At 36.3% G+C, this 241,087-nt stretch overlaps 21 protein-coding genes and 8 long non-coding RNA genes across 52 annotated transcripts; 15 read left to right on the top strand and 14 right to left on the bottom strand.

The window, feature by feature from the left end:
- Positions 1 to 11,107: 11,107 nt before the first annotated feature.
- LOC122516278 lies at positions 11,108 to 11,480 on the bottom strand. Its single transcript, XR_006303531.1, has 2 exons — positions 11,405 to 11,480; positions 11,108 to 11,279 (listed from the first exon to the last, which is right to left on the bottom strand). It is a non-coding gene; the product is annotated as an uncharacterized LOC122516278 (long non-coding RNA).
- Positions 11,481 to 12,101: 621 nt separating this feature from the next.
- On the top strand, positions 12,102 to 94,527 carry LOC122516275. The gene is made up of 3 exons (XR_006303528.1): positions 12,102 to 12,666; positions 41,099 to 41,273; positions 94,250 to 94,527. It is a non-coding gene; the product is annotated as an uncharacterized LOC122516275 (long non-coding RNA).
- On the top strand, positions 53,780 to 54,005 carry LOC122516277. The gene is made up of 2 exons (XR_006303530.1): positions 53,780 to 53,860; positions 53,950 to 54,005. It is a non-coding gene; the product is annotated as an uncharacterized LOC122516277 (long non-coding RNA).
- LOC122516276 lies at positions 78,546 to 79,091 on the top strand. Its single transcript, XR_006303529.1, has 2 exons — positions 78,546 to 78,781; positions 78,857 to 79,091. It is a non-coding gene; the product is annotated as an uncharacterized LOC122516276 (long non-coding RNA).
- An 11,301-nt stretch (positions 94,528 to 105,828) lies between the features above and the next one.
- Positions 105,829 to 109,469, top strand: LOC122516279. Its single transcript, XR_006303532.1, has 2 exons — positions 105,829 to 106,643; positions 108,692 to 109,469. It is a non-coding gene; the product is annotated as an uncharacterized LOC122516279 (long non-coding RNA).
- Positions 109,470 to 110,736: 1,267 nt separating this feature from the next.
- LOC122516280 (ubiquitin carboxyl-terminal hydrolase 10) lies at positions 110,737 to 116,456 on the top strand. 2 transcript variants are annotated; one of them, XM_043633952.1, is made up of 9 exons: positions 110,737 to 111,042; positions 111,541 to 111,727; positions 111,824 to 113,296; positions 113,375 to 113,573; positions 113,663 to 113,912; positions 115,277 to 115,363; positions 115,449 to 115,613; positions 115,698 to 115,926; positions 116,020 to 116,456. In XM_043633952.1, exons 1-9 carry the CDS (start codon positions 111,025 to 111,027, stop codon positions 116,304 to 116,306), a joined length of 2,895 nt encoding a protein of 964 aa, XP_043489887.1. In that variant the 5' UTR covers positions 110,737 to 111,024; the 3' UTR covers positions 116,307 to 116,456. The 2 variants fall into 2 exon arrangements, with proteins under 2 accessions (XP_043489887.1, XP_043489888.1); XM_043633953.1 differs by having other exon boundaries at positions 111,827 to 113,296.
- Positions 116,457 to 118,559: 2,103 nt separating this feature from the next.
- Positions 118,560 to 121,956, bottom strand: LOC122516284 (uncharacterized protein C16orf52 homolog A). Of its 2 annotated transcripts, none has more exons than XM_043633960.1 (4): positions 119,684 to 121,956; positions 119,404 to 119,538; positions 119,049 to 119,261; positions 118,560 to 118,844 (listed from the first exon to the last, which is right to left on the bottom strand). In XM_043633960.1, exons 2-4 carry the CDS (start codon positions 119,504 to 119,506, stop codon positions 118,675 to 118,677), a joined length of 486 nt encoding a protein of 161 aa, XP_043489895.1. In that variant the 5' UTR covers positions 119,507 to 119,538; positions 119,684 to 121,956; the 3' UTR covers positions 118,560 to 118,674. The 2 variants fall into 2 exon arrangements, with proteins under 2 accessions (XP_043489895.1, XP_043489894.1); XM_043633959.1 differs by having other exon boundaries at positions 118,560 to 118,862; positions 119,684 to 121,816.
- Positions 121,957 to 122,722: 766 nt separating this feature from the next.
- Positions 122,723 to 141,521, top strand: LOC122516281 (myosin heavy chain, muscle). 4 transcript variants are annotated; one of them, XM_043633954.1, is made up of 6 exons: positions 122,723 to 124,200; positions 136,673 to 136,803; positions 137,820 to 138,033; positions 138,598 to 138,908; positions 139,325 to 139,661; positions 139,772 to 141,521. In XM_043633954.1, the coding sequence occupies exons 2-6, from the start codon at positions 136,763 to 136,765 to the stop codon at positions 139,946 to 139,948; spliced, it is 1,080 nt and encodes a 359-aa protein (XP_043489889.1). In that variant the 5' UTR covers positions 122,723 to 124,200; positions 136,673 to 136,762; the 3' UTR covers positions 139,949 to 141,521. The 4 variants fall into 4 exon arrangements, with proteins under 4 accessions (XP_043489889.1, XP_043489890.1, XP_043489891.1 ...); XM_043633955.1 differs by having other exon boundaries at positions 137,823 to 138,033; XM_043633956.1 differs by lacking the exon at positions 136,673 to 136,803.
- A 1,412-nt stretch (positions 141,522 to 142,933) lies between these two features.
- Positions 142,934 to 144,530, top strand: LOC122516283. Its single transcript, XM_043633958.1, has 5 exons — positions 142,934 to 143,243; positions 143,458 to 143,643; positions 143,744 to 144,003; positions 144,118 to 144,247; positions 144,314 to 144,530. Exons 1-5 carry the CDS (start codon positions 143,150 to 143,152, stop codon positions 144,457 to 144,459), a joined length of 816 nt encoding a protein of 271 aa, XP_043489893.1. The 5' UTR covers positions 142,934 to 143,149; the 3' UTR covers positions 144,460 to 144,530.
- A 159-nt stretch (positions 144,531 to 144,689) lies between these two features.
- LOC122516286 (putative nuclease HARBI1) lies at positions 144,690 to 146,699 on the bottom strand. The gene is made up of 4 exons (XM_043633963.1): positions 146,167 to 146,699; positions 145,945 to 146,085; positions 145,587 to 145,854; positions 144,690 to 145,502 (listed from the first exon to the last, which is right to left on the bottom strand). The coding sequence occupies exons 1-4, from the start codon at positions 146,367 to 146,369 to the stop codon at positions 144,987 to 144,989; spliced, it is 1,128 nt and encodes a 375-aa protein (XP_043489898.1). The 5' UTR covers positions 146,370 to 146,699; the 3' UTR covers positions 144,690 to 144,986.
- Positions 146,700 to 146,951: 252 nt separating this feature from the next.
- On the top strand, positions 146,952 to 149,926 carry LOC122516285 (aspartate--tRNA ligase, mitochondrial). The gene is made up of 10 exons (XM_043633962.1): positions 146,952 to 147,300; positions 147,375 to 147,632; positions 147,717 to 148,085; positions 148,158 to 148,334; positions 148,401 to 148,571; positions 148,657 to 148,764; positions 148,889 to 149,104; positions 149,182 to 149,391; positions 149,453 to 149,636; positions 149,720 to 149,926. The coding sequence occupies exons 1-10, from the start codon at positions 147,208 to 147,210 to the stop codon at positions 149,875 to 149,877; spliced, it is 1,944 nt and encodes a 647-aa protein (XP_043489897.1). The 5' UTR covers positions 146,952 to 147,207; the 3' UTR covers positions 149,878 to 149,926.
- LOC122516289 lies at positions 149,923 to 150,291 on the top strand. The gene is made up of 2 exons (XR_006303534.1): positions 149,923 to 149,960; positions 150,097 to 150,291. It is a non-coding gene; the product is annotated as an uncharacterized LOC122516289 (long non-coding RNA).
- A 537-nt stretch (positions 150,292 to 150,828) lies between these two features.
- Positions 150,829 to 151,732, bottom strand: LOC122516288. The gene is made up of 2 exons (XR_006303533.1): positions 151,028 to 151,732; positions 150,829 to 150,930 (listed from the first exon to the last, which is right to left on the bottom strand). It is a non-coding gene; the product is annotated as an uncharacterized LOC122516288 (long non-coding RNA).
- A 1,648-nt stretch (positions 151,733 to 153,380) lies between these two features.
- LOC122516287 (WD repeat-containing protein 82) lies at positions 153,381 to 156,230 on the bottom strand. Its single transcript, XM_043633964.1, has 2 exons — positions 156,087 to 156,230; positions 153,381 to 155,775 (listed from the first exon to the last, which is right to left on the bottom strand). The coding sequence occupies exon 2, from the start codon at positions 155,386 to 155,388 to the stop codon at positions 154,441 to 154,443; it is 948 nt and encodes a 315-aa protein (XP_043489899.1). The 5' UTR covers positions 155,389 to 155,775; positions 156,087 to 156,230; the 3' UTR covers positions 153,381 to 154,440.
- Positions 156,231 to 159,439: 3,209 nt separating this feature from the next.
- LOC122516290 (plasmanylethanolamine desaturase) lies at positions 159,440 to 166,729 on the bottom strand. 6 transcript variants are annotated; one of them, XM_043633970.1, is made up of 6 exons: positions 164,160 to 164,576; positions 163,852 to 163,854; positions 161,552 to 162,183; positions 160,233 to 160,444; positions 159,940 to 160,158; positions 159,440 to 159,821 (listed from the first exon to the last, which is right to left on the bottom strand). In XM_043633970.1, exons 3-6 carry the CDS (start codon positions 161,781 to 161,783, stop codon positions 159,561 to 159,563), a joined length of 924 nt encoding a protein of 307 aa, XP_043489905.1. In that variant the 5' UTR covers positions 161,784 to 162,183; positions 163,852 to 163,854; positions 164,160 to 164,576; the 3' UTR covers positions 159,440 to 159,560. The 6 variants fall into 6 exon arrangements, with proteins under 6 accessions (XP_043489905.1, XP_043489903.1, XP_043489906.1 ...); XM_043633968.1 differs by having other exon boundaries at positions 163,716 to 163,854; XM_043633971.1 differs by lacking the exons at positions 163,852 to 163,854; positions 164,160 to 164,576 and adding an exon at positions 166,286 to 166,729.
- Positions 163,482 to 163,890, top strand: LOC122516291. The gene is made up of 2 exons (XR_006303535.1): positions 163,482 to 163,573; positions 163,669 to 163,890. It is a non-coding gene; the product is annotated as an uncharacterized LOC122516291 (long non-coding RNA).
- A 2,143-nt stretch (positions 166,730 to 168,872) lies between the features above and the next one.
- LOC122516293 (mitochondrial ribosome-associated GTPase 2) lies at positions 168,873 to 172,272 on the top strand. Of its 5 annotated transcripts, none has more exons than XM_043633982.1 (9): positions 169,142 to 169,458; positions 169,552 to 170,406; positions 170,474 to 170,716; positions 170,797 to 170,916; positions 170,994 to 171,081; positions 171,199 to 171,332; positions 171,466 to 171,604; positions 171,672 to 171,904; positions 171,978 to 172,272. In XM_043633982.1, the coding sequence occupies exons 3-9, from the start codon at positions 170,474 to 170,476 to the stop codon at positions 172,140 to 172,142; spliced, it is 1,122 nt and encodes a 373-aa protein (XP_043489917.1). In that variant the 5' UTR covers positions 169,142 to 169,458; positions 169,552 to 170,406; the 3' UTR covers positions 172,143 to 172,272. The 5 variants fall into 5 exon arrangements, with proteins under 5 accessions (XP_043489915.1, XP_043489916.1, XP_043489917.1 ...); XM_043633979.1 differs by having other exon boundaries at positions 169,552 to 170,095; positions 170,194 to 170,406; positions 170,994 to 171,332; XM_043633980.1 differs by lacking the exon at positions 169,142 to 169,458 and adding an exon at positions 168,873 to 168,954 and having other exon boundaries at positions 170,194 to 170,406; positions 170,994 to 171,332.
- LOC122516292 (alanine--tRNA ligase, cytoplasmic) lies at positions 172,166 to 177,515 on the bottom strand. 4 transcript variants are annotated; one of them, XM_043633973.1, is made up of 16 exons: positions 177,366 to 177,439; positions 177,062 to 177,234; positions 176,735 to 176,922; positions 176,460 to 176,648; positions 176,250 to 176,395; positions 175,953 to 176,144; positions 175,576 to 175,866; positions 175,387 to 175,496; positions 175,044 to 175,318; positions 174,636 to 174,959; positions 174,281 to 174,539; positions 173,952 to 174,204; positions 173,606 to 173,876; positions 173,247 to 173,531; positions 172,975 to 173,173; positions 172,166 to 172,897 (listed from the first exon to the last, which is right to left on the bottom strand). In XM_043633973.1, the coding sequence occupies exons 3-16, from the start codon at positions 176,876 to 176,878 to the stop codon at positions 172,221 to 172,223; spliced, it is 3,615 nt and encodes a 1,204-aa protein (XP_043489908.1). In that variant the 5' UTR covers positions 176,879 to 176,922; positions 177,062 to 177,234; positions 177,366 to 177,439; the 3' UTR covers positions 172,166 to 172,220. The 4 variants fall into 4 exon arrangements, with proteins under 4 accessions (XP_043489908.1, XP_043489911.1, XP_043489910.1 ...); XM_043633976.1 differs by lacking the exons at positions 177,062 to 177,234; positions 177,366 to 177,439 and adding an exon at positions 177,445 to 177,515; XM_043633975.1 differs by lacking the exon at positions 177,062 to 177,234 and having other exon boundaries at positions 177,366 to 177,441.
- LOC122516294 (probable 28S ribosomal protein S25, mitochondrial) lies at positions 177,471 to 178,316 on the top strand. Its single transcript, XM_043633983.1, has 3 exons — positions 177,471 to 177,690; positions 177,774 to 177,880; positions 178,011 to 178,316. Exons 1-3 carry the CDS (start codon positions 177,554 to 177,556, stop codon positions 178,271 to 178,273), a joined length of 507 nt encoding a protein of 168 aa, XP_043489918.1. The 5' UTR covers positions 177,471 to 177,553; the 3' UTR covers positions 178,274 to 178,316.
- Positions 178,317 to 178,578: 262 nt separating this feature from the next.
- LOC122516295 (probable RNA-binding protein 18) lies at positions 178,579 to 180,549 on the bottom strand. 3 transcript variants are annotated; one of them, XM_043633985.1, is made up of 7 exons: positions 180,405 to 180,549; positions 180,204 to 180,268; positions 179,741 to 179,825; positions 179,530 to 179,633; positions 179,154 to 179,367; positions 179,000 to 179,076; positions 178,579 to 178,936 (listed from the first exon to the last, which is right to left on the bottom strand). In XM_043633985.1, the coding sequence occupies exons 3-7, from the start codon at positions 179,744 to 179,746 to the stop codon at positions 178,720 to 178,722; spliced, it is 618 nt and encodes a 205-aa protein (XP_043489920.1). In that variant the 5' UTR covers positions 179,747 to 179,825; positions 180,204 to 180,268; positions 180,405 to 180,549; the 3' UTR covers positions 178,579 to 178,719. The 3 variants fall into 3 exon arrangements, with proteins under 3 accessions (XP_043489920.1, XP_043489921.1, XP_043489919.1); XM_043633986.1 differs by lacking the exons at positions 180,204 to 180,268; positions 180,405 to 180,549 and adding an exon at positions 179,970 to 180,197 and having other exon boundaries at positions 179,530 to 179,627; XM_043633984.1 differs by lacking the exons at positions 180,204 to 180,268; positions 180,405 to 180,549 and adding an exon at positions 179,970 to 180,197.
- Positions 180,550 to 180,577: 28 nt separating this feature from the next.
- LOC122516049 (succinate--hydroxymethylglutarate CoA-transferase) lies at positions 180,578 to 182,411 on the top strand. The gene is made up of 3 exons (XM_043633578.1): positions 180,578 to 180,661; positions 180,994 to 181,977; positions 182,093 to 182,411. The coding sequence occupies exons 1-3, from the start codon at positions 180,578 to 180,580 to the stop codon at positions 182,321 to 182,323; spliced, it is 1,299 nt and encodes a 432-aa protein (XP_043489513.1). The 3' UTR covers positions 182,324 to 182,411.
- A 2,294-nt stretch (positions 182,412 to 184,705) lies between these two features.
- Positions 184,706 to 188,102, bottom strand: LOC122516296 (F-box/WD repeat-containing protein 5). Its single transcript, XM_043633987.1, has 9 exons — positions 187,734 to 188,102; positions 187,432 to 187,589; positions 187,138 to 187,315; positions 186,831 to 187,023; positions 186,544 to 186,738; positions 186,149 to 186,441; positions 185,719 to 186,052; positions 185,370 to 185,582; positions 184,706 to 185,269 (listed from the first exon to the last, which is right to left on the bottom strand). Exons 1-9 carry the CDS (start codon positions 188,020 to 188,022, stop codon positions 185,002 to 185,004), a joined length of 2,121 nt encoding a protein of 706 aa, XP_043489922.1. The 5' UTR covers positions 188,023 to 188,102; the 3' UTR covers positions 184,706 to 185,001.
- A 458-nt stretch (positions 188,103 to 188,560) lies between these two features.
- LOC122516298 (T-complex protein 1 subunit eta) lies at positions 188,561 to 191,659 on the bottom strand. The gene is made up of 6 exons (XM_043633988.1): positions 191,543 to 191,659; positions 190,613 to 190,873; positions 190,047 to 190,376; positions 189,474 to 189,946; positions 189,125 to 189,394; positions 188,561 to 189,051 (listed from the first exon to the last, which is right to left on the bottom strand). The coding sequence occupies exons 1-6, from the start codon at positions 191,543 to 191,545 to the stop codon at positions 188,775 to 188,777; spliced, it is 1,614 nt and encodes a 537-aa protein (XP_043489923.1). The 5' UTR covers positions 191,546 to 191,659; the 3' UTR covers positions 188,561 to 188,774.
- Positions 191,660 to 193,624: 1,965 nt separating this feature from the next.
- On the top strand, positions 193,625 to 196,217 carry LOC122516300 (adenylate kinase isoenzyme 1). Its single transcript, XM_043633990.1, has 5 exons — positions 193,625 to 193,727; positions 194,630 to 194,914; positions 195,023 to 195,148; positions 195,206 to 195,391; positions 195,560 to 196,217. The coding sequence occupies exons 2-5, from the start codon at positions 194,729 to 194,731 to the stop codon at positions 195,629 to 195,631; spliced, it is 570 nt and encodes a 189-aa protein (XP_043489925.1). The 5' UTR covers positions 193,625 to 193,727; positions 194,630 to 194,728; the 3' UTR covers positions 195,632 to 196,217.
- A 118-nt stretch (positions 196,218 to 196,335) lies between these two features.
- On the top strand, positions 196,336 to 197,987 carry LOC122516299 (C-type lectin domain family 4 member E). Its single transcript, XM_043633989.1, has 4 exons — positions 196,336 to 196,777; positions 196,889 to 197,023; positions 197,101 to 197,328; positions 197,569 to 197,987. Exons 1-4 carry the CDS (start codon positions 196,531 to 196,533, stop codon positions 197,745 to 197,747), a joined length of 789 nt encoding a protein of 262 aa, XP_043489924.1. The 5' UTR covers positions 196,336 to 196,530; the 3' UTR covers positions 197,748 to 197,987.
- Positions 197,988 to 201,446: 3,459 nt separating this feature from the next.
- On the bottom strand, positions 201,447 to 205,173 carry LOC122516231 (SH3 domain-containing kinase-binding protein 1-like). Of its 3 annotated transcripts, none has more exons than XM_043633883.1 (9): positions 205,050 to 205,173; positions 204,504 to 204,715; positions 204,012 to 204,416; positions 203,720 to 203,933; positions 203,216 to 203,613; positions 203,024 to 203,122; positions 202,846 to 202,943; positions 202,592 to 202,763; positions 201,447 to 202,450 (listed from the first exon to the last, which is right to left on the bottom strand). In XM_043633883.1, the coding sequence occupies exons 2-9, from the start codon at positions 204,660 to 204,662 to the stop codon at positions 202,343 to 202,345; spliced, it is 1,653 nt and encodes a 550-aa protein (XP_043489818.1). In that variant the 5' UTR covers positions 204,663 to 204,715; positions 205,050 to 205,173; the 3' UTR covers positions 201,447 to 202,342. The 3 variants fall into 3 exon arrangements, with proteins under 3 accessions (XP_043489818.1, XP_043489817.1, XP_043489819.1); XM_043633882.1 differs by having other exon boundaries at positions 204,966 to 205,173; XM_043633884.1 differs by having other exon boundaries at positions 202,592 to 202,745; positions 204,966 to 205,168.
- A 5,233-nt stretch (positions 205,174 to 210,406) lies between these two features.
- On the bottom strand, positions 210,407 to 214,977 carry LOC122517036 (ras-related protein Rab-8A). Its single transcript, XM_043635330.1, has 5 exons — positions 214,401 to 214,977; positions 213,415 to 213,475; positions 212,833 to 212,971; positions 212,346 to 212,549; positions 210,407 to 212,268 (listed from the first exon to the last, which is right to left on the bottom strand). Exons 1-5 carry the CDS (start codon positions 214,522 to 214,524, stop codon positions 212,170 to 212,172), a joined length of 627 nt encoding a protein of 208 aa, XP_043491265.1. The 5' UTR covers positions 214,525 to 214,977; the 3' UTR covers positions 210,407 to 212,169.
- Positions 214,978 to 216,403: 1,426 nt separating this feature from the next.
- Positions 216,404 to 219,532, bottom strand: LOC122517035. Its single transcript, XM_043635329.1, has 3 exons — positions 218,434 to 219,532; positions 217,931 to 218,376; positions 216,404 to 217,801 (listed from the first exon to the last, which is right to left on the bottom strand). The coding sequence occupies exons 1-3, from the start codon at positions 218,627 to 218,629 to the stop codon at positions 217,616 to 217,618; spliced, it is 828 nt and encodes a 275-aa protein (XP_043491264.1). The 5' UTR covers positions 218,630 to 219,532; the 3' UTR covers positions 216,404 to 217,615.
- Positions 219,533 to 224,271: 4,739 nt separating this feature from the next.
- Positions 224,272 to 231,780, bottom strand: LOC122517037 (protein FAM117B-like). Of its 3 annotated transcripts, none has more exons than XM_043635333.1 (10): positions 230,524 to 231,780; positions 229,274 to 229,754; positions 228,269 to 228,429; positions 227,890 to 227,987; positions 227,558 to 227,700; positions 227,251 to 227,417; positions 227,020 to 227,149; positions 226,568 to 226,648; positions 225,025 to 225,160; positions 224,272 to 224,843 (listed from the first exon to the last, which is right to left on the bottom strand). In XM_043635333.1, exons 2-10 carry the CDS (start codon positions 229,515 to 229,517, stop codon positions 224,663 to 224,665), a joined length of 1,341 nt encoding a protein of 446 aa, XP_043491268.1. In that variant the 5' UTR covers positions 229,518 to 229,754; positions 230,524 to 231,780; the 3' UTR covers positions 224,272 to 224,662. The 3 variants fall into 3 exon arrangements, with proteins under 3 accessions (XP_043491268.1, XP_043491266.1, XP_043491269.1); XM_043635331.1 differs by having other exon boundaries at positions 229,274 to 229,774; XM_043635334.1 differs by lacking the exons at positions 226,568 to 226,648; positions 230,524 to 231,780 and having other exon boundaries at positions 229,274 to 230,117.
- Between the last annotated feature and the right edge of the window lie 9,307 nt (positions 231,781 to 241,087).

Consider the following 241,087-nt stretch of genomic DNA (forward strand, 5'->3'; position numbering starts at 1 on the left):
ATCTAGAGTGAGCGGAAGAGAGAGAAAGAGAGAGGGAGAGAGAGAGAGAGATGGTAAAGAGGAGAGCCTCAACACCGGGAGCCATCCTACTGGAATTTAAATAATAATTATAGTGTTTAATATCATACGCGCGCTGGGCCCAACAGTCTTGAGAGAAGCAGCCCTCTCGTCTCGTCTCGTCTCGTCTCGTCCCGTCCCATCTCCTCTCTTCTTCCTCCGCCTTCTCTTCCTCCCTCGCCACCCGTTCTTATAGCGCGACGACCAGAAGCCCGCTGGCGGCTGCCGTTGCTACTCGCTATGTGGATGTACCCGGTAAGGTTCTTCTTCTTCTTCTCCTCTCCTTCCATGTGCAGACACGTGCAACCGTATGGCATACAGGCTGCCCAGGCCAGCCTATAATAAGCCGTGTCTGCCAGATTGGAAAGCAATCATGGATTCCGTAAGAACGCTATGGAAGACCGAACTTGATATTTAAATAGTGCCTCGTTAGACAAAGATTATCGTCCCTGCCCTTTCGTTCTTCCCTGATAGAAGGAAAGAACAAAAATTGTTGCCTATGCCGGAGAAAAAAGAGATTAGAGAGGACAGGATCGAACGATATTTCGAGGAAAGATATTCTTCGATTTGAGAAGATCGGAAATGTTAGCTACTTCTTCGGTCAGGCGGAATCCCGGAAGACCGAGGCAGACCGAGTGGTCGCTGCTAGCCGCAAAACCGAAGCATTATCGCTGCAACACCGTGGAGAAGAAGAGCTTACAACGGGACGAGAGGTTCGAGTAAGCATGCTCAAGCGTACAATGCCAGTCGTCGTTATATTGCCCTGCCACGAATGTATTAATAAAATTTATTGACCGACGTAAGTGCGCTCTCGCGAACGTTAATGGATTTCGTGCCACCGCTGGCCTCACCATGAGTCGGTAGCAAACGACAGCAACGACAGCAAATGAGCCACTCAAGACGAGTCTCAGTCCGAGACGATAACTCCTTACACGCTTTAACGCGCTAAAACTTGACTGAAATGATATTGCTGGGGCGATTCGCGGGAGAACCACCGACCACCAACGTCCTCGTTCCACACCGAACGAACGAACGAACACAGCTACCAACGAGAGGCGGTATCCTACTCGAATCATTGTAATTTCTAATTGGAAAATAACATTATCGGGCTTAGAAACGGCATTTATTGCAGTCTTATCTCTCCGAGAGTTATTAAATTTACCGATAAATCGATCAAAGCATCGATCATAAGAGTTCATTATACGAGTAATGCGTCGGGTTTTACTTCCTGATGACACATTCGTAGTATTCGACCCTAATAATCATAGAATTTTCGAATGAACGTGAAGAGAAGCCCCCTTGTATCGATCGATAAATTTCCAATGGAAGTGAGAGCGACGTAATCGCAAGATCGATCGTTCGAAGAAACGAAGTAGTTAGACGTACGCTTCTGGTACAAATAACTTACACGACACGAACTATTCGAGCAAAGTAGAAAGAAGAGTCTCTTATATGCTACTCGCGAGTAGTCAAGATGAAAGAGAAAAAGAGGAGGTCGACGACGTTGCCAGTCAGTCTATACATTGAGCATACGTCGACTATTAATCAACGAGCCCTCCTAATCGCTCGACGAACCAATCGATAAATCAATAACTTTCATCCTCGGGTAGGTCGCGGGGATAAACCAATGTCATAGGAATCGAAAAAAAGCTATAATATTTTCTCGACGCTAAGTTATTCACCAATGAGAGAGAAAGAGAAAAATAAATAGATGACAAATTTGCAAAAGAACCTGCGCATCTCGCAAATTAATTCGATCGTATCCGAAAGTACCAACTTGTCTATAAGAGCTGGCTATAAAAGCCGTGGAAAGAAAGAATGCCTTGGACTCGTTATCCTTATTGAGAAGAAGGATCGGACGAAGGGAGACTAAGGTCGAAGGTGGAGGGAGGAAGAAACACAGAAGGAGAGATAATCCGACTATTAGAGGTGTCCCCATGAGACTCTCCCGGAGGTCATGGAAGCCGATAGATCGGTTCGGGGTCGTCGATGGACAAACCTTAGACGTCGTATAGGTGAGGTCGCTCGAGAATATCTCTCGGCTTTTGCCACGAGCAGAATGGTCCACCAGCCAATTTGTCCTAACGGCCGAGTAACACGCTTTTTTCCGACTTCTTATATCCTTCGACCGAGTACCATGCCTCTACGGAGTATCGCGCGATATGGTCTCCCTAACTGGACAAACTGAATCACATTGATTGACCGTCCGATAGACAAAAAAGCACGCGAGAAATTAAATTCGCTGAGATGGACCCAATCGCTAAATACTGTTTATATTATATTTTTCCATAAAAGATTAACTTAATAATTTGTAAGTTGCGTAAAGGAAAATAGCTGGCGAAGGACGCGTCATCGATTTAAGTAATCAAATTTGGCAAGTCGTTTCGGTGCATTATCGACTCTAGAGATCTCGAATAAATTAATTACCCAACAGGTTAATCGAGTTAGTCCATCGTCCCGATCATAACTCTACTTTATTACGCCGGACTATGACAATGTTCGCAGTCCGATCGGATTAAGTTTCGAAGCGCAATAAAAAGATCGGATAAAGCACCAAACTTTCTCCTTTGTTAGTCTTTGGTTTAGGATATTTTCTATCAAGATACGAGGAAAATACTGGACGGAAAAAGAGTAGGCAAGAAAGAGAGAAAGAGAAAAGGAGGAAAGAGAGAGAAAAAAAAAACAGCAGCACATACACCCTGGTGAGTTCGATTCCACAAGTTTAGTTGCAGGACGGGACAGGGCTGCCGCGCGGTCACTAGTGATTAATGATCCAACCAATCAGATATAGTCGCTCGCCGTGGAGAGACGAAGATGGAGAAAACAAGAAGAAAGAAGAAGAAGAAAGTTAAGAGATGAAAGGAGAGAGAACAAAACGGCTCGATTCGAGAGACGGGAAAAGAAGGATAGAGAAAAAGCTAGTAGGATATAAGAGCAAAAGCGAGAGCGAGAGCGGGAATGAAAGTGAGAGCGAGACCGAGAGAGCAACGAGCTTGATATGTTGCGCTGTCACTGCGTTGTACTCGTGCTCGGGGGACCTTGCTATTGCTCGCTTTGTAATATTGTATTTTACTGTTTGTTGCCCGGTGTTCCGTGATCATCCAAACGCTCGACGTGCTGTCTAAATACCGCCACTGTTTCGACTTAACTATGCGTATGAGCTGATACGGACGCATTCCAGCTTTCTCGTGGATTAAATAGACCACCAATGAACAGCATCCTTTTATAGAACAAATGACATTCCATAGAAATGAGCGAATAGTTGGCTAGGAGTCGACGAACGATATTAAAGAATAGCTTGGACTCGTTTGAGGCGCGCTTCTCTTTCTTTAGAACGTAGCACGTTGTTTCGGAGACGGTGCAGCAGCAGCAGCAGCAGCAGCAGTCCGGCAGCGTATAATCTCGGTGGTTATTAATGGCGACGGTTTGGGAAACTGCTACCGGGCAGCCCTCCACTTTGCCTCTCGCTCGATCGGCCTCTTCGTCTTTCTCCCTCGGCGCTTCAATTTCTCCTCCTGCGCCTCCTTCTCTCCGTCTCTTCTCTCGGGCGAAAACTGCATTCCACGCATTATTATACCTCCCCACCCACCCACCGAAACTTTGCAGTACGCGGCCTCTTTTAATTACCTGTCTATGTTCTCGAGCACGGTGATGCGGCCCGGAGAAAAGGGAATGAAGAGCTGCCGCTGCCGCTGCTGCTGGAAGACGACGTAATGGAAATGACGGAAGCGAGAAAAGTTTGTTCTTACGTTCGTTGAGCATACCGAGAGGAAGAGAGCGCAAAGATGAAAATGGTCTTTCCAACACGACGAAATCTGTGGGTTGCTCGTAAATCGACTTTGCCATCGAGATATACTCTCAGATAGCCTTCCTCGACGATATAAAAGAGCGCTAGAAGTTCATTTAACGGGCCATAAAGGGAAAGGAAGGTGTGGTGGTATTAGAAGTTGCCGTTTACCGGTGGCGTCTGCTTGCTTTTGCCATTCCTAAGCGAAGGACAGAATTGAGAAAGAGAGAAAAAGAGACGCAAAGAGAGAGAGAGATAGAGAAAAAGAGAGAGAATGAAAAAGAGAGAGAGAGAGAGAATAGAGTGTCGAGCGAGTAAGTTAGGACAACGGGGCTATCGGTGATCAACCTTAGGGGTCGAATCCAAAGGCTTATCTCCACGAGAGAAAAGCTTACCAGGGTGAACGCCGTGAGGATCGCCGATAGGCTCTACCTCTTTACTTCTTCTACTTCTTCTTTTTCTTCTACTTAGCTTCTTTCACGGCATCGATCGCGATATCGGGGCCTATCTTAATCCACTCCTTTACCTATTTCCTTTTCAAACACGATCATTAACTGTTACGAACAAACCTTCGACTTTTTATCGTTTAGTTTAACGATATAAAAAAGCTACCAAGAGATTTCTTCTCTTTCTAATTACAATTCGCAAGGTGTTTCTAACAAAGTATAAACGTTTATCGACTAACGCGATATTTTTGTTTGATCCGATCAAACTGTCGCGTCTCATAAATGCACTCTTTGTTTGTCACTTTCTCTTGTTCGCGAAGAGAAAGAAGAATAATAAGAAATGCTCTTTGGAATAGTCTTAGTCGCGTTCTGCCTAATTTAAGAGGAACTTGCGCTTGGAGAATGCTTCGAAGAGTCCTTCTCGGTCTTTGCTAGTACAGGGATGAAAACGAGCTCCGACCAAAGTAGTAGCGAAGCTAATGGGGTACTTTGTTACTCTGGGGATGTAGCCCAAGGGATTGCTCGGGATTAATACTTCCGCATTCGAATATTCGCACCGCTCGAGAAGAGCGCTCCTACAAAGTCGTAAAGTTCCGAACCGATGAAAGCGTTCGCTCACCTTTGAAAACGGCGCATTCCACGTTACGCTCGCGGGTCACAAGGCATTCGAACGTTTGCAGTTTCATCTTCGTCTTCTTCTTCTTCTTCTTCGCGTTAAACTTGAGCCCACAGTAGTAAGCATCTTAAAATTCCAAAGAGATCCTTTCGAGTTCGAAGTAAAAGAAGCAACCATTTTCCGCTCGCTACGCGCACTGATAGAACGCAGCATCGATTTTCTGGACTGCCAGTCTTTCTCAAAGTGAGAACTTCTTTTTTCCGTTACTCTTCGATGCTCGCGAATTTTGCCATGAATGTTTATCTGCCCATACTGTACCGGAAGAAGATACGGTAAGGAAGCACATTTTTCGACATTTGCTTTTAAAAAGAAGACAAAGAGAGAGAGACGCGTTAAAAAATATCTTCTCTGTTCTTTCCTGAGAAAAAATCGTGGCGTGATCCAGCTGCGACGGTATTTGCGTTAGCAAGCCGTTTCCCGAATGGACAGGCTTCGTTGTGGCTGGCCGACACTGATTGCCAATCAATATGCCCATCTCGCAGGAGTCTAATTCGGCAACAATGTTGATCAATCAGTACGCACACTGGCTGACCGGCCAGAAGCTGCCGTTCCATTTCGCGTTCTATCGTGTTCCGCCAGCAATCGCGCATCCACAACGAACCAGCGAACGAATGGACTATCGAATGAATGAACGAACGAACGAACGAACAACTACGTTAGAGCGAGAGGATGAATCTCTCTCTCTCTCTCTTTTTCTATCGCTCTCGCTCTCGCTCTCTTGTTATCACTTCCGTTTCCGTTTGTCCAAGGCAAATAGTTCTATCTTTAAGAAAATAAAAAATAAAAATGTACAGAAGAGATATTTGCATTTCTAATCCGTCAAAGCGATTGAATCGAAAAGGTAATTCTTTGCGAAATCTCTGACTTAAATCGATCGAAGTACCAGAGAGAATCCTAAGCGTGGACGGACACAGACAAATGTCTTTCTTCCGGCGTTAGTGGTGGCAAGCTAAGGGGTCACTACCTTACATTCGATATACCTATAGCAAGTGCATATTCGCGAATAAGCCATGGAAGATGTATGCTGACCGGAAGGCACCGTACCCGGAAACCATTACAGCCCCTCTAATTTCTTTACGATCGGGCTGCCATTGGTCACGGTCCTGCTACGCCATGGTTTACTTCTTCGTCCTTTTCACGCCGAATCTTTTTTCAATCTAGAGAGACATTTTTTCCCTTCGATCGAATCAGAATATCCTCGACAAAGAGAACATAAGTCGAATATAGAAAGTCGTTGTTAAAGACATATAGAAAAATTGGAAGGGCACGAATAAAGTCGAAGAGATAAGCCAGCATGCGTAGAAGGAATTCGAGCAAAGAGAACGAAGCACACAGAGGACAAAAAGAAAAAGAGAAAGAGAAAGAGAAGGAGAGAAGAAAAGTAACTGGCGAGATTCGTCGGTGTTAGTGGCAGATAGAAACGAGTGGCTCGAGGCACAATGAGCCTATCAGATTATATTTCTATTTTCGACACGCCGCCTATCGTACAATCCCATCTCCCTGGTTACCGCGCAGCTACCGCGACGCTCAGCCAACACATAGCGACCACGTCGATACACTCCTACAAACTTATATCCCGTAGTCAAAGCCAGACTAAAGAGTTCAAGAAAGAGAGAGGAAGTACGAACGTACGTGTACGCCACGGTAACCGCAGATACCACTTTACCAGCTGGACCATCTTACAAACGAAACAATGCAAGCAATCTCTAAGACACACGAGTATTAGTTACTTCGGTTTTCCGTTTAGTCTATTTGTAATTTGTTCTCTCGGAAGGTGCTATCGTTGGTAGAAACAAAAAATAATAATAGAAAATTACGTGCAATGGTTTATCAATCGAAAGAGAAACGGGAATAAAGCGGAGAAGAAAGAGCTCTATACGAGAGATATACTTTAGTTCGGTATGCAGTCTCTGAAGGCTTCTCGGTAGCTCCCGGCTACTACGAGTATAGTAGTCCGCGTTCTCTTCTCTCTCGATGGCGGTCCTTCGTCGCGTTTGCCGTCGCGAGTTGCTCGCCAAGTGTAGTGGCAGATATCCAGCTCTTTCGTTCCCTTCATTTCCTCTACGTTCTCTCCTTGCGTTCTCCCTGCGAGAGACGTTCCGGATCGCGAGGATGATGGCCGTGAGCCCGTGTGCGCCCACACGCACATACCTTAGACACACAGCAACCTGCGTGAACATAAGCAAGAAGAAGAGATAGAGAGATGGAACTCGAACTGCTTTCCTTCCTTCAGGCGGTACAGCTTCTCCCTCTTCCCTTTCTAACCACTGCTACGTCTTCTTTTTCTTATCCACTCTCATCTCTCTCTCTTTCTCCCTTCGTATACGTTCTCTTTCATTCTCGTGGATACGTAAACTACCCTGGTCAGACCAAAGTTCAGGGAAATGCCTTACAGCGAATTTTCGTTCGATTTATCAACTAATTAATGTTCCAATTCTAATAGAAGACGAATAAAGTATGTTCTCTCTCGATTAATGGAAGACTTAGAAGAGAAAGAGAAAGAAAATATATACCTCGGGGTGATCTCGACGCAATAGAAAGAACGTGCAAGTTGGCAGATGGTTCTTGAGCATAGCGAGGCTGTCGTTCTCTTTCCTCGTCGAAAGGACAGTAAAAAAAGATTAAGTAGAAGAACTACGTTACTTCCTAGCTGTTCGCTCAGGAAAGCAAAAGAAAATAAGAAGAAAGAATAAGAGAAAGAAAAGGAAAAAGAAAAAAATAGCAGTTATCACGACGCTTCGGTCGCGATGTGCTACGCGGTCGTAGGACGGACGTGTACGTGCACGCACGACACTGTAAAATTACCGCGTCAAAAACAATTACGTTACAGACCAACAGTTCGCACGACCCGTCCTCGAGACAATGAAAGTAACCGGACTATACTAGCGACGTTACTGCGGATGCTACCTCTGTCGTTTCCATTTCTCCTCGAAAGCATATTTCTCAAAACACAAAATAAAGAAAAAATCTTACGCTTTGTCGACGAAAAATATGGATTGTTTCTAAGCATATTACGATGCTTATTAAACTGGATCTCAAGCTATCCAAATGCAATAATGCAAACGTAAACTAGGTGCAAATTTAGATCGATCGAACGAAGCGTCTATCTCTCCCCCTCTCAACCCCCCCCCTTCTCTCTCTCTCTCTCTCTCTCTCTCTCTCTCTCTCTCTCTCTGACATGAACGAGGACTGGAGCATAGTGCAATTATCAATCTCTTGTGAGCGACGATGGAACACGCCGAAATTCGCGAGTACCGTGATGCCAGCAGGGTGCTTGATAATATCAACGATGTTGGCTCACTCGTGGAGCGGATTCGAGAGAGAAAGAGAGATAGAAACCGAGAGAGAGAGAGAAATCGGTGTAGGCAGCGGGGATGGTGCACCGTTGTCGAGTGGAAAGGGGTCCAATCAATCAGCCGCAAATCAGTATGCACGGCACGTTCGCCTAATGCCGCCACTCTTTCATTACATTCATTTGATCGCGACCCCCTCAGCCTGTGCACGCAATCGTTAATGGCGCTGTTTAAAGATCGCTACCGATCGATGTCGAAGCAAACCCATCGATAGATGGAAGAAAAGAAAAATAGATAAATATCCCCTCGAAGAAAATAATTTCGTGGCTACGATCTAATCGATGAAGTACCGCGATCTAAAGAGAAAGAAAGATCGGGTCTAGATCGTTCGAGTTGTTCTTCTTCTTCTTCTTCTTCTTCGAAACGACCGTCTGTTACTTGTAAAGTGTTAAACAGATTACGGACAGCAGACGGTACGTTGCCAGGAGGCAAATACGTCTTTGGCTCCGACTGGCACGAGATCGAGATGGCAGGAGGCAGAGAACCGGGCAAATACGTAATCCGGATTATCGTGGATCCGCTTAGCTTACCGGACACTTGCGCCATGGAACGATACGGCGTCGATACCGGTGTCCCGTTTTACTTTCCCCCCACCCACCCCCCGCCCCCACTTATTTCTCCCCTTCCCGACCCTGCCCTCGAGCACTTTTTAAGAGGATTCGTCTTTAAGCCTTCATATTTTTAACGAGCCATTTTTCTTGACCGCGTACGATCACGTTAGAAAATAACCGAACTACCGAGAGATTTACTATCAGTTTCGAAACATCAAGATACCGATCGAACTTTTCGATACAAACTCATTTCTGTGTTAGAAAGTCATCAAAGCATATAAGTATCAGGAAGCGAATAAAAGAGCAAATAAGAGAGGAAGGCAGAAATGGGAAGGACGGAGGAAGATCCAATTTAAGCGCAAAGCCCACTGCGCAAAAATTCCTCGGAAGGCTCCGGCTCGGTTCATTAAATGAAACCCAATAGCGGTTGTTTGCGATACCAGACAGCGAATCTTTCGCAAATTGAATGCCATATTGCATACGTTCCGCCTACATTTTCTATACCTGCAGGAGAGTCGGCTCCTGGTAGATGGTTTTCTAAACAAACGATGATCGGATAAGAATATCTATCATTTTCAATCCTTTTTGTTTTATTTCAAAAGAAAACGTTGAAAACATATGAAATATAGTTTAAATATAATTAAGCTCTCAAATATGTGGTGCGTTAACCCCATAATAGACCACGAGGATACCGCCATCGCACCACCAGGGTTACGTGCTGTCGAAATAGATAACGTTCAGAATAAGTCACCCCGAAGTTAAAACTCATCCCTGCAGCTAACGCTATAGGTCCACTCGCTTTGAGTTAACGTCTACAAAGGGTGTAGAGATGCGACCAGGAACGAATGGCTACCATCGTGGACTACGACACCGACTATGACTACGACGATGGCTTAGGGTTGATATTACTCCTGCTAGACGGAGGGAGACTGCCAGTGACGTCACGAGCGATTAACATAAACGATTTGAAGCAGTTCCTTCGGCAATTTTTTTCCCCTGAGATATTTTGAAATTCTTTAATCGCGTTCGAAGATGCGCCCTATAAACTGTTTTTTCTTTTTTTTCTTGTTTGCAGTGTTCGTATAATATTCGATACTTTTTGTTTGTTCGATATGATACATTCGTGTTTTAAAGCGAATTTCTACAACGAGTAGTCTTTATGTTCAAAGGGAGTACTCGGATGCGTCAACCCTTTTATTATGGGACCGGATGACAGTAACTATCTAACGTGACGATATTAGCGGAACCTATTTGGCTCCGGCATTATTGTTATATAAACGAATGCGAGAGGAAGGAAAGATACGGATTACGAGACACGAGTTGCATACGTATTACCCTCGCCTTTGCAAAACTCCGTTTACTGCGACGATTTTTTACGATACGTAATGAAAATAAATGTTACGTTTTATTGAAAAAAAAAAAAAAAAGATAAAAATAGAGTGCGAAGGAGTCATCTGTTTACAGATATTTGCAATAATCTAGCGAAGAAGTAAGGTCTAACGACGACTATTAAAACACAGACAATCGTTAATACAACGTTATCCTCCTTATTATTACAAACAATGAAGTTTTATTACTACTACTTTACAAGATCTTAACGATACTTTGAAGAAACAGATGAACTAATACAGGTTTGCTTTATTACCTGGCTGTCCAGAGCTTGGCACGATCTCAATTTACAAGGCACACCACGAGTATTCAAAGTGGAAAGTAGTGCTCATAATCTTTCCTTGCTCACGAACAGCGTTGATCTGCGTTTGCCTAAGTTGCGTTAGGCACGAGCTGCTAAAGAATACGCGTTCAGCAAATAAGTTCCCACGTGCCGTACATGGAGAAGACCGCCATTAAATGAAACGACGCGAGATCGCGATTTATCCCGGAGCACCTCGTAAACTTTGTTCCTGGCTAACGTTAGACGAGATGAAAAAAAACGATCATGTTCGAAAATGAAGTGACGATACCGTCGCGCGCCTTTACGCGTCGAATATAAGGATAAAAAAAAGAAAGGTTTTTTGATAAAAAAAAAAAGGAAAAGAAAAGTCAGAAAAAATTGACAATCAGCACAATGCTTCTAGCATTGAATACTCGCAGAATCGGGAATCATGTTAAGGGGAACACGTGTACCAACATCTCACCGTACCGAGGCATCGCGAAGATCCCATGCATTCCGCGATCTTGCATTACAATTGCTAATAAACGATCCTCCCTCTTCCTCTCTCTCTCTCTCTCACTCTTTCTCCCTCTAGTCCTCCTCGTCCTACCGGTTTCACGAGCAAGTCGCTCACCGGTACTTGGAACGCTTCGTCGTCCCTTATCGCCGTGTTTCTCTCGTTCCCATTCTCCACCCTCTCGGCAGCCTTCGTCTGCACCCTTGCATCTCTACCTATGTAATCCAATTCCTATGCGGGACTAGAACGAAATATTAAAAGTAAGCGTTAGCGACGAAATTTCAAAAGAATGAGAGAAAGAGGATAGAGAAAGTATAGAAGAGAATTTGATGGAAAAAAAGTACGACGATCATCGGGGAAATTTACCTTATTCATACTTTTGCATTTGAAAGCAGTAATTTATGCGCGCACCGAAGCGAGATGGAATTCCATCGAAGGAACCTAGAGGAAGAAAGAGAGTGAGAAAGAGAGGGAGATGCGGAAAGAAAAAAAAAAGGAACAAACGTCACTATTATAATAGATATGTAAGCGTGCAAACTCTGTCTTTTATGCGTTTACTGGTACTCGCCAGTGCCGGGCTGCTTTATAAGAAACGTGGATCTTTCGACGGTACCTAGTACGACTCGAAAGTAAATGCATTTCCAAAGTTTTCCCGTTTATCATAATGATTCTCGTTTATGACCGAAAGCGATTGTAAATTTCGTCTTATATCAAAGACAGATATCGTCGAAGAATTTCGTTAGTGCTACAAATACGATTGTTGAATCGATCTCCTACGATTGATACGCTCCTGACTAGCCACAAGCGTTGCGAGTCGGAGGCGGCGGCAAGATATGGGGGAGGGGTAGAACAGCGGTGAGAAGAGAGATCGGGGGTGGAGGCACGCTGGTGGTACGGTGGTGGTGGTGGAGATGGTGGCGGTGCTTCGCGTTGCGTCGCGATACTTTGGAGGGGTAGAGAGGAGAAATACGAGGAGCTTCGCTTCGTTGGAGAGAGGAGGAGGGCCAGGGAAGGGGGCGGTGGTAGCAGGGGTGTACCTACTTACCATACTCCCAGTATACCAAAGTCCCGCAACGCGGCCACCGCTTTCCGTGTGCAACTGCTTCTTCAATGGTAGTCGCGCTTGCCGCGCTCGTGCCTTCCCCTGTTTCTTCATCGAGAAAGAACGACCGAGAGGAAAAGAGAGAAAGAGAGAGAGAAAGAGAAGGGGAACACGCGCTACTTTCTCGCGAAAAGACAAAAAGCCGCTAAGCAAACACGTGTAGGAACTAGGATAGGGAAATAAATATGCCGTCAAATTGTTCCTTCGACTTCCACAGTTCTTCGACTATGAATTATTGAGAGATAAGCCGGAAAAATGGGAGAGTGAGAGCGTTCAAAAACGCGAGTGTATCCACATGCTTTTTCGTGTTTCCTGTGTTTCCGGTCACATGGATCACGTGGTCGATGAAACCCCTCCTCTTCTTTCGTAGTGGTGCTCTCGAGAGGAGGGAGTACCGGCTCGAAGGCAGGGGTGGCAGTTGGTGGTGGTGGTGGTAGTGCCGATGCTGGAGGTTCAAGAGCGAAAAGAAAGATAACGAAGAGGATGCGAAAGAGGATGCTGTGCCCTCGGGACCGAGACCACGTGGGTACGTGCGTTTCTTCTGCTTCTTTCTACATAGGTCCTTTAAACCAAATTTTCTTTTTCTTATTACGAGTATCGGAATTATTTTTCCCAAATAAAGTCAGTAAAAAAAAGAAGAATCGATTCGATAGACGTACGTTCTTCGATAGAAAAAATATCGTCTCGGTGCCAATCTCCAACGTAGATAATTCACGATTCTTCCTCGGTGGCATGCGGGGGATAACTTTATCCTCGCTTAATCGCCTTTTCGATAGGTACTAGCCTATCCCTTTGTTCAGACAATATCTCCACACTGTTCCTGCTAATGTATGCACCCGAGCCTCTTTCTCCGTCCCCTCTCTTTTGCGCTCTCTTTGGGATGACTCTGGCACTCCTAACTCGCAGTAGTAGACAACGCACCCCATACGAACAGCTATGGAAGCGAGGGAGACTTCATACTCGTTGGCCTTTATTGAATTTTGGGACGTTCCAGTCGGGATAAAGAGAGAGAGAAAAAGACAGAGAGAGAGAGAGAGATAAGTCGAACGTAGGAAGATTCGTTCTGTATGTACTCTCGTTGAAAGAACAGAGAGTGGAAAGGACGGAGAAAGAGAAAAAGAGAGAGAGAGAGAGAGGGAGAGAAAGTGAGAGAGAGGCGAAATGTAGAGGTGGAAGCACAGCGCAAGCCAGAATTAATTCACATCCCGCCGCTGCATTGCTTTTTACGATATAACTGCGGTTTGTTAGTCGTTATTCACGGTACGAATTGAATTTCGTGTCCGACGCGAGCGAGAGGAAACTCGTATTCGTTCCTACCTCTATTTTCTCTTCTTTCTTTTGGATGAGTCGCGATCGGCAAAGTATTTTTCGTTTACGCGTTGAACGAACCAACGAGAATTCGATGGCCTTTCGAAACGTTCTTTCATTTTCTTTCAAAGAGGATTTCCAAATTTTTCTTATTTATAGGATTATCGTCTTTCTCATCGACAGGTGGTCGATTCTATGCGTCAAATATGCGCGCGCGTGTAGATACGTGCCAGAAGTATAAGAGAAAAATACCGAAAGATGAATAGAAACGAAAGAGAACGAGATTCATACGATTCGTAGAGGAAGAGTAAACCGGGAGAGTGCTTTAACGGATGGCGCGATAAAGCACGTCAACTAACGCGAGATACGACCAATTAGTTGCTGTGCCAAGTATAGGATTTAAGGCGAATAACCGACATTATTACCAAATGAGGATTTAAGGGGACATCTTGCGGGCCTCGGGAAAGAAAGCTAAGCGATAAAATTTTGTTCTCTCTCTTTCTCGTTCTCTCGTATCGCGCACCATTTCCTCTTGATCTATGTAGAATATCCGTGATAATAGATTTACTCGATGCTCTGCCAAAAATAATCTTCCGCATCTTTCTTTCTCTTTTACTCTTTTGTACTTGTGTACGTATATGCATTTCGCGCATCGCAGTTTACATTCGTAGCCGTTTCAGTATCGTGACAGCGGATTAAACCAATGTGGCGACTGTTACACAATCCGGCAAACTCGATACCAGAATGAGAGAGATAAAGAAGAAAAGAAAAAGATAATAAGAGGGAGGTGAGCCAGCCTGACAGGACACAATATTGCAATAACTTCAATTACGACGACACGACGACAGTGCTTTTGACTCACCCCGAAACCATCGCCATAGCCACGAGCTATTCTTTCCATCTCTTTCTCTCTTACATTTACCTCCCACTCATACCCTTGCAGCAACTCACTGTTCCGATCTTCGCTCCGTTCCATCCATTTATATATCCGAATGACACAGACACGTCGCGGTCGAATTGGCTGTCGGCTTTTGAGAGGAAGGGGCTGCCTTTAAACAAGTGCTTCTTAATAAAGCATTGACGCGCGAAACCACCCTCGAAAATGTACCCCTCGGCGCCCGTGTCGCCACCCTTTGCTATGCTGTCCATGGAGCCGAGAAACGAAGCAATGAGAATGGGACATGTCGTCGAGGGACTCCTCGTTCTCATTACTTCGTTAAACTATAAAAAAGTCGAGCACTTCTTTTGACTGAGAATAAAGAACGCCACCAAGCTCGCGCGAGTTTTCCGAGGAAAATTTCTAAGAGAGGTACGATTTGGTCAAGTTAAGCGAAAACCGACCTAAAAATCCTTAAATGACAACTAAATTATTTCACTTTGAGACTTTAACCTTATCATTTTGCTACCAAGTCATTGCTCGATTTTAAGATTATAAAAAAAAGAAAATTTTAAATATAAAAATGTTATACTTTTTAAATAAAAATTTTCAAACTAAATTTACCCAATGTCAGATAGTAGAGGACTGGTAGCTTTCCGAATAATTGGGCTTTTTATCGTAACTGCTGTTTTAGTGACAATAAAAAAATTTAATAGCCAAAAATAAAAATGAATAATACGGATAAAATATACACGAGTAAATTGGCAGCATTATAATACTATTATTTTGACAATTCCGACTTCGTTGATTTATAGTTTTGGTAAAGTGAAATAAGATATGTTTGATTTCATTCGACTTTTTTTTCAAAGTCATACGCGATTCTTTTTTCGGAAAGTCTTCACTCTAGAAACCGTTGCTATAGAAAATCCTTTGTTTAGAAAGCATAATAATTTGGTATATTTTACTATATAAGAATTATGTAAACATAATAAGACCTATTTTGGAAAACTTTGAAAAGAGAAATGACGAAGTAAAAAAGAAAGGGAAGGAAAAAGAGAAGAGAGGTTAAGTAATTAACACGACCCAGCAATATCGTCGATTCGTTCGCAGCCTCGCGTGATGCCCTCGCGTGACTCGTTACGCGATAGTTATTTGTTCGCGAAGTCCTTTTTTCCTCTTTCTCTTTCTTCCTTTCTGTTCAAAATCAGCGATCAGTATTCGTATTTCGCGTTATCGCACCTACGACACTGTATAATTAACATGCTCGTACGTTAAAGTATCTTGGACGCTTTTGTAGTTTGGCGTTGTACTAACGACGCGATGAGATCTCGTAATCGCGATTGGGGTGAAATCAGAAATTTTCGTGATATCGTGATCACGCAATTTTTCGGACAACATTGAACATCGTAATGTTTCAATACGTGTATATAGTACGTAATAAAAGGTGTACCGTTAAATATTAAAGAAAAAACAACATATGGAACGTCGAATTCAGATATACTAATTCCTCTCTATGGATTCTGATAAGAGAAGAAATTAAATAGGCGTGCTAGCCATGCGGTAAGTAAACTCGTACGCATTGTGGCCGACAGCTGTCAAATAAATGTTAAAGAAATCGCTAGGCGAGCGAAATTTCGAGTGGAACGTGAGCAAAGTGAGAGAAGGGTGCGCGTCTACCCCCGTGAAGAATACCCTTAGCCAGCCCGGGGCAAAAGTCTCCGCGCGATTTTTCTACAGTTCGAAAGCCAAAGCGAAGTGCCGTCGTCGATAAGTCATCGTAGATTTTACGGAGAATTACTATGACGACAAAGCAACAGATCCATGCCATTTCAATTGTCTCCAAGTTTTATTTTGATTTTGTTTTGCGTGTACGATAAGTCGACGAAGAAGAAGAAGAAGAGTTTATCGCGGTACGTCGATAAATCCAACGGGATTTTGCAAAAAGTCTTTTTCCCGATTCGTTTTCTCGAGCTCGTTGCCTCATAGCATAGAGAAAGAGAGGGAAAGGGAAGAGAGGGAATGAGAAGGAGGTTAGGAGACAAGCTCTTCGTACTGACCGGTAAAATCCCGATAACGAAGCCGTGGCTCACGCTTCTTTTCCCCAAGCGAGGTATGAAGAATAAAAAGAAGGAAACGAGAAACTATTTCTCGTTGGTCTCATAGTGTGCGATTGAAAGAGAAAGAGAGAGAGAGAGAGAGAGGAGTCACGGGGAATGCATTGAGAGAGTCCAAGCCTGAGAACTTTGTCAATTAGAGGCAACAATTAGTCGTAACGCAGTGATCTCGTTCAACCACGTGGTAGCATGTAGTGCATAAAATGCGTAACTCCGCCGAATGATACGTAAGTTGTAATAACGATAATCTTAGATCATTGACCGGTTCACTCTTGTTAAAAAGTATTTCTCCGTGCGATATAGAAAAGGAGGCGAAGAGAATGAGATCGTTCGAACGCTGATTTAAAATACATTCGAAATCTATACTGTTGTTTTTTCGACGAAGAAATGTACGATTTGACCAAAGTAAGATAAAGGAAGGATAAAGGACAGGGAGAGAGAAAAATCGCATAGAATGTCGTTCCCCAGCGGAGATGGTCGCACCATCAACAGCATGCGTTCGTCGAGGATTCTTACGATCAGTCAGCGCCGGACACCGGACTGCCAGTCGAAGAAAAAGCTGGCTGCCAGGCTCGCTCTCTCGTGTACGTGAGTTACGTGACGCCCGATCGACTGTCGATTTATCGTGATCTTACAATGTATGCGCCGGGAGACGAGTCGAGCCAACCGGATGTGGACTTCTCTCGTTCCTGTCGACCCTTTTCCCCTTTTACTTTCCAACGTTTTATCATTTTTATTTTCAAGATCGTATCTTCCTCTTTCAAATTCAAATCTATTATATCGAATCAATTGTTCATAAACAAGATTTGTTTTTTCCATTGCTTTCCGCTTTCTTCTTCTCTTTTTTTTTTCTGTATTAAGCGTATCTAAATCGAACGATGGGGGGGGGTGGTGGCAGAGAGATGGAGGAGGATACTTAAAGACACGCACCGTTATTAAAGCGGCTCGTTGTCCGTTTGGCAAACGAGCAATAAAAGTGACGCTTTCGAGGAGAGCCTCGGGGTGTGGATGGAAGTACGCAGGAGGGTTGCGTCTTTTAAAAATCGAATCGTGAAAAGAAGAGAAAGAAAGAGAAAAAGGCACGTCAGTAATTTTCGGGATGGTCGCGAAATAATGATGATCTTTATCCCTAATGAAATTAGTCCTGCTCCTCCGAAGCGCGGGAATAGACATCGTACCGTGAAATTACTATAATAGGTGCTGAGCCAGTAGATCTCTCTCCAATACATGCTCGAGTCTCGTCATCTTTGAGAGTGCGTACAAGAGTAAGCGTTCGATCTTTCTTTCTCTCTCTCTTTCTCTGTTGTTCTATTTAAAGAGAACGCCAAAATATAGTTACCTTTTTTTCGTAGGAATTTAAAATTACGGTCGTAAAGAAGCCCGGGGCAAATTAGTCCGTAGAATTCGATCCCCGATCTTTCTTTCTCCTTCTTTCTCTTCGGAGGCACTTCTCTCTTTTTTTCTGTCTGTCTCTCTCTCTCTCTCTTTCTCTCTCTTCTTATTTTCTTTTTCACAAAAAAGAAGAAGAGAGTAAGCTAGAGAGAAAGAGAACGTGTTCGAGGTGGTCGGAAGGTAGAAGCAATGCGAAGCATATCCGAGCAGGTCTTGGCAAGGGTCCACTTTTTTCAGGCGGATAGGCACACGCCGAGGTCGGAAGAAAAACGGCAATGTCTGAGAAAAAGTCGACGAATATCTGGCAACCGTATGTGCCGTGTACGTAGGTACTACCTACGTTCGATAGGCTGCGCGTGATCGGCTTTGAAGCGGGTCGCGGAGCGTTATTTTTACTTTTTTATGAGAAAAACGAGAAATAGGTTGGAATTCGATCGGTTTTAATAGATATTACGTATAGTTTTTGCGATTTAATCGAGTAGGTATTCACAACTGAGAATAGAAAAGTGCGCGAACCTAAGCTGGCCCTATTCTCCGTCTCCTTTTTACTTTTTTACTCTTTTCACCTGCCTCAACACAGAGACGTAACTCTATTAGGTAGCCACCTAGCCTATGGCATATATGGCAGCACTTCTTGGCACTCTGATCGCGACGGTGTCGAGACCCGCAGCCCTATGGGTTCGTTCTGCTGGAAACAATTGCTGCCGCGGGGCATCATTTACATCATAAGCAATCATAATGATCGAATTTTCGGCGAACGACGATGATCCAACGAGTGGAACGAGGGGAGCCAATTCAGAAGTGGGTACCCACTTACCGGCTGTACGAACCACATTGTTCTCTCTCTCTCGCGAGAGAGAGACTCTGACCCTCCTCCACCTCTTTCGACCCCATAGCTTCGGGCTACCTGCGCGCGTTTATATGAACCGACACCCATTTCTCTTCTTCCACGTCCTACTCCTCCTCTTCGTTTCGTTCTTCTCCCAAAAAAGTCTTTTCGGAAAAGGTAATCGCTAAAAAAATATGTTCAACGCTCTGGTCAAATTTTTTAGTTAGATTTCTTTCCTACCAAGCCATAGATCTAGTCTAAATTAATTTTCATAAAGAAATCCACAAAATCTATCTGTTGCTATACTTATTTTTTCGTATTTTCTGAGTTTCGAGCGTTCGAATTGCAGAGGCTACAGGGTTGCCAGTATTTTCCAAGCGAGGGTTTACCAAAGACGGCGAGAGCTCTGTTTTGGGCTTTGGCAGAGCGTTCTCTCTCTCCCACTCTCTCTCTCTCTCTCTCTTCCTCTCTCTCTCTTTTCATCTCTCTCTCTCTCTCTCCCTCTCCGTATATACGACTGGACGTATCAGTATGCGGACCACGAAACGTGGTCGGACCCTCCCGGCTGTCGTCCTCTCTCACTCCCTCTACTCTCGTCCTCTTCTCCTCTCTCTCTCTTCGTCGCCTCTCCCTCTGGTGCACGAATCCGAGGCGAAACGTAGGCTGTTTCAGAGAGAGTGTTTCCAGCGTAATGCCGAAACAGTATTGATTGCAGGCTGCCTAGCTTAGCTCTACCACCTACTGCAATACAGACGCCTAAATTTGTCTATTCCCGCACCGTTCTAGGTGGAAAATATTTGGAGAAAAGCAGGCTTGAACGACAGTAGAAAAAATAAAAACTCATATTCTTTGATAGGGAAAGCCAATTTATTTGAATTTTCTAAACGCGGTCGAATCGTGAAAGGTTCTTCGATCGAACGAACAAATCTGTTTTCGGTCGGTATCAGAGCTACGAGACGGAAATCGTCGTCGTCGTTGGCCAGGACCGAAATTGGTTCGAGGACCGTACTAAAGGGTAGTAACGACGTAACAATGACCTCGGAAAGAGAAAGAGAGAGAGAGAAAATGGAAAGAGGTAGTAGGGTAGTTGGCATCGCTGACTCGAAGGACCAAGGGAATGGCAATTCCATCTCTCCGAGAAGATAGGGTTGCCCTATCGTACTTCGGCCAGATAATTAGACGGGTAATCGAGACGGTCGGAGCCTCCAAGTATTACGGTGCTTCGTAGTTTAATATAGGCTGACAAGCCGCTTAGATTTTAGTTCGTAACCGTGTAGATGGTTTACTACGACTTCTCAAGATCTTATCACGAATCGAGTGGATTCTTGAGTCGTTACCTTTCGACTCCTCGAAATAACATATATACGATTCTCGTATATATTTGCCGATCGTGTTTTCGAGTTTCCCATGAAATCGAAGCATGCGCGCGCGTGCGCGCGCCTCAATGTTCTGGGAGTATCCTTCAAAAAAGAACTTTTCCAGAGGGTTTGGTGACATAATGAGGTGGATCGATTGCCTAACGTATTACCATTACAATAGTAGACACACCCCTGCCGCGGCTGTATCTAACACAATTGATAGTTGGTAGGAATTTCGGAAGAAAACGGGAAAAAGCGGGAACTGCCGCCCGTCGCGAGAAAACTAAGGGAAAAAGAGTGAGAAAGAAATGGAACGAGAAGGGCGACAGTTCTCGTGAGAGAGAGACAAAAAGGGAGAACGATCGCATCGACGAGCTTATTAGTCAGCAATGTGATCTATTTGCCCTGTACTTGTACAAAGAACCTACGTTATTGTGCCACTATGTTACGAAGAAGGGCGTTATTGTCCAACAGGGACCTCGAGTTAGTCCGTACCACCAACCCATGCCAGCCGTATATCGGTTATCGTCCTTTTTCTCTTTTTTTCTCTCTCCCCTGTTCTCTTTGGCTCTCTTGGTCGTTCCTCGAAACCCCGCCGGCACGCGCTAATATACCGGTAATTTTTCCTCCATTCCGAATATCGCTTTATTATTTCCACCTACTTCGTCGTGGTTATCGCCCAATGAATTCAACGCGAAACAGCCGAGGGAATTTCGTTGAGTATTCATTTTCGCGAGAGACCATTCTCCAATGGTTTTTGTTAATCTAAAGCGAGATTTAATAGAAATCAAAGGAATTCATTGCAGTACTTTTTTTCAATCGTTTTAAATAAAATTCTCCCCGACCGACGTATTTTTCACACTGGAGACAGATTATAAGGATAATAAAGCTCGATCACATCGTTGACTCTCTTGCATACGATTCGTAGGCATTGTTTAACATATCCCGCGAATTCGTTCGCATATGACTCACGCGATTGGCTTCCGTTTGCAGATTCGATCGAATCGCACTTTCTGCGCTCGCTTGGTTTGGCTCGCAATACTGACGTCAGCGTGAACGCGTCAACGAGAATGCAGGTGTTCGACGATGACCGACGATCGATCGATCGTACGCTCGCTGCGTTTTCGATCTCTCCAACGTCACATCGGTTAGTCGTCCTGCGAGAAAACAAAATTCCAATTCAAAGAAGCATTATAACTTAGGTTTTTTCTTTAGTCGTGCGCAGAGGAAAGAAGGGCGAGGCTCGGTATAGTCGCGAAGCAGCGAAACGCTTTCGGAAAATCCATAGCGTCGAGGAATATACAGGGTTCCACCATAGACGAACACAATGGCACGTTGTAGAGAAAGGTAGGTAGGGCTATAAGAGCGAGCGAGTAAAAAAGACAGTCGGAGAGAAGGCCAGAGAAAGCGAACGAAAGGAAACCAAACGATGGAGAGAGAGAAAGAGAGACGAGGCAGAGAGAGGGAGAGAGAGAGAGAGAGAGACAGGGAGACAGAGAGAGAAGAGCTTGCGGCGTCGGTCCTTGCCCCGAGTACGTGCTCCGAGTGACAAAGTTTTGAGCATGAGACCAACCGACCGACCGACCGTACGAACGACGAAACGATGCGACGCATCAAGGTCCTGTACGATCGATACTCACGCTCCACTAAAATCTACGTTCTTCTTTGCCACTGCAAATCATTTCAAAGATCTCAATGATCGAAACATCTTTTCTCGATCTGTCGATAGTCGGTGTAAGGACGATCCGTTTAGTCGGATCTTCCTATCGGGGTGGATTAGAGGTCCGTTTTTTGGGGTGGCAACGTAGGTGTCGGCAGATCCATATCTAGCCCTATCTTGCCATTCCCGTAGCCGTTCTCGGGAGCGTGAAATGAAATTTGACAGATCAGAACGATGCGACGCAGACGTGTCCCTCCCTCTCTCTCCGTCTCTCTCTTTCACTGCAAAATGGCGTTGGCATTCGCATCGACTCCTCGCACCTCCAGGATGCCCGTGGGGCAATGGAAAGGAACGGGAGACGAGGAGTACCCCTCGCTCACCGTGGGGGCCGTGCACCCCATTTTATACAATTCTCTTTTATCTCTTCCCTCGGGGCGGCTGCTCGAACGGGCCTTCTTAGTTCCAAGCCGACACCTTTTTACAAATACATCACACGGCCGTCTGACCTTTCTTTCTTCCGTATTCCACGCGTAGTGGGTGTCGCATTTGCCTAAGTACATCAAATGCTTCGGGTCACTCGGCTCGCTTAACAGGTACTTAGCGTAAGTGCCCGAGTGCGAATCCTAGTCGGTAGGTGGTCACTGGGTAAAGCGTCCTCGATATTTTCTCGCTGTCTCTATTCGTAAGATTGTTTTTTTATTCCTCTTTTTATTTTGTTGTCAACAGAAACATTCGTTAAAGCTCGATAACTCTGTCATTGGATCCTACCCTGATGCAATTTCGTCGCAGGGCCTAACGAGTTTTTTTTTTCCGTCTTCGCGCCCCTGATGATGTGACAAACGTAATCTACGATCAAAGTACGGGTACATCGCGTGTTACACTCCCGACGAATTTTTTGGTCCCCTTGTATCTTGTACCGTCCTGCGAATCGCGCCTCTTCGTACTACACGTTCGATTCGAGCGACAGCTGTCCCCGCATCGGAAACCAAATTATATGCTCAAAGGATCACTGATCTCTATTTAGATTCTTATCTTTCTGCTCGTGATGCGGTACGCCAGATGACGTCGTCAACGCCATGTCGTACCTTGACCGTGATCATCTTTGGCATTTTCAAGCTTCCAGAGAAAAAAATATCAACATAATGGTATCGAAAAGATCGATCAGATATAATACTATATTTTATATTTTTTCTCTCATTCTTCTAGCCAACAAAAACGGTCCGGAGATCTGTTAGAAACGAAGATAAGAACGGAATGTCGAGATATAAAATTGAAAAGTTCGACGTTGGTAGCGCTGTTTATGGGACTTTTAGGAGGTAGTAAAGTCGCGCGTTATTCCTCCTTCCGCGGGTCGTTATATTTTTCTCAGCCGCGATTCACGGTCCCCGAGCTCTCGCACAGAATTCTCGCTTCCGTTCTCATTCACGGTGGTGTTTGTCGCTCGGGCGAACGATCAACCCTCTCCTTTCTTCCCGCGTAAAACTTTTCTTTCCAGTTTTACGAGGATCACTTTCACGTGTCCATCACTTTTCTTACAGCCTTCTCCTTCGCTATTCCTTACGAGATCGTTATCTCGGTCTTAAACGAACGATCATGCAGATCAAATGAGAAAAGATCCATCGATCTCTCGGCTATCTATTGGCCAACTTTTGAATTAGACGCTACTTGGGAAACACGCCACATGGTAATTAGCTCGAAACAAGGAATCGTTAGCCGTCGATAGAGATCGCATCGAAGCATTCCAGGGTCGTTTAGTGCTCGCATTCCAGAGATCCCCGCGGAACGGTTAATTATCTGAGGATTTTTCGTTCGAGTCGTGATAACCCTTCGTCGAACAAGAGAGAGAGAGAGAGAGAGAGAGAAAGAGAGAACTTAAGGGGCTAGCAATGAACTTCGACTCAGTAATGAAGCGAGCGCGCCCCTCCTCGGCTAAACGAGTCGTCGCCTCTGCTTCGGATATATTTTATTGCGTGGCCGCTCTGCTTTATTATCACCGTCGTATCTTATCCCTCATTCTCTCTTTCTCGTTCTCTCTCTACACCCTCTTTTGCTTCGGCTCCTCCCCAGGCAAGAGAAAGCGTTAGGCGTTTCTGCCTAGATCAACCCTTCCGCGCACTCGGTAACGCCGATTCCAACCCTCGGAAAAACAGTGGCGCTCAACGAGCCGTGCTATCGCGCACGAGTTCGCGCGAGATAAAAGGGTTGCCTACATGTATACGACCGATCGACCGACCGACCGAACGACCGTCCCTTCCTTTAGGCCCTATACAGCTACCCTCTCGAGGAAACTCACGCCTCCGCGTAGTGCAGAGTCATGGCGACGACGTTTTCTGGCGGACCGGACTTTGATGACGTGTTTGCACGCGAGATTCTTTATTGTCGTCGTAATCGTTCGTTCCTACAGAATTCTCTAAATGACGAATTATCCTTGGTACATGAGAACCTGCGGCCTTTAATGGCACGAGCTTAAAACTATAATGCGCCCTAATCCGGCAATATCTCATGCTGTCTTGCGGGATTCGTCGTTCGGCGTGCAGCCGTCCGCCTATTTAGTGGATCATATATATTATACCATTCTCATCAACGGATCAACCCCTTAACGAATCGAGACATCCCGCCTTTCGCATTCATTTCCAAGCCAATCGTCCAGGATAGGTAATCGAAAGACGGAGGTTCTTAGATCGTTCTAACAACGATGACGACGAAGGAAGGAGAACGGATGGAGAAGGAGAAGAAGAGGGAAAGCTTGTCAGATCGGCATCTGTTCACGAAGGAATTACGACGTAACTTTGTCTTGGAAGATAGCGCAACGGTTACTCTGGAGCTGAGTGCTACTCCGAAAGAGGATGGAAGGAGTGCGAAGCTTTGGAGACGAAGGAGAGACCGAAGAAAGGGGTATATATACCTATGCGAAGAGAAGAGATGAGGAAAGGGAAAGAGATAGAGAGAGATAGATAGATAGAGAGAGAGAGAGGATGAGAAGCGAAGGAGGTGGGCTTGCGAACGGCGAGCAAGAGAGTGTGCATGATGGGTGAGGCTCCTCCGAGGCTCGAGTTTCCATTGGGGTTGGTTCTTGCGATATAAGCTCTCAGAGCCACAGCACCAACATCCCCGTGCGTCTCCTACGAATCCTCCACCTTCGTCCCAACACCACCTTCGTCTCTCCTCCTCTACGTCTCGTTTCCAGTACGCAGCTCGGCCGCAGACCCCTACGAGACATACAGCATAGCCACTATCACCCGCAGATAGTGGTGGTTCGGGTCGTCTCTCGGTGTGCTACGGGGTGTCGCAAGCCTCATACATATTCAGCAAATGCATCACCCTCCGCGTTGCAACCCCCTCTTCTCCAGCAGCCCTCCTTCTCTTCCACCCTGACGACCTCCGTCTACCACCGGTCATCTATTGACCCGATATCCCTGAGGACCAAGATCTATCTCGCGTCGGACCAAAGTTTTCCTGGGTCCTCGCTAAACTCGAATTACAGAGCAGTTTTCGAGACCGATTGATGTTTAGGCATTTTATCAAAACCGAAAAGCGCTGCAGGAGTTCAACCCGCTCGTCTCGCTTTCCCTAAACTCGATGTATTCTCTCTCCCCCTCTTCTCTCTCTCTCTCTCTTTCTTCCTTCCTCCCTCTCCATCCATCAATCTCTATTTCAATCGTATGTATCGAAACATTAAAAGACGCGAGATCGATCCACCAATACTTTACGTTTCTATGAAGCCTACGTGTATTGACGTAATAATTACAACCGCAAGAACGGTACGTAATTGATATAAATACAGCAAGGCGATGACGCGGCGCGGACAGACGTACCGCAGACCGTGGCCGATGGGCAACCGTCATTGTATATCCATGGGCTGCTCGCGCATAACTTAGCATAAATAATAAATAATATTGTGAACACGTGCCGGCATGAATGCGCGTGCGTCATTAATAGCCCCATGGTACGATTCCTTCGTATATACTTATGCTTATGCCGAACCTGCCAGCAGGTTTGCCGGCAACTCGGCTGGACAGGGTTCGCCGACAAGTTCGGCGGCAGGTTTAGCGTCGAGATCTGGTTCGGCCTCTTCTTGGCGAGTTCGCGACGGCATACCGGCTGCTTATCGTCCTTGATTCATGCAACGCTTTAAAGCGCTCGAGACCAAGGCACGTCCGAGCCTGACGAATCGCGTCTCGTAATCGCCGAGAAGACGAGATCGATCTCTTGGAGAAGGATCGTTCGATCGAAACGTCGCAATAAATCCTTCCAAGGTAAAATGCCAAGAAGAAGAGCGAGAGGAGTAGGGGAGGAGGAAAAGGGCGATGCGGTGGCTGCGGCGGTGGTAAAGAACGTCCGTCTTTTCGAGGTGATAATGACGAGGAACACGGCGAAACGCACGGTAGCTATCGAGCCGGGTGTCTCTTTCCCGTGTAACCGAATAGCGATGATAATCTTGCCTCGGTCCATGGATACGTGGAACGAGAGAGCCCTGCGTGTCCGAGAGCCATCCAGGTCGAGTTCCAGTTCCAGGACCGGCGCCGGCCGTCGCTAGCCCGGTGTCCGCTTCCAGTCCTAATACCCTTTATCGCGAATTAAGATGTTGTCGGGGTGTGGTGCCCATTTCCTCTTTCTTCGAATTGGCACCGAATGAATTACGAAGTACCTTTCGCCCGTTACCAAGAAGAAACGATCGACATCTCGGATCGGCAAGATAAAAGTAATTACGCGAAACCACGTGCGTTTATCCACCGAAAACGAAACGTGCCGTCTTCCATCGAAGGTGTAGCTTGCCGATAAATTCAACGAGACACGTCCCAGCGTCAGCTCTCTGGCCTTTCTTCTCTTCTTTTACACCTACGAGTTTGTCTCTAAATAATTTGTCAACTCCAGTAACAAAAGCGATCTTGTGCAGGTAAAGGCGTGCGAGCTAGCTTCCTGAAATATGCCGCGCTTTGCGAGTTAGTTTAATATGCAAATGGTCGTCGAGATAACGGGTCGATCCGTGAAGAGTGGAGAAGACCAAGTCGTGATTCCGGTAGCCGTGTCTTCCCAAGCCCTACGTCTCCTACCTTCTTCTTCTTCTTCTTCTTCTTCTTCTTCTTCTTCTTCGAGCTTTCGACGGTCTTACCGAGAGGCGCTCGAGTCCACGGAGCATGGTAGAGAAGAAAGAAGACAAGATGAGAGAGGGAAACAGGGAGCCAGCTTGCTCGCTCCCGGTGAGTGAATTGAGAGATAAGGGGCCCACGCTTAGCCCCCATGGACGGCCAGGGACGCATCGTGCACCTTTCCAACTCGACCAAGATCGAATCGGGAGATCTGTGTTAACATCAATCCTTTCTTCCTCTCTTTAGTCAAAATTTAAAAAATAAGAAACAATCTATCTGCCAGGAAACAGAGAATAAAACATAATGCGATAATGTAAAGGAAATGATTGCAATTGTATTTCTTATAAATCCAATCGAAAAGATCCCTTTAAGTTATCTTCCGAGCGATATGCATGCAAAGAGTCAAGAATCGATTAGATAACGTCGACTGAGAATCTTCTCTCGGACAGCGAGATAATCTCGAAAGGATTTTCCGATCGAACGCGTACATCCCTGCATGCTTAATCCTGTAATGGTCCAGCGAAGATGTGAGCGTGTCGTGCGGAGGTGTATCTATTCTCCTTCATCCTGTAACGGCTTCGGCGACTGAACCTCTTCTTCCTCGCGTCTCCCCATCCCCGTCTTGACTGTGATCGCCGCTTCGAAGGTGGTGAGAAGAAGCTCCGAACGAGAGAAGCAGCACTGTCTCCGTCTCGTAGAGAAAGGACCAAGACGACGACTACACAGACTAAGACTAAGACGACGACTTAGAAGAGAAAGGAGAAAGGCTTACCGCCTTGGCCTTACCAGTATTCGTCGCTGTCGTCGGAGGCTCCAGAGGGAGTCGAAGGTTGGGGAGAGTCGAAGGGGGTTGGTAGCTAAGGTAGGTAAGCGCTTCATTAGGCCGCGAGAGCTCCCTAATTACACACGGCCTCATTAGCGGCATCCATTCTCTCTCTCTCTCTCTCTCTCCTTTACTCTACCATTCCTTCTTCCACGCCTCCGAGCCGCGGCCCTACTCGTAGGTATATCCTCTGAAAGTACCTCGTCCTCCGCACTATCTCTCACTCTTCTCCGCAGATATACGAGCGGTATGGCAGCGAGGGAGCGAGAGGCGTGTATACATGCTAGAAAGAGGGAGATTGAGAGGAGGTGGAGGACGAACTCGGGGGAGCCACAACGCCGTGTTCGTCGCCGCAATGAGCTTCCCAACAACCGACTGCAGCTATGTGTCTACCTAAACGAACCAACAAACCGCAAAATGGCACCTGATCGTTCTACCGAATATTCGTGAATTATTTCACGTATATAAAGAGAAATAGAGAGAGAGAGAAATAAGAGAAAATGATGGATAGAAGGATCACGTGGGAGGTAATGGCGAACTTCTTACGAGCGTGCAATAGGTACAAACGTGGAAGCGTGTAAAAATCGTGCGATGTAATTAAAGCGTGACGCGATCAAAGAACCAGCATAGCAAAAGAAACAATGAAAATCACGGATAAAGCCGTTTCGCGTGACTCGTAGAAACCTTACGGACCTTCGAGTATTGTTCGCGCTACCGCAATTCTTATTAATTAACTTTCTCGACACTTGGAAAGGTTCGTCGAAAAATGAAGAGCCTCGTATACCTCGAGGTCCCCACACTGTCGAATACCAACGGACGTTCCGCTAATAGACCACTCATTATTTATGCATTTAAAAGGCAGGGGCGGAGAATGAGGGAGAAAATAAGACTCCCTCTCTTGACAACCCTTTCGCGTTGTCGTCCCTTTAGATCGAAAATGGCAACGATGTCATTACGAACCCCTTTTAACTACCAGCTGAAAAAGGCTTAAAGTCCAGGGCATCCCCGTTGCGATTGGAAACATCGCTTAGCGGAAAGAATGCGTTCCTCGGAAACGACAAAGAATTTCTGTTCCGGCGAATACACCTGATCGAATGGTTTCGTTCGCGATCGATGTTCGTCGTCTGTCCGTCCGTTCATTCGTTCGACGATCCGTCCATCCGTCTATCCATCCATCCATCCGGCGCTCCTTTTCGTCAGGGTTGAATACGTAGACGCGCGGATGGGAGGGGGCCGATGGTTGCGGTGGTCCGCGGGGCTCCGCCGGAAACGGTCCATCACGTGACCACGTGACCACGTGACGGTCTGGCCTTTGTTCCGCGCGATCATTAGTCTGTCAATATGCCCAAACGACGACGCTCTGGCCTCTACTCTCGTCCTGGGTCTGTACGTTCGCCGACGAACGTACACCGAGACCGGGTCTATCTATATATGTAGGTGTATCTACCTGCACAATGCGTCCATTGTCTTCCGTGCTCTCGCGTATTATACTCTCCTATTATGCGCGTAGACGCGTGCGTGGACGCGTGCGTGCACGCTCGAATCGCGCGAAAGATCGTGATTTCGGGACGCTGGAGAACTATAGTAAAATACAAAGAGAATCGTATCGCGGCAGATCCGTAAATCACGTTCGAGTCGATTGGATAATCCGAGGGTGTTAACGTTCTCGCCACCTCCGTTTCCTCGGGATCTTCTGATGATCCCGAAGGCGTCCTTACGCATCTTCGTCGCTCTTCGTGTTTCCAGAGAGAGAGAGAGAGAGAGAGAAAGAAAAAGAGAGATAGAAAGAGAGAGAGAGAGAGAGCGGGAAAGAGAAAAGGCGAGACTCCCTCTAGCACGCTAAATCCAGATATATGATGCGCGCCCGTGACATGCAAATCTGGTCAAAGCCCGACGCCATTACGTTTTCAAATCTTTAAAGTGTGTTTAGACAGCCGTCGCGCGAGTAACGACGATGCACCCTCCTCTTCCTACACGTGTCCTTCTCTAAACGATATCGGAATATTGAAGATAGATAAGCGGGCGAAACAATACGCGGTATGCCAAGAGAAATACTTGAAATCGATCGCGATCGAGCACCGCTGTGTTTTCGATCGACGAGTCTTCGACATGGACGATCGATGCGCATGACGACAACGCGACAACGACGACGATCGAAGACGAGTTTTTGTCCTTTGCCGAGGCCGTTCATCGGAGTTTATTTCGTTCGATTCGTGCGGCCACGCAACAGGGCGGTCCGCGCAGGCACACTACTAAAGCTGTAGCATGGCAAACGCTATATCGTGTGCACCTCGTTTTACGTCTTATAGCGAGCCCAATTAATGTCCGGTAAAAAGTCGCCAGATTCGAGGGTGGTCGACACCCACCGTCCCCGAGAGCGGCCATCGATCGCGTTCGAGGACATCGCCAAAGACAATGACGTAGATGATTCGAGTCGAGATCGAAAGAGTCGGGGTCAAACTCGTCTGGTAAGATCGACGACAAATTTACGGACATTGTTCGGTGCTGATAAGAAGGGCTTCTCTCCATCCGTCCGTACTCTTTTTCGTTTTTGTCCACTTCAAGCCCACGAATATCCCATGAATCCTCTACCGCTAAAGATTGGAAGACAAATAGACGAGAAGATCGTTTCGTGGTATTCCGCTTCTCGATCGGGTTTCGACTTTTGCTCCTTGTTTTCTTTTACGAACACGCCCAAAGGACGAGTTACGTCGCCGATGTCAGAGCTCGTCACTAAGACCCTAACTTTTTCTCCTCTCTCGCAATTCTCTCGCAAGTTAGCGCGTTTATCAAAAGCGGTAGTCCAAAGGTGGGCCGGTAGTGCGCTCCGACGTGTAATAATAATAAATACCGGAGCGGATTCGCGCGCGATTCGTAAGCGTGGAAGCCGCAGAACAATGGACTCGGACCCGAGTCCAAGCAAGCGAAGGTACCCTCTCAACACAATGGGAACCAAGCTGCCGTTCTGACCTCTGACCTCGAGTTCTCTGCCGTGGTCGGCGTACCACCGCTTTCGGATTCGTCCATTCGATTGTGTGCTAATGCATCGCTACGTCGCCCGCGTTCTCCGACAGTCGTCCTCCGCGCTTTCCCTCCGTATTTTTCCTCCACCTTCCTTTCAATCGATCGAAATATCGATTTATTTATGTAGCGAGAATTGTGCATAGAGAAACAAAGAAAAAACAGAGAAAGAGAGAGAAAGAGAAAAAAAGGAAAAGAAACAATTTCTTTTCTTGACTTTTCTATCTCGCGTTACGTTTGAATCAACGCGAAGGGTGAGTCCGTTTTCCGGTGGCCTTGCACCCAAATTCGAAACTTTCCCCGTTTGCTCGCAACATGTGAGAGGAGAGGAGGGAAAGGAGAAGAGAAGAGAGCGTGAGACAGAGAGATAGAGAGAAAGAGAGTCGGGACACGAAGGTCAGTGTCTGCATAAAAGCACGCGAGCTGCCGCTGGAGGCTACAGACTGTCGGTTCGAGACTGCTGAGGCGTTTGCTATGCGGGCTGCGCAGGCCGCGACTACGTGCCCTGCCTGACGAGCTACGACTCAAATTCAACTCAAACTCTGCTTTCTGCGTCTGCTATTCCGCTTTCCCTCCTTACCGATCTACGTATGTGTACGAAGGTGGATAGAGCTGCGCTCTAGATTTCGATCCAGGTCGATCCAGGAACTTTCCATGCCAACTTTTCTCCCTCGCGAAGGGAAAAACGTTTTTTTACCGGAAAGAGGTATGGAAGACAACCGAGGGACAAGCGAGGAACAAACGAGGGAATCTCGATAAATATAGGGACGATTATCCGACGTTAGAGTAATTAAAGTGAAATAAAAATCCATCCGCTCGGTCGTTTATCGATCCTCGCTCGGACCATTTTTCGTTGTCACTCCGCGCTGTCCCGTGACCGCCCTTGCTGTTCAACGCTTTCCAATTCTCTCCCGCGGGTTCTCCCCCAAACTGCCATGTTTTTCTCCTACATCGTCGACAACTCGCTCGTGTCCGGCCTGCTAATAACCACCGTCAACGAAATTATTGCTTTTCGTTTTCCCATTCGTTTCTCAGTTCAACAATTTGGAATGAGAAAAAGTTGAGATACTTATGGGTCGATCGAACGTCCATGTCGTAAACGTGACTCTTCCGATCTTGTTCGTAGTTAAGTATGCGTTAGCGTCGGATCAGCTGACTAGCAAGCTGACCTAATTATTATGCATTTATTCGCGCGTATTCAAATGCGCCGTGCGCCGTTGCCTGTTCTCTTCCTCTCCTTCTTCCTCTCCATCTTCCACTCTGGCACACGCATTCGTACGATCTATCGGTCTCCTTCGCGCCGAACTTTACTATGCTCTGTTTCCGTACACGCGTAAGAATCGAACAATCGAGCGATCGCGTTCATAAACGAAAACGCTTTGACATCGGGTCACGCTACCTAATGTGTGACTAGACTTTATCGACGTGGCTTGACTTTATCGACCCACCATCCGCTTCTCTAATCTATCTTTAGACTTTTATAATCAATAACTTATAAAATAAACGGCACGAAGAATTTCTTACTATTTCTCCAACTAAATCGATAACTAGTTTAATCGATAGCTAGTCGATATAAAATGATTTCAAAGCTAATCGGATTGCGGCTAAAAAGAATGCGATCGGCAATTATAGAATCGATCGCGAACAACTGTGTAGCATGGCAGCGAGTAACAGTTAGTACCAGACACCAACGTTGTCATTTCAAGGATGAAATCTGCAAGACGCGAGGACAAAAAATTGCCGATTGATCGGCAAACAGTCGAGAGACCGAGAAAAAGACTAAGAGGGAGAGATTTTGCAGCAGTCGTGGAAATCGAAAAGGTGATGGTGTCGCGAGATCGATAAACCGGTATCTCGTCGAGGGAACAGGTGTAAGCCGAATTCCCACGTCCTATTGCTCCTACGATCCGACGTATCTCTACTGCTCGCAAGAGCTAATCAGCGTACCGATGACTTCGGGGAAGGCATTCCAAAACACAACGATGCAGCTCGCTTCGATAACAAGCCTTGCCGGAATAGCTATCTCGTGTCGATCGTCCAGCCTCTTCCTCCGTTAATTTCTACCATTCCACTCGCTCTCCTCTCGTGTCGGTCTGTCAGTCGGTCGGTCGGTCGGTCGATGGTTCGGTCTCGTCCGTGATAAAGCAGCCACCAGCAATGAACAACAACGAAAGAGAGAGAGATAGATAGAGAGAGAGAGAGAGAGAGAGAGAGGATTCGCACGCACAGGCGTCCTTTCTCTACGCACAGGCGCGTGTTCGTACGTACTGTGAGTAGGAGTAGTGCGGGAGGGCGTCTCGGCGCCATGCTGATTTGCATGCGCCGCCATGACGGCCAGCACCGCTCAAGCGGAGTTCGAGAGGGGTTGCGCGAGCCGACGGAGGGTTCGGAGGGTGAACATCGATCGCTTTCTCCTTTTCCCGCCTTCCCTCCTCTCCTCTCTTTCCTTCCTCTCTCTCTCTTTCTCTCTCTCTCTGTCTATCTATCTATCTATCTATTTCTCTCTGTTCGAGGATATTCACCCTCCTCGGAGTGGTCACGGTCTCCACCGCGAAATTCGCCTTCCTTTATTGAATGTCGACCGAGAAGATCCAAGTACCATGAACCTGTCGTCAGTTACTCGTCACCGTTCGTTTACGTTGATTCTACTTTTACGAGCGCTTAATATACGACTCAACGCTTATCTTTCTACGTATATAATCGAATCGTAAATGAAAGAAAATAAATAGAATAATAGGAATTTGAAATTAGCCGAAGATATCGATAAACTTTCTTTAGAAATTTCTAAGTTAGTTAGATAAAAAGAGAAAGAATGAGTAACGCGGCGAATAGAAGGATGAAAGGAAAGAACGAAGGAAGAAAGGAAAAAGGGGTAAAGGAGAGCAGCAACGACCTGGCGAATAGCGAGCGTAGCCGTCTATTTACTTATGCAGTCGGCGATAGGGATGAAGGGGTGTAAGGGGTTGAAGCCTCCGGCTCTGTTTGTTTTCGTTGGACCACATAGCGTGATACGTTTGCGTAATGCGCTACGTCCGTCGTCCTTTCCTCCTTCTCTCTGGCAACCCCACTGGCATTGCCTCCATCCCATACACCCCTCTCGCTCCCACAACACCCCTTCCGCTACCTCCTCCGGGGGTAGCAACGGCTGCGGTGGAATCTGCCAGGCGGTAACTCATCCGCACGCCCGTATTCTCGGATATGTTTTTGCTCATTCTATCTCTCTTTCTCTCTCTCTCTCTCTCTCTCTCTCTCTCTCTCTCTCTCTCTCTCTCTCTCTCTCTCTCTCTCACGCGCACATATATATACAATTGCTCTATCTCTATATTTTCCTCTTTTCTACGAGCACCCCCCACGCCTATACGTCTATCCTATCGTCCTTCATTTTCATTTTCGGCAAAGAGCAGGAACGCGTCGAGACAAAGACCGCAGCCGGAAAAAGAATAACAGATAATAAAAACGTTCGACCGCATTAAATGCACCATAAATCACTGTCGGATAAAGCGTAACGTTCGAACGTTATTCCGCGCTAAATCGTCGTTCTCTCTCTCTCTCTCTCTCTCTTATTCTCTCGTGATAACTAGGAGGCTTTGAAACGAACACCAAACTAGAAATCCTATCTCATTGTTTAATTTAACTGGCTAGGTAATTATACGCGAATACTAAATTATACTTTTTCGTTAAGATCGAGACGTGATTTTTCCCCGTCAACACCCTACGATCCGAGCATACGGTTAAATTGATAAAACGGATATTAAAACGGCGTGGGTACGTATCGTTATCGCGTTGGTGTATACTTACGTACGCATTTATTTCCTCTTTTGTTCTTTTTTTTTTTACATTCCTCCCGCTCATCGATGACTCATCGATTTTATCTAGATTCGGTTAAATTTTGTAAAAGAAGTATTATTTTTTAAATTGAAAAAATTCAAGAATTTGTTCGACATGAAAACGACTACGACAATGAGGCAACGGTGACCTCGATAACCAGGAAAACGAAGCGAAGAAAGAAAGAAAAGTCGATTCGAAGAAAGGTCTTACAGGATGCTTTCCAATGGAAGCAGCGTCGAAGTATAGAAAGTCGGCAAATATCTGGAAAGACTATAGTACGTATAGTTGTATAGTTTAGAGTGTGAGTCTTGTCCACATAACGCTAGGTGTACCTACTCACGTTCTTTTCTCAGATATCTATGTAGTATGAGGTGGATGGGAGAAGAGGTTGAAAGATGCGAGGAGAAAGATAGAGCAGAGAAAGTACGGAGTAGCGCGGGGTAGATGGTGTGGACCCCTTGGATGGTTGCCTCATGAAAGATGCATAAGACGACTCACCGGGGGCGCGATAAAGAGTCGACAACAGACAGACCGACAGTCACCCCTGTTCACCCCCTTCCTAATACCCGTTGCAATACAGTACCACCCTGCGTATAGGAACACCGAGATGCGGCTACCACCCACCACCACAGGAGGGTGGGTCCCGCTATCAATTAATTATAATCTAGATTGATGGATCCGATCCATAGCCGTATCGGAGATTAGTCTCGCTGCTGTCGTTACCAAGGCTGCATCCGAAAAACTACCGAAAAGAGAGAAATAAAGTACAACCTTCGTCGTTCGAAGCAGCAGCGCAGCAGAGTTCGGCGAGACGAAAAGCGATGTTCGTTTTTTCGACTAGGATGACGAGTCTTAAAGGAAGAGAACAGCGGGAAGAAAACGGAAGCGTCGACGTTATGTCGAGTTACGTTCGCGGGGTCTCTAGGCTAATGGCATGCAAGCGAGCGCCGGTGCGATGGCGGCAAGCTCCCGGCTTGCCCGGTCGATAGGAATTAGCATTTTTATGGGTCTATCTCGCTTACGTGCTACGATGCCCCGTGGCACCAAGATTCTTTCGCATTGTTCACGCACGCCTTCTCTTCTCTCTCTCTCTCTCTCTCTCTCTCTTTCTATCTTCCTATCCCACCTCCTTATCCTTCTCGCGTATTCGCGTCGATGTAAAACGATCGTCCTCGGAAACTTTCTTCGAAAGTCATCCACCTCGAAACTCACGGCGAACGAACTGGAAGATCCAAACGGAAGAACGTATTTTCACCGATAAGCGACTACTCGTTATTTTCTTCTCTTCCACGCTCGATTGCCTTCTTTCTTCCCGTCCTCCTCCTCCTCCTCCTCCTCCTTTTCTTGATGCACTAAGCTTCCGTTCTACGATCCGTAAACTTCTCTTCATGGAAAGATTCGTTCATGGTTAGGTCGATGGTGTCGAAAGGTTCTTCGTTCTGTGTGGTCTCACTTTTGCGCGCTCTAAATAAAAAGGATCGATAATAAATCGGTTGCCGCTACCGAGCAACCGAGTATCCATCTCTCTCGTCTTCCTCAGAGGCGCCGCGAAAAAACTTGCGCCACGTAGAAAGATCAACTTCTTCGGCAAATCAACCGCGGCCATCGACTAATTGCCGATACCGTCGCGCGACCAACCATCGAGAAACGTTCTTTCTACTACTTCTTCGAGGATCGCTCTTACGTTTATTTCGAAAAACTCAAAGTATCGATTGTTGCCATATACGGACACACCTTGCCATATTACATGAGATATAGCCGCTTGTCATCGCGAGATAAAACAACCGACCCTTACTCTTTGCCAACTATTCAAATCGGTTTAAGATTCTATTAAGATATACACGATCGTTATGACATATACCAACAGCTGGCCTCGATCTCGAAAAATCAAGTTTAACGCGACAAGATCGAGATCGAGATCGAGATCGAGATCTAAAGATTCGAAAGTAGCGAAGATCGGCAACTATGGTCGAAGGTTAAACACACGTGAGCCGAGCAAAATACTAGCTTAGAAGCTATGAGGTGTTTAATGCGTATTACGGGGGTAAGGGCCGCCATGAGGGATGGCATGTAGACCGTCGCGAAGAGTTGAAGCTAGACCGTGGACGAGAGAGTGGAAGAAGAGTGAGAGAGAGTGAGAGTGAGAGAGTGAAAGAGAGAGAAGAGAGAGAGAGAAAGAGAGAGAGAGAAAGAGAGATAGGAAGGAGGGGACACGTCGAAGGGCCGGAGGGCATTCGGTGAAAGGCGCTTGCGCGTTTCCATGGGCACAGTGTCTCTATACGCCCCTTCTTCCGCGAAAGAGAGTTAGGTATACATCCCATTCCAGCGCATTCGTCCCCCCTTTAGTCACTCCATCTCGTTCTGTCACTGCTCGTTCTACGCGCCCCGCTGCCCACTCCAAAATCCTTCGCTCTCTCTCTCTCCTCCCCCCTCCATCCTCTCTCTCTTTTCTCTTTCCCTCTCTCGCTATTCTCTTATTCTTACTTTTTGGATTCTTCCTCCACGATTTTCTCATCTCATTCGATTTCCTTGTTCGACCAGGAGATGGTTGACTTTGCCGACATTCTTTATTTTGAAGAATAAAATTAGAGCAAAGAGTATTTTACTTATTGCTAGATCGCAATATTTAAACTGCAACTATAAGCGAGACGTCCAACGTATTTTCGCTTCTCTGTCAACTTTATTTGCAGCGATATAGTTACACAAGACTCGCCGCAATTTCAAGATATACCGGTATATCTTATCTTAATGAATTCTAAAGCGGTTTTTTTTTTTTTGGAACCGTCCCCATTCTTGCGGGGTCAGCGTGTTAAGTGTAGGTGTGTTCCGGTCGCTTTACTTTAAACGACATAAAATCGACCAACAGCTTCTAGTTTTCTTTTTTTTCTCGAATACGAGTTTAGCGATAATTCTGATTCGTTTTATTTCTGTTCTAACAAAAAGTAGGAAGAAGGGATTTTCGAAGAAGGGTTCTTTAGGTTACCGAGTGCTCATTTGAAGGAAACCAAAGATTAAAAGTCTACGACGATACGAGAAGACCGCAAATGCTTAGAATTTCTCTTATACGACAACCTGTTTGGCAAGATACATTATCCCACACCATTTCTGTCGTGTGTGGGTTACGACATTGACAGCTGGTTGTGTTTATGGCGAAATTCGAGCGTTGCGAGCGACAGCTTTTCGGAGAGTCATCTTTTTGTTCTAAAATAGGGTATGAATAATGAAACGAAGAAATCAAACTCGTAAATAAGTCAACTTGGAAGACGAAAAAGAAATCCGAAAGGAAAGGGCTGTTTATGATTTTTCTATTGAAGCGTAACTAGGTGGCACGCAATGTTGTACGGGTAATAAAGTCCTTTACGCGGCAACTAACCGCTACGAGGGTTCGAGCGGAGCACCGCTTGCGTTTACCGTTTACTATCGACGTTACAGCTGGTTGTACACATAAATCGCTTTACGATCTGTCGCTAAAAACGGATTTCATGCGAAAGTAGGTAGCTGCTAGAGGTAAGTTCGACTACCTCTACTTTCCATTTTTCTCTACTAGAAAAGCTGTGTCATTTCCTTTTAAAGAAAGAACAAAAATTAATATCGTCGATGATCGCTCGTCGTCGGAGTTTGCGAGGACAGAGCCTAGCGGAGGGTACGTAGCGCGCGCATGAGATGGAGTAGAGCGAGAAGAAGGGCGAGAGGACACGATGATGGATGGTTCCTCTCTCTCCTCCTCTCTTTCTCTCTCTCTGCCACCTAACCCTCAGAATCGAGAAGTGAGGGCGTCTCGACGCTGACGACGATGCTGACGCTAATGAGCAAAATATGAGGCGCCACTCTTTCCTCTCTTTCGTTTCCCAGACCGTTCTCACTCTTTTTTTTGTCTCTCTCTCTCTCTCTCGCTCTTTCTTTCCCTCTCTCTCATTCTCTTTCTTTCTCTCTCTGTCTATCACCCCCGTTCTTTCTGCTTCTCTTCACTCTACTCTCCCTTCCTTCCACCATCGTACGTGCCCTCCTCCTCCTCCTCCTCCTCCTCTTCCTCTTCCTTCTCGGCTGCTATCGATTTCGTTCTCCGAAAGCGCGATAGAAGACGAAAGCTACCAGTCGAAAAGAAAAGAAAAAGACAGAGGCTTCTTCATCTTTCATCTCTTTCTCTTTTTTTCTTTTTTTCTTTTTTTTAGGATAGCCATTAAAAGGGCTCCTGCCGTTGCTCGGTCGCACCTCCGCGCCCGAGGACGCATTCGTTCGCGCGGAAACGCGAAGCATTAACGAGAGGAACTCGTCGTATATCCCTCCCTACCTTTTCTTTCTTTCCTCGAGTCCACGACCCCGCCCTCTTGCTTCAACTCTTCGCAAACGCCAGTGCCGGATGTCCACACTCGTTTTTACCAAGTTGACGGAAACGGAGTCCGAAAAAAGGACCCGTTTAATTTCATTTCGTCGGCTACAGACGCCCGCCCTCCTACTCTTCTTTTCTCGGCAATCCTCTTTTCTACTTCTGCGATCTTTCTCGAACGCATTGAAATTTTTCTTATCCGTTTGATGTCCTAAGAGTCCGAGACGCGATACAGAGGCAACGCGAAAAAGAAACCTAATCCTCCACCTTACGTTTTACGAGCCTTCGCCAACTTCGACTTCCTCCTCGTTCTTCCTCTTCTTTTGAAGGTTCTTTTGAGAAGATCCTTAGCTTTGAAACTAAGTTTATCGGGTAACGCTTTCTGCTTCCTTTTTGTCTCCTCATCTTTCTCTTCTACGAATCAAACGATGCGTGCAGAAAGGTCTTGTTAGGAATGAACCATACCACTCGTCTTCCCTCGCGAGTCGTTAACGAAAAACTATTATCGCTTCTTCTCTTCGTGGCTAAGATTATTCTCGCTTTTTGCCTTTCGAATACGACGTAACTAGAGTTGGAGAGAAAGCTTCGGAGAAAGATCGACAAAGTCACTAGGAGAGGAGAAGAAGAAGAAGATGCGGAGGTGGGGCAAACTAATTAATTTGGCAAATCATCGCGTCCCAGTGTAAACAGGGTGCTTCGATCTGTCTTCCGAGTACAAAAGGAAGAGTGGAGGTGTCGAGAGGGGTGAACAAGGGTGCGCAGACCGGTATGTAGGTAGACTTTGGTATCGAGGGTTGGAGAAGAAGGAGAATAAGGAGGAGAAGGAGAAGGGGGAGGAGGAACGGAGGAGCTTTTCTAGTACGCCGGTGGATATCAAAGGGGAAGACGAGGGATATCAATCCCTGGAGAAGCCATCTTTCGTCTCTCTCTCTCTCTTTCTTCTCCCAGCTATACAGTCGATGCTTCCGCAGTTCTCAACCGCGAAATTTTCCACGCGGAATTTATCGTCGCTGTATTCTCCTCCCATTTCACGGGATCGGAATTTTTCAAGCAAAAAACGAGAAAGACGAGTTGTTCTTACTCTCACCAGTTGAGGGAACTTTTTCGAGAATAAATTTTTCATCGCGAGGAAGAGAAAAATCGATCGGTTTAGCGACATCGTGTGGGGGACTTGATTTTTGGAGGACAGCCGTGAAGTAAAGTACGCGGACTTTCCTTCCTTCGTCGCCGTCTTCGACCGTTGTCGACGGTAGCGCCTATCTTATCGGTTCCGTAAAATCGAGGCCCACGCGAGGTCAAGGCGGACCTGCACGAATCATTGGCCCTTTCTATGAGGTCACTCCTTTTGTATGACTCTCTCTACAGCTTACATCGTACATCGCTTTGTCTATACTTTTTTGTTCTCTATTACTTTTTCTTTTCCTCCTGCGTCGCGATGAAAGACAAATTTAGAATATGAAGGAAACCGTGAGCACCCCTACAGACTCCCTTGCTCTTCCGTCATCGCGTTCTTCTCCCTCACACCTTCTCGCGCTGTCCGCCTGTCTATCTCTCAACCCACCCATTCCTCAACCCCGTCGCATACCCCTGCGAGGGCCTATCTATCTATCCAAGCGCGGCCGTCGCTCTGTCTCCATCTCTTTCTCTCTGTCGCGAGATATAGGGGTCGAGGGGTACGCCAGGAGGAGCGCGCGAGGGTGGTTCTTTCCCTCCTGTGACGGAGGAGTTGAGAGTGCCGTTGAATATGCATGAGAACTCTCCGTCTCCTATCTACCGTCCCAAAAACATCGAGTCGCGCGAGGCGACCGTTCTCTCTCTCTCTCTTTCCCTTTCACTCTCTCCCTCTCATAAACTTTCTTTCTCTCTCTCTCTCTCTCTAGAGCGCGCGGTCGCACGCAGTGGTCTCTCTCTGTATTCACCCTCCCATCCTCCCTCTGCCACCTCACCTTCTCTCAACGCTCGCCAATCAATGTCTACGCCAGCTCTCGCCAAATTTTCCAACCGCTGACGAAAAACGTCTTCGATGTACAGAAGAATTCATAAAATCGTGCTTCTCCTAATGCTCCAATAGCTTTTCGATCCAATTTTTTCTTATTCGCTTCAGTCGGAAATAGCGTGACTTTTTTTTATATTTTGCGAGCTCGTGGAAATCAAGAGAGATGGCAAAAACGTTCTTTTCAATAAATTATAAAAAAGTATTTTAAACACTCAGCACGTGAAATACGTATTTCGAAAGACATACATAAATCAACTCTAAGATAAAAGTTTGGAAAATCCTTGTCGAAATCTCGTGATAGTTGCGATTTTGATCTCTGTAAATTCTGTTGATAGAAATAATCGGATTAACACGCGACAGAAGGTACTTTGGTACAATACGTTTCTGCCCTTGAATTGCTAAGGAAAGAGGTGAAAAGAAGACAGAAGAAACGAGAAAAGAATTTTAAAAAGCTAGTCTCGCACGATTCTGGAATATCCATCGACGATGATGACGACGAGAACGAAACAGGTACGTCTCGCGCATTATACATCTCTTTCTCTTTTTTATGTCTTTCTTTCTCCCTCTCTCCCTCTTCTCTCTTTCTTTCTCTCTTTTTCTCTTCCTCTCTTTCTCTCTCTCTCCGTGTATCTCTATATCTATCTCTATCTATATCTCTACCTCTATCTCTCTTCTCTCGAGTTGAGGTGAATTTGTCGCCATCTCTTGGCGATACCGAGAAATAGGGTAGCCATTTTGTTTCTGGAGGTGGCCAGAAGGTCGCCGTGGTGTCGCGGCACACCCGCGCATGACCATTGGTCCCTCCTACGTTGCGAGCGAGTCTCTTTCTCTATCTATCCTTGCTCTTCTCTTCGTTCCGTGACGACGACGAAGAGAACGACGGGGAGAACGTCGGAGAAAACAACGACGAGAACAACGACGAGAACAGCGATGAGAACGACGATGAAGACGACGACCAAGTGCGACGGCTTCTTTTTCCATCCCCTCCTCGCCTCCTCCTTCGAGAGTCCACCTTCCCTTTTCCACCCACTATTGTACACCTTCCGTCAATTCACCATCAGCATTACCGAATCTTTCTCCTCCTTATCCTTTTCTTTTTCTTCTTCCGCTTCTTTCGCTTTCGCTTCCTCTTCCTTCACTTCCAAAATAAACATTGAGATTAAATTTCTGTCTCCTCTGACGAAACTGGTGGCAGACATTAATATGTTTATTTTATTCGCGATTTATCGAGATTCATCGAGTACATCGTCACCAAGCAACGTTAGTCGGGGGGTCTACTCGTTCTCTAATTTATTGATATGGGAACGTTGTTATGGTATAAAGGAACGTTACGTCGTAAATCAAGACTACCAGAGATAAACCATCGGACAAAAGGATTAAAGCTTGTATTCGAGCTGAAAGTCTTTGGCGGTCGTTCGACTCGCGCTTTTTCTCACGATTAACTCATGGAAGACGATGAAAACGAAGCTCTGTTCGTATCCATTTGGCAGAGCGTCATACTCCATGGTTTACATCCTGTTTCTCGCACGTGCGTGCGCGCGCGCACTAGATGAGATCGTGTGCGTGCTCGGAAGCAGAGATGCACGCTAGAGTGCTTTCGAAGCGAGTAGCGCGGAGACTCACGATGTGCGGTGCACGGTCCGATGATTAGCGCCGCCCCCTGGGGACGGTAACCGCCAATCGGTGAAGGGCGTCGCGACGCTCGCACCACCGCCTGAAGTCCGCACAATCGCGGATAGACGCACTATACGAGCGCTAGAGCGGATAGCTTTGACCAAAGCCACGACAAAAATCAATCACCCGCTGCTTCCTCCCTACGGAGCCGTCACCACCTCCCAAACTCTGCTGGAACGCGAACTCCGCTGGTTGCGGTTCTTCGATCGACGCGATTCCTATCGCGGCCTTTGCCAATTGAAAACGAGATTAGAAGATATCATAATGTATAGATGGAGAGAGGACGTCTCTTCCGCGAGCGACTTTCCCGCGGGATCTTCCCACGTTCTCCACTGCGTTCCACCGTTCATTCTACTATTCTCTAACGTCGATTCACGTCCTCCTTGTTATCCATCCTGCAAGAACGACTTGCCGAAGACAATCCCAGCGTGTTCCGACGTAGAGCGAGCGAGCGAGCGAACGAGCGCAACCTGTCTTGAATTCTTGAATTTCATTCACACGCGACGAGGTCGTCCGAAGCGCGTGACTCGCGCCGAATATCAAAAAGCCATTGGAGCAAAAGAATTCGATATTTCGAAGCCCTTGAAAGAGAGAACGTCGATGATCGAATCAATCTCAAATTCTTTTTCTCGATCTTAGAATTAGTTTGGACAAAAAAATGTAGCACACAGGGATGATGGCCGATAAAGAAGGGATCGCTCAAACTATGCTTTCGAGAGAGAGAGCTTTCGACTCAGACAACTGACGGAAGTCAAGGCGCTGCGTACCGCCGGTGGTGATCGAAAGCTCACAAGCTCGTATCTACAGAAATCTACTTGGCCCTCCGTGCTTTCCTCTCGCTTGAATATGGAGGTAAAACAGAAATCTCGTAAGTTATCCTCTTCCTCCGAAGAGGCTCGAAGCTCGAAATACTCCTATCGGAAAGGAAGGAAGAGTTTCAATTGGAAGGAAGAATATACTGACCGTTCGGAAATCGTTTTGCATAATAATTGTGATTCCCACGTTCGACGACTAGTATAATATATGACCGTTGATCATTGTTGGTACGACGTTGGTCATTCTACGTAGATACACATATATATAAAGAAAAGAGAAGAAACGGAAGGCGGTAAAGAGGAATCGCGTGCATCGTGTTCTGGCGAACACGATAAAGCGCAGCTGCGCTTCAACGCAGCCGTACGTTTCCTTGGGATCCTCCGCGATCGACGCTCCTCTTCCTCGCTCTCTCGCTCCCTCATTCCGGAGGTCAACGTCAAAGATCGTTGGTCCACCTGCTTTCTCGCGAGTCTTCACCTGCGTACAGTGCCCGCCCAAGCACTGTCCGTCTTTTCCTTATCTTCGCAATATTTTTTCTATATTTATGTATATGTTATTAATAGGTGAAGTCTACCCAAGATAGGAATATAATAATAAAGAAAAATTGTTTACTACAATTATTCCTATATTTTCCAGCTTCACTTATAATTAGTCTAGGTGAAAAATTGTACGTGGATGTTAAAGAAGGTAAGACGATCGAACGGAGAAACGATAGAATGAGAAGAAGTAAAGAAGAAACACCTTGCGGGACAGGTGCCTCGTTCAAAGTATACGCGTACCTGCACCTTCGTTTTTCTCTTCGTGTTTACCGTTCTCGCTATCGTATCGGTCAGCCGCTGGTCTTCTTCCTCTCTTACTGTCTTTCTCTCTCTTACTTTCTCAATTTACAGTCCACACCATGGGTAGATCGCCAGCGGAGACGCTATCGTCGCTACTTAAAAATATGTTAGCGGCAGGCGCATAAGCACCGTGACCTCCCCGATACGATCTAAAAAAGAGGCTTTGCTCGTCGCGATGCTCGTGTCCACCGGTACTCTTCGAAGAAGGGGAGAGACCGTGACTGTAACCGTCACGCCGACCCTTGGGGACAGCTATCGGTGGAAAAACGCCGAAACGAAGCGAAGCCTTCGAGCTACTGATATATCTCTAAGCGGCGACAACAACACGGCGACGGTGACGATGACACGACTAGCGAACCGAAGCACCGGGCCTGCCAAGAAATTATATACACGCACCGTCGTTTCTCTTTTCCTCTTCCAACTTTAATCGAGAATAAGGCGTGGAAAGGAAAAGACGAAAAATCGATGGCAAGGCGATGAGGAAGGAAAAAGGACGCTTGGAAAAGAGGTCGCGTCATTGCTGGCCATGCTCGTGATCGATGGCGTTGGCCGTTATCTACGCCACCCCCCTTCTTGTTGCCGCGGTAATTCATCATCTTGGTCTGTTTTTCACTTACTTTATATGCAACATATTCCATAATTTTTATTCAGTCAAGCAGCCGCCGCCGCCGTCACCTCCACCTCCAACCCCACCTTCACCACCAGCACCAGCATCGTCTTTTCTCCAACACCCCATCTAAGTTGCCCCTTCTAGCCAGCAAGCTACCTCGTAAAACAACGAACCGTCTCTCGCGGTCCATCGAGTAGGCAAGGGTGGATGAGAAAAGGGCGCCATTGGCTCGCGCTTCTTCTTCTTCTTCGTCTTCTTCTTCTTCTTCTTCTTCTTATTCTTCCAACTAACTCTCGCGACGTCCGAGGGGTTGTGCAAGCTGTACTCTATATGCTAAAGAATCTCGATATGGAGATGCGTTGCTCCGTCTCGGTATCCTCTAAGCTCTACCACCCAACTGGTCAGTTTGATTTATTGGCTCGAATCGGCGACGCTAAATTTTCCGAAAAATATGCTGTCTCGTCCCGTATATTCTTTCCTCCTTTCTTTATTCTTATTTCCATAAAATGAATTATTAGAGTTTACGGGCGCGGAAGGGAAGGAGAGTAAGTAAGAAAGCGTAAGGAAAAAAACCCCTAGGATTGAGTCAGATTTCGTAGCCTATGTCAATTTCTCTTGACGAAGATAGAGAAGGAAGAGAAGAAGGAAGAAGGAGATAATATCGTCCTCGCGATTTCGTTGCTCTCTCACGTGGGTTGCCTCGTGGAAAGTGGAAAGTGGAAAGTGAGTCTAAGCGCTAAGTAAATCCGAGCTTCGGATGGAGGCGCGATGGAAAGCGTCGGCAGGGTGAGAGAAGAGAGCTTCGAGAAGGACCGCAGAGGAAGGTGCCGTAGGAGGCGTGAGAGCGGAGCAAGCAGGGAGGTAGGTAAGCAGGACCGAAGAGGCGCTTTCGATGCTCGAGAGTCGTGGCAAATCTGCATTTCAGCCTTCCATCCTTCCATCCTTCCATCCGTTCTTCCATCCGTTCCTCCGTTCCCCGCGCACGGCTTCGTGGAACCCGAGAGCTTTCGAACAGCTCGCAAACACTCCGCACCGCGGGAAAGCTTCTGCACCTACCTACTACAGTGTAGCTACATGCATATATCTACGCATATACGTCCGTGTGTATACGTGTATCACTCTACCAAGAGTATAACCGTTTGTGTGTAACGGCCCTTTCCGATCTTCCGCTTCTGTCATCCTACTTTTGCTTTCGCTCCAGTATTTGCCTTGCAAGAGTGCACTGCGAGCCTTTTATTCACTCGCAGAGATCAGCATTTTCTGAAAGCAACGTTGCGTCTACTACTACACTTGCTAGCGAGAGAACGAGGAAAGAAGAAATCACTCCAACAAGACATCGAACGCTCTTTTCTCTTTCAACCGGTTTTTTCGAGTATTCAAACGAACCCTCTTCCTCTCTTTCTCTCTCTCTCCTTTTTCTTTGGAGTAAATTACAAAATCACTAGATTTCTCGAAACACTGTTCATCGATATAACCGAGTAGTAATTTAGTCAAATTTTTCTTCGAATAAAAAATTCTTTGAGAAAGAATCAAGAGAGAGTGGACTAGAGTGAAAAATTGTTTTCCGTGGTTAGCCACGCCGCGTATCCGGATACGGAGGAATGGAAAGGAAGGCGACGGGTAATTAATCTGCGGTTTTTCTTCGTCTAATTAGTTGGATTTATACCGTTGGTCCCCTTATCCACATCACCCTCCATCCCTTTTTCCTTCCTTCTTCCTTCCTCTAGCAGTTTCCTCCAGACGGTGATGGTGGTGGTGCGGTTGCCTCGGCTGGGCACACTTTCGTTCGCGTTCACGCCCGTACTCCGACAACCAAAGTCGGCTTGATGTATGGAAATGTATGCGGGGAGACGGAGGCTCGCATTTTTCCAGGCACGGTGCCTTCATTTCCACCGCGGTACACCCACCCACCCACCATCTTCCCTAGGCAGGTTGGCAGGCTTACCAGTCAGCTAGACATTCAAGTTCCATCCCTTAATGATGCGTCTAGTCTTTAAATACTTGGCTGCACGATCTCGCTTAGTATCAACATTGAACTTTGCGACATTTTCAATCTTGTTCGCTGTATTTTTAAATAATTTCTGCACTCTCGATAAAACAAGTTCCAGCCAAGCAAGTAAAAGTGTAAGAGTGTTGCAGCTGATGTGGAGCGGAAAATAAACTGGAAGAAAAAGAACGAAGAGGAGGCAAAAGTACCTGATCAGCAGAGCGGCAACACAAAAGAATCGCGCGGCCATGTCGTAGGGTCGCAGACGTTCGCGTACGCTGTTCTGCACAAGATGGCTGCGACGAACTTCCGGTGTCAACCAGTTCTCCATATAGTAAAAAATGGAACGTCGCCATTTCGTTACCGCATGGAAGGGAACAAGTTGCCGTCAGAACGTTCGATAATCTTAAGCGTCCATAAAAAAAAAAACTACATTTGAAAAAAACGCATGTAATACCGCGTGTTATTGAATAAAATCGATATCGGTTGATCGACTTGACACCTATTGCACCGTTATCGTGGTTAACAACTTCATATAGCTAATAATAGAAATATTCACGATCGAGTTCGGTTATATAGTAATTATCGATGTTATGGCAAAAGTAGTAAAACAACCTCAAGGTCGTATCGTTCCGAGTGAGCGCATCTCCACCATTACCTATTTCACGAGCCCGTAAAATTAGTATTTTGTGCTCGTAGAAATATGTTTGAAAAGAAAGTCCAAAGTAAAGTACTATCGCAACTCGCTAAATTCTCGTCCCTAGCCAAATTCCCGTCAGTATCGAGGGTCGCAGATCGTCGAACCCTAATTCGAAGACAATAACGGACGAATGGAGAGAACAAACGAGCTTGGCGCGAGGAAGAGACGGTAAAATAGAGGAGAGAAAGAGAGAAATAGGCGTACAACGGCAATGGCCAGTCGCGTAGCTAGTAAGTAGCGGGTACGTAATGGGTAGCAGGCAGTAGGTGGCAAGTCTGCGTGACGAGGCGATTGCGGACCGTGACTAAAATATTTAAAAATATGTATCTTTCTGGCCGGACTGCCGTCCAGTTCCAGTTCCACTCCCGGACTTTGTCCGGTCTCTCTACCCGCGTGTACACTCTCTTTCTCTCTCTGTCGGTGCGCTCGCTATATTTATTTCGCGTTTCCTTCCTGCTAGAATTCACGTACCGCCAGCCGCAAACTCGACTCGTTTTCCTCGCTGAACTGGTCGGACCTTTTCCTACGAATCCTAGATCCCGGCGAGCTCTCGCTCGCGCAAGATGAACGTCGATATTTTCTTTTTCTCGGTTATTTCCATCTTTTTCCAAGTCCGCTTTGCAATTGGAGAAACGGTAGGTATCCCCTTGGTCGATCCCTTCGAGCCGGGTGCGAAGGGCCCGACAAACGGTCGTCGTAGCTGGCTCCGCGCGATGCATATTCATGATTCTGTTTTTTCTGATCGGCCATCGCGGGAAAGAGGAAGTGAGTTCTGACCGACGTACAACGCGTCGTCGCACGTTAAGGACACGCAACCCGCAGGGCTCGCAGCAACGTCACAAGGTGCATACTAATCGACGAACGCGCTTTTCGACTTCCTCATCGAACGAAAAGGATCGAAGGATCTTCTAGCTATTCCTTCGCGCGAAACAACCAACAAAATATACTCGACTATTATCCGTTATACTCTACATATCGGACAATTTTATTTATCTTTTCTTTTTTGCGCCCATTATATATCCGTTACTTTGTTATTTATATTTATAGTTTATACTCTACTTTTTATGCTCTGCGACGCAAAAAGTAGTAGCTTTTACCAAAGTTCTCACGATGAACGGGCGGAATATGGTTTGTTATCGGGAAGCAGTTATAAAACGGGTGTTTACTTATTCATGTCTATGCCAATCATATCTCCCAAATGAACATAATTTTCGATTGTACCGATAACGATTGTTTTAGATTAAATCATGCAAGGAAGTTTATAACTTTTACGTTCTCACAACGATGAAAATCTCAGGGATTTTTCTGTACTTGTTTGCACGAGACTTCATTTCCCGTGACGCGTCAGCATGATACTCGACTCAACGATAATTCCCATTAAGCTACGAAGCGGACGAACTAACATAAACATTGAGTAAAACAGAAAGAGGGAGAGAAAAAGAGAGAGAAAAAAAAGAGAGAGTCACTGCTAATGGGGCATTAAATAAAAATATTCATTGGCGAGACTGGCTGAGGAAGGCCGTCGCGCGGCTTACCGTTTTATAGGCCTTAATTGTCAGCGAAACGTGAACTTGACATTTATTTTATTCGCGCGGATCTCGCCGTTTATAGAGATCGCCGTTCAAGTAAATTCCACTTAAACGCGTTTCTTTTACTCTTACTTTCTCTCTCTCTCTAACGTTTACTACTTTAAATCGAAAAAGAAAAGGAAAGTAATGGTACCATCTTTGGTCGTGTTACCGGTGCTATCGATAGCAGTAAGCGCCAAAATAAAATAAGGACGAGGCGCACAATGAAAGACAGGGAAAATAAGTCGGCCCTTATCTCGTCCTCGTCGCGTCTCGTTTCGCCCATGCATATTCAGGAGCCACGTACTTTCTCTCTCTTTCTCTCTTTCCCTTCGGGTGGTGTTTAGTTTCTTTCTTTTTCACCCTAGACGCTACAACCATTCCCTGATTCTCGTAGTTACTGCCACGAGCTCGTTCGTACCTCGGCGAACTCTATACTTACGTATGTTCGCTACTCGCTAATTTCTAGGCTTCCTTCTTTAATTGCAGCACCTAGGTAATAAAACTGTTCTAAGATCTCTCCACGATGGACGCTTATGGACGAAGGCGAATACCAAATGACTCGAATTTGGCTTGGAATTGAAAGTTCTCGCGAACGCTCGAACCGTAAGACGCGTCGTATCGCCTCAATCTTTGAAAAAGAAAAAATATATGAGGATAGAAAAAAAGACGAGTCGGAGGTAGAAAAAAAAAGAAGAAGCAGAGTAAATACCTTGACCCGATCGACCAAAGTCGTGATCCACGCGAACAACGCTTAGACGATTCAGCATGCAAGTCGCGTTTATTTTAGTGGAATAAGGTCACGCACCGGGCGACGTTCCTTCGTTCTCGAAGGAGCTCGAGTATGGTATCGGTCGAGTCGACATCACCTCCGCCCCGACACAATGGCGTGGCAACCGACGTCTCTCAGAATGGAACGAAACGGAACGACTTTGCATTGTTCGTACAGGGCCGGTGTTGGCGTGACACGCGTCTTATCGCATTCTTATAACGCACGTGACACGCACGGCGTACCTACTTACGCGTCAGCTATATATTCTCAAAGTTACTAGGCATATAAACCGCCATATATTTTATTCTCCGACGGTCCATCGCAAAAAAGAAAAAAGGGAGAATCGATCGCGGCGAACAATTCGCAACGAACAATTAACCGAGAAAGTTATATTTTTTACGAGACTTTAGGATTTCGAGATTTTAGAACTCTTTTATCCCGCGAATTTGACTCTCGATCGGGAAAGAGAAAAACGATCGAGCGATCGAACATATGCATCATCCTTTTCGATTAAACGCGTAGTCCCTAGCCGGTATTTTTGCAATACCGTTAGAGAGCACAGATATTACGCGAATATTTAGTTCGGTTAAACGCGAGGCCTTTTGACTTCTTAGGCAATAAACTGTATTGTGTTTTATTTTCATTGCTCGAATCAAAGTTGAAAAATGTGTCAAACGGTCTTTCACGAGAAAGAGAGAGAAATCAAGCGCGTGGAATCTTTCGAATCCCGTTAAGCGAGCGATTGGTTGCGCGCGAACGGTAATTTCGACGACGAAGAGGTCGTCTATTCGACTCGCGAAAGGCCCTTCGCGGATCGAGAAAAGATGGGCGCGGCATACGACATTCCTCCTCGAAGAGCTCCGATGGCATTGTTCCATCGCGTCGCACCTCGATCACGCCTCTGTCACGTGGCCCACAATTCACGGGACGTGACTCCTCGGCCCTGTTAAGGTGTCTTCCAAACGACCGTCGTCGTGCACACTCCGCATCCACTTCGCGGACGCTTCAAGGTTCCATTGTTCTTTTCTATTCTTTTCTTCTTCTCTCTTTGGACGTATCTACTCGTTTTCTTCTTTTTCTTTTTCTTTTTCTTTTTTTTTTGTTCCAACGTCACGAAACACAACCGACTAGTACCTCCTTTCTCTAGTCTTTTCGATGTAAAATATTAGAAAATTCAACATACGTATTATCTTTATCTTAGCATCCATCTTAAATATGAACCCTTCTAACTATCATATAGTTGTGCTCTATAGAATTTATAATTAACTTAGAATATATTACATTAATTTAGAATTTAAATGAAATTAATAATAGCGAAAATCACGTAACATTTATAATATTTTTTTTTGTTTACGGAGTTTTACCTCTTGCTCGAACAGTCTCACGATCAAATAGAATGCTAAGGTCTTTCTTTTTTTAATCGAATAATTGAAATAGAGAGAAAGAGAGAAAGAAAGTAAGTACGTGCATTGGCTCGCGCGTTTCTTCGCTCTTACCTTCCTTCGTTCGCTCGTTCACCTGCCACTCATTAGAAGCCTTATCGCTAATTAATCCCTACAGCAACAGCAACAGCGTCACGGCTCTTGTGTCGTTCGTTGGCTCGCTTTCCCTCTTCGCCCTTCCCCTCCACTGGTTGGTGAAATAGCTGCTGCCATTACGGCTATACTTCCTTAACTCGTCACCCTACCCATCGTGTGCTATCCGCGATGCGTGCGAGAATTGATAGAAACTAAGCTCTTTCTTCTTCGAGCCGTACTCGCGATTACATCGGGTATCGTGCTATCTCCGATCGAGAAATCGAACCTGCGAGCAGAGTAGTCGGTTGCTTCGTTCACGACAACGCCACTTGCCGCGTCTCTTCCTGTCTTCCTACAGCGTCGTCGATAGCAACCTACACCGACATTTACAATAATGTATTCGGACAATGTGTCAAGAGTTTCGATCGTTGTTTCAGTTATCTTGCCGCGCGGTGCACGCTGTTAAGCCATTTAAGCGGCCGCTCGCGCGCTCGCGACAGCTGGCATAGGTCAGTATCATTATCTCGCTGGGAACGAGAGTGAAACGACGAATCGATAGACGGATGTACGGGACATTAATAAACATGAAGCTCCTACTAGCGAAGGGACATCCCCTCCTATTCCTTCAACCGATACTACCGACAACTTCCTCGCAAAGTCGCCTTATCATCATTCCTATTTTCCTTTCTCGAGTTTCGATCCTACTTTCCGTGGGAATTTACTTTAAAATATGAAAAACTCGAGAAATCACCCCCCTTCTTTCCTCTGGCCTTTTTCTTAACTCGATTTAAAAAAAAGTTAACTCGACTTTCCACGAATACCCTGGACTTATTTACTATATTATAAATATGGTATCTCTCTTTCTTACAAATCACGCTTTGCACGATATCTCGAACAGCTGTTTTAACATGAGCATCGTCGAATCGTAAGATTTAATCAAACGTTGCGTATGCTCGTTCCAGCGGAACGAGGAAGACCGAGCTAAGAAAAGAAAAAGGATAGCTCGAGAGGGAGAGCAACGGAGAAAGAGAGAACGAAAGAGACGAAGAGTAAACTCGCCCACCTACCGGTATACGCGCGAGGAGCCGGCAACTTGTTAATTATTAATCAGCATGTTTAATTCATATTGCGCGCGCCTGCTGTTTGTTTCCTTGATGCGCGCTAAGGTCTTGTACTTACGGCAGTGCTTAAACATTACCACAGGTAAGCAACGCGGTCCGGGTGCTTAGGAATTCCCTCTCCTTTTCCCTCTTTCTCTCTCTGTCTCTCTCCCTCTCTCTTTCTCTTCATTTCTTTCTCATTTCTCTCTTTCTCCGGGCGTAGTCCCACGACCGTCGTCGTCGTCGTTGTTGTCTACGTGCAGCGTGCGCCTTGGACGTATAAACCTACTCTCCTCGACTACTTATTCACCTCGTGCATTACCATCCTTCGAGCACAAGGTCGTTTCGACCAACGTGCATACGTATACGTCTTATTAAGCTTACAAGCACGACGCCTTATGGTCGTTTAAAACCAAACGATCGGACATGAAACGTCTTACGCTCGTTTCGATTCTCGTCCTCGACGTTGTTCCAAATGATAGCAATTATCTCGAAATTATTTTACAAATGGATTCTTACTAATCTTCTAAGCTCGTTTCATAACTTTTCCCAACCGAATAGTTTCTCTTCGCAGAGATAAGTGAGATTACATCGTTCATCAATTTCCTTATTCCCTTATCTTTTCCCGTCTCCTTCTCTCGGTCGAACGCTGTTTCGTCGTAGAATACGAGAAGGACTTTCACGCGAGACGCTAAATACGGGCGCGCGTGTACTATTTGTCAAGATGCGAAATCTCGATAGGCTCGTAGACTCATACGCGAAGGAACGCGAGGAAAAAAAAGCTGAGGAAAGGGGAGAGTTCATCGATGCGAGATCCTCTTGGTTGTAGTCGCGGTATCGCGGAGGGACGTTTCTAGCGGCGACTGTGCGGAGGGCACTTTATGTATTACCTAGACTCTCGACCGTTTCGAGGCTGCATGGGGTGGACGTTCGGCTTTCCCACTCCGTTTCTCGTGTATCGCTAGGGGTGTTTATGGGTTTATTATACGAACGGTCTCGTCGAGGCAGCCGCTTACGTACGTGCGCGTGACCGAGCGTCCTCTTCTTGAGCGAGCGTTGCGGATCGGACGCGTGCGAGAAGTCTATAACACGTGCGGGACCATAAAAAAATACCCATAGAAGAGTGAAAATAAATCTAACCTCTAGAATCCTACCACCCCCTTCTTCTCTTTTACCATCCCTTAACGTGAGATAATAGAAACGAACGACTAGAAAAAGAGGAGGAAAAACGGAACGAGCGCTATTTTTACGACTTTTTTCTCTGATCTCCCGAGCATACTTGCGTTTAATCGTTATTGTTTTCCACCGTCAACGCTAACGCATTGTTTATTTTTCCCAAAAGATAGAAGAGAGAGAGAGAGAGAGAGAGAGAGAGACGGAATGGTATTCTACGTAGTTGAATAAACTCTTGCCCGTTCGTTGCTTTTCGCAAGAATTCTCCTTACCCTCTCTAAATGACGTCCTTCGGTTGATGGATCTTCGAGACGGCCCGGCAACATCTAATCGTCGAGCTCGTACGTATCAGAGGAAACTTCTCCGACGGAATGAAACTGGCATATATATACAAGGAGATAAGATAAATTCCGCTTTTGCCGTTTTCCAGAAGGAGCAAAGCTCGGGGAAGCTTCACAAGGATAAAGAGAGGAAGAGAAGGGAAAATGTTATTGAAGGATCGCTCTTGAGCGAAGAACGGAGAAAAAGAGAACGCGTGGAAACGATGGAAGAGAAGTAGCGGCCTGGGGAAAGACAGATATATGTATATGTATATACATAGAATGCGTGAGTGAGAGTGAGAGAGAGAGAGAGGGAGAGAGATAGGGGATGGAAAACAAGAGAAGGGAAGAGCGCATTGGGTTTACCGCAGCGTTACCACCCTTAGCGCGGTCTGAGTTCATTGCGCGAGTCATCAGTATCCATAAGCGATGAGTTACCCCTCTCTCGCTTTCTTCTTTCCATCTCCCTCAAGGTGGTTCTTCGGCTCGGTGTATCCACGTCGATGCCGAAGGAGCGAAGGTTGTGTTGGGGCACCTGCTTCGGTTGTTCGCTGCACTCTTCTTCCCTCCAGCTTTTCTCTCTCTCTCTCTCTCTCTCTCCTCTCTCAACTCGATGGACCGCCACCTCCGTTCTCTCCGCCATCGACGGTGGTGGTAGTGGTGGTGCAGAGGCGGGCGCTTGATTTTCTTAGGTCAACGTATAATGAAGCCACCGAGGAAGAGAAGAGAAGAGAAGAGAAGCGAAGAGAAGAGAAGAGAAGAGAAGAGAAGAGAAAAGAGAGAGAGAGAGAGAAGAGAGCGCGGACATCCACCGTCCTAGACCAATCCCTGAGCTCGCTCAGCGTACACCCCGACGCGGGGGCGAGCCAACCAAGCGACGACTCCGATCGAGCGATCATCCTCTACCTTCTGGACCAACGTTCGACCTTCCTAAAGCTTACGCTTTCGCGCACATATATTGAGTACTGGAGTTACTCTCGCGCAAAGAAAGACTACTCTGACTTAATAACGGATGGCTGCAACCTCTAGTTTGTCCCTTTGGTGAGCGATTTAAAATAAAGGAATTTTCGATAAATTCGACATTTCTTTCTTTCTCTCTCTCTTTCTCTCTCTCTTTCTCTCTCTATTTTTCTTTCTTGTTTTTCCCGCCATCTAAATCGTCTCGTTTTCCTCGTTATTATCACCAGCAAACACCGCGAAGACCTTCGATCTTCGTCGTTCGCGGCATGATTCCCACGGGATCAGAAACTCGTTAAGGAGCTTAGGCAAGCAATCTGGCATCGCTTACATCCCGAGATCCCTCCGAGAAAGAGACAAGCTAGCGACCCTCGAATTTCGAGTCGCGTATGCGATGAACGACGTCGAAGAAAGTCCAGCCGAATCACCAAAGCGGAAGAGATAGAAACAGAGAGAGAGAGAGAGAGATGGAGAAAGATAGAAAAAAAGATCGTGGCCGAAACGTGGAAGATCCGTGTTCTTGGAGGTAACGGGGCGAGATGGAAAAATTGCCTTGATGTAAAAACATGAGAATCGCTTCTCCGCCATCCACACTCAATAAAAGGAGCCGGGACCCGAAGAGATACGCGATCCAACATCCCGCATAGAGATCGCACGCACACGAACACGCTCGAATACTCAGAGACTCTCTTTTCTCGTTCTCACTGTTACTCTCTTTCTCTCTCTCTCTCTCCCTCTCCCTCTCTGGTCATCCAAGGACGAGGCCAAGCAAGAGGGAATCAGCATCGAGTCGAGTGGTCAGCTATCGAAACCTCCTTCCACCCTTCTTCCAAACCTCCTTCTACCCCGGGGAACCGACTGGAGCGGCCAATAATAAAAAATATACGATCTGTTGGCTCACACGGACAAGAGAACGGCTGGCATACTGGAGCAATGTAGAGACGGCGAATTATACTTCGAGTCCGGTTCTAAGTGATCGCATTTCCACATAGACGAGCTACCCCGGTACGATATGAAAGACTGCCCCCTCCGAGCCGTTATTGCCGCGTGTGCCTGAGAAAACTGTAGGTGGAGTAGACTGAAAAAGACCACTACCGATCGAAAAAGACCACCCGCCGTACCGTCCTGCTAGAGGGCGAGACGTTTTCAACCGAAACGTCCTCGCTTCTTCATCGGCATTACTGCCGCGTGGATATTTTTCGGATTCTTTACGATCCTGAAAAAAGAGATAGAGAAAATATTCGACGTCGATAGACCGAACGACCATCGAAATGCGAACGCTCTATCCACCCTTCTTTCTATCCCCCAAAAAATTATCCAAAACTATCAAGATATTTTCCTCTTTATTCTTCTTATTCTTATTCTCTTTTTCTCCAATGATTTAATGTTTCTGCGTTTTTTTTTTTTTTAAGGCAAACGTAAAGATATAAAGAAAAAGTAAATAGAATCTGTTCGTCGTTGAAAAATAAGATGCAGAGCTACGAACAATTACGCGAAATCTATCAGCATCTCTCCCTTACGTATCGTTACAACTCTACCCGCCCTAAAGGAGGGCTAACTTAACAGAAGAAAGATGATCCATTCGTCATAATATAAAAATGGCCGTGACAGCGTTATCTGTGGCCATTTCCTGCAGCCGTAACGCCACTTCCCCGAACTCACTTGTCACTATACCGGAGGTAATGATCATTACGGAGGGTCTCTCGCTCGGTACATAGGTATATACGAAAAGGAAAAAGAGCAGTCGAGGGAGAAGTTTAGGAAAGAAAAAGAAAGACAGGCCAAAGTACGATGATATAGACCTTGCCTCCACCCCATAGGCCCCCGCCGATGGGTGGGACAAGATGGCCGCTCCTACGACTTTCCGACCTGCTTGGGTTTATGTGTCGTAATAAATGGTAATTTAAAACAGCGAGAACTAACAATTTCTTTCTTCATTTCTATCTCCGTCGCACCTCGCTTGCTCTTGAAGCAAAGCACACGCACGAGGCACACATACGAGATTGCAAAAGAAATAGGAAAAAAAGAGAGTGGAAGGTGAACTCTTCTCTCGCGAAGGTGCTAAAAGAGGGAAAGACAGGGACAGTTTTCCGAAAGAGGGATCGAAGGAGTGAGGGAAAGTCGAGCCGGTGGTAGAGCTTTCTTTGAGATATACCAACCAAGAAGCAGTGGAAGCAGCCAGTCAGACAACCAACCCACGTAATATAAAGAGATATGTGCCGCGGAATAGCATTACCATTAGGAGATATAGTTTAGTGGAGGCACCAGATGAAATGAGATACTGCGGCTGAATCATGCATGAAGCCGAAGGTGCGATTCACCACCTTCGTGAGTTCGCGCCCGCGCTCTACCAACCAAACTTGTGTCTACGTACTCAGTTCGCAGATACTCTTTACCCTACCCAACTCTTTTCCTCCTCCTCCTCCTCCTCCTCCTCCACCACCACCACCACCTCTAACCCCTCCTCTTGTCCTCTTCCTCTACCTCCTCCTTCTTTTCACCATTCCTCTTACTCTCTCGTTTCTTCTTCATAGCCGCAATGAGAAAAGTGAATATGCTACAATATTCAAATGGCAGCAGCGCGACACTTTATTAAACGCGCTATTTGCATCAGCGCCTCTACCGCTCGACCATCAACTCTCTTTTATAGGAACCCTTCGAACTAGCCTTTGTCGATCAGATACGAACGAGTTCCTTTGCGCCAGGTCAATTAAAACTTCAGACAGCAAATGCCTGGATGAAATCGATCGTAGGACTTTTATCAATCGAAACTCGCTCAAAGTTGAGCCCTTGGTTTTGAGTAAAATAGAGCTTCCCAGAAGAGGAGGACGATAAATACGGAACGTGCACGTTACACGGACGACATGCGGTGCGCGTACACGCATTATGCTAATTTCTCTTTTAATCTCGTGCAATGACATCGTAACCTTCTCATCGTTCTCTCGCTAAATTTCTTACCCCTCCGGATCGTTTAAGAAAAGGCAGTTGAAAAAGCTCGTGGAGAACATATTGCCGAGGAGGACGGTCCTCCTAAATATAAAAAAAAAAAAAGGTTACATTTTCTCTTGAAATAAGGTACTACTTAAGGGAAACATTTTGAGTCGATCCTGAGTTCGAGGATCGTCTCCGAGACGCGACTCGGAACGAAAAGAACGAAATCGTTTCTGAGGAGAAGAAATCGTAAGGTGGTATACAAAGAGGAAGGCGGGATAATGGAGCGACGGTGGTGGAGGTAGAGTGCCGGTGATGGTGGTGACGACGACGCCAACCCAATGCGGTGGTGGGAGCACTTATGCATTTATGCATTCGTATTTCCGTGCTCTCGAAGACGAACCGTAAGAAGTCGTCGGCGGTGTCCCCGTAACGTCACAGGCACTTCGACCAAAGTCGTAGTGCGGCCCATTCAGGAGAATGGTAGGAGAAGGTAAAAATGGAAAAAAAAACGAAGAAGAAGGAAAAGAAAGAAGAGGCGGAGAAGAGAGAGGGAACGACGGTGGGCGTAAAGTTGAACCGGAATAATAATATGCACCGTCGTTCGCGCCCACCCAAACCAAAAATCTGAATATATGAAACGTAATGACAGAGCGTGGAAGAGCGTACGAACGTTTTTGCTCGCTCCAGGTGGTCGCACCTTTCCCGTCTCCTCCAAAATCGTATCTTCGGATGTATCCTACCCTTACCGATGATCCTTGGCGGGCAACGAAATTAGAGTCGATAGAACGAGGTCCAGATTGGGGATGACAAAGTTTACGCATAAAAGGACGATGGAAAAGAATGAAGGTAGGTAGGAAGAAACTAAGGAAGGAATGAAGGACGAAAGGAAGGAAGGAAGGAAGCAAGGAAGGAAGAAAGGCAGGAAGGAAGGAAGGGCGCCGTCGTAGCCCGGGACCTGTGGCTCCGCCTATCGGTGCGCCGCCTCGCGGTAGTGAATACATTTAGCCTGGTTAGTTTACAAATGAATACAGCGATTGAAGCAACTTATAATATCAATGTACCTCGGGCCGTCTCGCTCGCACGGCGCGCGCCACCCCTTGCGGGTATCCACTTCCACCCACTTCCTTTCTCGCTCGCTCTCGCGCGAGGTTCCATACAGAATGGCCATATTAACTTGATAATTAGCTCGGTTATACGACTTGCAGATGAGGAAAGACTCGGGACGGACGTCGGCTACCCCTACCCGGAGTGGTGCCAGTGTTCCTTGCTCTGCTCCCTATGCTATGCTCGACTCGGCCCTGCTCCTCGTCGCTCGCCGGATGGATATAGAACCCTTAGTTCGTATTTCTCTCCCTGTCTGCTAGGAACCCCGTCGCGATTCGCCGTCTTGCCTGCTGCATATCTTCGTTCCGTTCTCGCGAGTGTCCTTTGATTTCTCGAGGATGTGTTTCTCGCTAGTGTGATCGTGCTGCTCTAGTGTGTTCTACTCTTTGTGCACTTTTTCTCTCCCTGTGCCCTCGCCGTCTATTCTCCGGAGGTAGGTCATGAGCTGCCGCGAACACGACGATCTTCTAGGTGGCGCCTTCTGGTCCCAAAATGGCCGCTCTGGTAGCGCCGCCGTACAATTCTTCAAAGAGATCGCGCAACCTTCTTCTTTCGTCTCTAGCGTTCGCCGAAGAAAAGCGACACTGGGAATACAAAGTATAAAGGCGCATTCCGAGAGATGACTGGCATTGAAAGCTGCCTTTGGAGCCGCACCCGGTTAGCCTCCTCGGCAAACCGACCGGAATACAGAGGATGGCAGCCATATTAGGCCTCGCTCCTCCTCTTCTTCTTCTATCACCCCCCCTCTTCATCCTCCTCCCATATCCTCCCCCTACCAATCCCCCACCCTCCCTCTTCCTCTCTCTTTTCTACCGACGTCTCTTCTTCCGATCGAGTTTACATTCCTTTAAAATGCGACAAACTCTTTGTCACGTGCTCCCGATCGTATTTCAGCGTTCGTTTTCGCTAAGACTCGCGCCGCCAAGAGATATGACGAGATTAAAGAACACGTCGAATGACGTCAAGCATACCCACGAGAGAGACGGATCTTTCGATACGCGCGTGCCTACGCGTACGCGAGGAACTTTTTATTAAAATTTCATTTAAATAAAGCGACTACTCTTGGTACCATCGTTGAGGATACTTCCTATGACTAGCGCGTACTTTATCAGCCGTGAGAGAATCGCGCCGTTTATCGTTTACATTCGTCGCTCCTAAGACTCGCCACGCCACCGACCCCCCACATCATCTATCTTACGAAAAACTCTAACCGGTTGTGGATCAAACACATTGACGCATAACGCATGCCAATAACCGGCTCTTTACTAGCTAGAAATTGAACGATCAAACGATGGAACAAATGGCATGCGCGTGAACATAAATTCAATAACATAAGTGACGCCCGTATAAAGAAATCGAAGAAACTGTTAACAGTTGGGAATGTTTATAAGAGGGTTTACTGACACAGCTCTAGTCGGACAATTATTTTCTTCAAGATTATACTTGAAAAGTAAATTGCAGTAGACTAAGCGTCGGCAATCGCGGAGAATACGCGCGAATATACGTTCACGGGATGTTGTACATACGTCGTCGCACCTGGCCGCATCGCGGTGTGGGTGCCACGAGGAAGAAGGCAAGAGGGCCGTCGAAACTAATGTATGCACCCTTGTAATACGCACAATAGAGTCCGCGAGCCGAGGAGGGACACCTGAGCCTGCAGCCGCAGCGGAACGTTATTCGAGCCGGCTGCTCGCTCGTTCGATAATCGCGCCTTGCACCGATCGTTCTAACTGCCTCTAAAGAAAAAATAAATTAAATATAAAAGAAAAGCAAAGAAGAGATGTGCGAGAGAAAGAAAACAGAGGGGTACTGTGCGAGCGGTTTAAGTTATTTCGAGTGTATCGCGAGGACAATAATCGGCGACGATGATAACGGATCGAACGAGTCGGAATAAAAAACTCTTGTTGTTAGCATACCACCGTGATTATTTTCATTATAGTACCTACGTACACTCGTTGGAAAGATCGTTATCTCAACTTTGTGCCTTCCCACTGTGCGTGCGCGCGCGAAGTCCTGACTTAGATTTCATGTTTTTTCTTAATGATTCGAGCAATTAGCCACGCTGAGTGCCCTGACTTCTCGTCGTTCCGGCGAACTACTTCGTCTCCTCCCTCTTCCTTTACATCTAAGATCCCCGCGCATCGTCATTTTTCCTTCTCCTCTCGAAGATAAACGACGGAACCGACGGACTCCGACTGGAAAAAAATGATTGCAACTCGTTACCACAATCGCGTCTACAACGGTATTGCTCGTTAGATTCTCTTACTCGATTTCTACTAAATAAAGATAGAAAGGCCACATTTCGATCTAACGAATAAAATAATATAATAGGAGGAGCGTGTTTTATACCAACTCCAAGGATTTTTGCTTCTCATACTTGTTCTTCTTCTTCTTCTTCTTCTTTATCTTGCAAGGCTTTTTCCGAAGATGAAAAATTATCCTAACGAGAGGGAAGAAAAATACGGGGCGCGAAACTCTCGCCGAAGGAAGAGAGAGGGACGTGCTGTGTTTGCGCATTGTTATGTTAACGCCTCGGCAAAGTAACAATCGGCTCGAGGACAATGGCGAAATCCTTTTGGACGAAATAAGGAGGGAGAAAGAAAAAGAGAGAGTAGGAAACGACGTTATCGCATTATCGTATTGCGGCGCGGCGCTGCCTTTACGTAAATTCACGCAAAAGTGCATCGCGTCTTCTCTTTCGTTCTTCCCGCGACTTACGTCTACGCAAAATCTCCTTACCGACGAAGACTACTGCTCTTTGTCCTCCCCCTTCATTCTCGTCTCTTTATTTTCTTTCGCACCCTTTTTTTAGTATTCTCCGTTGATATAATACTGCGAGAGATTTCGCACGTTCGCGACATCCGCATCGACAAACTCGTCACATTCGTTTGATTCCCGTGATAATCTACTTTTGGACTTGTTTTATTCGTAATCGTTTTTTTTCTCGAAAATATTCGTAAAAACGGATAAAAGATTTATTTCTATCTCGGAAAAAATAATCGCGTAGAAAGAAAAATAAAACAGATTTTACCCTTATCATTTCGTTGCGCATTCATTGCGGTCTAACAGTTTTTCCTTGTGCAGGTACTTTTCTGACTGTAGATATACGTAAACTATAGGATACGTTCGGTAAAACGGGCAACCCCTATACTACACGAAGGGATGGTCCCAGAGACAGAGATAAAAAGAGAGAGAGAGGAAAGGGGCGGCTCTTGGATGGGTGGACGAATATGCAAATGTAATTGATATTACTTTTTAAATATTCCCCACTCTCTCCGGCAGCGGCCACCCGTCTGTTGTTCGTTCGTTCGTTCTTTAGCAGCAGAGGGTGCGCCTGCTTTATACACTCTTACTCTAAGTGCTTTTTACCTCCCCTTCCCGTCGCTACCGCCAACGACGGCCTCCTATACTGTCCTTTTTCTCTCTTTCTCTCCGCTTCTCTTTAGGTGGCGTCCCCATAAGCAAGGCTAATTAATAGGCTTTACGAAGAGATAGCTACCGAGATATCTCGGTCAGGATTACCGAAAAGGTTATTCATGTATCTCCTTGGATTTTACGAATCATTACACGTTTTTTCAAGAAGCTGACAACATTTTTATCTCGCGATCGTAATCCTTTCGTTCCTTTTTTTATCCACGTTCGTAAATATACGGGGATTATTGGAAACGCCGAAGAAATCAAGATCGGTCCATTGGGTCAAAGCGACACGCGGCATCATTCATGTAGATGAGCTTGATAAATTCAGTATAGAGGAATATAACTGCAGGATGCAATATAACCGTCTCCTTTTTTCTTTCGGATCATCCGTCAAATACATATCATCGGTCTACCTCGTTGATTGATTCAATTCTAGCTAGAGGCGAAATCTAGTAAATTATCATATATTAATTTGCACGCGGTACCCAATGAATCTATTAATTGAATGCACCACATCGACGATTCGTTGATTATGATTAATGAGATCATAATAGGCTTGCCTGCCGGCATTAGATCGGGAAGCACGAGTGACCCGTATTTAATTAGCACTCTTACCGAAGGCAATGCCTTTTTTTTCGTCAAGTCAACTAAATTCACGCGAATGAACAATGTCATTCCTCCCGAACATCATTTATCCGGTTAACGAGCATTTGCGAAATGATCGAGGCTACTACTACACTTACGGTCCGTCGGTATGACATCGAAAAGACGATTCGTTGACTTTTCTATATCGCAAAGTACAGATATTAAATATATAGATTCCGAAAATCATGAAACATTTGAATAATTAAATGTTTTATCGTTTATAATCGATACATTTCGAAAATTTATACCATGCTACATTTATGTATCTATTTAAATATTTATCAATTATTAGAGAGCGATTTCATTTTCATTTTACTTAGACAAATATTAATTGGAATTAAATCAAACCATAAGAATTCCAATGAAATTGACAAATTTTACGAGATAATCGCGATTTTGTAAGTTTTTTAAATAAATCAATAAAATAATATATCAAGGTAATCTTGATTAAAGCAAAGAATCATTAGTTCTTTTTCATATTGATAAAAAGTAAAACAAACCGGTCTAATCCATTTCCTCCAGCAAAAAACAACGTGCGTAGGCAGACGTCATAAATTTATTCGCTCCGATGTTAAAATAAGTTTTACGAGTGAGTAAATGATAACGTTCGAACGAATGGAAAAAAAAAAGGAGATAAAAATCGCTAAGACTAGAATATTTTCTTCTGGTAACAGAGGCGTCGAACGATCGTGGAAGTCTCCGATCGTCATTGCGATAGCTCGCAGAAGAGAAAATCGTTTCAATTACTTGTATACACGTATATAGGTACGAAATACGATAATCTCAAAGGCGTATCGCACGCCTTAATAGAATGACGTAATATCGTAATGGTAAACGGCTGTCGAGTCTTCAGGTTCTTTCTCTTTTTCCTACGTCTAGCCGAGCTTGAGCAGCTGTTTGAACGTTTAAGTAGAATAGAGAGAGATAGAGAAAGAGAGAGAGAGTGCGCGTACACCGGCACGCTGGCAATAAGATTTATGATAATGCGTCGTCGAGAATAATTAGGTGTATACATACCGCTCTCGTATTATACATAGCAACTGCGAGCATATACCTATATTCGCGTAGCGCACAAGGCAAAGTTTCCGGCAGCGGCCGGGGAGAAAATGCACGGAGCCAGATCATTGGCAATCGCTCAATTAAGACCGTCTTCTAATAAATATTAACAAGAAGTAAACACGACAGCATGCAACCGTTTACACCTCACTTAATGTCATAATAACGCTTTTCCCGTACCCCTAACATGTACTTTCTTACTTTCTTTCCTTTAATGAGTTGCGGGCGCATTTTTATCAAAGGTTAACTTCTCCTTGAACCTGAACGAAAAAGGATGTTCGTACGCTCCCTTTCTCGATCGTGGAAAAGAGGAAAATGGAGAAAAAATGTATGAAGATGACGGCGACGACGAGTGATGAGGAAAAATATAAGTGTAGTTGTGTGCCACGAGTAGGTAATTACCAGGTTTCCCGTGGTAACCCAACAGTAGAGCAGAACAGCGATGGCGGATTCTCTCGACTTGCTTGCTCGCTTCGACTACGAAGGATTCAGGCATTCGGGCATTAAGGCGACGCCACGGTACGATGTTTCCGTCACACCAGTAGTTTCAACGCCAATTAAACACCCGCTTGTCAAGGAGACACCAGGAGAGAGAAAGAGAGCGAGAGAGAGAAGAACTAAGGGGGACGCCCACGCACGCATCGAGCTCCGATTCGTTGTCGCACGCAATAGGTTGCCCTCGCACGAATTCCGATTATTACTTCTCATCGCAATGGCTAACGAGAAACCATGCGACCAATTTTTGGATGAACAGATTTTTCTCGAATACTTACAATTAGTTATGACTCGAAGAAATTCCAGAAGGCATCGCTTTTCGATCAACATAAAAATTACTATTGGATACGCTTTGTATTTTGTATATTTTATTTTATTCAAAAGGGATATTACCGCGTTCCATGTTTTAATACGACTTACGCATTGCAGTAATTTCTTATAGTTTATATATTCTGCGAGTACAAATTTATTAACGGCATTTAATTACGAAGATCGAATGGCGAGGTTTCTTTCGATGTTACCCCAAGATAGTCGCTCGTCGTAAATTCAACCCACACGCGGCCTTGCAATTAATGATTGTTATTAAATATAAAATCCAAATTAATGCTAGCGATAGTGCGTGCGCTAAATGAATAAAATCTGCTGCAGTCGTAGCGACTTGACAAATGTCGTCTTTATCGGCTTACCTCGTTCGCTTTTAAGTGCGTATCGTCGAATCGTAACGCAGCCGGAGTTTCTTTTACCCTCTCCCTCCTTCGTCGAAGCAGCAAAAAGGGAGGAGAAAAATTGAGAATGCATTTAGGTCGGAGTAGGTACGGCAAAATGCGCGATAACAAAAAAAAAGCCGTGTGCGTGTCTCGATAACAATATATTACGCAAACTCGCGATGCGCGTTTAAACGTAGCGCTTAATATAATTCTCTACGCTAGAACATTCTCAAATCGCGTTCGATACTTACGTAATCTTTTCTTCGAAAACTAGATCGTCTAATCTCGCTTATTTTATTTTACAGAGAAAGATATAGATTTTGAAAACTGCGCGAATAAATTTTTTAATGGAAGACCGTATTCGTTTAAACACCAAATACACACACATAATATTTTCACCCTCTTGTAACTGATTTATAAGTACTTTATATCGCTACGTAGAAGTTTCTTAGTAGATAAGCGGATATCGGGTCTCTCACCGACACATGTCCGGACTAACTAAACGACATTTTTTATCGACGATCGTTCTCTGTAATACTTTGTACTTTGCACCGATAGTCCTTGATTCCGATGTTTCCCATTGTCCTCGATAAATCGAATATGAATGCGGTAAAAAGAATTCCTTTTCCGAGTAGAAAGAACTCTTTCGTGCGGGGAGGAAATTAGCTTAAGCACGTGGAGAACGGAAAAGCGACTCGCCCCTTGGACAATCAGCCCCCCGTGGCTTTGGTAGCTTAGGTTCAACGTCACTTTTAATCACGTCCCAGTCTTGGGGTGCACGCCACTGGCACCCATGGGGCCGTTTCATTGAAACACTCGCTTGTTGAATATTCGACTGCTTTATTAAAACCATTCCTATCGTGCATTCTCTTCTTTTTCTTCTTCTGTTTTCTTCGCCACTTGTACTGCTGCAAAGGAAATTATCGAGTATCATAACAGCTTTAAGAAGAATAACACTTTGACTTACAAATAAAGGAAATTTTAAACAAACGAGGATAGCGATCGTTTTCCGAGTCGGTAAAGTTATTTTGCAAAGGGAAAGTCGAAAGAAGAGGATGTCGCGAGTATGCAAGAACAGATTGCGCATACCCAGAGTCCGCCATGATATCTTTTCGCCGACGGACTTTTACGCAAGAGGAAGACCGTCGATTATCTCGATCACATCGCCGTTTCGCGAGCTAATTAGCTATCCTGCTACTTGGCAAATAGCTTCCGCGAATCGCCGAATCGTAATCGCTCGCCGCCCCTCGTGCTCGCTTGTTTTTCTTTTTTCTCATTTAGAAATCTTGCTCTAGTAGAAATTCTACGAGAACTCGTATCCTAAAGATTTCCCGTATTTTACTTTTGCCTCCTATGGAGAAGCAAAAAATGAAAACGAGAAAGAAAGGAAAAAAGAAAACTAAGAACGAGGAGCACTATGCGACATCCTATCGCGAAAGCATACAACGGCATCTTTTATTAAACTCGACCCTTCTTAGGGGGATGAGGGTGCTACCCAGGAACATCCTGGATTTATCCCTGAGAGACCTTCTATCATTTTAAAGCCTGCTGTGATCAAATTAAACGGCCGATTTCACGGGAGAAAGGAATTATCGATTGCTCGGAAAAGTTTTTCGAATCGATCGTTGGACGATTTACCGTTGTTAGGTAGAATTTCGCGGCGATGAATTGGTAAAAGAGGAAGATGATATAACAACGATGGAATCTTCCTCTAAGAAAAGAGTCATTCGACGTCAAACTTCGTAGTCGTAAGATCGACGGCTCGCAATCGACGACGCGTGGAAACAAATAGCGTGATCGTCGAGGCCTCGACTTAGCAGCTACACCAACAAGAGATAGAGAACGCGCGCGCGTGTATTTGCACGTGGAATAATAATCAGCTATCGGATCTTCGACGATGCACGTTCTTCGCAAATGACGTGTCAGGTGCAGTCGTTGCGCATCGTTCCGCAATGCGGGGCCCTCTTCTTTCGCCTTATTACTCTCTTTCTCTCTCTCTCTCTCTTTCTCTTTCTTTCTCTTTTAAAGTCCAACTCCAAAAGTGTCTCTTGTCGATCGTCGTTAGTTCCTCGACGATGACGACCAACTTCCTTTCGACTTTACAATCTCAAAATGATAATTATCAACCCTTTACCTACCTTTATTTCTCATTTAATCGTTAAATACCTTCGTCACACCTTAATTGACAAATTGCTATCAAATCCCTATGATCATTCTCGTCATTATCCTATAATATCTCTGATTTAAGAAGAAAAACCGTTCATAAAAATATAATCGAATTACCGAACTATCCGTGATACATCTTATCACTAATTAGCGAGTTGAATTTCAGCAAATTTATGTCGAGTTTTTATCGAAGAAGAAAAAAATACGATAAATTGGGAATCAATCGTGAAATCCAAAAGATTACGATAACCGCGAGAATACTCTCTTCTCTTGACTCGATCAAACGATCTCGACGTAGAACAATAAAAAGAAGTAGAGAAAGAGTTAAAGCAACGGCATTGCGGCATAGCTCGTTGATCATAGCGGCGCGGACGAATAATCGAGAAGAGGCATAATAGAAAGCACGTTGTTTCCCACGGCGCGGCGATTTGAGCTCGTCACGAATAGCATGACGGCGTGCGCGTGACGAGAGAAGGACGAAGAGGACGCCCTTACTTTCGTGAACCTTTATTCGTTGACAAGGAGAAAAGAGAGGAAGGGAACGCTAGACGTTTCTAGCCTAGATCCTGACCCTTAATCATGACGTAATAATACCCGATCACGAAAGATATTGCACATTTCCGCGGAATCACTGCTATTTCATGCTGGTAACGAAGAAGAGGAAAGAGAATACGAAGCTAAAAAAGAAGAAGAAGAAGAAGGAGATGCACCCGTCCTCGGTTGTTTGACTTGGTTCTCTTTTACTGTCCGTCGACATGCGATCCAAAATCCTCGGCTCGGCTATCCTATCGAACGACTTTTGATCGTTTCACTCTTGTCCTGCTTTCTAGCCTTCGCTAGTAATCCTAAAGAATCGAAGGATATAGGACGAAAAAGAGGATCCTTGGAGAAAGGGCTGTTCGACGGGACGGGTTTAAAGCGGCCGTTTTTACGCGACAGTGAAAGAACAATTGGAAAGAGATCGGTGATGGGCCCAAAGGCGATGGGTTTGAAAAGACGAGACGACGTAGGCGTCCGTCCTACGGGACCGCACGAAAACGAAGAAAAAGAGAGAGGGAGAGGGAGAGAGAGAGAGAGAGAAGGAGGGAGGGATAGAGGTGGAAGAGAAGGGTGCCTCGAGCCAGCCGCACCATTAATCATCGGGGTAATTCCATAGATGGCTCTTGGCTGCTCCGAGGAGCGAGCGATGCATGCCAAACTTGCCTCGTGCTTTGCTTGCCGAACGAGCTGCGAAGAGATGCATTCGTTTCTGCAAGAGAAAAGGAGAGATAGAGATAAAGAGAGAAAGAGTATAAGAGCGAGAGCCTCGAAACGAGGCCTTTTGAATGATATGTATCGCTCGGTGGTATTCCGGATGAGGGAACGTCTCAATGAGTATCGAAATATTCCCTCTTTCTCTTTTTCTCTTTCTACATAAGTACAGTTTCACCTCGTAATTTTAAACGCTATTCCCGAGTCTTGTTTTACAAGATTGTACGGGTATCTTAGCATGTTTCAAATTAAATGTAGATAACCACGAGTAATTAATAATCGATATAACCGGTCGGTCTTCGTTGTATATAACTTATCTACCCTTATGATCGGAAAGCTGAGTCGTTCGAAAAGATGGATCCTAATCGGAAAAGTATAAATATCAATTCTTTGTTATCGTGGAAGAGTCGGATGAAATTGAACGTTAACGAGGTAGAACGAGTCGTTAAAACCTTGTTGCGGGCCCATCCGTACAACGTCGCGTCTACTCTCCGGGCGAGTTTCTTCCTTCGCAAGAAGTCTCGTACATACACATATACTTTCTTTCTCTCTTTCCCTCTGTTTCTCTTTCTCTCTCTCTCTCTCTCTCTTGTTTAGTTCGGCTCGTTGTTAAATCCGTCGGAGAACACGTCGAACGTAAAATAAGGGATCTCGAGGAGAGGGAATCGCAAAAAAAGATCGAACTCGTCCGCAGAGACACGGTGGCCACCGGGCCGTCCGAACAATGTCAGGAGTTTAATCAATGCATTTAGCCGAATTCCTGTCTGGCCCAAATAAAAGGCGAGACGAGGGGAGTTTAAGCGCAAAAAACGGGCACCGCACGTCGCGGCCGCCCACCAGCACCAGCACCAGCACCACCCCCCTGCCCTCTTCCTCCTTCTTCTCGCTTTGTCTCGAGCAGGACTTTTCGACCGTCTACCCGGTCTACGAAAGTTGTTAGGTATTCCGCGAGTGTACTCTCTCCCGCCGAACGAAGGGAGGGGACGAGGTCTCTTCTTCGAACGACGTACGTCAAGTACGAAGAACGTTGGACGAGCGACGGCCGCAGCCATTCGTCGACGACGAATTTCTAACATCGGCCCTTTCCATTCACGATTTCTCTTCGGGCCGTCGTCGTCGTCGTCGTCGTCGTCCTCGTCGTCGTGCCACCAGAATCCACTCTTTCTCCTTCCTTTTTCTATCCTTCTTCATTCCTCCTCTGCGTTTCTTTTAGTTGTTTTTACAAAAAAAAAAAAAGAAATAATCTTTCCTAACATCTCTAAACGCATTTAAGAGTAAGCTATGAATTTCATTGAAAGTCGACGAAACTACTGTGCTTCCTTCTCTCTCTCTTTCTTTCTTTCTTTCTTTCCTCATCTCTCGCTCGCGCGTTTTATCTGCGTGGACATCTAGGATGGCAGTTGACTCTTTTGGTCAAAAAAAGAAAGAATTTCCGACGAATAAATTTTGAATCTGAGCCACGCGTGCGTTTCATCTTACTTCTTGCGCTCTCTTCTTTTTCCGTCCGATCATCGAAATACCCCGTGTGTCCTATTTTACCATTTTCATAAGAAAATCCAACAATACGCGTCACGTATAAATCTTTCTCTTTCTCTCTCGGTAGGCGACTAAATCGGAACGAAGTAATAAATATCGCGAGAGCAACGGGGCGAACTTTGATTCATGCTCTCCAAAATCCTTTTGGAAAAGTATATTGAAACTCGTCGAGTAAAAATCTTGCAAGGATTTTTTGCTAAAGATGATTCCAGAATATTTATTAAACGAAATAAGAAAATTACAAATCTTTCGCGAGATTGGCATACCCATCGACTAAAGAAATAACAATTATCATTTAGAAAATCGATACGAAAATTAGCTTTGACTAAAGTATTGTTGGATTCTCCTATTGCGAATTGGGAAATATAAATGAAACGTTGCATCGAACAGTACCCGTAGCGGTTTCCGATGAAAATGAGGATAACACCTCCTTAGTATTTGCCATGGAAAATAAGATATTACATTTCTTTGTTGTTTCCATGAGAAACGATTGAGTTATCGCGTTTCTTATCAAATCGTGATTATCATCATAATCATCATCATTATCATCATTGAACACATACCGGTATCTCTGCTTTTCCGAGCGCGAGCCTTCGTGTTACGCACGAAAATCTTGTGTTAAGATAGCAGCGAACAACGCCACAATGCCGAAGGCGATCGTAATTTTTCCTGAGAATCTAATTGTACGAACGGTTGGTGCTCTCGGCGCGAGCAGATTGCGCGTTTTCTCGATAATAAAAGAGAGAGAGAAAAGTTGTAATGAAGTAACAACCTCGAGAATACTGTTACTCGGTAGCGAAGCTTGCTCTCGGAAAAATCATTTCTTAATAGAATAATTAGTCGAGATAGGGAGTAATAATAAGGAGATAATACTAACATTTTAGTCCGTATAACGTGATATTACTCTTACCAAGGTGGAATCTGATAACCAAGCCAGCAATAATTGGATCCGATGCATAAACCATTCGTTTTTCGTGTATAGACTCGTTAAGCGACTACTTTCCGAGAAACGGAAACGCCTGGACGCTCGTAATGTAACGTAGTCGTTAATGTCCACGGCCTTGAACGATCTTAGCAAGTTAATGGAGAACAAGCACCGTTCCGATTCGTTTCTATTCGTATCGTTGGAAATTTTCCGTCTCTTTCTTAGCCTTTTTCCAAGCACGCTCTCTACGTCCACCATTTACAAAAGCCTAATTCTTTCTTTTATCTCTTTCCTCTCTTTTTTCTTTCGAAAGGGAATAATAAGCCTTCTCGCGAGGTTCGCGCGAGCCAGAGAAAGAAGAAAACTTAGAAAAGTCGAGTCTCGAGTAAACTCGGAATCGTGGGATAATCCGAGATGATCGTCTAATAGCTTTAGGAAGGAATCGACTGGGGGGTAGGCGACTACTTAAAATTAGCATAAGCTCAGACTTGCCGACTAACGAGCGGAAGAGACGAGACCCCAAAAGTGCTGTGACGAGGCCAAAAAAAGTAATGACAAAAGCTAACATCGTTCGTATCCCGAAGGAACGTGTTCTTTCGGATGGACAAGAAATTTTTTTCTTTTTCCGACTCTTTTTCTCTCGTTTTTTCTTTTTTTCTTTCTTTCTTATTATAAATAGTACGCTTCGTTAAAAATCGCAAAAGATACCTATAGTACGATTACGAGCGTACATATCGCGTTGCTATTTGCGATCTGCTCTTCGACCCGTTTTAAGTCCGTAGCTCTTAATTAACTCGCGTAATTAATACATTCTTTGGAGTAAAAGGAAAGTATCTTTTTCACGCTTTTCCTTGCGTAAAGCAGCGTAGCGAGGCAGACGGAGAAGCCGTTCCACGGCACTTTTGATCTAATTTTCTTTCTCCAACAAAATCAGTGTTAAATCGTAGAGACATATAACGTTAAGGGAGAAAGAAACACACAGCAAATATAGAAAGAAGAGATCCGATCTGATCTGCCACGAAATGACAAGACAAAAAAATACAAGAAAAAAGGAAGAAGAAGTATAACGTTGTAAAAGACGTCAAGCACAGCCTCGCTTTTTCCAAGTCCACCGAAAGTCGTAAAACGTCCAGCACCCACGTAGAAACGTGTATCACGTAGCCGGTGGCTCGACCGTGAGTTTGTGTACGTATTATCACGTACGTACAGTCCGTGAGACCAGTGCTTCTTCGAATGAAGATGGATACTTTTATAAGAAACTTTTTACCATTATTTCTAACTTAATTGTTTCTGTTTCCTAATAGTGCTCGATATATCGACAATGTTATTTTTCGAGAAATATCGTTGCGTTAAATGTCGATCGAGAGAAGAAATTTGGCTAGAAGTAAGGAGGAAAAAGAAATCTTGGTGGTACTGGTGCGTGGGACTGTACCTTACGCATAGAAGCTCCGGTGTATACGTGCTCCGTCGTTCGTTGTCCGTCACGAGTGCGTGCGCGAACGAATGTCCGGACGAGACAAGAAAGAGAGAGAGAGAGAGAGAGAGTAACAGAGAAAAAGATCCTCGATCATGGGACAAAAGTCGGGCCTACGTCCCGTGGGAACGCGGAAAGTCACGCTCCTTTAAAAAGTACGATCCGCGGTGCACGTTCCGTCGGAGCAACTCGCGGATTCTCGAGTCGTGCTTGAAAAATACGCAAGTCGTAGTACGTGTTCCTTCGACTCGGTCTCCTTTCGTACTTATTGTCAGATGGATTATAGGAAAAGAGAAAAAAAACAAAAGGAAAGGAAAGGAATTAAAAGTATACTTACTTTTCCTTTGCTCGGAACAAAAAAAAACTAGACGAATTCAACGGCATTAGAGGAAATGCAGCAAGTTTTTTTTAAACGCAATTATCGCGCTGAATATTTAAGCGCGCTTAAGTGTTAGCGGAAGAAAATGAAATTCTTCGAGTACACGCGAGACGTATTATAATTCGATTAAGCAGCTCATTAACCCCAAGAGTACGGTATAATTATTTAATCTCGACGAAGAGCGTTTAGTCATAGCAGAGTTTCCAGTATAACAGAGCTGGAAGTACTATTTTTCCTTAATAAAATAACGACGAGCGAAAGGAAAAGGGAAAGAGAGAAGTGGAAGGGACGATCAGCTCGTTAACTCTGTGGGCATCTGTGAAATCGCGCGGACAGGTCAGGTGTATCTTGCTCAAAGCGATGCACCTGTCCAAGAGCAAAGACGAGTAGAGCCAGGTTGCCGTTCGTTCATGGCGTTTCATTTTATAGAAAGGTGCTTCTATCAGAGATCTATCAAATTGCCCTGCCAGATAAGAAATTAGGGGAAGCGTAGAGCCGACGAAAAAGCATCCGTGACGGACACACGCTTGGCTATTATTTTGGCAGCGTCACCCTCGATCTCGTTTCGCTCGAAATATCTGCTTCCTTTTTCAACCGATCCTTCTACCGATTTCGTAGAGCCTCACCTGCTCGAGAAACGTGAAATAGCTTCTCGCACGACACATCTGAACTATCGTACTCGTAACGTCTTACTTTTATTCCCTCTTTCAAAGCGTTGCTCGACACGATCGAAAATCCAAACAAACGGGCCATTGCCTTCGATCTTTCTATGTTTAGCAATATTTATTAACTTATAAATTAAGTAATTAGAGCGCAATAATAATTCAGTTTGACAGATAATTAGAACAGGGAACAGAGTAATTGAGTTAATTGAGAGCAAGATTGTACGCGTTGGAACGTTACGCAAAGCTTAACCTGATATATAGAACCGTTCGACGCGCACAGATGCATATACTCGTATACGTAAGTATATACGAGTATCTCTAATCGCCATAATCACAATTATTCCTCGATGGAAATAATACGAAAAGAGGAGGAAACTTTGAACGGTCTTGGCGCGTCACTATCGTCTTGCAATCTCGGAAAGTCTACTGTTCGGATCGATCTGTTAACCGTTGATTACTTCCGTTCTTTTGTAGGAACTTTATATAAACGATGAACCAGGCCATTTTACAAACGATTTTAATTTTCTATCAAATACAACGGGAACTACTGTCATCTATTTCTCTATTAATTAAAAAAATTTTTAAATATGGAAACTTTTATTATATAAGAACGATGAAATTAATTGACTTCTAGAAATATTTACGAAATTATTTATATGATATGCCATCGAACCGATGCGTTAAAGTTTACTGCACAAATCGGTATGGTAGTAAAATGGTTAATAAATAATTATCCTCTTTTGACCAGATCGGAAATGTCTACGTCGCTAAGCTTCTTCCATCGACATACAGAGAGGGTCCCTGTTTTTAATGGTAAAACTTTGTCAATATATTTTATGGGTTTCGGTAAGAAAAAAAAGACTATATAAATATAGGTTGTTTAAAATTTTCTTAACAAGTTGAGAATGGTATTGAACTCGCAATTATTGCCAACAATAATTAAATAATTATTTCTCATAGATATTTAACAGAGATATCAAACAGGATATTATTTAGTTTCAGAAGCGCTGTAAATATCTTCCTTCAATAACCCCATAAATTAAACAGATCAAATGTAAATATTGTAAATTTATTCCTATATTAAATCGAAATAACCGCGAATCCGATTTCATTACCTTTGTATTCCATATATTTTTGTTCTAACTTTTTAATAAATCTTTAAAAAACCTATTTTTATATAAAATTTATTTCTTATCGAGACCCTTAGAATACACTGACAAAATTTGTCCATTAAACATTAGAACATCTTATAGGTCCTATTCTAAAGAACAATCGCAAGACACCGAAAAGCGACATCGTCTACGGTGCGACGGGCACATCCTGGACATCTGTTTCAAAATAATTTTCTTCTACGAGGAAAGATAAGAATTTTTCTTTACCTCTTTTTTTCAATTCAAAAACGACGTATCTACAATAAAGGATCTAACCGTTATGATACAACACGATGGCAATATCTCCCGATATTCGCAATTTTACGTAAGATACCATCCACTCGGTGCGCTCGCTTATTAAAGCGAACTCAAATAAAGCCAAGACGCTTTTGAGACAAGACGAGACGAGACGAGACGACGACAACGACGATGCGATCTCGTCGATTTGATCTCACGAGCGAGACATAGAACTGGTCTAATGCATCCATTCGATACATTTCACATAACGTAACGCGTCGTACAGGAAACCGAGTTTGTTTACGTAAGGAACGCTCGCCTACGTAACGATTTTTTTTCTATCTCTCTCTCTTTCTATCCATTATTGAAAACATTACATCGCTCTTATTTGTATCGTTATAACGAAATATCAAGCTGGTAATATTAAAGAGCGAGGGGAGTAGAGAAGAAGAGGAAACTTAGAAGAGAAGTAAAAGATGTTCGGAAGCCAATTAGAGTAATTGTACAAAGAGAAGTTTTGTTTAGCTCGAGTTTGTTATGTCTTTCTCTTCCTCCGTCGAACTTTATACAAGCAGAAGAAGAAGACGGATATGGACGGGAAACTCTAGGTTCTTAACATAACTAGATAGCGTTATGACTTAATTTCTCCATTAACAGCAGTGGTATCACGTATACGACGCAATAATAGACTTGAGCATAAAACGCGACGACAAATTTGAGTAAAGAAAGGCGCGAGCACACGCGGTTCTCTTGCTTCGAGCGGGGAAGTGCTAATTTATCCACATTCCTGATCAATAGCCTTACGCTATCTAATCGAACGATCTCGAATACATCTACATGTTATTAAGGAGCCCGACGTTGCTGTGTGATAGTGCGTTAAACGGGAGAGAATATATTCCGACGATGTGCATAAATGCAACTAAGTAAGTGGCTTTATGCCACCTGTGCCGTCGTTACCTTTGGAGACGTATTAATCGCTCTTCTAACAATTAATTAACGTGAATTATAATGTCATTAACGATCGACACGCGTCGATGGTGGTGCTTTCCGCAATTTAACGGCATTACGGCCCGTATTCATTCTTTTAGCTCTTCTGTCTGCTACATTATAGAGAAGCGTTGATTATAAATGCCGATACAAAATAACCTGGATAATAAACAACTCGCAATCGAATTTGCCGATCTTTAAAGAGCACGCTCGAGTTCGCGTTACAGATTCCCCTTTCGTGTAGAAAAGAAGTAAAGATCGGCATGCGGTAAAACGTAAGGTAGCTCGGCGCGATGTAGGCCGCACCGCGCGGGCTATTCAGGCTCGCATTAATTTTGTACCGTTGTCACCGGGAGCAACATGCGTATTCATGAGACACACCGAGGCTTATAAACGTCGGGCTATTAGTGATACGATTAAAATGTGCATTTCTCGGCGTTGTTTTAAACGCAAGCACGACCACGTTCTGGCCGCGTACCGACCGCGAACCAACGGCCACGACACGGCCAGTAACTACCTTCTCCTATTTTACCTAGGAAATATTTTATTTGGCCCTTCTACTCGCGAATGTACGAACATTCTTTAAACGATAATCAAGTCGAAATAATAAGTTCGAGAGCATTTTAGTTCTCGTTGCAATTCGAATGTATTCGGGATGCATTTCAAATGCAAGTTCGTTAGAGCGTCTAACTCATTGTCAGCGTACACAACTCACCGGGGAAGGTGGCACGAATCCGAATTGTTTATGCGTCGTTTCGGAGTCGAGGCCGGTGTGTCTCGGTGATGCTGTTGTTGGTTGTTTGGCCGGAGAGAAAGAGTCGAGCACACATATATGCGTATCTCACTCGCAGGAAACGCGCATACGCGTATCAGGGAACGATGAATATGCATACCTTAATTCGCGAGGCTAATTGAATAATTTGTAAAACGCGCTGAGGTAGCCCGAACCACCGCGACCTTTTTGCATTCTCCTCTTCGTAGGAGGGAGCACGAGTGCCGCGAGCTCGCATCGCTATATATGTATATATAATCAACTCGTGTATATATATATATACATATATATTCTTCAAGAAGAGTGATCTACCAAGCGTTGTATGGATAGCTTGCCTAAAATGTGTTTCGGCAGCCGCCTCGTCGACTCATGAACCATTCCGGGAATCAACTTTATTCCATAGGGATACTCTTAAATTCCGTACGATTCTCGAGTCTCGTTTAAAAGATTTTACGAGACCCTACGTCACTTTTCTTTTCAACGACTATACGACTCTATGTCGTCCCATCGAAGACGAGAAAAGTCCTCTTCGAAGTCGACCCGGTAGACGAAAGCGGTGCTTCTTCAGGGGTCCTACTCTCTCCCCGAGTTGCCTGATGAATGGGCACAAGGCCCTCCTTACTTATGCGATACGTGCCCTCGCCGGCATACATCACTGCCAGCTAACTTTTTTACGGAGCACGATGCGAGTAAGAATATGATTACGCGCGTTAACATTCTTGGAATATCATCCACATGGCCGTCGAGTCCAAGGATCTCTAGGCCATTCGTCTTTCTACGCGAAACGCGCGAGGCCAATGTGGAAGAGGACGATCGAGAGGACGATCAAGAGGGCGATCAAAAAGACTATCAAGAGTACGATCGGAAAGACGTTCTTTTCTCACGTCGACTGGCTACACGTTACCTCCAAAAATCCAATCCGATACCCTTCTCCAAACGAAATCAGTTGTACGTCGAATCGTTCCAACGACCAACATCGTCGAGTTGGAACAGTTAAACTTGCTTTCTGTCTCAAAGGCAAACCAATCCCTCTCCTCTCTCTTGTATCCAACCATTCGTCCATCCATCCATTCATTCATCCATTCATCTATTCATCCATCCATCCATCCATCCATCCATCCATCCAACCATCCATCCATCCATCTGTCCCTCTTTATCGTTCGTTCATTCGTCGAAGAGCAAAGGGAAGAGATACGAGAACGCAGAGGTCCTTTGATCCTCGGCACTCGGTGTCGGCAAACAGGAACTCCGCTGGTGAACGCAGCCACCGCGCTTTAATACCTCATGCAAATTTCAGGAAAAGGGCACCCCCGTTCGCCCTTCCACCACCCCCTCCTCCTCCTCCTTCGACTCCTCACCCTACTCCACAGTGGTGATAGTCCGCTATATTGCTTCCCGAACAAATCGCTATCCGCTTTTCGTCCCCTCGCATACTCTCTCTCCTTCCCTTCTCCTGTCGACTTCTGCAACGAAATTTCGGTATTATTTGCGAAACCTTACCGCTCGAGTACCTTATTCCTTCGCGAAACGAACTCTTTGTTAAGTCACATCGATCGAAATCGAATCAAGAATACTACGATCGAGCAAGTTCATAGAAACAAAAGAAATCGATCATTTTCCTATTATTCTTATAAGTTCTAGTAGGATGATTGTTTGCCAACGTAAATAAAACACAGTCGTGGATATTTTTTTCTAAGGATTTTCGGGTTAAATAAGAAGAAATAAGTAGATGTGCTAAAATACCTTGTCGGGTCTTCCTCATCAGTTCTGTGATCTCCTTAAGAAACCCGGACCTTGCTGTTTTCTCCTTTATTCCATAACATTGTTCTTTCAGGTACCAACTCCCCCTCCGATCTACCGAACTCGATATACATACAATACGGTGCAATGCGGTATACCAGATCAAGCGTGTAGCTTGCACACATAAGAAGAGCTTTTTTTCTCTCGTTTGATCTTTCGTATTCTTTCCTCGCTAGTTTATAATCGAACAACGGGGAGCTAACCTAGGATGTTGGATTCGTGAGTTGTCTGCGATCGATATTTTTATACTTAAATAGTATCTATCATTCGTAATTGTAAGAAGAGTAAGTTATCATTCTTTATCTGTAAATCTTCTAAGACATTATAATATATATTTTTCTGTTTCGTCCTATGAATAGAAACATCTACGATGGACATTATTGCAGAGAAGTATACAAAAGAGCAAGGAAGATAAATTCTTTTAGAAGCGAAAAGGGAGTACCAAGAGGGTACAAGGAGGACAACGGGAAGACAACCAGGCGGGTACCCGTCGAGGAAGTATGGAGTCGTCCTTTCCCGGGCAAAGGTACCTTTTTGCCCTGCGAAATGGCCCAGAGAATGTCATCCAATGAGGGTGAAGTAAGGGGAAAACAAGTAAAATAATGATAAAAGGCGGAGCCCACGGCGTGATTTGATTGGTCGAGATATCGCCGGCGTTCGAGTCAACCCGCGAAGAAGAGGGGGATGTCCTCTCTTTCTCTCTCTTTCCTCCCCCTCCCTCCTCCTCATCCTCCTCTTCCACCTTCTCCTCCTCCTCTTCTTCCTCTACCACCGTCTTTCCTCTTTCTCTTTCCCTCTTCTCCTCTTCCTCCACCGCTTCTCTTTACCACACCTTCCTGGGCTCGTTCTTTCCGTCTCTCGTTCTATCTGGCTCCCTCCTCTTTTTCTTCGTATGTACTCACACACGTACACGCGCTAGAGCTTACTTTATTCTCCTCTCTCCACGGGTCCATGGTACGCGATCGTGTTCTGACTCTGGCAGAAACATCTTTGCCCCCCACTCTCGGGTTCTTACCTATCCTCTGCTGCTTCTTCTTCTTCTTCATCGTCATTACCTACTTTTTCCGTTTCTTTTTTCTTTGCTCGAAAAGCGTGAATATGTCTAACGTCGTATAAGTATCTACACCGGCCGGTCCTCTATATTTAATTCTAAGTGAAATTTACTCCTACCCCTACCCCTAACCCTACCCCTTTTTGAAAAAAACATTAAGCGTAAGGAAAATAAGAAAATCAAAAAAGAAACTATCGTAGAAAAGAAAAATGCTTTTGGCGTTGTTCTTCGGACGAATGTATTCAAGGATCATAGGTCAAAGAAATTATTAGTGACCGTAACTAAAGTTCCGAACCCGTCACGTGTTCTTCGAAACCGAGGGTGCTTCGATGCGGAAAAGTATATTGACTCGTGATACGCCATCTGTGCGGAGGAAGCACCCTCTTCGCGGCGTTATTGGCAAAATTAATAAGACCGGCATCACAATCTCTTTCTCTCTCTCTCTCTCTCTCTCTCTCTCTCTCCCTCTCTTCACAAATTCTGCAAATGGGAATCAGTTAATTCTGGCTTTATCCCTACCAATCTAGTTGTTGGTGGATTAGAAACGTTTCCAAACGAATAGAAATTGTTTGCACCCGTCCGTCGGTGACGACGAACTTAATGCACAGGGGAAAAACAGGAGAGAGGCAACAGAGAGGTAGAAGATATCGTTATGCTTATTTCAGTTTTTAAAGATAATATCTACTATAGACGATAAATTACGCGAGTACGCTAAATTACCGTGACCAAGATCGTTCATTATGGCACACCGAGCGATCAGACTCTCTGCTCCGTTAAATCATGGTTTTGATCTTTCACGAGAACCAAGTTGTAATCTCTCGAGAGTGGAGGAAGACATCGATGTAAATTAATGACCGATCGATTATTTCCAAACGTTCCTCGTTAGCGAATTTTTCCAATATAACGAGACGAATTTTTGTCTCTAATCGGCTGAGTGATATTGAAATACACATTAGGGACAAGTGCACGTTCTTCGAGTAATTATTACCGTCCTTAGAAACATCTTGGCAACTTTCTACGCGACCTATAATTTGATATCAGTGCGCGGTAACGCACGTTTCTTCTTTCCATTCGAACCGGTTTCCTTCTTTGTATCGTACTTTTACAAAAACATTTAGACATTGAACAACTATCTTTCTCATTCTATCCATATTTTTGTACATAAGATGTAATTATTTTAAAGAGCACTTATGCGTTAAATTAATATTTTCTCAAATGTCCTTAAAGCTTGCTCAAATAAAAAGAATAAATTCATGATAGCACGTAGCACATAGGAGCACGTTTCTTTTCCTTATTGTCTGAATTCACGTGAATTTTTTCATGCGATATAAATGACTGGTTACCGTTGAACGTCTAGACGCTTTTAGTTCGTGTGCGTTCCTATATAAATTGTTCCCAGAGACAGAGTAGGGCATCGAAAATTAACACCACCGCGAATCAAGACGACAATGTGATTCATCAGTTAAATCCGCGTGTATAATCCTTTACACGACGTCCGATCCCGGCCGGGATGGACGGGAATGAGGAAGGAAGGGGAGCTCGTGCTTGCTCCTGTCAACGGGGGCTGCGAATTATAATCACAGTTGTGGTCGATGCGGTTAGGGAGGGACGGTTAGAGAGAAGAGAGAGAAGAGATATGAACTATGATGCAGGAGAACAACGAGGTCCGGTGCGAGGTCTGTAGTCAGCCACAACCGCGGGTGGCGGCAACGACGGAGACGACGACTACGACGACTACGACGACGACGACGACGACGACGACGACGACGACGGCGACGACGTCAACGACGATGACTACGACGAGTAGAATCCGTAGGGGTTGGGAAAGGGTGTATTTACCCAACGGCAGTACACACCGGCGCCACGGAGGACGGACCTAGATGGAAATCTGCGGCATTCAGAGGCACTGGCCAAGAAAATTGGCTGACAACATTTCGCACGGACACCGAATTGCCGTCCATTCCCTCATTCCACCCCATCCCACCTTTTATCCTTCGCCTAACCTATCTTCCTTCTTCCTTCCTTCTTTCCCACACGTAAAACTTCGTGAACACGCACAAATTTTCGCCTATATATATATTTTAAAAGAGGAAATTAAATTAATCGATTAAAAAAAGAAAAGATAAATCGATGAAAATCTTTCTCTACGTTAGTGTTAGTGACATATTCTCTCTAAAAAGAGACGACGCAACAAAGAAGAACCACAGTTCGCATAGGAACGTTCGATTCAAAGGTAAAAGGCTTGAAGGCGTTTCCAATGGGAAGGCCCTAATGATCGCCTCGTGCCGGTGATCACCGAATCCTGGCTAAATAAATCCAACTTGATTGAATCATTGTTAAGCGAAACCGCGTTAAATACCCGTGAAATTAAGCCGGACGATCCATGTTCGGCACGCGATCCGATTGGCTCGAGGGTATCGCCTTTAAAGTACTATTAGAGGCGCTTCCTTCTCAGCCTGCGATTAATGAGTTGTTCACGACAAAGGTAGTATCCTAAACGCTATTTTAGAATCATCGAACCTTCTCTACTTCTTGTCTTAAACTTTTTCACTTCTCATCGTCTAAACATATTCTTCGAAAAGCGGTGTCTGTCCAACGGGAGTTAATGAGATCGGCATTCCAGTAAACGAATATCAACACAAAACTAAATCTGTGGTAGGATTCGATCTTAAAAGGGACAACGACCCTTTTCAGATCTCTTCGATGTTTTTCTCGAACTCGTTCAATCTCTTTTCACAACTATTTTTTTTGTTCTCTCTCTCTCTCTCTCTCTCTCTATTTTCATCCAATTCTATCATCCAAGCAACGTGAAACATCGTGGGTGGACACGATCGACATTAAGGGTGAGCACCATCGTCGGACATATGGGAGCACCATGTGGTCATCACCGTATCGTTTCGCCGACGAAAGCAAAGGCCGACCCTCCGATGCCACCGCAAGAGGAACCAACGATGGGGATAGGAAAAGAAGCCCGCACAAACTTAAACGGTTCCGACGGATAAACGCTCGCCGCAATTTGTAGCAATTTGTTAAGTAGCTAGCCAGAACATTACCTATATTACGTTTACTCTCCCTTAAGCGAACCGGAAGATATACGGGGGTACGTTCAGATTTATCGTCTTTCTCGACCAGAACGAATCGAGCACCGCGAGTCTCGCGAATCCGTCTCGACGCGAACCTTTTACGCTAAAGTCCTACCGAATTACTCGAGATTCTGTGATATATGAGACGAGCTAAAGTAAAGTTTATAAATATTCGATAAAATACAAAAGACGACATTTTTTTTTTTCTTTTTAACTGTGACGATCGATCAAAGGCTAAGAAAAAGGAAAGATCGTATCTAAAATGTTAACAATATTCTATGGCCGAGTGATTTTTAAGTCAATCTTGAAGTTTTTAGAAAGAGAGAACTCTTTTGCGATAGTAAGGTGCTCTTCGGAGGCGAAGATTCGAAAATAAAGCAAAACGACTTTGGCTTTCTGCGGATGCTTTTAGTCGATGAGTTCGCTTCCCCATATCCCGTTTCGGTTTCCTCTCGTTCCGTACCATCACCACCAACATCGTCGTTCTGGCCTAACCCAGCTTTCTCATCCATATGTAACAGTCGCCTGGTATTAATGACAAGGGGAGAGAGAGAGAGAGAGAGAGAGAGAGAGAGAGAGAGAGAATAGAAGGGACATGCTGAATTCTTTATGTCGCGGAATCTTTCCTTCTTTCCTCCTATTCGCTTTTTGCTTCGTTTAATAGATTATTGCGGTTTTATACTTGTCTTTTCATTATATAATAAATATAATGAAATTGTTTATATATCTTTTGTCCAACGATTACGTCATAGTCTTCTTGCTAACGGCAATCGTTTGCAATCGCGCCATGGATTTATAAGAAAAAGCAAAAGGATACTAAATAGTTTTTGTTTTAAAATTATTAAGCAGAGCAAAGCCATCTCTTCGAAGATGATCGCTGGACAATTGCCAGTAGTTTGATTCAGGGTATACCCACCGTTTAGCGTATACTTGATCGTCCAGCGTATCGTTTAATCGATATTAAACATGCCTTCGACGATTGTATCATCCACATCGAGATAAGAGCAAGCGTATAATCATTGAGCAGACTTCAACGGGTTGGACGTTAAAAAATTACTGACATCCGTTTATTGATTATTTTTCGTAGAACTCCAGTCGCCTTTTTCCAGGTCATGTAACAACTTAACGCACGATCGCAACGATGATCGATGTAGTCGATTATGATAGCTTTACGAGAGGACACTGTGCCTTCTTCTTCCTTTCAAAGTCAACGCTGGCAAGTCTATTCTTATTTTTCACATGCAAAAATTCTTTTTTTTATTTTGGTGCTCTATTTTAATTACGTTTACGTAACACTCATTAACAACTCGTTGCGTCTCAAAAAATATAGCATCCGATTTAGACCGCCCGGATTGCGTTCATCCATCATTTCAAAAATAGATACTGGGACGAAGAGGCAATAGTGCTTTAAACGTAAAGCATGTAAAGCGAACGTTTTTCTGTCTCAAAGTTAGCTTCCAGCATTTCCTCGTAAAAGATCCGAAACGTTCCAGTCGCAAAGACGCGGGAAACAGTTGAATACGAGATCGGCACCCTTTGTTATAACTGTCGTAGGCATATGTCAGAATTAGTCACAATGAACAGCGCGGCAGTGATGAACGTATAGAAAGAGAACGAGTCTTTTTCTCTCTTTCTCTCTCTCTCTCTCTCACTCAGTCATCCAACCACTTTTTCCGTCGTCCATAAGTACTTGATAAAGAGCCCGCAATCGGTTAACCTTTTTAAGCAGTACACGATGACGGATACTCACCTGCAGCTCAGTGGCACTCCGAGGAGAACGACAAAGAAATGAAAAGGTCGAAGAAGAGTAGTAGAAGGGATGAAAACGAACGTACGCGTGTTGTCTGCTTCAATGCTACCATTCGTCGACATCAGTTACGGTCTCTGGACTCTCTCGCGGTCTCCCTTTCAAAGAATTTCTTGTCAGCGTCGAATAATCTTACTTCTTTTTTGTCTCTTTACTCCTTCGTGCTAAAGAATCGAAGAATTCTAGGCATCTTTTACTTTATGTTTTCTTTTCTTTTTTTTTTTTCTTTTACGCTTCTAATCAAATGATTTTTAACGCCCTTTCAATGCCCGGTGAACGCGCATAAGGCGGCATTAACAAGTAAGTAGGAACGATTCGATTCGCGCTCGTTGAAAATGGTCCCAACGCGGCAGTTAGCCCAATGTAAATTGTCTCCTACTCCCTTCCTCTTCTTCTCCGAGAACATCGGCCGTACGAATTACGCGACGACGGCGGAAGACCCTATATTCCGAAGCACCGAACCGAACGTTTCATGCCCTGCGGCTTGGATGAAGAGTGAACAAGCGAGAGAGAGAGAGAGAGAGTCAAGATTCGAACATGTGGCATCATTTGTTACGTGCAAAGTGGGCTTTCCCTTTGAGGCATAGCTTATCCAAGTCCGTTTAAACGCACCCACATACCCGGAAAGCCAAAGGCGTAAAGGAACGAGGAATTATTGAACCATATAAACGCTTAAACGTCTCCTATCGACGGAAATCGAAAAGAATGGTTAGGGAAAGGGCCGAATTGCGTAATGCGTTGCGTTTACTCTACGTCGTTTAAAAATATGCGATCGTTCGATAAGGAGACACTTTCCTTGGCTTCATTGAGAACGTAAGAATCGACGAGGATACTACAATTTCCGACATAAACGAGTTTAACACCTTAGTAGGGTCCGACAGAATGATTTACATTCGAACGCAACCGGTGACAAGTTGAGAGATAGGGTCGTCCAGAAAATATCTACCTTGAATGGCGAAAAACGTGCGTAGACTAGGCGAGAGGGGGAGGACGGGGGTGGTACCCCATAGGGTTCCCGCTTTCCGTGGACATATGGTCAGACCGTGGCATGGTCTCGTCGTAACAAAAAAGCGGTATAGAAAGTGCGACAGAAGTTGGGAGTGTCGGTGGGCGATATATCAGGGCTTAAACTGTCTCGTCGTACCAAGCATGTCCTACCACGGACTCATGCTCGGTAGCGACGTGCTTCTAGCGGGTTTTCGATCGACTGGATGCTCACCGGCTTGCTTCGTTGCTTGCTCGGCTGGTGCGCGTATGGCATTGCGTTCGACAAGGGTCTTGGCATTAGTTAATAGGACTGCCACTGTATCGAGGACACACGCTAATGCGTTAGGAGGAAGAAAAAGAAGGGATATAATGTCAGGAATAGGACCGATCGACGTCTAACCAAATGCGGTTTCCAATCTGTTACGTTTTTACTAGCTAAGCCTAATACTATTCTAATATTATCCTAATACTATGCTTTGCGCCTGAAATAGTCTGGATAGATTATATCTAAGATCCAACATCTTTTATTTTTTCCGAAAGAATCGCTTCCAGCTACATTTAGCTGACATAAATATCGATCGAGTGGCTTCCCTATCTCAAAGTCATACGCGCGCGCGAAAGTCGAAACGAGAAGAAACTTACCATGGAAGTAACTCGATGGCAAAAGTACGTAAAGGCAAAGCTAATCAGAAGAGCTGGTCCACTCCATCGCCAAGGGGAAAACTCGTTACACATTCAACGTGCCACTGGGATTATCATATCCCGGGTCCTTTGACGGCTGTGTATAGTATATGAATGTATATGTATATACCTACGTGCAGCTAGAGACTCGATTTCTCGACGGAAGACTCTCGACAAAATATAAAACATGAAGAATCTCGGCGCTTACGTCTCTGCGACGATCGCTTCGGTTATTGCAACGACGACGACGACGACGACGACGACGACGACGACGACGATGACGGTTCTTCGTCGTATTCTCGACCGGCCAGCTTACCGTCTCGAGGGCAAAACTTGCCCTCGACGCGCGATGAATAAAAATCGTTTGATGTATCGCTAGGTGCAAATTAATGCATAATCGTCAAACGTAATGAGCTGTCCTGACGATGACGCGAAGAGGCCGAGCGCGGTCCCGTAAAACGTTGTCTCGCTACTCGAGTCAAGCTTCCCCTTCTACCATCTCGAAAGTTTGATTATTTTTATAACGACTTGGTACGTCGAGTGCGCCGACGGGAAAGTAACGTGTCACGCGCTTCTCAATTTCTTCCATCTTTCTTCCTTCGGACTTCCCGACTAACTACCTTTCGGCTTTTTTTTCGGTTCTTTCACCCGGGCTTACGAAAGTATCGCTCTAACGACCTCATGTAAATTCTTTACATCGAATGATTATTAAGCAAGGTATAAAGTCACAAGCTATAGATGAATTTTATTTTTACAAAAGTACCGGTACATTCAGTGCTCCTTCGCTTTATAATATTTCCGCCAGTCATTAGTCAATCGAATACACCTGTGTACGCGCGTCAAAATAATGATCGCGGTGCGTGCGTGTCCTTCGAATCGAAACGTCGATCAGGATTCATCGAAGCGTGAGAGGAGTAACTAGACGCGATCTAAGCTTTTTCCACGGTGCTTAGGCAACCCTTCCTACCGATCTTGGTGATGCTGGATCACGCGGTATCAATTAATTCCATCCATATATCTCGTCGCAACGTACGGAGAGTATAGCACGTTCGAATCATTCTCTTTCTTCCTGTCTCTCTCTCTCTTTCCATTTCTCCTCGTCGTTTTCTCGGGGACCGGTCGTCGTTCGACAAAACGACGACGGCCACGCTCGTTTTCTATCGCGGCACGTGGCCCGCTAACAACAATAGTGCCAAGTGACTCCCGTTGCTTCCCCGCATCATCATCAATCGCCATGGTCTCTCGCCCTTTCGGACGCACGCCCACCATCCTCCCCTCCCCGGCAAGCTCTGCCTTAGTTCGAAATACCGAAGGCAAACAAGAGGAGCAATGCTAAAAAGCGTTTCTTCCCTTTTTCTCCTTTCCACTCGCGTTCGCACGCGAGAAAAACGTGCCTTGGGCGTGTCACTCTCACGCACTTTTAGTCCAAGCTCCAACGACCTTCCTCTTCTTTTATTGCTCCGAAAATTAATGAGATCGCGTCGGATACGCACCGTCGCTAAACTTTCGGAAGCAAGTTCTAACGCTATCGATACCTCGGAACGTTTCATTATTCTCTAAACGCATCCTTTTTCCCAGTAAGCGTCGAAACGGAACCAACGAAAACTTTGTTACATCTGACGTTAAAGTTGCGGTGAAGTAATCGCCAAGGAATCCATCGACCTAAGGATAAAAACCACGATACTCGGGCTTGATGGATGAAGATCGATGGCGTGTACGCGGTAACGGCTTGCAAAAGCAACCACCACCCACCCACTCCCTACGACGGCAGCTACTCGCGGGCGCACGCTCAATATCGTTACACACCTCATATCCTGCCCTCCGAGTTAATATCCTCTGACGCGTGCGAAAAGCCCCTAGGATGCAAAAGATAGTAAACGCGTCAGGTGCTTCTCGAAACGACAAAGGTGTTCTTTCTTTATTCCAATACCCCCAACAGCTACTTCCTCTTTTGGCTAATGTACTTTTTATTTCATTTTTGTTTATTTAGTTAATATTTTGTCGATATTTTAAATAAATAGTTAATATTTGCTTATACCATGATTAGATATTGATACAAAAGATATACTGATATTTTATGATAAATATTGACTAGTTGTTTAAAATACTGATAGTTTTTTGTATTAATTTGTGTAATAGAAATATAGGTTATTCATTTTATTTTTGTGTGTGTGTTAAAATTCTTAGAATAATTATAAATATAAAAATCTATCTATTATAGTACTCTAAAGTATAGACATAAATATTATGAATCTTAAAATACTTGGGATATTTTTACTTTTTTAAAATGAAACTTCTTAAACGGCGGTAAATTTTACGGAACGACATAAAAAGAAAAGGAGAGAGAGAGAGTGAGAAGAACCCATAGTCGATCAATAGTTTAACAAAATCATGAGAGGTTCTAATAAATTATGATTCTTAATTTAGTATGTGTGTGTGTATGCATGTTTGTATGAGATACATCGATCGATAGTTATTAAAAAATGTGTAAGAGTAATATGACATACATACCTCAAAGGATTGTTAATTAATCGAAGGAAATGCATTTTGTAATCTAAAAGCAGGGAGTATAAATTCGACGTACCGTCCTCTTCGAAATCCAATAGTAAACTGACGCATTGTCCTTTATGAAAGTCGGTTAAAATTCTTCTATCGATTGTTGTTTACATGACTTTCCAATGGTTACGTGTATACGTATAACGAAAATAATATTCGTAAAGTCATATAAACAACAATCAATAGAAGAATTTTAACTGACTTTCATAAAGGACAATGAGCCAGTCTAACGGTGAATTTCGAAGATGACGGCACGTCGAACTTATACTCCGTGTTTTTAGATAACAATATACATTTTTTTCGATTAATTAACAATCATTGGAGGTATTGTCTAATACTCTAATGTATTCTACTAATATTTTGAATTGTTTAAATTAAAATACATTTGTTTTAACGTTCCTGGTCAGTAATAGCTTCGAGTTAAAAATTTTCATCTAATAAAATATCAGATCGGAATTTGTTAATATTGAAATATATTAATAGATATAAAATTTTTAAACAAATGTACTTTGTATTATTCTTACTTAATGGGTAATAAACTGATTCTGATACTAAAAATTTATGAAAGAGCAATTGAAAGAAAAATACTTATTCCTTAATAAAATAATAATAAAAAATATAAAACATACTACTCATAAGTTTTATTAACAAATAAATCTATCTCGGTTACTCTAAAAGCATTTATTTATTCTTATATTATAAATATACCGTTTCTCTGAATTTACATAATAATTCCAAACTTTTAGTCGATAACTGTATTTCAATTGTCAATAATTTTAGTATATAGCCAAATATTAATATTCAAATATTTTGTATGTATAAGTATAATAGAACATCAAGTAAAATTAAACAATCATCATTAAATACACAATTTATTTGATTTTGCAATAATTACATAAATAAACTGTGTTTTCTAGAACTGCCCAATTATGATTAGCACATAATGAGTAAACTAAATACTGAATCTGCAACTCGCCTTTAAAATCTTCATATTACCAAATATGCACATTACATCATTTGATTTTCTTTGTCTATTAGTATTTTCTATTTCTATTAATTAATCATTTCACTTTCTCTTATTATATCCTAATCGAAAACAAGTATATAATATTTCAGATCTTCATTAATATATAAAGTATTATAAATTACTTACTTTTTAGATTTTTTAAAAATTACAACAGAAACCAAACTAAATCATTGAATGAGTGAACGATAACTATGAACAGTAGCTACTATAGAAGAGAGATCTTAACTATTATATATTAATAATAATCACTGTCTATAAATTATATATCAATACTATGTAAGTAGTTAAAAACCTTCGTGTCTCATACTTCCACTTTATCACATATGCGTACTCTCTTCTCTACAGACCACTTATATGTTATACTAATATTTTACAATAAATAATAGCCATTGATTCAAAATACTGATCAACAATGTTTAGTTATAATATCTCAATAAAAACAAGTCTTTTTATTTTATTTTATTTTATTATATTTATTTGTAAAACTCATTGAGCCATATAGCCAGCCAAAAATAGAATGTTTACGAGTATCTATCTACCGAGAAGAATTGGAATCCAAAAAGATCCAGCAGCTTAGGCTGGCCGAACCTGTCAGAGAGCGATTATTGATGATACGCATTGATGGCCATCGAGAAAGAGCTGACCGCCGACTTTACTTGGCAAAGATCGCTAACGCGGATATAATACCGGCTCCTTCGCCCCATCTTCATAAGGGCGGCTAACAATACAATTTTCATTCTCGGACGAAGGGTAAACGTTTCCGCTCTCTTTCTTCCCCTCTCTCTTTCTCTCTCTCTTCGTTCTTGACGTCGCCATCATTTTCCATACGAGTAGGATATTCATTTTGACGAGGCATCGTTGACGCTTCCCTCTTCGACGTTATCGTTCTTTCGCGGACACATCGGAGGTAATGGCGTGTGCCCTTTCGAAAGCCCTCCGTCACGGACGATTTTGCCTCACGGCGGCGACATTATTTATCATTTTCCAGTGAAGTTTCTTCCAGTATGCTTTATCCTTTCGGTTCGTCTCGTAAAAGGCTCTAAAGGGCATTTGCATATTTCTTCCGTACGTTTCATTTCTTTAGGTACGCTGTAATAACTCGTCTCCAGTTAGGATTATCCCGTATCGTTGGAAATAAGAATGAATAAGTAAGTGGAAGGAGAGCACGGGCAAACAAAGCTGACGCGAAAGTGCACGTGTGTTTGCTACGCTACCCGCGGTGCCCTGCGAGAGGTCCATCAGAACAGAGATAGGACTCTTCCGTGAACCTTTTCTGCGGCTCGGTGTCTATCTCTGACGCACGAAGACCGAACGAACGAACGAACGAACGAACGAACGAACGAACGAACGAGAAAGAGAGAGGGACGGCAGACCCGTTGCGCAAATCCGTGAAGGGGAAGTCTCGCGATTCGGCATCCCGTCGAAGGGATCGCCCTTGCCACGTGACGTTAGTGTTTGCTGGGTACACAGGGCTCGGTGTTTGGTACACATGGTTCTGGAAGGCACAATGCTCGATGGGTTACCAAAACAGCGGCGCGACGCCAGCATAAGCGATATTTGTGTCAGCATAAAGGGTACCCTCTATAAAGCCACGTTAAAAGAACAACCTTCTAACTTTCTCTCTCTCTCTCTTTCTATCTCTATTTCTTTCTCTTTATTTCTCTCTTTTTTTTTCACTCACGCTTGCTTATCGACTTTCGCGCAAATTTTAAAACAATCATAAAGCAAAACTCATTGAAGGAATTCAAATGCATACTCAGCAATCGGATTAATCTTCGAATATATACGGAGGGACGTCAAGAGTAAGAGCCGCTGCCATGGGATTAATTGGCATAGATAGTCGTGTAGCGGAAGATTATGATGGCTCAACTAGAGTGCGTCAGCTCCCACGGAGATCCGACGGAAGACAACCCTTTGTACACGGAGAACGCATTTATATGCAACTTTGGAAAACAAGTAACACAATTTTTCCTCATTAAAAAGCGTATATTATTTAAGTTCGTAGGATCTTTTAAAGTTATTTTTTCGTCATCTACTATGACGCGAGAACAAGGCAGCTGAAAAAAGTTATCGACCATCGACTGCTACACTAACTGACGCCCCGAACGAGGATTTTGAGCTAAACGACCGTTGACTAATGTCGCCAAAGACGAAACGCTTTGCAGCCGGTTCGTACGCCGACGACAGTCGCATTAGCCACAGGACGAGATTACAATGGACCCCTCTGTTTTTCACGCTCGATCGGGGCAACTCGAAGGGAGAGGTAACGTAGCCTTGCCAGCCACCCCCTTTGCTTTATCCTTCAGGAGCGCCGTATTTGCCGGAGGAGATTTGCGAACTAGTCGCGAATGCTTCGAACGCGTCAAAAATTTATCGACCACTGATTACGATTCCAACCACTAAAATGGACCCAAAATATTCGCGAGATGGCCAAAGATTTGTCTTCCTTTTGCTCTAAGAAAGTAAATAAATTAGATAGAGAAATAAAAAGAAAAATACTTCGCGTAGGCTGGTTTTACACCATCGGTGTCACGCTAAATCTCCGATGCATTGTTCGCACCCCTTCTCTCACCGCCACGATTTTCTATTGGCACCCCTCGAAAGCGCGTCACAGTCAAGCCAACCTCTCTACTCCCCGTTGGACTTTTCAAACCTCATTCCCCTGCTTTCCAAAGAGCAACGGGGGTGATCACGGAACAAACGCGTATATCCGTCAAATCGATTTTACGACAGTTATGCACTTGGATCTATTGCATGCAGAAACACCTAGTAGCTCTTTCTGTATACTTACCACTCGAACGATTCTTTTCTATTCTACCAATTTCTCGAATTGAAAATAAATCAAGAAAATTCAATCGACAAAAATTCCATCAAGAAATAAATAAATAAATAAATAATAACGGTCACATAGGCGATTCGCTGATTAGCAAAAGCAATTAATAATGAAGATCTTTGGCGCGGGACCCTAAAAAGCCGCGGGCAGTCTCCTCCGCCGTTGAGAACAGCGGATAATGGCAATTTACGCGTCCCGCGGGACCAGATAACTTCATATCTACTTGCTGATCATTTATTCTCTCAATGGCTATGATATTGCCAAATTGAATTAGATAAGCGAAAGCATGTATCTTCTGCGTACGTGCCTGGGCGCAAAAGAATACGTCTCTCTCTTCTCATTTCATTGCGTCTCGTATATTATGTCTGACATTTTTCTGACGTTATTCAAGGACGATATTCCTTACGCTATAATTAATGATTTTAACAAAAGTTTAAAGTAATAAAAAACTAAAGTTAATACGCATATTTTAAATTTCGGTCTGCTACATTTTCTCTCTAACCATCATTTAGTGCCAGTAGTATATGTAGGTAAAAATTGAAATTCAATTTAAATAATACAAATTGAATGCTCGAAAGATAAAATAACCTAATGTGTCGTTACATTTATTGTTAGCGAAGTTCATCGTGGCTCATTGGTGGAGATGATCAGGGCGGGAAAAATGGTGGTGTTTTTTACCACCGATGGTGAGTCGTCGACACGTGGCCGAGATTAATGTGTTTTGATTTTTGGACTTTGTATTGTAACCATCATAAGCCTTCCCCGTCGTCGTATAGAACGTTCTCGCACGGCATGGTGCCAGAGCCATTCACCCTGACTCCACGTGGTGCGGACTGTACTAGCTCGCGTTATTCTTTTCTCGTGAATCCTCTAGGATCCTCCTGGAAAATCGCATCGATCTTTTTGTCATTCCCCCTGACTTTTTTCTCTCACGACGGATATTTACCCTCGAAATATTTGACAAACTGATTTGGAAATAAGTGAATCTCCGTGAAACGATGAAAATTCGAACGCGTAAAGTATGCGAGTTGTAAGACGAAAAAAAGGAAAAAAGAATAAGTTGCTTGCTATACACGTCGTTTCAATTTATCTCCCGTTTTTTAACGTTTCAATTTAATTAACGACACTTGAGCGAGCTAACGTCGTCGTCGGTCGCATAGACGGCGGGGGAGGGAGAAGGGGGGAGACGACCCGATTAATTCCTTTGTCGCCTATCCGCCGTTGAAATAACAAACCTCTTCGGCGGACGGGAGTCGAGAGGATACAAGGACGATAAAATCACGAGGGTTTACGAGATAAAAAGGCGGCTCGAGGAGGATGAGGAACGAAGGGTGGTAACGGCCAGAGAGGAGACGACGATCGAGGATAGAAGAGTGGAATAGGGATGGAGGAAACGGTTTGTGAACCTCCGCCACTCTCCCCACCTTCATTTTCCAGATTCGTGAAAGCCGACGGAAGGGGGAATAGCAATTAAAAGTATCTGGTACAATCTTCGTTAAACTTCTTCCTTGTTCCTCGTCAATACTAGAGAGAAGACATTATTAAAAACGTACACTTGGAAAGATAAACGAATAGAGAGGGATCGCATGCACTTCGGAATATCGAAACTATACAAAATATGTAATATTCTTCTTTCCTTCCTTTCTTCGCTTTTTATTATATCAGTATGTATTTTTTTTGTTATCTATTACAGGGCATTCTTTAAATTTATATTTTTCGTTCCATAGGAAAAAACGCAGAAAAGAATCTAATAATACGAAAAGAAGATCCAGTTTCGCCATTATTCCGTTGACTCTCGAAATACGGTGGAAGCCTTGGGTAAGGACGAAAAGAAGGATAAGAGGTGGAAGAGGATGAGGAAAGTAGAAGGTCTGTAGTCTCCTGTCAGGAGCAAAACGTCACGAAGGAAACCCCGGTTTATCGAGAATTTTGAGAATGGTAATGTAGAGGGTAAGAGAGCCGAATTCGCAGACGAAGAAAAGAGGAAGGCGCAGAATCAAGGGAAGAGGAAAAGGAAGAAGCGGAAAGGTAAGAAAGGGAGAACTTCTCCGGGTCTCTCCGAGTAATCCTGCTGCTAGCAGAGGAGGGGGATGAAGGTAGGAGAATATAGGATGAAAATACCTGGAGTTAGAGAGGTCTTACTTGACTCACCCTCGTACTCTTTCTCTCTCTCTTTCTCTCTTTCCCTCTCTCCTTCTCTCTTTCCGTCGCTATCCACGGCTTTCTCGAACCGCAGCACACGCCAGTTGGTCCTAAATAAGACAAAAGTCATCATATAATTCCACGGCTAATACTCAGCTCGCATTAATTTCTTGCGAGCTTTGCCCAAGTTCTTTTCGAAATTCTTACGAGGAAAAGTTATATCAACGAAAGCCACCTTCTACCGCGTTTCTAACTTTAAATTCTACGTAAAGAAACCACTCGATAGGAGGGAAAACTTTGACTAACTGTGGAAACTTATGAGCGATAGAATTACTAGAATGATTACGGAAGAAATTCAATTGTGTCCCAGTTGTCGAGAATGACATCTACATTTACGATTGACGATCGTAATGCACATCATGCAAATCAATTAGTTTCATTCTAAACTAATTTCTAATTGGTTGCATCACTTTTATCGCTGCTCGTTATTAGTTTATCCTTTCTCGTTGCTCGTTAAACACACACACATTGTTTAATATAATTCTAAAGGTACTCTGTTATATATATATATATATATATATATGTATAAACATTGATATATCATTAAACACGTACGAAAAATAATTGCACATTAGCAATAATTATATATGTATGAGATACGTGTATGGAAGATATGTTAATCTTATTGTAAAATGAACATTTTAATTTTCACGTGTAGAGATAAAAGAAAAAACTTACTGTCTTAATAATATCTATAAACAGAACTACCCGAAACGAATAAGTACCTTGCTTGAGTGACTTTGAAGAAAACAAGTCGAGCAGAGATCAAGCGTGACTTATCGCGTTAGTAAAACAAAAGAACCAAGGCCGTCAATTGAAATAGTATCGTTATATTCTCTAACTAAACGTTATTGTATCGTTTGTAAGGAATCAGAAGTGAGAGGGAGAAAGAAAAAGAAATTAAGAGAAAAAGAAAAAGAGAGAAGTGGAAAAGCAGCAAACGAAAGAAAAGAAAGAAATGAAAAAAATAAATGTCGATGGAAAGGCGAGGTTTGACTCGATGGTGCTCTCTTCTCAAAGAAGAGAAGTAAAAGTAGGAGGAGGCGTAGGAAGCGGTGGAGGAGGAGGAGGAGAAGGAGTAAGAGGAGGGGGAGGAGAGGGTGCTTCGAGAACACGACGAAGAATTCCGTCACGATCTCGTCCACGTTCGCTTTGTCCTCGGCTTTGATTTCTTTTCTTCTTGTTCCTCCTCTACCTAGAAACAAGAAGAGGGTAAAGAAGAGAACGAGAGAACGAAAGAGAGAGAGAGAGAGAGTCCACGGAGAGATGCAAACAAAGAGAGCAGAAGAGGAGAAAGAGAGTAAGAGAGGGAGAGAGAGAGAGTGAGGGAGGGAGAGAGAGAGGGTTCGCTCGGTTCAGTACCAGGAGAGTGAGCGATATTTACATGCGATTTGCATACTAGTTGATCCCTATTGCTTCCATCTCCAACGAGCCAGCAGGGGCGGCAGACCTACGCCCGAACCCTCCGTCACGGTTCGTCCTCTTCCTCTTCCTCTCATTTCGCGATTCTACGAGTATCTATATCTCCCGTTCTCTCTCTCTCATCTGTGCATCTCTTTCCGAATAGTCTCCGAGTATAGCACGTATAATATATACATTTCGCGCACTTCTGGTAGAAACGCGTAAGCGAACCCCTTAACTACTAAAGCGAATCCGAGAAAGCGAGATTCGACGTTCTTCGAATCCTTCTGTGCTCGTTATCATGGCCCTTAACGAAGTGTCCTGTAGATCCCTCTGGTTCTCTTACTTTCACATAACTATCGCCGTGTGAGTGTACACGCGTCGACGACACATCGTCGACGCATCGTCGCAATATACATATTTGCAGGATTCAAAAGAAACAGAAAGAGAGAAAGAGAGAGAGAGAGACAGAGAAAGAAAAAGAGGAAAAGAAAAAACTTTGGAGAGATAACACAACGGCAATACTGCATTCTATAGATACGCTCGAAGAAGCACTGCTAAAGCTTTCGGATTTCGGTAACAGGCTTCACGGATTTAACAGAGTTGGCAGACTAACGTAATCGGGTCATATAAATGTAACTGGCTAATTGCAGATAGGCAACCCGGATTGTCTTACACGTTAAAGACACCGTGGTAAGGTAAGGCGAATAGCCACAGGATATTTTGTTACTTGATGAGCGGAAAGAGAGAGTAGGAAGAAGAACTCGGTGCTCTTTCCTATCTTGGAAAACCAAATGGACAAGGGTAAATTAGCCGGAATAATTAAGGTAAAGGCAAAGAAAAAGAATAAAAGGAAGAAAAATTGTCTTCTTTCTACGAAGAGAAAAGATAACTGACGATAAATGTAACTTTCAAGTATCGAAAATATGTTTTCTTCAAAGCGACAGGAGACGTTGTTTAGCAAGTTTTGAAAGAAACCGCGCGTGTCCTGGTCCATCCATTCTCGGATAGCTACCGAGAGAGGAGCCGATTGATATCTGAGCCTCGTGCCACGTGAGCTCCCGAAGCAAAGCGTCTAATTAACTCCGTGACTGGCTGACCCCTCATGACCCGTGGCTCGTTGCATGCTCGTACGATGCGCCAGTGTGCACAGCCGCCCATATGAACTTTTCTCCCTCTATCTCTCTTCCTCTCTCTTTCTCTCTTTCTACCTTCGTGATTCAACCGTACACACGTGTTGCATTCGCTTGCACACCTAACGGATCGCTCTCTTTCATCACGAATAGAGACATCATCGTACCGGCAAGCCGTTCTCCGCGCGTTAGCCTTAACGCTGCTACTTCGTCCAGAACACCACCTCAAACATCACGTTTCTATAATCCGCTTCTGATATCGCGAGAACCGCAATTTCGTTCGATTCGCTGTTTTATTATCTTTTAGCACTGACAAACCGACCCAAGAATCTCCGAGCTGTAACTCTTAGCTGCGCGAAAAATAATTAATCCGATTGAATTTGTAATTGGTATGTTCTCTCCCTCCCTTTTTCTCGTTCTTTCGGTATATCGTTAATTAAAACGAACGAACGGATTAATTTTATGCGGGTGGCGAGTCCCGCTTGGTATGCACGGCTTTCCCATTATGGCAATGGCTCCTTCTCTTCAGCTGTAACGCTCGTCCGTTGGTGTCACACATGATCGTGCTCGCCAATCGCGTTATCATCTAATTACTAATTTGTACGACTTTTCAAAATCGAAAAATGCGAATCTATCGTATTAATATAACAAACGATAAACGCAAACACAATTGAAAGGTAACGAGCTCTTTCAAAATACATTCGCGTTTTAACCATTTGCCCGTATAAAAATGTTCCAACGCGGGAAAAAGAGAAAGAGAGAGAGAGAGAGAGAAAGAGAGCGAGAAAGCAATTGGAAAATTTCGAAAGCGCTATGCGACGAGGAGAGCTGTGGTAGGTAGCTGCAGGGTGGAACCAGCGTGGAACGCAGGGTGTGGCGCGTGAGAGCTAGCTCACCTGAAACAACACAACGTTTTCAGATCGCTGATCCCATAAGCGTCCACGTTTGATCCCTTCGTTCGTTGTTTTGCAAGCGTATTCGCTTGCCTTCCGGTTAATTCACAAAAAACTACATTGATGTAGTACTTGGACTCGCCGAGGATCCTTGCACCGTATCAACCAATACTGACTGTGTTACCAGGGAAACAATGAAGTAAGTAAATTCAAAAACTATTAAAGCTCCTTCTATCCCAGTACAGGTAAAGTTTCGATCGTAAAAAAGTCGTCCCACGAGTGCGAGCGGTGCGAAAAAAATCGCTGAGAGAAGGTGCTAGAGAAGGGTGTGCGTGAGGTAGGGTGAGAGCTAGCAAGTCGCATACAATGCTAGAGATATATCGTGGCATAATATGCAAAGCGGATCGGCCGTACCCGGTGGGGGGTGAAAGCAGGAGCCAAGGGGTGATTAGTGGGACAAAAGCCGACGCCGCTACAAGTGGAACCAAATTGGTAGAAAATTGATAATCAACCGCCAATATCAACCTCCATCGGAAAACATGGTATGGTATAGGTACGATCGACGAGAAAGGAGAGAAGGAGAATGGTAAAAAAGCGCGAGGGTATACGGGGGAACAAGGGACAACAAAAAAAAAAAAGAAATGCAAGCGCGCGTGCACGTTTGTCCCTTTACCCTGTACCCTGTTTTACAAGAGCAAAAGTATTTATCCCTTCGGTCGGTTGAATATAAAAGGAAGAAAAAAAGTGAAAGAAGAGCAAAAATGAAAAGCGTTATGATTAAAAGAGTATTGGTAGTATTTGAATGGGAAAGTATCGGGGTGTCGCATCTATCCAAAAAGTTCATCGCTCGAAAAGGCTCTACTAAAAGAGTTTTCTCTAGAATGCGCGAGCTAAGTTCAGAAACGACGTGGCAAGTGTGTAATCGAAAGAATCGTAGAGCACTTTTCTTATGCAAATACGACCCGACGTTGTTCACAGGGAGATACGAGTAACTTTTTCTTTGGTCTGCTTAAAACTTCAAACTTAGGTCCCTTTTAAATTTAAATGCTTTCGCCTCCCCTTCTACCTTTCCGGCTGACTCCATGTGTTCCGCTTCTTCGGGGTGACTCGCCGAGGTGAACCGGATCGACAACGAAGAATAGCGGAAAATAATAAAGTAACTTCACTGACAAATTGACGGCTGAACTTTCCAACAGGAAATGCACAATATATTTTCTTCTTCTTTTCTAATCGAAAACATACACGTATGTATATATTAATATACACGTTGAAGAAAAACAAAATGGTGAAAAGTAAGAAATGTAAAGCGCACTTGTGTCCGATTTCGCCTGCGAATAACGTTCGATCGAACGACACGGGAGGAAGAGGAGTTATTAAAATGTAAATTTAAATCGACAGATTGTTTGTAAGCCAACGTGTCCCGTTAAGCACGATAGATATCGCGATTTAGGTAAACCTGTCTCGAATAAACACAAAAGTGCAACGATACTCAAAAATAGTTTTCGATGAGGACAAAATCCAATCGAAATGTTTTCTCGAACGTGCTTAAATTCTTCCGGCTATATAGCAAGCGAGTTTTTTAAAATACTATATAACCTCCAATGAAAAAGAAAGAAAGAAAGCCATAACAATAATTTTTCTCACCTCATTAAAAAAAAAAAAAAAAACAGTCGAAAAGATTCAACTACGATCGTAATAATCGAGAAGACATTGGAGGTCTTCTTCCGCAAAGCTGCTGGAAATAAAAATTTCTCGACATTCTGCTTCTTTTTTTTACGAGGAGCCTCATAAATTTATGCCCAGGGATCGAACGCACCCTGCAAGTACGCCTTACTCTCTTTCTTTCCCTCCTCTTCCTCATACAACGTTCCGTATTCCGTGTCGCAGATTTATAGACTTATAGATTCTTCCTGCTTCCTGCGACTTTCTCTGGATTCCACGAGGAACTCGAATACATATAATCTTGAACAGTAGACAACTCTCTTTCTTGTGCTTTTCTGCGATATTTCTCGTGCCAGTGTCATCGTTTTTGCTTCTAAATTACTATGCGGAAAACAAGAAAGAAGTGGAATCTGCTTGGGCCAGATAAATGTAAAAAAAAAAAGGAAAGAGTATCTAAAGTCAGCATGAGATCACGGAAGAAACAAATACATCCGCTAAAGGCAAGCTATGACAGGATATGACAGTAATCACAAACGATTCCATCCACGACTGTAATTTCATTCTTTAACTCTTGGTTCTCAATCTTCCCTAATCTACACTCTTCGGCAAGGGGTCTTTTCCTTCTTCTGTTTCCTTTCTCTCCTCTTTCTTTCTCTCTCTCTCTCTCTTTCTCTCTTTCTCTCTGTCGTTCACTCTGCACGCCAGCAGCCGCGATAGCTCATAAATATTCAATGGCCACGCGGCCAAGATAAACTAATTAAAACTTAGATCTCGGTAGTCACTTTAGATTTTTACTTACACAAGAAGCATTTCAGTGACGGCTGCCCGCCGCGAAAAAAAAAAGAAGGGAAAAGATGGAAAGAGCAAAAGAAAAAAGGACAAAAAAAGGACAAAACCAGAAAGAGAAGTCCATACTGGCAATCGCGAATCCGATTGGACTCTCCCCCTCGCACCAAAAGATTCGCGGTTAGGGTTTCGAAGCAAAAGAAGACGCTGAGAAGAAAGCTTTACTCTGTACTTCTCATTAAGGAAACCAGGCTTTTTTTTTCTTCTTCTCGTCCTTCTTTTGTTCCCAACCTCAGCCCTCCGCCAAATCGGTATCTTTTTTCTGTAGAACGCATCTTTGTACCCTAACGGGTGTCCTCGAATCGAACGAATCGAGTCTCGTGCATAGGCGAATAGATATAAATACACCTACTTTGCGAGGAGTGAGGAACTTTAGTAATATTTTATCTTCTAGGAAAAAAAATCTCCGTCTTCTCGGTGGTAAGATTTTCGAAAGTCACAATTCGTTTACTCTCCTCCTCGTCCCCCGTATTTTAATTCGTCGTTCGTGTTTTCGCGTATTCTCCTCCTCGTTGCCCATTTTCTCTCCCCCCACGACTTTCGTCTGGCAACTTACTTTTTTTCCTCCGTTCCCTAGGCCAGGTTTACTTAAGATATTAAAGCAACCATCCCATAGTCTCTTCTTCTTTCCTCTTCTCCTCTTTTCTCAGAATCGTACTCGTCCTCTTTTCTTTCCTCGACTCCTTCCAAGACGAAAACTCTCAGGGGAATTCGGTGCAGCTATGCCTTAATTTGTAAGCGGATTTTTGCACTAATCAGAGAATTTAAGAAAGCTTACGGGACTGAGGGAGCACGTACCGGCAAAGAAAAGCGAGGTATGGTTGGGGGAAGAAGAAATTCATTTGAATTTATTTTAATTATACTAACGAACAAGGCGCTGAAAGGAAGGCCTAACGAATTATTTGCTTGAATATGATTGCGCGGAATTTCTAACGAACGTTCGGCTGATCTCACTTGTCCTAAGTTGTCTCAGCGGTTAAAAAAGTGGAGTCAATTTTTCGCCCAGAGAATAAACAAGAAAAAGCGACATCCAAAAAGCAAGATGATTGATAGATTGGCCGATTCTAGGATCTATCGCGAGCGAAGGCAAGGAAGAATGCAATCGACTAGCGTGACCATCGAGTTCCCGCTTACAATGAGCCCTCAAGGATACATCGTTAGGGTTGCTCCAATGCCGTGAGTCATCGCGCTTAAAGATTCCAGGCTCCTTCTCCTACTTCTCTTCTAGATGCAACCCTGACGCAGTGTTTGACAATAAAACTGAAAACGATTGAGAAAAAAAAAGGTAAAATAGCGATGATTGTTGGCAAGCATCGATCAGCGCACGTTTCATTTACGCCACGTGCAAAGTTATTATCATCTTTCGCAATCTCCAAGGAGGAGGCCACCCCCTGGCTCCGTCGTGACCGCAAACGGCGAAGTGGCAGAGCGACTGTAGAGGGAACCGAATGCCGTTCCCTGGCACGCGGAACACGGAACATCCGTTTTAGTAATGAGCTTACTTTAAAGCCGCGCACTCAGCCCACTCAGCCCACTCGGCCCACTCGCCCCTCGCAACCACCTCCAGCTCGCGCGTGGGATCCGTATGCGCGATGGAGATCGGTAATTAATCATTTAGGAAGCCTCGGAGTGCCGGGGCTAGGCCCTTCGCTCCTTGCTCCTCGCTCTTCGCTCTTCGCTCTTCGCCTTTAGCCCTTAGCCCTTAGCCCTTCACCCTTCACCCTTCGCTCTCTTTCGATAAGCCTACGAAAGGCCTCCGTGAGCGCGCGCGCGTGTTTATATATAGATATATGCGCCTAGAACGCTCGAACGAGGAAACGCCAAATGGCCAACCGGGACTGAGATTGGCCCCGGCCACGAACGCGCTGTTCCGGCTTACTTGGAACTGGGGCTTCCTTTACATACGTACCACCTTCCTCGCACCGGCGTAGGATCGAGGGACGCTTTACGAGGCCTTTCCATTCTACTTAATTACATTTCTCCAAGATTCAAACAGATACCAGATATTTGTTCAATTTCATCGTTATCTGATTGTTAATAACAAGTTTGTTTATGTACAAAGATAAATATAGATACTAAGCTTTGACCGATTACTTCTTAAAATCAATAAATAAAGATGCAAAATCGGTAAAAAGAAAAAATCAAGATCGAAGGAAAGTTTGATAACAAAAGTACAAAGGGTGATAGGAAGAAAAAAGAAAACGCTACTACTTACGACGTTGACAGTGGGCTGCGTAATACGAAAGTACGTACGTAAACCGTGTATCCTACGTATGTTCCACTCGTTATCACGATCTCGACCCCGTTTGATATAACAGTCACTGTGACGACTATCGTCTTCCGACACGCAAGGCCGCTGCGGGGTTTTACACAAACGCAAGGACCTCTATGAAATTGTTACAATAGGCGAGGTAACTAATGGCGATGGCGATAACGACGATTGGTAAGTGCCAGCATCAAGCGTAAAAACGTTAGAGTCAGAAAAGGAAAAATCGATCATCGACCATGACAACAAAAAATTTGCTGCAATTCGTGAAATAAGAGTTCGCAAAGTCGCTTTTATAAACCGAAAGGATTAAGGAAGAGGAGAGGAAGGAGATAGGTGAATTTTGCGAAACAATAGAGGAAAGGGAACGAAGGGAAGAACATTTGAACGTCGAGGAGGACAGGATTCATAAACGTCAAGCTTTCGATCCAGAACAGTTAGGAGGTGCTAACGAGTGTTCCCTCGTGCTCGAGCAATCCTTCGAATCCGAGCACTGTCCCTGGGGCCGCCATTACCATTGCTTTCTCCGTCTCCGCCATTATCCGCTACGAGTACACCCTCGCTTTCGCGACCCACCCCCGATACGGGGCCACCCTGGAATCACGACCCTCCTCGTTAACCTCGAAACGATCCTTTCGTGGCTTTCCTGCTCTCTCTCTCTCTTCCATTTCTCTTTGCTCCTCCTCCTCCTCCTCCACCATCCCCGTCTTGTTGACACGTTCGTCGCGAGAATAAAAGATACATAAACGTTTTCTTTTACTAATAAACGCTACTCTACGTTCTTCCGTTGAAACTTACGCTACTGCATGTAAGATTAAATCTACGACCTTCTTTTCCCGAAGAAAAGAAATTGGAAAAGTTCGGTAGCGGAACGAAACGTAGCGCGGAAATATAATTTAATAATAACTGTAATTAGATTTTCTAATTGGCGTACCGCGCCGAGATCGCATAAAAGCGTTTCTTCCCATAGCGTTCATAAAAAATCCACGCGTATGAACCTGTCAGTAAACGTATAGTTAATTGTAAATTCTTACGATACGATCCTACACGTGTAATCTTTTGGTTTAAAATTAAATTCGATAAAACAGAGAATCTTCCGTTTTCATTCGTCTATCTCTCTTCGATAGTTTGTCTTGACAACGCTGACAAGGAAAACTACTTTTTCGTTTTTAAAGATGACTTTACGTTAAGTATAGAAACGAAATATGCCGAGGATGTTACATGGCTCCATCTCTCCATCGAGTTTCCCGCTTGCAAAAACAAACCGGTCTTGTTTTCACGCGGTGATCGGTCCACCGTGAATCGCCGCATCGGCAAGTAACCCCCGCTAACGTACCTTGTGTTTTTGTAAGTAGAGAAACAACAGTTTCATCCTACTCGTACGAGGTGGAACATTATTTTATCGAGTTGGAGCAAAAATACGTTCCAACCGACCGAAAAATACCTTTCGAAAAAGTGCATTTTTCCTAACGACATCTAATAATATTTCGAAAAATTCAAGAAAATATAAAGCTGATTTTACAGAGAAACGAAGAAAAAGATAAAGAAAAATCCAGTCGGTAACTCGTCGTAAATCAGTGCCGGCGCGAAATAACTGGCAAAACTGGCAATAAATCAGGGATCTTCGCGGAGAGACCGAATTAGGAAATTGGCTGCTTAAAAAGCGTCGTTGACGTTAATCCCAGCAAAAGAGAGACGACAAACCATTTTACTTTTCTCCACTTTATTTAGCCAACCAACGGTGTTTATTATCGACAAAAAATTCCATTTCGAGCATTAATTATTATAGAAACTCGAAACAGTCGAACAGTAATATTTGTTATTGTAAATACGTACAGATCATTTGTCCAAAGTAAGTAGATATACCTCTATAGAGAAAGAGAATTTCCTCAATTTCGTCTTCGATCAACGAACCTCTCGATCGTGAACAGGCTCGAATAAAAGCAGAATAAAATCAACGTAAGTCAACCGGGCGCTTGCTTGTCTTTCGAGATCAACCTTCCTGCTTTCGACGCTGATAAATGTTCGAGTACCTATGTACGAAGGGCTTTTCTTTTTAATTCCTCCCGTACTCAATCGGAGAAGCAATAAAAACTCGAAGTAGAGAAAAAGAGAGGGAGAGAGAGAGAGAGATGGAAAAAAAGAGTCGAGCTGGATCGAGTTTTAATATTTGGACGCAGTTTCGGGCTGGTAAGCGAAGAGAAATCGATCAACTCGAACGTACGCGGGACCGAACTAAAGGCGGAAAATGCAAGCGGATAAACGAGCCAACCGACGGACGGTCCCTTCCGGAATATGAAATGACGCGTTAATGAGTTTTGCCCTACGGCATTCTATCCTAAACGCACACCGAGTGAACCGTGGAAAGGACACGAAGCAGGAGTGCGTTTCTCTCGGAATATTGTCGAACAATTGATGGATCGACGGATCGGAATCGACGGACCGATCGAGCCGAACGTATTCTCAACAAGATAAACGTTCCGGATCGATGCATTGATCGTCCCATTAATTGTCTAGATCCATGCTAATGATTCTTGTAATCTGTCCGCGGTTCCTGCAAAATATTACTGCGAGAATAACGAGACGGACTAAGGGAGAATAAATAATCGTCGTGGAACATTACATTATTATAGATTTTTCAAAACGTACGGTTTTTAAAGTAGACACTTGCCGTGCAAGTGAAGCCGCGTGCATCGCGAAGCAAGTGTACGGCTAAGAATTCTCTCTAAGGGGGTGCGTGCAAAGAGCCGCGGTTACGGTTATTACACGCGTCACGCGGAGTGCCACGGTCACGCATCCCCTTCCTTTCGAACCCTCTAACCGAACAAACTTCAGAGAGTAAAAGAGGTAGAGGTAGAGAGAGAGAGAGAGAGAGAGAGGAAAAAGAGGCGTAAAAGAGAAAGAGGAGGGAAGTAGCTTATCGGCACCCTTTATCTTGTCAGGCCAGAACGCGGCCTATTATGCCACTTACGGCGTAGCTTACACGCTTCGTGCCGAAGACACAAACCACCGACACGACTACTCAACTTTACGCCCGGAACAGCCTGCAGGAGAGAAAGACGTTGCTCGGCACCTGCGATCAACTGCGATAAAATCCACCTCGTTTTCTTTTTCTTTTACTTCTTTTTTTCCATCCAAATTTACTCTCGCTTCCTGAAGTAAAAAGCAAAAAAGAAAAAAAAACAAGAAACCAAGGAGCAAGCACTTTTTTGATAACGACTGACGTTTCCAAGAAAGAAAAATGGAAGCAAAGGATGAAGAGAAGAAGAAGAAGAGGGAGTCAAGTCAGTAACAGTAGTAGAAGCAGCAGTAGCATTATTTTGAATTTCGCAAGACAGAAAAGTAGGGAGTAAAGAAAAAGATGGTCGCTTTTCTACATAAGCCATATGAGAGAGAGAGAGAGAGAGAGAGAGAGAGAGAAAGCCGATATAGAGCAGACAATATAGTCTAGCCTTGATATATAATGCCGAACGAAGGAGTTTCGTCATCAACATAGCCAACGTGTAGTCTCGCAGCGTCTTAAGGGGGCGGAACGAAGAGAAGAACCGCCACCGTTATCAACTCAGCCGGCGATTGGCCGTGCCACGAGAAGCTTTCCACGGAGGGCCAATGGCGCACTGGTCTCCGCTTTTCAAGGAATCTGCCCCCAAAATCCTGGGTGTGAGCGAAAGAATCTTTTCTCTCAAACGGCGAACGCTTCCTCGGAGTTTCTCTCTGTGTAAGTATCTACTTACGTGTCCCTCTGTATAAGTGTGCAAGTATAGATCAAACCGTCCCCGCTTGCCCGCTACTGGTCACTTCAATTCAAAGACGACTATCACCCTCTCTACTTCTCACCCTCGCTTTTCCTTCTTTTTCTATTTTCTTTCTTGCGTTTCTCGTCCAGTCAGGATTCAGGAAGAAGCCAAAGCACACAATGCTATACAGAATATCTACATAGTACTTCTGCCGTTTTCTTTTCGACTTTTTGAAGAACGAGACAAGTATTCTCTCTTCTTTTAGACGTTAATCTCCATCTCTCTCTCTCTCTCTCTCTCTCTCTCTCTCTCTCTCTTCCTCTCTGTCTCCTTTTTTCCGAAGAGTTATCTCCGAAACGAATTCCGATACGTGGACGAGACTTCCCGCTTTTCTCCACTCGAAAGAAGAATTTATGACGGAACTGCGGCTGACGCGTTAGACGTGAGACGATGTAAGAGAGATTCTTTAAGATTGCCATCTCACCTTCCACCTAGCGTTTTTTTTCCACCCATCGTCTTCTCTTGTATCCCCCATTCGACTTCGAGGAGAAAGCCGAAGAATAATAAATTCTTGTGGCTGCAGGATCGCTCGACGGACGGGAAATAAGCTGAATGGTATTGGTAAGGAGTTAAGTCGAAACTGAACTTGTAAATAAGCGATATAAGGTAAAAATAAGGAGAAAGAGAGAGAGAGAGAAAAGAAAAAAGAAACGGGTTCGTGGTATTGATAAGATTATCATAAAAGCGACGTTAAATGGCCTCCCAGTCTGGATCGCGATCGTGAGGGCAAAACGGCCGAATAAATGCGTTTACTTTGTACTATAAAAGAGGTGTGCTTTGCTTGTCGGTGTTAAAATGTATACGGTAGTTACGCGTTACTGTACATTCTCGTTTCTGTGTATGAGAAGAAACGGGAGCAGCGACGCGCTTTACGGTAAAAGCCCTCTTTGAGGGATCCGTTTATTGGTTGCTAAACATCGATATATTGCTTTGGAGATTGCGCAAAGAGTAGTGCTGTGCATTGTCCTCTATATATTATACAGGGTATTTCATAAGCTTTTTACTAAACATCACGAGCATATTTTTATCATTAAAATGATCAAATTAATTCATATAACATGAATTTGGATAATGCTTTGTATTCGAGTCACAATTGACAATTTTTTCCCTTCTTTGATCTCAAGCTTAAAACAATATGGTATTACATTTACGCGAATGCAATTGATAGTCCAAATTTGTGATTTTATATGTTATTTTAAATAAAGAATTTAGAAAGAAAAAACTTAAAGTCGTATATATTTAACGACTTGAATAATTTTTGGCCGTAAAAGATAACTTCTTCGCATTTTCTCGCACGGATAAATTTTGTACAGTATTTAATTTTGAACAAATTTGATTGCAACCTATGAGAGCAAATGAGCGATATTTTCAATAAAAACAAAAATACAGAAAAATAACACCGAATACGTTCAAACGAGTTACTGATATATATTTACAGAAGTAATTAATTATTTTTATATTTTCTAATTATCAAAATAATTTCTCGAAAATAAATTAATTGCATAAATGAATTACTTATATCCTACAATTAAATATTAACACCAACCTTCAAATCGTTCGCAAAAGAAAACATTTCCAGTTTTATATCTTTAAGTGACTTCTTTTATTATTTTTATCATAGAAATATACCATTGAAATTTTACCGAAATCTCCTGAAACACCCAGTATATCATTCTATTTCTCTCTCTCTCTCTCTCTCTCTCTTTCTCTCGTTTCCACGCAAAACTCTTGCACAATCGCACTCGAGCGTACGAATCTACTACGCAGGAGACGCGTATGATGATGCCAACTACTTACTTACCGCGAGATATCGAATAACGCTTTCTGAGCTTTTGAAAGCATCGCCGGCATTCGTGAACCGAATAAATGCCGAATAAATGTCGAATAAATGCCACTCTTTCGAGGAAACGAACTCTCGCACGTCTCGAAAATTCTTTTAAAATATATTCCCTCTCTTTTTTTTTCTTAGATCTTACAGCTCCGATCTTACGACTCCACCACGACACACCTCAAGATATTCCATACGCGTAACCGAACTCGAAGACAATCATGATTCGATTTCCTTGCCGATTTTATATCCAAGAAAAAGAAAAAACGAATAAATGAAACTTTGTATTCGATGACGAACACAATGATCTCTACCTTGAAAGTCTCTACCTCGGCCAGAGAAAACGTTTGTAATGTTGAAAGAACAACGTTCACGTAGCTGGACTACGATAACGACCACCGAAATTTACATGAAATTGCTTATTAAATTACTAAGTTTTTCGTGATGATTTAACGGTAGGTAGGCCATTTGTCTCTTTGCCTTTTATTCCCTTCAACGCGTTAATGAAAGTGCTTTACGGTTAGGCTTTACGTCCGCGTTGCTAGAACTTTTGGCATAATTCTTCTCTCCGAGAGATACTTTCAGAGTTTACCGTTTCTGTTATATCGACGTTAAATCCTTTCGTTCCCTGGCGAGTAAAGTTGTTGATATCCACAGATATTCAATAAGAAAGAGAGCTTTCCAAGGAACACTCGCGTAAATGATACTCACTTATGTTCCGAATTAAATTCTTTAACTAATGGTCTTACAGCTGACATATATATAAAAGAGAGACGAAATGATACAATCTCGGTTTTAAATAAAAACAGACAGATTTTTGAGAAAAATGAACTAAAAAAAATAAAAGAAAAAAGTTGATATTTATGGGATCTATATTTTGAGTAGATGATCAACATTTACAATAAAATATCAATATGTATCCTTGTGTATCTATATGTAACCTAGATGTAGTCCTTTTCCTTTAAAAAATACTCTCTGACCATTTATTTAAAATACAATTAAATTATTATTTCCACTGAAAAAAGCATTCATCTACACTGACCATTTATTTTACAAAATATAGTAATAATCAAAAATGTTTAAAAATATTGATCAAATAAATAAAAGTAAAAGAAAAGAAAACTAGACGCATGTGTTTGCCATCCTTTAAATCCCGAAGACTGCAAGCTGCAAAGACCGAAAAAGGGTTCTTACGGTCTTCGTTTCCAGTTTCAGATAAGCCGATATGCATTCATTATAATAAGAAATGAAAGGCGCCAAGTGAAAAGTTTTCAACGCTGCCCCGACTTATCAACTTGCTCGGAATTTTATATCATTTACGGGAACTTCGCGACCCTCCGGCTCTTTTACCTTCGTAAACGTACTTTTTCCTTTCTTTCTCTCCTCTGAGCAATACACTCCTGGAAAAATGCGAGCGGGTAGAAAGTTAGCACTCGGCTTTCTTCTTTCAATCGCAAGAACCAAGATGTGCAATACGTGTTTCCTAAATTCACAGACTAATATCTTTTACGTAATTCTATGCTGTTCGCTACTAGCATAAATCACTGTAATTTCGAATTATTTTTAATTATATGTTAACAGCGAAGCAATATAATAATATTAAATAGAATCGAATAAAACGTCTATATATCAATGACATAGCTTATAATTTTGTCGAAATAACCTTATACTCAAAACATTTATCAAAATAATGTTTCTTCAACTTTCTGCTTTTTATTATACACGCTTGTACAAATATTGCCTATCACTGGAGTCACGCTAATTAGTTCAAATATTCCGCTGTTAGATGGCGCTAAATGTCTCCTCTGAAAGTTCTTTACCATTACAGTTATACACTAGGATAATCTTCGATATTCCTAACAAGATATTTTGACCCCTGTGGTAATATACCGAGATATTATTGGAAAAACTTATATATTTAAATAAAAAATAAATTCTCATTCCAGACTGATTTTAACAATAAGTTAGTCGTTATGCGAGGAAAGATATGTCATTCTAAAATTATAAGTGGTTAAAATGAATCGATCCGCTTTATTTGTCCACTATTTTATCCAATCGTCGCATCGTTCAGTCGTTGTCGTGTAATGATTGGAAATGATCTAGTAACTTTGTAAACTCCTTAAATAAAATAATATTCCTATAAAGAACTAAAAATAACAATGCAGTGATACCAACTTTAGATGTATTAAAATCGCAGTACAATGTGCTTGGCCTATTTCATCCATACAACTGCCGAAATATGAACCTTCGCGTTGTGTAATTGTTGATTGTCTGTTTTATTGTCTGACGAATTATTCGAATATCGCATTTTTATAATCCAAACATTTGTAATATTATTTTCACGTTAATAGAATTTATAAAGCTAAAATAACATTGATATTTTATCTTTCTGGTCGGTAGAAATCTCACCGGAGAGACTCATGTCTTTTTGTTCACTCGGTTTTTAATGTTTTGTATCGAATATAGACATAAGCATGGATGTCCGGAAAGAGGTAAGTTCTAATAAATTAATAATTACAATCCATACAATTTTAAATATTATCTATTATGATCTATCTAATATATATGTTCTCACTCTACTATTTATTAGAATTTAGGTTAGAATTCAAACATTTTTTATCTTTATGAAGAATTACTTCATTCGATGACTTAATTTTTGAGATTTACCTATAAAAATTAAAATATTATATGATCATTATAATTATTTCAGTAAATGTTTGAAAAAAAACATAAATTTATTATATATGAGTATAAACCCCTCATGGTAGATATATTGATAAATATACCTAAAATGAATTTTTAAAATATTCTTCCAAAAGATATACATTTGATTTATTATTCATAAATATTTATAGTTAAACAATTGTTTTTTTAGCAAAAAGTTTTATCAAATATTAAGATTTGTGTGCAGTACACATGCACGCGCGCAACGAACAGTATTGATATATATATATACATTTTCTTTTCTTTTTTTTTTACTTTCTTTCCAGCTTGACTTTCAATTTTTGGATTTGCACGACTTGGGGGATAGTGATAAAAATGAGTTGATGGCAATTTTAAAATCTAATAATGTTACGGATGCATTAAAACTACCATGGGATACCATTGATAATAACCATGAAACAAATACAAATGTAACAGAAATATCGGAATTGCAAAATCATTGGTATCAAAATGGTAATTGTAATAATTTAAAGTATTTATAATTTGATTATAATAATTTTCTACTTAGAAATTTATGTTAATTAATAATAATGTTTATTGATGCTGCAGCAGGAACTGAAGAAGGTTTTTTAAAGTGCAATAATCCAACAAATGTTGCCACTTCTATTATCATGTCAGCAATTCCACAAACACATCCTTATAGTCAGCAAATAATAACAACAATGTGCAACGATTGGCAGCAACCTATGTATAACGTTCCTACCGATGCTCATATGCAATCATTTATGCCTGGATTAGCTTATTCACCCGCTATTTTTCCCAATGCGGGAAATGAAATTCGTGATAACTCGTATCTAAGAGATAATGGAAGACGTAGTCGAAGTAGAGGTATAAGAAATAATTTTAGCAGAGGTATCAATCAAACTAATGAAATCCATCCAGGATACATGAGCGAACAAAGTCAATTTCACCAACCGGTATCTGTTATGTACATTTTGTCTGATCATACTTTATCTCCGCAACAACATCAAGTTACTGGACAAATTTATTACCCACCTATATATACCTCGCCAACAATCCATCCACATACAAATACACATCCACATGCACATCCTACTTATCCATTGCCCCATCAGTCCTCTAATAATGTTAGATATAACAGACAATCGCAATCTGTTAATACGCAGCAAAGTCAAGAATTATTAAATACAACGACCGCTGCTAAAACACAAGAAAAACGTCCACAAAATTTATATTCATCTGTAAAGCCATCTAATCATCAATTATCAAATGACGAAGACAAGAATTCCTCTCAGACCAATATTGTAACAACAGTTATTGTAAATAACAGTAATAGAGAATCTTGCATTGAGAATGAGAATGAGAATGAAAGTACTGCCACTAAAAAGAACACAAATAACAACACTAAAGTATCACCAGTTAATGTAAAAATAGAGCATAATATCGTGTCGACTGTTAATGAAGCATGTAATGGTACAGAGAAAAGTGATATACCATGTGTAAATATTAATAGCAGCGTTGAAGTTAAACAAAATGGTGAGAGTGAGAAAGAATACACAAATGAAACTGTTTCTAGGATTAAGACCAGTCTCATAAAAACATTATCATCGTCTACATCAAAGTCTGGTGAAAACGAAGTACAAATTGAAGAAAATAGGCCATCCAAAAGCATATCCGATGAGCCTCTTATAAAAGCTTCTAATAATTCTTTAATACCTACAAACGTATCTACTACTCCAAGTTCCTTGCCTTCTATTAAATCGAATATGTCTTTTGCAAATGTTCTCAAGAAAGCTAATTCAGAATTACAAAGTACTCCTTCGACTCATAAACCAATGGCACGTATTAATCCATTACCACCTACTCCTGTAATCGAACAGACCACATCTCCAAAAACACCATTACAAACAGTTGTACAAAGAGATCAACATATTGGAAGTCCATCGCTTGAAACTGAAAGTCTTCCTCCAAATGTGCACAATATATCAAGTGATCGTACAAAAGATCAAGCAGAATTAACGCTAAACAAATATGATGATCCTACAGTTTTTAGAATGGGTGGTAAGTAAACAATAGAAGAATTTGAATATAGTCATTTATAAAAAGATACAAATTTAATTTTCCTTTTTTTCATTACAGAATTTTTATTAAATTATCAAATGGATAAGCAAACTGTAAGCTTACTCCCGCGTGGCTTAACAAATCGTAGCAATTATTGTTACATTAATAGCATATTGCAAGCCTTATTAGCATGTCCACCATTTTATAATCTTCTTATGGCTCTGCCACATTCCAGAATCAATTGTAAAAACTCATCCACCCCTCTCATAGATAATATGTAAGTATATAACATATATTAGTATTTATTTCCTCTATGATCTCTGTTATTTATTTTATATTTTATATTTTATATTTTATATTTTGTAGGATAAAATTTGTTAATGAATTTACACCTCTATCAGACAGCGCAAGATTAGCTAGAAAAGATAGAGTACATAAACGAGGAGAAAATTCAATTGTAGATATCCAAAGTGGTATGGCATTTGAGCCATCATATGTATACACTATGTTGAAAAATACTTCATCTGCTGGAGTATTTTCTGTAGAAGGGCGCCAAGAAGATGCAGAAGAATTTCTCTCCTGCCTTTTAAATGGTATTAACGATGAAATGTTAGAGGTATGATTACTAGATTACTACTATATTCTTATAATATACAGGGCATTTAGAGATCCTTTCCTACTGGATCGCACCATTTTGCGTGAACTGAATTTGAAGTATTAAAAGCAATTATTTCCCAAACTTATTTCATTCAAAGAAAATGCCTTGTAATACTAACAAATCTTGTCTAGATGGAAGTGATTCTAAAATTTTAATATTACCTTTTTCTTTTGAATAGAATTATGTGTTTTCACTTACAATTAGATATATGTGTAGCATGTTCGGTGATGAATTCATCAATTTATTTATAATATGTTGATTTTTCAATGGTATTTATTGCACTTCAAAACTTGCCTTTCTTTAACGTTTCTGTTAATAAGTCAATTTATGATGGTTCATTATATGTCATCTGTTTCTATGTCGTGAGAATCTTCAATGGTATTTTATATATTAATTTATTTAAAATTATTTTCTTATAGTACTCCTAATTTGTTTTCTCGTTAGTTAGGTATTGTCTACAGAAGATATAGTGTCTTCTGTGTTGATTTAATACTTATAAACCGTCATGGCACTCATATTCAGGTAACGGCCAAAATTCTAAACAGGCTATAGTGCTTATATATGTGTGGTACTTTTGTTGATTATGTACTTACGAAAGATATAAGTTGATATTTGGAAGAATATTTCATGAATCACATCATAGTGCTTCAAAAACCGAAAATCCGTTGTTTTCTTGCAACTAGAAACTTTAACACATTTTACTTCCTCCACAAGCTTTTTGTATTTCACTAATGACATTTGCACATAATTAGAACTGATTAGTAAAACTTTGAATTTTTCAACAAATTTTTCCTGAATCAAATTCATATTTACGAACTATAATCCTGACACGTTTGAATATGATAAATTCAAAGTTAATAGAAGAACACGACTAATAGAACACTTGTTTTCAAACTACAGGAAGAAATATGAATGGGTAGCTAAGAGCATTGTTGTGTAAATATAAGTTGACCTAAGCAGATCAAATCTCAATTTAATACTTTAACTACTCGCCATTTACAAATTCGTATATTACCTAATTGAAGCATGTAACTTTGCCTTATTCCATACTTTACCTGGTCGGTATAGCTATTTCATGTAATAGCTGATTATTTTGTATTATTACTAGATTTATTATTTTATTTAATTATCAGATTTCACAAAATAACGGTAACATACCTTATCAAATTCTTGTGAGCTATCAATTAGACGTCTAACGCCCGACTCGAGGGAGATAATTGCAATTAACGCTTCCAATGGAACAATGAAAAGATGCAACTATTATATATCTCCATATATTCATCTACCAATTTTTATTTTACATCGAATATTGTTTGTTCCAGCTTATAAAATTAGTAAACAATGAACCAAACCCAAATTCTAATGCTGAGACTAGCATTAATTACAATCATGCGGAAGAAGAATGGAAAGTAAGAACAAATATTTTTTTAAATTTTTATTAAAATTATAAATTAAAAATATGTATATTATATAATCAATATACACATATTGCAGGTAATGGGACCAAAGAACAAAGGGTCCATCACGCGATGTACCGAATTTGGTCGAACTCCGTTATCTGATATTTTTCGAGGCCAATTAAGATCTAGAGTATCTCGGGTGGGAGAGCAACCAACCGACAATGTGCAACCTTTCTTCACGTTGCAACTTGATATAGAAGTACAATTACTAACTATATATAATTTATTTATAAATTTTACTTATACTATTTATTAACATTATTTACTTATTTATAATTATTAGAAGGCGGAATCTGTGACAAGAGCGCTTGAAATACTGGTTGGAAAAGACCAATTAGAAGGGATGACTTGTAGTAAAACAAAGCAGCAAATAGAAGCTTGGAAACAAGTTACTTTGGAAGAATTACCAGTTATTCTTATATTACATTTAAAGTGGTTTGACTACAAACTTAATGGATGTTCAAAGATATTTAAAAAAGTAGAATTTCCTATAGATTTAAAAGTGGATGCCAGTAAGTTTTTCGTCAGTTTCCGTAAGAATGATAGAGACAATTTACTTTTTATATACATATATACATATATTAATATACGTGTGTATCTTTCAGAATTCTTGTCACCGAACATAGGAAAAAAATTAAATTCCAAGCAAAAACAGTACAAATTATTTGCCGTTACTTACCATGTTGGAAAAGAAACAACAAAAGGCCATTACGTTACGGATGCTTTTCACGTAGGATTCGGCGGCTGGGTTAGATACGATGATAGTTCACTACAAGGTATTTCAGAAAATGATGTTTTAAATCCAGCTCCTCCTAGCGTACCGTATTTACTATATTATAGAAGGTGCGATACTATCGGAAATAATCAATCAAACCCAGGTAGAACTCGTTAAAATCTGACTATTCATTTGTGTAGATACAAGTCCTATTATTAAACAAAAAAAAATAGTGTATCACTTTTTACGATTTCACAATTATTGTTGATATTTATATTTGAGTAAGCAGAATGTTTGTTATAAAGTATGGTAAAATTGAATTAATATTTCCTTTTATCTTACTATACTCTCAACAAATATTTATACTAAACTGTTACTAGTGTTACGCGTAGTTTTCTTGATACATAACTTGTGAAAGTAGCTAAGATAAAACACGTGTTCATACTACTAGCACATTTTATTAGCGTTGGATGCTTATAGTTTATAAAATAAAAACTTAGATATAAATTTCTTGTATATATGTTTCTTCTAAGAATAGATGGTATTATATAAGCGGCCGTGTGTTTACATGGAAAAGTAATTTGTAATGTGAATTTTTATAATCACGTCAAATTTTCTTTTTCTTTTTTTTTTCGCAAAATGAAATTACATTTTAATTGTTTGTCATGAATTAATAATTATTATGGTATATCATTTAGAAATAACTTTCTAATAACATTTACTTGTTTAAGTAGCATCGAAATCTTTGTTCAGTTAGATTATGATTGAAATATAGAACACACTGTTATACGTATTTAACATTTAATCATTCTGGTCAGCTTTATTAAAAAGAATATTATATAAGTTGTCTTATGTGTTACGTATATGCGTGTTATTGTTCTGTACAAATATTTTCTCTAAGTTAAATCTACTGAATTCCCACTAGAATTTACTGTTCACATTTTGATATTTGTTACTCATGTCTAAGATTTCTTAGAATTTCTTAGAAAGATAAGACTAAAAATTACAATAAGTAAAAAATATGTTTGTTATTAGGCAAGTGTGAACATATTTTCCAATTTTGCCTTAAAATCTTTAGCACAGACTGCCTGTCATAAAAAAAAAAAAACAAATTAATGTAATAATCATTAAACTCATTAATGTTCATAATTCACGTATTTTGTTAAATACAGATGTCTATAAATGTGTCATTTCTCCATATGAAAAAGTCATTTTTGCATATTTGTAAAAAGACCAGCCTATAATTCAAAAATCATTTTTTTAATGAGCTTTTTCTTGAACAGTAAAGTTATAGTATTTGCATTTTTATATTTTTTTCAACTAAAAAAAAGTATTTTTTTGTCAATTTATATATCAAAATTACCAATTTAATCATTATTAAAGTAAGGATTATTATGCGGTAGTATTGTACTGACCCACCATTATAAGATATATTTACCATGATATCGTAAACTAATTATGAAAAATTTCTTTCGAAGTGGTTATATATATTATATCTCTATAATTTATATTTACTGACAATATTTTCAATATTTGCATGAATAAAAGTCTGCAAATTTATATTCGTTAATGATGGTAAACTTATCACAAACAAATAAACAGAATGTATATATATATATATATATGTATATATTTATATATATATATATATGTATGTATATATATATACACACACTTTTATGAAAACCTGTATAATATTATGTACACTTTTATTTCTTGTAAAAATACAAGAAATTTAAGTATCAAAAATAAGAATATTATAGTTATGAAAAATAGTAAAATTAGAAATATTAATTATAAAATATCATATTTACATACATACATACATTATCTATAAATTAAAATGTTTATAATGTAGATAAAAAACTGATATAAGTGAAATTTTACAAGTGTATGTAACTAAACAGTAAAATACAATATATTTCTTTTCATTTAGTATATATTAAATTGTAAATAAATATTTAGAATTTATTAAAAAAGAAAAATATTAATGTACATTGTATATAGATTATCTATAAGCTATCATGTGTATTAAGATACAATATATGCAATATAGGAATATTTTACTTCATCGTATATTTCTGTAGCACATGAAAAAATATGTTTATCAAATTGCAACTATTTAAAATGTATCTAAAAGTGGCTCTTGGTTGATCATAATATCAACAAAATTGGACAACAAATTGGAAATTGTTATAAATATACATCGCTCTTATAATTTTGACAATACAATGGACTGATAAGTAGACTATTAATTATTTAGTGTAACTTGAGTATTTTTTAACTCTACGATGCTTACTTTTTTATATATAATATTTCAATTATTTCTGCTTACTAATCATAAGTAAAGCCAATTAATAGATATAGTAGATTAGAAATATGTCATTTCTTTAAGAAATTTTAGTTTAATTTAATAAAGACTCGCTGAACTGTGTGAAATTTAATCTTATTCAAGATACATAATACTAAACATTAATAATAAAACAACACGCGCACGTGAGAGAGAGAGAGAAATAGAACAATTAGAAAATATCACTGAGTAACTTTAAAAATGTGGTAAACATACTTTTCCTGCAAAAAGTTCAGAAATAACTGTGATCCATAGTGCCAGAACGAAGAGGATATAAGAGATTCCTACTTGATGTGAATTTGGTAACTGATATGGTTGTCCTCCAATTTCATCAATGTAAAAACCCATTGGAAATAGAACAGCCGCTAAGCAAAATAGAACCACTGAAATATTGTAGTGTAATATTATTTTACAATGTAATAATATCTATTATATGCACTTTGAAAAGATTTCAAATAAATTATTAGTAAGTATGTTATATATAAAATCATTTTATTTTATTCCATATGGATGGATACTGTTACTATGAGAAGAACAATGTGCAGTATTACTTATTTAAAACTACTTACTCGCTGTAAATCCAACCCATCGAGCATATGGAATTACATTACGATCCCAATGCGAACTGATCAGCAATATTATAGTTGTTGTTATTAAAATACATCCGACTAATATAAAAATAAGGGCTAATAACCATTCAGGCTTTAAATCAGGTGTGTAACAAACTTGTGGTCTGTTATATAATGTCATACAAGACAACATAAGGCCTAATCGTGTATCTCCTATAATAGTTAATAAAAACAAGTAAATACTATCTATATTTATCAATTACTTTTCCAGATATATACTTTCTACAGATTTATCTTTACATATAAAAAAAATAAACATTCAATCTTTGAATTACTATTTTATTTATATATTTACCGCCAACATCAGTTATAATCCAATCAGGCATTCCCAAACTAACAATTGCAAACATATCAGCTGCCAAAAATAGTGCTCCCGAAATAATTGTTAGTTTATCCATTTCACGATATTAATTTATCTAATTGATCTTTTCTTTAATATGCAATAGCATGTAATATTTAAAATTTTACATATTTAATAAACAAAAATATAATCATTAAATATCTTAGTTTTATAAGTATTCTAATGGATCAAGTACACATATTTTCATCAACTTGACAGTAACAAACTTTGCTAACCTCAAAATAATATTGAATCAATTATATTACAAAATATATCTAATAATATGAACAGTTCTGATTTTCTTTGACATTTTACTGTACAAAAAAAATCTGTTATTATTATATACCATTCTTCTTATTACATTTTTACTATAAAATTAGTATCAAAATACAAAGTTGTTATTGTAATGAATCAATATTTTGATTCCTATAAAGTCAATCATTTTGGAACTCTACTTTATCGATGAAGCTGTGTACAAACCATCTACTGCCATCTATTGCCATCAGCTGTTTGTTAGGTATTACCTGTTACTGTTATTTATGATCGATCTAGATTTATCTAGATCACTAGTGTTTTTAAATTGATTACTTTGTTCCATTTCTAGATCACTGAAGCATTAATTAATTCATATATATATCCATATTTTACAATTGTGTAGTTCTTATAACCGAAATATATTTGACCGAATAATTCTATTTAAGAATGTTGTATATATTTCACCAACATGTTAACGGCCTAACCACGTTGAAATACTAATTTCCGCCAGATCGCTAAAGTTAAACAATAATGGGTAACGTAAATAGATCGGTGACCCGCTCGAAAAAAAAATCGTGTACTGTTAGCTCCAGAGAGAGTTAGTAAAAGACGCGACCTCTTTGGAAATGTAGGATAGGTGTTAGATGTTCAAAGGAAAGTGATTCCAAAACCCATAAAAGGGACAGTAATAAAGACAATATTTCACCTATGTAGGTGAAAACTTTACAAATATAAATAAAAAAACAAGGGTTTATTATAAAGGTGTCTAATATATAAACAAGAATTTGAAAAAGAAGTAATGAATTTTGTATTGAAGGAAGCTGAGCTTTATGTGGCGGAAAAAAATTTAATAGCAAAAATACGGTTCAATACTGATGGGCTCAACAAATTCTTTATTCTCTTCTACTAATAACGTCCTCGATTTAATGCAATAAATTTTCGTGCTATAACCGATGTCATGGACGCGTAAAAAATTTGTTTGAGAAAGTGAAATCTTTTGAGGGATGAATGAGAAACTGTAATGAAAAGGTATTACTACTTTTTCGTTCAAATATCATGTTGCGTGTCAGTTATGCAACATATCTCTATGATTAATCCGCATAAAACCAAATTTTTATGGATTTTTGAAGAATTTAAAAGAAAGTCGAGGAGTGAGCGGAAAAAATAGAATTCGCCCGAGTCAGTTAAACAGAAAATTGCTAATTGTAATTGTTAATGTTTGCGAAAATTGTAAAATTGGATCTTGATACCCCAAATTTCTAGACATTTTATGAATAAAGAAAAGCTGAAGTAGTACATGCGACATAGGGATTTAATGAAATGAGTATACATATATATATATGTAGCTAGCTTTTCCAGATGTCGAACGACTACAATAGGGTCGTAGAATTTTACGAACTATCGCGAGTGTATATTTCGGGAAAAAAATTGGTAAAACCGGTTACACCCGCTCGACCGAGTGCTCGAACATATGCGGAGAACTTCCACACTCATACACGTATGTATACGACACGCAGTACACACGCCAGTACCGTGTGTTCGTTTCTAGCCACATACAAGCGCGAGCATAGCTATATTGACGATGTACATACATATGTATATACACTCGAATACAGGGTTGCCGGTTTAAGATTTTTCTTCAAATTTTTCTATTATAGAAAGAAAGTTGATAGTCTCCAATAAAAATCTCGAGCTACGATTAATTAAGTCGTAATTATTGTAACGATTCAAAAATATAACGATAAAGAAGATATTCTTCACGACCAATTGTTATTTTTAGTTAATGAATCAAAGCATTTGACAAAGTATAATGACCACTATGTAAGAAATATTGTTTAAATTACGGGACACCTCGTGAAAGAAGGAAAATGTCATCGACGCAGTTCATACCGTTACGAAAGTAAACAGGACCGAATGTCTCCTCGTATCTTGCTCCGGTTTTCAGTGTTAGCGCGCATCCCCTTTTGCGCCGAATAAGAAATCGAACGTTCACCAAAAATAAGGATTATTTATTAAAATGGTGCGTTGAAATTACACTTAATTACAGTATTTCAAAATCTTTTAAATAAAACACAAAAATGCGATACATATTACTTTCGAGAACGAAAAGAATATTAATAAATACATTATAGTTAACATTGATCAAAGCCATCGGAGTTGGGGAAAGAAAATCATTCGTACGTACCTGAGCACGTCGCAGAGCCGGCGAGGAGGCGGTTTGCCGCTCAGTCGAGCCGCAACCACGGAGCGGAGATTTTGTGTGGTGTTTTGGTATTTCGTGGTTTTTATGAGAAAAGAACCAGGGCAGTTTCACTTTGCAAAACGCGACTTACCACAAGAAAAACATACAACGATGCTTTTGATTTGACGTTCTGCGTACAAGAGGGTGATAAAGTGAGAGAAAGGGGGAGGGAGGGAGGGAGAGAGAGAGAGAGAGAAAGGAAAAAGAAAAGGGTAAAAAGAGAAAAACGAATATAAAAAGAAGGTCCGGGAAACTCATTCATGTGGAATAGTACCTCTCATTTATGCACGTCCGGCCATTCGTTTAATAAACCCAATGAGTGAAAAGTGCAACGATCGTAAACAAAAGCTTCGGTAAAGGGTACGGTAAAAGGCACAAAAGGTGGCAATACTTGTGACATATATACATACATATACAAATAGATACGCGTACACACCGGCTTGGAGTAAAGAGGAAGGAAAAGGCAAGTCGATCGACAGCGAGTGAGCGAAAAGAAAGTAGAAGGAGCTAAGAGGCTGTAACACGTTTTGATCGACGCTGGACGATCGACCAGATCTGGATCTGGCGCGTTTTGCCGGTGCACCACGCCGCGGGCCTCGTTTCTCTCTCTTTCTCTTTCTCTCTCTCTCTCTCTCTCTCTCTCTTTTTCTCTCTCTCTCCCTTTCTCTCTGCAAGTAACAGTACTTCCTCGCGCTCCATGGAGTAAGCCTCTCTCCGAAGAACGGGACCTAACGCTGCTGTGTCCGCTCACCATACTCTCATCGCGCCTCCCTCTTGTCCTCCCTCTTGTCCTCCCTCTCGTCCTCCCTCTCAGTTCCGTCTCGCCTCCCTCTCGATTTCCCCGTGCCTCCCTCGCGCCCGCCTCGCGCGGTTGCAACGCAGCAGTCCGGCTGGTCGGGTCGAGAGGTTTCACGTAAAACCAGTCCTCTACCCTTTCCCTTCCTTCCTTTCCTTCGAACGGATCGCGAATTACTCCCTCCTTTACCGACACAAGCCTTCCGTCAACTGGCATCTGCTGACTGACTCTTCGAACTTCGTCTTCCTTTTGATTGTCTTACAAACCCCTTTCATATTTATTATTGATCCTTTTCTGTTCCAAACTAAACACAGGGATGTTCATGTTTCCATGCAACCTTGGATGTTGCATGCATTATCAAAACGATCCTTCCAATTCGTAAATAAAAAAACAACATTGCTTATTTCTCAAGTATCATAGAAGGGAAAGGAGAGCAGAGAAGACATTTATAAAAAGAAAATTGTTTCCGATCATTGAAGTTTGCTCGATTGAGAAAAGAAAGTAGTCTCCCTTCTCAGGGTCATCGTCATGGATTTAACGCGACTTTGTCACGTGGTTCATCACATTTTCAAACGAGAGTGAAAAAGCCGAGTTCAAAGAAAGGGTGAGAGAAAGGAAAAGAGATAGAAAAGGTAGGAAAAGGGATAAGAAAAAGAAAAGCTCCTTCTTTTCTTAGCGACAAAGAGAGTCGCTTGAGACGAAACGGCGCGCGTAAAATGAGCGAGGGACGTCCTTTATGACGTTTAGAGCCGTTGTAACAACGAGAACGGCACGGGTAGAGTGTAAAAAGAAGCCTGCTGCTCGTCTATTAGCCGAGCGAAGAAGGCGTAAGCGAGTCGCGAAGGAGAGAAAGGAGGGAAGTTTACGCGGCCACTTTGAGTCCCTCTCTCGCCATAACTAACTTCCTCGAGTGGCTCATGAAGCTTTCTCATTGTCAGTCGGGGCTCGCGCAAAGTTTGGAAGAAACGCTCGCGCATTTCCCAATTTTCAAATGACCGCAAAGAGTAAAATGGATTGATACGTTAATCGAATTTTTCGACGAATATTATTAATAATACAAAAGTTTTTGGAAAGTTTTTATTTTTTGGCGATCGAAAAATAAATAATCTATACTTGTGATTCACTGGAATACATCGAACAACTTCTTGTGGTAGTACGCGCATGCTTCAGATCGGCGTTTGTTTGTTTTCAATCGTTCGTATTCGAAAACTGTTTACGCGTCTAACTTACGATCTAACCGTTAAAGCGAGGAAAGTGATACACAGTTCGTCGTGAGTGCACCGAGTGAAAGAGACGCTTTCCGCCTTTCTTTTTCTGTGTTTCGAAAAGATCGATCAGTGGCGGCGAATCATCGAAGAGAAGGAGAACCGCCCTCCCTTTCAAAGACGATCTCGTATTTACGGGAGAAGAAGACCGAACCAACAAGAGCCATGAAGACCATACGAGCAAGTGCTTTGAGGTAAAAATGGCTGCTTTCTCTAACATAACTGTTTTTATATAAAATAAAGATAAGCATGGAATTTGGAAAAGTCAAGAGCCGTTGCTCTTGGAGGAAATTACTTTGTTGGACATCGACATTGTCTGGAACAGGATGCAAAATAGATCGAGAAATTGCGAACCGTGAAAGCAAACATACGATGTATTTGGGTCTTTTACAGAATTGAGAATCGATAGGGTCTAAATTAAAGAGGTCTCGGACATGATAGAAATTTCTTTTCCCTTTACTCTTCCCCCATTTGTCGTTCGGAGCAAATAGTATTTATTTACTTACCGTAGCGTGTTTAGAAACCCTAAGAAGACCAGAATGCGCGCGAATAAAACAAGACGTCCAGTGTCAAGTAGAATCCAAAGGATTCCGCATTTCTTTTGCTAGACGAGACAAACGCAATGAAAGAAATGAGAAGGGTAGATTCTTCTAAGTATCATTGATAAATTAAATTAATACGATTTTTCAATAAGAATTGCGTTAGTTTATTCACTATTGATATTTACTCTCACAGAGATTTGATTCGTTTTTCTCGTTTGTCGCAATAACAATCGATATTTATGCGAAAACTATAAATAACGACTCTGGAATGGCCGTTCATTATGCTAATATTGTGTTCCCCCTGCTTGAACTGTTGCCGTTGTCGTTATCGTTGGCGACATTGGCGACGACAAAACTTAATTAAGATCGAAAACCCGACGATGGTCGACTGATCCAATTTTCTTGAAATTCTATTAAACGATAAAGTCCTCTTATTGTTTGATTTGATCAACGATCTGTAATACGGCATTATTTTTCGTCTAACGGTGGTCGCCATCATATTCTACTACGATGCAAAGAAAAAAACGTGCACGACTTATCGACCCTTTTAAAAAGTAAGGTTAGCTCGCGAGCAACTGTAATGACGTACGATCGGTGCGCAGAGGGATAAGATTAGGTCGATGTCGGTCCCGCATGTATATATGTTTGTCCGTAGTCCATTGTCCCCTTTCCCCCTTCGAAAATGAAAACCTTCCGAAGGGAGTGCTGCGTACATTGGGGAACAGTGCTATACCTAATGTTGCGCATATCCGCATGCAGAACACTTGCAGGACAAATTGAAATGCTAATTCGTCGGACCTTCCTTTTTCTTGATCCCCACATTCACCCTTACACTTCTCTACCTTCTTTTTCCCTATCTTTTTTAAGTCTTCGCTAAATTTTTTAAGCTAAAGCATCGTTAACGTTAACAAACGCAGACTTGAAATATTATGTACGATATTGGGTTCCATCAAAATACGAAGCAAGAGAGATTATCTTTTAGAAACGTTTAATGACTGCGCGCGTTACGGTTTGCGACTTTGCATACGAAAGAGGGTCGTTATCCAAGGCTCCTTGAAAGTGTGCCTCCACTAATAAAGGGAATAGAAAGTTAAAAAAAAACTAAGGACTTGAATAAAAATAACGTATTAAAAGTGGATGTAAGAAAAACACAAATGGAAAGGAACCAAGCCGATATACATTCGAGCAAAACATCTTAATAATAATAATACGTAGGATTAATTTAAAACGTAAAAATAAAGAATAAATGATTAATAATATAACTCCACGACATTGTTCGTAAATATGAACAATGATTTCTTCAATATAAACAAGAGATTTTCTTTAATACAAAAGTGAAAGAAGAGCCGAGAAAGTAGGAATCTTCTAAGAATCTTCTAAGAATCGTAGACTTTCTTAGTCTTTTGGTTGAAGCAAACTATCAAGCATATCATTTTATTAATCATTTTATTTTCTATGATATCGAGTCAAAAGAACCGACCTCTTTCACGCAATTATGCGTTTCCCACGTAAGGCGGAGGAAATTGCGGAATAGAGTTTTCTCTGTGCCAGCAGTACTACTTTTTTCTCTCTTTCTCTCTTTCTCTCTTTCTCTTTCTCTTTCTTACTCTCTTTTATGGCGCCTTTCTATCTACTATTTTTCCACTAACGAAGCGACCGAAACGCTCAATTAAGCGGTCGGTCTTAATTAACGCGCGGATCAGTCGCTCATTGTGGAATCTGCTTTCCTGCTATCTTACAACTTACGAAAGACCTGGGAAAGAAGAATTTTCTATTTTTATTATCCGCGAGAGAATCTCGAAGAACTATTTGATAAGAAGGATATCGCCTTTGACGTTGTCATAATTTCGACATTTCACATTTTGTCAAATGAGGCGATACATCGAGATGTGAATTATCAAAAAAGCTTAACGACGACCTACAGTTACAACGTTGAACGCTAGAAACTTAATTAGACCGTATCAAATGCACAGCCGTTCAGGCAACAAGTTCCAAACTTGTTCTTTGCTTACCAGTGTCGTTTAGATACGTTACAACGAGAAAGATCGTGTGCGCACCTAGTCAAAACCTCCTTCGTCATATTTGCATTTCATTCTCAAATTAAAATCTATTAATGCAAAATTATTCCTACTGTGTTGAAATATTTGTAACACGTTGTATACAGTAACGGAGTACGAGATGCCGTAATTCCGAAAGGAAAGAACTACAATACTATTGCAATCCTTAAAACTAGTAAAACAAATGAGAATGTCATCCGGATGAGATTGCCGTTTATATGGGAACGATAGTTTTTCAACAAAATTCAAAGCGAAAGTTTGTAGTCATTTACAAAAAAGTTATGTATAAGCACACACACATTAAAAGTAAGTTAGTTGATCAGTTTTTTTATTAATTTCAAGCATTAATATTATGAAATAATTTTATTATCGTTTAAATCAAATATTAATAAACTATTCACAGTTTAATCTAACTTTTTCTTCGAAATTAGGATGTTTTAATATAAGACTCCCTAGGTTGTTTCTAATATGAAATACTTGTAAAAAATATAGAAAACGAGCAAGCTGGCAAAGAAGATAGTTCTGAATCAAAATTGAATAACAACGCAGGATGTGTATTCTTTGCGTTGATGAAGAGTGAGTTTTTTTGATGTATTAAGTGGTGTAGACGAGCTCATGAATATTGCGAGGCTACTTTATATGCCGAAATTATCATAAGAAAGCGAACAAAAAATAAATGACTTTAATTTTAAATATGTAATAATTTCAATTTTTAATCTTAATTTTAGGACGGGTCTAACGTAAGGAGCAATTTTTAAAAATATATTTCGTACTCTTTTATATTTTTTTTATTTTCATAATAAATAACAGCATCAACAAAGGTAATATTATTTCTTTTTATTGCGAGATATTTCATCATACAAATAATTTCTCACATTTGCCGCTGTTATCTTACGTAAATATGGTTTGAAATTGACACAATATTTTCAAAGGTGCGAAAGAATTTTTCGTTTGTTCTTTTTGATGTCGACAATTCGAGGCTCGTACTCTACGTGATTTTCTTATTAACGGCTTCTCTTACAAAGGTGAGAGTGACTCATTGACCGTTGTTTGCGATCGGGACATGGCCGTAAACATAATCGTTCGTATCAGTGTATTTAGCCCTCACGCGAACAATTTTATCGCACAGCGTATATATATATATGTATAAACATATATACGCACTACTTACTTCCTTATTCTCTTATCTCGTTTTAATACCACTCGCGGAAACAATAAATATCGCAAAGGACGATAAGTAATTCGAAGCTCGTTTATAATTGCCAACCGAACAATCATTTAAAAAGTGCTTCTTTCGTTTGACAGAAAAATGATTGGAAGGATAATAAATAAATGTCAAACAAAGTAACTTATTTAAAAACGGAAAAAGTCGCAGCCTCATTAACAATCTAAAAAAAAAAAAAGAAAAAAAAAGAAAAAAAAAAACCAATAGAACGTATTCTCGGAGATTAGCTCGAGTCTCTTTTTGTTAGAGAGCTAGAAACCTTCGTGATGAGACGAAGGTCGGGGAAGGAAAGAGAGAGGAAGAGGAAGAGGCGGGTGGTATGGCTTTAGACAGGTGAAATGTCGGTGCATCGATCGATCGTACTCTAAAGCAGAGCCGAGAGTGGCTACCAAGCGCGCTACCGTAGTTTTCAGGTTTCGTTTAGCGAACAATGCTTTGTTCTAACGGCTCCTTCAAATCCAGTCTACTTACGTATAGACAAAAAATAAAAGAAAAATAACGCTTTAAATCGATAAATGTCTCTCTAAAGTACACGATACATATTTTCATTCCGCATACACGAATCCTACTCCAATGAATATTCCGTTCATATAATTTCCTTTCTTACTTCGTCCTTTTTTTTCCTTTACCTAGTAAAGTTAACGATCATTCATTTCGATTCGGGCCCTTTGGATATGAGTACGACGATATTCGAAAAATATCTAATCAAAAATTCGATCACATGCAAATTGCGTGCGACAACTTTTACATATCACGATTTCACGGACAAAGGATAACGTTGTTACGTCGAATGAGTTTGTGAATTTAATCTGGGTCGAGCGTACTACCGGTGCTGCCTCCGATCCCGACCCCTTCTCTCCCTCCATTGGTTGCTCTCTCTCCTACTTTACGCCACGTTCTTAATTGTAACTTGAATATCATGCCCGGGAATATTTATTTTTGGAAGAATTCCTTTTCAAATCGATTATATCTCGAGGAAAATAAAAGAGAAAGTAATAGGTCGAAAAAACACTGGAGAAAGGATCCTTCTAAAGGCAGACATCACGTGTCCTTTTCTCCCCTATCCTTATCGCGAAAAAGATTTTTTCGAATAGGGAATACATCTACAGTTTAACTCCATGGATTCTCCCACATGTATGCCCTGTTGTAACTTTTATCACAACCATAACTTTTTCTTGTTCTCCTCTATCGTCATCCTTCCTTCCTCTGCTCATCCGCGTACTCTCACATTTCGTCACCGATTTATGTTTATTCGTCACACGGATTACGATCTTATGGAATCACGATCTCCTTGTAAATTTATATGTGTATTCGTACGAAGAAAAACTAAAGGAGTTACCAAACCTAACGCGTAGTTGGATTCTTGAGATATGCGGCGCATACCTTTCGTTCTTTACAGGAATAGGGAGAGAAAGAAATAATTATTATGCAGACACATATTTTCGTGGTAGGAATAAATGTGTAAATATTATTTATAACTCGACGAAAATCGTTGATTGTAAAGTAAATATGTGTCAAATCATTCTGAAACATTTTTGCACTAGTTTTTATGTTTTACATATGTATTATATTTATATACAATACCTACAAATGATACTATCCTTTTACACGTATCTTCCGGCTATAGGATACATTAAAATTTATATTAAATTAATAAATTAACAAAATACTTCTCCAAGAGGAATATAGGTACATAATATTTTGTTTAATTAATTTACTTTTGATTGCAAAAATGACCTTGTTATCGAATACTCTTGAACCAGATTCCATGAAAGTAAAAGTGTTGAGAATAAAGTAAAGAAGAAAGAATAAAAATACGAAAAGAAAACAAATGGAACCAGCACGAGTTAGAAAGTTGAAGCATCAAAAGCTTCGAGGACGAGCCAGGAACAGTAAAAAAGGAGGATAGCGAGCGGTAAGTTACGGTAATGGCGAACCATCGGTGAGTTATGTCAGGATGAAAGAAGGAAGAAAGGACACTGCATACGTACCGAGTACATACATATACATACATGTATGTATATAAAAATATAATATATATGTATATGTAGGTATTGTACATATACGTAGGGTACCGGATGAAGAAAGTGAGTTCTGCAAATAGCACCGCGATCGAACATCAGAGGTGGTTTAGTGAGACGAAGAGCGGAGAAAAGAGAAGAGAGAGAGAGAGGAAGATGACGTACAGCGAGTCGCGATTGGCAGTTACTATGAAAAAAAATACGATGCCTACGCCTCATAACGATCGTTCCATCATCGTACGTATGTATAATAGATATATATGTATTATATTACGATATGTATGTATATGTGTATCTATCTATATGTATATCAACTATTAAAACACTAACGCACAAAATAACTCGAATTTACACGCTTTGTCCAAATAATTATTGTCTATACTTACTTACGTACGTATATACTTAAGTGCATAGATATCGTGTGCATACATATATAGTATGTCGTGCGCGCGGCTGTACAGAAAGAACGCGCGGCACCGCCATACGTTCACCTTTTCCTCGCCAAATACCAACTCTCCGAGAACGTGTTCTGCCTCTAATGTCTATGTAGTACTATCCAAGAAGAAAAAAAACAGAAGAAACTGAGAAAAGAGAAGAAGCTGAGAAGATAAGGGAAAGGATGAAGAAGAGCTTAAGAAAGAGGAGAAGGAAGAAGAGGAGGACTCGGTATCGAGTTTTTCAGAGAATCCAGTGTTACTATTAATTATGCAAGAAATTCAATTGAATTTCTCGCTTTTCATCTTTATATTTCCTGAATCTATGTTTCGTGCTGTTCTCCTCCTTTTTTCTCCTTCTTATTTTTTTTAAGGTTCAAATCAATGTAACTTATTGTTATATATTTGATATAAATTTTTGTATTTTAAAGAATAGATAAACCTTCTTCGAGAACACTATAAGAAACAAATCTTATAATTTAATAAATCTTATATTATATCTGTGTTATTTATTTGGTCAGTATTTTTCAATATTTCTAATCGATATTGTAGATGAAGGACAGTATTTATAATAAGATATCAATATGTAAAAGAAATGGTTTAATATAAAAATTACTACTATTTTAAATAAATTATCAGTAATTATAATAAAATATTTCAATGTGTATCATTTATCAATACGCAATCCTGACTTGCGATGACAATCCTGTTTTTTAAATTGATTAATTGAACATTTTCTGTTTTATAATATTATATTGTGAGTTTATTTTACATATGCTAATATTTATTGTTAGTTGAAACAATATTATTCTGATTAAATGCGATTTGATATGACATATATTAAATAAAATATTTATATATACTGACAGTTTATTTTTCCAAAATACTTAACATTAATTAATAAAAAGCTTAGCAAATAAATATAAATATTTTATTATTATACAGTTGACGCATATTAAAATCCCTAACGATGGTGGAGGAGGAAAAGACCTTTTGCTCGTTTCGACGAAATATTCTCTCTTTAACGAAGATCGCTTTTCACGATGGCGCGCCAGTAATGCAAGCTTGTATCCGGTGTCCTCGAGGTACGAGCAAAAGGGGATTACCTTCTTGTCCCCGGTGGAGAAACCTTCTTGTTTGTAGCGTGGCGGCCGCGATATATCCTTTCGATCGATCGCCAGACTCTAACTACAACAAGTCGCCTCTCTCTCTCTCTCTCTTTTTCTTTCTCTTTCTCTTTCTTTCTTTCTTTCTTTCTTTCTTTCTTTCTTCATTCTTCGTACCTATGCTGTATCGAATTCACCCTAACGAGCGCTCCCTTGGAAACGAGAGATAGATGGATAGATAAAGAGAAACCTCTTTTGCGAATGGAAACAACAAATCGCTTCACTGTTTACCAGTTAGAACTTCAAATCTATTTGAAAATATTTATTGGAAAACTTTGAATGTTACATACACGGAATAAATATGATCAGCGGAGTCTTCTTTTATTATTGATGTTAAAATCATGATTTTTGTCCTCTGTTGCAGGTACGTATCACAGGCAGGGATCAAGAAAATGGAAACATCCAATAGTTTTATAAAGAAAAATATATTCCCCAAAAAGTGATCCATTGCAACTATATGCAAAGATTCATATCTTTCAATCGCCTTGGGAAGTAGGTACATATCTACTCTAATTAGCATGGTACGTGTTTTCTCAAAGGAAGGAAAGTCAAAAGAGAAGTCTTATGACTTACACAAATCTCTCCCAACGGATTTAACGAGAAATTGTTAAGAAAGAACTAAGAACTTTTCTAACAAAGAAAATATATTACATTGAAACAAAAAAATCATACGCAGAATATAAAACTTTCGTAATATAATTTGAAACTCTCTTTTTCGGTTTTGCTATTCCTTTTAATCTAACATAAGTAAATATTCAGTAATATAAGTTACAAACGGTTAAAAATAAAACTATTCGGTTTTTTTTGCATTGACGATAAAGCATGCACCCACAATTTTTTGTAGAATACCTTACAGTGTCGTTTAAACTTCCTTATTAACGCTTTATTTCAATATTCTCCATGAAAATAAATCTAACAGAAAAATCGGGAGAGTAAACTGGTCAAATGACTACACCACTACGACTGATCATCTAATGTCTAGGAAATTTCCTATCGAATATTTGACGAACTGCTATTACACAATATGGTGAGCAATTGTCATATTGATACCATATGTCAGACTTTCTTTCGCCGATTACAACTATTAGTCTCTCGAAGTGTTTTACTAATTTTTTCGAATATTCTATATAATTGGTGAAGGTTGATAAAATATTGTTCAGTATATAATTGCTGAGTCAATACTTAATTACATTCAAATGTGTTCAAATTTACAGAAAGAAAATATATTTAATATGTGAAAGATCGAATCAATAATATCTAATGATCATCTATCAAAAAATGTACAAAAGCCTATCATATAATACGTGCTCCTTGATAAGATAATGTCAAATTCTTTCAATTAAAAGCTTTTTAATATATCTTGGATTTAGATTAAAAAAAAATGTTATAGTGCCTGTCAAATTCTTCTTGCAATTAGTATCCACAAAAAAATGGTTGTAAATGAATTATAGATTTACTTATAAAAAATTGAAGATAACCTTGAAAACTGTAGACAACAATGAGTTGGTAAACTCGAACTATTAGCGATGAAATAATCTAACAATAAGATAACCACGTTCCATGGACCACAATATTTAATTATAATCACGTTAATATGCGAAAATTATTCAATCTTTAAATTTTACTCGATTGACGTTAAACTCTTAAAGTATTTTCTTATTTCGTTATTGAACACTTTGTTTTCGGTGCAATTCGCGTATACACGCCGCCAAAGCGTAATTAACATCAAGAATAAACATCTGGAAAGTCGTATGGCCGACGTTGTATATGCGTGGCAGTAGTAGCTAACCCGTGCTAATTTCGAGCTCACTTGAAAATTCTATCGCGGAAAGCGGGTCACTGCAGTTTATTAAAAAAGAAAAAAGATGGATTATAAGAAAGGAAGAATACGAAAAAGAAACGACAAAGGGAAAAAAAGAAGCACGAAAGATGAAATACTAGCGAATGCTAATCCTGGAAAAGACATTCAGTATTGCAAACGGAAAATGCTCATTTTTCATTTTACGTCATGAATTAAAGCCGATGACAGATATTATGTACTTTTTCGTAAATGATTTCTATGAAAACCGGACGTATCCTATTCCTCATTAACTTATCGTAATTTATCGTAGATATTAGTAAGCATATGTTGTATGACATATAAACTATATACACATAACATGTATTTACGGCACTTATTAACGACAATTTAATGCGATATTTAGAGAAGTAGATGATCATATGGCTAATTTTTTAAATAAATGAAGACTCTAATAACACAAACATTGACCAAAAATCTATACTTTATCGTTAACTTTTAAAAGATCCCATATAAGCTCAATACAGATTGCTGATTGAATATATTATTAAATTAAAAAAAAAAAGCACGCAATTTATATAAGACCATAGAATTATTCGAAGTTATTAATATTTAGTTTTATTTTTAATGTTTGAAAAATTTCAAATGATATTAACAATAAATTAAATTTCAAAGAACGTGTATATAATAACAACATAATATTTTGAACAAGAAAGTATTGTACTGGATACGAGCAATATTCTTACTTATCTTATAGAAGAGATAACGCGAAGAATAATACTTTGGACAAGTTATAAATCAACGAAATGGATTAACAATAAGATCGAGAAATAAGCACGATAATGCAAGATTTGAACGATAATAAGATTGCCGATAATAACTTGTTTATAAAATCAATAAGATCGTATACAAGTATAAAACGTAAAAACAAAAGAAGATACTATTTTAGTTGACGTCAGATAAAGAAAGAAGATAAAAGATCAATAGAAAAAAAGAAAGAACAAACCAGCTCATATATACGAGAAGTATATAAATTTTTAATCTCTCTCAGACGTAGGGTTTCTCATCTAGTTAAAAAAACAACAATCCTATAAAAGTTGCAAAATTAAAGAAAAAATAGCAAGAAAATACTGCAGCAATCGCATGTGTATGTTCGATACGATTCCTTCTTCCACACAGCTTCTGTTCCGCGTCGATGCGACATTCGCTATCAGATAAGCTCGCATTAATTGTCTAAAGCTTTATCTATCATGATAGATTACGTATTTGCCGTATCGAGGATAAATTGCAAAGAAGAGAAAAGAGAAAGAGAAATTAGCTTTTTCGAAGTGATGACCAAAGATAGAAAATGCAATTAATTAATGATACGAATCTATGATGTTCTAAAGATCTCTTTATCTTTTTCCGTTTACTCTGCCTCTTCTTTTGCATTGTTTTCATTTCACGGTTGTACATCAAGCTTTATGCTTCCAAATTCCAGTAAAAGCTAACTTCGAAGTTTAATAAAAGGAAAATCGGTCTTCTTGCTGCCAGTCACGTGGAAAATGAATGTCGTGCCATCATTCATGCTGCTAATATGCAAACGACACTTCTACTTTATTCTGAAGATGAGCGTTGAGTCAAAGTGAGAAAAATGGTAATCGACTTTGTGAGAGCTCTAAGAATACATGGGGTATATGTATGTTATACCTTTCTATCTAATACACATACTGTGCATCTCAATGGAAAGTAATTGATTGCGCTATGCTCAGGATACATCATTTCGTGCCTTTTTGCTTGGATACTGCACCTCCATTGGCGCATATCGCGTATCGGTTTCGTAGTAAATAAGAGAATATTGGCTCGTGTTTACGCGTGCTCAGCAAAGAACGAAAATTTATCGTATTTTGCTTCTTCTATATATGTAGCGATATATTATATATTATATATAATGTATGCGTCTAACACTGAGGTTAAATTTAATAACCTACAGTTAATATCTAATAGTTTCATTAGTTAATAATTTAATGGTCTTATTAAATGAATATTTCCACTCGCAAAACAATTTCAGAACTTTCAAGATAAATTCTTCTTTTATGATCTTAATTATTATGTTTTGTTTTTACAATTTTCACCAAATATGCTCGAACATGATAAAAGAAGGAAAAGAAACACGAAGAAAGTTGTGTTCAGGGCTTTATACCAATAATAAAAGTAACAATGTTGACCTGGCGGATCGGTGGACACACCTCTGCAATATTCTTACTCTCTTCTTTCTCTTTCTAGCAAGAATCTCTTTGCTCGACCATAGAAAGATTGCTTTTTCGTTCTTTCCATGTTTGCTCACTCTGTCTCTCTGTCTCTCTCTCTATCTCTCTCCATCTCTCCATCTCTCTATCTATCTATTGGTTTATCTATCTCTTTCGCTTGCACTAGTTCGAAAGCAAAAGAAAGAATGGCCGATACCTTCTTCTTAAACGCAAAGTGGAATCCCATGGGTTCTATAATAAGACGTATCCTACGGTGCATACCGTCTGGTACTGCACGTGTACCTGATTTCATGATTGGCCAGCACCCCGCAATCTACCTCATACGTGCATGATCTATACATGGTCCTACTCTTTTTTTACACCTCCTAGTATCCAAGAAGTTCTGCGAGTAATGTATATATATATATAGAGAGAGAGAGAGAGAAGAAGAGGAAGGGGGGAGGGAGATAGAGAGATCGAAGAAGAAGATTGCAAGAAAATACTATTCGCCGAGTTCTTCGCTAATGCTAACTGCAAATTTCTTCGGTTACAAATAATTTTGTTTTATACTATGATTAATAGTGCCGAAGTATACCTATGTTTAGTTAAAATAAGTTGTTCAGATTTTCTAATTAATTTGGAAAAGTAACGGATGAAATAGACAGAAAATAACGAAGAAACGTCATCATCACTTACAATTGAAAAGTTAACAGATATATAGTAGGAAGAAATATAATTTATCTTATCCTATCTGCTTTAGACGCATGCGTTGATAGAACTGTTTACTATCACATTTATAATATAGGTTCAATCAACGTTCTTGGAATTATTTACTTGCAGTTTTATTTAATTACTTACGTACTCATCCTAATTTGTTCCTGTCTATAAAATTCCTATCGATATTTACGCTCATTGAAAAGCTTTTCTCGAAATTATACGTTAAGTTTTCCGAATGTTCTTGAATATTACTTCATTTAATTTCTAAAACTAGATTATACAACTCAGAATAAAATAATTAAATAATCAAGCGAGATAAATAAATATGAAAACTGAGCAATGTAGCAAGGTAAGTATATAGGTTAATGTATAAGATAATAAGATAAGTAAAGGTATTTTACAAATATTAGCTAATATTCGGGTAAGAAATTTCTAATCGCAATAGAACCGACAAGTAATCAATTTTTACCTTTTGTAGGTAACGAACAAAGACTTTTGACTAGTCTTTTAAACAGTTTTTTTCCTATTGAAACTGTCACGATACTCCGACAACATCATTTGCCCCTGGATGGATTTTTTCAATTCTGCTAAGAGCCCAATAGAGCGGTGGTAAGTTGTCCTGTTTCAATAACACAAATGTGTCTACTATCTTGAGATTCTCATCTCTAAATCTAAATATTTTATTAAGATTGGCTCGCTAGAGGTTTATTTGAAAGTCTTCCATAGCATCATACATATTTTTACTATTATTCTTACGTATAATATAATAGAATTAAAATATTATGCACTTTTTGGAATTTCTACACTGTATCTAGTAATGTTTTGTATCTCTCATGTAATAAATTTTTATATTATATCTAATATATCACATTACATCTCAGTTTTTCCTTTCAATACAACGTATACTATTAGTTATAGGTATAATTAAAAATTTATTTAAATATAAAATATAAAAAAAATTATTATAAAAAAGTGTTCTCGTCGTTTCTGGAGAAATATTAGTTTCTATTTCTAAAAAGAAAAAGTATTTTTTATATTTCATCTTATTTATTTGAACAAAAAGAACTATGTTAATTTAACATATGTCAACAAGAATAATATCATGTTCAATTATAAATAATAAATTTTAATACAGATCTATTTATACTTTTCTTGAAATCGATATGCTAGTATTCTATAATATTTATACCTATGTATTGCTGAGTACTCAACAAACAAATGATAATTATTTACTTATACAAATAGTAAAATATAAAAAACCAAAAATTATATTTTATTCGTAACTCAATGATCTCCTATATGATATTTCTGGCGCGTTTTTTAGCCGGATCCCGAAATATTTTGATTGAAATTATTCTTTATTTCAAAGCGAAGCGTTAGTCAGAGTCCTGCGGCCAAATGGCTCAAACTTCAAAGAGTTTAAAGACATGGAATTGATTGATCCTCTTCGTCGCATTCCTATTAAATAATATCGTCCTATTTCTTATTATTGACAACGTTTTTATATTTTAAGTTAAACATGTTTATAAAAAATGGTTCCCATCAAAAAAATGATTCATTTGAAAGGTAAACATTTGTATCTTGAATAGAACGTAAACGAGACTGCTTTGCATTTTCTTTTGCAGTAGCAGTTTTGACGAAACATCGATGGACAGCTACTCGTTGGTGACGGTAACGGAAGATAGGGTAAACGATTTTTCAGAGGACATAGTAAAGGACGGAAATGACATAGAAGTGACATCATTGGAAGAAGCGAAATCAGTCATAGCAACGCTTAGAGCGAAACAGAGGGCACAAGCACATCAAATGCTTGCTTGGCGGAGGACACTAAAATTGCAGGTAAAGTTCGACGATGTATCATTTTAACACTTTACTTTACTTAACAGCACACACCCGTTCGACCGATTCTACTAACAGATTCTAATAACAGATTTTAATAAGATACTAATAAGATTCTAATAACAAATTACTGTTCATGTAATGATAATGACTGTTCATCGCTATGTAAACCGATTAATAAACAATCGGTTGACGATAAAAAGCTGATTAATAAATTTTTGTTCAGTAAGCATCGGTGACAAAAAAAGCCTATTAATAGGCTAACGGTCGGTAATGTGTTAATAAGATTTAACATCATACGTACAGATGCTTCATGTATACCTATTTCTATCACAGCGGTTCAAATTACCCGTTTTCAAAAAGTCATATATTATATTTTACGATGTATGCATTATAAAAAATATACCACTTGTGCAATAAAAATTGTTGACTCACAAAATAACATTATAACTTAAAAGAAATTTTGCCAAAAATTTTACAAAGTGTCATTTGACCCGTCGTAGTAGGTTTAGTCGCGTATGATAATATTTATTGTTAAATACAATATTTGAATGCGTTTTTCAGGAAGAGCTTGTGGCGCGACTAACGAGAGAAAAGGCCGAACAACTATGCACGTTGTCTTCGCAACTATTCCTCTTCGAATCGCGACTATGTCGGAAACAGAAAGAAATCGAGGCAAACCTTGTGCAGCGGGAATCAATTATTCTCAGGCAACAAAGAATGATACGGCAATTACAAAGCAGATTAGCGGAAAGGAGTGGTACAGGTACGAGAGATTCACCGCCATACGATGCTCACGATAGACTGGATAGTCTGGGAGACAGCGATAGCGCTGTCGTACTCGAAGAGGCCGCGGATGACCCGGCACCACCGAGGTAAACACCGAGGTTTCTGCGCATTTTTTAAAAAGTAGATAATTTTTTATTTCGGAAATATCAACATCCAGGTAGTTACTAGATAAGACAATTTTTATTATTTACCTAATCAACTCGTAATTCAGAATCGAACGCAGCTAAGTTAACTACAGGCAATCCGAGTATTTCGGGTATATGAATAAATGAGCACCCGGTTCTATTTAGAAATATAGAAAATGACTCGAATCCTATCCGATCGCTGGCGTACCCAGATACCCAGAAAAGATAACCGAGCAAATGAAAAATACAAATCTTATAAATTTACAACTTTATTTATATTGCATGTATTATTATTAACCATAGTGTTCATTTTATACTGGTGTTCCGATTTTCTATGACCTAAACAAATTTATGACTTTTTATTTTATTCCTTTCAGATTTCGTTCAAACATCACAGATGTAACGGTTATACGATCGGTATCCGATGCAGTCGAACCATCGAGCAAGTATTCGTCAATGCGAAGATGCAATGGTTTTCTTCGTAGGCCAGAGATACTAGAAACTGTTTATTCAGTAGAAGAAGATGGCGACAGTGAGAGCAACCAGGAACCACCTGAATCTATGGAAAATTACGAATGCGATGAAAGGCGGACGAAAAACTTGGGAAATGGGAAAGGCAGACTGCAGGAGCTTTATGGTAGCTTTGAAAGATTAGCACAGGAAACTGATTCCCTGGAAAATGAAAAACCGAGAGACGAGAGTCAACAAGCGCAGGTGAACGACGATCGAGAACGACGATCTTTGCGATCATTTTCGATAAGTGACACATATTTCTTTACTAATTATTTAGACTTAGCTGGATTTTATAAATATTTTTGTTTCAGGTGACGTACAATAGAGTAATGAGTAATCACAGATCGGTGACAAAGCCGAAAGACGTAAAATATAAGAGAATAAATAAGGCTAAATCGAAGAGTTTGGAGGAGCTTAGAGGACGACTGAGAAATTGGGTAGAGAAAGGAAATAAAATAGCTATATCTTTAGATCAATCCTACGCTTGAACTTGTTACACGAAAGTATTTAAATTATTTTTGTGAAATTTTATAAATTATTATCACCGTCGACAGGATAACGTCGATAGGTCGGTACTACGAAATTTACGATAACTCTTTCCTCCTTAAGCAGTACACTAAAGCCCGCATTCAATCGAAATTTCATCCTTCCATGTGATATTTATTCTAGTATAATATAATATCGTGCATAGTTATGCCGATAAAATTGATGAGAGGGAAGGACCGCTTAACAGATATATGTGATATGAATAGACATGACAGTCGCGTACGCGCCGGAGTGTCTTATATTATTATATGCGAAACTTTATTATTTAACTAATGAAAGTTCAATTCTTGATAAAAGAACGATCATTATGGTGTATACAATTTTTAACAACTAATCTCCCTCTTTTCCTGTTTTCCTAATCAGTTCCTATAATCAGTTCAAGCGCATCCTAATATGCGCCATCTTATCTTTTTTATCGTCAATCTTATGTCTTCTCACAATAATAAACTGGAGCTTATTTTTCCAGGAAATTCATTATCAGAACTGTTTCATAGTTGAAAATATTTAAAAATGTAAAATAAATTTTTCTTCTTTATTGCTACCAATGAATCGCACTTAAATGCGTTGAATATAATATTATATATATATATAAAGCATTATGAATCACCGTAAATCAATCACCTTTGTCAATTAAAAATATTACTATGCAATCAATTAAACGAAAAAATATTTAATCAAAGGGCCTTCACTTTCCTAAAATAGGCTTACTTTTAAGATGAGCGATATGAGTTTTTCTTATCTCATTCTATACAATTTGTATTGATAATTATAACTCTAACTTTATATACATATTATAAAAATGAATGATGCATTACGTATATAACACTACAACGTCTTTCCACTTACATTTCGAAATATCAAATTCTAAATATATCTCTGACATGATTAATTTTGTATCAGATCATACGTATATCTTTTATGACTTTTATTGTTTCCATTAATAAGTAAGTAATTCTATCAATCTGTAAAATGTATATTTTACGTCATTTTATTTAAAATAATATTTAAAATCATGTATAAAATTATATGTGATCCTTCAAATTTATCACCATATTTGGTGTACGTTTCATAAATTATGTATTGTTCAAAATAGGGGTACAAAAAACTTCTGACAATCTGCGCTTTAAGAAAAATATACGATATTTAACTATCCGCTTGTACATAATTGTGAATGTATTATTAATTTAACATATTAATATCTCTTTCAATGTTATGTATATAGATATATTCCCTAAATTTTTAATAATGTAAATTTGAGTTTTATGTTCCTGCTGGCTAACTATTAGCCATTAAAAAAAAAAGCGCGCGCTCGCACAGGTGTACCGTTATTATCGAGATCTTATTAATGTTATTAAAGATAAATGTAAACAAATTTACTAATAATAATAATGAAGTACAATGAATTTATTGAAAGATTTGGAAAATTAGACTACTTAAATAGACTAGGTCAACTTCTTTATTAAACCGTGAGTGTATTTAAACTTGAAAATCAAGAATGAAATGTAAAGACATTAATTGATTGTGAGTTTCAATCATTATCAAAATATACATTCTACCAATCCAATAACGGCGATAGAGGAGAGTACGATTAAGGGTGCGTTCCACTAAGCGCTCACAACGATCAAAATGCTCCTTTAGGCCAGTCAACACGGGCCTAACTTCCAGATTTTTAGCTAAACGCGTGCATCTTTGTCCTAAGGGTAAGTTGACGACGCTGAATCGAATGGTGCTAATTTTATTTAAATTTGATCCCGAGGTTTTGAGAAAAAGGGTAAAACAGGGCAAAAAATGGCCTTATCTTAGAATCTAGGCATTTAATCGAAAAAAGTTTCAAACAAAAGTTGTAGAGAATTGAAAAATACTAAAAAAATGTTCTATGAGTTATCTTCGTATTTTCAAAAATAAGCGAATAAAATTGGATTGAAGATGGGAAAAAAATTTTAAGAGTGGGAGAAAGCAAGCTTATCCCTCCGTCGCGTTTTACACGCGAGCGAGCTAGTATGCGTGCGAGCGTCCGTGTGCACTAATACACAAACGAAGGATCTTCGGCAATCTTCGGGACTCTCGGTCTTGAATGAAAGTGCGAGTGAGAGAACAAACCAATATTTCTCTCTTTTTATTTATCATGCGATAACGAGTATTATTGTCCTTGGCCATCGATTGTTGAGCGTTCTGATATTTCTCTTTTTATATTTTTTCTTTCGGTAGCAAGAATTTTACGTCTTGGCCATCGAGCGTCGAGCGTTTTGTATACGAGTGCGAGTGAGAAAGAAAACCGATATTTCTCTCTTTCTATTTTTTCTTTCAGTAGCCAGAATTTTACGTCTTGGCCATCATGCGTCGAGCGTTTTGTATATCTATATATATCGGCGTATAAGCGCGGCATTTTTAAATCGAATCTTGATGCTTATGGCACGCCGTTTCTTTATTTATTGTCAAAAATAATGAACCTTGAGTAAAAAAAAATAATTCATTTTAACAGAAACTATTATTATTTAGTTGAGAGTAAAAATAATGAATTAATTTTGTGTCTCGCCATAAAATTAATTAGAATAATTAATTGATATAAATTCTTTGCCTCACAAAAATTTATTTGTATATCAAATTGAATACGTATTCTCTTTAAGACGAAATTTAAAATTTAAATATTTTTCCTATTAAATTATGTATTTTATAAAATTTTAAATTACTGACTTTTTGTCTCGTAAAAATTTATTAGTTTATCAAATTAAATACATATTTGAAAAAGAAGAATTTTATATCCACACATAAAATTAATTCAAGATATATATGAAAGGATATTCTAAAAACGTGGAATTTATTTTTTGTCTATACATAATTTTAATTCATTTTTATTATGTTATAAGAAAACAGTAATGCATTCTGATTCATCTTCGAGGTCTTAAGAATTGTACGAAAAAAAGCTATGGCATTTTAGCTAAAAATCTGGAAGTTAGGCCCGCGTTGACTGGCCTATTTAGTCGTTCCACATAACGACCGCGGTCGTTGTGGTCGCGGCGAAAACGTCACTCATGACGTCATTACTAACGCTCACGCGAAGCTCACGACGACCCATCTGAAAACGTGGGTCGTAGTGGGTGTTGAGAAGATTAGCGGTTTTTTCGAAACTGACAACAATAAAAATGGCTACCGTGAAACTGACATTATATAATGCGGAAAGAGATATTTTAGTAGATGTAAATGTTTCTGCAGCGGATGCTCAACGTGCCTCCACAGGTAAATATAATTATATGAAATAAGTTTAAAAAAATTAATTACAGCTTATAATCAATACAAATATATGCATTTTTCCTTGAGTACCAACAACATAACCTATTGTTATTAATGAAAACTAAGTTAGCCGACATTTAGAAATTTTTGATTTTTTTTATTGAAAAAATTATGACAAGTATTCAAAATTTATTTCATGAAAATTTTATTTTTATTATAGATACAGTATTTGCGACGCAACTTTTGAACAAATGTTTAAATGAACAACTGCAAACATCAACGTCCGCTGATCTTGCTGATAACAACGTTCAATTAACTGATGAAAGCACTGATACTTTTATTGATGAAGAATTCCTCAGTACAGGGGATACTGCTTATTCCAACTTCGAAACTCAAGACAGTGAAGGTATTCATAAACAATTATCAGGCGTATAATTATCTTAATTATTATATATAGTATGTGACGGAGTTAATTAATTTTATAATTGCATTTGTTCACATTTCAGCTTCTTTATACAGGTGGAGTACACCATGTGTGTTGTTATTATTAGAGTCCTATAGGTCAATGGAAAAAGACTTTAATAGCGGAAAAATATTTCAAAAGAAAATTTGGGAAAAAGTTGCCGAAGAGTTAAAGGTAAAAGGACATAATGTGACTGGACCACAATGTTCTTCTAAGCTACGAAGCTTAAAAAAGTCTTACAAATCTATCAAAGATCATAATAGTAAATCGGGAAATGACAGAAGGACTTGGCAATTTTTTGACGTTTGTATAAATTCTATATTATTTTTCTTAACTTCAACATTAAGCGAATTTTTTTATAATAATATAGACAATATTTTTCTAAAATAATCGTAATGTATCATAAATTTTTATCAGATAATGGAAGAAATTTTTTCGATAAAAGCTTGGTGTGATCCAGTGGCCATTGCATCTTCTACAGGTCTATCAAAAAAACAATTAGAAAGCAATGATAGTATGGGAGGATCTGATAGCGGATGTTCAATAAGTAAGTTAACTCCGTCTGAAAACTTTATTTCACTAAAGTATCGTAAAAAATGGAATTTAATTTCAGAATCAAAGAGAACACCAATTGCCACTTTACTAGGAAAGAGGCTCAAGCAAAAAGAACATGAACTACAAAAAAGTAAAAGACATAAAGAGCGAATGGAGATGGATGAAAAACTCCTCAACGTTTTAGAAAAGTTAGCTAATAAATAGTGAAATATTTAAGTATTATTTAAAAATTAGTTTTGATAGTTTCAAATTTTATAAAAATGTTTTAAACTTTAAATAGTGAAATATTTAAATATTCTTTAAAAATAAGTTTTAATAATTTTAAATTTTATAGAAAAAAGTGTTTAACTATTAAATTCTACGTACAAATTAGTTTATAATCTTTTTATAATAGTTTAGTATTTTTTTTAATAAACCAACAAGTGCATTTCATATTTTTATAATTAATAAAGTTTAATTTTTAGGAATTTTGATTTTGTACAATTCTTGTAGTATATTACATGTGTGTGTTATTATATATGATCTAATAATATGTTTAATTTTTTTATTAGCTTGAGATTATAGTATTTACAAATAGTTTAGAAATTTCGAAATTTTCATATTCAGTGAAAGTATTTTTTTTCTTTGATAATTTTCAACTGCTAAATAAATTTACATTAGATTCCCATGATTCAAAGTGATAAGTAATTATTATCAAGACTGAAAACATAGTTAACAATTAATCATCATAATTATTTCAAAGAATTCATAATAACATCTCTTTTCAAAATTCCTGCATTACGTCTAATTTCGCGTAAATTGTTACCAGTATTTTCGTTATTAGGGTCGGGTATAGTGATAACACTTATTTCATCTTCTCGTAAAGTACAAATATTATGAATTACGCAACACGCAACGATATACTCTGCCATTAAATTTACTCTAGTCATTGGGAGACAATGTAATAAGCTCCTCATTCGTCCTTTCAATAATCCGATGCATCTTTCAACAGTAACCCGAGCAGCTGATTGACGATAATTGTATTTTTTCTGTTTCTCACTTAAATGTCCATTATCTCGATAAGGAATGAGTAAGTGCTGATGTATTTCATATGCAGAATCGCCCAGAATATGACTGTCTTCAGGGAATGCATCATCATCGTTCAAGTAATCTGCAACTTCTGACAAACGAAAAACTCGTTGATCATGAACAGACCCTGGATTTCCAGCATAACAATGGGTTATCAGAGCTTTGTGATCACATACCAACTACAAAAAAAATTTAACTCTTTGAAAATCTATTTTAATTATATACCAAAATTAATATACTTAAATATAACAGTTATTAAATACTTGTAGCTGAATAGAATGGAATCCTTTCCGATTGATATAATCTACTGGATTCTGTTTTGGCGCATTTATACGAATGTGAGTTCTATCGATGGCTCCTATTGTTTTAGGAAAACCACTTGCTCTCTCAAATCCGCGCATTACTTCAATAGCATGATCCCCCGTAGGCCATTGTATAAATCTTGAGGCTCTTTTAAATAAAGCATGACAAACTCGACGTACAGCCCTTACGGCAGTAGCTCGTCCTACGTTAAATCTGTCACAGACGGACCTACCATAAAATTAAAAAGCAAAAGTTTAGTCACATACTTCTGAACTGTGCTACATTCGACAGAATAGTTTATTTCTAAAATTATGAGACCTGTAAGAATCTGCTGTAGCCATTTTCCAAAGGGCTATCATCAATTGATGATGGGAAGGAATCGTAGGACATCCAGAAACATGCCGAACTAAATCTTCTTGTATTAATTCATGTAAATAATTAAATGTATTTCTTGAAAGTCTAGAAAAAATAACAAAGATTTATATAAGATAAATTTCCATAATCTACAATGTTATAGGTATGCGATAGATAATCATTTACCTGAAATGACTTTTGAATTCATCATCTGAGTAACGATAAACAACGTTTTCGTAATCAATAATACGGGGTCGAAGTTTTCTTTTTTCATGATCATATTTTTGTAAAATTGTAGACCATTCTTCATCTGAACTGGATGAACTACTACTTTCTGAAGCATTATTACGGCGCATCACCAAATATCCAACGGTTGCCGCCAAAGACATTTTTAATAATATTTGAACGTAAGTTAATTAAATACACCATTAATTATCAATTTTTTCAATACGGATCAATGTAATCAGTAATTATTTAAGTTTATTTTGAAGGATTACAGATTAAATCTTAACCTCTTTAATCTTTTACTTTCTTTTCACTACCTCGCCATTTGTATTATTACCTCCACGCTCAAAACGCACCATAGTCCATTCCACTTGAATTTACGACAGTAACGCTCGTAGGTAAGTGGAACAGGAAAAACTGTGGTCGTGAGCGTGATCGTTGTGAGCGCTTAGTGGAACGCACCCTATGAATTGATTGGTTATACTTTACGCGGTAAATTTAAAATGACGACTTTAAAAATAATGGAAATTTGAACTTTTTCGAAAAATAGTATAAAATTTTAAATTCGTTATTATTGACGATTAAATATTCCATTATCAAAGAATATTATTATTAATCAATATAAATACATTTTATTACATTTACATATAAAGGTTTTAATCAGTGTATATATGTAAAGATACACTATAATATATAAATAAATATTAACATTAGATATTTTTGTGAAATTTTGTACATTAATTTTTCATAGATAATTCGAAAATTCGTGATTCTTAGAAGATTTTATCAATTTTTCCAGATTAAATATACTTTGCAGATAATTATTGTGAAAGATTAAATTTTACTTGTACAGAAACTTGCAACATTAGCAAAATAATAATCATAAATCTATATTATTATAAATGTTAACATAGAAATTGAATAAACTTGATAATTGATCAATGAATAAGGAACAATTTAAACATTTATTTGCAATTATTACAGTATTCTATTTTATTAAACATGTTTGCTAGTGAGAGGTTAGTTTCTCGGTTAAACTCACGTATTGTATCAAGACATCTTTCTCCTGTATTAGATATATTTAAAAATGCACATGTAAGTTTTATATCTAATATTAACATTTTCATTTTCATTGATATATAGCATAAAACCTTTGATCTTCTTTTTAGTCTGTTTCGATAAAATATTCTGTACCAACTGTTGTAAGATTTACTCATGATTTAGTTGTTCAACAAGTACCTCCTTTAAACCGATCAAATTTACCAGTAAACAAGTATTGTCTGAGATCACATACTTGTGGTGAGTTAACTAGCAAAAATGTTGGAACTATGGTACAGCTTAGCGGTTGGATTGAGTTTCTGAGAATGAATAAGTTTATAACTTTAAGAGATGCATATGGTTCTACGCAACTTTTCATATCTGATAATGTATGTTGTTTTCTTTTTTAACATTTTGCTTTTATATAACCCAATATATAAGAAATTAATGAAATAATTAATATATTTTTTTAGAGAACTGATTTAATGGAGATCATAAAAGACCTACCATATGAAAGCGTTATATGTGTTATTGGTATGGTAAATATGAGACCTGAAGGACAAGTAAACCAAAAAATGAAGACCGGTGATATAGAAATACAAGTTGATTCTATAAAAGTTTTAAATAAAGCAGTAGCACATATTCCATTTTCTATTAGACAATTTAATAAGGCAAAGGAAGTAACTCAAATGAAATACAGATATCTTGCTTTAAGGTATCCTGAAATACAAAAGAATTTAAGAATACGTTCTAAACTTTTAATGAAGATGAGAGAATTCTTAATCAATGAGTGTGACTTCGTAGATGTGGAAACACCAACACTTTTTAAAAATACACCTGGAGTACGTAATTATAAACTATGTGTCAAATTAATAATAACTTAATGTATCTGGAATATATCTTATTTAATACAGGGTGCACAAGAATTTATAGTTCCAACAAGACATCCAGGAAAATTTTATTCCCTTGTGCAAAGCCCACAGCAATTCAAACAATTACTTATGGTGGGTGGAATAGATAGGTATTTTCAAATTGCTCGATGTTACAGAGATGAAGGTGCAAGACATGATAGACAACCAGAATTTACACAGGTGGGTGATTAGATACCTATTTGTTAAAAAAGCATTATTAAAATGTTTAATGAAGTTATTATACAGCTAGATATTGAAATGTCATTTGCTGATCAAGAGGGAATAATAGATTTAATCGAAAATCTACTAAAATATAGTTGGCCAGAAACTATAACTACACCTTTTAAACGCATGACCTATGAGGATGCAATGAAGTTGTATGGTACAGATCAACCAGATTTGAGAATACCTTATGAAGTAAGAAAATTATATCTTAAAACACACGTGCATAAACTTTATGTTTATTATTGGCTACTAAATACGCATTATAACATGTTGACAGATTCAGTATCTTACAAAACTTGTTAATATGACTACATTGGAGGAAGATATGAAATTAACAAATAGCAAAGATTGCGAAATCTGTGCTTTAGTTGTTCCCAATAAACATGTAAGTTATAATATTATACTATATATATATATATATATAATATATTTAAATCATATATGTTTGTAGATTATATTATATATTATTTTATTTTTTATTATTATATTTTTATATTTCAATATTTTAGGAATACTTAACACATTCTATTAGAAAAGAATTTAATGATATAAAAAACAAATATTTTCCAACTGTTAAACTGTTTCAAATAAAAATTTCGGGTAATTCTTGGAAATTACAATTGGATAAATTATTTTCTACGAGGATAGCAGAAGATGTAATACGAACATTGAATTTGAACATTGGAGATATTCTTTTTTTAACCATTGGCCCTAAGCTTGATTCTGTATGTATATATTTTTATTATATTAAACTTTTATACAATAAATTTTAAACATAAATATTATTTTGTACCAATTTTAGCAAAAACTTTTAGGAAAATTTCGAATTGAATTTACAAACGTATTGGAAAATAATAATTTAAAAATACGTTCACCTGGCTACAACTTTTTATGGCTTATTGATTTTCCATTATTTAAAGTAAATGAATCACAGTTGTTAGAAAGTATGCATCACCCATTTACACAACCTCATCCAAAAGATATGAAATATCTTAGAACAGAACCTGAGAAGGTATTAGATTTATCAGCAATACTCAGAATTAATCTATACAATTCATTCTTCATTTTTACAGGTGCGAGGTTTACACTATGATTTAATTTTAAATGGTTCAGAAATAGGAGGAGGTTCTATAAGAATTCATGATACAAATCTTCAAAAACAAATATTTAAATTGTTAAACATAAATGAAAAACAACTTTCACATATGCTTGAAGCATTGTCTAGTGGTGCACCACCTCATGGTGGTATAGCATTGGGTATTTACTTTTGTATTTTTACTTATTATAAAATATTCAATTCATTTACTAAAAATTGACATTAATATTTACGTACTTTTTAGGTCTGGATCGTCTCCTTTGTTTACTCTGCAATACGGAAAGTATAAGAAGTGTTATAGCATTTCCAAAAACAATAGAAGGACGAGACTTGATGTCTGGAGCTCCTGTTCCAATTCCCACAGAAGTCCAAGAGTTATATCATATAAAAACAATAGATTAGCAAAGTAATATTTAAAATTAAGTTTCTTATATTCTACATTTGAATAAATTTATTATATTTTTTGACAAAAATAAACTCTGCAGGTAAGATTCATCAAATATGAATGGTATTTTAAGTGAAATTTAATTATCGGTATTTTTACATAACTTAAATGGATAAAAGAATACAATTTTTATAAATGAAACTTCACATTTGATTAATACATTCACATCCTTTCAGATAACAATGTCATACAATACCAAAAAGTTTGGGTTTAATACAATTTTTATATCTATACTGATATTTATATTTATATAGGATCTTGAAACTTAAAAAAAAAGAAACTGAATATTGAAATTGAAAATCTATGTTTCTACGTATGTGAAATGAACTGTACGAATAAATGTCAGCAAGGATCTGAACTAGGAAGAATAAGAACACTTTTTTCAATTTATATATTCATATAATCCATTATCGTGAAAAAAAGAAAAAGTTTTTCGTTCTGTTTTCTCCGTTGGAACTTGGAAACAATAGAATATATATACATACACAAAAAGTTCTACTTTCAAATATTTTCTATTAAATTAATTTAATATGAAAAAATAAAAAGGATAAACAAATGAAAAGTCGATTTACGTATAAATTCTAATATTTAAAATATATGATCTACGTATTCAAAATAAGATGTTGTGAAATGGATCAATTCTATTTAACAAATTCGTCAGATTTATCAGCCATTTCACAGGATTTTTATTCATTCCAATGCTTCATAGTATCGATTAGAAAAAAAGGGAAAGAAAAAAAGATAACAAAAAAAGAAAGAGAATTCCACATGAGACTAATTCATTGATACATTACAACTATGTATTCATTTTTCTTTTGAGAATAGGAACACAGTGTTTTACGTTTTGCAAGATTTTACAGGATTTTTGTTTTCCTTTCTTTTATTTGTTTTCTTTCTTTCTTTTTTAATTGTTTATTTAAGTTTCGTTTACCATCGGGTAATGTGCTCAAATTGGCACTTGTAATAATCAATCAATCGGCTGGCAGTAAAATGTCCGTGGAACATTTATTCTAGATAAATATATTAATCGAACATTACAATTAAAACGTAATGAAGAAGAAAATTTCCTATTCCGTGCCAGCATTTATTTTTCTATTTATTTCTTACGTGATAATGTAATTGATGTTTTCTTAGCAAATTTTTACTTTATTTAATCCGAACGTCATCATCATAGCATCTCTTGCGTGTTGTTTCTTGCTTCCCTTTTTTTTTTTTTAACATTATGACTTTATAGACCTTGCATACACTGTTTTATCTTTATAAAAATACTATTTTACATAACGAAGAAGAGCAAGCGTACGACGCATACATACATACATATATACATACATAATCCATACACATCACGTAAGCAGAGAGATCATACATGACGCACGCATGCGTGCATGCATGCATGCATGCCCACTGCTACTGATCTTCGGAGCACGATCGTACACGAAAGTATACGACGAATGAGTGCATCCAGCCTTGTAGATATATCCACGTACGCAAAAAAAACATGCATCCTCTTCCAATCCAATAAAATATTATAACGTATTCTCTTCAAGTTATAATCTAAAAAATAAATCTATTAACTTAACGTAAATGAAAAAGAATTGTATTTATATATACATATACTCATAAAAAAAAGAAAAAGAAAAATAAAAAGAAGACAGGTCATTTCTCAGATTTGTTCCTCCCTCCCATAAATGAGAATTATCTTCGACACCTTGAAACTTATTGGTTTATTGTGATGCGAATTAATTTCTTTAATTTCTTCTTTTTCTTTTCTTTTTAGGTACGACTATAAGTTTTTTCGATAAAACGATTTTTTAAACTAATTGTAACATTAAAAATTTTTTAAAGAATCTTTACGTTTCATATCAAAATTTTATATATATATTTTGTATTTAAAATGAGGTTACTTGTAACGATAAAGTTACAAGTAAATGCACAAGTAATTTTAATTTTATTCTTTTAACGATTTCCAAATAATTTATGTTTCTACTAAATTTATTAAATAAATCAATAAGTAAATATAAAAAAATAACAATCGTATAAGAATATTTAAAATAGTATTAGACATTAGCGTAAATTACATCGGTTGTGCCTATTATTAAACTTTTTTGCTTAGGAATTCAGTAAGCGAAATATCCTGACAGACGCAGAAAAATGCTGATTTTTATAATTATTATAATATGAACAAATTAAATACGTAAAAATATAAAAAAAAGAAAAAAGATCGTAGTAAATTATAAATATATTGGTTTATAAAAACAAATATCTGTACCAGCGTAGTACTGTACAATCCTATTTTTTCTTTTTTTTTTGTTTTGTTTAATCTAATATATCCACATTCATAGAATCTTTTTCTTTAACATACACACCATAAAAATATGCTAAACATTAATTTTTGAAATAACTAAATCACATTTTAGGTTATCTTTGTAGGCTAATGCACCTCGTATTTCTTTATTTTCTTATTGGTTTTTTTATTTTTCTGTCCCTAAGCATCGAAAAAACAGCTTTAAAATTAAAAACTGAGAATTACGGTGGGTAACAAAATAATAAACAGGCTAATGATCGCTTTCTTGGAGACCTGATATAGCACAAACGTAAAAATATACTCTCTTTTAATTGAAATTAATTTAAAAATATACGATGCTTTAGAGCAATTCATTGTCTAGTTAAAGTTCAAAGAATCAAATGCAATTAGAGAAGTTCAAAGAATGCTTGTTTGTTAAGTGCACAATATTCGACGGCAGTGCAAGTTTTCTTTTATTTTTCCGTTCTGTCAGTTTTTTTTCTTTTTTTTTTTGTTTTCTTTTACAACATAGCCTAGTAATCTTGTAAACTTAGTTACAACTCAAATTCTGGAAAAACGAGCCCGTCCATTTGTATGCACTTCGAGGCAGACTAGGATTACGGAGAAGGTAGGAGGAGGGTGGGTTGTTGTGTGTCCGATTTACGTCAAACTCGAGAATAACTGGATTATGATTAGACGTTTTCCTTACTGCGTTCACTACGAATATTGATTAATTTTTCATTCCGGCCCGCCGGTTTAATGCATGCAAATTGATGACGATATATCGTAGTTACGATAACGCATAATAACACAAGTATATATCTGTGGCAGCCGTGCAAGACCAAGATAATATGGTATAAACTTCATCGTAGAAAAAGTCGTAATAATTCGAAATGCTTAACGTTGTTAAAGAAAACGTAGATGAGCGATCATGTGCTTATCATATATATGTAGTAATAAATAAGCTCGATGACTACCTTTCTTCTTTTTGCTTGTTACAACATTGTATGTTTCGTGTGTATATCATCGTATTAATATACTTTTAATAGTATTTAATAAAATGATGATTAAACACCTTTGGTTTTCGGACGGTCGTACATGAGAATAAATGGATTAAACAAAAATATGAATGAATGAAGTAATGAATAAGAGTTCAAATTCTAAGAGTCAACCAGGTGTAATTGAGTACTCGTTTATGATTGTTGCATCTGTGTGGATGTACATGTATATTGACAGTCTGTTTTTATACAAAGAAAATTAATAATAATATGTGTGTAGTCTAGTTATTGAAATTCCTTAACATTTTTCATAGCATCGATGCAATCAAAATTTTAAAACAAATATCTTTATTTTAAAAGTTCATTTTATTTTAATTCTAATTTAATTTATATTAATTAAATCTATTTAGAAAAATTGTAAGGGAACTATCCCTTGCTATTTAAAAAATTGTATTTAGAGTTATATCACTTATATCACGGTACCAAAATGTTAAACGTACCTTTTTGTTTGAATTGATGCATAAAAAAATGTATTGCCTTGATTTTAATATCATCATTATAATAAAAATTCTTCTTTGTGATTTACCTTATATGTATATGTAAATGAGAAAAGGTAAAAGAAAAGCAGATACGCTGAAATATTTAAACTGTTCGTGATTTAGCAAAATTCACAGTCACAGCAGATTTTTTAAGCATATAAGTTGCTCTTTATCCATTATACTACACACAGGTACACGGGAAGAAACTATGTACACAAGACGACACATCCGAATACTAACAGTATTTAATATACTTTAAGATGTTATAGAAATGATGGTATGTCACAATTTTAAACAGTGACAAGGTATGTATTATAATGGTCGCGTTCATCGCGCCATAGGATGCATGACGATGAAGACGACGAAGACAACAACAACATACATAGAAAGTGTATAACGTACTCCAAACGTGCCATTTTGTAGCACACAAGTGCAAGTACAAAGAAGCATGGCTATCATGTAACAGCCATTTTTCTTGTTCTTTAGCGATCCTTTTGCTCCTTGGGTTCGTACCGGTACCGGCGTCTCATACGTCGGTTCTTTTATCTTGTATACATTATAGATGCGATATCCTTTCAACCAATATACCCAGGAGCTTTAGACCACCATTTCGTTCTGTTTGCTGTAGTTTGCAGCTTATTTCCATACCAATAATAAATACATTTCTGAGAGCATTGCTCTACATTGGTCTGATTAGTCTTATGCAGTTTCATCAACTGTTGGTAACCAGAAAGCCATATTGGTACATGCAGATGCCAACATCATATATTTTGGATTGAATTGAATACACTGAACTGGTGCTGGATGATCTCCATTAAGGACACATACCTTGTATCCTGTTTCTGCATTCCATACATGTACTCTACCATCCGTGGAGCCACTAAATACAAATTGTGAATCCGGACTAAAGCTGGCCTCTATTGCGATGCCTTTGTTATTTAAATAACCAGCAAAAGTTTGTAATGGAGTTCCATGAAAAGCATCAACCAAGCGAATTGTACTACCATTCGTCGATATCAGAATGGTCTTACCATCTCTACTGAATTTCAATCCAGTCCAATCGCATTCCTTCTCCTGAGAAAGTCTGAAGGTCACAAAAGGTCCTTTATCAAAACTGCGTAAATCATATAGCTTAATACTCTCTGAATTTACTCCAGCAGCAAAGATTAAACCTTCAGGATCATACGCAGCAACTGGGCGTCCCGAAACATTCATAACACCATGACAATTTGGTGAGCGTAAATCCCAAAGCCTCAAGGACTTATCCAATGATCCGGAAAGGAATGTATCCTCTATAGGACTGATGCAAAGTGATACAACTTTTTTAGTATGACCAGGGAAGTATCGTATGTACTTATTGTCATGCAAACTTAGATATCGAATGGTATCATCTACTTTGGTACTGCTGTGTATGGCAGTATTTTTGGCGTGAGTGAAATGAATCAAATCGACACCATATTTCTTAGAATTGACTGTGCGGACTTGAGTGCCCTTCTCGCAGTCATATATGACAATTTGATCATCTTCAGAACAGGAGATAAGTGTATCTCCATTTGGCGAGAAATCGATACTGTTTATACGATCGGAATTCTCTCGGAAGACTTTGGCCACCTTGAAGCTTCTCACCACGTGGTCGACGAGCTTCATAATGATGATGGACGGCGGCGCGTCTTCCCTTTCCTGCCGTCCTCTAAACCTTCCCCCTTCCGTAATTTCTTCCTTTTTTTTCCTATCACTACTTAAGCGCCGATGCGCTGAAGCCCCCGAGGATGGGAGCCCCTTAATTGTTCTATGTACCACTGTTATTCTTCCACTTTACAGAAAAGAAAAAACTCTACGATGAGATGCAAATAAATTTATAGGAAAATCGGGGGAAGGAAAATGGAGTTCTCAAAAAGCTGGCTGAATTCTCAAATATACCAAATTTACCGATTCCTGATCTTCTTTGATTTTTAAACACAGAAGGTCAACTTCGATTCCAACAAAGGAATCCTCTTCTTTTCTTCGTTCCTACAAACGGACGCCGTCGCCAGACTACCGCACACCAAACGTATAAATTCTACCAACCGTTTAGAAAAATGGATAGCGAATTAGCGTGAATGTATTGTCAATGTATATTCGTCATATATCATAGCATAACACCGAGTATATAGTCCTGAATCTACATTAACTTTGTAATACTTTCAAGAGTATCGTACTAACGATAACAACTCGTCAACGTAACAAGAAATATTGCCACATTTTTTGATCTAAAAAAATACTTTTCACAAGTCTCACTTGATATAACGCGTTTACGCCAATTCACGCTGCACAAATTAGAGTATTTTACTTTTTTTAATACTTACGATTATTGGTCAATATTATACGCATTTAGTAACGTCCAATAGCATTACACTTTAGAAACGATGAAACATCATTTTTCGGTAAACTTAGTTTAATGATTTATGATCTTTTCTTAGGTCTCGTTTTTACGTACCTCGACCAATCAGCATCGATTCCAGAGTAATGCGCATATAATTACGCATCAGATAAGCAGATGGCGGTAGTAGACACAATGAAATATTTCTTTAATAAATGTAAAAAATAAAATTACAATTCTTAACAATATGAAATAGCATAAAAAATTAGAATTAAAATATATTTTTTATATTTTATCAATTTTTATATGAACAATTTAAATGGAAGATAAATTAAATAATAGAATTTAATTAAAAATGTATTTTTATGTATTTGAAGTTGGTAGTACTACATCGTTCATTTTTTTAAATTTTCAAATATCATTATTTCCATCTACTTGCGAATTAACGTTAAGTATCATTATTTAAGGTATATATGTTAAAGTATTTTATATAAATTTTATATAAACTATATAAGAAATACATTATATTAATTATAATTACAAAACGTAAAATAATATAAAAAATATTTTACATATCCGAAAAATCGATCACCGTTATATCATATTTTTAATGTTAAACATTATACTGTGTGTATACATGTAGTATGTGTATTGAGGATAAATAATCACATCTCTTTTATCTTTCATTTTTAATATATTTATATAAAAATTGAAAGTATGTGCTATGCTCATGAAAAAATTGCAAAGGCTAACCAATTATAATACAATAGGTGATGTATTAATAATAAAATTACATATATATATAAGACACAACCATTGCTATATGAAAATAGTGAAGTATTTATTTCATACGACTTTTTAATGATTTGTTAATTTTTATTTCCTTTCTAGCTATATGTAAATATTCCCCGGAAAATTTTCATTCAAATCATATATATATATACATGTTTTTTTTAATTTAAATTTTTATTATTTTTTATTTATTTTTAAGTAGCATATCGAGTATTACTTGTATTATATTAACTTTCTTTCATTGCATGCTCTTAATTAATATATTTTTTAAAGCTAATAAAATCACATTTCAATCTAACTTATTTATTTTTTTTTTTTAATTTACATGTAAGGGAAAATTATATATATATTTATATACATATAATGCTTTCATTATTTTATTCAGACTTAGTCTTTTAATATTGTTATTTGATGCTATATTTTCATGGCGCATGGTTGCATTGTTGCGACATAAATGAAATTAAAACATAAATAATTGTATTATAAAAATCTGCTTATGTAAGACTTATTATAGAATTTGAATCACACTCCTGGAAAAACAGTATTCTATTTATATATATAAATTTGTTATATAAATTATCTTTTATATATATATATATTATATATGTATATATATTATTTTCCAGTTTGTATATCTGAAAATTATTGTATTATAACACAGCAGTGCAAATATAGCTGTTCACATTACTTTCCATCCGTTTGATTTAAATTCTTTCATAATTTATAATAAATTAATAATAATTCTTAGGCATTATTATACGAAATTGCATTTTAAGATGAAAAATATGTCTTTTACTCTCTTATGATAAATAAGACTGCTTTATTTACTTAGATGCACAATAAATATTAAACGCATTGAGAAAAGCTCCAGGCATTGCATTATTTATCATCTCTCTTATCTGACAGATTCATTTAAAGTTTATATTCTTCTTATAACAATAACAATAACAATAACAATAATAAATACCGTTTTTTTCTTAAGAGGCATTTACAACTGACTTGCTGATAAGGAATATATATCATGGCATGATTCTGTATAAAGTATACCGAAATATTAAAAGATCATCACTTTATCTTGAAATCTGTTCTCATCATTTGTAGTTTAATTTATTATTAATATAAATGATATAAGAAAATATTAAAAATGTTTGCTTGCTTTACAAAAATTTATTTTTATATCAGTATACTTTATTCAAAGCAAACCAATCATTCATATGATAATTGCATATAGTAATAGGTCCTTTGGTCCCTGAACCTAAATTTGTACTTATACTTTTAGCACCTTAAGGTTTTACAGTATTTTGACCCTTTTGATATAAGCTAAGAAGTATAATCGGTGTGAGTGATGTTAAGAAAAATAATCTATGCTATCACTATATTTTTTTGTTTAAATTTGTAATCATACATTTTTTAACGTTTCAAGTTTTTTACAAATTAAATATACATTTACAAATGTTAAGTTTATTTTGCTTTTCTATATCATTGCAATTTTAAATGACATTGCCACTTTTATTAAATAGTTAACACAACAGTTGCAAATAAAAATTAATTGTCTATATTATTACAAATACAACGCTGTGATTGTTAGTTCAACATCTAATGCAAATTTTAATTTAGTATATTTTATGTATACAAGAATAATAAATTATATAGAATAATAAATAAATAAACTATACAATATATACATTTAAACAAAGTGACTTATTAACTGTTGAGTTGGCAATGTCCATTTATATTTTCAAAAACAAATAATCTTCTATTTTGATACACCTCAATGGGTCAAAGATCTTTAAAGGTTCAGGGAAATTTGTATTATAAGCTATTAAAAAAAAGTTAAGCTTGATTAATATATAAAACTTATTAAAACCATCAATATTTACAATAATTATTATTATCTTAAAATTTGTTCTTAAATAAATTGTGCGAATGATTGTATATATGAAATCAAGTCAGTTCATTAAATATATGTATATATAATTTATGTAAGTGTGCATATGTGTGTAAAAATTATATATACACGTACGTATACTTTAAGCTTATTATATATATTTATATTTTTCTTTTTACTTCAGTCACTGGACATATGTGCTTAGAAAACACGTTGAAACTATAGGACTATATTATTTTTTTTTATTTTAAACTTTGTCTTTACCTTTTCTGTGTTTGCTTAAAGATATTTCATAATGAAATTAATTATACATTTTTTAATGCTAAGATCCAGTGAGTCTTGTGCATTTTGTGAAATCATTGTGCTATGAAACAAATTTCATAATACAGTACAACAGGCCAATTATCAATTTTTTATATGACATATATAACGTTACAATATTACATTTGTCTTATCATGTACATATATTATTGCATGTACGTATTATAAACGTGTAAAGTTCAAAAGCATTTTCATGTAATACTATTTATTCTTAGTCATTCTAGACTTTTTTTTTATTCAAAGGCCTCATAGTACTAGTATAAAAAAACTATATAGATTTAATATCATTTTTATGTGTATCACTCAAGCTTTTACTATTGTCTGTGCATAAATTTTCCTTTTTGTATTTTTAGTCGGTAGTTCGATGTTATTTTATCAGTCCTTCAAAAATATATGATGCTATATTACATATCTTGAATACCCCCTAAAATGCAGAGCAAAGAAAAACCATATTAAATCTCAAGATCTTTTCTGTGCCCATTTTAGGTCATCTGCTCTAGGCTTACAACCAGTTAATTTTTCAATAATGATTTCTAAAATACACCAAAACCGGAGTTTTTCTAATGGCCAGTTTAACCAGCCAGTGGTAATGCAAAAATATGTTTCATGCGGCGCAACATGATGCACGCGATGGTGTTTCCTCGGTAAAATTATTCTGTGCTCCTGCAGCCAAACTACCCAAGGAGGAAGTCCGAAGTATGTATGAGACCACTTATGAATCTGTAAAATATCTTTTATTTGTCCCAACTTTGTAACTCGCTTCTCACGAAATAAAATCTTTTATTATAAACGATAATACCATTCATGTTCTATACTTTAAAAATATATGAAAAATTACCTGATTAGTCATTGCTACAAAAATTGCAAGTAAAAACCAATAACACGTCCAAAGAAATTTCTGCTCGATTTCCGGTTCTGATAAAGTAAGAAAATCCCATGTTAATTTAGAAAGGAATGGTATGGTAACCATAAAATTGTCACCATTCGTTTCAATAAAATCATGTCTCGTTATACTGGTCGGATCAATGTGATGTTCTCGAAAAGGCCTTAAAAAATTCTAGAAAATATTAATAATATTAATAATATGATCATTTTCATTAAAGATGCTTTGTTGATTTTGATAAGTCGTACCTTTCCAAGAATGGGTAATTCGACAGAACCCCATGTATCGGCAGCCCAATGAACTAATCCTGATCCAAAATCCGCCGTGACGATTCCGCATAATGCTGCTATTGCTATTGCACTTAAATTTTCAAGTTTTAATCTGACTAGGATGAATAACGAATTTACTGCTATCAATGCAATACAAATACCAACACATATACACTCTTGTGTTCTTTTTCCTGTAAGAAATGTAATGTATAAATCGTTTAACATTAATTACCAATTATAGATCTTTTATTATCTTTCTAAACTAACAATAAGTAACAATTTTTTAATCGATTTTTTAGCCTAATATATTCATATGATAATTTACATACATCGAATATGAATTTATAATTGATTACAATTAGTAACTTGTTATGGCTACTCAAATGGAAAATGGAACAATATAGAAATTACTTTGCTATCATAACATCTTTACATAACAATCTCAACACGATACTGATGTGGTGATTGCTTATATCGTGACAAGTCTTTATTTTGGCTCGCGGAGGTTTCAAGGTACAAGTGACTTATAAGTGGCAAATTTTGGCAAGTAATCAATTCTTATATGATGGATATTTTATTATCATATTCTATACATTTTATGATTTTATTTATTTATTTCATTTTAATTTCTAATGCATAATAAATAGAATTGTATATAAAAGTGTATCACTGATACGTTGAATATATATTATTAATAAAGAAAAAAACAAACTAATTAGCAATCAAGTTTGACTACCTATGTATATATACTGGGAAATATAGATTACAGGAATCTCGTCTTCTTTCAATACTTGTAACCTTGAAATGATACACAACCTATAATTTATCAAACTTAGTATCCATTCAACGATCTCGGCGATAAGAATATCGTATCAATTGCATTAATTTATTTTTTTCGTTATAATAAATTTGACTCTCTTTTTTTTCAATACTTTAACTTATTATTAATTATTTATTAGAAGGATTTTTAGAAGGACAAATTATTTAATAGATTTAATAGAAGGACAAAGAATGTCAATAAGATGAGAAGAAAATAACATAAGCACATTTTAAAGAATGTTTGATATTATGAATATCCATTATTAAACTTATATACTTTTACGAATAAAAGTTCTTTGTATTAAAAGATCTTTTGTATTCGGAGTAATGAAGTAAATTAGAATCATTAGAAGCGAGAAGGATACAAAGAGAAGATCTCTTTCATGTATGCTGAGCTAATGAAGATGAGGTCATGGAGTGAATATGATTTGATTACGTTCGAAGAAATAGAAGAAACAAAGAAATATAAAATAACTTACCGGTACTGTAAAGATTTGCTAATTCTTGTGCACCTTTGTGACTAGGGCCCCATCTCGGTACTATCCTATCTTCATTAGAAGTGGGTACCACTGAATTTGCATTAGGATCATCTTCGAGCATTGAATTTTCGTAAATTTGCCTTTCGGTTTTGACTGGGGCTAAGAAATTTGTAGCCATTGAGCATGCGGCCGATGCAGCTTGTCCTAAATTGGGCACCTTTATGTCATCCATAATTAGCCTACACCTTTACGATTCGATGTTAAATATAAAGGAAATTTGTCTTCAGGAATTACTCGTGTCATGCACCAATCGTTGTACGTCCTTTGGCATCGCAATATTTCGTGTTTCAATAACACGCGAAAATAAAGGAATGAGTATGATAATTTGTGTATTTTTCTTTAATTTGATTTCGTCGCTCTTCTTCCTTGTTCTGTCTTTTAATTACAAAATTCGTTTAATACCCTGAATGTTTCAGAATCATTCGAAATTTTCGGCCTCGAAGTAATTCACCGTTTCGTCCCATATTATCGTGATCATTCTAATTCTATGCACGTTTTTTCTTTTAGTCCCTTATTTAGAATCCTTTTCCTCATCTGATACCGCATCTGATGATGGTGACGATGATGTTTTCCTTTAAAAATACGCATGTTGTAAGAGACGATACGATTACATATTCCGTTGAATTTCCTTCCTATTTCCGTGATATCTCTTACATATCATTATAGACATAACAATTTGCACGCGTAATAGGTTGTGAATCGTAAAAGGCACTGCCGGTACCTATTCCTTTTTTCCTCGTGTCCGTTGAACCAAAACGAAATGACGTCAAATATTAATCGATAAATTTATTCGTTGACTATTGAACTATTTAATAGATTCTACGGCGTGGTCGTTTTATTCGTTTCCTTTTATCTTTTTTTTCTACTACTTTCTTTTATTTTCTTTTTAGTTTTTTTGACACATCTTAACGCGGCTCTAATTTAAAAATGAAACATTTCTAACATCGTCTGTACAATTGTATTTGGCCAAAAGTAATGAACAGTTTACGATAAGATAAGTATTTTTTGCATGAAAAACGAGCACTTATCGTTCCTCATTTTTAACAATTAAAAAAAATTGTGCAAATGTAACAAATAGTAGGTTAAATTTATAATGACATATTAAATTATACGTAATTACTACGCGTTAATCTTTTACAAAAAATGATATTTTAAAGTTTTATTCAAATCTTTCTACGACTAGATAATGAAAGAAATTAATTTTTAGACCATAATCCTGATCATAATCGTAAGTAAATCTAAACGAGAGTAAGAGAAATCACGAAAATTCCGTTAGGTGTGTCAAAACGACGCTGTTGCATTTTTAATACACACATCGTAATTTAATACTAATAACAAGGATAATAATAATAATAATAATAATAAAGTCTTGATATAACAATTTTTTTTTAAATATAATGTAAAATTAATAGTATCGTTTGTTGTTTTAGGATAAAGAAAAGATCCAACAAGATGACATTCGTTATAAAAGAATAGAAAAACAATTGTGACCATTTAAACGTGTTTACGAGAGTAGCAAGTTTGTAAGAATACAGAACATCCTTTTAAAAACGAGGTATTAAAATCCGTCGATAATCGAATAGTAGTTTTGATTCTTTCTTTTTTCTTTTTCATTCTTTTTTCTTTACAATTTTCACATTGAGTTAAAGATTTAAGCGAGTGGACAAGGCAACGGAGGCGCCAAAACGTCTGTGCCGGATTTGAGAGTGCGCACGTGCCGCCGGAAAGTGGGTTAATTTCTTGCTCGCACGAGTATAGAGGATGACGACAAAAGTATTATATCCTTTATTATCTCAATGGTTCTTCTCTTTACTCCTTCAAGAATTAACGAATGAACGAATGAATTAATAAACGAAGCAATTTGGAAGAATTCTAGAGTGTATCATCTCGTATTATTTTTGCGGACGTTAACCTTACACATTCTCTCTCTTTCTTTATCTCTTATGTTACAAATAGGAGTTGGTAAGAGACAATTCATTGTGACCCTGCCAACAAGAACAAATTCTCTAACATATGAGTTCATCGAGCTTATTTCAGATATTTCTGCTTTGTTTTAGGTTGAAGTGTCAAAAAGGAAAATTGATATGTTAACAAGATAACTAACACTATCAAAAGATTGACCATCAAGACACAAATACGGATACTCCAAAATATAGTGATGTCATCTTTTCCCGTCCACCGTTTTATTGAATGAACTCATTTTATAAATAAAGTGGATGACATTTTAAAAAGAGACAGACCATCTGGAAGAAAGTAAAAGATTCATCAATTATGAGAAAGAGGGAGAGAAAGAAAAAGAGAGAGAGAGAGAAAAAGATAAAAACAGAGAGGGGAAAGCAGGTGGTTGAGAAAAGACCGGCACCGGGAATTAATTTAAAAATGCTGGATCGTGTCGCGTGCATTACTCATTTTTATACGACGGCACCAGCAAACTCGCGTGACGCGACCAACCCGCGTTCGCTCTTTCTTACACACACGCACACGCAGAAGCAAGTATACACACACACGAAAAAAATGACGCGATTCCTTCGAATGAAGAAGGGCGTACCCGTGACAGTGCGATGACGACGATTCTTATCGTTGAATTTGAAGTAACTTTTTCTTGTAGATGTTGATAGTTTAATGAGTTATCCTTAGGAGAAATCGTTGTACTTGTAATGACAGTAGAACAAAAATCCTTCCTTTCGTAGATAGCTTCGAGACAAGTGTGCCTGAAGCCGGCTCCACGATACACATGTACGCATACGGGGTAGCATGCGTCGAGTAATATACTTTTCCGTCGCGAAATACGGTACCGGCTAGCGCGTCCGGGAGTAGAAGAGCCGCCTAGATGTGTGCTATTTGTAAGACGAATGTCGGACGAAAAGGGCGAAGGACGTAAGCAATTCCCAGATAGAAAGAGAGTCAGAAACAGAGAGAGAGGAAAAAGGACGGAACGTGTATGCGTGTACAAGGAGAAATAGATGAAAAGATAAAGATAGCGATATAGTGATATATATATAATGTGCGTGTGTGTGTGTGTATATATATATATATATATATATATATATAAAAGAGAGTGATAGAATAAGAGAAAGAAAAAGAAAGAAGAAAATTAGAACGGCAAGGAATCAAATGAGAGATAGTCAGAGATGATTAAATAAAAAAAGGATCACGATTGCGATTTGGGAGGGACGGTAAAGTAACAAGAGGTCGAAGAGTAGCGCGGCAAGCTCTGACGCCGAGGATTGTGCTACTGCCGACGGAGACGGAGGCGCTGCTTTCGCTTTCGTTCGTTCTTATCTGCGTTGTAGGAGGTGGCGGTGACGGCTACGGCGGCGACGGCGACGGCGACAATGATGACGGCTGCTGCTGCTCGTTCTCGAGCGCCTCCCGTCTTTCGAGTTAGACTCTTGAGCAGCCTAAAACTCGAACAAGCGCGCCTCTTCTCTTACTTTCGCATTTCCCCCACTTTTATCGTTCGCGGTTTACTCGGTGGTCGGTGCCTTCCGGCAAACCTCGCCTTCTTTCGTTTCCGCAACGGACGAAACCGGAGCTGTCCGATCGCGACGCTCCTGCGCATCGTACATTACTATCATACCGTTCATCGAAGTGACACTTTCTCATGATTCTGATCTGATCTTTTTCCTTTTTTTTTCCTCCTCTCCTCGCAATCGAACTATTTCGAAACGATTGCGTGTAACACCGATTACAGATCATGCCATCCATTATCGATCGTTCTCTCTATTTCTAAGTTTCAATATATGTTTCTTCGTCTTTCTAACTTTATTGTTACTTGTAAGCCATGAGACGTTCCAAAACATACTACTTATTTCCTGTACTTTTTTAATTATATAGACTGTTACATTAATAACACGATATTATATTTAAATACCGCTTTCTGTAAAAATGTAAATAATGATCTATGGTTTATTGTTATCTAACAAATAACATGTCTAGTTCGTTTTTAAATATATCTTTACGGAATGTGTTGGAATGATAAGAGCAACTGTGCGACTTGATTTAAGCTTAAATATGTTATAAGATTGTATATTTTGTTGATCACTGAGGTCTAGATAATGTATAAGCTTTTTTATTCGTTTGCTCGATTATGAAAGTTATATTACGATTCTTCTTCGCACTTACATTAGACAATAGTATTTTTTTATGTCACCCTCCAAGTAGCCTTCAAGTTTCACCGCGAAAGAAAGCCGAAGAAGCTGCATAATTTATCGGATGTCCGTCCACGCGTATCGGACTACAGCGTGAAAACCGTCACACAACTTGATAGTCGTTTCGTCTAGAAAACTTGCTGCTTCGTAGAATGCTCATACTTTATTTAATATACGATCGACCATGCGACCAGCTTTAACTTTTTAAATTTTCCGTCTATGTTAGAAGGAAGGACACGTCAACTTACTTTTGTCGGGGCGTTACAAGGAACGAATTTTCCTTTATATAAACATTTTATTGGAAAGAAGAAATTAAAAATTTTTTAAAAATGTATTTTATTATAAATATTTTAGTTATATATATCAACTTCGAAAATTATTTTACTATATATATTTGCCTTTTTAAAATTCTTTTTGCTTTATTTGCATTTAATGCGTTCGTACAGAGATATGTATATTTGAGTCGACAAACACAATTAGAAAGACAAGTGACCTTTGACATCCTGTACGCAAGGAAATTTACCTTTATCGATGTCGAACCTGGTTCTCTTCAAAGGAATAATAAACGAGCTCTGTCTCTAAGCAGCAAAAGTCGATACTGAGGCTCGTAGTACGCGTTTATGGCATGATTTCTCTCTGTGTACGTATATCAGCAAGTAGAATGAACATAGTTTATCGCATAACCAAGTCATACATAAGGTCACTTGATGATTTAATGACATTAATGACTTTAATGACTTTATTATTAAACGTTCATAATATGTAGATATAGATTTAATACATATATAAATATTCTCAAGACATATATGTATATTAAACAAATTTCCTCTATAATATCCTAATAAGATACGTATATAGTATCTAGTTAATTTGCTTCTATATGTGCGAATGCTACTTTAATTTTCGTCTATTAACACCGTCTCGATCGTCACTAAGGTGGCTAAGAAAAATGAATTTTCGCTACGTGATCATGCAAAATATCATTTTAAAATGTATTATTAAAATACAGAATAATGTTTATTTTGATATGAAATCAAGATTTCCTTATCTAATTATGACGTTATAGCTTAGTGCATTTTTAAGATAAACGCTCGTATCATTTCTGGAAAGTCACGTAAATAAAGAGTAACTGAACGTAATAATGTAAGACAAATAATTAAAGAAAATAATTAACCTGTTAATCAAGGATTAATAAAAAGATCATTATACATTCATATTCTTCGTATTACGATCCATTCATTTATTCGAAATTTTATATCTCCATTCTAATTATTTTCTTTCGAATAAAAATAAATTTTGTATATTATTGTTCACATTGATCGAAAATTTTTTCCAATTAACAGGTCAAAAAAATATTTAAATAATATATAGAAATAATGTAACGTTGTTTAATTTCTTAAAATCATATTACTTTATCGTATGGCAATAAATATAATGAAAAATGCATTTTTTTGAGTATCAAATGCAAGATTCATTTTATATCTGGTTTTTATTAGATAGTTCGTAGAAAACGAAATATTTCTTTATATAGATTACAAATAATGATAAAAATATCTCTGTTAAGATTGTACATATTGTAGTTAAATCTAGTTAATACTTTTATACGAGAAGCAATATAATGCACATTCGTATGGTTCTAAAATGTGTAAACAGATGATCCTTGATCTGATTTGGTACTGTTAAATGATAAACACACATTTCTCTATGAAAAAAGAAAAAGAATTTAACATTTTATCTGGCAAATACCTCGGAGATTCTCGATAATTCCACGTGCCGCATTACGAATGCACTGCTCGTAAAAGCGAAAGCATGCATTCACTTGATTCTAAATTTGTACTCCAACTGGAGTACTTACTAAAAATAGTTTCATTCATATTGTGTATTATTATACTTGCCAATTGCAAGTATTTCCAAATAAATACATATATGTATTTATACATAATAAATTCATTACATATAAGAAATGTTCACATATTTAAACATTTCCAAATAATTTAATTTTATTTTGCTATTTACATTTTATTCTTATACATCACGTCAATGAAAAGACTTTATTTTAATTAATGATATAAACAGTTTTATTGTTTTTTCTTTCGTCTTTTAAAAATCTTATCTAAAACTAAGACTAGATAATTACAATTATAAGAAAAAAAATGTTAACGATGTTTATGTCTTGTGTATATTCAATATGGTGAAATTTTTGTATGAAAGTCAAAAAGTAGATACGAATTTTTTATTTTATGACCTATTTTAATTGACGTATTTCATTTGCTCTCTTATAAAGGGTTTTCCGCCTAACTAGACCACCTTAAATATACTGCTTATCTCGTACGATTGAAAAAAATATCAGAGGGAAAAAATATTCTGTTCGAAGGTGCCAATAGCATGATGGGCCGTATTTTTTTCTCAAGGTCATTTTTTTCGAGATTTCAAGGTCATCGTATTTTTTTTAAATAAGAGTGCATATTTTCACTACAACAGTCTTATAGCTTATAAAAAAACGAATCCAATGAGGTGCAATATGTTGACCTTCAAGTGATCTTTGATCTCATATTAATAAAAATTTTCTCATGTACAAAAGACAACATTTCATAATTTTTTCGGTAAAGGTCACTTGCAGATCAACATATTGCACCTCGTTGGATTTTTTTTTATAAGCTATAAGACTTTTGTAGTGAAAATATGCAGTCCTATTTAAAAAAAATACGATGTCCTTGAAAACTCGAAAAAATGATCTTGAGAACAAAATTCGGCCCATCACCGTATTGGAGCCTTCGAATAGAATATTTTTTCCCTCTGACATTTTTTTCTATCGTACGAAATAAGCGATATATTTAAGATGGTCTAGTTAGACTAAAGATCCAGTATATAAATTATTTAAACATTTGGTTTTATTATCTTTTAAAAAATTTTATTAATTTTATTATCTTTTATGAAATATGCGCTATATTCTTAAATAATATTATTGAAATTTTTTAATGTAAAACAAATTATATTTTATTGATATTTTGTATTTGAAATTTCAATTTTGCGATTAATTGATATATCGATTTAAATCGAAAATATTTAATATCGAATATAACAATCGATAGTAATTAAACTCTTTGTAAGTTTCTTTCGCAAATAAACTGAAACTATGTCTAAAACTATTTAAATTTGTTTAATAATTAAAAGCAAAAATAACAAAATTTGGTAAAATTTCAAATTAATTTTGTATTATTATATAATTAAGAGTGTCTATATTTCTTACGTAGTATTTTGTTTGTATTTAAAGTAAGGTTATATAATACTTTTTAAACATAACCCTATTCTTTGATAGTTCATCAAAAAAATATAAATTTTTATTTATAATTCTTTTTAATTTATATAGAAGGTTAGTATTAGTGCTATTATTGTTGTTAAATCTTTAAGTGTAGTTGACATTATAATCAAATCTTATTCATGTGCATTTAATAGACATATTGAAGAAAAGAAAATTTGTTTATTATATTCTAATATAATATTAAACCTTCAATAAAATGAAACCGTCAATTTTTAATGAGAATGAGTCGGTATTACTCGTAGGAGAAGGAAATTTGTCCTTTTCCGTAGCGTTGTGTCAACTTAATCTCAAAATAAATTTAATAACTACGTGCTTCGAATCTGTCATATCTCACGAAACTGGAAAGAAAAACATAGAATACCTTAAAAGGCATGGTTAGTGAACAAAACAATATATAATATATAATAATTTATAAGATTTAAATGATTTACAAAAAGAGTGATAAAACTCTATGATTTTCTTTTCAGGCATTCGTGTATTGCTAGGGATAGATGCAACAAAATTAATGGAAAATCCTATTTTGAAAACTAAATCCTTCGATAAAGTTATATTTAATTTTCCTCATGTGGGTGGTAAAATGAGAATAGAAAAAAATCGAGAATTATTAAGACAATTTTTCATTGAAATTGAAAAGTTAAATAATTCTAATGTAGAAGTATTGATAACTCTTTGTAATGGTCAAGGTGGAACTCCTATGGATGAACCTAAAAGAAATTGGAATGATTCATGGAAAGTTACAGAAATGGCAGCGCATGGAAATTTTATATTAACTAAGATAGAACCATTTTTGTGGTCATATTTTCCTAGCTATATAGTTACCGGCTATCGCAGTTTGGAAAAACAATTTCATACCATGCATGCATTGATTCATTTTTTTAGGCGATCAGAGCCACCTAATTATCAAAATATATCTCTAACAAATAAACTTGATATTGTTTCATGCGATATAGATCATTTTGTAAATAAAGATGTATATCATACACCAAACGAATCATCGGATTTAAAGATTTGGTGCATATATCCACCAGCATTTATATTTGATATAACTATCTGCATTACTGAAGATTTTAATCCACTCAAATTTTATACTACTTTGTATAATCACGCAGGTTGTATCGTGGATGAAGTTAATTTTATTGGCTCATATATATCTCCATCCAAAGATAAAATCACAAGAACTTATAGAATAACTTATAAGTCTTATGTAGTACCTCTATATCGACAAAGAGTCATTCAAATACATCAAAATTTTATTCCCAATATCTTAGAAGAAAATCTTGATGTTTTAATAGAAAGATAAAATAAATTCAGTGCATTTAAAGGTACAAATCTTATATATATACAAAAATATATTCTACTCTAATGCTACGGTAATTTATTTATATTTAGATGCATTGTTTTCGTCATCTGAAAAATATTTCTATACATGCGATTCCTTGGTGGTTTGATCAAATACCAAATATTGTAGTTGCAAATATAAAAATACACAGAATAATAGATAAGAAAGTTTATGAATTATTTTGTACAAGCACAAATTTTCATTGTGATAATAAACATCTTGCAAATCCTTTACGTAGTCAAAAATCCAAATCATTGAGCAATACGTCACAATATTTTGTGGATATAAAACAGGCAAGCTAAATGAAAATATTAATGTTTATTATTATTTACTATTTTACCATTTATCTCATTACAACATATTATTTATATAGGTAAGAGTCATTGGTGGAAAGGGTGGCGACGGAACCATATCATTTCTGCAATTATGGAAAAATGATCGTGCAGGACCTGATGGAGGAGATGGTGGACATGGTGGGCATGTAATTTTTCAGGTAAAATGTCTTTAAAAAAAGGAAAAGGAAGAATAAATTGATTTAACACAAAATATACTTTTTACTTATTTAAATAGGTTTCAAAAAATACTAAAGATCTTAAACATATACAAAGTATCTTTAAAGCAGAAGATGGAGAAAATGGCGCTTCTAAAAATTGTCATGGTAAATGTGCAGAGCATAATATTATACCAGTTCCTATTGGAACTATAATACGTAATATAGAAGGAACAATATTAGCTGATTTGGATCAAGAGAATTCAATGTTTATTGCTGCACGAGGAGGGGCAGGTGGTCATGGGAATCCCTTTTTTACTTCTGACACTCAACAATCTCCAAAAATTTGTGAATATGGAGCAAATGGTGAAGATTTGCAATATATATTGGAAGTAAGAAGTATGGCTCATATTGGACTTGTAAGTGTTTCATGTAATTTTAATTAATACAAAGTTGAATAGCATTGCTAAGTATTTCAATATAAAATAAAGTAAATATAAATAGATATATATATATATATTTTTTTTGTTTCGTATGAATGTTATTTGATAGATTGGTTTTCCAAATGCTGGTAAAAGTACACTTTTAAGAGCCATATCCAGAGCTAGACCAAAAGTAGCATCTTATCCATTTACAACCTTGAAGCCTCATGTGGGTATGATACCCTATGATGATTATGAACAAATTTCAGGTAATGTCAATCATATATATTTTTCTTAATAATAAGATATTAATTAATCCTACTTTAATTATTTTAGTGGCAGATTTACCTGGACTTATAGCTGACTCTCATAAAAATAAAGGTCTTGGTATAACATTTCTTAAACACGCAGAACGTTGTGCTATTTTATTATTTGTTATAGATCTCTCTCTTGATAAACCTTGGGAAGCATTAGAAATATTAAAATATGAAATTAATCAATTCAACAAAAATTTAAATAATAGATCTCTTATCGTTGTTGCTAATAAGATGGATTTACCTGAAGCAGAGGTAAGAATATGATATAACGATCATTAAATTCTTTAAATTAAAAATATCATATTTCTCAAAGATATGTTTACAGGAAAATCTAAAATTGTTAAAAGAAAAGATCAATATGCCTATTATACCTATATCTGCAAAAGTAGGTATTAATATATCTACTTTGTTAAAAGAGATTAGGGTATTGTATGACAGACTAAAAGAAGAAAACGACAAATCAATGAATACAAAGGAAAGTTTTATATAATTTAAATATATATGTTTAAAAATACATAGTTGTACAAATATTTTGTAAAAATGAGATTAGTTCCAGCACTCTTTCATTTTACTTTTCAGCCTTCTGTGTTTTGGTACGAAAATGAAAATCTTTCACAACAGCTTTCACTTCTGGTTGATTGAGTATTGTAGAAAACCATCTATTTAAATTAGTATATTGTTTTCTTAATTCCGGAGTTAAAACGTGTTCGTAAAGTGGTAATAATACACTGAATATTGTAACATCCGCGAGAGAAATTCTTTCATTAACGAAATACGTCTTTTTAAGTAATGTATTATTTAATTTCTTCAATGAATTCGATGCGTCTTCTTTGGAAGTTTTCCAATCGAATTTAATATTTTTGGGTAATGTTATTTGAGAAGACGATAAAATCCAACCTGTAACTGCTGGTAAAAGGTGATTATTCGTGTAACTAATCCATTGTAGTATTTCGCAAAAAGCAAATAAATCATCTTCTAATTTTAATCTAGGATCTGATAGATAATAAGCGATGGCATTATTATCATTAATTTGAATATCACCAATTTCTAAAATCATATCTGTTTTAGAATTTTTATCGTCTTCCACATATTTTATTTGAAGATTTTGATTGCAGTATTGTGCTATTATTTGAGCTTTGTAGCTTTTAATGCTATTTTTATTTCCGAAAATTGTCAATTTTTGAAATTTTGTTGCATCCACTGAATTCGTATTTTTTACATTAGCAGTTGAATTAGAAGGAGGATCTAAAAAGTAACAAAATAATTTCTTTTCTTTTTTCCTTAATTAATTCTTAAAGAAATAAATTGATAATTAATTTTACCTTGAATAGTTGATTTCTCATTTACAATTCCAAGTTTTGAATTAGCAAATTCTTTTGCTTTTTGTATTATTTTATGAAGAGAAGAAATATTCGGGCCTGAAGCTTGAGCAGATTCAGCTTTCCCACCTCCTTTACCTCCCAAAAGAGGAGCAATCTCTTGAACCCATTCATTAGCTTTCAAACCTTTGCTTATAGCGGACTAAAATAATTGTAATAATTAGTTTGACATATACTCTTCGATTACACTATTTGTTTTCTTTTCCTTCACTTACTTTAGGCACAGTAGTAAGAGCAAATATTTTTTTGGCATCTTCATCAACACTTATTAATAATGCACTAGTGTTTGGAGATAAATTTTTAATTTTTTTCAACGCAGAATCTAAAGCTTTTGTATTACTAAATGCTTTCAATACTTCTACAAATACAGCACAGCCAATATTTGATTGAATCATCTCTTGAACGGACTCAACTACTGCATTAGCAATAGCAGCCTTAGCTAATCTTTCTTTATCATCGAGTGATTTTTTTAGTTCTTTCAGCATTACACGCATATTATCCTATATTGAAAAAAAAAACATGAACAATTAAAAATTTATAAAAATCAATTATAAAGTCATACAATTAAATATACCTTCTTCCAACTATGAATAGTAGCATGAGATATGTCTTCATTTAGTTCTACTATCTGTTTAACATACTCTTTAGAATATGTACTATTTTTATCAGTATCTTCTTCAATAGTATTTTTCAACTGGTTTAATTTATCTTCTAACAGAGCTGCTTTCTTAATTGCTTTTTTTGCTTCAGGCCCAGTTAAAGCAATTATACGTCTTATACCTTTAGCAATAGCTTCTTCACTGCTTATAACAAAATCACCAATGTGTCCTGTATTATGTAAATGTCTGTAATATAAAAATAACTAAAAAATATATACTTTTATATTAAACATAATGGTTAATAAAAAGATATACTCTTACGTTCCACCACAAAATTCTACACTAGTCTTCAACGCAGCATCATTCAAAGGATCTTTTTCCAAATCTTCTATTGGTATACCAACACTAACTATTCTAACAGGATCAGGATAAGTTTCTTCGAACATAGCACGTAATCCTTTGATAGTTTTAGCTAATCCCAGTTTACTTTCTTTAGCAAAGATATTTTTTTTCTGTTTTACTATATCGTTCGTAATTTCCTCTGTTTTTTTCACTTGATCCGTAGTCATAGCTCCTGTAATGTAAAAATATAATTAATAGAAATTTAAAATATATAGTTTATGATCAAAAAAATAGTACTTTTAATAAACCTTTATTAGTAAAGTCGAAACGTAATTTGTCAGGTGCAACTAACGATCCTTTTTGATCGGCTTCTAAACCCAAAACTTGCCGAAGTGCATAGTTAAGAACATGTGTTGCTGTATGATTACTCATTATCAGACGTCTACGAGTAGTGTCAACGTTTAGATGAACCTTATCACCCTTCTTCAGCACTCCTTCTCCAACTGTACCAATATGTAATACATAACCACCTCTAATTTGCACATTCGTAATTCGTATTTCTGTTTCCTGAAATGTTAAATAAAAATTAGAATATTTGTACAATATATTTTATTATATAGAATTTTATCAAATATTTAGTCTTTTAAAATAACATATATTTACTTCATCGTCAACTTTAACTAAAAATCCTTCGTCATATATTTGTCCACCCTGCTCCGCATAAAAGTTTGTCTTATCTAACAATATTCCAACTTCTTCTCCAGAATGTACTTCTTCAACGAAAGTTTTCGCATGTCTTAAAGCAATGACAGTACTAGTGCATGACTGAAACGAATATTCTTCATACGGATCTTTGCCTTTTACATTGTAATTATATTTTGGTAAATCATTAGTCATTGGTACTCCTGTATTTTGCAATTCTGTGATTGCATGAACATCCAAATTAATTTGATCATCTACCCCTCCAATTTTATTTTGAGAGATAAGCTAAAATAAATGATATAATAAAAATAATAATTCTTATCATTAAAAATATAAATAATATAAAATATTGCAATCATTTTTTAATACCTGCGCTTGTTTTTTTGCTTTCTCATAAGCAACCATATCAACTTTCAAACCTTTCTCTTCAGTCATAAGTTGTGTTAAATCAACCGGGAAACCATATGTGTCATAGAGACGCCATGCAACATTTCCTGGAACAACCTTAGAAGATTCGAGTTTTGATATAGTTCGATTTAATAAATTTCGTCCACGTGATAAGGTTTTTAAAAATTGAGTTTCTTCTTCATTAATTATATCAATTATACTTTGAGGATCCTTTTTTACTTCTGGGAATACATCACCTAGAAAAATAAATAATAGAATAAGATAAACACAGAAAAATAGAAAATCTTTTAAAATTGATACTTACCAAGTAACTCTACTACAACGTTTACCAAAGATGCAAAGAAACCAGGTTTTGCATTTAATTTCTCAGTGGCATAACGTACAGCACGTCGCAAAATTCTTCTTAAAACATAACTTAAAGCAAAAAGAATTAATTATTAAAATAACATAATTTTTAATGTAAATGAAATATTTATACCAATATATAATTTACCCTCTTCCAGTATTATCAGGCATTCCTCCATCCGCAAGAGCAATAGTTATTGTTCTTGCATGATCTGCCAAAACTCTATATGCCATATCAATTCCATCTTTATCAGCATTTCCTACTCTTCCTTGATAAGGCGATACTCCGGTACTTTTTTGAATAGTTTCAAAAAGAGGTATAAATAAGTCAGTGTCATAATTAGCTTTTTTATTTTGGATAACTGATACTAAACGTTCTAATCCTAAACCACAATCAATATGTTTTTTCGGTAGTGGTTTTAAAGTACTATCTGATTCCCTGTAATATTTGTTAAATTTAATTTGTATCGTTCAATATCATAGAAAGTATTATGAATATGCAAGTATCTGTTATATTTATATTACCGATTATATTGAATAAAAACAAGATTCCAAACTTCTAAAACATCTGGATCATCCATATTTACTAAATGAGCAGCTTCCCTACTACCAATTCTATCATAATGTATTTCACTGCATGGTCCACAAGGACCAGTTTCTCCCATTTCCCAAAAATTATCCTTCATACTACCTGGTAAAACATGTGAAGCTGGTACCCTATACAAAAAATGAAGTTGATTATAGTATGTGCATTTGAATAAATATATCTGAATGTTTTAATCATAAAGTAAATATTATTTATTATATTATATCTTTAATTACCCAAGAGAAAGCCATATGTCTTTGCACTCATTATCAGGATCTAATCCAGATTTTTCGTCTCCTCCAAAATATGTAATGTATAATCTATCGGATGATAATTTTAAATTAACTGTTAAATACTCCCAAGCCCATGAACAAATTTCTTTCTGAAAATTTTATTATTTTATTAAAAATAAGTATTATGAGTATAATTAGCATACGAAGACATACCTTAAAATAATCACCAAATGACCAGTTACCCATCATTTCAAAGAAAGTATGATGATATACATCTTTTCCAACGTCGTCTAAATCATTATGTTTACCTCCAGCTCTTATACATTTTTGAGAATTAACAACTCTCACCCATTTTGCCATATCACTATTAGGATCCACCGTACCAAGAAATATTGGTTTGAACTAAAATAAATCATATATAATAATTATACATAATGTACTTAAACAATTATATTTAGATTATATATTAGAGAAACAGAATAATATACTTGATTCATTCCAGCATTGGTAAAAAGTAAAGTTGGATCATCGTGAGGTATTGTTGAACTTGAATGAACATATTCGTGCCCTTTACTTTTAAAAAAGTCAATGTAAGATTGACGAATTTCCTTAGCTGTCATTAACTGACTCATTTTTATCTTTGCTCCTTTTTTAGCCCTTGTGGAATAATACTAATCTGTAATTAGTATTTATTTATAAATTTAATACCATATGGAAATAGATTACATCAGCTGTTAGAGCACTAATAAAAAATATACATTATCATCTACGAGAAAAAAAAGTATTACTCAACAAGATCATTTTATAACACGTACCGTATAACTTTGTATTTAAATTAAAATTATTAATTAATAATAATTGATGATATTTGAAACGCAAATGTTATAAACCGTGTAGCCGACACATGTGAATGTTACCGATTAAAAGTATTGCGAGGAGAAAGGTAAGAAAACACGTGTATGCAATTTACCCCTCCACTGCTGATAACCTCCAATTAAAAAAACAATTTTTTACCAAATTTTTTCACTGTAGTTTTACAATATTGATTGTAATAGTAGGTGGGAAAAACATATATAAATAATTGTAGATAAATTTTTTATTAAATTATAATAGTCTCACCAATAAAAGTATTAGTTATAATTAATTATAAATTCGTTTAGATTAGTTATCACCCCTCATATTAAAATTCCTACATTACCCTTGTAGTTCATATATTTTCTGCATCTGTCGCTGAAGTTGCACACGCGCTTTAAACAAAACATGGTGAATAACCTTTACGCGTGAAAACTTAATTAAAATCTATCAAAATGCCGTTTATGATAGGTGCAGCACCTATACGTAGAACGCTCAAGTATCTACAAGCAGGAAAATTAGTTTTAAAGGATAAAATACAAATATTCGCTATTAATTATAATACTAGTGGACAGCATCATGCAGGGGCAAGGTAAAATTTAGGTTAAATATTTGGATATTATCAAAGTACCATTTTTAGAAATGTTATATTTTTTCAATGATTTTATGCTTTAGAGAATTCATATTTTGGTACTTACCACAAATACAATACAAAAATCCGGATGTACAGATTGTTACATTTAAAAATATGACACCGTCTCCTTTTATTAAATGTTATTATGGTATGTAATTTTAGAAATCATTTAAACTACACGGTAATATTGTATTATAGTATTAGTATTAGTATTAGATGTGTTACACATGTTGTTAAATATAATAAATAATATAATATATATTATTGTCCTTTGACAGAAAATGGAAAAACAATGTTAATAGATATAGATAGTCAACCAAAAGAAGACATTATTCAACATCTTATTAAAGTCGTTGGTAAATCAGAGCAACTTTTAGCGAAAGAGGCTATACTCAAAGAAAAAAAGGATAATCCTGCTAATTTTGGTGTTGGTTGTAAAATGAGTTGTATATGTGAAATTCCTGGACAAGTACCTTGTCCTGGTGTAGTACCTCTTCCTTATCATATGCGTGGAAAAACATATTTGAAAAAAGATTTCTAATGTAGATTTGTTAAGTATAAAGTTAATGATATGTCTAAGTAAATAATAGATATTATTTCATATAATTTAAGATAATAATTTAAAAATCCTGTCGTAAAATTTATTATATGTTTTTGTTTATTATCAAAAGACTCGATACAATATATTATGAAAATACACGTACGTCATGTACATACATATTAAGCATAGCATTATCAATGAATTAAAATAGTTACATTTGTGGTGCTTTACATTTGTCTGCACCGTATAGGAATCATTTACACGCACACACACATGCACACGCAAGAGAAAAATCAGTAATTTTATGTTTTTTCTATGCTTTTATAAATAGAAATGATATAAATATAGATGACGATAATAAGATGAAAAGGATTCCATACTGTATTTTTCTCCATATGATCATTTAAAATGTGTTATTTATGAAAAATGTATATAGACAGTTTGAGTTATCTTCTCGGCTTATAACGATTATATGGCTTATTATTGTGATGATGGTTTCCTCGATTATGATGGCGCGTAGATGTGGACGGTTTTTGGTTTTCTGTTCTCTGATATAAGTGTATGATAGGAGATCCATCCAAAGGTTTGTTTAATTCAAATTCTTCTTCTGATTCTTTCATTAATTTTAGCTTTGCTTCTATTGCTTGAATAGCTGTCTCACGACTATGGAGATTAGATTACGATTAGTATCCATATTTGAAATATCTATTGAAATTAAAAACCTACCTTATTTTTTTATCTTCTTTTTTTGCGCCTGCTAAAGCAGGTATGTCTATTTTTGGCTTTGGTTTTTCTATGTCAGGCTACAAATAAATTAATATAGAGCATATCATTTCAATTAAATTATATACAATTATATTTGTACAGTTTCTTCACTTACCTCTGTGACACTATGAGCCCACCTTACTACTATATTTTTAGCACCTACTTTTAAATTATGCAAAGCGTCTTTAGCTGCTTCTGCATCTTCTATCTTTTTGTAAGTAACAAATGCATAACCTCTTGGTTGGCCAGCTTGTGGACCTGACCGGTGAAATAGCAGGTCGAACTTTTCAATTGTTCCATGTTTTTGGACGAGTTTCAGGAGTTGGTACCAGTTGATAAATAAACAGTTAGTTTTTCAAATAGTTTTATAAATAACAAATGGGTCATTGCTCAATATGATATTTTTTTTTTATCAATTAATATGTCACATACAAATTGAGGAAATGAATGACTCATTTGAAGAAATCTAATATAATCATGCAAATACTTACTCATTAATCCTAAGATCTAAGTTGCCCACCCATAGTCTTCTATCTTCTACCTGATTTGATTTAATAGGTTCTAATGGCAAAGGAACTTTAGCACCTGACTGTAACTCATAATCAAAATTAACCAACGATTTTGTGATTATCATAATAAATAATATTTTGTAATCTTAAAGAAATATGTCAAATGTATCCGATTCAATTTCTAGAAACTTACCTCCATACCAATGGGAGAGATAAATAAGCTTTATCACATTAATAACAAGAAACCCTAGCTAGTTGGTACTGATTCCAATATAAATCTGTAAATAAAATCAAGTAGTAGATTTTTCTTTTATTTTAAAGAAGCCATACAGATATAATGTAATAGGTTATAGCGTACATTTCAATGAAGAGCTATTTTAGAAAGAAAAAATATATAAAAAGAGTTCCATTATTTTTATTACCTGAGGAAGCTTTTACAACTAAGTGCGTCATTTTTTGAGATCTCTCAACGAGGTTAACATAATACATAATATTAATGAATAATATATGAGAACCGAAAACCAAACGTATAGTGTAAGTGCATTCACAATGAGATTGTGTGCAACCAATTACTACCTATCTGTATACAGATATGAAGTTTGATCCAGTAACAATGTTTTGCAAAGGCTTAGTGTGCGTCTTATGCGTATATTTACATGGCACGGCGTCCAAAGTATAATCACTGACAGGATGCGCCATCTGGAGTGTCATCAGATTGTTGCTTCAAAAAGAAACATTGCGAATAAAAATATATGTTACTCGGAGCAATATATCTAATGTTTTATATTATAATTGATTTCTCTTATTTCTTATTATATACATTATTTTCATTCATCGTTACAAATAAAAATACTCACGAATATAAAGTTAAAAGTTACGTATCATTCGAGTGTAGTTACATATAATTATTTAAATATGGCGTCATTCTTATGTATATTTTATTAGAGATAAACACACGATAGTAAATAACTTTTTAGTGCGTTTATATCGCTTTCATCTCAGTCTACATTTTGAAGAGTAATCAGGTGATATGGAAAGAACAACTTTGCCCGAACAATCAGCATCTCAAACGGAAACAGTCTTGGAGGGGGATAACACCGATTCTGGATCACAGGTATTGTTAGTTTATACGTCATTTTACTGATAATGCCGATTACTTGTTATTCTGTAAGAAATAACAAGTCTAACGTTTTTCTACTATTAAGAAATCGATTGTAATAGTTATTGATCAAAACTTGTACTTCTCAACGAATTTTCGAATTTTTATATACGAATGCCGTTTATATATTTACGGTAGTGAATTTGATCTATATTATTGTTTTTCTCCATTCCGAGTTATATTTATAAGTAAAACAAAACATGTATAATCTGTTTGGTTCTACTGTATTATACTCCACCATAAAAACAAGATTTTTACCATTTGTATACAACATCAAAAAATGTAAGAATTTCTCTACTATCCCAGAGAATGATAGTTCTCCACTATCTGGGATTCGGATATTGGATCTCACACGTATAGTAGCTGCTCCATATTGCACTATGATCCTTGGAGATCTTGGAGCAGAAGTTATCAAAATTGAGAAGCCTGGTAGTGGCGACGAAACACGTAAATGGGGACCACCATTTTTTAAAGGAACCCAAGAATCTACTTATTTTACTAGCATTAATAGAAATAAGAAAAGTATATGCATCGATTTGAAAAAAGGAAGAGATATTATCTACGAATTGACTAAAAAGTCTGATGTATTCGTAGAAAATTATATTCCAGGAAAGTTAACAAAAATGGGTTTAGGATATACAGATATTAAAAAGATAGCACCTCATCTTATTTATTGTTCCTTGACTGGCTATGGCTCTGAAGGTCCTTATGCTTCTCGACCAGGTTACGATGTCATTGCTAGTTCTATTGGTGGCCTTTTACATATCACAGGCACTAAAGATGGACCTCCATGCAAAGTTGGTGTACCTATGACCGATATGGCTACAGGTCTTTACGCACATGGTGCTATCATGGCAGCATTAATACAAAGATTTAAAACTAAGGAAGGACAGTGGATTCAGTGTAATCTTTTATCTACTCAAATTGCTAGTTTAATAAATATCGGCTCAAATTACTTGAATACTGGCCAAGAAGCAGTGAGATGGGGTTCTGAGCATGAAAGTATTGTGCCTTATGAAGCTTTTCCAACTAAAGATGGATATTTAACAGTTGGCACAGGAAGTGATGCTCAATTTTCTGATCTAATTCAAAAGATGCAGTTAGTAGAATTAGATAGCAATAAATTTAAGAATAATGTTAGTAGAGTGCACAATAGAAAAGAATTATTGAATATACTTAGAAATGAATTTAAAAAGAGAACAAATAAAGAATGGATGATGTTATTTGAGGGATCTACATTTCCATATGGACCTGTTAATACTATAGGACAGGTAAATTCTTGTTTGGAAATTCCAGGAGTTACATTTGTCAAGAAATATTGTAAAAATTGCCCAAAAATAAAGTTATTTTATAATAGGTTTCTATGTGCATTACATTACTTTTTAGGTTTTTGAAGACAATCATGTAAAACACATAGGATTGGTTAAAGAAATGGAACATTCTATTATAGGAAAAATACGAGTTGTTGGACCACCAGTAACATATAGTTATGCTAATAATAGTGTCAGACTTCCACCTCCAATGTTAGGGCAACATACAAGTGAAATCTTGAAAGACATATTAAAATATTCTGATGATAAAATAAAAAATTTAACATCGCAGAAAATTATACAGTGACTAAATTAAAGTATTATCGTTATTTATATTTTACTGATTATATATCCATTATTTTACAGTAATAATATATGATATTTTATTTACGTAATAATTTTACAATTAAACAATATATTGTATTGTACAGTAGAACTTATTTGTATCAAGCTTATTTATCATTTCTTACAATTTTTGATAATATTCTTATAATCACAATATCTTATTAATGCAATCAATTTATATTGTTTAGGATGTTCCAACTGTACATTTGCGGCTCAGAAAACCACGATCAAACAAAAAAGTTCAGTGGACTCAGGGAACTGTGGATAATGAACATATGAATAAAAAGAAATCGAAGTGTAAGTTTATTCCAATGAATTATTATTGAGAAAATCATTCAAAGTTAAATGTATATTTAATTTATGTTTAGGTTGTTGTATTTATAAAAAACCTAAAAGTTTTGGCGAAAGTAGTTCCGATGACAGTGATGATGAATGCGAACATTGCCATGGTCATAAGGATAATCATGAAAAGCCTCTACCAAATAACGCAGAACCGTCCGAATGTATGTGACTCTATACTATAGTAAATTATTAAATTAAATTATTTTATAGAATCAAATATTCAAGGAAAAATATTTTTCTATCTTTTTTAGAATGAATAGAAGCAAAATTAATAAATATATATATTATAATTTTCTCGTAATAACAATTTCCCACTGTGAGACTAGGGTGTCCATGATCTGTCTTCCACATCAGTGTTACATAGGTTTTATCTGAGGAAAGTATAAGCACCCCAGGTTGGTTAATTAACTTTCTTAGTTCTTATTGCATTGTGACATTTAAATTATGCATCTTATGATGTTAGTGTTTTTGTACATATTCAAATATATATATTTGAAAATAATATATAACTTAATGAGCTTGATATTACAGGTACTACAATCACCAACTATTATAAATATCTTATTATAATGTGAAATATACAGTATTATGCACAGATGTTGTAAAAAAAGCTGCTAATACAGACTGCAGCATTATGTTGATGTTTTATGAAACGTGAGTGATTCATTTTATATTTGCTTTTTTTAAAAGGAAAGATGATATAATATTAGTATATTACATCTCAAACTGTTTAATTTTTTAATATCCTGTAAAATTTCAAAATTTTTAAAACAAACCGTTTAATAAATTTAGTTTTTTTTAAATACATGTTTTTAAAAAGTTTTCATAACAATTTAATTATGATTCACGTATTTCTAATTATTTTTATTTAATTACTATAAATAATAGAGGTCCGTCATGGTTTTTTTATTTTAGTTGAAATTAACTTTACTGATCTAAAAGTCTCTCAGAGTTTTATTTTTATTTAGTTATGGAAAATTTAAATTCTTGTATAGGTAGTACATTAAAAAATTTAGGAATATGTTATTTAAAATTAGATTTTATTGAAAAAATTTTCATCAATTTCGAATCAATATAAAGAAATTTGATTTTCTAAACTTTTCTTCTTTATTACACGGCCCAATAATATATATATATATAACATATTGTGGGATGATTAGAGAGAGAATAGTATTATTATTTATATTATTTTTGATGTTAATTATTCACGATGTGTTATTTTGCGCTTAATTATATTTTGATGACAGGTACGTGACATGCTTACGACTATATTCTTATTACATGTTACATTATATTTTTTTTTAAGCACTGTGTTCCGAAATATATCTTCCTACATTATTCTGAAAAAGTATTTATTATACATAAGTATACTTTTTGTCATTGAATAGAATAAATTTACCAATTATATTTATTGTCTTTAATAAAGAATGATAATTAACTAATTATCCTTTATATCATAATTAGTATTATTATGTATATTTAATTATTAAGAAATAATGATTATATGTACATACATAGAAATTAGCAAATTAAACAGAAAAAATCAAACATGTCACGTAAAAAAAATGGTCAAAGTTTACTAATAATTTTAATAATTCACACATTTTAATAAATTGTAAAAAGAAATTTGACACACATTTGTTATTTTAATCTTAAAGAATTAAAATATTTTTATATATGTGTGAGTATATATCGTACAATACAACGCAGTAGCTTAATATTTGAATTGATTATTAAAAAGTTTATAAATATTGTCCAAGCAATGATAAAAATCTTTATCTGATAGAGAAAACGTATATTTCACTGATAAATTCGACGATGTTGTACTTCAAGAAACTTTCATAATAGTTCACCATAGTTATTTATACATCATTCTCTATATAGAAATTTGAATATACTTTGAGAAGACACGGATGTGCCAATATATTTATTTATATCCTAATTGAGCAAATAAAATAACATTTAATCATGTTGGTTCATTTAGTCATTATGTAACAACAAATAGATTGTCAGTAAAAACATAATGTAATTTAAAAGGAGATATTAACAGGAATATTAAACATTTAGTAAAAGTGTTAATTTTGTATAATTATACAGTTGTATCATACTCAAAATACACGCATACACATATATGTATATGTATATAATCTCTCATTTGCATTCACATTATGAATAAATGTGCTTCGTCATGTTTATGTTAAAATTAATTCCACAGACAAGTGTTATAACCCAGTATAACAGGCTGAGAGATGATTCTTCAATCATAAGCTTTTAAATAGGAAATTTAATAGTCTTTAGTCAGTCAACATTACAACCGGGTTTATGATAACTGCTCTTCTTTCTTACTTCCATTCCTCGATTGAGAGAATGTTCATTTAAACCTAAGGATTTGACCATGGCTCGACTGCGCCATATTTTGACTGAATAATCATCGCTAGTTGTAACTAACATTTCGGGATCTTTTGGATTAAAGGCTACAGAATTGACAACGTCAGAATGAGGAAATTTGGTTAAACAAACTCCATAATGTCTATCCCAAAGATAACCATGTTTATCTTCAGCACCACTATGAACAAAAATATGTTAAAAATTAATAATTATATTCAAATTAAAATATTGATTAAAAAAAAAAACAGTATTTAAGAACTAGTAACATTTGTATTCACCTTGCTACATATTCGTTGCATACATCCAAAAATATAAAGAAACATTCATTATTTGGAGTATATGCCTTATGTGCTCTTAACATTGTTCCAACTTGTTTCAATGTTACTAGATCAATTACGTGAATATCTATTTCTTGAGCTATAGGTGGAGGTTGTAACGGATTAGTAATAACATATCCTCTTGGCCAAGGCCTTGTATTGACATATAAATATCTGTAAAATTATTATTGTTCTTTCTATATTTTTTTTACTTACGTAATGCATGAGATTTTACTGAGTTAGTTATATATTATTGAGTGTTAATGTTTATTGAGTTGTTAGCATACACAAATCGTGAAATCAACGATACCTGTGATCCGGAGAAAGACCCATTCCTATTATATGACCATGTAAATCGATCAAATGATCTACTTTGTCAAATCTATCAGCCACCGCTTCATAATCTAACCAGTTAGTGATCAAATTTTGTCCAGAGTTTTGTCTTTTTCGTTCCCTTTCTCGTTGTGCTATTCTCTCACGAAGTGATGGTCCTGGATCTAATCTTTTTGGGAAACTAACTAATTTGATCCTCTTAAAACCAACTTGATGAGGCGTGTATGTTTTTGATCCAGTTGTAAATATTAAAAATTTCTCTGGATTATTAGATAATTCATCAGAATCACTTTCTTCTGCCATAGATGATTCTGTTGATAACAATATTAGATGCAATAAGACAATAATTATTCACAAACATTTAATATATGTATATATATTTTTTGTACTTTAAGTTAATTATGTACCTGATTCACTCTCTTCAGTTGATGATGTATGTTGATTTTCATTTTCACTTTCATTTCCTTTTTCATTTTCATTTTCATTTTCATTTTCTTTTTCTTTTTCATTTTTAATTTCATTTTTAGTTTTAGTTTCATTTTCATTTTCATTTTCACTATCACTTTCACTATCAGTTTCGTGTACTGTTTTTTCTTTTTGAACTTGTCTATATTCTTTATTATATTGTATAGGACTGGCATATTCAAATCCATCACCAAGCTTTATCCAATTCATAAAGCATCCTTCTATCATACTGTACCTATTTAGATAATTTTACATTATTTTTTAATATAATTAACTTTCATGCATTATTTTTTATGTAATTAAAAATATATTAATTATGAGATATAAATAGCATTACTGTAATCTAGATGAGGCGTGATGAAGTACAACTGGTTCTTCCTGTGGCGAATCATTAGTTGAAGATGTTGCTACATGATTTTGAGCATTATCTTCTTTGTTATTTGACGATAAGGGTTGATCTTCTGAGTTTTCAGGAGCATAACAATTAGCAACCATAATTGCTCTTATTGAAGAAGCATTTCCATTATAAAACCTACGAGTTATTTATTTTCAACATTTTAGTCATTTTTAGATTAACAATGATTGATGCTAATAAATAAAATACATTGTAGTATGCATGCATACCTAAACAGCTGTGTCATGATGGGCACATATTCACTTGCTGATTCTTGATTAGCCTTATTTAGCCAGAGTACGCTTGTACTAACCAGGTGTGCAAGCCAATGCAAATTTCCACTTAAAAGGTAATGTTCACTATACCAAGTACCAAATATGTCATATGGCTTATTCGCTACTCTGCATTGAAGTTGAAAGCCAGCTGTAATGAAAGAAACAATAAGAAAATAGTAAATACAAAGTACAGTAAATTTTTAACAATAAATTCATACAGATTTTTTGTACTTTTTTAAATAGCATTGTCATTTAAACTTACGTGCTACTTTGAAGACAGCTATTTCTCCCGATGTACTATGTGGTGTACCAAAATGTACACCAGAGACAAGGAGCAAAGTATCATTAGAATTAAACTGCGAAAATTGAGTATATTTCCAGCTAAATGTTTTCATATCATTAAGATATATAATATTAACTGGATGTTTACTTTTCCATACCTATTAATCATTTAAATTAATATGTAAGAAGGAGAAACAATAATATTTTTTAGTTTATAATATTTATAATGATTATAAAAATTAATATTATGAAAAAGAAATTCAAATGAACTTACAAGAATAAATCCATCTTTTGAACATGTTGCAAACATTTTGCCATTGTGCGAAAAACTAACATGCAGTACTTGATGCGAATGATTATTGAGTACTTCAGTTTCTATTAAGGGAGTATGATATGTTAAGCGCTTAAATTCTTCAAACCAGGAAGTCTTTCCTGAAACATGTATATTTGTTATAAATGGACTTTGTTAGGCAAAGTGTATCGTAATCATCAGATTTATTTTATCATGTATGATAATATATAGATAAAAATTACTTAAGTATTATAATTATTGGACAAATATTAAACATAACTTACCTGGCATTATACCAATATCAGAATCTATTTTATAGGTCTGATAAAATAAGTCTCTCCAAAGAAATTCATCTCGATATACTTTGTTCCATGTTCTACATACTTCTCCTGCTGTTACCAATTCTCTTGGTGTTAAGTATTGAAAAATAGTGAGAAGTATGGAATCTGGCATGTAATACCAATTATCATTTCTTTCCGATATTTGACTTGAATCTTCATTTGTACTAGTTTCTTCATCAAGACTTTCAACACTATTTCTTCCATTATCTATAATATTTTCATCCACATCCATTCCTAAATGCAGTTCCTTATTTACTGGAACAGCTGATATCTGTCAGTAGTTGTCACTCATACTACTCCACCTATGATGTCAGACAAGGAAATGTAGGTACGTGCGCAGTAACGATTTATACCAATTGGCTGAAATTTAAGCGGTAAATTTAAAACGATTACAAAACTAATTAAATCAACCGAAATTTAATATATTTTAACTATTTTTTGTTAAAATCGTAATAATAATTTGATCAGAAATTTTGGTTTTGTTTTATTTAAGTATTTATTAATTAATATGTATTAAATATTACAAAAGACGAACTTCATGATATACATATGAAAATTATGTAAATTTAAGGCATATGATTACTATATTTGAATGCAATGTTTAAGTTAAGGTATTGAACTATAAAGCAAGTAATACTATATTATAATTAGTTATCCATTTGATTAGAATCATCGATTTCTTTTCTTCAACATATTAAATTATTAATATAAATTGAAAGATAATGTTAAAAAAGATTTCAAATTAATTTTGAATTCGGACAATAAGATTGTTTATTTAAATAATATCGCTCGTATGTATTTATTGTACGATAAAACTAGAAAAGATTATACAAATTTTTTATAATTAATAATATGTAATAATTTGACTTCCAATATTAATAAGTACAACAGACTACTGTGTGTAGTACGGGAAAATTAAAATTCTTTTTTCTTTTTTAAGATTAATCTTTTCTTAGTTTTCTTCTTCAATGTAATAACGAAATATTACATTGGTCTTCCCATTCCACGACCTTCGGAATCATTAGAACTTCTTGGATTTTTTATTGTCTCATCTACAGAAAGAATCAAACAGGCAGCTTCGGTTGCAGCAGTTAATGCATTGATTTTTACTACAGCAGGTTCCCAAACACATGCTTCCATATTGTCAGCTATGTCTTCAGAATTAATATCAACGCCGTACCAATAAAGGCCTTTATGATGCTTTTGTCGCAATTTATTTAAAATATTTGTTGCATCAAAACCAGCATTGTCACATAATTGTCTAGATAAAAACAAAAGTGATTACATTTTCTAATAGTTATAGTAAATGAACATTAATTTATATAGAATCTAACCTGGGTATAATTTCCAGAGCTCTAGCCAGTGCACCAATTAACAACTGTTCTTTTCCTGCAATTGTACGGGAATAATCGCGCAAAGTTTTCGATAGTTCCATTTCGATACTTCCACCACCAGCAACAATGGCATCATTTTTTACCATACGTCTAACAACCATAATAGCATCGTGAAGAGATCTTTCGGTTTCTTCCAAAAATTGTTCAGCTCCACCACGTAAAACAAATGTACAGGTTTTAGCGTGACGACATTTACGGAGTACATTGAATCTAAAAACAGATAAAATTTATAAGAATGTAAATGATCTTAGAAATTGTATTCAAATAAATGAAAAGGATTATATATTACCTTTCGCCACCAATTTGCTTTTCTTCAAAAAGATCACAATCTCCAAGATCTGAATCTTTAATGTCATGCACAGTAGTCAAAATGTTTCCACCGCAAGCTTTCATAATCCTCTTCAAATCTTCATCAGGGACTCTACCAGCGCAGAACATATCTCTATCGGCAAAGTATTGTGTCGCTACATCTCCAATCGGCAACTTAGATAATACTACATTTGCCCCAATTTGCCAAATCTTTTCGAGTTTATCATATAAAATTTTCCATTCCGCATCAACAATCTTTTGATATTCTGCAACATTATCTACACGAACTTCGGCATTATCTCTTTCCGCTTTGAGTTCCAATTCGATGTTTAATAAAGCAATTTTGCAATTGGTATAGTTTTTAGGTTGCATTTCAAATCCAGCATATGAAAAAGTTTTCTTGAATGCCACACCTTCGATTAATTCTGAATCCTCTAAAGCTCCGCCGGATACCTATATTTTATATATAATAATATATAATATATAATAAGTTTGGAACGAGTTCATTATATTTTAAACTTAAATGTATTACTAATAAACAAAATTACAATACCTTCTTAAAACCGATCATATTTAAAGGCAATAAATCATCTAACATCAAAACAGCTTGGACAACTAGTTCGCTGAAGTACTTTTTCTGCTGATGAATTAATTTTGAACTCATGGAAGTGGCAGCGCATGACCTCAAGTAGATTTCTTGATTTTTAAGATCATCTTTAATTATTTTAATACTCAATTCATTTATTTTTTCAATCGCAAGATTTAGCGCACGACGTAAAGCTTTAATTACGATACGTGGATGTACACCTTCTTCAATAAATGGTTTCATTTGTTTTAGAAATTCTCCTGCTAATAAAACGACACTAGTCGTACCATCGCCAACCTATAAAAAATAAAATATTTTAATTAAATACATTTTAGCTCTTTAAAATTATTTTCACTCATATGTTGGATATTGATGAAGCAATTTCATTACTATAAGAAATTACTAGTCTAAATACCCTATGTTTAATTTTCTCTAAGTAAAGAACAACTGTATTACATTTGTACACTTTTGCTCTATACTTTAATAGAGATAGAATATTACAATAATTCTTGTAATAATATAATTAAATTTACCTCAGCATCTTGAGACTTAGCAATGTCTACCAATGTCTTAGCAGCAGGATGTACAATTTCTAATAATTTCAATATAGTAGCACCATCGTTAGAAATAGTACTTTTAGAGTTTTGATCGACAATAAGTTTATCCATACCACGAGGACCTAATGTGGTCCTCACGGCATCTACGACTATTTGACACGCATTTATATTTGATATTACTTGTTGTTTTCCTTGAGATGCATCGGTGCCTTCTTTCAACAAAATTATTTGAGGTTGCTGAAAATTAAAATTAATGATGTTAAACATAGTATTAATATAAATTACCCTTTTTTTATAATTAACAAAAATTAATATTACTCTCATGTATCTTCCCATCTTTTCTAATTTTTATCCCTCTAAATTTTAGTATTGTTTTTCTAATGGTTTATTAAATATTCTTTATCAATTCTATACTTGATCGTATCTCACGCTATGTAAAACAATTGAATGAACAGTTCAGAATTATTCATTTGTTATCTAGAAAATATTTAACAACGAAAAACACAAAGTATGAATTTTTATTTCAGAAATTATAAAAGTTTGTAGATATTGTCTTTATAACTTAAAAATGACTATTAATTTTTCTACCGGCTACCATCAGTGGGCGTGAGGCAAAATTAATATCCTTATAAGGTTAGAAGAATTTAATCTTAAATAAAATCTCATTAAACTTGTATGTAAGTATAATTATGTAATCATAATCTTAATTATGGAAAAAGAAATATAAAAAAAATTTAAATAATTAAGAATGTAAGTAGATAAATTGATTTAGAAGAATAATATAAAATATAATGCACGGCTAGCATAGAAAAATGAAGAAATATCAGAATACTTTGTTTCATACAAAAATAAAACTAGTGACTTACAAATTTATGCTTAATAATAGTTTGTATAAAAAATACTTACCATTTTTAAAAAATCCCTTACTTAACTTTTTTTTCTAAATTTATTTATCCAATGTGCTTTTTAATAAAGAATCAGAATATTGAGTTCGGAATAAATTGTCATAAACTATGTATAAATGAGAAGTGCGAACTTCTACAAAGGAATAAAAATGTATTTCTATTTAAATTATCGACAGAGTCGTTAGTCTAGTTACATGTAATTAATTATAAAACATATATATAACAATTAATATTATTGATATTATTTTTTGAATAAAAAAACCACTTAGAATTGTTAAATATTATACAATAATATATGTATAATTATTCCATCAATCAGCGACAAGCAACGGTATTAAGATGCATACACATGAGAGAGATAGAGACAGAAAACTAGCCTTTATTGAATGCTTCACGAATATTGCGTTCCCACCTTTTATATAGCAGTTCGAATTTTCTTGATATTCTGTAAGGTAAAAAGAATTAAATATTAAAATATAAAACTGATTTCTATGTACTATAATATACTATATATATATCTATATTTAATTATAATTTATGTGAAAATTAAAGCTTAACAGAGCGTACAAAAAATTGACAATTATATAGCAAAAATTGTAACAAAAACATAATGAACAAAGTTTTTTAATAAATAAATACAATTTTTTAAGTTAGTTTATTTATAAAAAAAAAGTAAGTAAAAACAAAGTAAAATTATAATCTTGCTAAACGATTATTAAATACAATAAAAAGTAACAAAATGTTGCTGTATTTTTCTTAGGTTAACATTGTGTTATTATTACATATATGCACATTTATTTGTATTTACATAAAAAACAAATTCTGTATCTATTTTAATATATGAATATATGTTACACTCATTACTTAATTTTTTTTAATAGGAAAGTAAAAGAAATAAAAAAATGCATTCAATGATTTCCCTCATAGATTTCGAAATTACATAAGATTTCGTATATTTGGAATAAAAATATGAAATAGAATATATTTCATAATAAGCACATTTAATAGCTCAAATTTCGTGCATGAGTGGTAAGATAAATTTTCTGAAGGTATACTTTTACGCGACATTACCCGGGATCAAGCCCCACCTACTCATTTATTTTTAATCATTGCCAGGTGGTAAAATGTCGCTGTGTATGTGCGCACGCGTATATATATATATATAGAAGGTATTTAGTAATCGTTTTATCAAATTAAAAAATTCGAATTTTATTATTTACTAAAAATCTTCGCATGTACGTTTTCGTTTTGCAGAGTAGCGTCAGGGTTACGTCGGAGTTTCGCTACAGTTTTGGTAGGGTTTGGTTTAGGGTTAAATTCAGAATTTTTTTTTTAGTAAAATGACTTTTGAGACATCCTATATATATATATACAGATTTCTGTCTGATACATCGTTCAGCGATTTAACCGAAAGTCGTCGGAGTAGAACGTGAGCTCATCGATTACGTTGATAATTTGTGCTCTTTTTTTATTTTACTTTTTTATTTCGATGCACAGTTCGCTTCTCTATGATTCTGTTCTCAACCATATTATTATTATTTTCTGATTATTACAAAAGAAAAAAAAACACTGTTAAATCGTGTTTTCACTCAAGCTGTTCATCTTTTTCTATCTCCTCCTATTAAATTTGTCTCTAAGTGCTAATTTGTTGCTTCTGACAATTAATCGTTATAATTACGAGGTAACGAACACATTTCATTATAATTTAACATCCATATGTAACAAGAAATAATATATATTTAATTTGTTAATATATAGTTAACATAAGTTAAGTTAACGCATTCTTTTGCGCGGGAAGTATCATTTCTTTGATATTCTATGTTTATTAACAGAAATAAATAAATGATTTAACATATACAAGAAAAATGTTGTACAATGGTGTAGATGACAAGGAATACATTCTGTTTCCGTTAATTTTTAATTAACAATTTGAATGCTTTTGCCTGATTAAATGTTCAAAATCTACGATAATGAATTAGATCGGTTTTCTGGCAATCTTTCGGAATCTGATAAGTGACCTTAAAGTCAGTGCGAATGCGCACAATTTTACCCCCACCTTTTATCCACGAGCCAATGACAAATCGATATATTCGAAATTTTTACGCGAAAGCTCGAAGCTTGAACTATTCTTGTCGGTAGTAGCTACTACGGAACTCACGACGAGTGGTTATGTTCATAGATGTATTGTGAGTACTTTAATTCTGAAAAGTGGACACTTTTAAGGACCTTTCACAAATTCATTTATAATCTGTTCATTCATAATTAATCATTTAATTCAATTCTCATTCAATGTAGAAGCAAACCAATTTTTTTTCGTTATCCTTGTTCATGTTTCATTATTTTATAAGACGATAAACAACGAATTTTATACATTATAATTTATTAAAACAAATTATTAATATAATTGTATATATTTATCTACTGTTTTTATTTATATATATTTTTACAAATAATTTTACTATAACAGAATAACACACGATAACAATTTTTCATAATTATATCTGATCTATTAAATATGATAACGATTATATCACGATATATCTTATCTTATAATAAAGAAAAATATTACTCTATATTAGTTTTTATACATAATTAATTAAAACATATTTATCAGATAATACCTTGATATTGAACAAAATTTATTAGAAAGAAGAAGATCGCAAAGAAGCGAGTCTCGTTTGAAGTAGGTCAAGTACAGTTTCGCTGTTTAAAAATGTATGTCATGTGTAAAAAAATGCTTTAAAGCCGTCTATCAGATTTTATATATTTAGAATTGGAAAAAAATAAAAAAAAAAAAAGAAGAAGAAAAAATAATACGAGACGGGTGCTAGCTTTTGCATAATCTATAGACCCAGTGTAAACGTTTTTTTGTCTTAAAACAAACAGTAAATATTAGTGAGATGAGCGTTTTTAATTTAATCTTCTAGCTTGCTAATGAATAATTTATTATATACCGCGAAACAACTGACAATGTGAAAACGAATAAATAAATTTTTCACATGTTCTCCCATCGATAAAAAAATATAAATAAACATATATATTTTCTTTAAAAATGATTAATCAAGAAAATAAGAATGTAAAATTGCAGGCTGAGGAAGGATTAAATACCTGCAGTAGGGATACCTGCAGAATACAAACAGAAGACTTATTCGAATCAAGTTCAATAGAATCGAGTTCGTTAGAAAATATGAAGACAGTATGGGTGATTGGTGGTCCTGGTTGTGGGAAAGGAACCCAGTGCGATCGAATAATCAAAAAATATGGATTTTTACATTTGAGCAGCGGTGATCTTTTACGAGATGAAGTAGCAAGCGGTAGTCCTAGAGGAGCTTCGCTACAAGAATTAATGTCGAAAGGGTTGTTCGTGCCAACGGTAAAAGATATTCGGTTATTTATTCATTCGTCTGCTTAATTTCAATAAAAAATTATTATTCGATTTAATGATGAAAATATAGAAAGAATGATCTATTTTTTTCAGTAGGATATTGTGTTGGATCTTATAAAGGAAAAGATGGAAAAAGCTCGTATCGAAGGTACCACCAAAACAGGTTTCCTTATAGATGGATATCCTCGTGAATTGGAGCAAGGAATCCTTTTTGAAAAAAATGTAAGATATCAATATCCTTTTTTTCATTCAAATTAATAATATTCATTTAATTAACAGGTTTGTCCGGTTGATCTCATCTTATTCTTTGATGTATCTAATGAGACGATGACCAAAAGGCTTCTCGGTCGTGCCGCAGTATCTCAAAGAGCTGACGATAATGCTGAAACCATTAAGAAAAGGATCGAAATATTTAATCAAAAGAATGGCGAAATTGTAAAAAATTACGAGGACAAAGTTGTCAGGGTATGGTTTTATTTTTTTTTAAACATTTTATATATGCGCGGATTATTTTTCACATATGCCGCAGATTATTTTTGGCAATTTTTTGAAGTACGTATGATACCATCTAAAAGTCACATAACACATTCGAATAATCTTTATCATATATTTAATTTAATCAAATGTTTCCAGATTAACGCCGAAGGAGCCGTCGATGAAATATTCGATGAAGCTTGCAAAGCGCTCGATCGTTTGTTGGCTTAATGTTTTGGCAAAGCCCACAACCTTTGTGAACTTTTCTCAAGCATAGCCTAATTGTCTGTCACGTCCAGAAGAGATTTAAATTTTTAGATAGATATATTAAGCAATACGAAGTGTGTGATCATAACGTTGACATTATGTACCTGTCCTAAAAATGAAAAATTACTTGGATTAGTATGACATAATGGAAATTTTTATTTCATTCTTTCTCTTCTAAGTCCAAGAACATTCAATATTTTTACGGTTTATTTTAGGAAATCAACTTTACGCAACGCTCTCTTATACGTTTTATTCATTAAATATTAACAAAATATGAACTTTTTAGATCGTTAATTCCTAGAATGAGGAGTCTCAAGGAAATAATTGATTTTACAATTGATTTTATAATTGATTTTATGGTCGATTTTTTGCGCAAAAGAAAATTATTCCAACTAACTCGTGCCCACTACTATTATAATGGAAAATAATTAATTTCATTATTTCTGTAAATAATATAACGATCTAATCGAGCAATATTATACTATTAAGCTTTCCACGCCATGATTTCAATCGATACTATGAATGCACAATAAATTGTACATTGGAATTATTTCTGAAGTCTAGTTTATTTTATTGATTATCGATCAGATGATTATGTAAGCTTTTTTTCATTAGATAGCACACATCCATTTTAAATCATATCTACTTTATTACCACCACAAGTACGATCTCTTTTGGTAGTTTTAATTCTAATTGTGTTGCATTGTTAGCTCGTCAACTCTAATCGGATGTTCGTGTGACATTTATTTCCTTTTTCTAATCACAGAAAAATTTATTTAATTCTACGCGATATTACATTTCGAAGTACCATCTTCAGCAGGTCTTTATAAAAATTTTACTTGTCGAATTTGTAATTTATAAAAATGAATTACTTCATGACATTTTCTGTTTTATTTTTAACATATTTCTTATTGGATTTGAGTAACTGCGATCGTTGTTGTACTATCAATTTCCGAAAATTACCGTCGTATAAATTGATTCGTATCGGAGTACGTTCGAATGAAACAATCATTTCAAGAAAACTAGTTCATCATTTACACGAGTGCAAAGAATTTGCTGCATTGAGAAAAGCATTGGCATTCAACTTTGGCCTAAATATATATTTAAGTGGTGAGAGAATGTAAAAGTATTATTATATATAAAAAAAATTGTTTTTTAATTATTTTGTTTTAATAAAATTTTACCTATTTACTTTACCCTTACATTTTAAAATTAATTAAGGAAGAACCAATAAAGGAAGGCATTCGAGAAATCTGTGCCAGGCTTTACAATGTCCAGAAATATATAATTCTTCGTCACTTGTGAGGGACAAGAAATATCGGTATTACAGCATGTATCCTAATAACGTCTATTCTGGTAATTAAAAAAAAACAATTATAAATAAAAAGTAAGATTTTTTTGTTATACAAAAATATAAAATAATATTTTTTTAGGAGGGAGCACAATAGTTTGCGTACCAAAAGCAGGATTATTTATATTATCGAATAACAATTTAAATTATACTCAAGCACAAATATCTTGTCAAAAATTAAACGGATCACTTGCGCATGTGATAAGCGAGGAACGTATGAATGGCTTGGCTAAATTTCTTTCACATAACATTTCAAGCTACGTTGGTTTGAGTAACAACGATGATGAAGAAATTTGGAAAAATTCGTTTGGTTATAATCCACTTATTTTTCATCTATTGTTATTTAATAAACATCTAAAATGATATAATAATATTAATCGATGATAATCCTTAACGATCTGCGCCGGTTTTTTAATTTAATCATATAATATAAACAAATATTAGTTAAATTTAGAGAAAAAAAATGAGTAACCTTTCGTTTATTTTATAACATAATTATAATTTTTGTAAGAATTACAAGAGATTCATTTTAATTTCATTAATATTACAGATGAACCTCTATCGTGTTTTAATTACCATGCATGGGGCACAGGAGAACCTTCTAATTCAAAAGGATGCGTTGCTATTCTTACATCCTCATCTAATTCGCATGTTACACCTTTTTGGAAAGTTATACCTTGTTACGTTTCGTTACCTTACATATGTGAAATTTTTCCAAGATATCAATAAATAAAGATATAATATTATTAACGAATTATATATATATACGAGTAATTTTTGTAGAAGGATAAATAAAATTCGAATCTACTTATGTACAGATATTTAATCTAAGACTACAAGAATCTTTAGTGTTATACTTAGAGAACTAGAATATTTACAAATATGAATTAAAACAACATAACTGTATACGTGCGCACGATTGACAGAAAACAAAAAGAAAAATATAACTCTCACTCATTGTTGCTTATGTATATGAATGCGTTTTTGTATGTGTATATTTGTTGTGTATGTGTGTGTGTATATATTTATATATATGTATGTATATATATATATGTACATATTTCTAATTTAATAATTTTAAAAATGCTCTTCCTGGATATTTTAATTCTATTTTTTGTAAAGCTTACGATCTTAAAACTATTAATTACATCTACACACACTGCCTTTAACAAATTATAACGTAACATTTATACTGTGTCTTAAATTGCTTTGTTATTTAAATAATGCTTTTAGTAGGACTCTAAAAACATGTTAATAATAAAACATGTATGATATATAAATGACGTCTCACAATGACATTCGATGTAAAGCAACAATAAGAAACGGATTATGTAATAAAAAAATATATGTATATGTACGTATATGCATATATGCATACAACACAAATTTCTTATATATATATATATATACTATGAGCCATTATTTTATGTATGGCGTCAGATGAAGATTAAAATATATATGTGGATTTTTGTAACTACAATAAATCTTCATTTATCATTGTCTAATTCATATTACATTTTAATTCTGAATTCTGTTTAAAAGATGCAATCCAGTTGCATATTTCTATTCAAACTAAATTCTTCTTAGAATGTAATATTTCAATATTACTGTTTCAAGTCTAAGCCAACCATAGAAGAATAAATATATGCTACTAGTTGTAATATCGTTCTAATTATTAAAAATTATTATAGATCTGTTAATTGGACGCTTTTGATAAATGAAGTTCTACTGTATTTATACAAAGCAGTTAAATGAAAGTTCATTTCTATTATTTTATAGAAAATGTGTTCTAAATAAAATTAATATCAATGTGAGAAAAAGTATTATGTTTCATATTTTATGCAATGAATACAAAATCTAAAAGACCTTTCATTTGACGATGCTTTTCTTTTGTATTATTTATGTCTAATAAAACATCTGTTTTTTTAACATAGACTTAAATTACATTAATATAATCTATTCATTTTTTCTGTTATTTTGTGTTAAATATTAATAATTATTATAAAACAAACAAAATAAGTAAAATAACACATACAATATATATATATATATGAAAAATTTAAAATATTAATATTAATATATGTGCAGAAATAAGTTTTAAAATGTCTAGTAAAAGTATATCATACAGAAATGTAATCAGAGCTTTGATATAAAGATTGTATAAAGATTTATATAAACAGGATTTTGTAATTATTCGCTGTTCATGTGCTTGATATAAATAATTCATTAACACATGAAAAGTATTGGTCCATTCTTATATAAAAGGTACTTTTATAATATTGTAGGCAAATATATACTAGTGCATTATAAAATTGAGCATTTTTATGCTGTCTATAAATGAATTATGCAATATTTTGTGCCAAATGAACTTATTTCAAAAAATGAAATGCAGCTACATAAACAAAATTTAATATATGTGTACATTCAGAAAAACAAATATGATTATGGCACGCAATAACATCATTATATTATTTTAGGATGATGAAGTGAATGGACCACATATAGTTTATAATACATAGTATAAGAGTAGTTTATCCATCGGAGTAATAATCATTGTTAAATATTTGCATAAATTTGTTTGTTTAGGAAGCAAAAAAGCATGCTGACTTTTATATATTTAACTTTGCGATACATTTGATTCAAAGAAATAAATTTTTATTGAATATTCATGCAAAAAGTATATCTGTCTATAAATAAATAGCGCTACAAAAAATAAGAAAAGCTTTTTAAATTTTGCTTAAAACTATTATTGTCCTGTGATAAATCTACGAGAGTAAGGAAAAATGATGAAGCTATTAGCAGAAATAATGTTCTTAGAGGGGATGACATTTGTTTGTTTAAAGGCTAGATGAGAAAACGACTTGACTTGATTATTATGCAGTGAGATATAAAAGTATAAAACGATTTGTTTATGGTGCGATATACACATATTTTGTTGTTTTTCAATAAATGACGAGTTTTAAAGTGTTAGATTATTTCTTTTTTTTTTCATAAGCATAGTCAACATTATATGCTTGTTAAGAAGACTTAGTAAAAATATTAATCACTATTGTACATTTATATAGTTAGCACAAAGTAGGATGATAAAGTACTAGTACTATCTTTTTTCCAAATAGGATACACTTTAATAACAATTGTCTCGTTGGGTTTATGGCTTCATGATTCTATCTATTATATAATTTAAATGATTTTTTCCATAAATTTTTCTTGTGAAGTTTTCTTTTTAAATCAATTTTACGCGACAAAACTGTATATTTTTAATAAGTTATTGATATGTTCCTACAATATATTTTACAAAGATAATTTATATTTTCTTGCCATTGTTAATATGCAGTTCATAGTATGTAATTGTAGCGATTAAATATGCAGTAAAATAGTTTATAATAAGAAAAGTTTGCAAGCATGTCATTGAAATTTGTTTACACATATGTTATATGTCTATCATGTTTCATTTGTTAATGAAAAGCGATAAGCTTACACATTGCATTATCATAATTCGGGACGGATCGCATAAAAAAAAAATACATCGCGTTCCAAGTGCCATCTTTCACAACCCTATAATAATGCATGTGTAATTAGATGAACACATTTTTTATTTTATTTTTTTTTTAACTAGAATGATACCTCTCCATTAATTAGATATTTTATTTATTGCTTAAATAAGGAATGTGCGTATATGTATAAGTACAGCTATTCTATGTCTTTGAAATATATAAACTTTTTGGAATGCTTCTAAAACTTTCATGCAGAATTAGGCAATATTATATGTGTAGAATGAAGCAAAGTTAGAATAATTAATATGAACAAGATGAGTAGAGCCCTAAACCCGAAAGACTTCGATCTTACCAAAAGTAATTTTTGTTAATATACAGGAATTAATATGAGCAATCATTTGTTGCTTGCTGACAAATTTCGATCACTATATAGATCAACCATGTGCGCATTAAGTGTAAAAAAGAAATGTATGCGTCACAATATTTATATTTCATAATACAATTTGCATTAACAGTCACATTTATGATCACGAATATTGATTTTATGTATTTTAATATTTTCGGTACATAATTTAGAAAAATTTGATTTATCAGACTAGAATTTTTACAATAAATTGTTTAATTCAAATTGAAAATATTGTAAGAAATAATGTTTTCTAATGTGGAAATATACAATACTAATCTGCTTTACTCGAATCATCAGTTAGAATTTATATAACGAATATTTATATAAAAAATTAAATATTCTATCTAGTTCGTGTTTGTGCTATAAGTACATTCACTTAAAATTTTGCTCTTTAAAGAAAATAAAAAATTTGTCAAATGTTCAACGTTCTCATAATAATGTCAAACATAGCTTCTAATTTGTTTCTCTACACAAATATTAAATAACTTTCAATTCATGCCCTGTGTGTGATAGATTCTTTTTTTCTCATTGTTTACTACCTCATTCATATGTGTATACTACAAATTTGTGATAGATTTGTATATCACTTACTTTATTAGCACCATTTGAAAAGCAATACTTAAAAAATGACACATTCAATTTTTGGATCTAATGTATCCACAAACTAGCTCACAACTTGTTATTTGTAACATATATGGTTATGAGTTTCCAGATAGGTGTTTGTATCTCTGTGTATGAATGGAGGCACCTCACAAATGCAGTGAACAGAGTAGTGTATATTGGCACTCACGAATGAATAAACTTACTATGAATTATTATCATCATATGAATATTGCGAGGCATCTATTAGATGGACAAAAAATCACATTATATTCAATTAAACAACTGTTTTAAGTACTTTAGTTTTTCTTCTTTGATAGCTAAAACTTTAATTGCTATAACGAGACAATTTTTGGTATTTCTTTATAACGATAAAAGTTTTTCTTGTTAATATGTTACTAATATATTTAAAACATCACAATTAAGAAAAAAGTATTGACAAAATAAAAACAAAAAAGTAAAAAAAAATCAATCTGGCGGATGTTGTGAGATCACACGAAATATCAGATTATGTAAAGAAAAAAAAACAATGAATATTTACGGTTAAAAAATCTTAGACGGAATGTCGTATTTATAGCCAGAAATAGGCAAATACTGTTACTGCATTGGTGGAGCAAACGAAAAAAATGACACCACCAAAATCAATAAATATATAACAACCACGATAATAGTACTAGTAATAATTATGCTATTAATAGTATTAGTACTTCGTTATTTGCAACATTATGACAAACAACAAAATATTTATAAATTAAAAACAAAATATTATAATTATAAAAATACGTTTTAGGAAATATGCATCAATTTTTAGATATTAAAATGTTTCAAACTTTGTTATTCATTGAAGCATTTGCCATAAGTGGTACAAGCTGCTCTGAAAGTTGTTGTACAGTTTGCTTCAATAGTGCCTGTTCTTCTTCCAGCATGGCAACCTTTATATAGATAAGTCAATATTGATAAAATAATAATTGATTTAAATGATTCAGCATTTTTGACGATGTAGTTGTTAATATAAACAAATATTTTGTAAGAAAAATTATATTTCAAAATTGTATACATGTTGAAATATTTACCCTTTCTAGTAGTTGACTATAAAGATGGTACGGAACAAAGGCCAAAGTTCCAGGTGTTGTTACAGTTCCATGATCCGTTGTATCTGACTTTCTTTCCTTTTCTTTTTGTTTATCTTCACAGTCTGTTTCTTGTTTAGCAGCAGCATCGATATTTCTAAATGATAGCATTAATCTGTTACATATTATAAAATATTTTAACATAAGTCTTAAATAAAAGATTTAATAATAATAACTCTTGTATTTTATAAATGTACCGTGAGAAAGTGCTTTCTTTCTTAATTTCCGGTTTATCAACCCGATCGACCGAACCGACTTTTCTCCTTTCTAATTGATTCATTTTTAATTCTTCTACCTAAATAACAAATAAATAATGTCAAAAATACGGAATAACAAAGATGTCTTTTTTAAATATAAATATAAATTTGTAATTACCCAAGGTGCCTTCTTCCTTGCTTTTGCTGACAGTTTCTCACCTTCATCTTCCCTTAACGAGTCTGTTTCTTCAGTATTTCCGTTCGATAAATTATCGTCCTAAACACGAATAAAATAAATAATTTTCGATAAAAAAAATTTATTAGAAACATAAATATTATGTGCTATTGAATGTAAATATGTGTTAATTACCATAGTGGGGTTTATTGTTGTATTAAGTATTGTGGTTGCTGTTGTTGTAGTTCCAGTAGTATGATGTCGTAAATGTTGAGAGGAAGGCAAACGACGTCGGGGTGCTTTTGCACGTGAAGCTGTTAAATGCGAAAGTGGTGCTCCTTCGCCTCTTTCCACTCCATCTAACTCTTCTCCTAGCGCTATGCTTGGATTTCCATTGCCATTATTACTTCCAGTATCACTTATAAAATGTTTCAAATTAGAAATAAGTGAAGGATTGCCTATTGGTTTCTTCTCTCCGCTTCCTCCACCACTACTTCCTCCCCCTCCACCAACATTAGACAAGGCTAAAGTCGAAGATGTAGAAGACGATGATGTTATCATTTTTTTAGTAGTTTCCACGTTACTAAAATGATCTGAAAAATAGGAGTAATTATTGACTTAAGATATGTTGTATAATATATTTTATTTTTTAGAAAATATAAGCATCATACTTATTACATATAAAATAAATAGATATACCTGTACGTAAATTTTTGGGATCTAAACTTTTCCTAGCATGTGCTTTCTCACTTTTTTTTAGTTGATGAGCATGTTTCGCAACAGATTTAGAAGTCAGTTGACTCGCTTCGTGCCACTGTTCTTGATCTTGATGATCATTCTTAACCCCAATAACTTCGACAAAATTATCAGGAAATAATCCTATTTGTCCTCTTAATTCTCCTTTCCACCAACCCTTTAATAACAATAATAAAGTATTATTTCATATTCTTCTCATTTTTCATTAGATACACATTTTTTAACAAGAGCTTACTTTATCCGGTGCATCTCTGGAAAGCAACGCAATTATTTCTCCTTCAACCAATGTTAATTCATCTTCATTAGCTGCCTCGTACGCGTAGAGAACTCTACAGTATTCTTTTTTGTCTTTCTTGTGCTTATCTTCTTCTTCATAACTTAGATGAACAAAATTCGAAGGAAAGACACCGACTCTCCCTCGAAGTCTACCTCTCCACCATCCTTCCTCTACTTCACCCAAGAATTCTATGGAATCTTGAGGTACAAGAGTTAATTCATCTTCGTTACAAGGTTCATAACTGTATAGAACTTTACACCACCTCCTTCCAGATCCTCCATTACGCAAAGTAACTTCTTCTGGTTTTGTACTACTAACAGCTTCAGTTGTGCTCGCTCCACTTGTCGGAGATGGATCCAATACCTGTCAATATATAAAAAATAATATATAGTACAGTAAAAACTTCTAACAAACTTATAATAATAAAGTTATAGGAAGTATAATGCATACCTTAACAAAATTATCAGGGAACATGCCACGCTTATCTCTTAAAGTACCTTCCCACCAACCACCCAACATCACTTTTATTTCTCTAATTATATCTCCTTTTCTGAGAGTTAATTCGTCAGGTTCCCTAGCTATATAATTATATTCTACAATCGCCTCCATCTTTCATTTATAGTTTATAATTCATGAATATATTAGGGCTTGCAATCTTATATCTGAAAGTACAATTAATTGATCTAAATACTGATTAAAAGAAAAAAAAATGTATCGAAATACATAACAATAGTAAGAGAAAAAATGTTTAATATTTTAAATATTCGTTCATAATACTTAAAATGTTCGTTATAATTTTTCTTCGATAAGATTCGTATTATTTAAAAAGAATAAAGATAGAAGAAAATAAATCTGTAATAGAATAACAATGCTTGATAAAGGAATAAACACGCGTGACAATAGGTAGCATACGTATAATTAGGACGAGATGCCTGTCCGAGGTAATCATTCATCTATCGATCATTCTACAGTCTTCATAGTAACGTGCAAACTTACGAGCATCATCGTAAGATAATGTTTAGAAAAGTAGATGTTAGGATCGAAAAATTTAGGCGTATCCCAAACTCGATTGACAGCCCGACGAATTTGTCATAGTAGCCATCTTGGACTTAGTGAGCTCGGGGTCAACTTCAAGATGCAATCTGGGTAAATCGCGCGTGCCAACTTCATTGGTGGTGATTAAATAACGCGCCAAATCGTAATCTATACCGGTTCGCTACTAGCATCTTAAAAGACTTTGCTTTTATAAAGAAAACTTGTTGAATAATATCGATAGACATTGTTATATTCGTTCTTATGTGTTATCGTAAATATACCACGATTAAGAGAAATATAAAGAAATATTATTATATTTATTATTGCCTTTAAAAGAATGTTCTTTATCTTTCAATACTTGACTAGATATACTTACTTTCTCACTATCGTTTTATGTATCAAACTTGTTAATTATTGTCAACGAAATCCTGCAAGTCTCTTGACACAACTGTCTCTATTCCGATAACAATACGTTATTCCTCGTACATTCGATGATTCATACTTGTAATCGATCTACTCTTATCAGGAAGACCTTACACGTATTGTTAATGTGTGAGGAATATCAATGGTCCTTGCTTAGTCTACCGTTGTTCGTATATATGGTAAGTTTCTATTTTATTCGATTGTATCATCTTCTGTATTCGAAAAGTCTTCTATTAAGCATCTTATAAATTATTCATTCATTTCCAAAGAATTCAAGGAAGTACGATTTATCATTTATAAATATTTCTATACGAAAGCAAAAAACTTCTAATTTTTTTTTATATGTACGTGAAGTTTTCAAGAACGCGTCTTATCGTTAGCCTCGCTTTCCGATACGAAAAGCGCGGTAAAATTTGAATTTAAATATATAATAAGTTTTCTTTAATATTTTTACTTTTGTTTAATAATAGTATATATATATGTTCATATAATAGTCAAGTATCATAGGTAAAAAGTGTGCATCTTTATTATTTATTACTGATTCACACATCAAATTGTACAATCGTTTCTACAAACATAAAGATTTACGAATATACATCGCGAAACGACGATGTGTGTCGAAAATTGTCGAGGTAACGAGCGCAACATAGTCCTATTGTCCTTGAACTTAATACTAATCTCTTTCTAATAAAGACAATATAAAAAAAAAGAATATTACATTACTACGTGCGTCGTTTAAAATAAAATTACAGAACTATTTTTCTTCTGAATAAAAAAGAAAATCCACGTTAATGCGAAAGTCTTTCCTTTGGGGAGGATTAAAAAAAGAACAAGAAATCATGGAAAAAGGCTTTCTTTTTTCTAAAGCGATGCGCAAGAAGATTGTTAACTCTTACTCCGTAAACGTTTTTTCCTTTTTTTTTACATTTAACACAAACCGTAAACAGGGGTCATTTATTTCTGACATATTTTTCGCAGGATAAAAAGTTTTTGAGAACGTTCATCTATAGCATCTTTTAAAAACTTCTCAATTGAGATTAAACTACGAGATTTAAGCGATCATTTGTTTAAATATGCGAAGCACAAATTTTCTAAACCATTTTAAAATTTATTCGGACACAAAAAACCCCCATTTGCGGATATTAAACGATTTATTTAAAGTTCAAATAATAATAAAAGGAAATAAACGTGTATATATATATATATAAGTTTTCTAAGAAATTTCTACTCACGAAGACCAGCTTCGAAGAAGAAACGAAATGTCTTGGTAAGAACAGTAAGAGAGGAGGAAAACGATCCAGCGTTTTTTTTTTACAACCAAAAAAATACAACATAAGCTGTCCTACCGGCGCAAACTCTTACAAATTGACATCTCTCTTTCTCTCTCTCTCCCTCTCTCTTTTTCTCCTTCCCTATTTTTTTCTCTCTCTCTTTTTCTATATTATTTTGTTCTGATTTCTCTATACTCTTCATATTTCTTACTTATAAGCACGTTTAAAAATCGCATTCTTGCTTTTTCAAAATGGCGGTAACATAAGTCGACGAATAAATGAGCAGAAGAACGTGTCTTTGATATCTACTCAATAATAATAATTAGGAGTAAAGAATTCTAATCCTTACTCAAGACTCTATCGATTATCGATTATTATCGATAGGTTGTAAGTGATCACTACTAACGAGAAAGAGCGTAAAGGCTGTGACTTTATCAAACAACGGCCAAAAGAACCGAACTTTTGTTACGTTTGCTTTATTCTCTTCCTTCTCTTTTTCCTATCTTTCTTTCTCTTTTTATTTATATAAATCTCCTCTATCGCGAGTTATAAACATATAAAAGCAACAAAGATATACGACTGTATCGTGTACACGCACATATGTGTGTGTGTGTGTATATATATATACTCCTTTAATGCAAATAGTACAAAGCCTATAATCGTAATCGTTATGCTTTTGCATTGATATTGCGAATGCGGCTTCAAATGAATGCTATATTTATATTGAAATTTATCGGGGAAAAAAATCCTAGCTCAATATTTATAAAACTTTGCTTGCTTGTTATGAATTCGATCGATCGAGGATCATGCTCTTATTCTTTTTTATTTTTTTAACAATATCAGCACTCTACCTTTGCAACAACATGCAAACTCGTGCCCGTAATCTTCAGTCAATTTATTCCTTTCTTTTTTTCTTTTTCTCTTTTTTTTTTTTACATAAGGTCAAGTGCAAAGAGATGTGTCTGTGTGTTGTGTGTGTGCGCGCGTAGGTGGTATGTATAATTCGTAATCGCTGGTACGAAGTATTTTTGCTGCGAAAAAATTGTAACTTTTGGTCAATTCTTTTTTCTCTTACTCTTTTTTTTGCTTTTTCTTTTTTAAATTTTCTTTTCTACAAACAGCTATTTTCTTATTTCGTCTTATACTTTCTCTTCCTCTTTCTTTCTTTCTTTCTGTCTCTCTCTCTCTCTCCTCCTCTTTCTTTTTCTCTCATTATCTTCATCTTTCTCATTTCTTCTCGTCTTAATAATCGTTGGTAGGCACAATAAAGGCGTATTTATCATCTTTCTTGTCAGCTTTTTAAACGAAGATCGCGAACAGGAAGTGCGTGTTATCATCTTAACGTTATTTAAGAATTTCTATGCTACTACGAAAATGCAATTGTGCGGATTAATTAATTTACGCATCATCATAATCACTAGAACGTGCTTCATAATAATACGTTTATTGACGATTGTAAATTATCTCCTAATTTATTTATTTATTTACTTAATTAAGTCATTAATTCATTTTACTTAATTATTTCTTTTCTTTTTAAGTACATTTTCTTTCAAAGGACAATGCAATTCTAGTGCCGGCGTTCGCGATTGTCGATCTCGATCATCGTTCTCCATTATTATTTTTTCTTTCTCTTTACACATTATTTTTCTTTCTTTTTCGACGTAAACTAAGAAAAGTTTTTATTTTCTTTCCTCTCGCCATCGATGTCGTACTAATTGTTAAACAATTATTCGAAAAAAGGACGTATTCGAGTATCTATTCGACTAAAATTGATAATAATATTAATAATAATAATAATAATAATAATAATAATAATAATAATAATAATAATAATAATAATAATAATAATAATATAATAATAATAATCATCATCATCATCATCATCATAATAATAATAATAATAATAATAATAATAATAATAATAATAATAATAATAATAATAATAATAATAATGATAATTATAATAATCATCATAACAACAATAATAGTAGTGAATATTTCCTGTTATCTATTCGCCATTACTTTGCTTGTGTCATCCAGTTTGCATTCGAATACCTCATCGATATTATAGTAAGATGACAAAAAATTGCACTTTTTCATTATTTAAATACTTTAACATATACGTAAGCATGATATTTAAATTGTCAGTAATATTAAAATAAGTCGAATGCAAATTGAATGACACAAAAATGAATACAGCAAAAATAGTAACAGGCAAATACTAGAAAAGATCCATAATAATAATAATAATAATAATAATAATAATAATAATAATAATAATAATAATTTATATCAAATATTGCACCATATATTCCTCTCCCACGCAACCTGGTCTTTAACTTTGTACAAAAAGACTACACAAATCATATTAAACGATTGTTATTTTCAAAAACGAGAGTTCTCGAATATTTCGAAATTAAGATAGAAAAATTACGGATTTATTCTAACTTATTGTTTGATCATTGTTATAAAAAAAAAAAATAAAACAAAATAGTCGAGAACTTTCATTTTTTTCGATGGACGAATAATGCAACACGAAAAGTTCGCTGGATTTTTGCAGTTCTCCTTTGCTGTTATTGTTGCTACTGATTTTTGTTGTTGTTCATTTTTTTCTCTCTCTTTCCTCTTATCTTTTTTCTTTCAATGATTATCAAAGCGCTTCAATCAAATATCGCACGTAGATAGTGGCACGTAATTGGACGCCGTGGACAGCGTATCAGAACATTCATTTTCTTTTGTTTAAGTATCATTTCGGGCGTACCAAAAGCGGAAGCTACTATTTCTTATGAACACCAAGAATTGTGACGAAATGATCATATATATGTTCAAGTTAATTGGAACGATCGTGTGAAATCATATATGACAAATTAGGAAATTGTTATCTAAAAACTTCCGAAGTAAGATTTAATCATTATCGTATTTGTTCCATTATCGTCACAGTTGATACATCTACTTAATCGTAAGTGTTTTTTCTTCTCTTTCTTCTTCTTTTTCTTTTTTTTTAGTCATCTTGCAGAAGAAACTTTTCTTTTTTATTTTCTTCTTTTTACGGATACGCATAATCACAATGCACTTTAATTCTCTCACATTAGCTGTATTTATTTAAATATCATGGAGTTAGCAATGCACCAAGCGGCAAAAATATTTTTTTGCACGATATTATCATTCTAGACGACGAAATGTCGAGTTGAAGTTTCGTACTCTATATTATTTTTAGGCCTTTCGATAAAATGTGTCATATTTTGCCAATTATTTCTGGTGTACATTCTTTCATTCTTTCTTTTTGTTGTTCAGGTATGTATATCGAACAAACTTTTATTCATATTTCAAAACATTAATCTTTTAATAACTCAGTGTCAATTACTTAAAATTTTATATTTTTTGCATTCGTTTAAAATCTTTCTTACTATATCTTCTCTTTTTTACGTACAGCTATTGCAATTATTACTAAATATTTTGAAACACGAAATGTACATTTGCTGAGTATTATATATCCATTTTGTTCAACATGCCCCGTTCGTTTCTTTTATCTGTCCATTTTTCGTTTCGGAATAATAAAAAAGAAGGAGCAACTTTTCTTTCTTTCTCTCTCTCTCTCTCTCTCACTCTATCTTTCTCTATCTGTTTTTCTCTGTAGTATAATTGTAGTAACAGTATTAGTAGTATTAATACAATAATGCGTCTTGTGCGAAATATATGCATTTGTTTACATATGCACGTAAATTCGGTGGAGCAAAAGAAATTTTTTGCTTGTCACTTATAATTTATTTATTTATTTGTTTATTTACGTATTCATATCTGATAAAATGCGCGATATATCGAAAGTAGTACGAAAAAGCTTACGGTGGCAAGTATAGAGCGATACGAATGAAATTTCTACGAAGAGTTGAAAAATTCTCTTTTTCGAAATATCATTAAATGTGTTTGTGTGTGTGTGTGTTCGTGTACGTATGCATGTATATGTATGTATTCATATATATGTGTATATGTATATATGTAGTGCAAGAAATTGATTTGGAAACATGACAAATCGTGAAGTAAGATTTTACGAAATTCTAACTGCGGCCAGTACTAAAATGTAAATGCCTAATTAAAATTCGTTTAAGCCATCAGCACTTCACGACTTTATTTTATTTTATTATATTTCTTTTTGGTTTAATTTCAAAATCAATTTCTTTTATTTTGTATGTGTCGATTGTCGATATCGACACAACTATCACAATTAATTTTATTTTTAACATAGAAAGGCCAAGGAGAAGGGATTTGTCATCAATATTTCTTTTTCCCCAATATAATTTTTTTGAGCGTTAATTATTTTTTTTAAGCACTTTCAATTAAACGATGATATTTAAAGAGTCAATTATTTTTACTGTTTAACTTTTATCCTTTTAAAGTTTATCATTTTTATGTACCACAGATTTGCTCAAAATATTGAACGCTAAATTAGAATATCGAGTTGACAATGATTTATTTTAATTATACAAATCCAGTCTCCTTAATCTTTCGGCTCTAAGATTTTGATCGATTTTCTAGATCAATAGTGAGCTCAGAGATCATGAGCATAAACGATCCATCAATTCTTTCGATATTCTGCGTTAATCCAATCTTACGATTCCTCTTACGAAAGTATCATACTTTCTGTTTATCTCTCTTTCTCTCTTTTTTTTCAATTTATACGTACATATTTCATCTACGTTAATATTATAATTTAAATAATCTTCGCGATAAGTTTTAGCATAGAGTTTCGATGTTTAATAAGGAAATTTGAGTTGGTGACGATCCTAAACAATCGCCGAAGTGACAGCACGATTTAGATTAAAATGTGAACGTTCGTATCGTATGAACGATTATTATTATTATTATTAATGTTAATATTATTATTATTATTATTATTATTATTATTATTATTATTATTATTATTACATACGCGAGCGGTAACTTCAAAGTTACACATATCTGTTTTTTTGCTTAGCCACGTTATACGATTCGTCGTACGCTATACGTGTATTTATGTGTTTACGTGTAAGTGTATACGGTATATGTGCAGAATTTTTTTTGGTTTAAGATAATATTAGTCACGATTTATTTTAATTCGATAACCATTTGTGTCTGTTTTCACTCTATTTCTCTCTTTTTTTCTCTTTCTTTCTTCTCATATGCGTTAATTCCTAAAAGTCCTTATTTTACTGACTTTTCCATACACCATATAAGGATTATATGATCGTAAGAGCAACGTAACTATGCGTACGTTCCCATAGGGAGAAGCGAATAAAATTGATGTCCAAGAACAAATACTTCCTTTCTTTCCAACCTGAAATATATCGGCGATATATAATTTCTCGTGTTTTTTTTTTATTTTCTTTCGTTCTTTCATTCGTATGAGATGACTAACAGGTGCATCGCCAAGCGTCACCCTGTTGAGACGGTGATTGAGCTTTGATCACACTATCGGCACCTTCCCTTTCCGAAGCTTCGAACAAACTAGCCTGAAAATATCAATGAATTAGTAACTATTAGATTATAAACAAAAGAAAATATAAGATAAAAAATGAAGAGAACTCACTCGACGTCCTCGTTGTTCTCGTATTCTCCTAGCTAAAGTTATAAATGCTTCTTCGATATTTATATCTTCCTTACAGGACACCTCGAAAAAAGGCATATCAAAATTTTCCGCTATTTTCTGACCTCTTTCAGCATCTACAGCTCTGTGTGCGGTGGCATCGCATTTATTAGCCGCTAATACTTTTACTACGTCCGGCGAGGCATTCTTTAATGAAAAAGAAAATTAAAAAAGTTTACTCGTCACAAAGATTTATCTAATTTTTTTATTCTTATTAAAAAAAAAACATTATACTTCCAAATTAATATTATTTTATTTTGAAAATCGATTTTAATCGATTTCATATATCTACGTTGACACTAATCTGAAATCTTCCTCAGTTAAGGGATGTAAAATAATTTTCTATGTTCAGCATAAAATTAATCAATGAAATTTTAATCAAATGATTTGAACTATGAAAGAAATGCAATATTCCTTTGTTTGTCCTTACTTCCTGAATATTTCGAAGCCAATAAGACAGATGATTGAAACTGTCCATACTGGTGACATCGTACATCAGTAAGATACCCATAGCACCACGGTAATACGCTGTTGTTAGAGTTCTAAATCGTTCCTGTCCGGCGGTGTCCCTTTAAGAGAGAGATAGAGAAAGAAAGAAAGAAAAAGAAAGAAAAAAAGAAAAGGAAAGAAAAAAAGAAAAGGAAAGAAAAAACATTTTTATTAAAGCATATATTATTTATTTAATAGCAAATTTATCGCTGTCGTTCGATAGAAAACCGATAGCGTGTACGCGTGTTGGAAGTAAGTAGTAATGCCTCGTATATGTCAGACCAAATGTCGTCCAACCATACCGGTCCATTTTTACTTCTTCCGATAATAAAACTTCAACGATGCTATCTTTTCAACTTTTACGACTACCTATACATACGATCTGTATTTTTATGCTGTCTTGTTTCTTTCTTTCTTTCATTTTTTTTTATTACTGTATATGTATGCGTGTAACGCGCGTTTATGTATAATTTTTTGTTTTAAATTAATATTAGAATCAATCTCATAAATCGAGTTTACTTACCAAATTTGTAATTTGATTGGTGTACCGTCCAAGTTAATAATCTTCTGTTTGAAATCAATACCTGTGGAAAGTTTTTTGCTTTTGTTATTTACAATGAATTTTAATAACAATCTTACGGTGTGTGTATGTGTGTGAACACATAGAGATTATTGATTAAATCAATCGATTGAAATATATCAAGAATTATTATATTTTTAAAAAAGGCTCTTGTATTAAAGTGTGGAAAAGAAGTCTTACTGTCTCCAAAGATATACTATTACACCCAGAAACCTCTTTGGGACATCTCAAGCATAGAAGGAGTAGTCTCTTGAGAAATATGAGATTGCTTTAACAGGCGTAAGCGTAACAGCTGCAACTAGAACGAGGGTCGAATGACGAGATGACACTCAAAAGATAATCAGCTGATCGTTGGAAAAGTTCTATTCGTCGAATGGTTCGAATGAATGATCGTCGTTAAACGTGTTTTATTTTTTAATTTTAATATCTTGTATCTTTAAATGCAAAAAAATAATTAAATTGAAAAAAGAATAAGCCGGTATTTCTAAGATTAAAAAATGATCATAATAATAATGAAAAAAGAAAAATAATAAAATTAACGTCTAATTCATATAACACTGCTTAGAAAGTTAAGACCATTTTTCGAGGAAAAGTCCATGAACACGGACAAGTATAGGAAAGAGGAATAGAAAGAAAAATATCAGGATTAGCCAGCCATAGTAGCGAATCCTTCGCTAAGGTCATGGTATTGATAGTAGTTAGGGATGAATATTGTCACTTATTTTTGAGATTATCACTAATGAATTTGATCAAAATGTTGATTAAATATGAAACTGTGGTTTCTATTCACGTAGGAATCAACAAAAGGCACACTGGAGTCACTTGATGAATATAAAAAAAAAGGAATGAATAATCCAGGTGTTGGAATGTATCGTATTGTGAACGTTTGTGAACTCGATTATTTAGTATCCTCTCTCTTGTTTTCTCACCTATCGTCGATATATAAGTATCGTAGTATCTCTCGTCACAATAACGATGAACGATGCAAGTCTTGCCGACGTTCGAATCCCCTAACACGAGGACTTTGTAGGTGGCTGCGAAATCAAGCGCCATGTTTACTGTCGAATCGCTTTTGAACTGTTGTTGGGTCGACAACAGAGTCGTCGGCCTAGGGGTTGTCCCATGAGCGTTCTTACTCAGAGGGGTTTAGAGGATCGATTCCGAGCCTGCGCGTCTTTTCCTTCGCTTTTAAAGGAGACTTCACAATTTCTATCAACCTTACTTATCATGCGCGACACTACTCTATCTGTATGTGTTTGTGTTTTTTTTTATAGGCTTAGTCATCGTCTTTAATCCTTCAAAAACGAAGAGAACGAAGATTTCACTACCGTGGGTAGTAGTAGTACTACTATCGTACATGCAAGAAAATGATGTGTATCAATTTTTATGAGTCCCAAATCGATGCTCTTAGAAGCTTACTGGTGATTAAGAGCTTGTATTTAAAATTTTAAGACTCTGATGAACTCGATAGATCATAATATTTTGAAGTATTTAATAGTTGAAGTTTCATGCACAATAATCATCATGCACAAATAAAATTGTTTGTTTTTGTTTTAATTTAGATATATAGTTCGTAAGAAATAATAAAATAAATTTAATGAAATGAAATTTATGTACCTATATCAAATTGATTTATTATCAAAGTATTTTTAGGTGAAAAATGATGATCTTCTTTCAAGTATATCCTTACATGAAACTAGGGTAACTTTTACGTGACCTCACTAATTGTATTCATAAGACCCTAGGTCAAGTTTTTTCTCCGAATGATCAAGTCAGATCGTACTAGTTCGATCATTTTATTTATTTAGTTTTTTTTAATCGTATTTTTATTTAGTGTAACTAAAATTCCTCTACCGATCTATGATCTAATCTAATACGGATAAAACAAATTAAACATTGTTGTTTTTTTCTTTTATTTGATCTTTGAACGTCTATTGTTGTAAATCAAACATCTATAAAAAGTAAGCAATATAAATATTGCACAACATAGTGTATAGTTTCGTAAGATTTTTAATACGTTTAATATTGTTATATAAAAAATTGCTAATATTATAAATCAATACCTTTTCATACATATCAAAAAAATACTTTTTCTTAAGATGCTTTCATATATAACAATAATAATAATAATAACAACAACAACAACAACAACAACAACAACAATAATAATAATAATAATAATAATAATAATAATAATAATAATAATAATAATAATAATAATAAATAATAATAACAACAATCAATAATAATAATAATAATATAATAATAATAATAATAATAATAATAATAATAATAATAATAAGTATAATACAATTTATTATTTTTTTTCTTTTTCTTAAACACTCACTACCTTTTTTAATCATCATCTTTCATTAAAATGTTTTAGGCCTTCCTATCGAAATGTGTTTATTACCTATATATGCTACAAGATATTTTTTTTTATAAGATTCTATTTCAATAACAATTACAATAACAACATTAGAATATTCATTTCGTTTATCTCTCTCAGTGTCGATAATATTATATACTTTTTACATACCTATTCAAATTTCTCAGTTAAATATCACGTACAATTGTTTGTAAATAATTTTATAATATAATAATACAATATATATAAATAAATAAAACATTATCGAAAAAATGAAACTTCACTAATTTTAATCAAAATAATTATAATTATAATTATAATTGTAAATGAATATTTTAAAAAGTTTATCACAAAAAAATCTATTCATTGTAAATGAATATAAAGCATTAAATGTTTAATTAATTTTTTTGTTTAATATGCAAAAAAATAACAAATTAATGAAAAAGTAATTTATCTGTAAGAATCTTATTATTTATGATAAAATGTACGATTTATAATTTTCTTGCATATTTTCTTATTACAAAAATTTTCTTTCTTTTTTTTTGTTTTTTTCTTTACTTCACGTTTGTTGCATTATATTATTTTATTTCATTGTTGCCTTGGCACTTATATATGAGACAAACTTACAATATCATTCTGGCACTCGATATACAGACAATGAGTAACAGTAACTGATATAGTTACTGCACAGCGTTGTTAGGCACTTCAAATATTAAGCCTCCTTTACCAAATATCATTTTCAATATAATATCAATTATACCATGTTAATTTTGATATTAACTCTATTTTCTTATCTTCAACAGAGAGCATATTAAATGGATACACAATGATATGTTATCCCTTGATATCATTTTTTCAATTGACTCTTTTGTCCTTTTTCAAAATTATGATGATACATACTAATTGCTATAAATATACCTACACTTATCGTGCAATAAATACATTCATAAGTTTACAAACGATTCCACTGTTCATTCTAGGTTCACCTACAAAATAACAGACTGCCAAGTTTTAATATATAACTAATGTTTAAGATAATGAAAAGAGGGACGAAATATTATAAAAATATTAGCGATGTGAGGGAAATTCTTGTGGTAACTCTAAAAACAAAATCATATTTATCGTATTATATCTGTTCAAACTACTTTTATAGCCATTTGAAAAATTATCTTTCATTCTAAGTTAAAAGATTAATATACTAATTAGTTAAGAAATGTTTTTTTTTGTTTTTTATGTTTCTTGGTTTTTAAATATTCGAACTACATTTTTAAATTAGAAAAATTCTATATACATGATATGATTGTGCTAATAGGGTACAAACGCAATCTATGGAAGTCACAAGTTGTGTCACTTACATTCCTACGAATACTAAACTAGAAAGCGTTTATCTAATATATTCTACTTAGAAAAGGAATAAATAAATGTAGCTATTTGTACTATTGAGGTAAAAAAAATATTTCAAATTATTTTGATTTAAAATCTTTGGATGTTTCTTCTATATACCCTACAAATACGCTATTTAAGCTACGTTGTAAGATTTCAGTCAAACATCAAAAATATGATATTTTCAATGAAATAAATAATAGTATTATTTTTTGATCACTACTTGACAAGTGTTCACAATTAGTATTATTACTTTCAATCAAAACATTAAATATTAAAGTTATGAGATTTTTGAAAAGCTCTTTTTCAAAAAGCAATAGAAACATAGAAACAATGAAGATATTCTTCCTAACTTTGAGGACACTACCACGTTTTGAAGTTTGATTTACCATGTTATAAAATGGCACAAACACACAGTCCTATTAATATCATGCCTAACATATAAGCAAGATCTCTTCTAATGCTAGGATCTCGTGTACTAGATCCTGGAAGATTATAAGCATTCTTCCACTGCATGGACCACAGAGGAACAGCAACATGAAGAATATCAGGGATCATAAATCCCAAATCTCGTACAACCTATTCCAATTATATATCATGGATATGAAATGCCCACATCGATAATGCGAATTTCCTTTAGTATTATACTATGTATAGACATCTACCAAATCTAAGTGTATATATTTAAAAAAAAACGTATTGATTTACCTGGTGAGCATATCCTTCTCCTCTTACAACATTGGCAACGAACTGATCCCAACCACCTGCTACAATGTGCAAAATTGCAATGGCAATTATTCCAAATGCTTTTCTATGAGTTATAAGATGTTTTTTGTCTGCCAAGTGAACAACCAGAAAGGTTGATATCAACTCAGTGATAGAAAAAAATAGTTGATGATACCACTGAGAGTAGAAATCGTCGTTCCAATAATTAATATACACCCACCATGAGTAATAATGTGAGAAAATAGCGGTTGAAAAAAGTAACATCATACTAAGTCTGAGGCGCCGTTGAAACGCCAACCATATCAAGTACTTAACTGTTTCATAGAAAGTAACAACGCCAATAACTATGGTAATCCATATTTTTAAACTATTCATAGTAGCATTAAAGTACATATGCTTATAAGAGGCAATTCCTGATTCATATGATCCTATAATAAAATTTGATTATAGAGTATAAAAGACAATAATCGCAGATAGCGTCTTACCTTTAAACACTGTATCCCAGCATGAACATGAACAATATTGTTTGTCAACATCACGGGTGTACTCTTGCCAAAAATAATATAAAAAAGCTATATGTAAGGGAGGTATCGTTAAAGGTGCCAAAATTCCTATGGCTTTCGAACCGCATAGTACAAAATTTGTATATAACAAACGTTTAAGCATCTTTGAGACACCCATAGGTATAATTTTATCAAATCTTTTTTTAACATTAAATTATACAATTTATCATAAGCAAATATTTCTTTGCGTCATAATAAAAATTCTGAATTTGCAGCGAATACTAGATAATTACATATTATATAATATAAATACCGTAGAATCAAATCTCAGATATGTGTGTTGTAGAACACAAACATTTACAATCCATTTGGAATAAGGCTAAACGATATTATTTATTTGTACATTATGCATTGTAATAATGTACCACTTAAGCTTGCCTGTAAGACTTCTCTCAACAAATGCTATCTCTGGGATAACATCAATTCTGTTCCAAGAATAATCCACATTTTTGTGCATTGCACGTATTATTTATAGCCACGTTAGTCGAGCATTAAAATCGTCTCTTATAATATAGCCAATCTTATTACTTTATGATTAAAATTCTAATTATAAGATTATAGTCATATGAAAAATTGTTAATTTCACATTAATCGTATTAAATAATAATTAACTTCATCATCATTTTTATACACCGATAATAATGCAATTCTTTTAAAGTAAATGTACTTGATTAAAGGAATCATAATTAATTTTTATTTTATTTTATTCGCCTCATTCACACTGTAGACACATTGTTGTACGACAAGGAAGGAAGGTTCTACAAATGTTTACCCCCTATTTTATTTATTATCCCTTGTCGATATATATATTCATTCATTTTTGCATAAATCTACTCAAATATTCAATCATATTCGTTCTCATTTATTAAATTCTTTTAGAAATGGATATTAACACGATTTTACGAATCCAGGTCAAGGAATTGACGTATTTTCGCCGCGATTTTTGTATTCTTTAATTTCAAAAAATATTACTACGAAGATCACTTGAATAACAAGAGATGGCGCCAAAATTCAAATTTATTAACATTGTTAAACATTTTTCTTATTTCACGCTCGAAAAATTAGTTAATATTTTCATCAAAATCAAGCGGGATTTAATGTATTAAATTTTTATTGATCAATCCATGATTTTATTACTTATTAATACAAATACATAATAAAAGTTAAACGAGTCGAGATTAATTAATTTAAACAATTTAAACGGAGATCTACTATGAAAAGGTAAGATCAATGTGACATATTAATCAATCAATCATCAATTTATTATAAATTTGTAAATTTCTTGAATAAACAGTTCTTTTTATCAAAAATGAATACATTGCAAGAAATAAAGTAATTTTTGTAAATAATGAAGTTCGTTGCATAGTCATTTTAAATATAATCGATTAGACGAAAAGAAAAAGAAATACGCTTATACTTATATAAAATAAAAACAGAATAAAAAAAAAACATTAAAACTTACAAATACTTAAATCTTAATTAATGACCGAATTACAGTGAATACGTGATTTGTAAAAAATTGTTTCCCTGTTTTTTTTTAATATAAAAGTAAACATTACTAGCTTTGCTGTTTCATAAAATAATTAAATACAAAAAATTAAATTTTCGTGCAAAATATATATATATATTCCTCTTCCTTGAGATAATATTAATAGTTAAAAAATTATAAGAGAGAGAGCATATGCATGGCAAATCACATTTTATTATCATTTCTGAAATGTAGAGTTCGATTTTTTTCTTTTTTTCTTGTTAAATTTTATACTAAGATGAGAATGGTGATTATCATAAATGTCGTATTACAGTAACAATACGATTTAATAATATTTAATAGGTTTGCAGTATTCAGTAATGATAGGAAGATTGAGAATCGGGTGTATTATAAAATACAAAATGATTTAGTCTTATATAATTTACGTAAATAACGTAGATAATTTTTTCTTTTGTTTGGATTTATTCTTCCTTTTTATCTCTCTTTCTTTCTTTCTTTTTTCTTTTGTATCTTCTTTAAATCAACTAAAATAGTGATTTCGAAATATGAATTATGTATGGACAATCAGTGTGATATAGGTTTGCGTTTATATATACTTTTACACATATTTCAAGTCTGCATTGTTCCACAAGTTGTCTTCTTGTTTCATTGAATAATATGCACACATTAATTGAAAATGAATGAATTTCTTCTCTTACCCTTAGTTACTACGTTCTGTACCAGAAAAATTGTTATTAGAAATTTTGAATTATTATTTACATTTACTAATGGCTTTAACTGACTAATTCTCTGATTTAACCCTAGGACAGATTAGAATACAAACGTATTCAAAATTTGAAAAAATCTTGTAAATGATAATGACAATTCTGTATCAACAGATATGATTCTTTGTTGTTTCTTTTCTTTTTTTTCTTACAAGATTTACAGTAAAAAATTAATCGAAATAAATACTGTTCAATACGACATATATGAACAACAAAAAGATAAATATCAAATGGTTATACGTACTCGTTAAAATTATAACTCGACAGAAAATATCATCAAAAAATACTGAAGTATTTAATTCATATTCTATAAATAATAATATCTCGATTATATAAAATCATTGAATCGTTGATTATTTGCACACAACAAATACGTGATGATTATTAGTCTTAATTTTAGCAGTCAGTCGTCGTGTGAAATATTAAAACGAAATGTATACTATGTAACGATTATTATTATAATTATTTTTATTTTGCTAATTTCATTCGAGCATCTCTTTCTTTCTTTCTTTATTCCTTCCTATAAAGTAAAAAAAGAACAATATCATTGTTTTATATATTTATTGCGAAACAGTGAATAAAAAAAGTTGCATTCAATTCCAGCATATATATATAAAATTGTTGAGATATTCTGTACAAATACACGTATCGTGTGCCACAAAAATGGTTGCACACCTTTAGAGCAAATTACAAATTGCACTCTACGTTATACAATTAATCGCTTTTTAATACGCGCATGATATTTATTAATGATAGTATGCTTGGATAGTCCTAGGGTTAAAAAAATTTACAATTGACGTAACTATTTTGCATTTCTGAAACCTGCTCAGATTGAATTAGATATGTAGAAAGAGTGTACCGAACAGTAGTCACATAAGGATTGTTTTCTTCTTCTTTTTTCTTTTTTGTTTTTTAAAATGAGAATAAAAAAAATCACAAAAATACCTATTTTTTGTTTTTTTTTTTTTATATATTCATAGGTAATCAATAAAATCTGAGCCTATTTTATTTAATTCGTTATTTTCTTCATTTTTCCGTTTTTTTTTACTTTTCCTTATATCATTCTTTTCTTTTCATGTATCTTCAAATAATAGATAATTATAATTTAGCAGTCTTTACACATATTATTCTCTTTTATGAATTGACAACAAAAGCTAACAAGAATGATAACACATTATGCAAGTACATGAAGGTTAAAAAGAGAAGTTTTGATAATGCGATAAAAATAATATAACTTTGTTTCTTTTTTGTTGTTTGTTTGTTTGTTTCAATGACATTCTTTGCACTTGTCTAAAGCATATCAAATATTCTCTTTGATTACACCGTTTCATTTTCGTAATTATTTCTCAATTCTGTGTTTTTTATCTTTTAAAAATATATACAGAAGCGCGTATTCAATGTCATAATTCTAAGATACATCTAATGCTTAGATTAGAATACTCTTAAAATGGTGTACTAATCTCAGCTATACGCCAAAATATAAGTAAAGTGTTCTTAAACTAGTAAAATACAAATTAGTTTCGTGTTGTACACATTTTAATTGGCTAATATATTTATATGTATCTTAACTCTCTAGTTAACCTTCTTGTATGTGTAGCACACATTGCCACGCATTCTAAGACATGAACTTCCTAATAAGCTGGTTAAAAGAGAGCATAGACCAGTGTGCCAGGTACTTATGTGTTAACATTTTTCACTGTTATAGCTAAATAGATATTATATAATATTAGAAAGTATATTATTATTGATCTATTGTACTTAACAAACTGTTTGCGCTGCTCCTTATACTTTATTAAGTTTCTGATTTTTTTTTTCATATCTGTAGCTATAAAATTTTTTTTTCTTTTTTATTTCTGCAAATTCTTTTGTAGTAGAAAGCAAAAAATAAATTGACCTTCCTCGGTGTAGCTATGTCTGTATATTCTACAGAATAATTTAAACCATCTCGTAAAGGATTTTAGGTACGCTTATTTCTATCTTGATATTTTAATGATCCATTCAATGCACAGTTAATGTTTCAATAAAAATTTCATAAAAATGAATACATCACTAAGTCCAATTTTCTTATATTTTTTTTTGTTAATTTTATATCCCTTTCTTTTCTCTCCCTCTTAGTTATTTTTTTAATTCTTTTTTGTAGTCCAGTTCAAATATATGTTAAAAGTTTTGTTTATAGTAAATTTTTACATCATGAGATTATATATGTATGTATATATATACATATATATATATACACACATATATATATATATATATATATATATATATATAAGTCGGATATATATATACACATTCAAATCACTCCTTTCTATGATTAACTTTTTTTCTCTGATTATTCTCATGAATGGCTCAATCAGCATTCTCATTATTACAACACATGCATGCTGTTGTCCTTATAAAATGCAGATTTTTATATATCTTCTTACTAAGATTCACGTTTATACAAAAAAAACCTATCCACGCGCTACACTAGTAGTACATACTCATTCACCCCCTATACACACACACGCGCGCGCGCACACACGCATGCACACCAGTGTCATGAAAAGGAGTCATTTTGTATGCACATCTGATACAACACCGATTAAAGTATTTCCTTTTTTATTTTTTTTTTACTTTAATCAGCCCGCAACATTTATCACTTTCCTATTTTTCTTTTTTATTACACCCACCCTATTATCGTTGGGCTTGTTTTTATTATACATGCATTGATTTCTCAATACATGCTTTATTGATAGTAGATATACTGATTATAATCTAACATAATACAATTTAAATAAAATATAAAAAAGAATAAAATTAAAAAAATTGCATAGCCCAATGGTATAATATAACCAAAAGACATAGACACGTATAAAACTTTTTAGTGCAAATAAAAAACTTTAGATACTGGTAATTTTCAATTACAAAAATGTAATTTGTAATAGCACTATCCTTATTTCATAAAATATTTATCAGAAATTAAAATAATAATAATATTAATAATAATAATATTAATAATAATAATAATAATAATAATAATAATAATAATAATAATAATAATAATAAAAAAATTAAAAAAGTACAAACTTTCATATATAGTATAGTATAAATTTTGATAGTAACAAAACTATATACTTTGTCTTAAGATGATATTGAATTCTACTAATACTTAAAGAGAAACAAAAGAGGAGTTTAACAGTACTTGATTTTCAAGTTCTCCATACGATATTATTAATCATAATAATTAATAATAATTAATAAAATTAATAATAATAATGATGTTAATTATAATGATAATTTGAATATCTTCAGTATACAAATAATAATACAAAACCATACAAAATTCTAACATATGACACTGAATTATATTGGATCGTTTAAAATGATAGATGCATAAGTGAGATAAATCATTATAGGTGGGTGTGAATGTACGTATGCATACATACCCCTTTCTCTGTATCTGTGTAATTTTGCTTTCTCCAGCAATTAAATTTAATACCTTCCGACATGTTGATAATTATTTCCTGTATACAAAACTAAACTTGTTTAGCACATTTTTGCACTAAATTTAGAATACACAATTTCTGTAAGTCTTTTTCCCTGTAGAACACAATGTTCGTTTCCAAACGTTCGTTCGTCATCTTTTAGTTATCACAAATTATTGTTCCTCGTATTTATTATTGTTTCAAATATTAGCAGAGCTTAGAAGCCTTCCCCGTACTTTATATTAATGTAATTATAGTCACTTTGTCCAAACATTAGCTCACACCAGGGACAGGCTGCATTTTTGGTAACTTTTCTTTGTCGGTACATATGTCTTTACCTGAAGTAAGTCCACTTTCTACCCATGAAGTCTTTAAAAAAAATATATATCAAACGGTATTATGAATGCTACTCCATAAGGCAAAAAGTAGGACTATGGATTCGGGGGAGGTGTAGTTGATGTTGTATGAGAAGTGGCTGATGCATTAGCAACTACTGTCGGACTGGCCGGCTGTTGCAATGGCAGGAACGCTGAGCCCAAACTTGGTTTTAATTGGAATGATACACATGGTTTCGGACAATACTCTAGTTTGCTCAAGTCAATCATAGGTCGCCTAAACAAATCAATAAAATTCGTCTTTCATTAAAATATTCTTTCTCTAATTAATCCTTAAAGATTATTGACTTGCATTTTAAAAATAATAAGATCTCAATGTTAAATCAAACCTTTCCAATAATTTAATAATTTAGTTCATTGAAAACTCGTACATTCTAATTTAGAAATCTAATATTTACCTCGTATCCTCTACAAATTTGAGGTTGACCTTCTCACAGCCATCAGGAGGTTCCCTTGCAAGAAACCTGTTAATATGAGGGGATGTTCCAAGACGACCTTCTCTATCTTGTTCAGGCGTTGATCCTCGGCTTCCACCTTAATAATAAAAAAATACAAAATTACTAAATATTAAACTGTAATATTACACATTAAAACATAATGATAAATAAAAATAAATTTAATTCTCTATGCATTGTATAAAACATTGTCAAAACATATATATATATATATATATATATATATATATGTATATTACAATAGCATGCTCATTAAAATTGGGATGCATTTATACACTAACGGCATTTCTGTGCTATTTTTATACACGATAAAATAATACATGTCTATCAAGTATTTTAAAATAAACATAACAAAAAGAAGAAAGCAATCACTAAATCATGATCTATGATACATGGCACTTATATTAGATATCTAAAAATGAATTATATATTTTTTTTGTATCTATTTTTTGTCTTAAAAAAGAATCATGAAATAATATTGTCATAAATGATATTTGCGCATCACAATAAGTTTCTAAAAGGATATCTAATAACTATAACTATAAAATACTTTCAAATGTAAAAGTCAATCAGTTATATTGCCATGCATTCATGTGATTGATTTTTCTTAATAATTTTTAAAAAATTAGTTGTATTTTAAAGACGGAAAAAGCAATTTATTTTTATAAAAAAGAAAAAGAAAAAGAAAAAATTCTCTTAAATATCATCACGATTTTTTAATAATCAAAGACAAAATTAAGCGATGCAGTGAAATTCATACCGCTATATGCAATATTTATGGAAATATGAATGAACATTCTACTATCTTGTCAGAGAAACTGTAGAATTAATTGAATTGCATTTAAATTCCTATCTGTACTTTAGAAATTTTGAATAAAATGCTTACAATGTATATGTAGATATAATATAATGACAGATATGAGATGTGCACATCTGTAATATATTTAAAACAAACGCTCCCACATGCGTGCGTATGCACTATGTGTTGAATAAATAATTGTAGTATATATATACACATATAAATAAATACATGTAGATATTACAGTATTTTCAAAACATGCTGTTTATTAGAATTGAATAAAAAAATAAAAATGTTTAAAATCATAGTAATTTTACTGCATGTTTTAGAAACTCTGAATTTGTATATATGTGTACCCTATTATGCATAGAGAATGTTTTAAGATTTTATTTAACATTTGTAGGTGTAGTTATTTTCTTTCGCATTATTTTATATAAATCATCTAATCCTACAAATGCATGTAATTTTTAAACAGACTCCATGTGTGTATTATATGTAATTATATAATAATATAATACTATATATAATAATAATAATTTATTATTTCTAATAAATCATTATTGAAAATAATTATATATTATATTATTATATAAATGTAAAAGTCGAAATCCTGCTACAAAAGAAACATTAAACAAATCAATTAGAAATCGCGTTAGTTTAACAAACAATCCGCAAACGTGCTCCAACCTTGGAAGAGATCGCTAGGTGAACGGGAAGCATCCATAAGACCAGGTATCAGCGGAGACTCAGAATTCCTAGATGGAGGGCCTGCCTCAACAGGCAGACACACACCGTAGTTAGTGTGTTATTTTAAGTTATCATACAAGTTAAATTAATTAAAAATTTATTAGTTATAAATAACAAAATGTAAATTTTCGAAAATGATATTTATACTGTTATCAAATTTTCAATCGTATAACTTGAGCTTCTAATGAGAAACTTATGAACTTGTTCATAATTACAAACATTTTGTTAAAAATTTGTTCATAAGTAACTAATAACTAAGTTATTTTTTCTAATTCAGAATATTTATCTGATATACTTGTTATTTCTATTGATAGCAGAAACGTGATACTAACAATTGTAAATAAAAATAAAAAATAGATATATTTATAAATGTAGAAATAACAATGAATTACCTGAAGAGTAAGAACTGGAAGGAAGATCAGTAGCTGGTGTTTGTGTGTTGACACTACGAGTCGCCCTCAACAAATCTGCCAATGGTGCACGATGTCCTTCGGGTGTCATTTGCTCACGATACCGTGCATACTAATATGAAAAATAAAGAATGTATTTATATTATATTTTTATGGTCTAAATTATATTATGAAATAATACAGTAACATATAAGTATTTAAATAAAATAATACCTTATCTTCTATTGGGTGATCTGGATCATTAGTGTTTGATGTAGATTTGAGTACTAATCCTTCAATTTCTTGATTCAGTCCTTCAATGGAAGAACGCATTGGAGGCCTCATCGGTTTAACGGGTATGCTCATAGGACTTGCTTTTGTATTCAAAGAAAGTTGATTGTCTAAAAGAATGTGCACACATTGAACATGTTATATGTAAATAAATATATATTTAATGTATCATAAATGTTATATGCATTAATATGAAATAAAATATTAGTCGCTAAAAATAATAAAATTGAGATCTAGAAATTCTACATACATATAGATGTTTGTGATGCAATGCTGGGCAAAAGCACAGAATGATCACCAGGAAGAGCAGGTGGTGGGCCACCAGGCATTATAAGGCCAAAAGCTGCTGTTCTTTCCCTACTACTAGTACTCTCTTTATTTGTACGCTGTAATCTATAATAATATCAATTGTAATAAATAATGCTATTTTTGTAGTAACTTAATAATATATCCTATTCATATTAGTTTGAGCTATGCGAAGTAATTAAGTAATCAAATGTAGATCATAGTTCGCAATAAACAACAAATAAAGAATGTTTATTAAAATATGTAAAATTGATTTGAACAGGTCTGCATATGTACCTATGTCTGAAGTACTTTTCTAGCTTTTCATCTGTGGTAGATTGTTCTGTAGAATGACGAGTGTGCATCTTTCTTGTTTCAATAGACCATTCTTCAGTCTAAAAAAAGAAGAAAAGAGAATAACGAAAAAGAATAGAACTTGTTGAAATGTGCGTAACAGTAATTTATGATAAGAAACAGTAAGTAAATATATTTAATAATTGTAAGATAAAACAGCAAGGAACATGGAAAAGAAGAAAAATCTTATATTAAAAAATATGCATTACAAGGAAATATTAAATATGCACACAGCGACACAACATCGAATAACAATTCTTAATAGAAATTTGGTTTTAATTAATAAGCCATGTACATTTTGAAGCTTAAGTGATTTATATACCTGTGTAGATTTATCAACTACCAGAAGGCTGGAATGCATATAGTATGAGTCGCGAGGCCATTGGCCTTTTAAGTATATTGTATCCAAGGATGCAGTTCTACGGATATTTTGGTTACCACTTAGACTTTCACTACAGCGACCACTTAATGTTTTCGATTTAGCTGTAAACAAAATATAAACAAATGTAAAATAAATGTTCTCTCCGAAAGGAAAATATATAATAAAAGATATTTTAAGAAATATTATTATCATGCTGTTATAGAAAACATTAATACAAACATCAAACATACAAGTTTGTGAGCTTATATGTTACAATGAATGTATGCTTGAACCGAGCTATAAAGTGCATATTCGGTTTATAGGGTAGAGTATATAGAACTGTTTAAACGAATATGAATAAAATTATTAACACAGAAATAAAGTTAACATGGTACCGAACTAAATATTCATATTCGGTTACCCAGTATCAACTATTTTCCCTGAATATATCACAATAATAGAAAGGTGACAAATATAGAAGAATAATTATTTCAAGTTGCAATAGATTGATAGAAATAATTAGAATAAGAAGATAAATTGTTGTGCTGCTAGATTAGTAAACAAAAGAAATCTGTGGTGCTTTAATTGTTATAGGCAATATATAGTAATGCTTCAATATTATGCATATACCTTTAACCTATGTCTCAAGAAATATCTTTTGATTATTGTAATTACATCTTTTCTGCAAATCTATAAATCATTCCAATGCTTACAAATACAATTATGTTCAAATCGCAAAATTTACATTAAAAATTTATGATAGATAATTAGTTTTTGATGAATGAAAAGAAAACTTCTATACAAACATTTTGTTGTTATATCCTTTTTTTCTAATATAATATGTTATATGTTATCAACAATTATTTATTGTTTACATTTTAATAATATTTTTCCACAGAATGGCATATAATTATAAGAAGGAAAGGAAATGTTAAGTAAATGAGATAATACAAAATCTACATATACCTTTGTAGGAAAGTGAACCAGGGCTCCGTTGTCCTGAAGAAGCTGAAGTCTCTGGTGAAATCCGTGTCCGCCATGTGCTTGCATTTGGTGGTGACACGGTTGGACTGTTGTTATTACTTTTTCTTAGACTGCTGCCTTGTCGACCCTGCCGTAGCAAAGAGCTTACAGGCAGGGTAGCTCGCATTGGTCCTTGCTTTGATGTAGAGCATGGCGAAGACTTTCGCATGCGTTGAGACCCTGACATTATGTCATATAGGCTGATGCCACAAGATTACTCTATGTTTTTTTAACTTTCCTACTAGCAGTAGGTTATAAACATATGAAATATAGGCTGACTTATCGTTTGCCGGCGAAAACGACTATGACGACGATGACGACGACAACAAACTGGCGGTAATAAAACTTGCGTCTTTCTCGTAGTAGTATTTTTGTTCTCATGGACGATGTGTCGACAGCAGAAGCAATAATAATGTGGTAGAAACTGTGATGGTAGTAGTAGTACTAGCAGTTTTGAATAGTAGTATTACGTGGTGGCCGTGTGATAGTGATGATAATAGCAATAATAATAATAGTAGTGGTAGAGGTAGTATAGTAGTCGTAGCGTTGGTGGTAAATTAGTATAGTAATAATTTTTGTAGTAGTCGTAGTGTAGTAGTAACACTAGTGTTGTGTAGCAGTAGTAGCAGTAGTACTAGTGTTGTGTAGTAGTAGTAGCAATAGTAAAGAGGCTGGTCGTGATAGTGCCATTTATATAGATGGTAATGATAATGTAGTAGTACTACTAGTGGTGGTGGTATGGTAGTCGCGGTGGTGGTAGTCGTAGTGGTGGTAATAGTAGTGTAGTAGTAGTAGTAGTAGTAATAATGTGGTGGGAGGTGGTGGTGGTAATAGTAGTAGCGACGTAGTAGTAGTAGTAGTAGTAGTAGTAGTAGTAGTAGTAGTAGTAGTAGTAGTAGTAGTAGTAGTCGTAGTAGTAGTAGTAGTCGTAGTAGTAGTAGTCGTAGTCGTAGTAGTAGTAGTAGTAGTAGTAGTAGTAGTAGTAGTAGTAGTAGTAGTAGTAGTAGTAGTAGTAGTAGTAGTAGTAGTAGTAGTCGTAGTAGTAGTAGTAGTAGTAGTAGTAGTAGTAGTAGTAGTAGTAGTAGTAGTAGTAGTAGTAGTAGTAGTAGTAGTAGTAGTAGTAGTAGTCGTAGTAGTAGTATTAGACGTAATACTAGCAACGGCGGCAAGAGTAGAAACGAAGAAAAGCTCACCACTAACGGTAATGGTGAAGAGGAATTTTCGAAGCACGATGATAGCGGTACCGATGGTGCGACAACAATACCCAACGCGTCTTGTCTTGCTTGTCATTTACAATGTTCTGCTGCTAGCTTAGCACGCGCGTCACGTGACCGCCAATCCCGGCCGGTCATTGGTGCAGCGCGAACTCATGGAGCGTCGTATTACGCTCGAATATCGCGATGCGTTCCATTCACTAACACCGTAAGAGAGACACCGTAGGGCGAGCGTCCTATCGTCCTCTTTCTTCCACACTGCGCACCACTTTTCTCCTCTTTCTCTTCCTCCTTCCGGCGTCTTCTCTTCCTCGCCCTCTCTTTCCCACTTACACTTCTACACTTGTACTTGATCGCGTTGTTCGGAGGAAAGAAAGCTCGACGCCGTCGTATCCTCGAAAATGCGCGTTCCGTTTTGCTCGGCTGTGCTCGCCTAACGAGTGCCAGGATCGAAGAAAGTCCATTCGCGTAAAAGCCCTTTGATGCTTCGAAAGCTTTCGGATACTGTTTAGTCTGCTTGACTTTTTTCCCAAATGCTTTCTCTTCTTTCTTCTCTCTATTATTTTCTTTTTACTCGTCGTGCTTCGTCTTCTTTCTTTTATCGTCCCTATTCGCGCGCGCGCACTCTAGCCTGCTTATTGAAATGAATGCATCAAGAATCCTTTCCCTCGTTCAACGTTTCAGAGACTGATCGTGACTCGGTTCACGCACTTCCCGTACGGCGTACGAGTTGTACGCGCGTGTACAAGCGCGCACATACGAAAAGAGGAGGGAGCTCCGATTCCTACGACGACCACTACGCGCGTCAGGAATCTCTCGAGCTGAAGTGACTGGCTGAAATTACATAGCCACTTTGATACGTCGAACTGGAGAGACAAAGATAGAAGGCATCAGAGAAAGAGAGAAAAAGAGAGTGAGATAGCCCGAGTCAAATCGAATCGAATCGAAGATTTCTCCCGGCGTCTACGACGCTACTATCTTTCTTACGACTTATATACACTAAAAAAATTCATCACCGCCGATACCTTTAATTACTTTTTCAATCTCATATTCGATTAAACTATCGAATAGATTTTTCATTTCACGTCTATCTACTTTGCTACGACGATACAAAACAATTTAAAAGAATCGAAATGTTCGAGATATCAAATGGATGATTTTTTGACAGCCCACATAAAATTCTCGTCAGTGACTGGCCGATTCTTTTCACTAGATTAATGAGAATACTCCGTTACGACGAGGAATGGCTTTATAGTGAATGTAATCGGTTAACAACGCCATCTGGAAAAAAATGCCTGCCAAAACACGTGCAACAAAATTTCCCGCCTATTATTTTTTATCCTTCTGTTACTATAAATTCAGTTTTTCTTTCTTTTTACAATATTTTACAGCAATATTTATATCGGAGAGAAAAAAATCTAAGATTACTTTTTTAAATAATTTTTTTTTTAAAGAAAATATTTTCATAAAAAATTCCTTTTTTCAGATATGCGTATAATTTTTTTCCGGCCTCCTTAGTGTCGCCATCTACAGATGACGCGGTTAAGATTTGTGGGTCAATTGACCATCAGTCAACTTCATATTGAAAATTTTTTATTAGATTTTGTTGGTTAAAATTTTTTACCATTTTCATTGTTTATAAAGATACAGAATTATATATATATTTGATTTGAAATAAAGATTAGAATGTAAAAATTGATATAAAAATAAAAAGATTTTTGAAATTTGTTAATGTTTTAGGTAAAACTTATTTTATTTCGAGGGGATCATCTTATGATGGTAAGAAATTTTGTGCAGATGGACGCGTCTTAATTTTTTTTAAATTAAATTATATTTTCGCTCTTAAATAAAATTATTTACCATCACTAAATGACTACTTTGAAATAAAATAATTTCTATTTAAAATATTTTTCTGAATAATAGTTTGGAAAATAATTGCATTTAAAACTTCATATAGGACATTTCGTATGTAAATAATAAATAATTTAAATATTCTGACGAATAAAATTTGATTTTTTCTGTTACAAAAATAATTGCAATGCGGCAAAATAAAAATTTAGTGGTGTCCGAATATTAAATTAATGTAAATTTTATATTTAAAGAATTCACATGTATAATGAACGACAATTGTCGTATTTGCTGACAGACAGCAAATAAATTAATGAAATAAAAGAAAATTAATATTAGAACAATAATATTTTGTGTAATCATGGCACCTGCCGTTTATTAAAAACAAATTCGATAGTAATCATAATTACAAACAATAGTAATGATAGTATAATTGCAAAATACGTTCGCGCTTTTTCTTGTCTTTATAGCATATTTGTTTTTTACTTAAATCGATTAATTAACCCTTGGATTATCAGCATGTTGCTGCAACTTCCGATGATGTTTCTGTCAAAAAAATAAATTATACGTAAACTACGAAGAAGCAGTCATTATGTCACCCCCTTACCCTCTCATCCGGTTCTGTACATACATTGGAAGATAATCCGAGGGTTAATTTTAATTTTTATTTTGTTTTTCAGATGTGTGTACTATGTTATAGTGATCATCGCTTGATTTTAAAAATTAATTTTTTTTACCACTTCTCGAAACCGAAAAAATATTGACCGACGAAGAACGGATTTTTTTTTATTTATCTTTTCTTCTTATTACGTGTTTCTTTTTTTTTAATTTTTTTTCCATTATTTTCATTGATGAGATGATTTATACGTTTCATCGCAAACCCGAGATTCCGTAGTACATATAAGACATTATAGTTAATTAATATACACACGAACACACGCATTTTGTATAATATATATATATTATGCTTATTAGCTTATGTATATATTTACTTATCAATAATTAATTTTTTTTATACATTCACGTTTTCTCGCGTATATACACGCGTGCATACATACACATGTACATACATCAAGCACACTATTTAGGCGCACTCCACAGAAACGAATAAATTTTTATTATGAAGAGCGAATAAAATATAATTGATACACACACACACACACACACACATGTATATTTGTATATGTGTATATACGTATATATGTACATAAATGTATACATATATTTTTGTTCGTTTCGTCAGAGCGCTGAGATCTGCAGAAAGTTTAGAACAATTTTCTATTGCCGATCGGACTGATTGAACAGTTAGAGAAGTTTCAAACGAATTACCGAATCATTTGAACGTCGAATGAGAGAATGATACTTCTGATAATATATATATATTTGTAGATAGGACGAAGTATCTTAGATTTTTTTGAACTAATTCATCGCTTGGACCAAAAACGTAGAATGATTTATTTTATTTATTTTGGAGACTTTAATGCCGGGCACTTAAATCGGTACCTCGTTCGACTTTTAATTATGAAAGTTACTATATATGTATATGACTGTGGTTAAACGGATAGACACATGTATTTCTTGGTTTCTTTCTTTCTTCTTGTTCTTTTTTTTTCATTAGGCACTTAAATATCAGGATTTTTTCGGGAATCTCAGGATCGAGGTAATATCGAACGCTTCATCGTTTCAAATATTTACAGTCTTCGGACAATAAATGCAAGTAAAAATAAAACAAAAATATTGTTAGGAAATAAAATGAGAGGAGAAAAAGAGGGAAACATGAAAAGAAAGAAAGATATATATGTATAGGGAATGTGTACAATGCCTACATATTGTCCACAATGCCGAGCCATTTTTGTCAATGTAGAAAACAGAAGAATACACATCACAAGTGTGCTGCACACACATCGACATTAAGTTTCAGTTTATAGAGGTACGCATAATATAGCGGCACGCACAGTTTTAATAACCCGCTGCATGCTCGCTTTTGTGTGTGTGATTGGGGGGGGGGGTTGTGTGTGCCCTGTTGCCCAATAATGTATTCTTCTTGACATTGCGTAAACAGCGTGTGCCGCAATGATGAGATGATGAGGAATAAAAGATACAGATAAAAATTCTTCTGTTTCTTACATTGTCAAAAACGGCTAGGTATTGTGGAAAATGTCTGCTTGTACATATGTACCTATAACATATATATATATATATATATATATATATAGATTGATAGACAGGTAGATGGATAGATTGAGAAAATAATAATTAAAAATATAGAGAAATAATAAAAAAATTTAGCAGTTCCCTATACAGGATCAACGATATTTGTACAATATTAAAATGTTTTGTTTCTGTTGTATCCCAAGAAATACAACTTTTCTTTCCATTATGTTTTTCTATGATCGGAGACAGTGATAATAGAGTGATAACAGATAATATTATGCGTGTGTTTACGAAGTCTAATTATAAAAAAAGAAGAATTAAATATTATTAAATATACCTAAATTCTTCGTTGTGAATAATAATTGACTGGCCCTCATAATATTTCATAATTCATACTAAACCGATGTATATATTATCGATTATATAACAATAATGTTATGTTTGTAGTACTAATAGAGATATAGTGGTGGCAATAATAATAAGGGTAGACATTATGACAGTAGTAATGACGATGATTATGATAATGACGATTTTCACGATAATGATAATAACGATGATGATGATGTCGATGTTGACAATAAAATAATAATAATAATAATAATAATAATAATAATAATAATAATAATAATAATAATAATAATAATAATAATAATTCTGTATAATGATAACAAATAATAGTAATAATTGATAGTAAAAATCTGTATACATATTACGATAAAAAAGACAATAATTTTTTTCCTTTACTTTTCTTTTTTATTCGCTTGGTTCTCTTCGCGTTGAAATTTCCATGATTATTTTATATTATGTTTCGAAATATATATACTAATCGATAATTAGATCTAAAAAAGAAAAGCAGAATCGTTTAGGTTCATCATTATTTCATAGAATAATATCAATTAATTCTTTTAATAAAAAAAATAAGAAAGAAAACATACAGAACTAAAATATGTGGAATTGTGTGAAGTAGATGATGATCTTTCTCTCTTTTTCTCTTTTTCTCTTTCATACACGTATATACGCACATCTCATACATCACATACACACATACATATACGAATACGTACATGCGAAGCCTGCTTTATTTTTATTAACGCGAAATTTGACCAAATTTTCGGCTCGTTCTCGAAAATTGGAAACGACGGCGATTTTACTTAAAATTTATTTCCGTAATAATTTTTGTTCTGTTCTTTGTTTTTTCTCCCTGATTATAAATAGGTACGGATGATTATGAGAAGAACCAAACCTTCGATCGAATCGTAAAATGCATTCAACTGTTGGAAGCTTTCGAAATTGTGCGCCTTTTCTAAGTGCAGAAATGTATATTACGTGTAAATATTTGTAAAAATACGTAGAGATATGAAAATAATTGAAAATAAAAATCGTAATTTTTTCAAATGATCCAAGAATAATCTATTTAGATTTGGCAGTGTAGGCGAGTACAGTTATTCTTGATTATTGTTGCTGTTACTGTTAATAAACTATAAAATTGAACAGTAATAATAAATGGCAGTTCTTGAAAGGGCAGTATTTTTAGTATTATTATATTATAATCATTAATTTCGATTATCGAAGGTTCCTCTCGTAAGATCATACGTTGTTTGTCGGTCAATATCGGCCGGCTTCGTCAGTCGTATATTTTCGAATAATTATTTTCGGAAATACGATTTTGTTATTTTAAATATCGTAGGAGCGTAGGATTATTTATACAGAGACGTAGTTACGCGATGACGTATCGTCATCTACGTATATATATATAGAAATCATATTATTTTTTTTTTCTTTTACATAGGTCGTAATCATCGTCAAATTCGTAAGATCGAAAAGCGCAGGAAAAGAATCGTCTTTTTATTTTTATCCTTAATTTTTAATCTGTATTACCTTCAGGATCTCTCCCGCCCTCTTTCCTTCTTCCACTTAAACGCGTTTCTTCTACATAATGGAATTTTCATATTTACATTGTGATTTGTTATTTCTCTTTGTGTTTTTTCTTTTCTTTCTGTTTCTTTTTGCTTTTTAGCGATAGTGTGTGTGTTTGTGTTGCCTATTTTTATTTAGAAATTCTATCTCCGCAAAATGACATGCACTCATTATTATCGTAATTATTATTATCTCTTATATTAAATATTTATGTATGTACTTTATATTAATTAAATTGTTTTTTTTTATATTTTTATTTTCTCCCTCCGTCTTTCCACTCAAGAAGCTACTTTGATCTTCAGAAAAATATCGAGGAGCTTCGAAAATACTACTCGATTATTAAATACACGCTCGTGCCGTTTAGACTAAATACATACATACATACATAAGTAATATATTTTTCTTTTGTTAAACGGCGACATAGATTGGCTTTACTTCTTTTTTCGGGATAAAAAAATACGATTCTCTCGAGGAAGATAGTTTTTCTCATACACGCATACACTGCTGCAATTCTTTTCATCGCAATATTATTCGGTTTTGGTATCGCGTTTTAAGGTTTTATTAGAAATTTACTGAAGTTAGAAGATCAACGGAACGATCAAGTATAATTTCGGATTTTTACATCTTGTATTTTTTGTTTCATTTTTTTTAGCTTCGAAAATAATCTATCGTTACAAAGAAACATACGTAAAAATTGTACGTTTCTTTATTTTACCTATACTTATATATTTCCTTTGATCTTTTATGAAAACGATAGGGTCATTTTCAAAATTTCGAAATTCTCTAATACTTTAAAACGAGACACCACTTTTTTTCTGTTCCTACTTTATCATTGCAATACATCATCGTTCGAAAATATGCCCCGTAGATTGGTGAATATGTTCGAAAATATGCAATATTGTACGCGAATATCGCTTAAAAATAGATTCGAATATTACAAAAAATATTTTCAGATCCTTCCAGTTTAGAGATCTTTTTTCGTTTTCTCTCTTCCTCTCATTTTTCATTTTTTTTCTTCTTCTTCGCAGATTGTCAGACTAATCGGCAAGATTGGGGCAAATACATACGTACATAATATACATACATAATATACATACATAAAATACATACATGCATACATACATACATGCGTACATATATTATGTATCTTATTTTTTTTCTTTTTTTTTCTATTCAATCTTTTCTTTCCTTTCAAAGAACTAAAATTTTCCAAAAATATATGAAATTCCCTGTTTCATTGGAATCAATTGCACGCTTTTTCGAACGTCGCAGAAACTTTTTATTTAACACATCGTTAACTGGTCTCACGAATTTGCGTTTGCGCGAGTGCACATGCATAATTATTGAAGTATAAAATTATGTAAGTCGTTATTATACAATGGATGGAATAAAACAGTTTACAGAAAATTTACAAAATTAATTGAATATTTTTTTCCAGACTTTGTAGGCTTGAATCATAGTTAGGCTTGTAATGTTATAATCTAGAAAAAAAATTTGCCCAAAACATGTGACAGAAAAGAGTAATTAATTTTTCCAATCATCTAAGAATTTAAGGATCATCATATAATATTAATAATTATATATAATTTTGATGTTTCCAATTTTCTTAATTTTTTTATATTTTAATTACGAAAATATAACTGGGTAAGAAAGATATTACATTTTGGTATATAACAGACGGTAAACAATGTGTTAATGAGAATCCAACGGTACATAGCAGTTTCTTTTTTCTTTTCTTTTTTTGTTTGACCATAACTATCTAATTTTTCTATCTTCCTTCCGAGAATCAAAAATCAACGACGTTCGTTTCGTCGTGACGCATTTTTTCTCGCGCGTGTAAAATTGTACGATATTAAAATACAGCTTCTTGTATTATAATTCACATGAAATGTTTTTTTTCTTTCTGCCCCCCCCCGTCCCGAGCAACTCGACTACCCGTGTATTTCTCGCTTATTTATTTATTTATTTTTTATGCGTTCTTATAATTTTAGGCTTATCATCCTAATAACGAATCAACGATCTATTCTTTTCTTTCCTTTTTTTCTACATTTCGTTTCGTCAAGTCATCTAAAAATATGTATTGCGTATAAATTCATTAATAATAATAATAATAATAATAATAATAATAATAATAATAATAATAATAATAGTAGTAGTAGTAGTAGTAGTAGTAGTAGTAGTAGTAGTAGTAGTAGCAGTAGTAGTGTAGTAGAAATAATAATAATAATAATAATAATAATAATAATAATATATATATATTATATAATATACGTATATATTTTTTCCGTTATTTATTTATTCTTTTTTTTTCATTTTGTCCTTCATTCTCTAATCTTCTGTATCGAGAATTTATATTTTATTTAATAAAAAGAAAAATGATTAAAAATACAGATAAAGAAAATAGTAATAATAATAATAATAATAATAATAATAATAATAATAATAATAATAATAATAATAATAATAATAATAATAAAATGTTTCATCTTCAAGATCGCAGATTATTATTCGATCCACGATACCGCCCTAGATCATTTGTTTAATTGTTTTGTGTAGAAGATATCTAAACACGGAATGTCTCTGTGCACACAACATATATAGTAAACCACGATTATTACAATATTCGATTTTTAAGAGTGCGGACGGTTAATGACTCGAGTCTAATCGTGTCGCTTCTCCGTTAGCATTCAATATATTTATATACTTTGGAGTGTATTATAGTTACGTAATAAAATATTTTTGTGATGTGTAAACATGTCGCTCGTCGCAAGAACAATGCTGAGTATATTTTTATGTTTTATTTAATTAATATATTATTATTTTTATGTTTTTTTTAATTTTCTTCCCACACATGCTATAAGTATCTATTTATAATTTCTTTCTTTTCTCTTTTCATACTTGAATAAAATGCAAAATGGAGAAACTGCAATGCAATTGTACTCGAGACTCCGTTTATTTTCATTTTCATTAAATTAATACCTTGTGATACGTAATTTGTGTGATGCTTAATTTTTCCGGTATGAATACTTGGCGTGTATGTGTGTGATGTGTATACGATTCGCACAAAAAGTTAGAGATTTAACTTATAATATATATATTTTTTATGTATGTGTGAAAATTTTCGCTTTCGCAAATGACATTTATTGCGTTCGATTGTAATGTTTTCTTTTCTTTTCAATTTTTATAATGGATTGTCCTATGTTAATGAAACATATCTTATTATACGTATATACGTGTCTATTTATATACGAAAGTATTATCGTTTTGTACACGCGTCTGTAATACAATTAATTAAATATTAGATTTCTCTTCTAAGGAGAAATGACGTGTACATTTGGGCGTACATTCACGAGCATTTGGAAATAACTCTTTCGATTTAGTACCAGGAACTAATTAGATTCAGCTTAAAAGATTACTCTCGATATATGCATAAACGTCATACATTGTTGAAAACAACAAAAAAGTTATAATCATAAAAAAAGGGAGGATAAATTGCACATTATGCATATACCTATACGTATGTACACGTACGTTTGAATTTTCAGAGTGCATATAAGTTGGAACTTTTGAATAAATGTACATATGAAATAATATATATATATATACGTACATATATGAAAATGTATACATATACATATATATATATATATATATAAATACACAAAGGAGGAACATAAACACATAGGATATATCCCATCAATTGGACACATTATGCCATCATCCAATATGCCACCCATTGCGTATATTATAAATATATATGTATACATATATTTTTATTTTCTTCAAGGACTCGATAGGGTTTACGATTATCGGCACATATTTTATTTTCTTGTATTTTGTTTGTAATATACGTATATTTAATTGTTTGTTTTTCTTTTGACCCGAGACGAGTTAAAACGGTGGAGGAAAGAATCTTACGAGAGATTTATTTAGTTAATCAATTAGGCCGTATTTCGTTTCGCGAACATTTTCGTAGCGTTCGTCAGTCTGTTACAGTAATTTCCGTTGATACTCGGCGGAAGCATATAAACGTATCGATAGAATGTAACCATAATATTTATAATAATTGAATAGATTTGATAATATGCGTCAATCTGCGAGGAAGTTTGACAGTTTTAATTTTATTTTATTTCATTGTTAAATGCAAATTATGAAGAATAATATTGATAGGACAACGTGTATCCATGTATTAACGTTTAAAGAAAACAAAAACGCGGGATATATAATAATTTATTAGCACGTGGTCGTTCACTGCGCTCGTCGTCGTTTCCTCCATTCCATCGTTCTTTTAACACATTGTTGACTAAATTCACGAATATATAATCGTTTGTGCACATGCATGCAACTTATATAATTATTAAAGTATAAAACAATATAAATTATATTTATTATACAAAACGAGTAATAAGTTCTTAGATGATTTTAAAAATCGATTACCTCCTTCGAAATTTCTCAGACTTCTAGTTAGGCTTGCAGTATTATAATCTAAAAAAAAAAACATTAGCCTAAAGGACGTCTCGAGCAAAGATAATTAATGTTTCAAATCATCGAAGAATTATAGCCTCATCTTATAATATTATAATATTAGATAATGTTTGCTTAATTTTAATATTACCAATTTTCC

Source organism: Polistes fuscatus, unplaced genomic scaffold (genome assembly GCF_010416935.1).
Source record: "Polistes fuscatus isolate 324 unplaced genomic scaffold, CU_Pfus_HIC Scaffold2, whole genome shotgun sequence".
In the NCBI taxonomy this organism is placed as follows: domain Eukaryota; kingdom Metazoa; phylum Arthropoda; class Insecta; order Hymenoptera; family Vespidae; genus Polistes; species Polistes fuscatus.

Bases quoted from the DNA above. Each gene is read 5' to 3' on its own strand.
- LOC122516280 (XM_043633952.1), top strand. The intron at 111,728-111,823 runs GTAATTGTAATA...TTGATGCTGCAG, and splicing joins AAATCATTGGTATCAAAATG to CAGGAACTGAAGAAGGTTTT. The intron at 113,913-115,276 runs GTATGATTACTA...TGTTTGTTCCAG, and splicing joins TTAACGATGAAATGTTAGAG to CTTATAAAATTAGTAAACAA.
- LOC122516284 (XM_043633959.1), bottom strand. From the start codon at position 119,506: ATGGATAAACTAACAATTATTTCGGGAGCACTATTTTTGGCAGCTGAT. The intron at 119,262-119,403 runs GTAAATATATAA...TAACTATTATAG, and splicing joins GATTATAACTGATGTTGGCG to GAGATACACGATTAGGCCTT. The intron at 118,863-119,048 runs GTAAGTAGTTTT...ACAATATTTCAG, and splicing joins ATGGGTTGGATTTACAGCGA to TGGTTCTATTTTGCTTAGCG.
- LOC122516281 (XM_043633954.1), top strand. From the start codon at position 136,763: ATGGATTTTTTCAATTCTGCTAAGAGCCCAATAGAGCGGTG. The intron at 138,909-139,324 runs GTAAACACCGAG...TATTCCTTTCAG, and splicing joins GATGACCCGGCACCACCGAG to ATTTCGTTCAAACATCACAG. The intron at 139,662-139,771 runs GTGAACGACGAT...TTTTTGTTTCAG, and splicing joins ACGAGAGTCAACAAGCGCAG to GTGACGTACAATAGAGTAAT.
- LOC122516283 (XM_043633958.1), top strand. From the start codon at position 143,150: ATGGCTACCGTGAAACTGACATTATATAATGCGGAAAGAGATATTTTA. The intron at 143,244-143,457 runs GTAAATATAATT...TTTTTATTATAG, and splicing joins TGCTCAACGTGCCTCCACAG to ATACAGTATTTGCGACGCAA. The intron at 144,004-144,117 runs GTTTGTATAAAT...AATTTTTATCAG, and splicing joins GGACTTGGCAATTTTTTGAC to ATAATGGAAGAAATTTTTTC.
- LOC122516286 (XM_043633963.1), bottom strand. From the start codon at position 146,369: ATGTCTTTGGCGGCAACCGTTGGATATTTGGTGATGCGCCGTAATAAT. The intron at 146,086-146,166 runs GTAAATGATTAT...TATTTTTTCTAG, and splicing joins GAATTCAAAAGTCATTTCAG to ACTTTCAAGAAATACATTTA. The intron at 145,503-145,586 runs GTATTTAATAAC...TTTTTTTTGTAG, and splicing joins TCCATTCTATTCAGCTACAA to TTGGTATGTGATCACAAAGC.
- LOC122516285 (XM_043633962.1), top strand. From the start codon at position 147,208: ATGTTTGCTAGTGAGAGGTTAGTTTCTCGGTTAAACTCACGTATTGTA. The intron at 147,633-147,716 runs GTATGTTGTTTT...ATATTTTTTTAG, and splicing joins AACTTTTCATATCTGATAAT to AGAACTGATTTAATGGAGAT. The intron at 148,572-148,656 runs GTAAGAAAATTA...ACATGTTGACAG, and splicing joins ATTTGAGAATACCTTATGAA to ATTCAGTATCTTACAAAACT.
- LOC122516287 (XM_043633964.1), bottom strand. From the start codon at position 155,388: ATGAAGCTCGTCGACCACGTGGTGAGAAGCTTCAAGGTGGCCAAAGTC.
- LOC122516290 (XM_043633971.1), bottom strand. From the start codon at position 161,783: ATGGATGACATAAAGGTGCCCAATTTAGGACAAGCTGCATCGGCCGCA. The intron at 160,445-161,551 runs GTAAGTTATTTT...CATTTCTTACAG, and splicing joins AGCAAATCTTTACAGTACCG to GAAAAAGAACACAAGAGTGT. The intron at 159,822-159,939 runs GTAATTTTTCAT...GATATTTTACAG, and splicing joins TTGTAGCAATGACTAATCAG to ATTCATAAGTGGTCTCATAC.
- LOC122516293 (XM_043633980.1), top strand. From the start codon at position 170,474: ATGCATTGTTTTCGTCATCTGAAAAATATTTCTATACATGCGATTCCT. The intron at 170,917-170,993 runs GTAAAATGTCTT...TTATTTAAATAG, and splicing joins GTGGGCATGTAATTTTTCAG to GTTTCAAAAAATACTAAAGA. The intron at 171,333-171,465 runs GTAAGTGTTTCA...GTTATTTGATAG, and splicing joins GTATGGCTCATATTGGACTT to ATTGGTTTTCCAAATGCTGG.
- LOC122516292 (XM_043633976.1), bottom strand. From the start codon at position 176,878: ATGAGTCAGTTAATGACAGCTAAGGAAATTCGTCAATCTTACATTGAC. The intron at 175,319-175,386 runs GTAAGTATCAAT...TTATTTTTCTAG, and splicing joins CGTTGTAGTAGAGTTACTTG to GTGATGTATTCCCAGAAGTA. The intron at 174,960-175,043 runs GTATTAAAAAAT...CATTTATTTTAG, and splicing joins AAGCAAAAAAACAAGCGCAG to CTTATCTCTCAAAATAAAAT.
- LOC122516294 (XM_043633983.1), top strand. From the start codon at position 177,554: ATGCCGTTTATGATAGGTGCAGCACCTATACGTAGAACGCTCAAGTAT. The intron at 177,691-177,773 runs GTAAAATTTAGG...TTTATGCTTTAG, and splicing joins CAGCATCATGCAGGGGCAAG to AGAATTCATATTTTGGTACT. The intron at 177,881-178,010 runs GTATGTAATTTT...GTCCTTTGACAG, and splicing joins TTTTATTAAATGTTATTATG to AAAATGGAAAAACAATGTTA.
- LOC122516295 (XM_043633985.1), bottom strand. The intron at 179,368-179,529 runs GTAAGTATTTGC...ATTTATCAACTG, and splicing joins TTAGATCTTAGGATTAATGA to GTACCAACTCCTGAAACTCG. The intron at 178,937-178,999 runs GTAGGTTTTTAA...TAATCTCCATAG, and splicing joins AAAGAAGATAAAAAAATAAG to TCGTGAGACAGCTATTCAAG.
- LOC122516049 (XM_043633578.1), top strand. From the start codon at position 180,578: ATGGAAAGAACAACTTTGCCCGAACAATCAGCATCTCAAACGGAAACA. The intron at 180,662-180,993 runs GTATTGTTAGTT...AAAAAATGTAAG, and splicing joins ACACCGATTCTGGATCACAG to AATTTCTCTACTATCCCAGA. The intron at 181,978-182,092 runs GTAAATTCTTGT...ATTACTTTTTAG, and splicing joins CTGTTAATACTATAGGACAG to GTTTTTGAAGACAATCATGT.
- LOC122516296 (XM_043633987.1), bottom strand. From the start codon at position 188,022: ATGGATGTGGATGAAAATATTATAGATAATGGAAGAAATAGTGTTGAA. The intron at 187,316-187,431 runs GTAAGTTCATTT...AATGATTAATAG, and splicing joins CAAAAGATGGATTTATTCTT to GTATGGAAAAGTAAACATCC. The intron at 185,270-185,369 runs GTGAATACAAAT...TTTTGTTCATAG, and splicing joins TGCAACGAATATGTAGCAAG to TGGTGCTGAAGATAAACATG.
- LOC122516298 (XM_043633988.1), bottom strand. The intron at 190,377-190,612 runs GTAAATTTAATT...TATTTTTTATAG, and splicing joins CTAAGTCTCAAGATGCTGAG to GTTGGCGATGGTACGACTAG. The intron at 189,052-189,124 runs GTTAGATTCTAT...GTTTTTATCTAG, and splicing joins GCTCTGGAAATTATACCCAG to ACAATTATGTGACAATGCTG.
- LOC122516300 (XM_043633990.1), top strand. From the start codon at position 194,729: ATGAAGACAGTATGGGTGATTGGTGGTCCTGGTTGTGGGAAAGGAACC. The intron at 194,915-195,022 runs GTAAAAGATATT...TTTTTTCAGTAG, and splicing joins AAGGGTTGTTCGTGCCAACG to GATATTGTGTTGGATCTTAT. The intron at 195,392-195,559 runs GTATGGTTTTAT...AAATGTTTCCAG, and splicing joins ACGAGGACAAAGTTGTCAGG to ATTAACGCCGAAGGAGCCGT.
- LOC122516299 (XM_043633989.1), top strand. From the start codon at position 196,531: ATGAATTACTTCATGACATTTTCTGTTTTATTTTTAACATATTTCTTA. The intron at 196,778-196,888 runs GTGAGAGAATGT...AAATTAATTAAG, and splicing joins CCTAAATATATATTTAAGTG to GAAGAACCAATAAAGGAAGG. The intron at 197,329-197,568 runs GTTATAATCCAC...TTAATATTACAG, and splicing joins AATTTGGAAAAATTCGTTTG to ATGAACCTCTATCGTGTTTT.
- LOC122516231 (XM_043633883.1), bottom strand. From the start codon at position 204,662: ATGGAGGCGATTGTAGAATATAATTATATAGCTAGGGAACCTGACGAA. The intron at 202,764-202,845 runs GTACATTTATAA...AATATGTAACAG, and splicing joins AAAGAAAGCACTTTCTCACG to ATTAATGCTATCATTTAGAA. The intron at 202,451-202,591 runs GTAAATATTTCA...ATCTATATAAAG, and splicing joins ATAGTCAACTACTAGAAAGG to GTTGCCATGCTGGAAGAAGA.
- LOC122517036 (XM_043635330.1), bottom strand. From the start codon at position 214,524: ATGGCGCTTGATTTCGCAGCCACCTACAAAGTCCTCGTGTTAGGGGAT. The intron at 213,476-214,400 runs GTGAGAAAACAA...AACTTTCCACAG, and splicing joins TACTTATATATCGACGATAG to GTATTGATTTCAAACAGAAG. The intron at 212,972-213,414 runs GTAAGTAAACTC...TCTCTCTTAAAG, and splicing joins CCAATCAAATTACAAATTTG to GGACACCGCCGGACAGGAAC.
- LOC122517035 (XM_043635329.1), bottom strand. From the start codon at position 218,629: ATGGGTGTCTCAAAGATGCTTAAACGTTTGTTATATACAAATTTTGTA. The intron at 218,377-218,433 runs GTAAGACGCTAT...ATTTTATTATAG, and splicing joins CTGGGATACAGTGTTTAAAG to GATCATATGAATCAGGAATT. The intron at 217,802-217,930 runs GTAAATCAATAC...TAATTGGAATAG, and splicing joins GAGAAGGATATGCTCACCAG to GTTGTACGAGATTTGGGATT.
- LOC122517037 (XM_043635333.1), bottom strand. From the start codon at position 229,517: ATGTCAGGGTCTCAACGCATGCGAAAGTCTTCGCCATGCTCTACATCA. The intron at 227,150-227,250 runs GTATTATTTTAT...TTTTCATATTAG, and splicing joins ATCACCCAATAGAAGATAAG to TATGCACGGTATCGTGAGCA. The intron at 225,161-226,567 runs GTTGGAGCACGT...TTTATTATTAAG, and splicing joins ACCTAGCGATCTCTTCCAAG to GTGGAAGCCGAGGATCAACG.